The sequence below is a fragment of the Pelodiscus sinensis genome, chromosome 2, assembly GCF_049634645.1.
Source record: "Pelodiscus sinensis isolate JC-2024 chromosome 2, ASM4963464v1, whole genome shotgun sequence".
NCBI lineage: Eukaryota > Metazoa > Chordata > Testudines > Trionychidae > Pelodiscus > Pelodiscus sinensis.
This window is the reverse complement of record NC_134712.1, coordinates 215396646-215685003: the sequence shown is the minus strand read 5'-3', so window position 1 is coordinate 215685003 and position 288358 is coordinate 215396646. Positions and strand designations below refer to the sequence as shown.

At 42.7% G+C, this 288358-nt stretch overlaps 2 protein-coding genes and 1 long non-coding RNA gene across 8 annotated transcripts; 2 read left to right on the top strand and 1 right to left on the bottom strand.

Annotated features, from left to right (window-relative positions):
* Positions 1-164417: 164417 nt before the first annotated feature.
* On the bottom strand, positions 164418-227032 carry LOC112544335 (uncharacterized). Its single transcript, XR_012902053.1, has 4 exons — positions 226987-227032; positions 169931-170066; positions 165554-165583; positions 164418-165423 (listed from the first exon to the last, which is right to left on the bottom strand). It is a non-coding gene; the product is annotated as an uncharacterized LOC112544335 (long non-coding RNA).
* Positions 227033-227579: 547 nt separating this feature from the next.
* Positions 227580-247020, top strand: STEAP1 (STEAP family member 1). Its single transcript, XM_006114443.4, has 5 exons — positions 227580-228298; positions 234041-234133; positions 237935-238447; positions 240554-240718; positions 246762-247020. Exons 2-5 carry the CDS (start codon positions 234053-234055, stop codon positions 247017-247019), a joined length of 1017 nt encoding a protein of 338 aa, XP_006114505.1. The 5' UTR covers positions 227580-228298; positions 234041-234052; the 3' UTR covers position 247020.
* A 4474-nt stretch (positions 247021-251494) lies between these two features.
* STEAP2 (STEAP2 metalloreductase) lies at positions 251495-287751 on the top strand. Of its 6 annotated transcripts, none has more exons than XM_075922406.1 (5): positions 251495-251627; positions 274839-275361; positions 277706-278233; positions 281874-282038; positions 286789-287751. In XM_075922406.1, the coding sequence occupies exons 2-5, from the start codon at positions 274870-274872 to the stop codon at positions 287071-287073; spliced, it is 1470 nt and encodes a 489-aa protein (XP_075778521.1). In that variant the 5' UTR covers positions 251495-251627; positions 274839-274869; the 3' UTR covers positions 287074-287751. The 6 variants fall into 6 exon arrangements, with proteins under 6 accessions (XP_075778521.1, XP_075778522.1, XP_075778523.1 ...); XM_075922407.1 differs by lacking the exon at positions 251495-251627 and adding an exon at positions 267019-267128; XM_075922408.1 differs by lacking the exon at positions 251495-251627 and adding an exon at positions 267184-267537 and having other exon boundaries at positions 286971-287751.
* Positions 287752-288358: the final 607 nt, after the last annotated feature.

The following is a 288358-nucleotide window of genomic DNA, read 5'->3' as shown; positions in this document are numbered from 1 at the left end:
GCAAGTTACACAAAGGGATACCTCACCGGGAGAAGGGGGGCCGCACTACACTCTGCATCAATGGAAGCACCAGCAGCAGATATAGGGCAGGGTGAGTGGAGTGGCTGTCCCGGGCCGTACGCTTCAATAGGCCCTGCGCCCTGGGCCCTGCAAAACTCTTATCCGCCCCTGGGAAGCACTCCTGGTGAACAGGCACACAGCCAACACAGGGAGCCCTAGCTCTGGCAAACTGCCATTTTCTGTCCTAATACTTATATTCAAAAATGAGAAAGGTATTTGTATATGAATAAGAGTTTTCACTATTTGCCACTTCCAATCAGGTAGACAAGCCAATCTTACAGGGCTTAAGTAACCAATCACACAGCAAAATAATGAGTGCTCATTACAAATACCCCACTAAAAGCCAATTAGTTCAAAATTATTTGTCTAAAACATTCAAATAATTGTGAACAAGTATTTGCAGAACATAAGATTGTCCACGGTGAGTCAGGTCTATATACCTCAGTATCAGGTCTGCTGCCTCTTCATAGTATCAGATGCTTCAGAAGAAATTAACAAAATGGGGCAATTTCAAAGTATTCATCCCCTGTCACCCAGTACCAGCTTCTGGTCGGAGGAGGTTTAGGGACACCCAGCATATTTGGTTGCATTCCTATTCTCCTGAGCTCATCTAATTCTTTTTTTAACTGTGTTACGCTTTTGGCCTTCACCGCATCTCATGCAACCAGATCCACAGATTGATTGTGTCCTGTGAAGAAACATTTCATTTTGTTTGTTTTAAACATGCAGCCTATTAATTTCCATGAGTGATCCCTGATTCTTGTGTTATATGAAGGGGTAAATAACACTTATTCAGTGTCGCCATATCTTTCATGGTTTTAGAGACCTTTACCATGAACTCTCTAAGTCATCTCCTTTCAAAGTTGAACTGTCCCTGTCATTTTAATCTCTCTTCATATGGATGCTGTTCCATACCTCTAGTGATCTTTGTTGCCCCTTTTTGCACCTTTTCCAATTCAAATTAATATATATATATATGAGACAGGGCAACCAGAATTGCCTATCGTATCTTTGTGTATGTGTGTGTATTTATATGGAATATGGAAAGAAGCTAGAAGGGGACTCAATGACCTTTCAAGGTCCCTTCCAGTTCTAGGAGATAGGCAATCTCCAGTATAAAAAAATATATATGTACATATCAAGAGCCAGAATCTCTGACTTGTCAAATCTGCTCCAGCAGTACAAGCTGAGTCACACCTGACATAATTGGCAGGTGAAAAAAAACAGGAGAATATAACAGCATAGGGTTTGTATCATGGCTGTTATATAACCCCCCCTTCTAGCTTCTGGTGTAGGGGTTTGGTTGGAGGGAAAAGGCCACTAGTTGATACAGTGTGTCGGGTTGATTCTTAGCTGGTGCAAAGACCGCTGTGGAATGTGATTTTGGCAGCTGACAGAGCATTCGACAGGTCATCTTCACTTGTGCTGTGCACAACAACTTAGTATCATCTTTTCCCTCATCCCCACCCCAACCTGTAGCAAGTGTAGTTCAGCTGGTCAAGAGAATGTTTTGTTAAACAATGTTTTAGTAACAACGAGTAGTTCTGTGGCACCTTAGGGTGTGTCTAGACTACGGGCTTTTTAAAAAAAAACTTCCCCTGAGTCTAGATTGCTGCCGCGTTCTTTCAAAAGTAAATCGAAAGAACATGGCAGTTTTTTCAACCGCGGAAAACCTCGTTTTACAAGGACTAACGCCTTTTTTCAAAAGTGCTCTTTTGAAAAAAGGCGCTATGTAATGCAAACTGTGCTTTTTCGAAAGAGAGCATCCAGACTGGATAACATGAAAGTAAGCTAAAAGTAACTTACTGTTGTGAGAAAGCAGTCAGTCCTTTGTAATGGATTCTTTTTCCAAACTCTCAATAAGAACAGCGGACATGGCATTCTTCAAAGGATTGCTGCAAGCACCCTTCAAACATATAGCTTCATTTCTCTTTGTCGGGGTGAGGTGTGAATGGTAGGGATGTTAGCAAGTAGTCGACTGGAGTATCGACTACTCGCTTTCCCCTGCCCCTTGCTGCCTCTATGGCTACGTCTAAACTGCACCCCTCTGTTGACAGAAGGATGTAAATTAGACGTATAGAAAGTGCAAATGAAGCTGGGATTTAAATATCCCATGCTTCATTTGCATAATGGTGGCCACAGCTTTTTTTTCAAAATGGGGCTTTTCGAAAAAAAAATGTCAGTTTAGATGGGGCATTTTCTGAGGAGTACAGGATTTTTCAAAATGGGGCATTTCTGTTAAAAATGCCCTGTCTAAACTGACTTTTTTTCTAAAAGCCCCGTTTCGAAAAAAAGCAGAGTCCGCCATTATGGAAATGAAGCGTGGGATATTTAACTCCTAGCTTCATTTGCACTTTTGATACATCTAATTTACATCCCTCTGTCAACATAGAGGTGTATTTTAGACATAGCCTATGAGATGCAGTGGGAGGCAGGGAGAAGGAGCCAGTGCTGGGGAAAGTCAACTTAAAAGCTGGTTCCCCGCAGCACTGTCTCTGCAGTGCTGTTCCGCCCCCACCCCCACCCCTCTGCCTTTATCAGAGGGTGCACCCCCAGCAGTTCTGGTCCCAGCACCACTGCCTCTTCACACCATAGGCCAGATATGTTTTTGTTCTCTGACTTTGAAACAGCGTCAATATAGAGCCAGCGTCAACTTGCATGATTCAGATTTCATCATGAGTCTTGCTATATTTGATGTTTTACATAATGCCCCAACTCCTAACAAGAAGGGATGTTGTAAGACAGATGCTTCTAGCCTCCCCGCCCCTCAACAATTGCAGAGAAAGCTCGAAAATGTTCCCAGGTTCAATCTATAGGCTCAACATCCAAAAGGAAACAAAAAAAATTGGAAGGCTTTTTTTAAATATTTGTTTTAAATTTCATTATTTATAGGGTCCTAACTGTATGATAATAATTCACAGGTGGGTTTAGTTTTTAATGTTTGTGGTTGGATGTTTGTAGGAACTTCTTTGTAAAGTATTGTCTAGCACAACACTAGTACTGTACTGGATTTAATCATTAAAGAGAACATGGTGCTATGATTTCCATGAGAATGAGTTACATCTTGTGTCAGTGCAGGGACTCAGCTGGTAAGGTCTGATCCATACTTCAAACTAATACTGGCATAACTATGTGAATCAGAGGTTTGAATAACCACCCCCAACCGCCACCAACATAGCTATGCAACAAAACTTCCAAAGTAGATGCATCCATACTGGCAGAAGAGCACTGCTGTCACACAGACAACATCATTTGGAGAAGTGGTGCTCCTAAACCAGCAGAAAGACTCCTTCTTTCAGCGTATGCTAAGGAATTATGCCTAAGGCAGTCAAGTTACTAGAGACAAATAAGAACTACACAACCATAGTTGGCAGTCTCAATCAGGCATGGAAATTGTAACAAAGGGCCATTTTGAGAGAGACCAAACCAACCCAGGTATAACTAGGCTGAAAAGAAGGTACATTTTCATTTTTAAATCATCTTCACATCCGTAATTCCACCGACCAGGTTCTTACAGGATCATCCATCTACTGCCGGTGTTTGCAATCATAACCACAAAAAGTTTCAGAATACACTCTCAGCATACCATTATTTTCCCTTGGAGTTATTATTGACAAAAGGAGCTGCTGGAACAGGAGGAGAAACATTTAATTTCTCCACTTGCTGGAGTTTTATTGGGTAGGGGCCTCACTGGATACTAGTAACAAAAAGATAGAAAAATAAAATAAAAGTTTGCTGGTTCCCACTCACATACGGACTGTGCTATTACTTTCTGGTTGGATTGTAATAGCTTTTGGACACCTGTATGTTGTAGTGCAAGATGTAGTACATTATTGTTTGTGACACCCCACAAATGCCAATTTACTCGACTGCAGATTGCTCCGAATCCAATAAATCTTTAAAACCCATCTACAGTTGCTCAGCCCCATGCACCCACTCCTATTCTTTTTGTTGAGCCAGTTTTTCCATTTCAGGTGTTGTACCAGTTTCAATCAATCTGGGATATTGCATTTTTCTAGTATATAACAATGGAGAGAGACCCTGGTAACATTTTAATTCTTTTCTCTCTCATAACATGGCAAGTCACGTTGCGCAACAATCATTTTATGTGATAAACACAATTTGATCAGATAAATCTTACCTTATCAGCTAACTATACCGCAGTTTTCTTGTGTGGAAGCTGTAAACTAGCTCTTTTACTTCACAGAGACCTCTAGAATGAAGCAGGCTTAATTTTATTCTCACTTGCACTTTTTTCCTGCCTGTTTGAGACCATTGTAGGCTGGCAGAGTGCCCATCTAGTTGTAAATAAAAGTGATACACTTTTTGTAGAGTTAGTGTAACTTTCCAGTGATGGTGAGAGTACAAGGGTATGTCTACACTACCCCCCTAGTTCGAACTAGGGGGGTAATGTATGCATACCGAACTTGCTAATGAAGCCCGGGATTTGAATTTCCCGGGCTTCATTAGCATAAAGCCGGCGCCGCCATTTTTAAAAGCCGGCTAGTGCGAACCCCGTGCCGCGTGTAGCCGCGCGGCACGGGGTTCGCACTAGCCGGCTTTTAAAAATGGCGGCGCCGGCTTTATGCTAATGAAGCCCGGGAAATTCAAATCCCGGGCTTCATTAGCAAGTTCGGTATGCATACATTACCCCCCTAGTTCGAACTAGGAGGGTAATGTAGACATACCCCAAGGGCTTTAGGCAGGGGTTCTTTCTCTGCATGTTATAAATTTCAGCAGGCATCCCAAGGGGACTGGTTAACAAAAAGACAACTTCACTCTAACATCTCAGCAATCCCAGTATAACCTTTCCTCATATTTGTCCTTCCCCAAGGTTCTGAATCTCAGAAGCTGTCTATCCTAACCATTATGGCCCACTGCCATCTCCTTTATATTCATGATACAGTTTAATGAGCCAGACTTGCTCTCAGTGAACCAGCAGTAATTAACCTGTAGCTTCTGCAGGGCTCCAACACCTGCTGTCAGGAAATTGCAACAGGAAAACCCTCCCATCCTATGACAACTTAAGTTACTCTTGACCTACATCTGCGTGTCTGAAAGTGGAATCAGGGCCAATGAACCAAACTTAGAGGAGAATCTCAGTTTCTAAGCAAAACAAGAAGAAAAATGTTCACTTAACTGAAATAGTCTTGTCTGCAACTTTTCTCCTCAGATCCCTTCCACTTGCCTGTATAATTTTCTTCTCTGTATTCTCTAGACTACATCTATCCTAACACACAGTTGCTAGTCCACTTTTTATAAAAAGTGCATAGCCCTTGGGTGCTTTATAAAGCACACATTTGCCATGCTGTTTATTATATATATGCACAAACCTCCGTTCTTCTATTTTTAGCTGTTCACTTGGAAAACTAGTAAACTACTAAAAAGCAGGATCATCTGATCCAAAGCAATTTGCAGTTTCTAAGCCCAACTGTTTTAGAGCTAAACCTTTTGGTTTGCTTGTTTTGGATCAACAGGAAAATATCCTGGATGTAAAAGCCTATCCAAATACAATAAGCTAAGAGTGGTGGATTGGCTGCCCTTTAGACCAGTTCAACTAAGACATTTCATAACCAAACCATGAGCCTAGGCTTTATAACTAGGGGCTGTAATAACTCATAGGCCTACTAGCTTAGTAACCCTTACTGGGTTACACTGATGTAGGGGATTTCAGGCAAATTAGCTGTTTCATGTAAATTAGCAAGGTCATCAAAACTGGGTTAATAACACAAACTTTAATTTCAGAGCAACTGAAACTTTGGTTTAAACTTTGGCTTATTCCAGGATCCGACATAATTCTACTCAAGAAAGAGTAATAATATAGGTTTAAAACTAGCACAGGGAGAAAAAGAATCAGGCTCACTCATCTCCACAAACTTGGGGTTGTGAACCAAAATAGCTAATCAAAATGTGAACATACTCGGAGATTATTTCTCAGTAAAAGGGCTCATCTGCTCATTAACAGACTAGGAGGATATCAGGATTTCATCCTACAGTCTTATTCTTCCTTATCTTTAACTGACCATTCCATCCATTACTTAAAACTTGAAAACAAGCATTTCACTGTAATAATTTCCATATGTAGCCTATAGTCACGCCAAATCCTGAATCTTTTAAAAACTTAATTCTATATTTCATTCTCTTCTTTTCCAGTCAAGTATCCCATTTTCACTCTCCCTAAAATATTCATGAACCAAAAGTCTCTCCACTATCATCCCACTATCATTTCTTGCAGAAGAGCAGAAAAAGCTCTTCTTTCTTCTGCTATTACCCTATTGTTCCTTCATTCTGAGTTCAACTATCAGTTTAATTGCTGTACACCCAGCAATTAATTGTTTCACGAGGAAGAAGGGCTCTTCTGAAAGAGGAGGTTTTTCCAAAATTTGGCCCAGTGTAGATGGACCAAAATTTGGAAAAGCCTTTTCTGAAAAAACAATTGGAAAAAAAAACCCCTGTAGTGTAGACATAGCCTGAGCAAGCACAAAGACTTAAACATGTTGGTATTCTTGAAATTTCCCTGGGGCTTCGTCATATTCTTGAGACTTACCCAGCTTATGGATAAATAGAATGTCACGGCCCCCTCATGCTTAATAAAAATTATCTTATTAATATGACAGTACATTTTGCCTACAGAATCTTTGAGTTATGCATCATGTGACATATCATTTTTAAAATTACCATCTGCTGAACGTGCATATTCTATTTCTGTGCATGTATCATTCTTATATATGAAGTTAGAAATATGAAGTGAGAATTTGTTTATAATTCTAAATATGCTAATGAGGGCCATTACTGATACACCAGAAATATAATGGCCCAGTAGCGATCTGTGAATGATTTTGTTTTTCCTGCAATCCATAATTGTGGTTGGTCACAGAAAGACATGTGATAAGCCAGCTGGTGCTGGAATCCATCTTGAATCTGGTATTTTTCCATGGTAAAAGTCTATTTAAAGAATGGAAAGCAATCAGTCTTTTGTTTTCAGCTGTTTTTTAAAATTGCCACCCCATCCAAAGAGGATACACATGAAGAAATCTGAAAACAAAGAACTGTAAAGATGCAAAGAGCTGTAGACCCAGACCAGAGGGGAAAAAATAAACTTTGTCTTGAAGCATTTTCCTGAAATAAGGGCTATGGTGAGGAATATACTTTCAAACAATTTCTCATTAGTGTATGAGGCTTAATAGGCTATGTTTTGTTTGTTTTGGCTTAGTAACTCACTCTATTTTCTTTTGCAATCACTTAAATCCTACTTTGTATACTTAATAAATCACTTTTGTTTATTATCAAGCCAAGTGTAAATAATTGTCCTTTCAGGGAGAGCGACAGCTGTGCATATCTCTCTTTCATTCATAAGGGGGACTAACCATATAAGCTTTCTCTGGTAAAACTTTTATACACAGTAAGATAAATTTATTTGGGGTTATGGTCTTCTTTGGGTTCCTGGGTGCTGTCGACGTCCTATAGTTGAGCCATCCCAGGGGTGGGCTGGTTCATTGTCTGTGTTGCTCTGTGCCTTGGCTGGACCAGAGCTTCTAGCCCAGCAGGACATTGTGGTGGGACACCTCAGAGGGTAGCTAGATGGCTCAGTGGCATGATCATCACATTGAGTGACAGTCCCAGAGGGACCTCTGTGATCAAACCGGTCACACAGGGAATTTCAGTTCCCACTTCCCAGCAAATGTCAAGAGAGCATTATTTCTACAATCTCACAAAGAGAGAAAGAATAAAAAATGGGAAAAATCTCTTTCTAATTTTTTCAAGGAAGATTTGTTTAAATCTTCTTTCTTCTGCTATTACCCTATTGTTCCTTCATTCTGAGTTCAACTATCAGTTTAGTTGCTGCACACCCAAATTCTGGGTCTTTAAGCCATTTATTAGCCAACAGCAGAACTCTGATCAAACTACAGAAATATAAGAAGTGAAGCTATGAACAAGGAAGTGGATGCAATGCAGGGACATTTACACAGTGGGGCAAAAGTCAAATTAATCTACACAACTTCAGCTACATCAATTGTGTAGCTGACATCGAAATAGCTTAATTCAGCTTTTGGAGCTATCTACACACCAGGAAGTCGAAGGAAGAACACTCTTCCTTCGATTTCCCTTACTCCTCATGAAATGAGGGTTACAGGAATTGAAGTAGGAAGTCCTCGGGCTCGCCATTATTTTGAAATAATGGCTTGCTGTGACATGCTCTTTGTTATTTCTGAATACATCCGTTATTCCAAAATAACTTTGCTGTGTAGACTTGCCCTGAGAGAGATGAAAGCTGAGCATATTAGTGTAAAAATGGTATTTACACACGAATAGATGTGGCTGGAGCACAGAATTGACATCCCCTGAGAAATCCCTATATTTCAAAATTTATTTTCATGCTAAATTACAACAAAAAGTCAAAGATTTGAAATTTGCAAAGGAATGAAAATTCGGGAAAAGTCAGTTTGGAAACATTTTCAAAACACTAATATAAATATATACATAACATACAAGTCATTTTTCTATAGAAAATTTTGTCAGAGAGCTACTTACTCATGTTTCAGTTTTGATAAAAACGTTCAAAAATGTTTTGACTAAGTCTGCCTAGGTGTAGATAATGCTAATTCCTTTCTGTAATAAGCCCAAATGCAAACTGAGAGAAATAACTTGTCCTTCTCCTCTTGGGGTACATCTACACAGGAAGCAACGGTCCATAGTAGTGAGTCTCACAACCCAGGTCTATAGACTCAAGCTTATGAGGCTCACACTATGGTGCTACAACTGGCTGTGTAGATGTTTGGATTCGGGCTGGAGTTTGAGCTCTGAAGCCAACCTGCCTACCTCCCTAGCAGGAGTAGCAGAAGGGGGGACATCAGTGCCCAAAAGAAGGGGAGGCATCAGTGTCCAAATTGTGGCCTCACATCTTGTCATCCCTTCTCCTGAGGTCCTGTCGTTGTGCCACTCCTTCTCTGCAAGCCCCACACTTTGCACCACCCCTTCTCCCAGAGGCCATGCCCAGTACTGCTTCTTGCGTCAAGGCCCTGCCACCTTTGCGCCTCTCCACCAGCCCCACATTGCTTGTCCTTACTGACAATAAAAAGTGATGGGTCCACAGCCCCCTGAATGCTACCTGTTCCGGTGCCCTGCTCCCACTCATTGGGCTTCAGAGTCCAAACCCCAACACAGCTAATTTTAGCACCTTCTGTCAAGCCCCAGGAGCTGGAGTCTGTTGACGCACTGTCTGGGGTGAGACATGTGCAGCATGGTCTAGCAGTCAGAGCTGAAGTCAAAGTCCAGATGGATTGGACAGAGACACTGTATTTATGGATTATGACAACAATCTATAACCCACTACCTCTCTCTTTTTGTCCTCTGACTGCAGAGCTGTTAACAGGCCAAGCTGCCTTGAATGGTCCCTTATAATCTGAGCTAACTGCTTATGCTGAAATTTTGCTTAGGCTCTAGGAGCTCCTTTGCCAGACCTGAAGAACAGTCAAGCATAGTGGCTCTGAAGTTTGTCGTCTACACCAAGAGAAGTTGGTCCAATGAAAAGCATTTTCTCACCCACCTTGTCTCTTGCGGTGTGATGATGACAAACAGGATTTGTCACACGTGGGGGTAGCAAAGAATCAGTTTGCAGGTCTGTCTAAAAGTATTAAGGTTACCATAGTCATCCCACTATCTGTGGGTGCTGGGCAGCACATGGATATTTTTAATGGAATATTATTATGCATTTTATAATGTGTTCTTATATCTCAGCACACAGTTTCTGAAATACTGTGAGGAAGCTTTATCGCCTTTATGAGTTTTGTTATGTATGTTATAGAAACTGGTTATGTGCCTAATATACAGCTTATGGGTATTGTGATGAAGTTCTATTTTAATACATATAATAAAATCCATCTATATGGCCTTGTGCACACTATGGTTACATCTACACCGCAGTGTTATTTCAGAATAATAGCCGTTATTCCAAAATAACAAAGTGTGTGTCTACACACAAGCAGTTATTTTGACATAATGTCGACACAATGTCCAGCTGGAGGACTTCTTATTCTGACTCCTGTAACCCTCATTGTACGAGGAGTAAGGGAAGTCAGAGAAAGAGTGTTCTATTTCGAAATAAGTGCTGTTCAGACGTGCCCAAATTCAAAACAAGCTATTTCAACTTAAGCTACACAATTAGCATAGTTCAAGTTGCATAGCTTATTTCAAGTTTAGCCCTGATGTGTAAACATATGCTATGTGTGCAAATTAAATTTCTGTGCAAATTAAAAAATTTATTTTACATGCCCATAAAAATAACTGGCAGGCAGGCCAGTTGCAATCAAGACATTAAAAAACTACACATTAAGAAATCAAGTACACAAATTTACAAAATAGTCAAAATATGTATATGGACATCATAATGATTGAACTTTTACAGTGTGGCCTCTGTTCTCCTGTTTTTCTTGGTCCCCTCCTGATGTGTTTTACACATGTAGTTCATTGTTGAACAGGAGAGGACAAATATACAAGGGTATGTCTACACTACCCCGCTAGTTCGAACTAGGAGGGTAATGTAGGCATACCGCACTTGCTAATGAAGCCCGGGATTTGAACTTCCCGGGCTTCATTTGCATAAGCGGGGAGCCGCCATTTTTAAATCCCCGCTGGTTCGAACCCCGTGTAGCGCGGCTACACGGGGCTCGAACTAGGTAGTTCGGACTAGGATTCCTATTCCGAACTACCGGTACACCTCGTTCCTACTAGCGGGGTAGTGTAGACATACCCCAAGTTACATATAACTGTTCCATGTTTTGCTCAATATCTAGCCCTCTATTTGTGACAGACGCAGAAGTCAAGACTTTAGAAAGGCTATTGAAGAGCAAAAGAACAGATTTTTAGCCTTCTTTGCAGATGTAGCCCATGGTGCCAACTGTGTATGTCATACTCATTTGCATTCTAGTCTGGGGTGAAATCCTGGCCCCATTCTAGTCAATTGTGGAGGCACAACTCCCATGATGTTTTTGTTGCCAGTTGCTACAGGTGACTGTGGGTCGTCTACACTGCATGGCTATTTCAGGATACCAGAGGTATGCCGAAATAGCTATCCCACATCTACACAAGCCTCCCATTATTTCAAAATATTTTTCAAAATAATGGGAGCACTGTTTTGCCATCTTGATAAACCTTGTTGCACGAGGGATAAGGGATAACTGAAAATAGTGTGTTATTTCAAAATTTGGCACTGTGTCGATGCACCAAATTTCAAAATAAGCTATTTCTAAAAAGATTCAAATTAAGATATGCAATTTGCTTATTTCAAGCTTAGGGTGCTGTGTAGACACACCCTATGACGTGCTTACTTACATGGACCTCATAGTGTAACTCTCCAACTAGCTATAATCAACATTAGCTGACATTTTTAGGCTACTTTCTACCAAAGATAAAAGAAAAAACATTTTCATATGGCTTAATTAGCGATAAACTTTACTCAATGTCATTAATCCGTAGGCAACAAACCAAGCTCACAGAGAGCTGCTTTCAGAAATCTTTTTCTGTTCAATCCAGGCCCGTACGCAGAAATTTCTGTGTGTGTGCGCTTTTTTGTAAATGTGGACAGCAAAAGTGTAAATGTACTCCTCATGATCCCACAAGTAAGTGGGGAATTCAGCTCCAGCCTTCCCCCAGCTGGTCAGAACATGGGGGAGGGAGGCTCAGGCAGCACACCACTCCTGCCTTCCCCAGGCCAGCCAGAGCATGTTCACTTGGGAGACCATAAGGGGGTGCTTTTACTACCTTTGCATGTACACACACACACACACCCTGCGTACAGACCTGAAAACACAATGTGTCTCAGTCTTCCTCAGATATTGTAGCTGGAGTGAATTACTGGATACAATGGATTCTGAGAACAAAAGAAAAATGATTGGTGAGAACAGTGGCTGATAGGATTGAAATAAAAACTTCCAGTGGGGAGGACTGAGTGCAATTGCATGTCTTCACATATTTCCCCAAGGAAAACAGGTAACAAATGGGTTTGGCAGGAAGGAGACATTTTAAGGCAGCAAAATAAAAGCATCATGTATCAAACCATATTGTGATGGCTTTAAGTTGTGTTCAATCTTTATATGGTTTTGTTTTTCTTTGAAAAGTTCTTATTGTTTAAAGATGCTCAGGCTGTGTCTAGATTGGCAAGTTTTTCCGCAAAATCATCTGCTTTTGCGGAAAAACTTGCCAGCTGCCTACATTGGCCGTTTGAATTTGCACAAGAACACTGACGATCTCATGTAAGATTGTCAGTGTTCTTGCAGAAATACTATGCTGCTCCCATTTGGGCAAAAGCCCTCTTGTGCAAATCATTTGCGCACGAGGGCCAGTGTAGACAGCACAGTACTGTTTTGCGCAAAAAAGCCCCAATGGCTAAAATGGCGATCGGGGCTTTTTTGCGCAAAAGCACATCTAGATTGGCATGGACGCTTTTCCGCAAAAAGTGCTTTTGCGGAAAAGCGTCCGTGCCAATCTAGATGCTCTTTTCTGAAAATGCTTTTAACAGAAAACTTTTCCGTTAAAAGCATTTCTGAAAAATCATGCCAGTGTAGACGTAGCCATCATCTGTATAGGTTTAAACACTTTTATAAACAAAATCAACCCAATCAAATTAAAAGATTGTTAAAAGAATGCCAAGTACTCAGAATAGGAAAAGGTGGAATTAAAGTTCTTTGTGTGGCTTTAATTCAGCCCCTTTGTGCATATACATGGTGATATAATCTTTAATTGCACACTCACAGGCTGTTTTTTGCACAGAACCCCTGCCTCTGGGTAAATGCAGCTTGGTGACTTCACAGAAAAAACACCTGAAGAATATTTTGGATGAGCAAGTGGACAGTAAAAGGACAGGCCCACTAAGGAAGCAAGAAAAATATTTGATAAATGAATGTGAAATAAGTACCTGAATAAAGAGAGAGAGAGAGAAGAAAAATCAAGTTGAAAGAGGCCAGCAGAGTGAGACAGAAAAAGAACAAAAAAAATGGACAAAACAGGTAATAGCTGGAACTGTAATGGGGCATGTTACAAAGGGAGACATGATAGGTAGCACCCCCTTCCCTAATGCACCTCAAGAGAGTACAGATCTAATAACCAAAAGGTTCAGGACAATGGTTTCGGATTTGTGGAAAGCTGTGGACTGAAGTAAAAAATGAGACACTTTTAAATCAGGAGATCTGCAATTTTTTCATAGCTAAAATTTTCACTTGTCCTTGAATTTTGCAGGTTTTTTGATAACTTTTCTTCATTTCCCAACAAGACTTTAGCGCCCTTTATGCCGGTGCTCCCAGCATCAGTTTGCCAAGCTTCATAAAACTTTACAAATGAAGAAGGGCCTCGTTAGACTCTGCTCAAATCCTTAGCAGGTAGACATTCACTAAGCATATCCAGCAGCAGCTTTCCACTACTCAAGTAAATGTCATGACACCTTTTCATTCATTGTCAGATGTGCTTCTGTTTAAACACAAACACCCTAACATCTGTGCATCATGTAGAAAAACACAATGTTCCCCTTATGAGTACATTCCAAAAAGGCTCTGGAGGGAAATAATTTCCCTTACTGATCCCAAAAAAGAAAAAGAGCAATTTTGAGTCCTCAGGCCCAATTTCTCCACCACAGGCTCTAAGGAATATTTGCATCCTATGGTGGGTGAATTAGACTCCCTATAACCTAGTATTATGTAACTAAAGGAATACAGTACACAGTGGTAGGCTGACAACATCACCGAACCTTTGCTACTTGTTAGTGGCATACAATCTGCTTCATGTATTTAAAGCATTCTCTTTTACCAGAGTTCATTATTCTCAATGATCATTAGACTCTTAGCCGCTGTGATAGGGAAACCACAGAGGATAAAAGAGATTTAGATGTGTACAGAACAGCTGGGTCTAATATCATCAGACTGTGCTCTTTGATGATAATAAACCCAGCCCAATAGTTACCATATGGACAAATAAGGACCAATCTTCAGGTCACCTACTGTTCAATTAAAAGGAATTTGGTGTTAAAGACACTATCAGTATGTGTGAGGGCTAGGCCTGCATTTTGCATTTACATAGAATTAACATGGTGACAAAGCAGTTAATCTGACAACTGGAACAAGAAGCCAAACAAAAAATGCTTAGCAGTCGGTTTAATGCTGATTGGGTAATATTTGCAGCCACATTCCTTGCTTACCCACAAAATACTTGCCATTGTGTACTCCATCTGCTCATCTATGCTCCTACAGGAATCATTCATATCTTCTCAGTTCACAATCTGCCTTCTCAAGCATCTCATGGCATTTTTGAAGATCCACAAAACTGGTTCTTTATGTGTAAGACAGTCTGGGAACTTCATCAGAAGACAAAATTAACTGAGCAAACAGAAAAGTCATTTGCAAGGTGGGAAGCTGAAATGAGGAAGGGAACATGATGGTATTTGGGGGGGCTAGTGTCTTAATAGAAAGTTGGATAGAAAGGAAAGGGGATTTATTGTCTATAGCGGAACTAGAAGAGATGATTTTGCATGCAAAATGCAGAACAGAATTTTATCAATGGTACTGAGTGAGTTGTGGAAGAGAAACTACATAAAAGGGCAGAAGATGAGAAGGAAAAGTGAAGAAGAGACAAAAACAAGAAGGAAAAATGCATCTCATGAGCCAGGCAGAGCTGGTTTGGGCAGCTGAAACCCATAGAGGTTTACATGACCCTGTACACACAAGCTCAGAGTCAAGTTTAAGCCCAACCACCACTGCCATTGTTTGCACCAAAATTCTTCTGACTCAGGTCAACAAGCCCCCAAGACTCAAGTCCTAAGTCCTATCCACTCTTGGTCTAAGTCTTATTCTCAGGGGAACACATATCCCACCCTGGCTTTGTGTTTCTCACTCTTTCTACCTAAAACTTCCCAGGAAATGTAAGTAACCCATTTGGTTCAAGTACAATTCAAATGAAGCAGCTCAGCCTTTAACTATTCCTTTTCATGTTGGAAACACTTTTAACAGTCTCCTCTATTACCATGGCCACCTTATAGGGAGAAGCCCTACAGCAAGCATGCTGCTTCCAGACCAGGGGAGCACAACAGAATTCTGGTAAATCTCTAGTGCAAGGAGAGCAAGATAGTTGACTTCAGTAAGGGCACATCTGTACTTGTCACTGCACTGGATGCAGGGCTGGATTAAGACCTTTAGAGGCCCTAAGCACTGAAAAGATTATGGTGCCGCCCCCTCGCCCCATATGTAATTCAAAATAAAAACAATACTATACCGTAAAATCTTTTTTCTTTTTTTTTTTTTTCTTTTTTTTTGTGCCCCTGCTTTGCTGGTGCCCTAAGCACGTGCTTAGTCTGCCTATTGGGTAATCCAGCCCTGACTGGATGCAAGTGTGTAATTATGCTATAACCCCCTAACAGCCACTCCTGAAGCTCTGAAGAATGTTCCTAAAGGATAGACGAGTGAGTAAAAGCTAGCATGCCTGAGGGGTGTGGGTATATAGCTGTTCTACAATGCGGTGTAGATAGGGACAAGGTCCAAGGCATCAATAGTCCTCCAGGACCATTCCTACCACACATTGGTCCCTTTGCTGCTTGACCCTTACAGAAAGGTATGAAGGTCTCTGACCCCACTCTTCTCAGTGATAGCAGTGACCCTGTGCTGAGCAGTTCAGAGCAGTTTTCTGCTGAAGTCAGTTGTTCAGTCCAGGTCATCATAGATCCTGGTCCAAAAGGAGCCTGGCCCTCGGAGCACCCCTGTGCTATGTGCAGTGTGAAGTCAGAGTACACATTCCTCCACAGCTTCACCCATAGTGGCAGGAAGGTTCACCTGTACCAGAAGATTTTCATGGAGGCTGGAGGAGATGGGCATTCACTGGACTGTGCCCCAGTGCTGGGAGCACATTAAGCACCTGAGGCTCCTGTACCCGGAGAGTTAAGGACACTAATACTTGCTCCAGGAAGGAATCTAGACACAGAAGAGGAGTATGTGATTCTGTACCTCTACCCAGCAGACCTGGTAGACGAAGGCTCTCCCAGAGGGGCCTGAGGACTCACAGGCACTGCAGGAATTTGCAGTGGGATTACTATGATCCCACCCTCTCTCCCTCCTCCCCGCAGCATTTAACCAAAGCTGTAATCAGTTATTAATGAGCAGTCTCAGCGCTTATGTGAATGCATGTTGTCTGCTAGCTCTGATTGTGATAGCATAGGCCATGCAAATCTGGGCCCAGTGTAGACAGGCCTAATTTCAGAATGGCCTCTTCTGAAAAAACTATCGGACAAAGGTACGCAAATTACGGAGTGCAGTTTGCATACCTTTTTCCGATAGATTAGTGTTGTCTAGACATAGCCGGGTAGGGGGTGAGAAGAGGAATGGGAGGGAGGGCATGCTTTAAAAGGGCACTGGGGGTGGGGGAAGAATAGTTTCATGAGATGCATGAGATAAAAGATGCAAAGATCCAACATTGCCCCATCCAACCCAACACCTTTCCTTCCTGGGAGCTATGCAGAGGTGAAGTCATTGGTGACTTGCGTGTGGACCCACCTATGTTGGAAAGAAAAAAGGAATAATTTGGTTGCATGGGTGTCTGGTCTGTAAGGCAAACAAGGCACAAAGCTGGTGCTGTGCTGGCCCTGTCCCCTCCCTGGCCCTGTCCACTCCCCTCCCTGCCTCCAAATGCCATGAGGTGTTGCTGTGGGATAATGTTAGTGTGGTTCAGGCAGGTTCCAGGTGGCTGGGAAGACAGAGTAGCAGGGAGCCTCCTCAGCAGCCTGCCCCTGAACCTGCATGGAGCATACACAAGGCTCCAATTACAGTCACTACCAATGTTCCCTCTAAGCTGCTTGGCAGCAGAGTTTCACAGGTGATTAATCAGCCCCACCCAGTCATAGGCTCAGGACTCTGTGCATGGAGCTGACTGATTGGACAGGCTAATTAATCACCTGTGAAGCTGTGCTTACAAGGCTTTCCCTGCTGTTTTGCAGCCTGCAATTCCATTCATCTCACTGGCTCCAAGAGGATTGCTAGCATTGCTCAGCCCCTTCGTCTCCTGCTCTGCTCCTCACCCATCCAGCCCCGCTCCCTGCACCTTGGCCTATGGTAGGCAAAGTGGGGTTCCTCCTTGTTGCCCCCCTCCTCCTTTGCATTCTCCCTGCTCAGTTGGCTCCTCCCACCCCCATTTGTTAGTGTGTGGAGTGTTGGGTTTGGTTTCACTTTGCCAGCCTAGTTGCTACTGAGCGTGCTGCCAGGAACTCTTCTCCCCTTGTCCCTTCCCCATACATGCTATCCATAGTCCCACCTCTCCGTTGCTAGCGTATGGAGTGGCCTAGCCCAACAAACCCCACAGAGCTGCCTGGTCCCTTTCCCTTCTTATCCTCTCCCCACAGGCTTCCTGTTGCCCATGTCCTGCAGTGGAGTTGGGTGTGGGGTGGGAATGAGGGACAGGAGGTGAGGAGAAGAGGCAGTGGGGAAGTTACAGGGAGTGAGAGGAATGAGTAGAGGTGGGTGGAGAAAAAAATGATGAGGAATCAGCAGGGGGTGGGAACAGGAGTCCAGCAGGCAGCGTCCCCTGAGCACCAGCTGGGGCTCCCTGGTTAAGCAGGCCCATCTAACCCTCACCCTGACAAGCCCTGCTCTCCTAAATCTGGACTCATCCAACAAGCTCCCCAGCCCACTGAGCCCCAGTAAATTACACCTGGACACTCTATTCTATGAAGTCCCAGTTCCTAATCACCTGGACCGCATATCAAACCCCACCTCCCCCTGACTCCTCCACTGAGCTCAACCAGAGTCCTATTGCCCCTACACCAGAACCCCGCAATGAGCCCCTGTGCATCCAGATCTCCCACTGAGCCACCCAACCCAGACTGCCGCACAGCCGGTTCCCCCACAATAACTCCCTTTACACTTGAGTCCTGCTGGGCTGAGACTGCCCAGTCACATCTGGTACGCCTGGCACAGAGGGGCAGGGTCATGTGAAACCTCACTGCCGAGTTCCTGTACTGGGGGAACCTAGAGTATTAAGGTGACCTCCCCACCTCAATGCAGCCAGCAGCCTGTGCTCCTCTAGAAATGGGAAGATCAGGGGTTCTCGGTGGCCTTCCTGTCACAGACTTGCAGTAAGACATTGCACCCATCATTTAAGGCTTGGTCTCAAGGGGAGTTTTTCCAATGAATTAAAAAAGGTGGATAAGGAACATAACTATCCCATGCCTCAGTTTCTCCATCAGAAAAAAGAGATATCAACAATACTTGTCTGCATCACAGAAGTTTGTGTAAATTCATTGGTTTTGGTTAGGAGTTTTGATGTCATCAAGTGGAAAGTGCTGACAAGTGCAATTCTGTGAAGTGTTTTTTGCAATTTCAAAATCTTAGGAGTGGGTGGATATCTTTTATGGTTCTCTGTTTCTCTTCCTTGGAAACGACATCTGATAGAATAGAATACATTCAATTTCCTCTTAATCTGCAACCCACTCCAGGAAGCACAACTCAGCAAATGTTTGACGTCGCAGAAATTCAAGTTTGTTCTGCAGGCTTAACATGAGGGCAGATGTGTTTGGTCCACTTAAACACTCACCAAATTCTTCCTCTCAGTAATATGCAGAGGGTCACCAGTGAACAGAGAAGCTCTCTGGGATAGGTGGCTAGACATCCTCCATGGTACTGGAAATTCTACTTCTCTTCTCTATTCCTGGACCTTCAAAATGGCTATGTTCTCCAACATTTATAAGAGGAAAAGTGACTGGTAATGTTATCTCTGAGGCTACATCTAGACTGCAAGCCTCTTTCAAAAGGCTTTTCGAAAGAGAGCATCGAGGCTACAAGTCGCTTTTTCGAAAGAGAGTCTAGATGCTCTCTTTTGAAAAAGCACAGTTTGCATTCAATAGCGCCTTTTTTTGAAGGAGTACTTTCGAAAAAAGGAGTTATTCCTCGTAAAATGGGGTTTACCGCGATTGAAAAAAACTGACGCATTCTTTCTACTTACTTTCGAAAGAATGCATCTTCAGTCTAGATGGAGGTGAAGTTTTTTTGAAAAAACCTTGTAGTCTAGACACACCCTGAAGGAATTGAACCACAGCCTCTCTGGCCTCTAGATGCACGGTAGCCATTCCACAAGAGTGGAATAAAAGTAATTCATGTCCCTTACCATTTTCACTCTCATCTCCTTCCTTGTGGGCTGCAGAAGTATCTGAAGGAAGGAGGCTGTAACAGGGATGCTAAAAAAGAAGCAATATTGTGGGCTTCAGCAGCACAGCTGTTTTATGTGGGGGGATTTAGGCACCTTCCAAGGACAAATGAAATCTCATGCTGCCCTTGTCTTGGACTTAGCAGGACAATCCAATGCTGATGGTAAACCATTCCAGAGGTAAGGCGGGAGCAGCACTGCAGAGACAGCAAAGGCAGATGCAGAACACCAATGGAAGACTGCTTCTTGGTGTAGGTAGGAGTGAAGAGCAGTTCTGCTTTCTTAGAGGAAAGGAAGCTCGGGCTCTTACCAGGTAGTCCTGTGAGTGAAGAGACCACACAGGCAATGGGAGCATGAACAGAGGGAACAGGATCATGCATTCCTGTAGTCCCTACTCCAGCTGGCAGCAGAACATTTTAGGGCCCATCCACTGCTTTTACCCAGGGTTCTTTCAATCTAAACGTCTCAGTGACATTTACTCTCTGCGAGGTGATGTCAGGAAATAATTCAGGGGAGACACGGTTGTCTGACTGATAGATGGATGGTACAAGCAGGACATCACAAGAGTACTTTCACTTAAATCTAAACTTTACTTAGTCTAAAGCACTTACACATATCTGCAACAGGTTAGTAAAACACCCCCGCCCTCAATGATTACTGATGTTGAGTGTGGCTCTCAAGTGACACCGGGCAGGCTTCCGATGGTCAGTCTTCTGTCTGCTGATGGGGACGAAGATGCATACAGATGTGAAGAGCCCTCAAGGAGGCCTCGAGGCATCCCTCCAAGTGTCCCCCAAAATTATCCAACTAACTCAAACTTTCCTTCCTATTTATCCATTAGTATTACAATAACATGTCACTCAAAAAAATGTTAGGTAAGCACTTTTTTAAAGGTTAGGCAAGAAGTTTTCTTCTAATCATCACCTTAGCCAGATGTGTTATTTTTCAGAGTCTCCCTGCACTGATAGATATATGTCTTGGGGCATTTAGACAAGCTTCCTGTTTTTCTAAATGTATAGCTCAGTGGAGCAGGGTCAGGGATGGCTGGGGCCAGGGGGAGGGAACATAGAGTCACAGGAATGAAGGCAGCAACTGACAGTTCTATATATTGATAGGAAATATACAAGTTAATATTTAATTATAGAAAAAAGCCACTATCGTGTTTAGGGCACGATCCAAGTCAGAGAATTTGAATGTAACTGAAGCTTATAATCGGGCCTGATCCAAAGACTACAGGAGAAAGTAAATCCCCATGGTACTACCAGTTCTCATTTAGAAGGTACTTAGGCTTAGAAGATACTTAGGCTAGGTCTACATTAAAAGGGAACATTGAATCAAGGTACACAACTCCCGCTACGTTAATTACATAGCTGGAGGCGATGTATCTTAATTTGAGTTTTCCTACCATCCCCACAGTGGTAGGCCTACAAGAGCTCCTCATAGGAGCAGGGGCATGGGGGCACCCTCTGAGTTTGATTTGACAGGTCTTTACTAAACAGAATTCCAGAAAATCGATCACAGCAATGTCGATTTTCCCCGGAGTGGAGACACGGCCTTAGAAAGTCTATTTGGCAAAGGCGGGCAATAATTTCTGAGCAGGGGACACTTCAAAAAATTTTGAAGTGGTCGGCCACCCCAGAAGGGGCAGGACCTCAAACAGAAAGGGCATGGCCTTGAACAGAAGGGGTGGAGCCTTTAAGTAGCAGGAGTTAAAAGGGTCCACGCCTCCCTTGTGGTTCTCAGGCATCACATTAGCCGGAGACAGGAGCCGCAAGCCCTTTCAACTCCTGCTATTTAAGGGGCTCACTGCTCCCAGCCGCGCTGCTAGGATGTTGCCTGGAAGTCGGGAACACACGAGCCCTTTCAACGGCTTCTATTTAAAGGGCTTCCGGGTTCCCTGTGGCTGTTGCCCGCCAGATGCGGGGAAGACACAAGTCCTTTAAATAGAAGCAGTTGAAAGGACTCATGCGGCCCCAACTCCCAGGCAACATGCTAGGGGGCGGGGCCTGGAACAGCCTTAAGGGGTGGATCAAAGCCCTGGTCAGGCTGGATCTGGCCTACTGAGTGGCTTTTGCCCACTCCTGCTATATGGTACACTATACTGTCCTATTGCTTATAAGTGGCAAAGACTTGTTATGTTTTCTATTTGCTGTTAATTCTACTTTTGGAATTAAAAAAAATAAAGATAAGAAATAATATGCTTCCCTGGACTAATTTTTCTTTTTAATTCTTGAAAGGATTCCTAAGGGCTTTCCTAGTCTAGTAGAATAACACATTTTTAAAAGCCTCATATTTCTATGAACAAGGTGTGTTTTATGTTGCTTATGTCAGCTGAAAACTGCTAAGGCAATGAAAGGTAAAGAACATCTTACATCTCCTTCCTTGGAAAGAAAATCTTTTAAACAGAACACTCTCCAAAGTGTTTTCTGATGTCTGGAGGCCCTGATCCTGCAAACACCTATGTAAATACTTCTTTATACTCTCTTGAACACCCCTTTTGAGTTCAATGTGTCTTTTATATAAGTAAAGGAACAGCAAGATTGGGACAAGAGCAATAACTCATCTGGGATTAAGGAAAATAGGCATGAATATTTCCTTCCTGTGAAAAACTGTTATTTCTAATGAATAATTGAGTGAGCAGTAAATTCTCAGGAAATATTATTTACTGTGAGGTAATCTGATTGTAAGGCCTGAATTGCAATGAGTGTATTGTGTGTACCTATTGGATGTCAGACAACGGGGCTACTGAACTAAAATGGAAAAGGTGAAAGCAAATGTTCTACACCATTTGAGGAACAAGGATTGCATTAGGGCAGGGTTCTCAAACTTTGTGATACCGCAACCCCCCTCTAAGTTGCTCACTGTCAGGACCCACAGTTTGAGAAATGCAGCATTAGGGCTCACTCATGGTTTCTAAAACGGTGCTAAATATGGAGTGACTCTGCACTTGCAATCAACCAATTTTTCTAGTGTGGAAAAGACTTATGCCTCTGAGCTCTTGCATGCAGACACTACCTGAGGTTAAAAATCATTGTGGCTATGACACAGAGACTCAACAGTGGTTGATTACTCTGTCAGCAATTCTTGTGAGGCCTGACATATGCAATACACCTAACACACTATTATCATCTATATCTTTCGGTATGTCTACACTTGCTCCCTATCTCAAGATAGGGATGCAAATGTAGTGTACCGAAATTGCTAATAAAGCGTGGGATTTAAATATACCACACTTAATTAGCATAATTGCATCCAGCCACCATTTTGAAATCACATTATTGCAAAATAAAACACCCCAAGTAGCAGCGTTATTTCAAGAGAAAACCCTTCTCTTGAAATAACTTTTACTCCTCATACAATGAGGTTTAAATCCCGCACTTCTTTAGCAATTTCGGTACACTACATTTGCATCCCTATCTCAAGATAGGGAGCAAGTGTAGACATACCCTAAAAGATTTCAGGTAACATATAATCGGAAAACTGAGTATTGTTATTTGTGTATATACAAGGTGAGTACAAAGAGTTATTGATATATGCTAGAATTATGTTTTTAAAATGTGTTTAGTGCACAATGCATAAGCCCAATTTGCCCTAGACAAGGGAATGTTTGTTTCTCTCACCAGCCTGGTCATTGGGCACTGACAATAAAGGCACATTTACATAAATGGTAAATAAAGCAATCAAGCTAACAAGAGGGAGAGTTAATGACTTATCTATGACCAGCAAACGAGGAACCAGCATGGAATTTTCAGCACACTACATGACATCTCTTTCCAGAAGGAAATAAGAAAATTTTTCTGAGGATACGTTTCAATTGTTTTCTGGACTATAAAGATAGGGGATCTGAACCTCAAATGATAACTGAAACAACTGCCTGTATACAATATTCCTGTATTATAAAAGTTTTATCAAGTAAGCTCTTTTCTGAAAGCTGTTGATGCACAGAGGTGATTAATATAATTGGGGAATGTATGTCTTAACATTCTATGATGAATTATGGATGCTCATTGATATTATGCTTGAAAGTATGTGGCCAAACAAAAGGAGAAACTGTTTTTCTCCTAGAAGCAAGGAAAGGCAGCTATTTGCCTGTCTTCAATGAAATTAAACAAAGGGTGAACAAAACCTGAAAGTGCACTATTTATATATGAACTGGCAGAGGGATGGGAAGCCTGCTGGAAGGGAACAACAGCATGAGACTATGCTGAGTTTCAAGAGATATGAGAGAAAAGCAGCCATCTTGGTATTGATCTCTGGACGGGCATAAGGGGTCAGAACTCTTGCAAGCTGAGAAGGATGGGTCCTTGGGTCAAAGGAGCTAAAGTCTGTGGGGACAGAATATAGGTGAGAAACCAGCTTAGGCAAAGATCTTTCACACAGAAGACCAGAGAAATCAGCATCTTTTATTTATGTGGAACATTCCAACTTAGAAAAAAATTGGTAAGAAATTACTTTGAACAAAGACTGAAGCTTGTCAAGTGAGGTCTGACTTTACACCTAACATTAGAGAGAGTATTTTTACTTTTATTTGCTTGTAACCACTTTTGTCTTTTGCACTTGTACTTGCACTCATGTATAACCTATCTTTTTGTAATTAAATAAACCTGTTTTGCTTCAACCCAGTGCCATGTTTGACTTGAAGTCATTATTAATGCCAGTTAAAGCAATGTGCTGCTGTGACCCCAGCCTCCGCTCCCTTACCCTTGTCTGTGTCCTTTCCCCCTTCCCCCGCCCCCTGAAGTCCATAGGACTGGAGAGGGATAAGGGGTGGCACAAAGTATAAAGATTGGAAACCAAAGCACTAAGGATTACAGGACAAGCAGTGTCTCAACTCTCCCGGGGTCTGAATTACCTCCACAGAATCCTGACAGTGGCAAATCAAGCCCTAATGCTAACAGATGTAACTCCACTGATGACAAGGGAGTTTCACCCACTTTTGCACTGAAGCTACAGTTGACTCATGAAGCGTGGGGAATTGACTGTAAAACATTGTCTGACTAAAGGTATGTACTTTCACTGATGTCTCAGAAAAGATTTACACCCACATTGTTGGAAACAACAGGGAGGCTTAAAGTTTTATTGTAAGATTCCATAAATTGAAACCTTTGGAGCTGGCTAGCATCATAAGAGCTTTCATGAGCCTCTGTTGGTTTCTGCAGAAACACAGCAAAGCAGACTCTGAATTCTGTACTTGGAAATTATCCTATCACCTAAATCTAGCAAGCTGTTCACAGTAAATTGTGTGTTTGTACTGGCCACCATTCAGTTCCATTACTCAAATGGAGACTTACAGCACCTTTGTATAATAAGCAAAATTAATGTCTTGAAGAGGGTAGTTATTCACTAAAATTCCTTATCTACTGCTGAGGGATTTTGCTAGGAAAAAGATAAACTCTAAAATCCTTTTGTGTATCTGAAAGAGAGGGAAGCTCTGGGGATCCAATTTAATGCTTTTAGTTTGTCTCCCCAGTCTAGTATGTGAAAGGAATTTCGCTTTGGCTATCGGGATATTTAGTGTTATAAATCTGAGAGCAAGCTTTGGATAAAGGCAGAATAATCACTTTGTGCAAACATGGCTAATGAGATAGATAATCATGATACATCAGTTAGCTGTCTTGTTGGAATAGCCTTGCTTTTGGCAGTTGAATGCAAGTTTGCTTTTTATTAAAAATAACAGACAAATACAGCTTTAAAGTAATATTTTTCTCTTATATGCCGCCACATAGATGATCATTGTAGTTTGATACCTGGCCAGGTAATTATTTTCTTGTTTGCTTGGCTGCTCTTAAGCTACTAAATACTTTTACTGATCTACTATATATTTGAATGTGTGTCTGTCCCTCTGTGTGTCTGTTTGTTCAAGAACTTCTCCTAAATAGTAAGAGCTAGAACCAAATTTGGTACGCACCTTCCGCTTATCTTAACTTAAAGCAAGGTCAGGGGTTGGTTATGCTACACATCATCAGGAGTTTACAGCCCATAATAGATAATGATCCCTCACTCTCACAGATCTTGGGAGGCAGCCCAGTTCTCATGTACATACAGCCCACCACCTGGAGACAAATACTCACCACCAACTTCACACCTCATTAATCCAGGAACCAATCCCTGCAACACATCCCATTGCCAATTCTGTCCACACATCTAACCTAGTGACACCATCAAAAGGACCTAACCCCAGCCATACCATCAAAGGCTCATTCACATGCACATCTACTAATGTAATATATGCCATCCTGTGCCAGCAATGCCCCTCCGCCAGGTATATTGGAAAACTGGACTGTCTCTACGCAAAAGAATACATGGATACAAATCAGACATTAAGAATAGCAACATCCAAAAGCCATTGAGAGGGCACTTTAACCTCCCTTGGCACTCAGTTTTGGACTTGCAAGTTGCCATTCTCAAACAGAAAACCTTCAAAAACAGACTGCAGAGAGAACTGCTGAGCTGGAATTCATATGCAATTTTCACACCCTGAACCACATAGAGTGGTTCTTGCATTCCAATAGATCAGGGGTCAGTAAACTTTCAGAAGTGGCATGCCGAGATTTAACTTATTCACTTCTGTTTACGGGTCTGTGTGCTGTTAATACTTTTAAAAGCCAGTTATAGTCTTTTCCCCACCTACCCTTGTGCAATCTTCTCCCCTCAGCTCAGATAGAGGCTGGGACAAAATCTTGCTTCTCAAAGTAGCAGGCACCAGCAGTTTGTCCTGTCCTAACTCCCACCTAAAGCACAAACAAATTCTCCACACCTCCCCCACCTCACAGCACATACAGACTACCTCCCTGTCTCCACCTCACCCCAATGCCAACACCCACCCATCCCCTCTTTCCCCCTCCTACTCCATGCAGTCAGCCCCTTACCTCCCCATTCCCAGGAGGCTTGAGAGTGCTGAAGTTTCTGCCTCTCTCCTGCACACAAGGGATTCTCCAAACTCAACTCCCCTCTCACTGCCCATCCCAATTACCCACTTCCTCACTCCTGCTCCCCTTGCCTAGCTACTTATTGGCTCCTTACCTTGCTGTTTATTATTTGCTCTGGGAGCTGCTCCATGTCAAGTACGGAGAAGCTCTGTTTATCTGCGGGCTCAGCAAAATAATGCCTGCCCCCCACCGATCAGCAGAGCTCAGAAAACAGCTGTATGGTCTCACAGCCATGGACTGGAACTATGGTCCCCTGCCACTGGCCCCCTCAGCCTGCCACTGGCCCCCTCAGCTTCCCTGCCACCAGCTCCTTCGGCCCTGTTGTTGGCTGGGTGATACGATTGCCCCAGCTCTGCTGTCATAACTGCTGCTCCATTGCCGGGGCACGGGCCCCACTGCCTGCCGGCGCACATCCCCCTTCAGGCTGCCAGCCTGCCCTGGCCCCAGCTGGGTTGCTGCAGCCCCAGCTCTGATGCCGCAGCTTTCCTACTACAGCCCCAAACGGGCTTCCCTTGCGGGGCTGCCACAGCCAGGCTGCCACAGCTCTCTCCCCACTGCTGGGCTGTGTCTGGCACACAGCTGCCATCAGGCTGCTGCAGCACAACCCCGCTGCTGAGCCAGCACAGATGTGCTGCCCCCAGTTCTAGCTGGGTTGCCAGGCTGCTCCTGTCCCACTATCATGACTCCACTACCCGAGGAGCAGCCCACGTGGCTCCAGCCTCAGCCACAGAAGGAATTTGCCTGGCTAAGCCCCCACGTGTCCACCAACGCACCAGCAGCTCACTGCTTCCACCGGCTCACAGCTGCAATGGAGTTGGGCAGGCAGAGAAGGGGGAGAGCACCAGCCGCTAGTACACAGCCCAATCAGCAGCCTCCCCACCTGCCCTCCAGAGCTGGTGCAGAGGCTGTGTGCTGGTTTCGAGGCTCAAGTGGCAGTGCAGCTTCCTTGCTGTGTGGGGGAGAAGGAGTGTGACTGAGCTCCCACCCCATGTGCCACTGAAAATCAGCTTGTGTGCCACTAATGACATGTATGCCATAGGTTGGCGACCCCTGCAGTAGTTAATAGGTAATTTCCCATTCAGGTACTCTGGCCTTCTCACCACTGTTGGAGATAAGCCACATCCATACTGATTTAATTAGCACTGATGTCACACTCCCATCTCTGTGTCTCCTTTCTATGTGTATGTTTATTTCCCATCCTTCCCTTTAGCCTTAGATGGAAAAACCCTGTTTGTCACCTCTTCAAACCTGTCTCTTCCCTCACCTGTAGCAATGCAAAAAATCCAGTTTTACAAATTGCCAGTAGAGGACATAATTTATTTGCCTTTTCACAAAAAGCATTAGATATTAAAATGCAATGATGTTTATAACATGAGTGGGATACAGTGCATCTGTCAGAACATCTTCCTTTGTAGGTTACAACCTAATGTCTGTTTAAAGAAATGCAATTAGTGTCTGGAGGGCTAAAGTCAAACACAGTGCCTTAGAAAGTAGCTGTAAAGCAAGCCACAAAGCTCTGTACTTGGTAATTTAAATGACTGACCATTCAATTTATGAGCATTCCCAGCAATAAAATTCCGTCTGAACTTAATAATAGCACATTTTATGTGACAACGATGACAATTACAATCTATAGTTATGGCAGTCATCCTTTGGTCTAGGAAAAGATGACAGTATTAATTATACACACTTGCCATTTGTCAGACTTAGCTTGGCAGGCAATTGAGCTCAGAACCATCTCCAGCTTGACTTTTACAATTTCCGTTTTCTAATCCCCTGAAATGAAGAGAATTAGAATAAAGAAAAATTAGTGGATTTCTTTTTTCACGTTTAAGGATGTACCTCACTACTATGATATGCTGGTACAGGTAGAGTACAGAACAAGTCATAATAAAGCTATGCCACTAGTTAATCTGTCAGCATTTATGTTGCACAAACCCCGGTAAAGGAGCATTGTACAATGTATTCATTTTAATTTGCCTGGGGCTGAAATTTGACAGATATTCTCTCAGTCCAGATCCAATTTTATGTATTTTGAACATTTTACTATTTTTGGTTAATGCAGGACCCTGATTTCTATGCTTGTTGGCACTCCCTATGTGCTTCGGAAATTAAAATGTATTTACTTTCATAAAGATGTAAGGCTTATCCTGACAGAAATAGAACATTTTAAATAAGTTACTTATATTTTTTGTCTCTTCATTTTTCCATTATGTAGTTATTTTGATTTAGATACTTTAAAAGAACATACCTCCAAATCTCTAGGTTTCTTTGCCATAAATTAGAAATATTTTTTTATTTCCCAATTCAAGAAAGCATCTCTCTTTAAGAAAACAGTTAAGCATGACTCAAGATCAAAGACCTCAATAGAGATGGACTTTAAGTACTGCATGTGTATTGGTGCTTTCCTGAACTGGAGTCTTAAACGGTGAAATCACTTTGAAAAACCAATGTCCCTCAGTATCTAAACACTAGTGAATAAATATAAAAAATTAGAAATCTCTCTCCCAGGCATGTCAACCCTTTCCAAATACCTGATCAAAAGGAGGGGTTTTGAGTATGCACAGATCAACACAGTCAAGCTATTTTGGAGCAGAGGGATGCAGGTGGAGGGGACAGAAAAGAGATGGAGAAAATTCCAGAGTAAAAAATGTATTGACAAAAATGGCTGTTCTCTGTCTCTGAGATTCCAGTACAGACCCAACTCAAGTCCCTCTCTAGAAGGAGAGACACTGGTCTCTCAGGTAAGCAAATTCTTGGCATTTGGAGCCTTAAAGGTTAAATCAACCCTTTAGACTTCACCTAGAAATAGGCCAGTTCAGATCATGGAGCATTGGTGTTATGTGTTCATAGTGCAATTCTACTTATATTTGCTGACTGCTGCCTTACCACACTAATTATGACCTCAAGACGAGAGTTGAAGGTACTTGTCTTTCAGCTCTTCTGCTGAACTGGCATTGGAAACATTGGCAATTGTCACACCCTCACATCGTCATAAAACACTAACCACTTTGTCATCCTTGATTAGGGCATCAGCAGCTGCTCTGTCTGTTTGCTATAAATGACCCCTTTGCACTAGAGCCTACCCCTTAGCTATTAGGGATGTTGTGTTTCATCTGAGACTTTAACCTAAAGTCCTGCCTTCCCATCTGCAACAGCTCTCAAACAACAGTGCTACAGTACCTTCCCTGGGACACCACAAGTTACAGAAGTGCTCCAGCTGTTGTTCAAGTGATTACTGGAGTATTTTTAATGGAGCTATTAATGTAAAGAGAAATTCACTGCTGTGCAGAGAACCAGCAAAAACCAACACACCAGTCAAGTCAGTTCTCAAAATCCACCTAGACTCCAATGTAATGGTGCATTGATCTCTGCTGACCTTCTGCACAGAGGTGGCTTTAACCCATAATGAAGAGAGGCTGTCAGCTAGGCTAAAACTTTACAGTACTGTGATAGATTTAAAAATCCAATTGATTTTGGGAACTGAAATGTGAATTCCAAGCTAAGAGCATAAACTGAGGTGAAAGTCCCTTGAACTTAAAATTCTCCATGCTGCACTGAGCTCCCCTTTTCATGACCTTTTCTCATTTATTTTTTTTAAAAAACCAACCCCCATTGTATTTTCTGAATGGATATGAAGCAAATTCCAAAGTCAAGAAGCCTTGACAAAAATGGCTCTTTCTGTCTGAGATACCAGAGTCCAAACTCTGGTGCCCTGACAGGTCTCCTGCTCCTTCAATGATTATAACCATTTGGCTGCGTGCTTATCCTCCTCCTGTGTGCTGTGTTGACTTTACACAAGTAGACAACACAGCAGACTCCAGGGGAGCCCCCAAAGACCACAAAATCAGATAAGGTTCAGAGGCAGTAGGCCAGGTTTATTGTCAAAGTACAATAATAGTTTTCAGTAGTCTCTACCAAGCACTATGCGTATGTGTTCTCTGACAATGGACCAACTCAGTCAGTGCCAGGTATGTAACACTGCATCCTTGTCTGGACAAAGATAACTCCCTTGGGGTACATTTTTATACACAGGTACAAACAAATTAGACATCACACCTGATGTAGCAATTTGCCATCCTATGACATACCTAGACCACCAGCGACCTTGTATGTGGAGGTTTGATTACTATCTACAGTAGACTTCCGATAATCCAGAACCTTTGGGACCTAGGTGGTGCCGGATTATTGGATATGCCAGAGTATCAGGAGGTACTATAAATTGGTTTTATATATATATATATACAGTGTACAGTATATACTGTATATAAAGTGTTTGTAACCCTTTTTATTGTATGTACTATAAACAGTATACTGTAATGTTTTAGTTTTGTTAACCCTTTTTTACCCTTTTCACTCAGTTCAGCTGCTGCTGCTGCTGCTGCCTTGTGACTCATTTTTGGCTGAAGCTCACTCACTAGGCTCTTGCCATTTTGATGCAGGACTATCGGGAGTGCCGTACAATTGGATGCCGGACTATTGGAGTTTTATGGTATTATGCTGTCAGTTTAGACCCTGTCCTCAACCTTGGTCAGCATATAAGCCATCCTCACTATAAGTCCAAGATACTTTCCAAAAAACTTAGCAATGAATTAAGGAAATCATCTGCAAACACTTGGAAGATAGTAAGGTGATAGGAAACAGCCAACATGGATTTTTAAAGAACTAATCATGTCAAACCAATCTGATAGCTTTCTTTGATAGGATAACAAGTCTTGTGGATAAGGGAGAAGCTGCAGACGTGGTATACCTAGACTTTAGTAAGGCATTTGATATGGTCTCACATGATATTCTTATCAATAAACTAGGCAAATACAACTTAGATGGGACTACTATAAGGTAGGCTCATAACTGGCTGGATAACCGTTCCCAGAGAGTAGTTATTAATGGATCACATTCCTACTGGAAAGGAGTAACAAGTGGGGTTCCACAGGGGTCTGTTTTGGGACTGGCTCTGTTCAATATCTTCATCAACTATTTAGATATCAGCAGGCAGAGTATGTTTATTAAGTTTGCAGATGATACCAAGCTTGGAGGGGTTGCGACTGCTTTGAAGGATAGGGTCATAATTCAAAATGATCTGGACAAATTGGAGAAATGGTCTGAGGTAAACAGGATGAACTTTAATAAGGGCAAATGCAAAGTGCTCCACTTAGGAAGGAACAATCAGTTTCACACATAGAGAATGGGAAGCGACTATCTAGGAAGGAGTACGGCAGAAAGAGATCTAGGGGTTATAGTGGACCACAAGCTAAATATGAGCCAACAGTGTGAAACTGTTGCAAAAAAAGCCAGCATGATTCTAGGATGCATTAACACGTGTGTTGGGAGCAAGAAACAAGAAGTCATTCTTCCGCTCTACTCTGCTCTGATTATGGCCTAGAATCTCTTAGATATGAGTGTTACTTAATATCAGCACTGTTCATGCCCATTTCTGTGAGCAGTGCCTATGTTTCAGGCCTTTATCTTACTACAATCACAACTGCAGTGCCATGCCAGATGGAGAGAATTTTTTTCCCACAGTCTGACCAAAGCAGATTGTGAAGCACTTCAAAAAGATCAACCAAAACTAAGTGACTGGACAACAAAATGGCAAATTAAATTTAATGTTGATAAATGTAAAGTAATGCATATTGGGAAATATAATCCCAACTATACATACAGTATGATGGGGACTAATGTAACTATAACTACGCAAGAGAGAGATCTTGGAGTCATTGTGGACAGTTGTCTAAAAACATCCACTCAATGTGTAGCTACAGTCAAAAAAGCAAAGAGAATGTTAGGAATCATTAAAAAGAGATAGAGAATAAGACAGAGAATATCTTATTGCCGCTATATAAAACTATGGTACATCCATATCTTAAATACTGTGTACAGATGTGGTTGCCTCACCTCAAAAAAGATATATTGGCATTGGAAATGATTCAGAAAAGGGCAACAAAAATGATTAGGGGTTTGGAACAGGTCCCATATGAAGAGAGACTAAAAAGATTGGGACTATTCAACTTAGAAAAGAGGAGACTAAGGGGGGATATGATAGAGGTCTATAAAATTATGACTGGTGTGGAAAAAGTGAATATGGAAAAGTTTTTTACTTGTTCCCATATCATAAGAACTAGGGGTCACCAAGTGAAATCAATAGGTAGCAGGATTTAAACAACCAAAAGGAAGATTTTCTTCAGGCAGCACACAATCAACCTGTGGACCTCCTTGACAGAGGATGTTGTGAAGATTAGGACTTTAACAGGGTTCAAAAAATTCATGGAGGTTAGGTCCATCAGTGGCTATTAGCCAAGATGAGTAGGAATGGTGTCCCTAGCTTCTGTTTGTCCAGGTCTGGAAATGGATGACAGGAGAGGGATCACTTGATGATTACCTGTTCTGTTCACTCCCTCTGGGCATCTGGCATTGGCCACCATTGGAAGACAGGATACTGGGCTAGATGGACCTTTGGTCTGACCCAGTCTGGCCGATCATAACTTCTTATGTCTCTGAAGAATTAAAAGCTTAGCTGAAGGTCTCCTTTTTGGCTGTATGCACTAGGGTCATATTGAGTGGATGCTGGAAGGGTAAGAGCTTGCTAGAGCTGCAGAACTTACTTCCAGTCTGCAGCCTAGAGAAATATAATTTACTTTCACTCTCCTGGCTCCCCAGAAGTTTCTAGAATCTGGCCTGGCTGATTTAGTTGGGTGCTGAGTGGAGGTTTTGAATCCTGTAAATCAGATTTTAAAATCCAAATATTTCTGTATTTCAAGGTCACATGTGTTCTGGCTTTGAAAAAGAAAAGACAACAAAAGGTAGCAGATTTATTTATTCAACTTCCAAGCTCCCATGGAATAAGATTTGCCACATTAGATAATAACGAAGTTTGGCCACTACTTTTCTGGACTACCTTCTGTTAAATCTTTGATAAAAAGTGTAGCTGGAAAACCTGAGCTGTGTAGATTTAGGTCCACATTTTCATCTGGGTCTTTTTCCTGCCTCTATTTGTTTATGGGTCTTTTCCCTGGGTCTGGGTCTTTTCCCTGGTATCTGGGTCTTTTCCCTGCCTCTATATGATTCTGGGATGCATTAACAGGTGTGTTGTTAGCAAGACATGAAAAGTCATTCTTCCACTCTACTCTGCGCTAGTTAGGCTTCAGTTGGAGTATTGTGTCCAGTTCTAGGCACCACTTTTCAAGAAAGATTTGCCTCACCTTATCCACCTCCACCACCCTGCTGGCTGCTCATTATGCCTTTCTGTCACCACCCTGCTGATTGCTCATTGTGCTGCCTCCACTTTGCTGGCCACTCATTGCATATCTCTGTCACTGCCCTGTTGGCTCTCAGTCGCCATCCATGTCTTAGCTGTGACTTCTGCCCATCAGTGTCAAATGATTTCAACTCCCAGAGACTTCAACTCTTAGAAAGCAGGATACAAAAACTCAACTCCAACACAATTAGCACAAGAAGAGAGGCACCTAATGATGCCTATTTAGTTCTGTTCTTTGAGCAGTGTGGGGAGAAACAAGTTAAACCAGTCCAAGCATGAGAAGCCATATAGCCTCCAGAACAGAATAACCTTCCCTCACCCCTTACCTCTATAGAGGAGCCCCTGCATTTGCAAGATTTCTTCTGCCAACTGAGCCCTTTCATTTGGAACAATGTAGCATGGTCCTACTTTTCTGTAGTCCCACAAAATTACGAACATTGGTAACCATATTTTAGCTACCTCTGCATTTAATATAAACATAGCTGGTGTTGAGTCACAAATTAAGTTGATTACAATAAGCAAAATACCACTCCATCTGCTGAATATCTAGCACCTCTAAGCAAAGCAGGAACAAACTGTTTATATAGACACACTCAGGGTTTCTCTCCCATTCCAACTAGCTGTAATGGAAGCATTCCTTCAGATCCTGCTCACGCCTTATTGGGGTTTGACAATTCTGTGTAAATTAATTTTAAAAGTCTAATCCCCATTTTGGAGACAGTAAAATTACCAGAAATTCCCTGCACTGAAAATAGAGGAAACAGCTCAAACTAGTAAAATGTCCCAACTTGAAATAATTGTTTCAAGTTCACATGCAGTTTTGAGTTATTGTTTTTAAATGGGTGCATTGCCTGGCATTGATAACTGAAACTGAGATTTTCAATTTGTGTTTAGTTACAGACACAGAATTGCCCAGACCACATTGCAGTCCGTTTTTGAAAATGTTGGCCTTAGTATTGGATGCATGTTGCATGCTGATTGTAAGGATATGGACCCCAAAGTTAACAGCCTATTCCAGGGGTACAGTTTAGTGGTAATAAAGTAAAAGATTTAAGGGAGGGGAAACCATGGACAAGTCCAACACTTGAAGTAGAACAATTTAGTGGCAGTTAACTCAATAACCACACATACCTTTTATTTACAAGATAATAGGGCAGGGAATATTTGACCACTCTAGTTATCTGACTGGCAGGCTGGATATTTCTTAAGCGCTTTATAGTGGTTATGACATATAATCATGCACATAAAAAAGCCACTTCCCTGACATCTCTATTGCTGAAGTCGATAGAGTTTTTGCTGGAAGGATCCCTGATCCTTATTGGCCAGAGAGTCTGTATCACTTGCAGATAGTCTAGATCCAAACCAAACCTCCACCCTCACCCCTGGGTTGAAAACTTCATCATACAAAAGATTAGAGTAACAGAGCTACTACAACCTGCATTGTGCTAGGAGCTAAAGAAGACAGCAAGAAGGTGCTGGGGACAGATCCCAGGTACTGTTGGGAGGTTCTTCTTGAAATTTTACCACCAAACTAATTGGAGGTTTGGGTTGACATTCCTACTTTGGGTGTATTTATAAGCTTCCAGATACTGCAGTGAAAAGGCTAAAAAGCCATTGATATCTCTTTTGTAGCATGATTAAAATAGTAAAAAAGGACTCAGCATAGATCTTCATTTCAGTTTTTAAGTCATTTCTATTGAGACAATGGGTTCCCAAACTGGGGGGCATGAAAAAATTCTGAGGGGGGGGGGGCGCGCAGCCTCCTTCCTTTCCCCCACCCCCATCAAGTATTGCAGCCCCGCTCGGTTCCTTTTCTTTTTTCTCAACAAGTTTTGCTGCTATTTTTTTTTGTTTTTGGTAGGGGGGCGTGAGGGTTTTTCAAAAATCAAAAAGGGGGGTGTGATGCCAAAAAATTTGGGAACCACTGATTTAGACACAAATGTACAATTCCTCTGGTTCAACCAAATATCCTTTGTAATCAATGGAATTTGTTTAAGGTCCTCAGCCAAAAATTTAAAACCTGGTTTCCTAAACTTAGTTCTTAAATCTAAACACATTGTAGCAGTGTTGACAACCATCCAGAAATCCCATTGAAATCAATTCAGCAAAACACTGTTTTGCCACAGTTCAGCAAAACACTGAAGCACATGGCTAACAGTAAGCGTGCCTATAAGCCCCGTGGGTTTCAGTGGGCCTTAAATACATGATTACATTTGCAAAGCTGATAGACATGGATCATTGGCAGAAGGGACTGAGCCTACAACCTAAGGGGCTAAAGCCATGTGCCTCAAAACCTGGGATCTCAGGAACTTAGTGTGGGAGCCTCTAAACAGCTTGAGATATAAAACCAGCTGGCTCTCAGCTAAGTTTATAGAGCTCCCTTGTTCTTATCTCTCACTGTAAGTAGTCTAAGTGCCACTACATGGGACATGTGATTTGTCCTTTTCATATTTGTTCATTTTTTTAATTGTATCCTTTGGTATATATGGTTGTGACTACTTTCTTCCACTATTTGATCTGAGGAAGTGGGTCTGGCCCACGAAAGCTCATCATCTAATAAACCATCTTGTTAGTCTTTAAAGTGCTACATTGTCCTGCATTTTGCTTCAACTACCCCAGACTAACACGGCTACATTTCTATCATTATTCTACATGGGACAGTGAACCACACCCATGAGACAGTGAACCAAACCCAAAGCTGTGCAGGTTACACCTTTACCTCATGAGCTATAAACCAGCTGTCTCTTCCCTAAGGCTGTGTCTACACTGCACCCCTTTTCCGGAAAAGGGATGCAGATTAGACACTTTGGAATAGCAAAATCCGCGGGGGATTTAAATATCCCCCAAGGTATTTGCATTTAACATGGCTGCTGCTTTTTTCCGGCTTGAGGATAAGCTGGAGAAAAGCTTCAGTCTAGACGTGATTCTCCGGAAAATAAGCCCTTTTCCGGAGGATCTCTTATTCCTACTTCAAAATATGAATAAGAGATCCTCCGGAAAAGGGCTTATTTTCCGGAGAATCACATCTAGACTGGCACTTTTCTCCGGCTTATCCCCAAGCCGGAAAAAAGCAGCAGCCATGTTAATGCAAATACCTTGGGGGATATTTAAATCCCCCGCAGATTTTGCTATTCCAAAGTGTATCTATTCCAAAGGGTGCTATTCCAAAGGGTGTATCTAGACTACAAGGTTTTTTTTAAAAAAGTAGCCTTTTTTCAAAAAAACTTCACCTGCATCTAGACTGCAGATATGTTCTTTCGAAAGTAAATCGATAGAATGCGGTAGTTTTTTTCCAATCACGGTAAACCTCATTTTACGAGGAATAACGTCTTTTTTCGAAAGTACTCTTTCGAAAAAAGGTGCTATATAATGCAAACTGTGCTTTTTTGAAAGAGAGCATCTAGACTCACTTTTGAAAAAGTGCTTCACTTTTTCGAAATATCTGCTTGTAGTCTAGACACTCTTTTTTGAAAAAGGCTTGTAGTCTAGACGTACCCTTACACTGTAGAGAAGACTTCACTTTCCCTTGTCAGTGGTCTCAGTACCTCTAGCTTACATGTCCTTTTTCTGAATTAGGACCTGACAGCTGTATGGTGCGTCTACACTGCACCTGAAGCTTGAAATAAGCTACACAATTTGAGCTATGCAAATTGTGTAGCTTATGTAGATTTAATTTCAAAATAGCTTATTTTAATGAGGTTTACAGGGACGTTGGAATAACGAGCCTGTTATATTTCAAAATCTAAAAAAATAAAATAAAATAGGCCACATTTGACATCAAAACACCATTTCAAATCAAAACCTGTTAAAGTTAAGAAGTTCAAACAAAAGAGCAAGAAACTTGCCATATAAGATATTTCATTTTCTCCTGACTTTTCACCTGTAGCCTTTTCCACTGTTAAATGACAAGTCAAAAAATAAATAGCATAATTAAACAAAAATGTTCATTTGTTGTTTTCTTTATATGCACAGTGTTGAAGACTTACTACAGCTGGTTTCCTTCTGCTAGAAAACAAGGTTGTATAGTAAAAGCCTTCTGAAGATTCCAAAAATTCTTCATTAATCAAGCTTATTTTTAGCCTGTGAAAAAATAAAAAATAAATTAGTGGGCAAATTTTATTAGCAGCCCCATGTTTGGGTAATTGAAGATTCAATTTTGTAGTCTTATTATGTTGTCTCATAATTTTTAGACGTGCTTATCAGAAATTCTGTAACCTCACACACTGTGGGAAGTGTATTGAGGTCAGTTGACAGAGGTTGCATCCATGTGTGTCATTCAGCATGTCAGTTAGAAGGGTTGGATTTAAAACATAGATGGAAAGGTATCATTTGATGGTTAGCTGCACCATGTCACATAAAACAAATCATGTTCTGAGGCTTTAAACTTTCTTGTCATAAAAAACAATTTGTGTTGACGTTAAGAACAAGCATAGCAGTCTCCAGAAAAGAGACTGACAGCACTAGTTTGGGGCAGGCTTCAGAGAAACAAGACCTGACCACGTTTCCTCACTCATCTCTCAGATTTGATTCCTCATATCTTTTTCTTATTATAATCCAGAATCCATCTGAATAAATCTCTTAAAATCTTGAGCACTGAAAGCAAAATCTGAGGCCTTCAGATGCTACAGCTCTCTCCATAGCTACACTGACTGCAGCCAGCTCCCCGTTACACTCTTTACCATCATGATTTAGTCTTCTGTTCAAGATTATTTCAGGTCTCTGTATTTCACATTTTATTTCTTTCTAATTTCATGTTGTCCAGTGAAGTCTAGTGGCTACACAGACAAAAACTCATGTTTCTGTGTTATGAGTTTCAGAGATTTATCATCTTTAGGTGTTTGGGGCTTATTCAAAACCCACTGATAGCTAGCAATCAGTGAAAGCATAGACCCAGATTCATTGAATTCTACTCCATTGAAGATGCAGCTCTAAGCATGAACAGAGATGGGCTGTGCCCACAAAAGCTTATGATACCATCTACATGTTTTGTTAGTCTATCAAGTGCTACCAGACCATTTGTTGTTTTTTTCTGTAACAGACTAACTCAGCTACCCCCTGAAGCTTCACAACCGAACTGTGTTGCAAGTGTGCAATTAACCTTGGCCTAACAAGGATTGGGACCACCAGGTAATGAGTACAAATGGCTTTAATTGCTTTAATAAACTCTGGAAGGAGGGGAAAGGGGAAAACTCACTCTCACTATCTGCAATCACACTTACAGTCCTATGAAATGCAGGCTGAGCACCAGGCACCAGAAGGAGTTCATGATGAGGTTCATGCTGTTGGTATCTGGAACCGGTTCGCTGGTTGGGCAATCCAAGCAGAGGGCATCCCCGGGAGGTCCTGCTTGGTGATCCTCTTTCAGGTTCTCTCTCTCTTTGTTGAATCAATGATGTTACAGGCCATGTGCAGCTTCTGGGTCTATAGGCCTTCCTCACTGTCCTCTCTGGGCTGTGTGCACTCAAGTTCAGGTGAGTAAAAGTTCATCACCCACTCCATGTCTCTTTCCCACACACCATGCATTCATTCAGGAAGGGGGAATCGTAAGGGGAATTTACAGAACGTAGGCTGATAACAATTCAGCTTTACATCAATTATAACTTGCTAACAGATAATAATGTCCTTTGCCCTCAACAAACTGGAACAACTAACAACAGCAGTGGCTTTCAATCTCTGGTCCATGGACCTCAGCGGGTCTGCAGACTATGTCTAAGGGTTCTGTGAAAGGTGGTCACAAAAATAAAGTTTCAGGTCCCAGAAAAGATATTCTGTTTTTCTGACCAATCAGAAGTATGTGAATACCCCCACCTACAGGTCAAAATCCAGTAATGCTGTCATTACTATGGAAGTCAGCATTTTAGCACCTTTCTCAGTGTGACAAATGCTCAGCCAAGCACGTACTACATTTATAGTTGATCTCTGATCAGTCCATTTCCAGCCTAAGACTTAGGGTACATCAATAATGCAACACTATTTCAAAATAACTAGCGCTAATCCAAAATAACTTAGTCCATGTCTACACAGCAGGCAGTTATTTCAAAATAGTGTCAAAATACTATCAAGCTGGAGGATTTCTTATTCTGACTCCTGTAACCCTCATTGTACAAGGAATAAGGGAAATCATACGAAGAGTCCTCTGTTTCAAAATAAGTGCTGTGTAGATACTCCCTGTTTTTAAATAAGCTATTTCAAAATAAGATACGTAATTGATGTAGCTCAATTTGTGTAGCTTATTTCAAGTTAAGCCCTGCAGTGTAGATACACCCTTAGACTGAAAAATAACTGAACAGAATTCAACTATATATACAGACAATAGATTTCCAAAGGCAGGACCTGCTTCTAACTTTCCAAAGAGTTCTGCAAACATAAAAAGGTTACAACCCACTGCTTCAGGAATCTTGCTGAATTGGGGCCTCATGGAAACCTATTCATTTGAATGCCTTTGGGAAAAATGAAGGCACTGGGTGTTCATAGCAAACAAAAGGATTTCCTGGAAAAAGAGGCACACAATGTCCTTATTACCCTGCGCTAACATGAGATCCAGCAGAACTGGAGAGACACACTGCTGATAAGAGGTGGAGGAATTCAAGAATTTTATGCAATACCGTCATTTTTAGTCACATAAGATGCTCGCTTGTCTGATAACTTTAGCAATGTTACTCTAAGTCATTTATAGTTTTGCTCGCTACTGAACACCCCCAAATGTATCAGGAGAGAGTAAGATGTATAAATAATTATGGCTATCTCAGATGAGCATGTCTGCTGGCTCAATCAGAAAAAAGCCTGAAAAAAGTCTGATTTCAGCTCCTTTTAAGCTAATGGTTTTCAAACTAGGGGCTGTGGCATCAACAATTTTCTTCAACTGAGAAAAAGAGTTTGAAAACCACTGCTTTAAGCTACTTATCACAGGAATTTTGTTTTGAGACTCAGGTGTAGTAATGTACTGGACATGTGAGGCCAGGCCTATTGTTACACCAGGACATATCTGGGGTAACTTCATCAAAGTCAGGGTAGTTATTCTGGATTTATACCTTTGTAACAAAAATCAGACATGGTCCATTGTCTGGCGAACCTCAGAGAGGGTATGTCTACGCTACAGAGATAGTTCGAACTAACGGATGTTAGTTTGAACTAACTTTCATAGGCGCTACACTAGCGCTCCGCTAGTTTGAACTTAATTCGAACTAGCAGAGCGCTTAGTTCGAACTAGGAAAACCTCATTTTACGAGGATTAAGCCTAGTTCGAACTAGCTAGTTCGAATTAAGGGGTGTGTAGCCCCTTAATTCGAACTAGTGGGAGGCTAGCCCTCCCCAAGTTTCCCTGGTGGCCACTCTGGCCAACACCAGGGAAACTCTACTGCCCCCCTCCCAGCCCCGGACCCCTTAAAGGGGCACGGGCTGGCTACGGTGCCTGTGCCAGGTGCAAGCCTGCCAGCACCCAGCCAGCAGACCCTGCACCTGGCACGGCACGAGCCAGCCACCCGATGCCCCCCAGCCCTCCCCCTCTTCCCGGGACCAGGCTGGCGGCTCCCGGGACCTTGCCTGAGACCGCAAGAGGCAAGCACCCGCCTGGGCTAGTGCGGACATCGTGGACCTCGTCCACGATCTCTGCACTAGGCACAGGAAAGTGGCCGTCTAGGGCAGGAGAGCTGCCAGCCTGGCCACCCAGGAGCAGGTGTGCATGAAAATCAAGGGGGACCACTGAGACCCCCGACCCTGAGCCCTGAGCTTACAATGGCCGTGCTGGGTCAGACCAAAGGTCCATCTAGCCCAGTAGCCTGTCTGCCAACAGCGGCCAACCCTAGGGACCCTGGAGGGGATGGACCGAAGACAGTGACCAAGCCATTTGTCTCGTGCCATCCCTCTCCAGCCTTTCACAAACCTTAGGCAGGGACACCACTCCTACTCCCTGGCTAATAGCACTCCATGGACCCAACCTCCATCACTTGATCTCACATCCCTTTAAACTCTGTTCTAGTTCTAGCCTTCAAAGCCTCCTGCAGCAAGGAGTTCCACAGGTTGACTCTTTGCTTTGTCAAGAACAACAACTTTCTCTTACTAGTTTGAAGCCTGCTACCCATTCCTTTCGTGTCCTCTAGTCCTTCTTTATGGGAACTAATGAAGAACTTTTCTATATGCACCCTCTCCACCCAACTCCTGCTTTTAGAGACCTCTATCCTGTCCCCCCTCCGTCTCCTCTTTTCTAAGCTGAAAAGTCCCAGTCTCTTTAGCCTCTCTTCATATGGGACCTGTTCCCAACCCCTGATCATTGTAGTTGCCCTCCCCTCTCCCAGCCTCTTTCTTCCCCTCTCCCACCTCCTTTTCCCAGTCTCCCCCAGTTTTGTTCAATAAAGACAGATTCCATTTTGGAACACAATTGTCCTTTATTTTGTACATCAAGAAAAGGGGCTAGGGAAGGGTAAGTGGAAGGAGGTGAGGGAGAAATGGGGTACGAGCCCCCGATGGGAAGGACTGGGCTGGCTCTGCGGGCTTCTGGGGGTGGAAGCTCTCCTGCAGCCCCCCAATTGCCCCCTCTCCCCAGAAGGCAGCCTGCGGCAAGTGCAGCCGGTCTGATGGCTGAGTGCTGTGATGTGCCCAGTGTGGGCACTCCGGGCAACCCAAGCCAGGACTGGTTTGCAAGTGGGGCACCCCTGAGAACTGTCTGTCCGGGATGGGGGTCGGGTCCCTTTAAGCGCAGCCCTCAGCTAGCCTGAGACAGCATCTCCACGCTCTAAGTCCTCCTCTGATGCCCTGCCGGCTCTGCTTCCGGCCATATTTAAGCCCGGTTCAGGGTCCACTTAATGTGGACATGCTAGTTCGAATTAGCAAAACGCTAATTCAAACTAGTTTTTAGTTCTAGACGCGTTAGTTCGAATTAGCTTAGTTCGAATTAACTAATTCAAACTAAGTTAGTTCGAATTAGCGCTGTAGTGTAGACGTACCCAGATAGACTAAAACAGCTGGTCCTCAGCGGGCAACAACAAGCAGTGTTATAAACATCTTAGCTCCTATATCCACCAGGATCCTCAACAAGCTACCCCAGTTACAGATTCCTGTGCTGCTTTTAAAATAATTGGGAAGGTCTCGTGAACAATGGGAGATTTTAAGGAAATAAATTTCAGTTTTTCAATCCCCTCCAGCCAACATTTGGAAATGTTTCTTTTTAGACAGAGCTCTTTAGCTGGAAAAAATATGAAAAACTATTGGCTTTGGGAATTCAATTGCCTTCATGGAGGACTGAACATACTGTATGAGGCTGATTAAAATATAGAAATGCAGAGGGGAAAGCTGCACTGTGTCTAAAAGAGCGTGTAGCTTTAGAAAGTCTTTGGGGTTTTTTAAAATCTTAGAATACTTTTGATGGATCAAATTTTGAAAGTTTGATAGCAGTTAGATCAATTTAGTTTTTCTCTCTGGCTACTAGTCTTCTGAGGCAGTCGCTAAAAATATATATGCAACTTGTTATTCTTGAATGTGCATGTTGTGAATGAAAGCCAGGGGACTGCAGTTTTTGAAGTGCTGTATAATATGGAGAGACATTTTATCTTTGTTGGTGGCAAAAAAATGACAGTTTTCTCTGGTTGCTCTAATTTGGATGCAATTTGCAAGAGTCAGGTCATCCCAGGTAAATACTTTGCTAGCCCATTGGGGGGCCCTCCCACACAACACATAATAAAAAGCAAATGGGGGGTCCCTTGAGCTGCTTAGGGTCTTAAGCAATTGCTTTGTCTGCTTATGGCTAGCACTGGCTCTGCCCTATTATTTGTATTTGGGAATGATCTGTAGTATCAGAGACAGGAGGGCAAGTGAGAGGAACTCCATTTTTTGGTCAAGAAAGGCTTTTGATTCCCCTGTTGCATGTATAAATAAGAACTTTATGCTGTTATTTGGAAATGAATTAACAATATGTTTTGTTAAATACAGTAGTTTGCTTCCATTTACGGTTGAAACTTAGATCTACAAAAAGTAGCTCATAGCTTAAACAACAGCCAAGTGGAATTTATGCACAGATGCTAACCTGTAACTCTTCAACAGCTTTCAGTAAGTTTAAATTATAGAATTTCTTTACTTGGACTGTAGGATCATCCTTGCATTGCTCGCAGTGTGGGCTATAAACAAAATGAAGGCAAAATGAAGGCAGACTGCTCTCAAGGTCAGGTCCACATTGAACAGCATTGTAACTATGTTCCTGCAGCTGCAGCCCCTTAGTCTATTTTTAAATAATTAATAAAAGCATGACAAACCAAATGTTGGAGGGGAAATGAGTTTTCTTTAACTCAATTATATACAAACAATTTCACAGGCAAAATGTATGTGAGGAATTTTAGAGATTTTTTTTAAAAGCACAGACCTGGAAGTTACCAGAAACATTCTTATGCTTATATTAGATTCTACAACTGTGATTTTCTTTTTTTCAGGACAGAGAGGGGCAATGGAATGGGTAAAAATGTGTTCTACCTTATGTCATGATTCTTCATTATTAATTTTGTGGGCAGAAATGTTCAAAGTTCCAGTGGACTTGATTGCTAATGAAAAATTTACCTGGCATCTCTACTTTTCTGATTCCCTCAGTAAAATGATAAAATGAGTTTTGGAAGGCATGTCCAAAAATGACAACTGGGCCCAATGTTCCATGTTTTAAAATCAACAGTAATCTATAGTAGTGTTTCAACACACAGCAACTCAATATTAGTGTTGTGTCTGATTAATTACTGTAGTGTTTTTAATGAAAGTATCTCAAATGCTCTGTATTGCTATTTTACTACCGAGTCTTTTAAAGGTTATGTTTTTAAAGACTGCGTTTTAGCAAATTCCAACTACCGGAGTTTCATAAAAATGAAATGACTAATATCATTTTACAGAATCACAGAATAGTAGATCTCTAAGGAAGAATTTTCCCCCTTCACTGGACACAGGACAGCCCTTCAAATATATAGCAGGTTATTAAGCAGCAGCCTTACACTCTAAGTAACTCTGCACTATTTTTTTTTTTTATTACCAACTTCAAGGAATGAAAAGCTTACAGGACTCAATAGACTGGCACATCACTGGTAATGCAGAAATAATAAATAATAACTCTGTATTTATTTGTACTATTCAAAGTTAGCATTCCCCAACTTACTACAAACCACATCCTGTTCCAAATGTGGGGGGAGAGTGGGGTCTCTGATCTCTCTGTTTATCTTTTGGTAAAGACTGACTTTTTCATTTGACCAATAGAATTGTCTCCAAACTTAGTTCTGCCTCTCACTCCTAACTTCAGTTGGATTGAGCTCCATAATCTGAAAGAATGTTTGAAGCTCACCAGATCCCAGAAGCAACTGCAGGAGGACAGGAAGCTGCACCTGGCAGCAAGATGATAGGTAGCACCACCATTTCCTCATTCTCTTCAGAATGGAATGCCTGGTCAAAAAAAGATTGTTGTGGTTCCAGTCAAAATCCATTAAAATCTTCAGTTGCTGATGTAGTGGGGCTAAGGTAAGCTCACGGCCTGCTCTGGCTCCATATGGCTCCCAAAAGCAGCCAGCATGCCTGCCTCCTAGGTGAAGCGGCAGCAGTGGCCTAATTGATATGGCATCGGCCGCCACAGCCTTGAGTGACAGCTCCACAGCTGCCATTGGCCAGGAGCTGCAGCCTCTTGGGGTATGTCTAGGCTACAAGCTTTTGTCAACAGAAGCTTTGTCAACAGATACTTTTGACAAAGCTTCTGTCGACAAAGAGCGTCTAGACTACATCCAGTTCTGTCGAAAAAGCAAGCCGCTTTGTCAACATGAGAGTGTAGACGCAAAGGACAGTGTAGATGTAATGTTATTCTTCATAGACTGAGGTTAATCGCCATCGAAAAAACTGCCGAGTTCTGTCAACGTTATGTCGACAGAACTCGGCAGTAGTATAGACGCAGGTATAGTTTTGTTGACAAAAGTTCACTGTTGCCGACAAAACCCTGTAGCCTAGACACACTCTAGGAGTTCTGGAAGTAACACCTGCAGACATAGGCAGTGTCCAGAGCCCCCTGGCCCCTCTGCCTAGGAGTCAGATATGCAAACCAAATCTGAAAGCCGCACAGAACCAGGAAAGACTGGGAGCTTGCCTTATCCCCTGCAGTGCCGACCCAGAGCTGCCTGAGGAAAACATCATCCAGCCAAAAGTGATGACTAGACTGAAAAGAAAAGTCGGAAAAAGATATGAAAATTCTGAACAGTTTTCCGCTTTTTTTTTCAGAAGAGGCTTTTCCAAAATTTGGCCCATCTACACTGGGCCAAATTTTGGAAAAACCTCCTCCTTTGGAACACCCTTTCTTCCTCATACAATGAGGAATACAGGAATGCTAAAAGAATATATCCACTTTTTCAGAAATTGTTCTGGTATTCTAGAAAAGCTCTGCAGTGTAGACATAGCCAGAGCTTCCACTCTGCGCACCTCCTGCACCCCAACCTCCTCCCCTATCCCTGAGCCCCCTTCCATGCCCAAACTTCCTCCCAGAGCCTGCACCCCCTCCTGCACCTCAAATCCCTCATCCCTGGTCTCACCCCAGCACAGAGGGATCACGGGGCTTGCTGCTCCAAATGGCTGCAGCTCATGACCAATGGGAGCTACAGACCGGTGCTCAGAGCTGGGGCAGTGAGCAGAAACCCCTGCTGCCTCTCTCCCCGGGGACTAGACATGCCCGCTTCTCTTGGGAGCTTTGGAGCCGTGGTTGGCAGTTCTCATCCACACACTCCCTCTGTGGGAAAGCTAGCACTTCCAGCACTGTTTCAATCACCCTAAAGGCTTGCCAAATGTAGAGTGGCATAGTGGCAAAAATGCAGCTATGCCACTGTAGCTGTTAAGTGAAGATGGTACTACACTGATGGGAGAGCTTTCTCCCATTGGCATAATTAATCTACCTCTCCTAGTAACTATGTTGCTGGGAAAATTTCTCCCAGCAACATAGTGCTATCTACATCAAGGGTTAGGTCAGTATAACTGAGTCTCTCAAGGGTGTTACACCAAGTTTGTATTATGAACTGGCCTAACTCTTCCCAATCCCATGCCTGCAGTGGATTTACAGCTACTGTCCCTATGAAGTTGTCTAAGGCTATGTCTAGACTGCAGGCTTCTTTCGAAAGAGGCTCTTTTGAAAGCATCTTTCGAAAGAGCCTCTTTCGAAAGATCGCGTCTAGACTGCAGGCGGATCTTTCGATAGAGGAAATCCGCTTTTTCGAAAGAGAGCACCCAGCGAGTCTGGATGCTCTCTTTCGAAGACGGCCTCTTTACATTGTAGAACGCCTTCTTTCGAAAGAGGAACTTTCGAAAGAAGGCGTTCTTCCTCGTAAAACGAGGTTTACCGCCATCAAAAGAAAAGCCGCGTTCTTTCGAAATAATTTCGAAAGAACGCGGTTTGAGTCTGGACGCAGGGGAAGTTTTTTCGGGAAAAGGCTACTTTTCCCGAAAAAACCCCTGAGTCTGGACACGGCCTAACTGAGAGGAGAAAATGGCTTTCTGGGGCCTGTCTCATCGCTAGCTCACCTGTACTAGTAGGGCATGGACCACAAATTATTTCTGTTTTATTGTTCTCAGATTCACAGTTCATCTTTGCAATTTCACAAGGCAAAATCTTTTACTGGACTCATATATGGTATTTGCATTCTTACTTTTCTTGGCTATTTTAATTTAGCCAGTGTTAGATACTAAAAGTGCTATCTGACAATAGAACTGGCATAAGATTAATATTTATTGAATTTAACGGGGAAATAATTACCACATAGAATTTAGCATTCATTCATAGCATAAAGGAAACATCTGTTTCTCAAAATTGCTTCTCTTTTAGTAATTAAAATAAACTTGTGGGGGTTCTTGTTCAGAGAATGAGCAAGTTAAAATGATTGTGACAATAGCATAGGTCAAAACCAAAATGTTAATTCAGAGCTAGTGAAAATTGCTTTTCCATTGACATAGCTGGACTTTCAGTTCCTAATAGGTTAGATTCCTAACGACTAGAAATATTTCATATCTGACCATTCATATATACTTTGAAAATGATCACATTATAAGGTGCATGGAACATCAACCTTTGCACTTTGTAGAATCATAATGTATTCTATTAAAGATATCCCATTTTTTCTTTCCATTTTAAACTTCTCCCTGATTCTAAGTATTCTCCCTGATTCTAAATCAACCCTCTAGGCTTCTTACCTTGCTTTTCAGCAACATAAGGGGTGTGTCTAGACTACACCTCTTGGCCGACAGAAACATGTAGATTAGGCACATTGAAATTGCTAATGAAGCGAGGATTTAAATATCCTGTGCTTCATTAGCATAAAAATGGCCACCGCTTTTTTTCAGCACGGAGCTTTCTCGGAGAAAAGCGGCAGTATAGAGGCTGATCTTTCAAAAAATAAACCCTTTTTTGAAAGATTCCTTATCCCGTGTGAAATGAGGTTTACAGGATATTTCGAAAAAGGATTTATTTTTCAAAAGATCAGCCTCTAGACTGCCGCTTTTCTCCACCAAAGCTCCATGCTGAAAAAAAGTGGCAGTCATTTTTATGCTAATGAAGCGTGGGATATTTAAATCCCTGCTTTGTTAGCAATTCAATGTGCCTAATCTGCATCTCTCTGTCAGCAGAGAGGTGTAGTCTAGATACACCCCTTATGTTGTTGAAAAGCAAGGTAAGAAGCCTAGAGGGTTGATTTAGAATCAGGGAGAATACTGAGGTACCCAGCATCTTACAGTAAGCTTTAAAATGGTGAAAACAGAACATGAACAGACTTGCATAGTCTCAGAGGGATAGCCGTGTTAGTCTGTAACTTAAAAAAATTTAAAAACAACGAGTGATCCTATAGCAACTCAGAGACTAACAATATATAGGGTAACATGAGCTTTTGTGGGCACAACCCACTTCTTCAGATGAATGGAGCAAAACACACAAAACACACAGCAAAACCCCAAATTTAAAGCAGAAAAAGAGGGGAGAGGAGGAGGGGAAAAAAAGTTGTCAATTGTAGTGTCTGTACTAAATGAGGCTAATAGAGTGGGTTGTAAGTGTCCCATACTTAGCTTCATATCATTTGGGTGTTGACTATAACGACCCATCCAGTTCATGTCTTTGTTCGGTCCCTGAGTGATGGTGTCAAATTTGCATATGAAGGCCAGTTCCGCTGTCTCTCTCTCTGCAGTTGGTTCCTGAAATTACTTTGTAAGAGAATGGCTATTTGGATAGGGCAGCTGACAGAGGGGGAGACCAGCGCTCCCTGCAGTGCAGACTGGGTGATGCTGAGGATTGGCTGAGGGAGTCACAGTATAGTCTAGGTGGCACTGAGGGCTGACTGCCCTAACCCTGCCTCTTCCACTAAAGGCCTGCCCCTTCTGGCAGCCTGGGGTGGAGCACCCCCTTTCCCTCAGACATTGGCCAGGGCTCAGTGAAATCTGTTGCCAGCCTTGGACTTTGAGCATTTCACAGTGAAATCAAAGCACCCTCGTAAATCTTCTATATTGGTTCAGTATAACAGCCATTGCAGGTCACAGACTTCCTGTCTTTCAAGGATAGACATCTGGGCTGTGTCTAGACTGGCCAGTTTTTCCGGAAAATCAGCCGCTTTTCCGGAAAAACTTGCCAGCTGTCTACACTGGCTGCTTGAATTTCCGCAAAAGCACTGACTTCCTACTGTAAGAAATCAGTGTAGACAGCTGAGATTTGTTTTCCGCAAAAAAGCCCCAATCGTGAAAATGGCGATCGGGGCTTTTTTGCGAAAAAGCGTGTCTATATTGGCATGGACACTTTTCTGCAAAAAGTGCTTTTGTGGAAAAGCGTCCGTGCCAATCTAGATGCTCTGTTCCGAAAATGCTTTTAACGGAAAACTTTTCCGTTAAAAGCATTTCCGGAAAATCATGCCAATCTAGACGCAGGCTTCATGTATAAATATTCCAGAACACTTTTCTTTGTCTGTCAAATCCCCAGCAGCTCAGACTTCTTGACCAAGACAATTGCATACAAGATTCAATGAGTGAAATTCTGGCTTGACTGAAATTGTATCATTTGGACCATTACCCCAACACAATACATCTGTATGCTATTCAAGCTCTGCACTGGCAAAAAGCACGTATCTAGAGAGATAAGAGAGGGAGCATCATTCAGAGAGATATTTGCTGTCCCACTTATTCTTCCAGCTGCAACAAAATGAAACAAAACACTGTTTATTATTTATAATATCATTGTAATATAGTGGTTGAAATTATTAAGCAAGCTAGAAAAATGTGTTGCAATATTTAGATTATTATTATGTATCTTTTACCAAGCACGGTATTTTGATAGTATTCTGAATTTCATTTGGATGTTTCTATATTGAACAGGCTGCTGCTATTGGAAACAAAATGATGATGAACAGAGCTCTTCAAAACTTCAGCAGTAGAAGTTTAGATACAGAAAGTGTTGAAAGATTTATTTTTAAACTTTAAAATGTGTATAATTTGCTCTGTAAGTCACTACCATTAGAAAGCACTTAAAGAATTTTCAGCCAGCTAGCCTATAAAATCACTGGCTAGAATTCAACCTGAAGGGAGGATCCAAAGAGGATGGAGAAAGGCTGTTCTCAGTAGTGACAGATGGCAGAACAAGGAGCCATGGTCTCAAGTTGAGGTGGGAGAGGTCCAGGTTGGATATTAGGAAAAACTATTTCACTAGGAGGGTAATGAAGCATTGGAATGGGTTACCTAGGGAAGTAGTGGAGTCTCCATCCCTAGAGGTGTTTAAGTTTTGGCTTGACAAAGCCCTGGCCGGGTTGATTTAGTTGGGATTGGTCCTGCCTACAGCAAGGGGCTGGACTTGATGACTTACTGAGGTCTCTTCCAGCTCTATGGTTCTATGATTCTATGATTAACACACCTGATACTATCATTTTGAAGAGAGTGGCTCCTTTAGGGTATGTCACTGACTGCCCTTAGATTGTTCTGTTTTATCTATTAAATTGTTCATTTTTAAAACTCTGTCTTTCTTAAAGGGTTCTAAAGAGATACTAATTTTCAGAGATACACAGGGGTCTATATTGTTATCATTATTCACTCTGCTACAGAAAGTCATAGAAATGTAGAGATAGAAAGGACCTCAAGAAGCTATTTTGAATCCCTGTGCTGAGCAGGATCAAGTATATCTAACACCATTCCTGGCTGGTGTTTTTTTAACCTGTTTGTAAAAATCTCCAATTACAGGGAGTTTCACGACTTGCCTAGGAAGCCTATTCCTGATGTTAAGTAATAGTTAGAAAGTTTGTTCTATTACTGAACCTAAATCTGTGTTGCATACATTACTTTCTATCCTACCTTCAGAGGACATGAAGAATAATCGATCAACCACCGTAAGGGCTCTTACACACAAGATTGCGAAGACTGTTACCAAGTCCCCTTCTCAGTCTTCAACGTGCCCAGTTTTTTTAACCTTTTTGATTGGCCATATTATTTAAATCTTATATCAGTTTTGTTGCTCTCCTCTGGACTCTCCAATTTGTTCACATCTTTACTAAAGTATGACATCCAGAATGGGACTCAATACTCCATCTGAGGCCTCACCAGTGCCAAGCAGAACAGGACATCTGTCTCATACATCTTATATACAACTCTCTTGCTAATACGTGACAGGATGGTATTAGCCTTTTTCACAACTGCATCACACTGTTGGCTCACATTACATTTGTGATCCATTGTAACTCCCACGTCCTTTTCTGCAGTGCTGCTGTTTAGTGTGACTGGGTTCATGTGGTCACACCTCACCACCAACACTCTGCTCATGGACCCATGTCACTCCCAGGATTGCAGCATGCTCTTCTGAATGCAGCCCTCCAATTTTGCCCCACTTGGTTTTCCTCCTTTCTGGGGGGCTAGAAACCTCTATCCTGCCACTGTCTCCTCAATAGCAAGTGATGGGGGGGAGGGCGCAGAACTAGGCCCACCCATGACTCCAGGTTCTGACCCCGGGACTCAATAGCTGTCAGGCACATGCTGCATTCCCTCCAACCCCACAGTCTATTTCCATGGGTCACAGCCCTAGCACCTTCTCTGCCCTCCTCTCAGAGCCTTAGTCTGTGAGCAAGCAGCTGGGACTTGCTCCCACTTTACTGATCCTATCTAGCACTGCCCTATCCCAGCGGTTATCTTCTGTGCAGCCTGATCTCCCTCCTTCTTCATCTGGCACAGCCCAGCCCTGACTGGCTATACCTATAATTCCAGCTCCTCTCTTGATTGCCTCCTCCTGCATTCCTATAAGTTCATGCCTGATTGGCTGCCTCCTGATGGTTGCTTTACCCCCTTATGGACTAGGGTAGGGCAAATAGCACATCACACCTACCCAGTTATTCCCCATTTATAAATGTATATTTAATTTTGCTTTCTTCAGTGAGCTACTTTGTACTTCTCTTTATTGAATTTTATCTTGTTGATTTCAGACAAATTTGCCAATTTATCAAGATCATTTTGAGTATTAATTCTGTCTTCCAGAGCGTTTGCAACTCCCCAAAGGGTCATTCACAGATTTTATTAGAACACTCTCTGTGACGGGGCAGCCTCGCCCCGCACGGCGACTCCCGCCGAGCAGGCGTTGCTCGGCACCAGGAGGGAGGCAGCCCGGTGGTGCACGGCGTGTTCCCGTGCCGCGCCGTGGCTGATGGAGCTGGCTGACCCACCAGCGTCGGGCCGGAAGCGCAGAGGCAGGGGTGGGGATGGCGCGGAGGCATTCCCCCGCCCTGGGAGTCCAGCGCATCGGGGAAACGGCATCAGGGCAGGCCAGCTCCACCCTCCCCCTGCTGATGACGTGAGGCAGGGCGGAAGTGGCGCACCATTTAAAAATGCCGCCGCCATAACCTGGTGGGGGAGAGATAGAGGGTGAGTGTCTAGGTGGAGGGTTCGGAGATGCCACCAGCAGAGACCTTGGAGAACGAGAGAGGCCAGAGAGGGTGCCTCTAGACCGGCGGTCCCAGTCCACTGACTCCTTTGTTGCGGTGCGCCGGCAGCCTGTCCACTAAAGGCAAGGGGAGCCTTCCAGCTCCGGGAAGCTGGGGGCGGGGAAAGGAAGCAGCCCAGGGCAGAGCCCAGTTGGGCTGGTGGGCTGATGCGTTACGGCAGGATGCCCCATCAGCCGGACTGGATCTAGACTGATCCGTGTCCTTAGGGCCCTGGGCTGGGACCTGTGAGTGAGGGTGGGCCCGGGCTCCCCTTTCCCCCGCCCCGTGGCCTTGGGGGAGATGCTGGTAGTTATGCATCAAGGAGAGGGTCGTAGCTGAGGCTGGGGAATCGTCCTAACGACCCCTAGCAAGGGCGCACGAGCGACATTAAGACCCCCCCCAAATAGGGGGGAGGCCAGAGGGTACCCTCGGTCGAGACTGGTACACTCTCCATTGTATTATCCAAGTCATTTGTGAAAGCACTGACTAGTACCAGACACAGGGCTAACCTCTATAGGACTCCACTAACTAGATTCTTCCAGTCTGACAAGTCATTGATAACTCCTTGTTGAGTATAGTCTTACAACCAGTTGTGTGCCCACTTTATGGCAATTTCATCTAGCCCACATTGCTCTAGTTTGTTTAGGAGACAGTCATGTGGAATTGTGTCAGCAGCCTTACTAAAATCAAATATACAGGCAGTCCCCGACTTACGTGGATCCGACTTACGTCGGATCCCTAGATACGAACGGGGTGAGGCAACTCCCGCACATGCGCAGCAGCATTCCCGGGGCTCGCTCACCTGGGTCCTAGGATCCTCCTGCTCCTCGGGCCGGCTCCGACTGGGGTCCCGCAGAGCTGCCGGGCAGAGGAAAAGTGCCTCCCCACGCCCGCTGCCCCCCCCCCCACCTCCCTGCCAGCAACAGGCTGCCCCCTCCCCTGAGCAACAGGCTGCCGAACAGCAGACAAAAGCAGCCTCTCTGCCCCTCCTCCCCTCTATACATGCCGGGCTCCCGGAGCGCAGCAGCGTCCCCGGGGCTCGCTCACCTGGGTCCTAGAATCCACCTCCTCCTCCTCTTCGGCCGGCTCCAACTGGCCTCTGCCTGCAGCAGCTGGCCACAGGGACAGGGATCCCGCAGAGCTGCCGGGCAGAGGAAAAGTGCCTCCCCAAGCCCGCTGCCCCCCCCCCCGCGGCCTCGCATCCTGCACGCCTCCCCCCTCTCCCCCTGCCAGCAACAGGCTGCCCCCTCCCCTGAGCAACAGGCTGCAGAACAGCAGACAAAAGCAGCCTCTCCGCCCCTCCTCCCCCTATACATGCTGGGCTCCCTGGGCAAACAAAGAGTCCACCAAAACAAACAAAGTGCTGGCCTCATTGTGTTAGCAAAAAAAGGACCCTCCTCCTAGAACCCTGGGTGGTGTGTGGAAATAAAGCTATTAGCTCAAAGCATGGTGCAGAGCTGTTTGGTATTTGATGAGTTACTCCTTTAGTCCTGAGTTTGTCACAGGGACAGAAATAGATGTGAAATCTTCTGAACAGGGGAACAGACAGCAAAACAAACATTAGAGGGGAGTTAACCTTTCCCTATGCTATCCAAAACTAAAAAAAATGTTTGGCTAGAGTTTCCCCTACAATATGTACCAGTTCCGACTTACATACAAATTCAACTTAAGAACAAACCTACAGTCCCTATCTTGTACGTAACCCGGGGACTGCCTGTATACACAACATAGTATTTTCCTAATAGTATTGTCTACTCCTTGCTGTTAGAGGGATGAGGAGGCAGTGGAAGAAAAGACAACCCTATAAAATATACAGCTGATTACTGCAAAAGGAAATCTTTCATAATCTTGCAGCTCACCGTAACAGCATTGTCACTTAGCTGTTTCTCCCAGCCCTGTTTTACTATTAGTGTCTCCATATTATAGAACACCTTTTTAGTTAGAGACCAAACACACAGCTGCTTGTAAAACTGTTGTTTATATTGTTATGGGGGGTTTTAAACTATGTTATGTGTTGAGTTAAAACCTCATTTAATCTGATGTCTTATGTACCTTTCTTTCAATATTGCTATAAGACACAGTTATAGGCAGATACCTAAAACAAAACATTACACAGTCTGCCTAGATACTATTGTTTGCCGTGTGGCAAATAAGTGTCAATATGGATATAGAAATAGTTTAGCAAGGAGCCAAACAAGAAACAGAAAGGAGAGAGATTCAATGGCATCAAGAAAGCCAGGTAGTAGTTTGTAATCACACCGTCCGTGATCCTTAAAGAGCTTTTACATATGTTGCTTGCTAAGGACACTTTGGGTTGTAAACAAAGAAGCTATCCCCTGGACTTGAGTCCAAGTGTGTTCACAGAAGCAAGATTTTGCATGTTTCTTGTAAATAATCAAGGCTTCATCAAAAGGAAATACCAAACTCCATCATCAGTTTATGACAAAGGGCATGTCTACACTATGGGGCTACGTCTATACTTGCAAGTAGGAATAAGAGATCCTCTGGAAAAGGGCTTTATTCCAGAGGATCGCGCCAGTCTGGACGCTCTTTTCCGGCTTTTCCCCAAGCCGGAAAAAAAGCGGTGGCCATGTTTATTTAAATCCCGCAGGGGATATTTAAATCCCCCACGGATTTCCCTATTCCAAAGTTAGAAATTAGCATGCCTCTTCCAAAGAAGGGGCCAGTCTAGACGTAGCCTGGGAGAAAGTCAAATTAAGATACGGTACTTCAGCTACATTAATTGCATAGCTGAAGTCGAAGTAGCTTAACTTGGTTTTTAGAGCCGTCTACACTGCAGGAAGTCAAAGGGAGAACACTCTCCCTTCAACTTCCCTTACTCTTCATGAAAGCAGGGTTTCTGGCATTGACCAGAGTACCCTTCTCGGTTTAAATTAGCTATCTTCACTAGACCCACTAATTCGAAACCTGAACGATCAACAGCGTCAGCTTCGATCTTCCTCTGTAGTGTAGATGTACCCAAAGTGAGCTTGCCATTAAAACATGGATTTGTATACCTCTAAACTTTCAGGAAGTTTGGATATGGATCTGAACTTTGCAGCACAGGTCTCATGATCTACAAGTTAAATGTAGGCTGTTCCCAACACAGACATCACAATGTAAATGAAGCCAGTGGGACTGTCTCTATTGACTTCAATAGAAATTTGCTTTGACCTAATATCACTGGTGCATCTACTAGTGGGGCTCCATTTATGTCTGCAATTTTTTTTTAAATATCATGAAATTTAGTGCCATTTTGTTGTGGAGAATTTCAAACCTGCAGAAGTCTGCTTTTATATTAACTTTCGTGAAATCATTGAAAACCTGCTCAGCATCTTCTGAGATTGCATGGGCCAATCTTCTTGATCTTCATTCTGAAATCAGAGTAAAAACACCTCCATTACATTGCTTGGCATGTATTATAGCACATTACCTTTACTATCATCAATACTCAAATGTTTGACTGTGCACTGAAAAGTTATTTTGGAATCACTACTTAAGTGTAACTTTCACAGTACAAATCATAGGCCAAACATACAATTGAAAATTCACATTCCTGTTAACTGTATGTCAGTAATCAAGTCAAGAAATGGGAATAATAATATGGCTTACATAAATAACTCAGATTATGAATTTCAGGGATTGAGCACATACAAGAAATTGTTCGTGAATGAACAAAAGACCACAGATGAAATGCATGAAAAATTTTAAGTAATAAATACTTTGCAAAAATTTGCTACTTGTTCACAGGCAATTTGTGACCAACAAGGAGATGAAGTGTCAAATAAATGACTCTTTATGAATTGATCCTCTAGATTGAATAATGATACCAGAGACCAATCGGCTTGGCCTGCTGATTACTGAAGGAGGTCCTACAACTTTGTCTAATAAGGATCTGTTTTACTCTGGTTTACACATCTCTGGGTTTCTTCAAGGAAAAACTCAACTTTGTTTCCCTTTATTCCAGTTGGGTTGGTAGATTTTACAGTGTTTGTTTATTTGCTGCTGGGTAGATTGCAGTGGGGACTTTTGCTAGACTTGATTTTGATGGACAGGTTACTATATTTGATGTAATTTTGTTTTTTTAATTTTGCTTTTAAGGCTTCCAGTGGCCTTTGGGCTAATGTGCTCAAACATTAGTTCTACTATACTGTATTTTTTTAAATGTCATTAGAACCCAGTGTGAAATGTCTGACATTGTCATCTAGTGTATTATAAAATAAACAAACTTACTATTTGTTTGTTATTGTTATTTGGAAGACCTATAACTAGAAATGGGGAGGGAGGAGACTTTAAAAGCTCTAAGGTTCACTTCCTTTAAGCACCCAGAATGCTTATCCAAACCATTTAGGGCAGCAATACTTGCCTGGGAATCTGAGGAGAGAAGTTTATCTTGGGTGAGATCTGTGTACTGTGAACCAAAAACCCAAATCAAAATGCCCTTCATGTATGGATCCACACTCAGACTTTCAGTTTTCAGGTCATTGCTTGAGGCCATTGCTTGAATTATTATTGCTTAAATTATTATTACATGTAACAAGCTGTCCTGAGAATACTGTTGCAAGCGGATTTTATGATATTTTGATATTTCTGTTTTCAGTCCCTCAAGAAAATAAACTAGACTGAAAAATCTGAGAAAACCAAAAATGAAATTAAATTTTACTCAGGAGAAGAAAAAAGTTAGCTTTTTGAAATCTTAAATAAGGTTCAGTTTTGGTTTCTTTCTGTGATGTCACATAGCAGGTAATTCAAAGATAATGTTGCCTTTGAAATGAGCTTTTTATGGTAACTGAGATTATCTTTTGAAAACAGATATTTACATTATTGTACTAACGTACCCTTTCCACTTAAATAATATTATTCGTTAGTCTCTCCTTACTGAAAGTCAATCTAGTGTGAATAACTGCACAATGTCGTCTTATTAGGCCCATGGAGCCAAAGCTGATTAGAATCAACTCTAGACTTTTTCCAAATGCCTGTTTTTGTTTTCCATGTATGTAAGATACATAATGGTGTGATGTGGCATAAAGGCATGAGTGGAGATTCATGTGTTAGTCTCTTTCAACGATTCTTTTATCTGATGGTTTATTAATTGTTACCATTACAGATTCTTTCTTAGGGCACGTCTACACTTGCGAGAAGACTGCCCCTCCAGAGGTCAATCTTCTAGTGTTCAATTTAGCAGGTTTAATATAGAGCCGTAAATCGAATGCTGAGGGCAACCCCCGCTAGCATCTACTCCTCATTCTGAGTGTAAGGGAGCCGACCAAAGCATACTGTAAGTCGACCTGCCTGGTCTAGTATAGGCCAGACCTTACTGCCTAATGGCCTGATCCTACTCAATACCTTTTTACTGACTTCAACAGATATTGAGGGCACATATCGCCATATACATAATATTCTGGCATCTTCCAAGATTTGGGTCAAATTATGAACACTTATTACCTTTATTTTTCTTCTTGAAGACATATTTTTACAAAGAGTTCAGTATTTTAACCATTTTTGAGTTAATGTTAATTTTGTCTTCCATTTATTAAATCAAACAGCCTGCTTTCTGTATGGTACTTTCCCCTCTTAATATTTTCCTTAACTCCTCTGGAGATTATGAACTCTTTCTCCTGTTCTGCTAATTTTTCTTTTTTTTCTCCAAGCCTTAATAGAATATTTGCATTTGTTTGCCTTCTCTAGTTTTCATTTCCACTGGAGGTTTTTTTAAAATCATGGGATCTTTGAGCATTCTCTCATGAAGCCACATTGTTTGCCTTTTTTTGTTTTTGTTCTTTTTCAGAGGAATTTTAGTCTGTGTGCTTTAATTCTGTTTTCTTTTAGGATTTTCCAGGATTACCCTCAAAGGTAAAATTTAATATAGCCTCCTGTTACTCACTGTAATCCTCCAAAATGTGCTTTCCTGAAATCTAAAACTAAGATATTCTTTTATACACTGAGGAGCCTCCTGATACTATATAGATATATATTTAGTTAATCTCTAAAGTGCCTGTGATGGGGTGTCTGCCCCACATTGGCCTGTTAAGGGTTAAAACCCAGCCCTGGGAGAGGGCTAGAGCAGAGAAGCTGAGGAACCAGCAGCAGTGGCCAGTAAGATCCAATTTATTTATTCAGCCATCCCAGCAGATGGCTGTATAAATAAAGGCTTCTGGCAGGGTGGAGACAGACACACTTGTCATGGCTGGGGAGCAGGAAGGACCTGGCTGCCTGGGAAGTTGTAGGGCAGTGCTGGGGAGCTCTGGCCTGATCTCATTCCCAGGCTGCAGGGCCTAAGACAAGGCCAGAGAATACCAGGGCTGTAGTTAAAGCAAGACTGGGAGAAGGCAGGCAGAGTTGGGGAAGATCTAGCCAGGCAAGCTCCCAGGCTACAGGGCATGAAGCAAGGTTAAAACAAGGCTACTAGGGCTGCAGAGAGGCAGGTAGGGTAGGCAAAGGCAGCAGGTCTACACCCCCTTGCCAATGATGAGTGGCCATTTCAGACTGCAGTTGCCCCTAGATGACGGCTGGTGGTGGGTCACTGAGGCAAGGATGGCAGAGGGGAAGGACTCTAGAGTGCAGAGACATGGGGAGACACCAGCCAGAAGGGGGCACTCCAGCACCAAGAAGCTAATTCCCAGAGTGACCAGCAAAAGGTGCCCAGGTGGTGAGTCACATGACTACTCATTCATTTCTGGGTGTCTGGCTGATGAGTCTTGCCCACATGCTCAGGGTTTAGCTGATCGCCATATTTGGGGTCAGGAAGGAATTTTCCTCCAGGGTAGATTGGCAGAGGCCCTGGAGGTTTTTCACCTTCCTCTGTAGCACGGGGCACAGATCACAGCTAGAGGATTCTCTGCAACTTGGGGTCTTCAAAGTATTTGAAGGCTTCAATATCTGAGATATAGGTGAGAGGATTATTCTGGGAGGGGTGGGTGAGATTCTGTGGCCTGCACTGTGCAGGGGGTCAGACTAGATGATCATAATGGTCCTTTCTGACCTTAAAGTCTATGAGTCATTTCACTGTCATCCATGCCCACAATAATTTCTGCTTTGCATCACTTTCTAAGTTATTTCTCCACTTGGGCTTTGTAAATATTTGGTATGAATTTCAATATCTTCCGCCTGTCCTCTGATTTCTATATTCCAGATATGAGACTGTACAGATCCTTGACATAAGATGGAAGCAAAATGATACTCATTCAGTCAGGAAAGAGAGAGTATCCAGTCACTTTTCCCATCAACAGATCTCAGATTTCAAACTCTGAATATCAAATACTTTAAACAAATTTCTTACAAATGAAAACCAAAAACCGTAGTTCACAGAAAATATTTTAGGTATAATTTTAAATGATAACTCCATTTCAGGAAAAAATAAATGTAATTGTCATTTGTAGTTCTATTACATGAGCAACTAGAGGTCCCGACCAAAATCAGGGGTCCATTGTGCCAAATGCTGCACAGATAACCAAAGGGTGAAATACTGACACCACTAAATCAGAGATGGATTTCAAAGATAAATACTTACTGTATTGAGATGCTTCAATGGTGATAAGCTTCACAATGAAGCAATCACTAACCGTTATGCAGTGGCAATCACCCATAAATACTGTGGATGAATATTTACAGGTTGTCTACCACAGAGGAATATTTACAGGTCTGAGGTAAAAAGGAAGTACAGCTTGAGATTGGTCATGAAGGAGGGATTTAAAAAGCCTAAATCCTTCCGTATTGACTCTTGGTGAAGGAAGAAAACTTGCAAGGGACCATGGGAAGTGTATTCTACATAGCGCCACCTGAATTTACTTCTGGGTGTCTGATGGAACCAGGACATAACCCAGAAAACTTACCTTCTAAATAGACAAGAGAGTCAAACGATGGCAGAGGAAATAGATAAATCAACCTCCTCGTTGTGAAATGTCTTTCCAACTTCAATATATACACTGACACAAAATCACCACACTTATTTCATGTTCTGTGTAAAGAGGAAACCGGTAGAATCTTGTATATCCATATGTGATAATTGTCATGAATGTTGACTTTAAAGAAGACTACTGCTTTACATGAGGTTTCACTTTGCATATTTCTATCCATTTTTACTTTTTAATATTTGACAGAGACAATATAGTGAGCAAGCATTTTCAAAAGGCATCAAAAGCATTTAATATTTTCAGCAATTGCTCGTGAGTTAATTTTATTAATAATTTTTCAATCATTTTCTTTTGGGAGAAGTGTCCTAGAGGGACTAAGTTAAATTTGTAGTAAACTGCTGCATATGGTAAATCAGAAGATCAAATCTATCTCAACATTTTCCAAGTGTGTACTCTATAGCCTGATTGAAGTTCAAAGTTTTTATGGAGAAATGTTATGCAAGCAGAGTGAAGAGCCCAAGCTTACATCAATTATCCAGTTGTTCTGCTTTACCTCCTCTCTCTTATTGTTGCCTAGAACATTACAGGCTGCATTTTATTGATCTTGGCTGACTAGTTTAGTATGTGTTAAATATTGCAATGCAGAATCTATTTTACTGGACTCAGGTGGCAATTACACCATTACTTTTCAAGGCAGTAATGGAAAACTGTCTGATTTAACCATTGTCTGATATTAAAAATGATACTTGACTGCATAATATAAATGTTCACTGGGTTTGCCAGAAATGAAGTGCAGTAGCTCAAGATTTTGGTGTTAGTTCATGTACATCTCTCTCCTATGCTTGTCCTGATTGATACCAGGCCACATCCTTACTTCAGCAAAAGTGGCATGGCATGACAGCTAAACAGACTGCTTTTTTTTCAATGCTTTTAGAAGAATTCAACAAAAGCTAATTGCAATGAACTCTGTCACAATCAGTCAGTCAGTGAACCAGCAAAAAATGTCGCTTAACAGAGCTAGTCTTTAAATAAGGGTAGAACAACATTAGTCAAAGTACTAGGGAAACTTCAAGGTGTTTTTGTTAAGAAAAGATTTTGCTTTCTAAGGGAGGGCTCATATACGCGTTTCACTGTATTATGCAATTCTGTTAGCAACGTATAGTGGAAAATATTCAGATCTTTAAATATTCAGACTTACAGTCAAAGTATTATAATATTTTACTCTCCTCCTCCAAAAAAAAATCCCCTGAACTTTAGAAGATGCTTTACCGCTGAATTCTATATACCAAAAAATCATTTATCCAAGATATTTTTCAGGTGTGGAAAATGCAGAGCAAAGTTCACAATTTATCCTAAGCTAGAAGCAAAGCTAATGGCCTGTGATGATGAACTTTCATGCCACAGTGAAAAATTATGATTTCTAACTAGAAAAGTTGAGATGACATGAGTAAATTTGGTATTGCAGAGTCTGAGCAGCACGCTCTGCCCTTCAACGCCAGTATAACTGATGGTATTCCAATAGGAGCCTGCAGTGCATGTGCACATTTCTGGCTCTAAAACAAGAATCTTGAAGGTAAAATTAGTTTGGTATTTATAAACTGATTTAAGACATGGTGGGAGGGATTCAGGTGGCTCAGTAGCATTATAAGGTCACCTTTGAAGACCTAGGCTTAAATCATGATCCTTGGTTCCGGTTCCTAGTGCCAATTGAAGTCAATCACTTTCTATAAAATTAGGATCATGCCCCAGACTTGCAATTCCTGGGAAAGATTTTGCTCTTTAATACACCAAAGGACAAAGTACTCCACAGAAGATGAATATGAGATGAATTTTCAATTATGTAACTAGGAGAGGTTATGCAATAACAATGTACAACTTAAAATACTTTTGAGGGTGGGATATTGTTTTCTGAGTCCCCTACTGTGCCAAGCACATTATTGGCCCTTCAATGAATAGTGTAATTAAGCAGTTTATTTAATACTAGGTTGTTTTGGACAAAGTCTAATGCTCCCATAATATTTTAAGCTATTATCTCTCTCTGTGTATATATACGAAAGTTTTTTCTCCTGGGCGACAGAATGATGTCATCATGCTCTCACACTCTCTGGCTGCAAAATCTACCAGAGAGAAGGGGGTTGGCGAGCATGGCGAACAGCAGGCGCAGCACCCTCTCTCTGGCCTCAAATCGAAAGCAGCCAGAGAGAGGGGGCTTGGCGAGTGTAGTGAGCATGGGGCGCAGCCTGCTAGTATATTTAACCTACTTAAAGATATTTGTAAACTTTTGCCATACCATTTATTATTTCTTTGATCTAATCTATAATCTTTCCTGCAGCATTGGCCAATATTTCTGCTCAATTTACCTTTCACTTCCATTTGATTTTCTGGAAGAAAGATAATTTGACAAGAATTTGATCTATGTGGTTCTCTGCTTCCTGTCAATTACTGAGCATAGTTTTCTGCCTAATTTAAATACTTTACTAATTAAACCCATTATTTAATGCTTACCAGACAATTCTCAACTCTCCATCTGGCTACTGCCACTTTAAATAATCCATTTAGCATAAACTAATAGTTATGGGTACTTTGTAATGTTGGTGTAGGTGTTATTTAAAATTAGATTTTTCATTAAGTTATCAAGAGAGAATGTGACTTCTTTACTGACAGCTATGACATTTATTTATGTACTATATTCTGGAACTCTGACTGCAGAAAGCCATTGTAATTTTTGTTAAATAATAATAATAATAATAATAATAATAATAATAGATACCAGTTTATTTGAATGTTGGCATAATGCAGAATAAGATTGTTAGTTAAAATCTGTTCATTAGAGATGGATTACTTCTTAATATCAGTGTTATTTGGTTTCCATCCTATAAATACATAAATAGAGTACCACTATTTATCAAATGACAATGTATTCTCATCTAGCAAAATATAAAGCAAAAGGTAAAAACACATCTGGAACTATGCTAAATTTTGCTTTAAAATCTGACACCAAGCACTTGTCACATGTTATAAACTCAAAGCAATCCTGGATCTTTCAAACAAACCTACTCTCTTCTACCACATAAATAATATACAGGTTGAACTTCTCACTCATTGATCCAGCAACACCTGTGGTCTGGCATAATTTTTGTCAGTCAGTTGTCTGCCTTTCTTGGGTGTGGCCAAGTTTCCCACAGTTCAGTAAAGTTTGTTTACAGCCACCAGTCCTGACTCCCAGTGTTCTGTGCTGATATTTAACTCTAAATTACCTCTAAATTTCTACTAAGAGACCAGCAAGCAGTGGAAGTGTTGGTAATGCTGCTAAGCATAAACACAGTTTTATGCTTTATCTACTTGTTTCCATGTGCCAATACAGTAAAACTGTGCAATAACACTAACACTTTGTTATGAAAAGAACTGATAAACTTTGACTAGCCATAGACTTATATATGACTTACTTAGTACAGCCATACATTGTTAAGCAGCAGTGCAAGCACTGTTTCATTTATTCACCTCAGAGAAATAAAAATAAAGAGACCCACTCATTACAATACTGACTTCCCATGGTTTGGCAAATTCTCTGGTTCGGCACCTGTCAGGTCCCCAGGGTGCTGGGCTACAGAAGTTACATCCATACTTTACTAAGAACAGCAAAAAGCTGCCACTGGCTCTACAGAGTCCAGGGGATGTCCTGTATTCTCTAGTTGCCCTGGACATGCAAAAGGGGCTGTCCCCTCGGTAAAACAAAGAAGAGAAGGAAAGACTTTCTGCTCTCACTACACTGTAGGGTATATTAGGGTATGTCTACACTATCCCCCTAGTTCAAACTAGGGGGGGTAATGTAGTCATACGGAGTTGCAAATGAAGCCTGGGATTTGAATTTCCCGGGCTTCGTTTGCATAAAGCCGGCCGGCGCCATTTTTAAATGCCGGCTAGGTCGGACCCCGTGCCGCACGGCTACACGCGGCACAGACTAGCTAGTTCCGATTAGGCTTCCTATCCGAACTAGCTGTACACCTCGTGGAACAAGGTGTACAGCTAGTTCGGATTAGGAAGCCTAATCCGAACTAGCTAGTCCGTGCCGCGTGTAACCGCGCAGCACGGGGTCCGACCTAGCCGGCATTTAAAAATGGCGCCGGCCGGCTTCATGCAAATGAAGCCCGGGAAATTCAAATCCCGGGCTTCATTTGCAACTCCGTATGACTACATTACCCCCCCAGTTCGAACTAGGGGGGTAGTGTAGACATACCCTTAGGCACATACACTCTCCTCATCAAAAGCATTTTTTAGAATGAGGAAGCCATAATTCCCCAAAGCCTATGCAACCTTGCACCCAAGTGGGGGTGGCAGGACTTTGCCTGTCAAAATAGACATAACATTAAAAACATAGCAGGATACACTCTTAAAATTAACAGGGGAAGACAAAGGGTGAGTTCTAAAGCCCTGTTTAAGCCTACAAAATCAGGATCGACTAATTTGGCTTATTACATCAGTGTTCCCTGTAAGTGTACAGTGTTCCCTGTAAGTGAATACTTGAGTGGCCACCCTGGAGAGTTTCAGGTGCTACCCAGCTGATTAACACAGTTCCCAAAGCCGGTAGCATGTGTTTCTACTGGTGAAAACATCTACGCATGCCTTGGTGCACATGCCAAAATTTGTTCCACTCATGGATGGAAAAAATTAGAGAGAACACTGTTATGCATGATCAATTGTTCAACAATAGACCACCCAAACACTGGATAAAATGCAAAACAAGACTGTACCCAGATATAGCTACTCAGAGTAATTGTTGGGTTCAGATAGGTCACCAACAATAAAATGAAAAAAAAACACTCATTCATTCAGACCATCTTAGTATCTTTTTAACTTCCTGTCAACTAAGCTCTCTTCTTTCATGCCTAATCAGGAATTCATTCTTGGGAAGTATCATAATGACTGTTTGTTGTTGATAAGAGCTGAGATTATTCTATTTGGAATGTAGGTGTGTGTCCTGATTTGAAATCATGTAATAATGTAAATATTGAAAACCTGAGATCTTTATATTATCTACAAATCAAACATTGCCTTGTGAAATCTGGATTCTAGATGGCTCTATTGAAACCTTGAACTATATTTGAGGAATTGACCCAGAGCAAGCTGGAAAAATATATTTAAATTTAAGTTATAATTGATTGAAACAGATGTTGATAAATCAATCCAGATGAAAAGATGGGAGAGGGATTTAGACAAATACATTTGACTCCAATAACAATCCAACATATTTTTGCTAACATAGGAAAGCACTCTATTGGAAGGATTGCAGAGAAAGGGGAACAAACCTGCATAAGTGGTGGTTGTGTCCAGCAGTTAGCCAGTTTTGTGAGGAAATTAGAGAATTACCTTATGACAAAATGCTAGCTTCTTAGCACTCCCCCAACTTGCTTACTTAAACGTTCAGTTGCAATCTACATTTTAAACAGAAAGCCAAAATAATTTACTGTATATACTCGAGTATAAGTCAACCCGAATATAAGCCGAGGCACCTAATTTTACCCCAAAAAACTGGGAAAAAGTATTGACTCGAGTATAAGCCTAGGGTAGGAAATGAGGCAGCTACTGGTAAATGTAAAAAATGAAGATAGATACCGGGTCTAGCCCCGGAAGTCGGGGCGAAAGCTGCTCCGGTGCCCCTGGTCTGCTGGAGACCGTCTCCAGCAGACCAGGGGCACCGGGCGGGTTCCCGCGCTTCTGAGGCTTTGCCAGAGCAAAGCCTCAGAGGCGCGGGACCCCCCGCGGCTGCAGCTTCAGTCCGGGAGCCTGTGGTCTGCTGGGGACGGTCCCCAGCAGACCACAGGCTCCCAGATTGAAGCGGCAGCAGCGGCGGTTCCCCGCGCCTCTGAGGCTTTGCTCTGGCAAAGCCTCAGAGGCGCGGGACCCCCCCGCGGCTGCGGCTTCAGTCCGGGAGCCTGTGGTCTGCTGGGGACGGTCCCCAGCAGACCACAGGCTCCCAGATTGAAGCCGCAGCCGCGGCGGTTCCCCGCGCCTCTGAGGCTTTGCTCTGGCAAAGCCTCAGAGGCGCGGGACCCCCCCGCGGCTGCGGCTTCAGTCCGGGAGCCTGTGGTCTGCTGGGGACGGTCCTTTGCCCGCCTCAGTTCTCTGACTCGAGTATAAGCCGAGGGGGGCATTTTTCAGCACAAAAACTGTGCTGAAAAACTCGGCTTATACTCGAGTATATACGGGTAGTCTGGTCTTGCTGAAACAAAAGACTATGCAGCACTTTAAAGACTAACAAAATGGTTTATTGTCATGCCAATTTTCTTCCACAATTTGATCTGAGGAAGTGGGTCTGGCTCATCACCTAATAAAACAACTTGTTAGTCTTTAAAGTGCTGCATAGTCCTGTCTTTTATCTCCTCCTATGAAATTGTGATATAGTAAAATATAGTTTTTTTGTTACAAAAACAGTCTTTCACTTGAAGTATATTCGCAAAGTAATTCTAAAAAAGGATACGTATTTATAAGTTTGATCACGCCTTTTGATGTTGTCAGGGTTGTTCCCCACTCTGGCTCTCTGAGTGCAGAAGGTGGGGCCCACAAGATACCTTTAAAATATCTTGCCTCTGTAGGCTTCTGCTTAAAAGACTCCCCAAGGTCACAGATTCCCTGGCCCTGGGAGATAGGCTGTCACCATCAAGTGTAAAAACTCCTTCTTCTGAAACCCAGGTAGAATCACTTGAACTTCTTCCAGAGGAGTACCCAAAGCTCTTTTACCACAAGAAGGCTTAAAAAGAATTAAAAAAAAAAAAAGCAGCAATCTCTGACAGCTGACCTCTCAGTCTAGATGTGCATATATGCAGATCTCCTGTTACCTTCCAGGACTCAAGAATCAAATCATCGCCTTAAAAAAAGGTGATTTTATTAAAAAAACAAAAAAGATAGACTGATAAAGCATACTTGGTTACAGAGCAGCTAAGTAAAACAAATTAAAACACAGAAACAGTCTCTCTGGGCTTCAGCTTAGATACAATGAATGGGAGAGCGGGTGCACCTGGATTAGCACAGAGAAGTTAACCAAACAACAAAACAAATAACCTGAATGCGACTAAATATATATTTTCCCTATTACTCACGAACTACTTCAAAGGTCCAGTCCATTTCCATGCTCAGTATTCTTTGGAGGCATGGTAGTCCTACCTGGATTTAAAACATCCTACTTCTCCTAGCTCCTGGCTTAAACTCACACAAAAGAGAAACGGCAGACAGGTATATCCTTACCATTCAAATTGCAGCACTGTATCCCATTGGTTCTCCTGTCTCCCTGCCATCATCCCCTAGCTAACTGAGTTTAACCCATTATTCACCAAGTGCTGGACAGAACTCCTATCCATCACAGGTGTGAAACAAAATATTTGATGAAGTTTGTGATGGGTTTGGTCACAGAGATCCCCTTCATGTGCTGAAATGCTACTGAGACAACCTTCCTGCTGCCCCTCCTCTCTGTTCGGCTGAGCGAGGTCCTCTAGCCTCCATCAGTGACACAGAAATAGAGTCACAGTCCTCTACAATATAAAACAGACACTGAGATCAGTTCTGCTCTGGGAAGGCTCAGTCAAAGGCACTTGCCACAACAACCAAATGCACATCCCATATAAATCTGTCTTATTCTGAATAAAGTTTAAAACAAGGTAAGTTTATGTTTGCCCTCTTTCTTGGGGGGTAAAGAGAGCTATGCACAGAGAACTTGCCTCCAGGTAACAGAGAGTTACACTAGGTTCATTAATAAACAAAAGTGATTTTATTAAGTTTAAAAGGTAGGCGTTAAGTGGTCATAAGAGATACCAGACAAAACAATGTAGGTTACTAAACAAAATAAAACAGAACATACAAGTTAAGCTTTATACACTAAGTAACTAGTTACATGGACTATCTTGTCCTCTGTTATTCTTATAAGTTTATTTCACAGACTGGACAGCCTCCCAGTCTGGGCTTGATCCTTCTCCCTGTTCAGCATTAGATGTTTCCAGCAGTCATCTTGGGTGGTAAGCAGCGGTGGCCTGATGCGTGGGGGGTTGTTGTTACTTCTTTTACTGCTTGCAAAGTGTGGTATTTTTGTTTTTTGACTGGTCCATGCATTTCATAATTTTAATTTCTCTCTTATGCTTAAATTTAATTCTGTGGGTATTGAGTTCTAAAATGCCTAACCTGTCATGGCTGAAGTAATTATCCCTGTGGTAATTGCTGCTCCTGGACGTGGCTGGCATGTCCCTGCAGCCCTTGAGAAAGGCAGAGCAGGGGATGTCCACATGCTGTCTCTGTCTACAGACACCACTCCTGCCGCTCCATTGATTAGTAATGGGGAACCATGGCCAGGAGCGGGCTCAGTGCCCGTAGATGAGGGGCAGCACATGAAGCCATTGCTGTACATGCCAGCTGCTTTCAGGAGTGGTGCAGGGCCAGGGCAGGAGTGAGCCTGCCTTAATCTCACTGTTCCACCACCCAGAAGCCATCTCAGTTACACGGTGTCCAGACAGAGCCTGATTCCTGAACCCCTGTCCTGGCCCTGAACCTCCTCCTGCACCCAACCTCCTGCCCCAGGTCTGAGTCCTACTGCACCCAAACTTCTACCCAGAGCTTGCACCCTGAAACGCTACCTTGACCCCAATCCCCAACCCTGGACTAAGCCCAGAGCCCCTCCCACACTCTGAACTCTTTGGCCCAAGACCAGAGCCTGCACCCCAACCTGGTGCAAGTTGGTGAGGATGGGGGAGGAAGAGCATCCTCATAGGATGGGGGTTTAGTAAGTGAGCAGGGAGAGGCCTCAGAGAAGGAGTGGAGCAAGGGAAGAAAGAATGGGTGAGAAGGAAGCGGGGCAAGGGTATTTGGGCTTGAGGTAGATCTTACATTGCATTTAAATTGAAAAAGTGATCTTGTGATTAAAAAGGTTGGAGACCACTGCCTTACTATATATATAGTTTTTAATGTTTAAAACCACATATGGCAACTAAAGGTAAATGTTGGACTTTCATTGCTCAGTTGTGGAAGTGACTACATGGGGTTGTTCCAAATCTTTCCTTGTCTGCTAGTCACGCTGTCACAGAAGCCATCAATATAATGAAAACAAAAGTGCAGCTAGAGGAGCCGATTGCATTTCTCTCTGTAGACCTACCCTAATTCAGCAGGAAGAGAAAACAAGTAAACTATCCCTGAGCACCAAGGCGCTTAGATGTTATATAGGTATATGGTCACTGCCACTGTTATCGGGATCATCAGTACCATTGATACATTTTCACAGTTTTCCTGCTAATGGCACTATTTCCCTTGGCACATAAGTTTTAAGAAGGTATTGGGTCAGATTCTATTCTGAGTTAGTGGTAGAAGTCTGGAGTAATTTTATTTGCCCCCAATTTCTCTTATTAAAAACACTGTAGTACCCTGTGGCACTAATCCAAGACACTTGGAGAGGTTGGGGATCAAAGAGCAAAGGAGTTCTGTGTGGCTCATAAATTTCTCTCTCTCACTAACAGAAGTTGGTCAGATAACAGGTATTATCTCACCTACCTTGTATTTCTAATATCATGGGACTACAATGGCATACCTTTGTGTTTTGTACTAGGCCTGATGTCCATTAATGTTTTGTTAATTATCGAGAAAGGATGAGTAGTAAGGTAGAAAGTTTTGCATGTGACAAAGTTATTTAGGTTAGTCAGAATCAGAAAATGAATAGGCAACACAACGCAAATGAAGTTCAATGTTAATAAATACAACATAATGCACAATGGCTGGAATAAATTAAACTATTCATAGAGATAATTTAGAGAACGATGTTAAACGCAAGCTTTTATCTGGGTTCCTATAGTATCTTTATTCTTCCCAGATAACACATCTCCCTGAATTAGTACTGTTTCATGTTGTTCTAGTATTACTGAATGACTTTTCCATAGCTAAATTATCCATGTAAAATAACAATGAAATATTGAAAACTGTACCCAAAAAAAACACCCCACATTTTCAGTAAGTCACTATTTTGTTAGTTGTAATTAGATCTGGGCAAAAACATTAATGGTGATCTTTGATTCCACTCATGCTTAGTTCACAGGATTGGAGGTTAATGGCAAATGTGACCTCAGCAATTAGGACTCCAAATTTGACTAGTGTATCAGCTCAGGAAAGGGAAAAGGGTATCATTATAGACAGCTCAAGCTAGAGCTACACTACAATGATTTATTGGGAAAAGGTACACAAATAGTGCTCTGCAATTTGCATTCCTTTTTCTGATAGTTTTTTCAGAACAGGCTTTTCCAAAATTTGGCACATCTACACTGGGCCAAATTTCAGAAAACCCTCCTCTTTCGGAAGAGCCCTTCTTCCTCATGGAAGACCAAGACTTTAAAAAGAGACACTGGGGCTATGTCTAAACTATGTAGAATTTTTGAAAGGGGATTCTTCCTTAAAAAAGGAGGTTTACGCAGTTTTTTCGAAAAAGGGGTTTTTTCCCCGAAAAAAACGTGTCCAAACTACTTTCACTTACGAAAGATCCTCTTTCAAAAGTGAGATCAGAAGATATGCAAATTCCACATGATAAAAATATCTAAAATAATGAAATGTATAAAGAGGTGAGATGAGGAACTTCTATCCTCCATAACTCACAGCATTGAACAAGCACAGGGGTGTGACACAAAACTGACTAAGGAAATACTTAAATACATCCTCTCCCAGAACTCCAGCAACATGGAAGGTGTGGCTTCACATTTTACTCCTTCATGGATTCATGACTCTGCTTCGCACAGGCTTCTAATGATCAATAGTCTTTATCTAAAGACAACAAACACCTTGAACATATCGCCCCTGATTCTAGCTCACCATTCCCATGGGAGCTCTTCTTTGTTCAAGGATGCAGGGTTTCCCGACTCATTAGGCTCCTGCAGCAGCTTCTCTTTCATTGATCTGATGACAGTTTCTGCAGGCCCCAAACAGAGCCGCTCCTGCCCTTTGATAACCTTTCTGTCAAGTGACTCCTTGATCAGCCTCCTCAGGTGATCACACCAGGTAACTTCATTGCCAAGAAGAGACCTCTTTTCTGGAAAACCAAGTTTTCCTTTATAGAAGCTAGCCTTGTGTCTTAATGCCTTCCTGGGTGCCCTAGGAATGCATCCTCCCAAAGCTGAAGTGGTTCAGTGTCTGCATTGCCATTGGGATGGGGGGAGACAGTATCTTCAACTCTGTGCCTTCTCTAGGGGAAACCAGAGAATCTGGCCCAGAAGGTCAGAGTTGGGGGAGGGAGCCCCAGAGAGCAAGAAGGTGGGTTTCTGTGGAATGATCAGCATACTGGGGAAAGATCAGCACACTGAGGGACAATCTCAAGGGGACTTCTGTGACTGCACCCCATCACAAAAGGTGCATAAATAGTTCATATCTCACAAAGAATTCATAAATTGTACAGATCCCCAAATCACACTACCTCAGGATGCTCTTATCTATCTTATACATTCTGAAGGTTGGGTATAATACTATATATATTATATACCTTTGGAATTTACCATATAGGTTATTTCTACCACTGATTAAAAATTTTCCAGTGAAATGATTTTCGGTTGCAAAATTCCATTTTATTGAAATCAAAAGCTTTCTGTGAGAATAACTGAAGTCAGCACAAATTTATTCTGAAAAATGTTTTTATTCAACATCATCTTTAAAATCAAGAGACAGAGTATCCTGGATGAGCAGATTACTGACAAGGTATTTCTTGCTAAAGTTTATTCTGTGTGTGTCTGGGCTAAATGAAACAAACAGACAAAGTAAGCAAGTTCTGATTAGCCACGATGCTATTTTCAACACTGCAGTAGTCATTCATGTCTGTCAAAACCATACTTCAACACTTCACAAAACAAGCACATATGTATAGCTACAACCTTCCACTGCATGTGTTATATTGGCAAAATTTTTAATCTAACAGACAGAAGCTTGATGTAAATTTCAAATTAGTACTATAATTTCTACAGCAGAATGGTCACAGTAAAATATACAGCACAGTGCATTAAAGAATTGCCAAAACCTTTAATGCACAGTGCTATGTATTTCCTTTAGGAAGAGTTCATTAGATTTGTTGAACTGGCTGGTTGAAACGCTGCCCAATGGATTGGCTGACATACTAGGTAGTTGACTATTGGTGGATTTATCTTTAGAAAGGTGAAAAATCTCTCCAAGCCTTACCCCTTTGGGGTACGCATTACTCTTCTGCCAACATATTCATAACAGTGTGAAATAGCTTTTTGCCAAAGAAAAACCTGCAAGGAGGAGCAGAATAATGGAGGTCAGCTGCCGGCCACCATTTGATGAATGCTTCGCTGGTAACTATGTTTGCCTGGCAAGAACAAAACAAAAAAAATGCAGTTCTAGAAACTTTTTTTGCTACATGTTTATTCCAGGCCTGAGAGATTCATTATATATTGGCATTGTAGCATTAGCCATTTTACACAGCCACTTTCCTTGGAGCACCCAGCCTATTTCCAATTGCACTGCAGAAGACTGGCCATGTTCTTTCACATGCACAACAACCTTTTCATTCTGAGGCATGCATTTCTAATAACCATAAAGTGGGAACTGTGTGATTAAAAAGAAATGCTTTTGTTTCAGTCTTTTCAGCACCGAGACTCTTTGTGCTAAAAGGCCCTCAAAACAAGTTCTGGTATTTTTCCTCTAAAAAAGCATTTCAAAACTGGGAGTACCATCTGTCCACCTTTAGACCCTCCTGCTGACTCCACTGTGACAGATGGTACAAACAGCCTGGCTTATATTTGTTGGATCAATACAAGGGACAAAATACCCTCCAGATTGCTGATGACTTACATGTTGCATATTCTGGCAATGGATGGCTTAGCAACAGTGGCACTACCTTCAAGGGGAAATTACTGAGACAGCTCATTTTCTGGGTTGTTTCAGTGCAACATGGTTTACGTTTTTCATTTTTGGCTTAGTGCACTTTCTTCCTTCCAAACCAAATTTTCCTGCAATTGAGACTCAGTAGGGTCAAGCCTCAATTCCTTCTGCCTTATCTCAACTTCCTTCCACCGGACTCGGCATTTTTTTGCCATCCCCAGACTGGATCTCATCTGTTACTCTTTATTTTGTGCAAACAGTTAGGAGGACACACTCAGTGATTCTCGTCTGTGACCCCCACATGCCTGGGAGCTGTCCTCAATGGAAATTTCAATGCCAGGACGGGCTACAAAAAAGGGAGAGCAATTACTCCCAAGATTGATAAGTAACTCTGAAGTTAAACTTCCCAATCAGTCACAAACGGTGTTTCTGATACCCCTCACTAGTTATCAGTAAATAAATTTTTAAAGATTTTTAATACATTTTTAAAAAATCACATAGTCCTCTTTATTACATTCTAGTTCTCTGGTTCCCTATCAGCACTTAACATAAGAACAGCCATACTGGGTCAAACCAAAGGTCCATCTAGCCAGTTTCCTGTCTTCCAACAATGGCTAATACCAGATGCCTCAGAAGGAATGAACAGAACGATCCATCCATATTGCCCATTCCTACCTTCAGAGGCTAAAGACACCATTCTTGTCCTTCCTAGCTAGTAGCCATTGATGGAGCTATCCTCCATGAATGTATGTAGTTCTTTTAGGAATCCTGTTAAAGACTGGGCCTTCACAACATCCTCTGTCACATCCTCTTTCACATTGTGTGAAAAAATAATTCCTTTTGTGTTAAACTTGATACCCATTTAAATGGTGACACTCTTACATCTCTAATAGGTAACAGAAGCAGCAGTGCAGAGCAGCAGCCAGCTATCTGGGAACAGGGTGGCAGGCAAGAAATGGTGCACTCCAGGAGCCGGCTTTTAAATGGGCTCCCAGCATGCACTGGGCTACTGCCCCATTCTGCTGTCTCTGACACAGAGGCAGCAACACAAGGCAGCAGCCAGTGCATGTCAGGAGCTGGCTAAAGAGCCAGCTTCCAACTCTCACTGGCTTCTGGGGAGTTGGCTGCTGCCTTACATGTAACCACTAAAATTTTCAGCGGTTACACAGTTACACAATTGCATGCATTTTGACATACCTACTACCTATTAATTTCATTTGATAATTCCTAGTTCTTTTGTGATGGGAGCAAATAAATAACTTTTCCTTATTTTTTTTCTCCACACCAGCTTTGATTTTATAGACCTCTATCATATCACTTAGAGCCAGTACAGTGTGAGAAGTTGTTTTAAAATTCTGTTCATGTATACAAAATGTTTCTCTGACCCCAAATGGCCAGCCACATTACCAAGTCAGTATAGATTTGGCTCTTACTCAAAGTTCCATGCTGCCAGCCAATCCTTTAGCATCTAAAACTAAAGGTTTATCACAAAGAAAAAAAGAACAAAAAGAGAGATGTTAAATGGTAAAGCAGTCAGATTCAAACAAATATTCCAGGTCAATATATCAGATTCCTAGTAATATTGGTGAATTTTGTGGCTTGAAAGTCTCTCTGGAACAAATCCACAGCACAGTCCTTCATTCAACACTACATTTATAGAAAGGTTACTTCAAAGGTAAGAGGTAGGAATGTAGACAAAATAGAGAAGATGCAGCTGCCTTTTATTTTCATTTCCCTGGGTGACTTATACTTCCTTTGTCCAAAACACAAGCTGCCCAGCACATATTGCCACAAACTGCCATTTGTCAACAAAACTCTGAGAGCATACACACTAGAATGTAACTTTTGTTAGGAAAAATGGTCAGTTTCAGCAACAGAAATCTTCTTTCCCTATGAAAGACTTTTTTTTCTTTTTCCCCTCTCTTTATTACTGATAAAGAGCCAGTATAGACATTGCTGTTTGTTTTGTCAACAGATCTGGCTTCTGCCACAGTGCCTTTGCTGATGGCTCTGCTTAGTATTTTGATCACTCTGCAGTCATTAACCCTTCTCCTTTCAAAGCTCTGGGAGGTATCTGACAGCTGAGTGTGCTTCTCACTTTAGGGAACAAACAAGGAACAAATCATTGGAATGCTACTGTTCTGCCCTGAGCTAGGAACACAGTGGCAGGCAGATTGCCCCTGCAGGGGAAGGGGGACAGATTGCTGAGCTGTTTTGGCATTCCTCAGCAGAGAGAGATCACAGAGCTACTCATGATGATGCTTCCAGCAGCTGAGGAGGCTGTGGAAGAATGGGGGGGATACCAAGCTGTGCAGAGATCAGCTCAGCCGTCCCACAACACTTCACTGTGGGATACATACCCATGGTGCATTGCTCACACTGCTGATGATAGTGCCTCTACTGTGGACATGATCTATCACAGAGGGAGAAAGTTTGAAGACCCTCTAGTTATTTTTGTTTGCTTGACTTTCAGGTGTTGACATAAGTTTTGTCAAAAAAGCTTGGTAGTGTGAACAAGGCCTAAGGGCCCGGGGTGGGCAATAATTTTTGATGAGGGGCCACTCCAAGATTTTGGAAAGTGGTCAAGGGCCGCACTCTTCCATAATATTAATGGAGGAGACGCAGGGTCTGGAATGGAGATTGGGTGCAGAAGGGAGCTTGGGGTAAGGGACTGGGGTGTAGGAGGTAGTTGGGATGAAGCAGGCAGTTTTGACCTAGGGCAGGGGACTGGGGTGCAGGGCTTTGGGATGTGACCTAGGGTAGGAGGGTATTGTGATCTGGGACAGGAGATTGGGGTGCCAGATCTGGGAGGGGGCATAGGTGTAAGAGGGGGACAGAGGGTTTGGGTATGTTGAGTAGGGGGAGGCAGAGAGTTGAGGCAGGAAAGGGCTGGGGTGCCAGAAGCAGGCTGTGGCCAAGAGATTTACGTGCCAGCTGCCAAACGAGCCTGCCTGCCAACTTAAAATGTTTCCCAGCCAGCCTGCCTGGCCATGTGCTTCATGAATAACTGAGCCCAGGAGAGGGGGCACCTTCTTAGCTGCCTGTTATTCTAACAAGCAGCTCCCATTGGCCAGTTTCTGCCAGAAACTGGCCAATGGGAATGTGCTGGGGGTGAAGCAACTCCTAAAACTTCCCTCTTCCCCTCCAGTTTTAAAACAGAAATGGAGCCCTGCAGCCGCGTTTCTGCATAGCGGAGTTATATAGCTAATGTTGTATAGCTGATGGCCCTTGATGGTCCACCAAGCAGGCGAGGCAGTGCTGATGCCAATGTGGCTGGAGGTATTTCTCAGAAGCATAGCACATACATATGTATTCATCCATAGCTATAATCCCAAGTGCAAAGGTGATACAAACACAGAAATGAGATGACCACAATTGAAAGATAACATTTTTGCAGATATCTTACATTGAATATCTGGCACCACTCATTGCACTTTTACAATATTAATATTCATAGTATCCCCAAGTAAATTCCCGATTCCATACAGCATCATATCATTCTCATTCGTTCCTGCCCACAAAATTTCACATAAACATCCAAACAATAGATCTTGAATCTTTTTCAGGGGTCTTGAATCTATGTAATAGATTCATGTGAAAGAAAAACTGGGTTTTTCAGAGTGTTCAGGAGAACAGCTAGCAGTTGCAGACACTACCCAGATTTAAGAGCGCATGCAGGCTGATATTATTCCAGGAAAGTCAGAGATGTAACTGGTGAAAGGGAAAACAGAAAATGCACATACCTTCTCCCAGGTACTTTGCTGTCAGTGCATATTAATAGAGCACAGAAAAAGTACATGAGAAAAATCGAGATTCACCAACCTAGAGCAATCACAGGAAAACAGTGAGTGTTATACTCATCGGGTGTGTCTAGACTACAGGGTTTTTTCGAAAAAAGTGGCCTTTTTTTTAAAAAAAAACTTCCCTTGTGTCTAGACTGCCGCCGCATTCTTTCGAAATTAAATCAAAAGAATGCGGTGGTTTTTTCAACCATAGTAAACCTCATTTTACGAGGAAGAACGCCTTTTTTTGAAATTGCTCTTTTGAAAAAAGGCATTCTTGAACGCAAACAGCTTTTTCAAAAGAGAGCATCTAGACTGCCTGGGTGCTCTCTTTCAAAAAAAGCGGCTTGCTTTTTCAAAAGAAGTGGTTGCAGTCTAGACACTCTCTTTAGAAAGAGGCTTGTAGTCTAGACATACTCATCCAGTCCAGGACTCAATCCTGCACTGTGCTGAGCACTGACTGAAAGGATCGGAGTACTCTCAACCCTGCTTAACTTCAAAGGCAATAGGAGATATGTGGCCACCAATGGGACTGCATTCTTGATCAACATCTCCCTTCTCAATGCTCCAAAAGGCAGTAGAAAAATCTTCCCAATGTCCCTGGAACAAAATGTATCCAACCCTATCTTTACTAATAGTTTGCATCACTGTAAGTCTGTGGACAAATGCAAAAATTACTATGGTTAGCTATCTAATCCTACTATGTCAGCCTTCTAGATGTTCACACACACACACACAGGTGGGCAGGGAACCCAAGATCAACATAATGGAGCCCATTTCTGAGGTGAGAAACTGCCAGGCCACTGCTACCTTTCCATTCCGGAACTGCAAGGCAGGGCCCTCCACAGCATGCTCCCTGCTTGTGTGAGAGAGAAGAGGGATCGGTGCCATTCAGGAAGGGTGGAAGTGTGATACACACACTTCTAATAACCATGAACATATTTAGGCTCGTGTTAGAAGAAGGTGTCTCACCATCAGAGGAATGAGATTCTGGAACAGCCTTACAACCAGAGGAATAAAGGCAAGCAACCTAACTTGTTTGAAAATGGAGTTTGGTAAGTTTATTGACAGGAATGCATGGAGGGGTTGCCTGTGAGAGCAGAAACCAGATCTGATGACTCAGGATGCCCCTTCTAGCCCCATGTCCCTAAGAATTAGCAGTGCAGGTGGTTGGAGTACAGTCTAGGGTGGGGAAAGGAAAAAAATTAATAAATGGGTTATAGAGCGGTATGAGAGAGTGTGCAGGAAGAGAGAGAGATAGAACAGGAGAGAGAAGCCGGATGAATACTAGGGAGAGAAAAATAGAAGGGAAGACAGAGAAAGGAAGAGAACACAAGAAAAGGGCTAAAAGAAAACTACAGACAGACCAGGGCAGATGAAGAGGAAAAAGAAGTAATGTGGAGGGAAAAGAAAAACAATTAGACAAGATGGTTTGTTCCTGTCCAAGCACAGTGCTGTTGCAGATTAAATCTGTGGTGGGCGGTTGCTGGTTAAAATATGTTTTCCTTCTAGTCTTTCCCCACTTGTTTCTTAAAATTAAAAATAAATTATTTCTGCTATAGTGCCAGGAGTGTGGTTCAACAGACACTAACTGAAGGGCAAACAGCGTACTCCCAGCACAAAATGTTTCATTCTCCTCAACACTGGACTGTTTGCAGAAAATAAACATGTATTTTCTTTACCGTTGTTTGATCATCTCGACTTTGAGGAAGTCATTTGCAACAAGCAGAGGGAGGAAAATCTATTCAATAGAAAGACCCTTATCATCTTAATGAGCAGACTCCACCATCTGGACTTCCTGGATGATTCTGTGCTTTGACTTGTTATTTAGCTCAGACCAGACATCCAAAAAACCAAATAAAAATATCAAGTCAAGAAGTATCCCAGTAGTCTGAGCAGCTGCCCTGAGTCATCACTGCGCAGTATGCCATAATGAGCTCTGTCTGTATGCTCAGTAGGTTGATCATATATTCCAAGGGTTTGGTTGTACCATTTAGGCCCAGTCTATATAAGAAGTTCTTACAGAGCTGCACAAATCCCGAGGGAACAGCACAAGTCATTCTGATTCATATTTGCCAGAACGCCTCAGAACCCAGAGGTAGAATGCCTTTGCTGGAGGAAAAGGGTTGCAACTTACCCTCCAACATGACTGGCTAGCAGGTGCCTGAGAGGCAATACCTATCCCCTTCACTTTCCTCATTCTCTCAATGGACCACTATGTGTACATCTCTCTCATGCTCCGGGGGTGGGGGATGGGGAGAGTGGTTTGTAGTTCAAGGAGACTTACCCATGCTAGTTATCGGGAATGTAGCTGCAGTGTTGGGAGAGGCTAGCCACCCAGGGTGTGTCTAGACTACAGGGTTTTTTCGAAAAAAATGGCCTTTTTTCAAAAAAAACTTCCCTTGTATCTAGACTGCTACCATGTTCTTTCGAAAGTAAATTGAAAGAACGCGGCAGGTTTTTTGACCGTGGAGAACCTTGATTTACGAGGAATAACGCCTTTTTCGAAAGTGCTCTTTCAAAAAAAGGTGCTATGTAATGCAAACGGTGCTTTTTTGAACGAGAGCATCCAAACTGCTTGGGTGCTCTCTTTTGAAAAAGCGACTTGCTTTTTCGAAATTACTGGTTGTAGTCTGGACGCTTTTTTTCGAAAGAGGCTTTTTTGAAAGTATCTTTTGAAAAAGCCTCTTTCGAAAAAGGCTTGCAGTCTAGACATAGCCCCTGAGTGCATACTATCACAAATGCTAGGTACATAGTTGAGAGGCTAGCCTATCCCATGATCGCTGTATTCTATTTTTAAGAACATATAAGAACATGAGAATGGTGATACTGGGCCAGACCAAAGTTCCTTCTAACCCAGGACTCTTTCTTCTGACTATGGCCAGTGCCAGGTCCCCCAGAGAGAATGAAAAGATCAAGAAAGCATCAAGTGATCCCTCCATTGTCACCCATTCCCAGCTGCTGGCAAACAGAGACTATGGACACCATCCCTGTCCATCCTGGCTAATAGCCTTTGATGGACCTATCCTCTAGTTCTTTTTGAATGAAAAGTTATAGGTATAGTGTTGGCCCTCAGAACATCCTCTGGCAAAAAGTTCCATCGGTTGACTGTGCATTGTGTAAAGGAGTACTTCCTTTTGTGTGTTTTAAATCTGCTACCTATTCATTTCTTTTGGTGATCCTTAGTTTTTGTGTTATGAGAAGGAGTAAATAACATTTCATTATTCATTTTCTCTACACCCATCATGATTTTATACACTTCTTTCATAGCTATCCTTAGTCATCTCTTCTTCAAACTGAAAATTTGCAGTCTTATTAATCTCTTCTCCTGCATAAGCTGTTTCATACCCCTCATTATTTGTTGTCTTTTTCTAACCTTTTAAAATTCCAATATATCTTTATTTACATGGGCCAACCACATCCACATGCAGTTCAATAAAGTTGAAATGTTTCATGTTTACCAAATTGAAAAGGAACAATTCAAGTTTGGGTTTCCCATTGACTTAGCTTTACATTTTCTTTGCTATTATAAATAATATACAATTTTTTAAAGTCTCTAATGTCACATCAGCCAACTCCCTCAAGCACACACAGTTGCATTGTGGCCCTCCAAATAGACTTATGCATGTCCATCTTTTCTAAATAGTCCTTAAACTGTTCTTTCACCATTAAGGGCTACTCACCTCTTCCCCATACTGTGTTGCCCAGTGCAGAAGTCTCAGAGCTGAATTTATCTATGAAGAATGAGGTGAAAAAGCACTGAGTACTTCAGCTTTTTCCACGTCATCTTCACTATGTTCCTCCCACATTCAGCACTTTCCCTGTTAACACACCTGTAGAAACACTTCAGAATCCTTGTTATCCTTCACATCCTTTGGTAGCTGCAGCTCCAGTTGCACTTTGGCCTTCCTGATTATACCCCTGCATGCTCAAGCAATGTTTTTATATTCCTCCCAAGTCATCTGTCCAAGTTTCCACTTCTTGTAACCTTCCTTTCAGTGTTTAAGCTCACAAAAGGTTAGAAAAAGGCAACAAATAATTAGGGGTATGAAACAGCTTCGGTAGGAAGAGAGATTAATAAAACTGCAACTTTTCAGCTTGGAGCAGAGATGACTAAGGTTAAGCCAAGCATTTCACTTACCATATTTGCTATTCTTTCTTCACTTCAGGATGGGGTTTGTTCCTGCAGCCTCAATAAGGCTCCTTTAAAATACAAATAAAAAGAACCCACAATTTGCTGTGTGTGTGCACGTGTGCGTGTGTGTGTGCATGCAGCCTAACACATGATTTTTGCCATTTTAAAGTTTTGGAGTCTATATCACACAAAATCTTCCTCTCAATAAAGGTCTGCTATTGAAAACAGTAGTAATTTGGTAGGCCATCATTACCCCACACTGACAGCCCTTGAAATGATATGTGCATAGTAGGGCGGCCACCTTTGTTGGATGGAAATAATGGAAAACCACATGAGAAGTCAGGGTTAAAACTTTACTTCAAGAGATATTTTAGGGGAACTCCATTTCCTTTATCTTATTATGTATTTGCCTCTCACACATACATTTCTACTGCCCTCAAATATACAGTTCAATTATCATAAAGTTCAATGCAATGTTTAAAATGATACTAGTGATCAGTATTAATACATTTAAATACCTCTTAAAATAAGGGATGGGTGGTCACCCTCAGAGAAATATCAATGACTATGGGACAATTTCTTAAAATAAGGAACAAGTGGTCATTGTGACACCCTGTACTTCAAAATACCACCCTGGAACTCCATATTCACCACTGTGATTATGATTATGATGGGCTTTATGCCTTGTGAGGTATCATTTTAAAAGTTTTGTTCTGGTGAACATTACAGTCCTGTTGAATTATGGGTATTACCATTATATTTGAAGTTATGTTTGACGGAAATATGTTGTGAGTTTGGGAGATGCCAACAGTTAGGCATTCAGTGGCAATTAAGGATAATTATCACTATCCAGACAGATGTTGATGGATCTTGCCAGCACCTGGTGAGAAAGTATAAATGAGGGTTGATGGTATCACCATTTGGCCTGTCTCCTCCCCCATCTCTACACCTGGAAGATCATTTAGAAGAGACAAAAACTTGAAGTGGAGAGACTGATCCCAGGCTGAGAAGAAAATTCCACCTGTGTAATAAGAACTGTAAACTGCCTGAAACATCCAGGGAAGCGAGAAATTGCTTAATTTAAATTTTGCTTAGTGTGTAGAATTTAGAGTATGATTTCATTTTTATTTCTTATGTAACCAACTTTGATTGCTATGCCCAGCTACTTATAATCATTTGAAAACTATCTTTCAGAAGTTAATAAATCTGTGATATATATATATTATTTAAACCAGTATATTTTGGTTGAAGTGCTTAGGAATCTCAGCTATTGCAAGTCCACTACCATTTGCTGGAATATCAGACTAATTAATGAACTTGCATGGTACTAGGGAGCACAATAGTCCCATGATCTCAGGCTTTAACCCAGGGATCAGATCAGAGTCTCTCTAGTAAATAGTTGTTTCAAGGGTGTTACAGGGAGGAGGCAGAAGAAATATTCTCCTTAATAACTGGTGATAGGACAAGAAGCAATGAGCTCAAATTTCGACAAGGGAGATTTAGGTTTACATAAGAATGGCCGTACTGAGTCAGACCAAAGGTTCATCTAGCCCAGTATCCTGTCTGCTGACAGTGGCCAGCACCAGGTGCCCCAGAGAGGGTGGACCGAAGACAATGATTCAGCGATTTGTCTCCTGCCATCCCTTTCCAGCCTCTGACAAACAGAGGCCAAGGACACCATTTTATCCCCTGGCTAATAGCCTTTTATGGACCTAACCTCCATGAAATTATCTAGCTTCTCTTTAAACTCTGTTATAGTCCTAGCCTTCACAGCCTCCTCTGGCAAGGAGTTCCACAGGTTGACTACACGCTGTGTGAAGAAGAACTTTCTTTTATTAGTTTTAAACCTGCTACCCATTAATTTAATTTGGTGTCTTCTAGTTCTTCTATTTAGGGAACTAATAAATAACTTTTTTTTTATCGGCCCTCTCCACACCACTCATGATTTTATATACCTCTATCATATCCCTCCCCCCTCAGTCTCCTCTTTTCTAAACTGAAAAGTCCCAGTCTCTTTAACCTCTCCTCATATAGGACCCGTTCCAAACCCCTAATCATTTTAGTTGCCCTTTTCTGAACCCTTTCTAAGGCCAAAATATCTTTTTTGAGGTGAGGAGACCACATCTGTACACAGTATTCAAGATATGGGCATACCATAGTTTTATACAGGGGCAGTAAGATATTCTGGGTCTTATTTTCTATCCCTTTCTTAATAATTCCTAGCATCCTATTTGCCTTTTTGACCACCGCTGCATACTGTGTGAAGGTTTTCAGAGAACTGTCCACAATAACTCCAAGATCTCTTTCCTGGTTTGTCATAGCCAATCCCTCACAGTCTGCTTCTGTCTTGACTATCCTAAACAGTTTGGTATCATCTGCAAACTTTACAACCTCACTACTTACCCCTTTCTCCAGATCATTTATGAATAAGTTGAAAAGGATTGGTCCCAGGACTGACCCTTGGGGGACACCACTAGTTACCCCTCTCCATTCTGAAAATTTACCATTTATTCCTACCCTTTGTTTCCTGTCTTTTAACCAGTTCTCAATCCAAGAAAGGACCTTCCCTCTTATCCCATGGCCATGTAATTTACACGAGAGCCTTTGGTGAGGGACCTTGTCAAAGGCTTTATGAAAATCTAAGTATACTATATCTACTGGATCCCCCTTGTCCACATGTTTGTTAACCCCTTCAAAGAACTCTAATAGATTAGTAAGACAGGATTTCCCTTTACAGAAACCATGTTGACTTTTGTCCAACAAATTATGTTCTTCTACATGCTTCACAATTTTATTCTTTACTATTGTTTCGACTAATTTGCCTGGTACTGAAGTTAGACTTTACCGGTCTGTAATTGCCAGGATCGCCTCTAGAGCCCTTTTTAAATATTGGTGTCACGTTGGCTACCTTCCGATCATTAGGTACGGAAGCCGATTTAAGGGATAGGTTACAAACCACAGATAATAGCTCAGCAATTTCCCATTTGAGTTCTTTTAGAACCCTTGGGTGAATGCCATCCGGTCCCGGAGATTTGTTAACATTAAGTTTTTCTATTTGTTCCAAAACCTCCTCTAATGACACTTCAATCCAGGACAGTTCCTCAGATTCATCACCCACAAAGGACGGTGCACGTTTGGGATTTTTTGACATTAGGAAAAACTTCCTGTCAAGCACTGAAATAAATTGCCTACAGAGGTTGTAGATTGTAGAATCTCTATCACTGGAGATCTTTAATAGTAGGTTAAACTAACACGTGTCAGGGATGGTCTAGATCGGGGTGGGGAACCTTTTTTAGGTCGAGGGGCCACTGACCCACAAAAAAATCAGTTGGGGCTGCACACAAATGAGAAACAAAAAACCCAGCCCTCACAACATGGGTTCCCCAATCCTGAGAGGAGCCCTGAGCCTCAGGGGCTGGATCCAGGCAAGCTGGGGGCTGCATCCAACCCTTGGATGGTAGGTTCCCAACCCTGGTCTAGATGGTGCTTGGTCCTGCCATGAGTGCAGGGGGGGCTGGACTTGATGACCTCTCAAGATTCCTTCCAGTTCTGTGATTCTATGGACTGCTGCCCATTTGGTGACCTGTCCTCAATCAGCACTATCAGTCTCATTGAAATAATGAAAATTTCATTAAATAATTTCATTAAATAATGAAAATTTCAGTTCATGGAAATAAAACTCAGAAACACACACCAAAAATATTTGATATATGCAGAAGAGATAGTGTTAAAGGATCAAATGAAAGCAACCCATTTCGGACATATACTCAGTGACAATTAGGTTGTAAGCTCTTTGTCTTTTGTTGATTTGTATTAGTATAGCCCCTAGCACTATCTGTAATAGTAATACGTAAACTTTCCATTGACTTCAATAGGGAACATGCACAAAACAGTGGCAGGATTGGGCCCGATGACAAATATTATTTCATCTTTTGGTTTCAGATACCTTTCCATTAATGAGTTTTTGAAAAGAAGTCAAGTGTGTGGATATTTGAAGACAGAATTCTGTTAAGTCAAAAAATAATTTGCCAAAATTATTTCACAATAAAAAATGCTTATGTTCTCCTACTTTCATCTTAAAGTAATTCACTGTGTATGTTTCTAATCTTTCTGCTTCTCTTGCTATTTAACAATGACCTGCTGTCTCTGTGCATGAAGATTTAAACTTGAATTAAAACATTACTCGGGGACTTCAATTAACCAGTATGGATTGTCTGCCCCTGGATCTGACCCCCTAGTAAAAATGCTTTAAGGAAAAAAACATTACATTGAGAAGGGGCTGCCCATTCAATCCCAAATGCCCATCTGGGAACGTAATGACTCAATTCTTTCTGCCCTCAGATTAATGGAGCAAGATCAAGTATTATACAAAGCACTTTAATTCCCTATGATGTTTTCATTATGAATTCCTTTATGGCAGAACTCATTTGCAATAATGCATATGTAATTTTGGAAATGAAAAGGAAAGTCTGTAGCCTTCAGGACATTATTAATCTGCAGAAATGCTGAGCCACACATATAATTCAAATGTGCTAGCTCCAGCACGCTCCCAAAACATTTAAAAAATAAAATTAGTAAGTGAAACTACTTTCTATCATTTGGAAGTTAAAATGGGGTAATTAATGGTATTAGGGACACTTAAACTGTCTTTTTAGATGGACTAAGGATTCAGATATATACAGTAATTATTGCAAATTCACTACAATGCTATAAAAGAGAAATTTCTTGAATTTAATAACTGTATTAGCTTTCGAAAGCTATATACACCCCCCTTCCTCTCTTTCTTTACATGCTCCATTATATATTTCTTTAATTTACTGTGTTTATGGTCCATGCATTATAGTCTTGATATTTCTGTGCAGAACTATGAGAACTAACTACTTTTACCAACATTTACTCCTCTTCAGAGGTTCTGGTGTATTTTGAAGCAAAAGATGTGATCATATAAAATGATTTCTTGTTATGCAATGAGTCACTGACTCTGTAGTCTCTGGGGATGAATATGAATAGTATCTTAATGTCTCTTTGCAAAGGAATTGCTTATTGTATTTGGGTAAGAGAGATACTCCTTGGGTTAATCTGTAATTTTAGTAGAGAGAGATTTAGCCTAGAGGCACTGGGCATGATTCCCCATTGCTTTGCAGCCTGTGTAGTCATTTATATATGTGCAAAATGCTGCCAGATCAAATTTTGCCATTCATACCAATGATTGCTTTTTAGACTTTTTGCAACTAATGTTTAATGGTGAACAATGTAGTAATGAATCAAGCCAAAGCTCTTCAACTAACCAGAAGAGACACTGTTAGGATCATTATTCTAATCTTTTGATAACATGCACACATTTGCTTTCTCAGTGAAAATCAAATAGTTACCATATTTGAACACATTATTACAACGCGAGTTGGTAGATACTGATACTCCCTCTCAGAAGTGTCCTCTCTTTTAAAGTCCTAGTGCATGCCTTATTTGTTTGTCATGAGGTGTCCACTGTTCCATCAATAGGCATGTACAAGGGTGGCAAGTCTGTAGAAATGTTGGTGGTGACCAGAACGCCCAAAGCCTGCACGCCTGCATTCCACCCAAACTCCTTCCCCACCCCCATCCACTGAGAGCCGTGAAAGGGGTTCAATACTCTGTGCAGAGATCTGGCTGGCTGGGGGAGAGGCACTTCTCCCTCAGCAGCAGCAGCACACTGGTAAGAACTGGGCAATGGACTGGCCCTGGGGGCAAAGGAAGCAATGATGTTAAAATGCAGCCATGGCAGCACTGCCAGACCCTGCCAGCAGGGCTACCAACAGTGGGGAGTAAAAGGGGCAGCCATCCCAGGGCCCAGCACTTTAAAAGGGGCTCCTGACTTCCACCATTTCAGCCTGAGGACTCCTGACCACCGGCCGTGAAGGACTGGCTGGAGGGATCAACCCTGCCCTATCTTCCCAAGGCCAGCTAGGATGCTAGGCCTGACACAGGGTGCACACATAAGTCCTACCATATGTATATTTGGGATGCTTTTAATATAGGGAGGAGGAAATGTGATGTCCTGTCCCTGTGACTATTTGAGTATTCCCCCTGCCACAGTGCCCAGCCTCACTTTTGTGTTGGTTTCAGTTTTGCTGCTACAACAATAAAGACTCCACAGCAGAGAGCTATGATCCCATCAACGCCTGCCTCGCTCCTCTGCTGAGTCCAGCTAAAACAATACCTTTCTGGGTCTGAGGCTTACATACACCCACAAAGACTGACTGGGATGAGAAAGAGTCTGACACTAATAATACATTTAGTGTCCTGACTCTTAATAGTTTTATCACACACAAAAAATGCTGACTGGCTAGCGATTGATTGAGGCAGATTTATATGACAGCATCAGAGCCAGTTGTATTGTAATTGTTCTTTTGAACCCTTCTTCTCTCCCTGCTAAATTAATTGCTTGCCCTTTCTTGCTCGGTCTCAATCTTTTTTCTCCAATGCTGCTCTTTAGCTGTGCTTTACATTTTACTCACGGCCACCTCCAGATGACAGCAGGCTTTTTCCTAAGACGCGCTAGCTTGTGCCTGTCCCTGGGGCTGCAGAGCAAACCACTGGCTGCTGCAGTAACTCCAAGGAAGTGAACCAGCCACTTGAAAGTGTCCTTGGAACCAGAGGCATTGAGAGACTTGCCAGGCCTCTGGGTAAAATGGAAGGAGTGGCTCTGCACTCCTAGAAGGGACGAAGCCTTGGATGGAAAGGACCAGTTCTCAGCACCAAGGCAGCCCTCAGTGCCACCCAAAGTGCTCCATGCTATGCCCTCCCCCACCTCAAGACAGCCCTCAGAGACACCCAGAGTACACAGTGCAGCGCTCCAGCTGTGATTTAAAGGCAGTGACCAGGAGCCCTGGGCCCCAGGGCATTTGCCCTCTTTGCCCGCCAATGTCGGCAAGCCTTCTTGAAACTAATCCTCCTGCTCCCTGAAATTGCTTGTGGTCACAATTTTGCTTGTTGTCACCGTTCAGTGGAAAGAGAACCAAATGTGGGTACAGACGACTTCCCCAGCCTCAGAATCCATAGCCCCATACCAATGGGGTTTCAGAACAACTAGCATAGCCATGAAGCTCAACTGGCATGTGTTTGAGCCTACATGGGCTCTTCTTTGTCTCCAAATCCATGAACTGGCACTGATGTCTCAAGTGGGTCAAAATGCCCTTGAGAGAAACTGCAGTTAACTTACAATGAATCTACATTAGGAGACAGAGAGAGGCAAATGCAAACAGCCAGAGAAAGAGGAGGCTGCTCTACTTTCCTCTTCTAATCTCAAGAATCATCAGTGTCACCACCATTATTACTGATTATTTGGAATAACATAGCATGCAGGATCTTTTTGAAGCAGCTTTGAAGCTTTTTTTAGCTACAAAACAGAATATAGCTTCTCCACCTCACCCCCAGACGGATTCTGAATAGCCTTGTAGCTAACCTTATCGTTATAGTATTTTGCACTGGTGTCAAAATACTACCCTTCTGATCGCACAGAAGAATCTGATCTAAGATAACTATCACTTGGAGCGATCACAGTTACTAGGGTAGATCAGTCTCTGGTTCACTTAAACTTTGGTCTGAACTCAGACTGTGTTTACACAAGTGACAGATCAATACTGACTATAGTGTAGACATCTATCTGCTAGAAATTGAAATAACTAATCAGATAGTTCATATGTGTCACCAAGATGGAATTATTTTCATTCACTATTGATCCTATCTGCATTGAACCTGATGACTAAGTCAAAGGCTCTGCTTCTGTGTAGCCCTTTTGCCAAATGACTTTGGCAGTAACAAGAGCCAGGTGCAATATCTAGGGGTTCCTTCTTAACACAAATCAGGCTCAAGCGCCAACACAGTAACTTTAGAAAATTACACCTCCTGGGTAGCTGTAAGAGGCAATTCTTTCCCTCTCACAAACAGAGTCTGTATGTAGAAAAGCAACTTTTAATACAAAGAGACAAAAAGTAACCTGACAGGAACTTGGGGAAAAACTGCAAGCAGGGTTCATCACTGGCAAAATACTCAGAGTTCACTGGGCAGTGTCTTTTGCCTTGGGTTCTTAAGTCCAACAACCATAAGTTCCTTTAATGCCCCCCTCTCTTGTCCTTCCTCCACCATCCTCCCACCATTGTGTCCCTGCTCAGTGGAAACCCAGAGTTCAGAGGTGCTTTTACATGAGTTCACCTCCCACCCTGCGTGAGGAGAAAAGGCACCTTGCTCATTCCTCCAGCCACTCTCTTCTCCTCTAGCTGCTCAGGGTCTCACCACTTTAACACAGCTTTTAGTAACTTCTGCTGTTAGTTGGGAAGCCTCTCTCATCAGAAATACTGTCCTATAGCAGCTCTGATGCTTAGCCCTGGGTTTTAATAATTTCAGCTCTATTGATCAGCAAATAAAAAGACTCAATTGAGACTTAATCAGCTTTGCTGTTACAGTGGAGAGGGGAAAGGTGAAAAGGCTTCTAGCAATCTTTGACCAGGCTTACACCACCAGATAAAAACACCCATCCCATCTTTTCTACTGGGCTTCAGCACCTCAAATCCCAACTTAGCAAGTGTAGTTCAGCTGAGGATGAACCCCTCAATCAGGGCATGCCAAGCACAGTTCTGCTGCCCTTGATTCACACCACCAGAATAACAACCTTTTATTACTCCCGCACCCAGTATCAAAGTGCCCTGTCAATCAAACATCCACCAAGAGTGGTCATTGGGGCAAAGCAGCCCTGTCATGCCATTCATCTGGACACAGTGGGTGTGTTCATGTAAACAGGAGCATCTCTTCCCCAGCTTATCACTAGGGCTGTGTCTAGACTGGCCAGATTTTCTGGAAAATAAGCCACTTTTCTGGAAAAACTTGCCAGCTGTCTACACTGGCCGCTTGAATTTCCACAAAAGCTCTGACGATCTCATGTAAAATTGTCAGTGTTCTTGCAGAAATAAGTCCTTTTGCGCAAAACTTTTGCACAAAAGGGCCAGTGTAGACAGCTCAGATTTGTTTTCCGCAAAAAAAGCCCCGATTGCGAAAATGGCGATCGGGGCTTTTTTGTGGAAAAGCGCGTTTAGATTGGTACGGACGCTTTTCCGCAAAAAGTGCTTTTGTGGAAAAGCGTCCATGCCAATCTAGACGCTCTGTTCCGAAAATGCTTTTAACGGAAAACTTTTCTGTTAAAAGCATTTCTGAAACATCATGCCAGTCTAGACGTAGCCTAGAAGTGAAGAGAGAGCTCATTCATACTCTCCTTACATTTAAGAAATACCATGAGCCTTCTGGCTCCATTTTTCTCACCTCCCACCAATCTAAAAAGCTTTTTCCTCTTTCCGGGCATTTCTCGCAGTGTTCACTAAATAAATCGTTCCATTTACTGTTAGGCATATATTTGTGCTACTTCTCCACACCCTTTCTTTTTAAGGTCCAGCTTTAAACTGCTGTGTCCCAGCTCTTTTTCTTGATATGAAATTGTAGGCTAGCTTTGACCATAACACTTGCTCATTCTGATGTCTTCTTATTATGTTGTTACCTAAAGTTCAGCCATTTATTAATCAGTCCAGTCATTAAGGATCTTGGAGCTGATGGTAAAGTCAGCATTTTAAGGGTCAGTACATAGATGCTTTAAAAGTTATTTATGTAGAATATTCACTGCCAAGTAGTTTCTTTAAGTGTTTGTGCTTTTAGTAAATAACCCTTCCTAGTGGAATGCAACATCAAGGGGTATAAGATTTGCACAAATATGGTTTTGGTACATATAATTTATATTACACAGCTATAGGAAGTTGTACTTACTGGCAATGGAGTGACTATGGTACAAAAGGAGAAAATTGGATGCACAAAAAATTACTGCCTGTCAAATGGAATTAATTATATTCAAGTTTCTGGGGCCTGGCAATGTAAAGCGGCCCTGTCGAAGCCCCAGCTAGAGTCCCAGCCTTTCAAATTGCTGCCAGAGACCCTGGGGTTCTTGTTGCCATAGTAGCAGAGACCATAAAGGGCTGGCTGAGGGAGTGTGGCCCCAGTCCCACCTCTTCTGAGATCCCAGACCTGCCTCCTTGACTTGCTCGGGAACCCAGCCACACCAGGCTGCATGCTGGTAAGTCCCAATACTTATTTTCACCCCTGGATAGGATGGCAGTGGAAGATGATGCTGAGCAGGCAATAGAGGGTTTGTGGTAATTGTGAGAGGGATGATTTTGCTTGAGGAGCAGCAGGGGAAGCTAGAAATATTAGGGAAGATGAGCATCATGGGTGGGAGGAGAGAAAAGAAGCTGGGAAATAAGTCCCACACCCAAATGAACATTGCTTATTTTTTCAGAGAAAATTTTTTCAAATTATTTGAACACTCCTGGGACAATTCAGTTGTTCTATGGAGATGTATATTGCACCAGATGTGGGGACTGATTGTTCACAGCTGCTCAAGTACCTCTCCTCTGTGACAGTCTCTGTGCTCCCTGTGTGGTGTATTGAGAACTGATGGACTTGCAAGCCATCAGTTTAAGAGCGGAGGGTTTTCCTTGCCTTCCATATAGACTAGCATTCTCTGTAGCAAAGCATCATTTTGTCTGCCTGGAAAGAGCCAGTTTCAAGAAAGGCAGGGTCAGCGTCAAGTTGTGCGCCACCTATGCCATGGGACATCCCCCAGAGGGGCAGGGAAGGAGCACTATGCTTCCAGTCATGTGCCTCCTTTATCCCCATTCTGCTCCCCATCTTGCTCCACCTCGAGGCCAGGTCCAAACCCAGACTAGCTCCCCTTTCAATACCACTCCACCCCCAGCACCAACTCCATTGCTTGCTCCACCTCTAGCCCAGCTCTGCCCTCATTCCTTCTCTGCTCCCAGCCCAGCTGAGCTCTAACCCCCGCTGTTCCCCCATACCCAGCTCTGCCCCAGCTCCACCGTCAGCCCAAATTCTGCAGCTGAGACTCCCTTGGGTATGCAATAATGGTGGGGAAGGCATAGACAGCTTTCATTACTGGTAAGGCAGAATGTGAATGGAAAAGTTTGTGCACCACTGTCAGAGCATTACCAGGGGATATTAAGGACAATATTTCCAGTTCTCCTCCTAGGAGAGGAAGGTTTGACACAGAAGGAGCCCCAATCTAGACTGAGCAGCCAAGTTCACTTATGGACAAGTGAAAATACTGGGAGTTTATCCCTGCTTCATGCATATCTCTGATGAGAAATTTCAAGGTGGAGTTGCTACTGACACATCCAGAATGAGGCACTTATCCAGAATGCAAGTAACTACAAACAAACAGCTGGTACTTGTGACTGCAGAGCAACAAGCTGCAAACAGCACAGCACTTTCTTCATGGGGGTTTACAATAGGTGCAGCAATTGGCTTTTTAGTGGGAGGAGTTGTCAGGTTTTATTCTGTATTCTTTATGGAAATATGCTTATGTATATGCATAACTGAAAGATGCTTTATGCAAAATATATCTTGTAACATATAATTGGAAAAGCTATAATCTTCTGAATGTCTAGTCTGTTTGTGTACATGTATCATTCCTGTATTTGAAGTTAGAAATACAAATTATAAACATGTTTACCAATCTAGATGTGTTAAATGAGGGCCATTAGTAGTACTCAAAGACCTTAATGGCCTGGTACTTTGGGTTAAAGATCTGTGAACAGTCTTATTTTTCCGGCAAGCCTGGACTATGGTTTCATCTTGCCAAGACAAGTGGCTAGGTCCGCTGACACTAGAATCCATTTTGGATGCCGTACTTTTCCACTGAAGATGAGAAAACTAACCTGAACACAAAGAATTCCTGCTTTGGGCAAAATCTATATATAGGTGAGTAACCAAACAATTGAGGTTGCTGCCAGATGCCAGGAGAACCCAGTTTACTATCTAAGATGTTTACTGAAATCGCTTGTAATTGACTATTAAGCAGTATCGGGCACAAGTTGGGAGACCTCCCAACATGTGATAAAAGATGATTAGAACTACTGTTAGGGTAAGGAATTACATGTAAAAGTTTCTTAAGGTATAGCTGGTGTGCTTGATTTTGCTTAGTAATTTACTTTGATTTGTCTTGTAATACTTCCAATCCTACTCTTTATTCTTAATAAAACCAATTTTGTTTATTAATACAACCAGGCTGCGTCTAGATTGGCATGATTTTCCGGAAATGCTTTTAACGGAAAAGTTTGCCGTTAAAAGAATTTTCGGAACAGAGTGTATAGATTGGCACGGACGCTTTTCTGCAAAAGCACTTTTTGCAGAAAAGCGTCCGTGCCAATCTAGACACGCTTTTTCTGCAAAAAAGCCCCGATCGCCATTTTCACTATCGGGGCTTTTTTGCGGAAAACAAATCTGAGCTGTCTACACTGGCCCTTTTGCGCAAAAGCTTAGTCAGAGCTGGAAATATCACTATTATAAAGGAATAAATAGATCAAATTGGTATCATATTTGCTGCTAAAACAAATATCAAAGGCCAATATGTAAAATATATGAGGCCAAAATTATTTGACAGCATCTCTTTTAGAGAATGTTTTTTAAGTTCAGCATCTTCCACGTGACAACAGTACATTTGCTATATACTGCCCATGTCATTTTTCAGTCTTGGAAGAAACTGATCTAAATCTCAAACAAAGAAACAGAGGGGAAAACTCCTCTTTTCCAGTTTGAAATTCCTGCCTGCATTGTTATTGTCTGACCAGATACCTGACTAGGGACAGAGTTAACCCCTTAGTCACCAGGTGTTGGTCAGCTCTCCTGATTAGGACATTAGGTAACATATTAATAATGATTTTTATAAAACCCAGGAAGCTTTTTGGTAAAAATCAATTTTAAAAAAGGCCTTGTGCATAGGCTTTCACAGGGTATGTGAACCCAATAGAAGAGAAGAGGGGGACTTTAAGCTGTATACATAAGGCTGCACAGCTGAAAGAAGAGGGAAATGCTCAGAACATCACAGAACTTGCACTCAAGGGCTGTGTCTAGACTGCATCCCTTTTCCGTAAAAAGAATGCAAATTAGACACATCACAATTGCAAATGAAGCGGGGATTTAAATCCCCCCACTTCATTTGCATAAACATGGCTGCTGCTTTTTTCCAGCTTGGAGCTTTGCCGGAAAAAAGCGCCAGTCTAGACACGGATCTTTCGGAAAATAAAGCCTTTTCCGAAAGATCCCTTAATTCCTCTTAAAATAAGGAATAAGGGATCTTTCGGAAAAGGCTTTATTTTCCGAAAGATCTGCATCTAGACTGGCGCTTTTTTCCGGCAAAGCTCCGAGCTGGAAAAAAGCGGCAGCCATGTTTATGCAAATGAAGCGGGGGGGATTTAAATCCCCCCCGCTTCATTTTCAATTGCGATGTGTCTAATTTGCATCCCTTTTATGGAAAAGGGATGAAGTCTAGACACAGCCATGAAGAATAACTTCTCAGTGTGGGAGAGGATTGACCTCATTAGATTCCAGAAGTATTGCATGATCTCATCAGATTCCAATATTTCCACGGATTGCAGTGATTTAGAGTGCAAATAAACTATTAGCATAATTAGATTAGACATGAGTTAGCACACTCAAAATCTACCCTCTCACCCATTCTTCATAAACATACTGATGGGAGAGTGGCACTTTACATGAAAGAAAGCAGAGAGTCAAATTTAACAAGAATATACTAACAACCACCTGACTAGGAAAAGTGATTATGAAATGCTCAGGGAGATTACAGAGGCTACAAAATAATAAGGGATCTCAACTATCCCTGTAGTCATGAAGAACATGGCACCTCAAAATGGGATGCTGAGAGAGAATTTCTGGACACAATTAATGACTTCCTCTTGAAACAGCTAGTCCTTATGTGGCAAACAGAATCTAGTCCAAGAGGTGAATATAGCTGAATCACTAGGTATTAGCAACCATAATGTAATTAAATTTAACTTCCTGTAGAGGGGGGAAATATTAAAGAAATCCATTATCGTAGCACTTAACTTCAAAAAAGGGAAATACACAAAAATGAGAGACTAGTGAAACAGAAATGAAAAAGAATAGTCACAAGAGTGAAATGCCCATAAGAGGCATGGAAACTTTTAAACAATACACAAATAGAAGCTGAAACCAGAAGTATACAGGTTGGACTGCCAAAAACCAGGACTCCCTCACCCGGCAAAATCCATGGTCTGGCAGGACCACAGATGTTCCTGGACCATTAAGTCCTGGCTGGGAGCCCCAGGGGCAAGGGGGCTGGCAGCCCCAATAGCACAGCCAGGGCCACCAGCAGCCCTAGTAGCAGGGCCGGGGATGCGGCAGCCCCAGTAGTGGAGGTGGGGCCAGGGACACTGCAACTATGGCAGCCCCATTAGCAGGGCTACAGCCAGGGACATGCAGCTGCAGCAATCCAGGCAGCCAGGGCCTCAGCAGCACAGCAGCCTGGCAATGGGGGTCAACATGGGCTGGCAGCAGGGAGGGGAGGTGGGCTGGTAGCAAGGGACCTCCCCTGGTCTGGCAAATTCTCTTGTTCAGGACCAGTCAGGTCCAGAGGGTGCTGGACCAGAGAGGTCCAACCTGTACCATAAATATGAAAAAAGAACCTGTAGAAAGACCACAAAAACCCAGTATGACTAAACAATGGAGTAAATGAGGTAGTCAGACACAAAAAGAAATCTTTCTAAAATTGGTATTCAGATCTGAGGAAAGTAGGAAGAAATATAAGCCTGGGAAGCTAAATGTAAAAGTATAATTAAGCAGGCTAAAAAAGAATTTGAAGAGCAACCCAGAAAAATTCACAGAAGCTAACAGCAAATTTTTAAAGTCCATCAGAAGCAGGAAGCCTTGCCTAGCAATCATTGGGGCCACTGGACAATAAAGGCATGTCTATACTGCGGGGGGGAGGGTATTTCAAAATACAGTAAACTTCCAATAATCTGGCACCTTTAGGACCCAGGGGGTGCCGGAATACCAGATATGCCAGAGTACCGGAAGGGGAGCTTTGAAGGGTCTGGGGGAGGAGGGTCAGCGGGGATCTACGCAGCGTGGGAGAGGGCGGCGCTGCAGGACCAATCTGGCAGCACTTCAGCTGCTCTGCCCCCAGCTTCCCCAAGTCCGCCGCTGGCCAGTTTCAGCAGCGGCTGACTTGGGGAAGCCGGGGGCAGAGCAGCTGGGGTGCTGCCAGGTTGGTCCCGCAGCACCGCCCCTCACCTGAGCGGTGCTACGGGACCAACCCGGCAACACTCCAGCTGCTCTGCCCTCGGCTTCCCTAAGTCAGCCGCTGGTCAGTTTCAGCAGCAGCGGACTTGGGGAAGCCGGGCCAGAGCAGCTCCAATTGTCCAGCTGGCCGAAGCACTTCCGGGTTCCAGTTGATGCCGGACTATCAGGAGTGCCGGACCACTGGATGCTGGACAATTGGAGTTGTACTGTAACTCCTCTTATTTCAAAATAAGGTGAGCATCCACACCACTAAGCCCGTGATTTTGAAATAATGGACTTGTTATTTCCAAATAATAACTCCTGCTTGTGAAGAGGAATAAGCTTATTTCAAAATAGTTATTTTGAGGTTATTGTTTTGAAATAACCTGGGAGCATAGTCATAGTCTAAAGATGCAAACGGAGCACTCTAGAAAGACAAAGCATTTGCAGAGAAACTTAATGATTTTTTAACATCAGTCTTCAAAAAGAGGGTGTGACACAGATACCCACCTCTCAGTCATTCTTTCAGATAACAAATCTGAGGAACAATCCCAGACTGAAGTGTCAATAGAAAAGAGTTTGGAACACATTGATAAGTGAAACAGTAAGAAGCTACCAGGACCAGATGATACTCACCTGAGACAGAAAATAGCATAATGCAACTATATAAATCCATGATGGGGCCACATCATGAATCCTGTGTGCAGTTCTGGTTGTCCCAACTCACAAAAGGTATATATGAGAAGAGGGATGGAACAGCTTCCATCCGAGGAGAGAATAAAAAGACTGGCACTGTTCAGTTTAGAGAAGAGACAACTGAAGGGGGATGTGTCAAAAAACTATAAAATCATGAATTGTGTGGAGCAAATGAATCCCTTCACATAATGCAAGAACGAGGGCTCTCCTGATGAAATGAATAAGAAGCGGGTTTAAAATGAGCAAACAAAGGTCAGTATTCTTCACACAAGACAATGCACAGCCAACCTGTGGAACTCATTGTCAGGGAATGTTGTGAAGGCCAAAAGCGTAACTAAGTTCAAGAAAGAATTAGCCACATTCGTGTAGGATATGTCCATCAATGGCTATTAGTCACGATGACCCAGGATGCCCATTCTAATGTACTTCTATAACACTGTTATCAGGTGCCTCCTCAGCCTTCATTTCTCAAGATTAAACACATCTATTTTCCTTAATCTTTCCTCATAAGTCATCTTTTCTAAACCTTTTATCATTTTTGTAGCTCTCCTCTGGTCTACCTCCAGTTTGTCTACATCTTTCTTGTTACATCCAGAACTGGACACAATACTCCAGCTGAAGTCTTCCCTCAGCCCAGTAGAATGGAACAATTATCTCCCATGTTTTACACAACATTTCTGTTAATACACATAAGAGTGATATTAGCCTTTTTTCACAACTGCATCACATTGTTGATTCATATTCAGTTTGTGAGCCATTAGAAGCCCAGATCCTTTTCAGCAGTAATAGCTGCTTAGCCAGTTACTCTCAATTTTATATTTGTGGATTTGATTTTTGTAAGGATCCTTGATAGTTTGAAAGGTACACTGGGAATGCTTATGTATTTTAGATTCAGTGTTCTAAATCAAGTTAGATGGAAAAGAGGGTCACATCTGAAGTTTAAATCCCTTACAAGCAGGTAAACTGCAAGTGGTGAAATCCAGACAAGAACATTTAAAAGGCAAGCTTTGTTGAAAGATAGCTAGCTATTCAATGACAGGGGTGGAATGATTCTCCCACACAATCCCTGGGGTAGATTCTGGCAGACAAATTCCATTAAGAGAAGACAATGAGACTAAAACAAACATCAAGAATTGGGTGAATAAGAAAGATTTGCTAAGTCCACCTCAGAGGATTCAGGAAGAGGATTATTCTGTTCTCACAACAGAGCTGATTTTAAATGCAAGAAGGTTTTCCTTGTGGTAGTCATGGAAGTTTGACTTTATATCCTGCAGAATAAAAAATTGCAACCAGTGCTCAGTTCTGTATATATTTAACTTTAATGCCAGCTTTCTTCAGGATGCTGAGTTTGAACAGAAAAAATATGAGGTAACATATGGCTCTATTGACCAAAATGCAAACATTTTCTTAACTCTCCTTTAACAATATTTTCATCCTCACCATTCTCTTCAAAACCCAGTTAAAATAACATTCCTTCTCTTGTATGATATCCTGACAGCTCCAGCTTTGTGATTTAAAGAAGAATTTTAGCATATCCATTTTCCCATAATCTTCTTGCCGCTGTCTGATTTACTCCTTTTCCACAGAAGATCTCCATACTCACTGGATTTTTTGTTGTTGTTGTTCTTGATCCAGTAAAAATAAGTATCGTTATTTGTACTCTAGTTTGTCCAGGTAGTCCCTAGATATGTCCTTTGCTGTGTAACAGTAAAGGATATATCACTGCTATTTGCTTGGAGTAATGCTTAGCCTTATGCTTTATGTCCAAAACCCCAAAAGACAGAACTGCAGAGAAAGAAAATTAATATTATATGTGCTAGGTGCTTTTAAAGAGTAAAACTACACTTTTCTGATGAGCTTAAAATGTATAGACAGAGGGCATGGGGAAGGAGAAATAATTACACACATTCATGCACACACAAAGAATTAGATTAGAAGAACATTGTCAAGGTTAGAAAGTCAAGCTCTCAAAAGTTAGGAAGTACCAGAACAAAAATTGCATTTGCAACATTATTTCAGTCCCTTTCTGTGTATGCATTATGTTTTTAAAATACAAACCCAAGAGGGTTAGCTCCAAGAGGGAGTTATAGGAGTTTCCTGCAGGATCTAAAATCACTGGGTGGAGTGTGGGGGTAAATTAATTGAAATCCATAGGCAGGTATAAAGTGTGAAGAAACCTCATCTCCCCAGGGGAAACTGTATTCTAGTTTGATCTGATTTGAGGAACCTGGCCACAAAAAAAACTGTCTAAAACCGACAGCCTGATGACTGCCTGCCTACTATGCTGAGACCTGAACATTAGCTGTTTGTTTTAAAGATACATTTTCTTGTTAATGCTTTTGTTCTGTATAAATAATACTTTGCTCAATGAAGGTTGGCTGGTGACCACTATTTAGCCCTATCATTGCCCGCAAGGAATAAGATAGCCAGTGATGAATTAAACTCTAACTCGCTGTGACTTGCCACCTAAATCCCCAGTCTGGAAGGAGAGTCTCCAGACTCTGCACCAAGAAAGTTGACAGCTAAAGGCCTAAGGGGGGTACCCTCATGGAGTTCACAAAGGGATCAGAGGTGCATTTATCTCAGGAACTGTGATAACAAGTCATTTAAAAACTCATTGAAATATCATTCATTGTGATACAGAGTTTATCCAATAATACAAATAAACGCTTTTAGTATCTAAATCGGGGGTGGGAAACCTCAGGTTCAGAGGCTGGATGTGGCCCCCATCTTGTCTGGATCTGGACCCTAAGGCTCAGGGCTCCCCCGCAGCACTGGGGAGCCTGCAGCGGCATTCCATGCCCCACCCTCCACTGCCTCACTATGGGGGTGGAGCACACCAAATCTACTGGGCTTCCCCCACACTGGCTCAAGTATGTGAGGAAAACGCGAAGAGTGTCCTTCTCCTTTTTGTCAATCAGTGGCCATGTAAGTATGGATTTGGTTTTCTTTTTTTGCTTCTCACTTACGTGCAGCCCCTGACTGATTTTTCTGTAGGTCAGCGGCACCTGACCCAAAAAAGTTCCCCACCCCTAAATGAATAATATTTTCTATTAATAAATATATGAAATAGTAATTGACCAGCTGTCACAGTGATGCACATTGGATTGGAATGCTTTAATCAGTCTTATCTTTTTCAGTAGGAAGTTCAGATGTGTGAAATGAATCAGTAGTTCCAGCAGGGGGAGACTCCGTGGGTCAGAAAAACTAGAAGAAGCAGAACTTACATGCTTGTGGCATCTAGTTTTATATGGCATAAACCCACGAGCAGTGCCCTAGTGTAGTTCTTTTACTACTGCTGCAATTGAAGGAACAAAATAAATGTCAAGATAATTGAACATTTTAAGTGTTTTTGAGGCAATGTGCAGCATATAGGAGAAGCTTGTCTGGGCTGTCACAGGATTGTAAATTTTTGTCTATTGGAATGGCATTGTCCACTTTCGTACATCAAAGTGCACATGGCTTGAGGACCCCAGTTTCATTATTTTTTATTTTATTTACCAAAATATTCACAGGGATTAACAAAATAGCTAATTAGATACTTTTTCCCCCATGATGACAAATTTAGAGCATTTCACTTGTCATTGTTCCTGTATTTATAGCAGTACTGCTATTGTAGCTTACAACATTCTGTAGGGCATGTTCTCAACAAACAAGAGTCATTGCACAAAGAAAATAAAATAGTTGACAAACCTTAGAATTGTGGGGTTTATGGATATTGTCATCAGGCATCTCATGAAAGTACAACTGCATAAGCATTTAAACATCACTTAACACTGAATGTCTGCCTGCTCTTCAATATCCAGTTGCAACATATCATTTCTCTGCCTGAAAATTACTGAGACCAATTGGTCACTTGACACTGTATAAAGGGCCAAATCATCAGCCAGATCTATGCCAATTTATATGAGCAAGTGATGGTCCCCTCAGTATGGAGGCACGTGGTGGAGGGTGTGTGCTGATTGCACACAATCCTGAATGCAAAAGGATTACATAGCTCTCACAGTTAAAATGCTGCTACAGTTCAAATGGCACACCCCGCAAATTCTAGGTACACAAGCGCAGTTAGCAATACTACCCTATACTGGGAGACTGTCTTGGTTACAACAATCTTGTGGGACACTGAGATGAAGGCGGATCACCCACTTGCCTGGGTTGCCCATCGCTGATATAAGCTGAGGGTCTGACCCATATACTTTGTTCTATAAAGAGTAAAGAGGCTGTTAGCCTCTTTTCCTCCTTTCTGAATCGAAATCTGTTTCTAATGAAATGTTATTTTACTATAGCAGTAAAATGTTGATATAAATGCAGAGCTCCTTTCACTTTAACCAGCTTGTTTTTGCAAGGATGGAGGCAGACAGTAAAGAAATCATGTAATGCAAATGAAAAATTCAGTTTCTGTCCGTGGTACCTTGTTAAGGCTGGAGCACTGCAGCTGGTCAATCCCTCTACTCCCGGGAGAATTCCACTCCTATCAGCATCATGAGTTGCTAGCATGTTAAAGAAGAAAAATCCCAGGTAACTGCTATATGTGATGCTTTATGGTAGTTTATATAAAAGACACACTGTGCAGGCAGAAGGGGTAAACATGCTGTATACCCGTATTATCAGATAGATTGCAGAAAGAACATAAATGTATGATTCCTGACAAAATGTAGCGAATAACGTGTCTTCACATTCATATTGCTTTTCTACTACAGGTATAAAGGGATTAGGTGGTTTGCATGTGTGAAGTGTGGTTTCACCAGGCTTACTAAATAATTGTAAATGCTTCTGCAACATTGGACTAAGACAAATATTTCCCCTCAGAGCAGCTGAGCCAATGGAGCTATGCTGCTCAACCTGAGCTGGAGAGCTGTCTCACATGCTACCAAAAAATGTGACTTATGATGCAATACCCAAGTGCAGTTTCAGCTGCAGGTAGATGAAGTATTCTGTTTAATACCCAATTGTTATGTTTTAATCATCACTCATAGCAGTACATCGTCTCATTAAGGAATCCAGGACCAACCCTTCTGTCATTACTGAACCAAATGCACATAGGTTAACATAGGCTTCTGTATATTCCCTTCCAGGTATCATACCGATATCCATTGTGTAAAGCATGTGCGGCAGGGGAACCAATAGACTAGCTGGGCCCCTGAGCAAGGCACAGGGGAGGACTCCATGCCCTAGAAGGGGCAGAGCCTTAGGCAGAAAGGATGGTGCAGGGCCTAGTCTCCACAAGGCAGCCCTCAACACTCCATGGAGTGTGCTGTGTGTGGCTCCAGCGGCGATTTAAAGGCCCAGGTATCCAGCCACTGACACAGTAGCAACAGCCAGGAGTCGTAGTCCCTTTCGCATGGCTGGGCCCCAGGCCAGTTGCCTCCTTTGCCCTTCTCCTCCCCCACCCCATGTCAGTGGGTCTGAGGTGTGGGCGCCATGCTTTCTTCTAAGTGAGTGTGGTGGCTGCATTTCTTTCACCAAATTTCCTTTTCAGCACACCTTCTAAAAATAAAGTGTCTCCTGATCATTGGCCTGCTGTAAAAATGACAGTAGTTTGGATTGTGAACACTATGGTCTTTATCAAAAAACACAATAGGACTTTCTGTTTCAATTACTTGTTATTATATGACAGCCTCAAGTGTATGAGAGGTTGAGAGTTTCATTTTTATAAGGACATGGCAAGTTCATTACATATTCCAGAATTAAAATCCTCAAGTCCTTCAGTAGCCACCCTTTTCCTCCTCCTTGATACCCCACACAATATAGAAGACCACAGAATAGCTCTTATTTTAGCCTCTTGTTCTCTCTCACCACAAACACACACACACATGCACCCACCCCTCTTTCCAAACCATTCTCCTTGAGGTAGATTTTTAGCTGTGCTAGCGTCAGCCCCACTGCCAGCAGAGGTATAGGACCCCAGACAGGAGACATGGCTTCTCTTACTTCAGAATTCCTCTTTTTATGCATCCCAGGGTCTCATTAGCCTTTTTGGTTATTGTATCACACCCTGAGCTCGTGTTCAATTGATTATCCACCATGTCATTTTTCTAGAGTCACTGAATCCCCAGATAGTGACCCGCATCCTGTAACTATGGCCTATGTTCTTTGTTCCTAGATGTATGCATTTAGCCATGTTACAATACATAGTTTGCTTCAGCCCAGTTTAATGATCCAGATCATTCTGAATTAGTGACCTGTCCTCATCATTATTACCTATCCCTCAATATTTGTCATCTACAAGCTTTATATTTTCTTCCATGGCATTGTTAAAAACATTAAATAGTGTTGATGGACCTCACTTGAAACACATCTGCTCAATGACAATTCTCTCTCGACAATTACATTGTGAAACCTATAAATTAGTCATTTTTTAATCCATTGACTCTGTGCCATGTTAATTTCAATGTACGAAAGTCTATTACGTCAACACTGTTACCTTTATCAAGCAAACTTTCAATCTACACAAAAAAAATCAAGTTAGCTTGATGTGATCCATTTTCCATACAGCCATGTTGATTTGCCTTAATTACATTATCCTCCTTTAATTCTTTATTAAATTATGTCATATATGAGTCATTCCATTATCATGTCCTGGATTGAAGTCTGGCTGACAGACCTATAATTAACCAGGTCATCCCATTTACCCTTTTTAAAAATTGGCACAACATTACCTTTCTTCTAAGTTTTTGCAATTTCTTCAGTGCTTCAAGACTTATTGAAAATCAACATTAAAAGTCCAGCAGGTTCCTCTGCTAGCTCTTTTAATAGTCTTGGATACAAGTTATCTAGGCCTGCAGATTTTTAAATGTCTGATGTTAGCAACTCAAGAGATATGAATGAAATGAAAAGTAGTATCACCATATGATGAGACTATATCCTCTATGTTTTCCCAAATATGAAACAGAAATATTTATGGATCACTTCTGCCTTTTCTGCATTATTATTGGTAGGTCTACCATTCCCCTCTAGAAATGGATCAATATCACTGTCAGGATTCTTTTTGTTCCTAATGTATTTTAAAAGCTCCCTTTATTGTCCTGACCTGTACTAGCCACAGATGTCTTCCAGTGTCCCTTAGGTTCCCTTATCAATTTTCTATAATTACAATATACATTAATTACTATCAATTTCCCCTTTGTTACATGTTATTTCTTTAGTTTTTATAGCTGCCTTTTAAACATTTGGGAGAGCTAGAGTTCACTTCACTGCTCTTCTCCAGTTCCTAAAAAAAATCACAACACCCAAAGAGAATTAGCTGAAGACCCAGAATTCAGTATGTAAGGGTTTTCATCAAAGATGGTCAGCCATTCCATATTCAAGTCCTAAACAGAACTAAAAAAATTCATTTAATTAATTGATAACTTTATAAAATTGTATGAAAAAAACACATCATAAATAATAATTTCATGCTTACAGCATAACATGGTTATTTTATAATCCACTTAAATTATAGAGTTCAAGTAAGTGTCAGAGTCTTGGATCACCTAAGTAAAAAAACATATTCCTTCCACTATTGGGCATCTTCCATTGGAATCCATGTGGATACTTCCTCCACTGAAATCTCTGTTAGCCAGGCCTTTCTAGGCCCTAAGGCAAAATAGTCAATGGACCCCCACTGGTGCCTAGTAAGCTGTGGGCTGGGCTGCATTGCTGGGAGCAATCTTCCAGCATAGCCAAGCTTCCACATGACCACCCAGCTATCTTCACTGCCACTAACCAGATGCCTTCACCACCACCACCTCCCTGCAGCCCTGTGGCCCACGCAGGTGCAAGGGCAGTGAGTATACTACGCTATGCGACAGCACCCTCTATTGCTGGATTTCATGGTGAAGTTTTCCCTTTATTATGCCCTATGCAGTTCCTGGGACAGTTATTCAGCTTCTTGGGTTCCTCAAAACACCTAAGCACCGCAACTAGTGTTTCCTACTTATGGAGACAATGGGAGCACTCTGAAGAGCCAGAGCTATACCAGATAGCAAAGATCTGGCCATAGTGGTTTCCAATACCTCTTCCCAAATGTATTATAAGAATTTACATGTATTAATCAGTAACACTGGAGAGCTATACAAAATATTAACATCACAGTTTTCAGTTATCTATAACACTTCAACAAGAATTATGCTGTTAAAAGAATAATTTTCTTTCTTACCTTAAGCCATTAACACAGGGGTGGGCAATAATTTTTGACAGGGAGCCACTCCAAGATTTTGGAAAGTGATTGAGGGTCACACTCTTCCGTGATATTAATGGAGATGTGGGGTCTTGGATGGAGCTTGGGTGCAGAAGGGAGCTTGGGGTAAGGGACTGGGGTGGAGGAGGGAGACTGGGAGGAAGTTGGGATGAAGCAGGCAGTTGTGATCTAGGGCAGGGGACTGGAGTACAGGACTTTGGGATGTGACCTAGGATAGGAGGGGATTGTGATCTGGGGCAGGAGATTGGGGTGCCAGATCTGGGAGGGGGTATGGGTGTAAGAGGGGGACAGAAGGTTTGGATATGTTGAGTGGGTGGGAGGGGACAGAGAATTAGAGCTAGGGTGCCATAATCAGGCTGTGGTGAAGAGACTTACTTGCCAGGTGCCAAACTAACCTGCCTGCCGAGCTTAAAATGTTTCCTGCCTTCTTGCCTGAACATGTGCTTCATGAATAACTGAGGCAGGAGAGGGGGTGTGGTTATTCTTAGCTGCCTGTTATTCTAACAAGCAACTTGCATTGGCTGGTTTTGCCAGAAACCAGGCAATGGGAATGTGCTGGGGGCGGAGTGGCTCCTAAAACTCGCCTCCACCCCTCCCACCCCCCCCCCCCACACACAGTTTTAAAACAGAAATGGACCCCTACAGCCACATTTCTGCACAGCGCGCAGGGGAGCTTGCCTGGGTCTCCTCACTGCCTCTGCAGTCTGGATCTGGTGGCTTGGTGAACCGGATCCAGCCCACAGGCTGTATTTTGCCCAAGCCTGCATCAACATCTCCTATGTAAACTTTGAAAGGTAACCATGCAAATATCATGAGCTAGTCTAGCCACATGCTTTTGCTCCAGTATTTATTCACTAAAGCCTATTTACAATTATGTGCTCCAACCCTGCAAATGCCCTCCAAATGCACAATTATTGCAGGATCCATATCTGAGGCTAAGTCTACACTGCCATTTTACTGTGCTGAGCTCGGTAATTTACAGTGCTGTAAAGCACCAGCGGGAACAGGCTTCTGGTGCTGAAAGTCAGGCTCCCACTGCTATTAGCCACTCCTCTCACGGAGGTGGTTTATGTAGAGCATTCAGAAACTAAAGCTGGTTGGGAAAATGTCCAAGAAACTTCTTTTTGGTGGAATTTTCCAATTTTTTGAAACTAAAATGTTTCCTGGGACTATATCAATTTGGTCAGAACTCTGCCAGTAACCAGGCAGGTTTCTAACAGAACCGTGCCTAACAGGCAGGTTTCAAACCCTTGCCAGTTTCCTGCCAGCTCACCTGGTAGGCTGCTGATAAGCCTGAGATTCCAGGCTTCGCAGCTTCCAGGCTCTAAGATAACCCACCAGGTGCCCTGCCTCAGAGCCAGGGCTCCCAGTAGAACCAGGCCAAGCTCAATCATTGCATTTAAGGAGGAATTTCTTCCATTTTTGGTTTTCATTCCAAATCAGAACTAAATCAGATTTGGAAATCTCAAAGCTCTCTGTAAAATGGAATTACAGCTTTCTGTCCAGCTCTAGCAGCAACAAATGTAGCAGCACGCTGATTAAAGAGTATATCTCACCAGGAACAGATGACCCAGTGCTCCAGGACTGTCACTGGGTGACTGTTGGTTTTTGGATGGAATTTACAATTAGATGCTCAATTGTTAAACACCTGCAATGGGAGTTAAGTGACTCACTCAGACACCTAATGGGATGTATAAAGGTACCTACCTTCATGATTAGGCACATGATGATCTTTTTAAAACTGATGGCAGGAGACCATTTGGAAGAATCTGTTTCTTTATGTGATCCAACAGCAGCTGACGTCAGCAAAAAAAGTGCAGGCTGGATCTGTTGACTTTTAGGGTAAGCCGCAGAGAACAGCCATTTGCTAGGGTTTTGGGGGATGACTGAGGATTTGGATGGGTTATGGTATCTGTCTGAATAGCTGCCTTATAACTGTGGCCGTATGTTGCTAGGCAGGAATCCTTCCTAGGGACTGTTATTACATAATTGTTCAAGCATTTGAGTTGGGCTAATACCCTAATCTTTTGGCATTTAAAACAAAACTAGATAAATAAATCAACTAAATAGGCTAGTGAATAAAAATGTTTAATAAATGTTCATAAAATGGTTTGACAAAACATTGACTTCATCCTTTTGGTCTAATTGCTCATGCAATTTATTCCAGCTGTGCATGCAACAATTCTAGTACATCAGCAAGTCCACTAATCCATACACACAGTCCTTGAAAATATACTGATCTACAGTTCTCCCCCATGTGATATGTGAAGAAGCATAAATGAGATGGGGGGGGGGGGGAGACTATCTATAGGTTTAAAAAAAATGAGATGGAGGGGACCTCAACCTAAACTCCTAGTATTATGGAGTGACAAGAGAAAGACAATACTGGTAGAATTATTTACTTTACTGATTTGGAATCATTTTGGATGAAGGGAATTGTGCATTCAGTGAGCTCAGCTCTGAGGGACAGCAATAGCTGGCAATTAAAAATGTGAGGGAAGAAGAACAGTTTTGAACAAACATCTGTGATGGATAAGTTCTGAGTGTACTGAGGTTCCGGCCTATAACAGAGGCTGAAGCCTGTCTCCTACAGCTAAGAATAAAAACAAACTTTATTGACCTCAGGAGACTAGTGCTAAGGATTGCATTGGCTCATTGAGTTAAGGAAAGGGGGAAATAGAGGATTTGATTACTTTGTTTTGTGTGCCAAAAACACACTGGCTGCACTGATTGGTGAGGAGTATGAAGAAGTGTTAAACAGGTCATGCAGTTCACAGTGGGATTCTGGCCACCCAAGGGAAAAGCAGGAGATGCTTGGTGACTACTATCCCCAAGAAGCAAGTGGCAGGGAGAAGGAAGAAGGGGATAGAGAGTTAGAAAAACCCTCTTTTTCTACATCCACTCCTCACCAGCCAGAGCAGCTAGTCCTGTAAGAACATAAGACTGGCCATACTGGATCAGACCAATAATCCATCTAGCCCCGTGTCCCTGTCTTCTGACAGTGACCAGTACCAGGTGACCCAGAGGGAATGAAGATAACAGGTTAATTACCAAATCATGAGGGTAGTCATCCTTTGGCAGAGATTGAGGGGCAACCTGGGAATATGATTGCAGCCCTGACCATCTTGACAAATAGCCATTTGAGAACCCACCCCTCATTAAGTTCTTTTTTTAACCCAGTTACCTTTTTGGCTCTCACAACATCTCCTGACAATGTGTTCCACAGGTTGACAAAGTACTTCCTTTTGTTTGTTTTAACCTACTGCCTAATACTGTCATTGGGTGACACCTGCTGAAGGAGTAAATAACACTTGCTTATTTACTTTGTCCTTTTATGGACCTCTATCGTATTCCCCTTTAATCAACTCTTTTTCAAGTTGAAAAGTCCCAGTCCTTTTAATCTCTCCTCATATGAAAGTAATTCCATACACTTAATTATTTTGTTGCCCTTCTCCGTGCCCTTTCCAATTCTAATATAGGTTTTTGTAATAGGGCTACCAGAATTGCACACAGTATTCAAGGTGTGGGTATACCATGGATTTACACAGCAGTATTGTGATATTTTCTGTCTAATTATATATGCCTGTCTTAATGATTACTATAACAAGTGGTCTGGTAGCACTTTATAGACTAACAAAACATGTAGATGGTATCATGAACTTTCATGGGCACAGCCCACTTTTTCAGATGACTGGAGTTATGAGTTTAGGATTTGCAGACCCAAAACAAATAGGGAAGGGGAAAAAAGAAGGGTGGTGGTAGACAGGAAGCTAGAGGGAATCAGTATGTATCTGAAGATTGGGTAGTTAAAATGAAGCAGATAAGCTAACAGCCTGTTAGCTTTTTTTGATTACCGTTGCACAATGAACAGAGGTTTTTCAGAGAACTTTCCATGATGACTCCAAGATCTCTTTCTTGATCATCATTTTGTGTGGATAGCGGGGATTTTCTAATGTGCACTATTTTGTATTTATTTGCATCTGTATTTTATTTGCCATTTTGTTGTCCAGTCACCCAGTTTTGTGAGAGCTCTTTTTCACTCTTTGCAGTCAGCTTTGGACTTAACAATCTTGAGTAATTTTGAATCAGCTTCAAATTTTGCCACCTTACTGCTTGCCCCTTTTCCCAGATCATTTATGAATATGTTCACCAGCACTAGTCCTAGTATAGATAATTGGTATTTACCTCTCTCCTTGCTGAAAACTGACCATTTATTCCTACCCTTTAGGTCCTCTTTCACAAGACCTTTCCTCTTCTCTCACAACTGCTTGCTTTTCTTACGAGCCTTTACTGGGAGACATGTTTGCATTTTTGTTGACTTCAAATAATTCTAATAGATTGGAGAGGCATTACTTTCCTTTACAAAAGCTGGGGTGAATCTCTCCCAACACACTGTGTCCATTTATGTGTCTGGTAATTCTGCTCCTTTCTATAGTTTCAACTAATTTGCCTGGTATTGAAATTAGGCTTACTGGCCTATAATTGCAGGGATCACTGCTGGAACTTTTTTAAAAATTGGTAGTACAATAGCTATTCTCCAATCAGCTGGTAGAGTTGCTGATTTAAGTGTCGTGGTACATATTACAATTAGTAATTCTGCAATTTCATATTTTTTTCATATTTGCATTCCTTGAGAACTTATAGCTGGCTAGTGGTTTTATATTTGAATGCCTTCACATATAAGAGGAGAGTAAACCACTCCGCCAAAAGCAGTGAAGTGACTTCTCGCTCAGAGCCAGGATAAATCTGGGGAGAAATCAAGACTAAGTTGCAATTAATTCTCTGGCCTGAACACCCACTACTGAGACTCATTGTGAGGTTACAGTTTCTAGGTGATAATGTCTCACCCATCACTGCTGTTGGTAAGCAAGTGCCTAACTATACTAATCATTAGCCATTGCTCCATTCCTCATCCAGAGCATCATAAGGTTAAAACCGATAAGGGAGAGTTCTATATGAAAAGAAGGTGCTATGACCTATTTAATCCTTTTCTAGTGGAACATTTTAAATTAAATGATGTGCTGAAGCCAACTCTACTATAGATATTTGTTGGAAGGATTGGTATGTATAATAAAGTTTCTATCTTTAAAAATGCATTGCCCCTTCAGGTCATGTATCTTGTTTGCCTTTGTTTTGGAAATTTGTTGTGTTGCTTTCCTCCTTTGTGATGGTTTTCGTCTTTCAATCTGACTAAAAGCTGAAAAGCACATTTTAAAATAAATACTGGTTCAAAAATAAGCCTGAGGGATCAGTTACCTCCTATTAGCCTAATACTTTGTGTTTGGAAATTCCATCTGGGGTAAGCAATAGGTGTGAAAGCCTTTGATTGTAGTTACTGGAGAATGCTCAAAGTTGGGATAATCAACCTATTAGGCATTAGGTTTGCAGAATGATAGAACGGGGACTTTAAGAAAGGGAGCCAAAGAATCTGCAGAGAATTCTATTTGAGCTTTAACACAAAATGTCCAAGCCAAGGACACGGAAGAAGTGCAGAGAAGTGGCAAGGTGTCTGACATGCTGTCAAGTCAATAGTATAGACTGGAATATAAGAAAGGAGAAAAGGACTATCCCATGGTGCAGCACTAGCGACAATTCACAGTGTGTCTGGAGACCACACGTCCCTGACATCTCCCTGCCAGAAGAGACAGCAAAGCTGACGTGAAGTAGAGTCCTGCAACAAAGGGCCTAATCCAATTCCCACTGAAGGCCATCAGAGGAACAGCCCCCTCATGAATAAGGTATATTTCACACAACCCCATATCATATTATCTGTGCATGCAAACAAATGACAATAAATCCTCTCCCCAGAAAGGAAGAGGATAAAAACTGAGGTCAAAATCAGGTTGCTATTTGAAGTAGCAGAAGCTCTTTTGCCTCATGAGCCTCTGCCCTTATTGAAATGCATTCAGGTCAGGGAAACAATTCCAGGATATCATGAGACATAAGTGGCAGGCATGGCAGTACATAGGACACATCACATAGCTTTAATAAAGTGGCTGTCACAGTGGTTGTTCTTTGTCCTGCAGTTCATTGAAGAGTTTTAATATGTAACAACACTGAGACATTTCTGGGGTGCCCAGGACTGTGAAATAACTTGCTATTCTCCAGCCTCAAGCAAGAGGGAGAATTACTCGTGCTTAACTTGGCATCATCTCCTTGACATCTCCAGTTAGCCACCCAGACAACCTCCTCTGGGCTACATCAGACCTTACTTTGCCTTGAAAGTTAACAAGAGGTGCACCCCAGTCCCTAAGTCTCTTTGACGCATCCCCCTGTAGTGTATAGTCCGTTATCCACTGAATACCCACAGTAATGCCAGGTATGCTGTTCCCAAGGGATTAATATGCACATCAAACTGAATGATTCAGACCAGGATTAGAATAGTCAGACCCCTTTTTTAAAAAAAACAGTGTGTTGCCTGCAATGCTAAAACGTGCTAGCAAGTTAAGTTTTGCTGAGACACCGATTTTATTAGTAGCATGACAAGCCTCATTATATAGCTAAAATGCAAATGTAAAGAAAACCATTATGATAAGGATTCTGTTATTAAATGCAATCAACATTCAGTCAAATTAGCTTTATTATAGACTTCTGTAAAAGCTAATAGTTCAGAAAATCTGCTTCAATATTGGTATTGAAATGAAGTGTAGCATCTATTCCAGCAGAATTTGAGAGTGACTCTAGAGGATCCGATGATGGGGATTTGGATACAGAGCTCTTTGCCTCTTGGGTCATTGTTTCAATCCAGCCCTGGTCATTGCAATCTGAAAGATGTTTCCATCTGAGGGCTTCAGTTACCACACTCAGGGCTGGCAAAAGGCTTCACCGGGTCCCGGGAAATGTGCGGAGGAGAGGCTTCCAGAAGAGGCAGGACCTCATGTGGAAAGGGTGGGGCTAGAGGCAGCTAGCCCTCGGCACTGCTCAACCACACCGTGCCTCCCCAAGTCAGCCCTCAGTGTTGCCTGGACTGTGCCGTGCAGGGTTCCCATGGTGATTTAAAGGCCCTGGGGTTCTGGCTACCACTGCTGCTGCCGTAGAAATAGCCTGGAACCCCAGACCCTTTTAAATCACCAGGTCCCAGGGCTACTCACCCCTTTGGCCGCCTGGCCACACTTGTTAACAGTCTCCCTAGAGAGTGCCAAGAGTAAGAGGGAATGAAAACTAAATTGACACTAAAGGTGTCCCTCTTTCAGAACTGATTTCTGACATTGCGGCCAGTCATGGGTGGAGAGATGTCGCAATACTTCAACAGCGGCTGCCTATGCCTATTAAGTCTATGTTCTCTAGCTAAGTAGACTTCATTCTCCACATCTGATATGGGCAAGTACTTTCACTTTTTAAAAACAATTGAATAAAAATCACAGCCCTTCTTCACATTGCTTTAAAATTACGCTATGCAACCGTCATGAGGATATGAAGGAACCGGCATTTCTGTATGCCTCACAGCAAGATGTCTTTCAGCTTGGGTGCACCTAACACAGAATTTCTCCATGTTAACATGAGGAAACCTAGCAAGAGAAATTAAAAGGCATCTCTTCTGTGTGCAATACCAGGAGTCATCACCATCTGGCCAGATCCAATTATCATAAAGTCAGGAAATCTCCTGCTAGCAACACAACAGGGAAACTTCTTAAGAGGGCCGCTCTTTATCCTTTACAACTGCAGCAGGGAATAAGTGTGATATACAAATAGTGTTGTGCGCCACCACAGCCAGAAATGCATACTTCCATTTTGATACATTCATGATGCCAGCTCAAGAGAGATACATTGGTGTAGATTAACATATTTCCGTGAAGAAAAACAGCAGATTTTCAAAGTCTGAGTAGGGCCCATGAACTATACACAGCATTGTACCTTCTTGAAATTGATCATGAGGGCCTAATGCCAACTTTCTTGTAAACTGTTTCTTACAAACAAGAGGTGCTTCACTTTTTGTAGGTGTTTCTTCAAACAAACTTTAAAAATGAATTGTGGCATGCTGGCTCTCCAACCCCCTCCATTCTACATGAATTTCAGAGACTCTTATTTTAATTCCATCCCACTGGTATCAGACAAGTTTTCATATGGAGCAGAATGGCTGCACAAATACAGCTCTATGAAAATGTCGACATTTATCAGCATCTGGAGTGATAATTTTGGAAGCATCAGAACAGTAGATCCACCTACCAACATATTTTCAGTGGCAGCTTGAATGTGGCTGCATAAAGAGAAAAGAATGACGGTTGCTCTTTCCATTTCCAAAATATTTTTCATAAACTGAGGCATGCAGAACAAAAAAACAAGAGGAAAGGCACAGTCCATCGGTATGTTTCATTACACAAATCTCAAATCCAAGGCTTACAGTGACAGAGACTCCTAAGAATAATTGTATTGGTACTACTACAACACTATAATAAACAGACCTGGAACGATTCATATATTTTAGATTAAGTGCTTCATCTGGCATCAACAGATTATGTTAGCCTGATGTTGCACTTTGCTTAATAGATTTCATTCATTATATCAAATTAAAAGCTTTCTACATTACAATCCTTTCCCATTTAGCACCTTGTGCCTACCAGCAACCTCTCTAGAAAAATATTATTCTTCCTCCTACAGACAGACATCTCTGCTATAAAAGGTTGCTAGTATAATAATTCTGTTTCCCTCCCATTCATATAGACACTGCAAATAGCAGCAATGTTTTTGTCATAAATTAACTGAATATGCAAAAAAAAAAACCCCACAAAAATAGCTTCAAATTGGCATCTCAATAACTTAACTGATTCTTGAGGAAAATGAGTTACTCACCACTTCGTTTTTCTTACGTATGCCAATGGAAACAAGCAGGACACAGAGTTCAGTTCTGTTTCCAAATCTAACTCATTCTTCTCATGAAGAAAGATTATCATGCCTCCTATGGGCCCTTTCATATTTCTCTGAACCAATCAAAATGTCCTGAGAGGTTCACAGGATACTAGAACTGGAAAGGACTTCGGGTGTGTCTAGACTACAGGGTTTTTAAAAAAAAAAGTGGCCTTTTATCGAAAAAACTTTCCCTGCATTTAGACTGCTGCTGCATTCTTTCAAAAGTAAATCAAAAGAACACGGCAGTTTTTTTCAACAGCAGAAAACCTCATTTTACTAGGAATAACTCCTTTTTTCAAAAGTGCTCTTTCAAAAAAAGCCACTATGTAATGCAAACTGTGCCTTTTCAAAAGAGAGCATCCAGACCGCCTGGGTGCTCTTTTTCAAAAAAGCGGCTCGCTTTTTCGAAAGTACTGGCTGTAGTCTAGACACTGTCTTTCGAAAGAGGCTATCAAGTCCATTCCCCTGCCCTCACAGCAGGACCAAGCACACTCTTGATCATCCCTGATTGATGTTTATCTAACCTGATCTTAAATATCTCCAAATATGAAGATTCCACAACCTTCTTAAGCAATTTATTCCCATGTTTAGGCACACTGACAGTTAGGAAGCTTTTCCGAATGTCTAACCTAAACCTCCTTTGCTGCAATTTAAGCCCATTGCTTCTCATCCTATCATCAGAAGACAAGGAGAACAATTTTTCTCTCTCCTCCTTGTTAACTCCCTTTTAGGTACTTGAAAACCCTTTTAGGTTCAGGATTGCTTCAGTCATCTGGACTACTGTTTGGTCCAGTTTTTTCAGAACTGGTTCTGCCATCGCTGCAGGCAAGACCTGAAATCAACAATTAAAAGGAATCCCAACAATGTCTTTGCTCACATTATGTATGCAGGATAAACATCTGCAAGGGGTAGTCTAAAATCATAGAGTCATGGTATCTAAAAGTAGCTACAAAAGGGTGTTACAAGGAGGAGGGAGAAAATATATTATCCTCAATCTCTTATGATAGGACAAGAAGCAATGGACTTAAAATTGCAGCAAGGGAGGTTTAGGTTGGCCATTAGGAAAAACTTCTTACCTATCAGGGTGATTAAGCACTGGAATAGGTTGCCTGCGGAGGTTGTGGAATCTCCATCACTGGTGATATTTAAGAGCACATTAGACAGACATCTGTTAGGGATGTTCTAGAGATGGTGCTTGGTCCTGCCGTAAGGGCAGGGGACTGGATTTGATGACCTCTCAAAATACCTTCTAGTTCTAATGTTCTATGATTCTACAAAAGCATCAGGGCCTTAAAGAACATTTTTTTAACTCATATCTTTCTCTTGCTAAGGTCGCATGTTCAACTTTCCAGCCTCTACCCACAAACTTTTTCTGCCTTTCACTAGAATTTGGCTAAACAAAACTAAGTTACAGTCTTTCTGCTACAGACTCACACTGCTTTTGCACTTACATAAAAGCCAAAGAAGTGTCAATGTTGTTGTCTCCAGACAACAGAGTACAAGATGAATGAGATCAGGGTGAAATCTGGATGGGGTAAGAAAAGAGAAGGATGGCATATGTCAAACAGGAAAAGGAGTGCAAAGATTTCAACATGGTTCAGCTGAACATGAATAAGTAATGAAGTCTTTCGGTATTTCTCTACACTTTTTGAGATGTATGCATGGGAGGAAAAACAAAGAATCGAAGCCTTGATTGTTGGTTGGAAAAGATTGCAAATACCATATAGCTCCATGTCAAGGCTCTCAGAGATTACAAAGACTATCAGCTCAACAATCAATACATGTCTTGTTCCTCAGCAGCAGGGGAAGACATGAAAAAAAATCAACTCTTATCCTGCTTCTTATTGCACATACAATTTCAGAAAATGCTTTCCTTCAAAACTAGAAAATTGCTCTGAGTGAAATTTCTGATTCCAAATTCCTTCTGTTGGCACAGTGTTTTGAGTCTGACAACCAGCAGTAGGATGTTTGGATCTAAAACACACATGTTAAATCATTCCCCAGAATCTCTCCCCTGTTTCTTGTCACTGAGTAAGTCAAGGAGTAGAGCACAGAGCTGCTATGTTGCCTAATCCTTCAGTATTCTCCCTCTTCTTTTGTAATTCTGGAATTCAAAGCTATGGCAAATTGGGAGAACAAAAATCTCAGAGTGTGAGGCTATCCTTCACATAATTTGAAACCATGAGAAAAACGCTTTCACAATCAACACATCACAAAGCTAAAGTAATTTTTGATTAGAGAAATTGGTAAATAATTAAAAAATATTCACATATTTCATGTCATGTCTCCTTCCCCACTCTGGCATGATAAATGCAGAAATGCGGGCCAGCAAAAGTATCCCAAAGCCTTATCTACTAGGCTTTGGTATAAGACTTCCCCCCAAAATCTTAAAAACCTAGATTTGGGAATAAAATCAGGGGAGAGACTACTTGGGAAATCTCACCTCTAAAGTATAAACCAGGACACAACCATTAACCAATACAAGGTTAATAAAAAGAAAAGAGAAAACTTTTATTATCACCACACTATTCCTGTTGCAAGCATAATGATTAGATAGAAAAGTAACAAAATAATATACTCATAAAGAAACTCCATGGGCCTAGAACTTGGTTACAAAGGAAAGCCAAAACATTTTTTTAAAAGTGCACAGACAGCAGATCCCATACCCAAACCATAAAACAATAAAACCTAACGGTGTTATCTAAATTTTACCCTACTTACAGAAAGTGAAGAATTGTTTCCTGGAGAGAGACATGTCTGTCTCCCTCAGAAGCTGGAGGGAACTCTCTCCAAACAAAGGAGGGAAAAAACAAAATTCCTTTGTCCTAGTTTGAAATTCCTACCAACATTCCTATTGGCCAACTCTACCTGAGTTAGGTACAATTAACTCCTTAGTCCCCAGGCTGCTGGCTAGCCCTTAGGATCCATGACATGCTTTCACAAGCAACACATCACAAAGCTAAAGTAATAATTGATTAGAGAAATCGGTACATAATTAAAAAATATTCACATATTTCAATATATTTGTCGGCTGTCCTACCGAACTGCATAAATTAGGTACATAAAAATATTGAATAACTTCCCGCTCTGTTTTGTAATATTTAGAATGTAATCTCTTTGGAGCAGGGAATTTTTCTTGTATTATTGAAAAATACCTAGACACTGTGTATGGTATCCAAAACACAACCTATTAAATAACAAAAATTGGGTCCCTAGTGGCTATAACTAATTACAGCAGCACATACTACTTTAATGGGGGTGAAGATCAATAAAAAGGGGCTGTTCTTTCTATGGAAAAAATAATGTTCAGAATTATTTTTCCCCATTGAAGAATTAATATTTGCCATTTGGCAAGGTGCACATTAGATTTTGGTGATCTCTTGAAATGGACCATGCACATTTGCCACACATCTGTAGGTGGAAGTCCTGCTGAAGCAAACAGCAGCCTAAAGTCTGGGGCGTTAATCCCCAGGCAGGGTTCACAATCAGTTCAGGAAGGTGGGAGCTAGTGAAGTGCTGCAGAACCTATGTGAACTCAGTGTCTTAAAGGTAGAGTTGTCCTTACCCACATGCAGAATGTGCAGCTGTGTTGGGCACCGGTAGATGTGGGGCACCGCTGGGTCTTAATGTTCATCCACCTTTATATTTCTATCCTTGTTCTATGGCTCTTCTTCCTCCCAAGAGGATCTAGTTAACTTAAAAGTGAAAAAACCTGCCATATCTAGTAGCAGAACCTGTGAAAGAGCATTTCAAGGGGCAATGAAGCCATTTAACAGCAATTTGGCAACCCCTGAATTTACTGTGTTAGGGTATGTCTACACTACAGCGCTAATTCGAAATAACTTAGTTCAAATTAGTTAATTCGAACTAAGCTAATTCGAACTAACGCATCCAGACTAAAAAACTAGTTCGAATTAGCGTTTTGCTAATTCGAACTAGCATGTCCACATTAAGTGGACCCTGAACCTGGGTTAAGGATGGCCGGAAGCAGTGCCAGCAGGGCATCAGATGAGGACTTAGAGCGTGGAGATGCTGTCTCAGGCTAGCAGAGGGCTGTGCTTAAAGGGACCCGACCCCCACCCCGGACAGACAGTTCTCAGGGGTGCCCCGCTTGCAAAGCAGTCCCGTCTTGGAGTGCCCTGAGTGCCCACACTGAGCACATCACAGCACTTGGCCATCAGACCGGCTGCACTTGCCACAGGCTGCCATCTGGGGAGAGGGAATAATTGGGGGGCTGCAGGAGAGCTTCCACCCCCAGAAGCCCACAGAGCCAGCCCAGTCCTCCCCATCGGGGGCTCGTACCCCATTCCTCTCTCACCTCCTTCCACTTACCCTTCCCTAGCCCCCTTTCCTGATGTACAAAATAAAGAAAACGTGTGGTCAAAAATAGAATCTCTCTTTATTGAACAAAACTTGGGGAGACTGGGAAAAGGAGGTGGGAGAGGGGAAGAGAGAGAGTGGGAGGGAGAGGGCAACTAAAATGATCAGAGGTTTGGAAGAGGTCCCATATGAAAAGAGGCTAAAGAGACTGGGACTTTTCAGTTTAGAAAAGAGGAGACTGAGGGGGGATAGGATAGAGGTCTCAGGTCTCAGGGTCGGGGGTCTCAGTGGGCCACCTTGATTTTCATGCACACCTGCTCCTGGGTGGCCAGGCTGGCAGCTCTCCTGCCCTAGACGGCCGCTTTTCTGTGCCTAGTGCAGAGGTCGTGGACGAGGTCCACGATGTCCGCACTAGACCAGGCGGGTGCCCGACTCTTGTGGTCCCGGGCAAGCTCCCGGGAGCCATCAGCCTGGTCCCTGGAAGAGAGGGAGGGCTGGGGGGCATCGGGTGGCTGGCTCAAGCCATGCCAGGTGCAGGGTCTGCTAGCTGGGTGTTGGCAGGCTTGCACCTGGCACGGGCACCGTAGCCAGCCCGTGCCCCTTTAAGGGCTCCGGGGCCGGGAGGGGGGCAATAGAGTTTCCCTGGTGTTGGCTAGAGTGGCCACCAGGGAAAGCTGGGGAGGGCTAGCCTCCCACTAGTTCGAATTAAGGGGCTACACACCCCTTAATTCGAACAAGTAAGTTCGAACTAGGCTTAGTCCTCGTAGAATGAGGTTTACCTAGTTCGAACTAAGCGCTCCGCTAGTTCGAATTAAGTTCAAACTAGCGGAGCGCTAGTGTAGCGCCTATCAAAGTTAATTCGAACTAACATCCATTAGTTTGAATTAACTTTGTAGTGTAGACATACCCTTAGTCTACAAGATCTTAGTTTAATTACTGTTTTTTAAATATTTCATTAGTGTGTTGCTGAAGATTATACAATCACATTTCTAAAAAATCATCATTAGAGCCACCAGTTTAATAGTACTGAGTACGGCCCCATGAATCCTAAGGACCGCCCTCCTTAAAGGGAAGTAAGGTTACTATGAGAGGTGAGAGGGAATGTCGTTGCATTGACTTGACTTGGCCAGAAAGAAGGTGACCCAGAAGCAGAGGAGCTAATGTATATTATTTGTGTGTTATAGAGGCTTTGGGCTTAATAGAACATACACTAGTAATTCTAGAGCTTAGTTTCTAATAGGGTATGTCTACACTACAGTGTTATTTCAAAATATATTATTTCAAAATAGTTATTTTGAAATAGCTTACTTCAAAATAACGTGTCTAGACACAAAATGCATTTCGAAATAGCGTTTTGCTACTTCAAAATAGCATGTCCACACTGATAGGATGCTGATTTGCATTTAAGGCTAGCCGGAACTGGTTCTGGCAGGGCATCCGGTCAGGAGTTAGCTTCAGAGGCAGCCACACAAGGTATCTGAGACTTGTGCTCAAAGGTACTCCCCTGGACAGCCAGTTCTAAGGTTTCCCTGCTTGCTTGCCTACCTCGTTGAAGGACAGCAAAGCATTTTTTTCTCTGTATGCTCTGGTTGCCCTCACTCAGAACACCACAGCACTCTGCAGCATGGAGCCAGAGCTGCCCCAGGCACTCTGGTGCTTCTCTTGGATGTGTTGCTGCGAGCCTGGCAGCACGTTCTGCAGGTGGTAACAGTCTCTCTGGTATGCCCCACTGGGGGCTTGTGCCTCATTCCTCCCTCACGTCCTTCCACTTACCCCTCCTTAACCCCCCCCCCTTCCTGCTGTACAATAAAAGACACGTGTTCATTACAACAAAGCCTCTTTATTGAACAAAACTTGGGAGGGGGGGAATGAATCTGAGATGAGACTGGGAAAAGAAGGTGGGAGAGGGCAGGAGGGAGGGTGGGAGAGGGGAGGGGGAACCGGGGAGGCGGGAGCTGGCAGGGGGAGGCAAGTGGAGGAAGGGGGAGGAGAAGCTCAAGGCTCAGGGTTGGGGGTCTCTCCGGCCCAAATATCTCCCCGCACCATGGATGCGGGGGCCTCGGCGTCCCTAGGGGTGTGGGGAGGGTGGAGAGGAAGAAGTGGGAGAGGGAGAAGGAGTGGGAGGAGGAGCGGTAGCTGGGGAGGCAGCAGGGGCTGGAGCAGCAGGAGGCAGCAAGCTCTGCCCCAGGGTCGATGACCACCTGGGAGGCATGGACCGTCCTGCCCCCCAGGATGTGGTCCACGGCATCAAAATAGGGACAGGGGTCTGGGTCTGCCCCTAGTTGGGAGCTGAATTAGGTGCCTAATCTCAGCACTGGACCAGGTAGGCGCCCACCTTTTCCAGCCCCTGGGAGCTGGCAGACTGGTGCTGGGGAGCAGTGGAGGGCTAGCTGGCACTGGCTGCCTGGCTTATGCTGGAGTCACTGGGTCAGGTGCAGCAACTGCTGGCTCTGGGCTGACAGGCTTGGAGCTGGCAAAGGCACTGTGGCCAGAGTCTACCCCTTTAAGGGCTCTGGGGTGGGGGAGAGGGAGAGGAGTTTTCTTGGTTGTGCCCAGAGTGGCCACCAGGGCACCCTGGAAAGGGCTGGAAGCCCCCTATTTCGAACTAAGCATTTACACAGCGCTTATTTCGAAATAGCAATTTTGAAATTAATGCTATTCCTCATGGAATGAGGTTTACCGATTTCAGAATAAGCCCTCCACTATTTTGAATTAATTTAAATAGCGGTTTGGCTGTGTAGACGCTGGTGAAGTTATTTTGAAATAACAACTGTTATTTCAAAATAACTTTGTTCTGTAGACTTACATACCCTAAGTCTGCAACTTTTATAGAAATGTGTGATGTAACAAACCCACAGCTAAATTACATTTCAATTGTTAAGTAATATATTGGGGGGTTAAACCCCCTTTTTACTTTGCTAGTCAAAGGGGACTTTTCTATTTCCCCTTTTGCATCTGCATACCATACTTATAAATGGAGTCTGGGGAATATTTTACAGTAAAATGTATATTGGCACATTATAAAAAGTAGTGTGGTAATCACAGGACAGTGTAACTCAACACACGATCTCAGTTCTACAAAGCTTTCATCATCCCCAACAATTCCATGGCCCCTGGTTGATGAGAGAATATTACAAGCTAATTAGATCTTGAAAATATTTGTGCAATTTTCTTAGAAGCAAAATGTAGAAAGATGATACAGAAGATAAAGAACTCATGGCTGACATATTTGAAACTGTATAATCCCTAAATCTCTTCCATCGATGGATAAGATTATTCAGCAATAAGAAATTCTTTAACAGCTGGGAGCCATCTAAAAATATTGCATTTTCTTTGAGTGAACTGTCAAAGTTGTACAATTAATAACGAGACATGCTAGATGCATTTCTTTTAAGTCCTTGGCCAATTGAATAAACATCTGACATTGGTACTATTACTGGATCTATTTTGTCTTACATTTGAGCTATTCTGAAGGAAGGTCTGTGTTCTGACTTTTCAGCTCATTGCTGTTTTTACATTGATCACATGCAACTGACAGAAGGAGCAAGAAACATTGCCTTTGCGTTTTGCAGTTTGATGTTTCCTAGCACTGACTGTTAGAGTAACAAACCCCATTTTGAAATGTACATGCTATGGTTTATGGAATGTGAATCCTAACTGAAGCCAAAATCGCCTTGTTTGACTGCTTGCATAGATGGTTATTTATCTTCCCTGTTGCCATCTGTCATAATCTTGACACATAATGTTTAGATCCAGAGTTAACTCCAACCTTCACGGCTATTTGGATTCAGGATTCTTTCTCATATTCTTAGGTAGTTCCGCATGCATAATAGGCTCACAGAATAATGCTGTGCCTAAAAGGGGTTATGATTTTCAAGTGAGCTTAACATAGTCAAGTGCTCACATCATGTTCAGTGAGATTTGGGGTGTGTAATGGGGTGTACCTACCCTGCACTGGCTACCTGGTTGAGAAGACCTTGCCCCCTCATCCCTGCTGGACATGCTCCAGCTGGAGACCAGCAATAAAGCCTGTGGAGCAGCTCGGTCTCAGCTGGCCACTGATGAGGAAGGAGGTGCTGAAGGAGAAGTGCAAGTGCACCTAGATGCTGTTGCCAGTTAGCAGGGAACCACAGCAAAAGCTCCAGGCTGGAGGAAAGAAATGGAGAAGACTACATAGGAGACACTGGTAGGAAGTAGCCTGGGTAGGGGAGTCGTACCCCAGATGCTTGGCATGTTTCAGCAGGATTCCCAGCCATGCTAGTAGTGGTCCTCTCCACCATTGCCATGGCCCTAAACTGGGACCTGGTGGAGAGGGTGGGTCCGAGTCCTCCTACCCCAACACACTAACACCAAGAAGGCCTCTACCCTTCCTGTTACTATTGACTCCAGCTGCTAGGCCATGTTGACTGGCAAGAAGGGAGTTGTACTAGTGACTTTGGCCATTAGGCCTAGCTGCCCTGAAGAGCAAGGGTGTTACTACTGAGTGTGAATGTTAGCTCCTCTTTGTTTTCAATTCCTTAAGTCAGTGCTTGTGAAGAGGGCAGAATTGCCAATTAGGGGCACTTGTGATAACTGGGTCTAAATTTATACTAATTGTGAGCTCAACTATAAAAAGTATAAGACAATAGCCTATAATAACATATGCTGGTGGGAAAAAGTACATGAAGGGAACAGGAAGGCTGAATTAATTTAAACGAAAAGGGCTGCTGATATAACTCACAAAAGCCTGTTAAGATCATGTCTGGTAAACAAGAAAAGATGGGTCCAGAAGTTAATGAACCCAGTCTGGATCTTATACCTAATTTTTGGACGAAGTAATGAGAGGAATGGGCTATTCCACCCATCACTCCCTTTTGGGAACCTCACAGAAAAAACTTGAGAGTGGGAGGGGATACAAAAGAACAAGCAGAGGTTACATCATGATACCTGATGTCCCAACTGGTTCCTGGGACCCCAGGCCTTCCTTGTCATGACCTAGACTGATGTCCTGACCAGACTGGCACAGAGGCAGGCATCCAGAATCATCACCACCCCTATGAGCTCCAGCTCAATCCTAAAATGAAACACAATTAGAATTTAACAGCAGCAGCTCTAGCATATATCAACTAACTCCTCTTCCTGCCCCCGCAAAAAAACAGTTATTACCCTTTTTGAGACCTCCCAGTGACTGCCAAACCAGAGAGGTTTCCTTCTAAAAATTCTCCCCAGATAAAGGGAAAGGGAACAAGGGATGCTATTAAAATGAAAGCCTTATTTCATTCTTTACATTTCAAACTGTTTAACTATTTTTCCTTGCATTTAATAAAAGGAGAAAAGGATATTTGATAATATGTTCACCCTGGTATTAAGCAGGCAAGGTCTCTGTATACCAGGCTCTGGGCCTTGTTTAACACTGTTAAATGTTGGACAGTGACTTGGTTAATACCTTTGGCTGATTTATTCCCTCTAAATTAATAATATGACACACCCTGGGTGATAGATATCGATTCATAGATTTCTGGGAGGCGACTAAAGCCGGTTGTTAAGGTTTTAAGGACGATCTTAGAAAACTGAACCCAGCCCTTTCTACTGATGCCAGCATCTAGCAGAAGGGATCCGCTTAAATACCTTAAGATGGCATCAACATAGATGTAAGCAGCTGCTACATCAAGGGAAAGAAATGGCAATGTCATTATGGGGCCATCTCTACCTGTGTGCACACAGTATGGGAGGGAGGGATGCGTGATCTCTTAAGTTTTATATGAAACTTAATAAGAGCCCGTTAAATTGACACAAACATTTTATAAAATTCTCCCCTTTGTGCATTTTTGGTCTTGCTCAAAACCTGAAATGTCAAAACAGAAACTTTGAATTTCAGCCAACTCTATGCAATCTGACATATCTACTCGAAAAATGACAATTGCTTGGATGCAATGCTGCAGAAGTAAATCTCATAGTCTAATCCTTCCATATTCAATTTGTCTGTCTTTTGGGATCTATCATTTTAAAAGCCCAAGGTAGCTAGCATATTTCTAAAGATGTATTTTGTTAGCATGCAGTAGAAAAAAAACAGTGTTGTGAAAAAAATATTGTAGAAATACAATAGGAGAAAAAACAAGCAGTCCTGTGGCACTGTAAATACTAACCCATTTATTTAGACGTAATCTTTTATGGGCAAAAACCCACTTTGTCAGGTGCATCTGACTAAGGTCCAAATAAATGTGTTAGTCTTTCTGATGCCACAGAACTCCTCATTGTTTTGCTAAAACAGACTAACATGTCTACCCCTGTGAAATAGGAGAAAAAATACCCCTGGAATATCTGTTAACTTTCTTGGTGTCCTAAGTAGTTCTCCTAATGGTGGAAAGGGTTTGCAGCCAGATGGAAGGTTTGGCACACAAGAGTAAAAGTTAGATGTAGTCTATGGATAATAAGGAAAACCAGCTACATGCTCATGAATCTTGGGCAAGACAGGTATCCCATCTGTGCCCTGCAGCATGGCTCAACCAGCTGGTTACCTATGCAATAAGGAGACTGCTGTGTTCTAATGACATACATTATTGTTGATGGAAAAAGACAGCATCATACCCAGATGGCAGGTTGAAATTTCAGAGCTTGTAATTAAGAAAAAATAAAAAACAAACTGAATCTGCTTAGTTACAGATAATAAATATGGGGACGTTTTCAAAGGCACAAAAGGTAAGAGTTGGGTCCTTCTGAACCCACTGCCCTTTGAAGATCTCCCCATGGAACCTAAATTGATCCTGTTTCTCAAATAAAAAAGTAAAAACCACTTTTGTGGCAATGTTTTTTATTCAGACCGAAGATAAACACACACCCTTAAAAATTGCTGGATCATCCAGTTTCAGTTTCAGCCTAAACAGCAACACCTGGATGTTTCTCAGAGTGGAAGATTTTTTTTTTCTAGATACATTTATTGTGAAGCACAGAACCAGTGTTAACATTCACTTTGGCTATATCTACACTGCAGGCTTTTTGCACAAGAACAGCTGTTCTTGCACAAAAACTTGCAGTGTGTCTACACTCCACACGCATTCTTGCGCAAGTAAATTTACAGTACAGCGTGGGAAAACAGGGCTTCTTCTGAAAGAGTTATTCCTCTCCCCCAAGGAATAAGCCCTCTTGCACAAGAGCTCTTCCACAAGAAGGCAGTGTAAACAGACAACAGGGGTTTCTTACGCAAGAAACCCCTATGGCTAAAATGGCTCTCAGAGCTTTCCTGCGCAAGAGAGCATCCACACTGCCATGGATGCTCTTCCACAAAAGCACATGGCAGTGTGGACGCACTCTTGTGAAAGACCTTTTGCACAACAACTTTTGCGTAAAACAGTTATTGAGCAAGAAGCCTGAAGTGTAGATGTAGAGTGAGCAAAAGGGCATCTCTGACAGAGCCTACACTCGTTTGGCTTTTCTCTGCACTCCAAACACTTCATCACGCTCGGTGCATTTATACCAGTGCCTTGCTGACTTATGGTAAACACAGAGCAAGTTCTTCTTGCTGCAGCAATGTTTTTTAAAGATTGAGAAGTTAATAATTCATTACATGAAAACAGCACTTTCTGATGTTCTTGGGAAACCAGGGCACCCTAAGAAAAAGAGGAACTGGCCTGGTAAAATCTAAAAAAAGCTCTCTCTAACTCAAAAGCTTTAACAGATATTACTTCACCAACCTTGTCTCCCTGGCAAAATTGGGTTATATGGTCTTTTTAACAGAGGCCCTTCATGTGATTTTTCAGTCACTTTTTAATGATGCACCTAGCTTTGAACACAATTAGAGATCTAAAGATAGGCTCCCACCTCCAACTAAAACCTTTGGTGCTTCTGATAAAAAAACAGAACCTGGATCCAAACCATTCTTAATATTGCAAAATATAAACCTGGCCTCTTTGGCCCATCTCTGTATCACAGAGATATGATGAGAGACCTGAGGCTGAGACTTAATGAAGCCCCCACTCAGCAGGAAGGCCAATTACCTGCTAGACAAAGACTTTGGCTATTGTACTTAGTTCTTTTATTGCTTTTATAACAAAGGGCCATGTCTGAGTTCTACCTCTTGACAAGTTTGAAGAAAGTCTTGTAGCAAAAATAGCTTTCTAGGAATTGAAAACAGGGGAATTCTGAAGTTTTTCTAGTGCATTAGCATAGACTACATATGATCGGGATTCGTATCTGTTTTCTGTTTCTTAAAGAAGTTAGGGAAACATCAGTAGAGATTACAGTGATTAGATTGATTTAAATGCACTGTACAGCACCAAAAATGAAATTATGATTTCCCTTCACATCAAATTGCTCTCTGTTAGTCTCAGGGAATTACCAGTATCTGTAATTAATGTAAGCTTGGTGACACATATGTTACTTAAATGTAGAAGCTTGGATTTAATGCTGCCACTGAGCTAGAAACAGCTCCCAAAATGACAGATATCTACATCTCATTCTTAAACTTTAGAGTGCTAAGATTTTCCTGGCACAACATGGAGGGGGGAGGGAGATCATTGTCAGAGGAGTAATACAAACCTGAATAAGTATTGCATTTATGTAATATAACATGAGGAGAACACCAATGGGCCATTTCTGGATCTCTAGTCAGAATAAGTAGTGTGTATTAAAAATTGAAGGCGTGCACACATGCTTCTACCAGATCCTTCCCTGGCCATGCCCCCTCCCCCCCCCCTCCCCCCCCCCCGGGCTACCTTTAATGTACAGTTTCTCCACAGTAGAAAGAGCTCTGCAGAAAAAGTAAATCAACCCTCCACTGTATTTCATATAGTCTTTGATCTAGGTATCTAATGAATCTTATCCTGACTGGACACTGCCAGGCCCTTTCTCTCATGCAGGGTCTGGTCCAGAGGCAGGGGAGTCTTTCTCATGGTTACTTCTTCAGTGAACTTTGTCTTAGCCCAGGGCTACTCAACTTTGGAAGCCCCGGGGGCCACAATGATACTCAAATCATAGTGCATGCCAAGGGCTGCAAGTTAAGTGTGGTTGCATATACATGCAAATATATATTCAAATAGCTTCTTTCATACTGATAGGCATGAATATAAAGATTAAGGCAAGACTACACAACACATAGGCCCCATTTAAGTCAGTTCTGCTGATATTAATAAAATGCAAGATTTACCTGATTTCCACCCATATGACAGCACTTTTAATGGGCAATGACAGTCCAGGAATTTAACTACTAAAACGCATATCAACAGAAGACCATTATATTGATTCAACATTGTGGAGCATGTTCCCAGTGGAGGCCATGTTCAAAAGATTCTACCCACGGGCCACGTGTTGAGCCCCGCATAAACCGAAACCATGGGCCGCAGACAAACAGGTCACATATTGAGTAGCCCTGTCTTAACCCCTTGGTCCCACAGATAGCAGTCTGCAATGTCCAGGGTATACTGGAGTAAGTAGATCCATATAGAGCCTCCCCTACCATGAAAGAAGAACACAAGAGACTTCATATTGCACCTTGTGTTCATATCATACATTTCATTGTCAATGTGTGCTTCAAACAGTACATTGGAACTCATATTACTTCATCTATAAGCAGGGCTTGACAAATAGTGTAATCTACTCACCCATGGTAAGTAGATTACACCCCGGAAGAGTCGGCGTAGAGCAATCTGCACATGCGCAGACGATCTGTGCATGCGCAGAGCACAGAATTGCGCGGCTGGTGAGCAGGGTTCGCTGCTGCTCGGCGAGCCCTGTCTATAAGGGACCATGACTGTTAGTAGCTAGAATGGCTATAACTTTTAGGAAAATAGTACAGCAAATGTTGCTGCCAAGAGCACACAGTTACTTTATGAACATAACCTTAAGGGAATAAAATGAAACAGGTTCTTTACCTTAAGCATTATAGAAGAGAAACAAACTCAGAACAACACATTTTGTCTGCATCAAAGATTCACATATACTGAAAAACTTGTGTTATGATGTGCCGTAACTCATATACAAACTAGCACTATCTAAATGTTGGAGATACTCTGTGGTTGTATCATAAAATTTTACAGTTCATGTTAAAATTTTTATAGAATGAAAAATTTAATATTAATATTTTAACTGAAATTTTGAGTTTATGAAACTTGCTAGAAGATGCAATTTTGTACTTCTTCACGGGTCAGGAACAGAATAGGGAACATGAGCACAAAATGCCATGTTTCTAAAGTGCCTCCATCATGGCTTGCGGGGAATCTACTGTACAAGGTAGGTCATCTACATGTAACCCTTCTTCCAGGTAGTGCCAGCAGCAGCCAGGGCTGGATTCAATATCTAGGGATCCCTTTTCATCCATCTCACACAGAACTGGCTCGAGCCCCCACCCAGTATCCTGGGAAATTCACACACTCCTGGGTGCCTCTGAGAGGCAATGCTTCCCCACTCGCAAGCACAGAGTCTGAGTGTCAAAAAGAAACTTTTAATGAAAAAGAGAGAAGTTACATGGCATTAGCACAGAAAAATACCACAAACATAGTTCCTAACCCTCCACGAGTAACCATCCCGGCTCAAATGGATTGAGCAATGTCCTTTGCCCCTCAGGCTCACTAGTCCAACAATGTAAGGGTTCCATTCATTTACCCAAACTTTCTCCATAGCCCACTTCAAACACTCCACTTACAGCTCTGTCCAGTCAGTGCAGACCCTGACATATCGCCCTGATAACTCCACTCATTGAGCCTAAGGCCATTCCACCATTGTGCTGCTCCTGTGGTCTGCTGGTGCCGCCCGCCTGCCACTGCTCCTGCCAGTCGTTCCCGCCAGCTGCCTACCACTGCTCCTACCAGACACCTGCCAGTCGCTTCCACCAGCAATCTTGCTGGCTGCAATGGGTCTGGCTCCAGGCCAAACCAGTGACTTCTGCTCTTAGGCTGTGTCTACACTGGGCCACTTATTCCGGAAAATCAGCCGCTTTTCCGGAATAAGCTGAGAGCTGTCTACACTGGCCCTTGAATTTCCGGAAAAGCAACGATGCTCTACTGTACAAAATCAGCCACTATTCCGGAAAAACTATTCTGCTCCCGCTCAGGCATAAGTCCTTATTCCGGAACACTGTTCCGGAAAAGGGCCAGTGTAGACAGCCCAGTAGTCTTTTCCGGAAAACAGCCCCGATCGCGAAAATGGTGATCAGGGCTCTTTTCCAGAAAAGCGCGTCTACATTGGCCACAGACGCTTTTCCGGAAAAAGGGCTTTTCCGGAAAAGCAGCCTGCCAATGTAGATGCTCCTTTTCTGGAAAAACTGAAAACGGAATAGTATTCCATTTTAAGCAGTTCCGGAAATTCATGCCAGTGTAGACACAGCCTTAGTGATTTCAACTCTTTAGCCACCACCTAGGCTGACAAAAGATTCTAGCTTCCACTGGACTAGCAAAAAGACTCCTGATGGAGTCTGCTTTAGGTCTATCCTTAAAACAAGGAGGAGAGGGGGAAAAGGCAGGTAGATCCAATCTTACAGTTCACACTTGGCAGGCATGAAGTGGGCTGGCTCAAGCCCTTTCTCCTCCCCTCCCTCTCCCCCAACTCAGTTCTGGAAGGGGGAGGCTTGTTCATCTGAGACCTCTTAGAATGGTGGTGTCTCTCCTGCAAGCATTGGTATCATATTTTACAGTTCCCACATTTAAGGGTAACATTATTTGTGACCTCCACAACAGCCCAAATTAGTTACAATACACCACATTCCATTCTAACAACTGATCCTCCATCAGCCCTGGCTGAGTTGGATTTACATAACCACACCTCAGATTCCTTCTCCATCCGCCCATGAGCTATATTTACATATCAACAGTTAACAGTTAATTATCTTGCAGAGCTAACCAATTTGAGTGAGCATATTCACCTCCAGGGCAGCTCTCTCCTTTTAGATGGCTGATAGTAAGCAGTAGTTCAGTCCCTGCTTACATACATATGACATTTTAAAATAGCAGTTTTCATATTCATTCAGTCCCTGGCCTCTCTGCAGGGGCTGCCAGCAGACATTCCTATTAGGATGGCTGAATTTGTGATGTAGACATTGTAATGATGTTGTGCAGGTAAGACCAAGGATCACGCAGAAGTGTGCATAGAGTCAATGCAAGCTGGTTGTTTTATTAATTACCCAGAGGTAGGGCTAACTTAGAACTGCATTTGAAACAGAAAAGTGTTCCATCAGTCACAATTGGAATGCTTTGCAAAAATCATGACAATTTCACCAGCATTTTATTTTGGAGGGAATAAAAACTCTGAAAACGTCAAACTTTCCCATTTCTACTTTTTTGGAACTGAATGTTTTGATTTTTCCTTTTGAAATATCTTTGTTAATCAACAATATTGTGTAAATTATATATTACAATAAAAACAAGTTCAAATTGCAATAAAATGTTTCAGTTTTGTCAAACTAAACCTTCAAATCAATCCAAAACAGCACATTGTTCAGAATTTTATTTCATAGAGAATTCCAAATTTGGGGGATTTTGTTCCTAACTAGAAAAAAAAAGGAGGAATAATGGTAGTTCGAATTAGGAGCTTTAATGCAAACTACCAAGTCCGTGCCGCATGTAGCCGCAGGCAGATAGTTCAAACTACGGGGCATTTAAAAATTGCGGCGCCTGGGAACATGCAAATGAAGCCCGGGATTTAAATATCCTGGGCTTCATTTGCAAGTTCGAATGCCTACATTAGCCACCCTAGTTCAAACTAGGGTGGCAGTGTAGACATACCCTAACATAGCAAGCTACAGTCAGGTGTAATGAGACCTAAAAAAAAAATTCTTATGAAACTTGGGTGCAGCCCTTTCTATGAAGTGCCCAAGTCTTCAAATATCCTTCAGTGATGGCTGGTGCTCTTTGCTGCCATGATTAAATGCCTTTGATGTCATTCTGTCCACACCTCCAGCACAGCAGCTTCCACTGTAGACTTTTAGAATCATAGGGTTGAAAGAGACATCAGGAGGTCATCAAGTCCAACCCCCTACTAAAAGCAGGACCAATCCCAAATAAATCATCCCAGCCAGGGTTTTGTCAAGCCAGGACTTAAAAACCTCTAGGGATGGAGATTCCACCACCTTCCTAGGTAACCCATTCCAGTATTTCACCACCCTCCTAGGCTGTGTCTACATTGGCACCCTTTTCCGGAAAAGGGAGGCTAATGAGATAAGTCAGAATTGCAAATGCCACGGGGATTTAAATATCCCCCGCGGCATTTGCATGAACATGGCTGCTGCTTTTTTCCGGCTTGGGGCTTTGCCGGAGAAAAGCGCCAGTCTAGACGGGATCTTTTGGAAAATAAAGCCTTTTCCGGAAGATCCCTTATTCCTCTTAAAATCAGGAATAAGGGATCTTCCAGAAAAGGCTTTATTTTCCAAAAGATCCCGTCTAGACTGGCTCTTTTCTCCAGCAAAGCCCCGAGCTGGAAAAAAGCGGCAGCCATGTTCATGCAAATGCCGCGAGGGATATTTAAATCCCCACGGCATTTGCAATTCCGACTTGTCTCATTAGCATCCCTTTTCCGGAAAAGGGTGCCAATGTAGACACAGCCCTAGTGAAATAATTTTTCCTAATATCCAACCTAGGTCTCCCCCACTGTAAGTTGAGAACATTGCTCCTTGTTCTGTCATCTGTCACTACTGAGAACAGACTCTCTCCATCCTCTTTGGAACCCCTCGCCTTCAGGTAGTTGAAGACTGCTGTCAAATCCCCCCTCACTCTTCTTTTCTGTAGACTAGGACCAAATCCCTTGGTTTCTCCTCATAAGTCATGTGCTCCAGCCCCCTAATCATTTTTGTTGCCCTCCGCTGGATTCTTTCCAATGCATCCACATCCTTTTTGTATTGGGACCCAGAACTGAATGCAATATACAGGTGTGGCTTCACCACTGCTGAATAAAGGGAAATAGTCACTTCCCTATATCTGCTGGCAATGCTCCTACTAATGCACCCCAATATATCGTTAGCCCTCTTGGCTACCAGGGCATACTGTTGACTCATATCCAGTTTGTCAGCCACTGTAATCACCAGGTCCTTTTCTACAGGGTCCTTTTCTACAGGGTCCTTAACCAGTCAGTCCCCAGCCTGTAGCAGTGTTTGGGACTCTTCTGTCCCAAGTGCAGGACTCTGCACTTGTCCTTCTTGAACCTCATCAGATTTCTTTTGGTCCAATCCTCCCCTCCAGTGACTTCCCAATTCCAAACTGATAAGTCTGTGACAGTTCAGCCTAGCATTTCTTTGGGGAATACATTGCAAGAAAGTACTACATTTCCCAGGGATGTATAGAAGTCTGATTCTTTTGACCATAATTCCTTTAAGTTCTCATAATCCATTTCCAAGCTTTTACTTCAAGAAGCAATGCCAAAACTTTGAGGTAGGCAAAAAGATGGCAGTATAAGTACAACACTTGGCTGGAGTGTGAGGTGTAGACATGAAGTACATAGCCTGGTAGGGTTGAAACAGTGCTGGCAATGGTGACAAAAAATACTTCATGCAGGCATGCTCACAAGTCTGTGTGCCATCACTGGAGGAGTTGTGGGAGGAACAGAGTTATGATTATTCATGTTTGAACAGAAGTGGTTAGGCCCATGTGAGGAGAAAGGAAGAGCAGAGGGATATATGTGTATGTACTGTCAGTGAAGAGAGATAGTTTGTCCTTAGAAAAATATACTGTATCTTCTGAGATTACTAGAGCTATCCAGGAAACTAAAGCTTTCACACCTGAAATGTTTAATGAAAAAAATCTTATTTCAAATTATGCTTTTCCTGTGGAAAATTCTAAACTAATTCAAAACAGAAGTTTTGCTTGAATCAACACTTTGAAATTAAACAAATTTGTATTTCATTTCTACTTAGTGTTCATATAAGGTTTCATGTCTTAAAAAAACCAAAACCAGTGGTGGGCAATAATTTTTGATGGGGAGGCACTCCAAGATTTTGGAAAATGGTCAAGGGCCACACACTTCCATATTAACGGAAGAGGTGCAGAGTCTGGGAGGGAGTTTGGGTAAAACCTGGGTTAGGTGACTAGAGTGTAAGAGGGGATAGAGGTCCCTAACCCAGGGTATGTCTACACTACCACCCTCGTTCGAACTAGGGTGGTAATGTAGGCAACCGGAGTTGCAAATGAAGCCCGGGATTTGAATTTCCCGGGCTTCATTTGCATAAAGCCGGGCGCCATTTTTAAATGTCCGCTAGTGCGGACTCCGTGCCGCGCGGCTACACGCGGCACGGAGTCTGCACTAGCGGACATTTAAAAATGGCGGTGCCCAGCTTTATGCAAATGAAGCCCGGGAAATTCAAATTCCGGGCTTTATTTGCAACTCCGGTTGCCTACATTACCACCCTAGTTTGAACTAGGGTGGTAGTATAGACATACCCCCAGGTCACAACAGCCTCCTTCACCCAAACTCCCTCCCAGACTCTAGGGCAGGAGGTGAGTTGTGACTTGGGGCAGGAGACTATGGTACAGGATCTGGGAGGGGATATGAGTACAGGAGGAGGGGCAGAGGATTTGGGTTGTGACATGGGACAAGGGGTTGGGATATGTGTGTTAGAGGGGAGTAGTGGGTTTGGGTTATGTTGGGGAGCAGAGGGGTTGGAGTCCCAGAGGCAGGCTCTGGCTGGGAGACTTACCTGCTTGACTCCGGGCCAGCAGCCTTCTAAAGCAGACTCCTGCCTGCCCTACCCCCACACCGGCTACAAGGGCCATGTAGTTTTTGAACAGCTACAAGCCTGAGGGGAGGAGGGTGCTTTGCATTCAGCTATTTTTCCTATGAAAATCTTTTGCTCAATTTTAGGAAGAATATTAAAATTACAAACAGATAGGGACTTTATTAGTATAGCGCCTGGGTTCCCTCTTTCCTCTCATAAAACAAACATAGTCCCCTTTGGTTTTATGCTACTTCATCTCTGGGAATCACATAGACAAACTGTCATAAATATAAATTTAAGCCATTGCAATTCAGTATGTGGTTCTTTAAGACATAAAATATCCATAAATTAAACCATAGCTGCAAAGTTTTGAGGGATTCAGGGGAGACGGTTTAAAATAAAGAGACACCACACTGACTGAAGTGCAGAGTGGAGTCTATGAAATGTACAAAATGTTGCATTCTAAAGTGTACCTGGCATCTGAACACAAATGTGTGTGTCTGCTCACCACAGATTGTTGTAGCATAATGACATGGATTCTTTTTAAGCACCGGGATGGGGGCTGTGATAAAAGATTTCCCTTATCAGCATTCATGTATCTAATTACTCAATAAAAATTCTAGTTTGTAAACTCCAACTCTCTCACCAGAAATCACTGGCCATCTGTTGTGTTTAATGAGCTGCCAATGAAAACAATTTTGATCATTAATTGGACTTTAACGTGTATATTTCTTAGCAACTAACAAGTTAAGAATTCCGAGTCTTTGTCTATACATCATTACTTAGTCTTTGTATCTACATTAATTCAATTCATATATGATTTACCAAGTCTTTCAGTCCCTGTTAATTATGCACTTTTTCGCAGGTTTGACCTTTTTTCTGTTCTGACATCCTTTCCCTAATTGCTGTCAATTCGGGTATTATTTTTAGATGAGAGGGAAGAACAAACCATTTCTTTGAAGATAGCTTTGGATCACTAACAGAAGTATGTCCTAAGATGTATAATCACTAATAACTTTCCCACCTCAGAAATGAGGATCTATAAGTGGATGTTCAGGCATATTGGACTTCCTCAAAAAGAGATTAGTATAATGCTATTACATCTAAATATTAACACTGGAGATAATTACAATGTGTCTCTGTGTATTTATTCCATGCATAGATCTTCTTGAGCAGCACATATAACATTACGTTAAAACTCTTCTGAGATGGTCTTCCCTTTATTTTCTTTTCAAAAGTAGTATATGATATAAATTGGAATTATTGTCAGGATTAATGTAATCTGTAATATAAGTAATCTATAAAGTGGGAGGGGAACTGTACCTGCTTTTTGATATGTTGGTCTGATATGTGGCTATCATTGGGTTTGAACTTTTTTCATTAAAAAAAACACTTTTCCTGTTTGGTTTTTAATATTAGACTCATTAGCAGTATCCGTGATATGGAGTCCATAAGTGATCCACAGAACCCTTATGTTCTTGAAACCTAAACTCCTCCCCTTCTGTTTGCTGGAGTACCAGAGAACTGACAAAGCAGTTCTCTCTGTCATCAATTCAAGGGCTGGACACTCAAGATTTTAACAGGAAGAGCTTTACTCCCAACAATGTCAAGAGTATGAATTAACTAATTAATGAATGAATTTGTTGGTGGTGAAAACCCATTGTACGTGATGAGAAAAATCCTTTCCTATCGGAGTTTTTCAGACTTCAGTTTCTTGTCTCTTGTGGGATGTGATCCAGGTGATGCTGAAAGTTAATGGGAACTCTGCCACAGATGTTATGGGACCAGAATTTAATTTGCAGTATTGTGATTACTAGCTGAGGGAAAGTTTCCAGCTGAAACACCGGGGGAGGGGGAGAAGGAAATTACAAATAGGGGTCGATCAAAACACTTGGCAAGTTTCTGTCAATTTTGGTGAACTATTTTTGACAGGAAAAAAAAGGATCATTGTCCAGAAATGCCAAAATGTTTCATTTTAACATTTGGGAAACAAACAGTTTTGACTTTTTTTGCTACATTCCCAAGGGGACTTAGGTGCCATTGGTATACACAAAATCAACTAGGGGGTGGGGACCACCGTAGCACTCACTGGGGTGGTGGAGACTCAAGTTGAAATCCCTTCTCTGTGATAGGCCCCGGAACCCAGGTCTTTCCTTCCTCCTCTCCCACCAACTGCTTGGACAAGTGTCCCAGTCATTGGGCCATAAGAAGTAGTGGGGACATTGCTGCCTTCTCCTTCATTTTGTCAATGCCCGTGGCAACTAGATCCTTCTTATGAATCTAACCCCTTTGCTTTTATTTTTAAAAGAGGTAAAATTACCCAAACAGAAAACAAGAGGTTCCATAGTGCCTTTCATCTGACCCAAAACAATTTTTCCCAAGTTTTCAATTTGCCAAAAATTTCCCAAAAAGTTTTATTAAAACATTTTTTTAATTTTTTTTCAGAACTTCCAGTGAATTGAAAAATTAGTTATTCACACTGCTCTAGTCATAATCCCATTCATCAGCCTGTCAATCTGAGAGGCCAACACAAAAATAGTTTAGAGAAGTCTTTACGAAACCGAAACCAACTTTTTTTTTTAAATGTTCTGGCTTTTCCCATCCATCATCAAGAAAAAGAAGATACAATTTGCAATGGTATATTGATAACTACAATGAACTTTATTAAGAAAATACAAATGTACATTTGAAAAATGTATGCTCCAGAATGGAAGGTAGAATTTGGCCCCAAGTAGCCAACTTACATTGAATTAGAAGAGTCTGTACTGTGCACGTGACAAATCATGCTCCCTTTAAGTCAATAGCAAACTCCCACTGACTTAAGTGGCACAAGATTGGCTTTATCTGTGCACATAATGCTAATGTCAATAGACAATCTGTGTGTATGGAGAAAAGAATAAACCTATTAGTCTGGCTGACAGAAGAGTAAATAAATAACCTTCTTTTAATAAGATATCATGCCATAGGCAGCTGTATTAAATGTAAATCTACTCCATATTTTTATGGAAATCTATACTGAATTCAAAATTGTGTGCCATGTTGAGAATGCTACATTTTGACATAAGAAAAAATATTTTGGACAAAGATCACAACTTGATTAAATTAACAAATTAGTAATCTTTGGTTCAGCAAGAAAATTCTTGTGCTTTAAATACTATTTAGCTACACACCTTGAACACTAATGTCACCAGTTCTTGACTACTGTTCGTCTATTGCTAGTGGAAGCAAGACTATCTGAAACGTAAGAGTCTCCTAAAGACTCGTAACTTCAAAGCTTCTTCTCCACTATACTCCTGCTCTGGTGCCTCACTCATGTGGAGAACTCTCAGGGAATCCCAAGATGCAGAGGGATCAGCTCTGCCTTCCCACAACTCTGCACTGTGGGATACAGTCCCACAGTGCATTGCTCACACTATCTATGATGATGCCCCCACTGTGGACATGATCTGTTTGCAGAGAGAGCAAGTGTGAACATCCTCTGGCAATTTTTGTTCACAGCTGTGAATCATAAGTGGAATTAGGTGCCCAGCTCCCTTTGAGGGACAGGGTTTAGGCCCCACCCCTCTCCTTGGGATTTCCTATTGGCTAGTTTAAATGTCTCCCCACTTAGTGTGCGGCTTCTGTCAGTCCCATTCTTAGATCCCTAACTGTACTCATGCAGTGTACCAACAAGGGCTGTGATTCATTCTAGGCAGCAGGCTCCCTAACGTTACACTAAGAGTTCTTTTAAGAGATTATAAGCCATTACATTTTAATATAAACAAAAAACAAACTTCAAATTCTCTCTCCTTGCAAGACCCTTGGTAATTTTGCAAAGGAGCCAACATGCTGAATTAAGCTAGCCCAGTGGCATGAATATACAGCATTCTACTTGGCCTTGTGTGTGTGTGAACTGCTTTCATTTACAGTTTTAATTTCTTAGAAAAAGAGTCCTTGTAGGGCATTGCTAAAAGGAAAATCCACTCTTCAACTCACTAAATCTATACCCTTACGTTATTATAGACCTTTGTGAACACAAAATATCTCAAGAATGCTTTGGGGGATACAAGCTTCATTAGAAAGATAATCCACTGCAATATGATAAAACATAAGGTAGCTATTCTTTCTACCACAGCACAGATGAGAACTTTATTTTAAACCCATAGCAGATTGAATTTGTGCATGATGTTTTCTTTAAACTGCCTTGCTTAATCTAGAAATACATTAAAATACCCATCTGCCAGCTGTGCTAGTTTCAGCTGTAGCAAATTGATGATTAGTAGCCTCCTGACATGATTTTCTTCACATGAAATAAAAAAATGACTGTCACAGGATTACAGCAAAGGGAAAAAATCCAAAGTTCATTATGTTCTGACTTTTTTTATTTTCCCCTTGAATTGTTTTGGTAATTAACAGGTGTGCTACAATTAAGCAGAATGCAAACATGAGTAGGCTAGTATTTAAAGGCCACGTTTGCAAAGTCACAAAAAACAGCACACCAATAACTCCTTGTTAACATTTCAATCTAGTGAATCCATAGGCAGATACTGTTCTACTGCTACACAGCAAAATCTGGCTTCATAGCAGAGCCAGGTCTCCTGATCCATGCTAATGAAGTGTGTGTGTGACACAGTACATGTCCAATTCAGCCCCTGGACTTCAGTGGGAGAAGGATCACTTACGCTAGGGCTGATTTTGGTCCTCAGTTTCCAGGGTACTTCAAGACTCCTTATTGTTGGTAGTGCTGTGCATTTACAAAGCTGGGTTCTCTATCTGCAGGATACACCTTTTCCCTTCATGCTACTGGGAATGCATTAAGGGATCAACCCACTCGGTCTAGAGAAACTGACACTCTCTTTTTTAGGAGAGTAACTTTCCGCACAGTCTCCACAGCAGGAGGTCCATAGGGCTTCCTTTATTTTATGTGAGGAGTAGGAGTACTAGCACCAACAGGAGCACCCTCTGAGTTTGATTTATCAGATCTTTACTAGACCCATTAAATCAAACTCTGAAAGATCAACAGTGGTAGTATCTAATTTCCTCATAGGGTGTATCTAGACTATGCTAGATTTTCGAAAGAGGATATGCAAATTCTGTGGGAATTTGCATATCTTCTTTCGAGCTCACTTTCGAAAGTGGCAATTTCGAAAGTGAAAGTAATTAAGACGCTTTTCCTTAAAAAATGAGGTTTACATGGCTTGTCGACAAACGGATTGGTTCACCGACAAAACCGCATCCTAATTACTTTCATGTTTGAAAGTGCCACTTTCGAAAGTGAGCTTGAAAGAAGATATGCAAATTCCCTCTGAATTTGCATATCTTTTTTCAAAAGTCTAGCGTAGTCTAGATACGCCCATAGCGAAGACAAGTCTTGAACTAGAACAAAGTGTTTTTAAGGCAGAAGAGAAGGAGGGCTGTTTTGTTTTCAAGGATACACAGTTTGGAAGGGATAGCCCTGAAGGTTGAAATTCATCCATAGACCCAGGATATAGCACAGGCAGTAGCAAGGCAGGCTTGCAGGTGCTCATGCATGAACATACACCCTAAACATCCATCACCTCTGACTTGCAAGGACCATTAAGATGGATCAGCAGTAGTGAAAATGCAATCCACACACCTAGTGGGCATGGTTCATTGTCCCATACAGTGGCACTTAGACTACTTACAAGAAGAGATAAGAGTGAGTGAGCGAACTCTACATCCTAAGCTGAGAGCCAGCTGGCTTTATAGCTAGAGCTGTAGATGCTTCTACACTAAGCTACAGAGTTACCACTGCAGGCAGAATTGAACCTGGGAGTTTAGTGTAGAAGCTGCTATAGCTTGAGCGCTAAAGCCAGCTGGCTCTCAGCTTAGGCTGTAGAGCTCATTTAGTCTTAGCTCTCTCCCAGCTGGCTTTATAGCTCAAGCTATAGAAGTTCCTACACTAAGCTCCAGAGGTCCCAGGTTTAAATCCACCTGTTGGCAGTTACAAGTGGAGGGCTTTCCAGGATCTCAGCTGGGTCTTAGAAGCTCAGGACAGGCTTCCTCAGCTTGGGGAAATTTGTAACCCATGCACTCTAGGGGGTGTGGTTCATTGTCCTGTCCACTTACAGCAAGAAATATGAATGACTGAGTTCTATAAGCCTAAATTGAAAGTAAACTGGCTTTATAGCTCAAACTGTACACTAAGCTCCAGATATCCCAGGTTCAAGTCAGCCTGTGGTCAGTTACACAACCTCCACGATTAAGCAGTCCCTGGCTATTCTGCTAAGAATCTCAATAAAGCACTAATAGTGCCAACTGTAACAGTAAGTATGTGATGTGGACCCCTGTCCACTCAGCTCATTGGTTCATTTCACACATCATCAAAAAAAATCATTGGATAGTTTTTGGTTATTTATCCCACTGAACAGATCTAAACCAGCAACCTCAAGCAGGAGTGTAACAAAATAGAGAATCTATTTCCTGAGGCATGTAGTAATCTGTGCAGAAGACCACTGAAATAACCTACTGCACTGTTGCTTTCAGAGGTATAGTTCCTTCAGGTTGCCTTTGATGTGATGTGACTGTGTTTTATCACAGACCACACCAAAAAAGAATGTTCATTGTATCCATTTTGAAACTTAAATGTGTGTCTTCATCCAGTGAACAGATGTTTCTCTCCTTATCATCTTCCCTGCCTTCAAAAACAGGTTTTACCTCCATCCCAAACACATCAACATCCTTTTTGTGCAGACCTGGCCACATGTTTTCAGGAGTGTTTTTCTGGGCTGTCCTCCTACACTGATCTTCCTCCTATGACTAAGAAAAGATAGCATGGCTCAGGGCTGACTGCCATATGTGCACTCATATGAGATGATGTCAGCTCTGGGACTAGCATTTGATTAACTTGAGTGAGAGACTCAAAAGTTGTATTAGAAGAAATCAATCCGTAGGATCACCTACTCCGTTCGTCTGTAACAATCCTGTCCAATGCTAGGCACAGCATCTTGTCAGGATCTGTGTTACTTGGGAGCAGAACCCCTCTTTTCTCCCTGGGTTACTTGGGAGCAAGCAACATTCACCTGTGTACCTGGCTCTAGCCAGGCAGGAACCCCCCCGTAACATCCATCTTGCTTGCCTGGAGCATACAGGGCACACACAGAGCAGTAAGATCAGCATAGTCTTTGAAGCCTTGACAGGAGGCTCGGATATGCTAGCTCACAGTGACCCTGGACAACTGTAACCAGAGATATGAGGGTGATTGAGCTAATCACTGACCAAGAGGCTGCAGAGGAGTGCCCTTGACTGAAACTCATATTGATCACACACACTCATCCGGGGGGAGGAATCTCCCGCCCAGTAGAGAATGTCCAGTACTCACAATTTAGTTCTCTCTCTTGCAAGCGTAAATTAAGTTGAAACTCCCTTGTAAGAACTGGCATCACAAAGACGGACCAACACAATTTGGCATCTTAGATAAGAAAGACGATACAGGCCCATATGGGTATAAAGATGGGTCCAGCAGCACACTTACTCTGAGCGTCAATCTACCATCTATCTGCTGGTCGGGTTAGGTGATTGGCCTCCCGATGTTCCATGGGGATGCCCACCTCGTATTTGTCTTTCCTAGGAATTGAGGGACTGGCCCTCGCCTGATACGCTGGAGTCGAGAGGCACAGAAGGGGATAAAAATTGTACCTGTATGTGTCCTTTGTCTTAAGAGTACACATAGACTTAGAGCTCTTTAAAGATTAAGCTGTCACTTGGTACCATTATTTCTATTTTCTATCTTTATTTTCTTTGTAACAATTTTTAAGATCTATATTTTTAAGATCTATTTATTCCAGTAACACACCTTTACTTAACCACTTAAAGAAACGGGGGTTTAACAGGATAAAATTAAATAAAATCAATTAATGAAGTATCCAGAAATAAATGAAACTTGTCTGACTGGCATTTACCCTGCCACCATTTATCCCACACCAGTGTGTACATTCCTCTGGATCTCAGAGTCCCAGATACTTACTTACATGGGTGCACTTGAAGATCTGAGGCTGGAGTGGAGACAACACTGTGCAGGTTGTGTGTGTGTCAGTCCAAGCTAGAGAGCCAGTCTAGACAAGGCAATCCAGTTGCTCTGGCTCACTGGGCAGATCATTCTGCCTCTCTTCAGATCCAGAGTCAGTCTTTCTTCTGTGCTCCATCCCAGACAGCACTTTCCCAACCAGCTGCTTCTATGCAGGCTCTTCTCAGTCACAGGCACAACCAAGGTCTTTCCTTTCCAGGGACAATCACAAACAGCCGCTGAAGCAGCCTGCTAGATCAAAGTCCCCGCAGGCTCTTAGCAGCAGGCTCTAGCTTTCAGCAGCAGCTCCTGGACTGGAAAAGGATCTACACCAGCAACCTGGTCCCTCTCTCCAAATTGGAGCCCACCAACACTCTCCCTGCCCTGCCTGGAAGAGAGCAACAGTTTCCCTCCTTTTTTTCCCAAAGCATCACAGGAGTTGTCATCTCTAGGCTAGTTTGCAGCACAAAGGATCCTCCCATTAAAAGTCAGAGGCTCCTCTAGTAAAGAGCCCTACATGAGTAAGCACACAGCTTCTCCTTCTAGCCAGATGGGTCCAGATACTAACCTATGCTGAGTGATGCGGGAGCAGAGTTACTGAAAAACCTGCACAGAGAGGTAGTGTAGTAAGGAAAGGTGGAAGGTTTCTCCTTCTTTCCCCACCATGCAGGTGCCTCCAGACCCTCTTCAGTGAACATGCAAGCTGAGCTTCACACAGCCTGGGGGTGGAAAGCTGGATAGAGCTGGTCTCAGAGCAGCAATATGTTTAATAAATTACTGTTGCTCTAAGGAGTAGAAAGTCTCTCTAAATTTGGAGGGGGGGTAAACTAACAGCCTGTGGGCCACATCTGGCTCATCAGCCAGCAGCAGTATGTTCCCCTTCCGTCTGGCTCCTATGCATAAGGGCAGCCACAGGGCTCTGTGCAGCCTCACACACCACCCCCACAGCTTCCCTTGGCTGGAAACAGAGGGAGCATGGCCACATCTCTGCATAGGAGCCAGCCAGAAGGGAGACATGTGACATGTTGCTGCTTCCTGGAGCTGCTTGAGGAGGTAAGTGAAGCTTGGAGGCAACATCTCTGAGCCCCCTGGAGCTCCAACCCAGAGCCTCTTCCCATCCTCCATACCCCTTTGTCCTAGCCCAGAGTCCCCTGCTGTACCCCAAATCACACATGCTGGCCCCACCCGTACCCCCAGCCAGAGCCTTCACCCCCCTCACTCCAACCCTTTGACCCACACCAGAGCCCCCTCCTGAACTCCTCATTTGTGGCCCAGAGAGTCCTGCACCCCTGAGTACCTATATGGAGAACAAATATTTTATAATGGAATCTTCACTCTAGCAGAGAGAGGTAGAACATGATTCAGTGGCTGGAAGTTGTAGCTAGACAAAAGCAGACTGGAAATAAAGGCAGACATTCTGAACCACTGGAATGCTCCACCAAGAGTTGCAGTGATTCTCCATCACTGGCAATTTTAAAATCAAGATTGGATGTTTTTCAAAAAAAATCTGTTCTAAGAATTATTGGGAGGAATTTCTATGGGCAGGAGAGCAGATGAGGTGATCACAGTGGACCCTTCTGTCCTTGGAATATATGAAATTACATCCTCCTGTCCCTCTCTTTTTAAGCACTATTGTGTCACCTTATTATTGTCCCTCTATATTTGAGTTTCCCTCTTGTTTCCATGTCAGTATGTTTCATCCAGAAGGATTTAGCCAAGCAGTTGCCACTTGTGTGGTCATTGATTTTGGATAGTGTAGGCACTCAGTTTGGAAAGTAAAGTTTAAGTTTTAGCACTTTGTTTCCACACTACTGTTTCTAATCTGGACTAAGGATGTGTTTATGTTACAGCAGAGACACCAGAGATTGAACTGAGGCCCTTTCAGAGCTAAAAGCATGAGCCTGTCACAAGCTGAGCTAAAAAGACAGGGTAGCGGGCTATGGGATTAAATTCATTCCCAGCCACCATGCTAACACATGAAACTCCAAGTAAAGAATTTTCATTGTTGTAAATACTGATGCTCCTCAGAGTAACATTTCAGTGATCTCCTCTGGCTTTAAGATAATATTTAGATATTCAATTACAACAGAATCAGTTATGCACTTGATTTGGCTGGCCACGGCCCAGCCATGCGAAGTCTGGCTTTTAAAAAGGGCAAGGAAGCACGGGTGGCACATATCATAGTTTCTTTTTTTTTTAAATAAACCTGTTTTAGTGAAATCTGAATTTAATACAAAATATGTTAAGGCTTAAATTTTGTATAATTTAGTTGTTAAATCAAAACATGTTTTGATAAGAGATTTGTGTATTCAAAACATTTAACTAAATTGCACATGTGGCCTTCTGTGTTTCATTAAATAGCAATTACCATTCTGATGCAGCTTGACACAAATCATGAGCAAAAAGTTAATTATCTTGTAATTAAGCAATAGATCATTGACCATTTAGCATACTAAAGTTATAGCAAATAAGAATCTGAAAATATTAAGCTATACAATTGTTTAAATATGTGTATAATTATAGTATACCTAGTAGATAGCAAAAAGATGCACCAGGTCTTAGTGTATAAGCTCTATTTAATTTAAAATAGTGTGTTAATGGTTACATCAGCTAATGAAATGCCTTTCTTTAGAACAGTGGTTCTCAAACTGTTCCATGGGCCTGCTGTGGGAAAGGTGCTAGCAGGCCCACACCACTTTATTTACCTAAAGGCTCCATAGCCACGGAACCTCACAGCTCCAGTTGGCTGTGGTTTGCCGTTTCTGGCCAATGGGTGTCACGGGAAGTGGTGGCCCCGGCCACACTGTTTCCCATGGCTCTCCTTGGCTGGAAATGTTGAACTAACGTCAATAGGAGACAGAAGGCTCCATGGCTATGGAGCCTTTAGGTCAGGGGTTCCCAAACTTTTTGAGACAGGGACCAGTAAATCCATTCATGAGCTTTTGGAGGACCGGTAACATTCATTTGCATATTTGTTAAGCAAATGATGAATATGCAAATAAGTTTCTGGTCCTCCCGAAGCCGATAGTGCCAGCGTTAGTAAAACATTTGATACGGTCACCCACAATATTCTTGCCAGAAAGTTAAGGGAATATGGATTGGATAAGGGGACTGTAAGATGGATAGAAAGCTGGCTAGACTAGGGTTTCCCAAACTTTTTACTTTAGTTGGAATCCATTTTTTTAGTACTGTTTTTTGCAGCCCAAAAATATAAATGCATATTAAGAAAAAGAATGAAAAATGAATACATTTTCACTGTGTATTATTTATTCACAATAATAACGGTACATAACATAAATCTTAATTACAATTTAACCAGTAGAATTTTAACAGATGTAAAGTTTATTTATAATTGAATTAGTTGTCTATAAGTCATTTGTGTGCACTTTATATAACTTTTAAATAACTAAAAAGAGAACTAATGGGCAGGGTGATGTTGTTTTGCATCATATAGCAACTTTATGTCAGGAGCAAAAGAAGAAAGGTGTATCCTCAAATCTGGTTCAGGTTTTGAAGAAAACCAAAGATGAGAAACTAGATGCACACTTATCTGTCGTGACGAAAGGCATTAAGAATTTGACCACTTTCTCAGATAAATGTGAATATTCATTTCTACAGCTCAACCAAAAATCAACCAAGGAGAGTTAATCAAAGTTCTCTTTTAAGGCAGAGTCACAGGAAAGTTCTATTAATGAATCCACTTCAGATGCACTCAGTTGTAGTATTTCTTCATTTTCGGTGTCAATAGTAAACGGGTTCTTAATCCACATTTCACTGGTGTCAATTGGAGGAAAATATTCATTTATACTTGATGTTAGCCCCAAGAGGTGTTCTTGGATTGCTGCAGAAATCGCATCTGAGGTATTAGTTTCAGCATATTTTTCTTGTAATTCAAGACTTAAAAAGGACAAAAAGACTTAAAATTTCTCTTGTTAACTCGCTGTGCCCATAAACAAAGTTTTTTAATTGTTGCCTCAACTTTTTTGTGAACTTTGAAAATATTAATTTTAGTGCCTTGTAAATTCAAACTTAAATCATTTAAAAGACAAAATATGTCACATAAGTAAGCCACCATTGTTAACCAATCAAACTCATGAAACCTGTCTTTAAATGTAAATATAACATCTTTTGCCAACGGAGGGTATCACTCCAAGAACAATAAAACTTCATCCTTCATTTCAAAGAGTCGTTTCAAAATATTTCTTTTCGACAGCCATTGAATCTCACAGTGTAGTAAGAGATGCTCATGTTCACTTCCTAATTCATTGCACAAAGCAGTAAAGATTCTGGAATTCAAAGGATGAGATTTTATATAATTTATAAACTTCACACATTCTTGAAGAGTGGAACTCAAAAATGATGGCATAGTTTTCATAGCTAATGCCTTTCTGTGAATACTGCAATGCACCCATACGCAGTCAGGCGCTACAGCTCGAATTCACGGGACAAGCCCAGTGCGAGACCCTGCCATTGCTCAAGCCCCATCACTGTTCAGTCCAACACACTTTTTCCAGTCAATATTGCTTTGAATAATAAAATCATTGATTAGCTTAAACATATCGGCAGCCATTGTTCTTGTCGGAAGTGGTTTACAAAATAAGAGATCTTCTTCAATGGAGCTTTCATAATCATATCTAACAAAACACATCAAATTGGCAGCATCAGCTATATCAGTGCTTTCATCCACCTGTAATGCAAAAAACTGACTATTCTATAGTCGATGAATGAGCATTTCTTCAATATTTTTCGCCATTTCTTCAATTCTACATTTCACTGTATTGTTGGATAAAGACAGAGAACCCAACTGATTTCCCTTTTTTCCTCCATAAATACAGGATGTAATAATATTCAATGCAGGAAGTATTAACCTTTCACCAACAGTATGTGGGTAACCTGTCTCGGCTATTAGTTTTGAAACTTCATATGAAGCCAACACAAAGTTTTCATTTGAAGAGCCCATTGAAAGTATACTTTTCATGCTTTTTTTAGCAAAAGATAATTCATTTCTCTTATTTATGAAAAAAATCTATGGGCTTACTCGCGTATTCTGGATGTTTGCATTCCAAATGGCGTTTCAGTTTTGATGGTTTCATGCACTCGTTGGATAGTTCTGTGCGACAGATTAGGCATAATGGCAAGTGATTATCACTACCAGCACTTATAAAACCAAATTTCAAATACTCATCAGAATAATTGTGGGTCCAAGGAGTTTTTATCTTCTTATTCTCACTTGTACTATGCTGCACACTGGTACTAGGCTGCACATCATTCAAACATTTTTAGTTGTATTTACAGTCACATTCTTCAGCCATTTATCCATATTGAAGATGAAAATGAGAGGGTATGTTATTGAAAATAAATAAAGAAAGCTTAAGCAGTTAACCTAAGAGGACGTGCACCACTGTGCAGAAACAAGCTGAGGCTGCTGTATCATGTGACAGGAAAACCAATGACACAAACTTGGCTACGTGAAAATACACGTGCTTCTGGGGAGACGAAGCCCTTTCCCTGCCCTTGTCAGGTGGCCTGCACTCCCCAGCACTGCCAAAGCACTGTGCTGCACCAGAGAGCCTGGCCCCTGGAGGAGCCACTGAAATCCCACTGAAAGCCCGCTACTCACCCATGGCTACCACCATCCAGCAACCCTGGCTGCATCCTCCGTCCAGCCCGGACCAGGGCTTGGGGACGCGGAGCCACATTGGCAGTCTGGGAGCCCATAACTCCTGGCCGTATCCTTCGTGCAGCCCGGGCCAGGGCTCGGGGCCGTGGCGCCGCATGGGCCATTTGGGAGGAGGGGACTCCCGGCTGCATCCTGCGTGCAGCCCTGCCCAGGGCTCGGGACTGCAGCCCCGCACGGGCCAGCTGGGATGCAGGAACTTCCAGCTGTATCTTATGTGCAGCCCGGGCCAGGGCTCCAGGACACGGCCCCGCACGGGCCAGCTGGGAGGCAGGAACTCCCAGCTGCATCGTCTGTGCAGCCCGGGCCAGGGCTCAGGGCCGCAGCCCCGCACGGGCCAGCTAGGAGACAGGAACTCCCAGCTGCATCCTATGTGCAGCCCGGGCCAGGGCTCCGGGACGCGGCACCCCAGCAGCCATGCTGAGGCCTGGTATATTTTTGCCGCTGCCCGGTACCGGGCCACAGCCCATAGTTTGGGAAACGCTGCTTTAGGTAAACAATTTGGCATGGGCCTCCTAGTACCTTTCGCACAGCAGGCCCGTGGAACAGTTTGAGAACCACTGTTCTAAAGAAAGGCATATTCTCATTGGCTGATGTAACCATTAACACATTGATTTAAATTAAATAGAGATTATATACTAAGACCTAGTACATCTTTTTGCTCCCTACTAGGTACACTATAATTATACATTTATTTAAACAATTGTATAGCATAATATTTTCAGATTCTTATTTACTATTCCCAAAACAGGACCACAGAACAATTTGAGAACCATTGCTTTAGAAAATAACAAAAGCAAAATGGAATAGTTGATTAAAATCAAATATATAAATGAAGTCTTTCCATTCTGTTATTTAAATAAATCCACTCTGTAAGTAATATGTATCGCCACCACCTTCACAGTGTCTTTCCTGGTATGTGGTGGGAGATAGAGGAGGACTTCAAACTCATGGCTGCCAGCTGATTGCTAAATGTAATGATCATAGTAGAAGGTAAGAAATAAAGGTCACTATTGAGACCTGCATTTAGATTTCCAGATGATAGAATTGTACCTGTATTCTTCAGTCATAATCATTCTTCTAGACTAGTTATGCCTCCTTGAGTATTTTGCCAGACTTTACATCCATTTCTCAAATTGCCAACTCTCTTAATGACCTGAAGCAAGGGCTGATGATTAAAACTAACAGCACATTGATACAGATATGCAGCTTATTCACTGTACTACTTTGCATGCACAATGCATCCTGTTCTTGAACGGGAAAGGGTGGCGTACTGAGTCAGGAGGAAGTTGAGAAGGTGATCAGTCCAATAATATGTAAGAGTAGAGTACTTGAGTTAAAAATATGACCTAATCAGCAGCAATTTAGACACGATATAGTCGAATTCAAGTGCTCTGATTTATTTCATGTTCCTAGCACTCATTTAAAAATGGTTAGGAATTCAATTAGCAGGACATTAGGATGGAAGATGTTAATGGTCGACATAATGAGGTAAGTGCATGCCTTGCCCTTCAGGAAGACCAACTCCCATTTTAAGCATCTATATGGAGAAATGCTCAGTATCTAATACTTGTCTATTCCAGATGGAACTTCTTCAATTCATCTTTTTTTTAAAAAAAAAGTAGAGTTAGGTGCAAAATTTGTAACTAATGTTTATTTGACAAATTTCACATTTTTCTCTCTCTTTTTAAATATTTGGCCACCTACTTATTTGTCAAGATTTTTTCCTGAATAATGTCTGTGGGTAAATATTTTCCCTCAACATTGTGAGCAGAACATTGTAACAGATGAAGTTTGCATTGCTGCGGTTGGGAACATAGGTCACATCTACTTACCATATAATTTCATAATACCAAATTCACAACTATAATATCCAAGCATCTTTCACAAACCATCGATGTAAAATATAAAGACAGGCCAGAACACTTTTAACCAAATGTTTTTTCCTCAAAATGTACTGTTTCATCTAAGCCAATATGTTACAATTTTTTGAGCAAGTTTTCAGAAAGCAGGTTTCTGAACTCCACGTGACACTCTGGTCAATTTCAAAAGGAGGGAGGTAGAGAAAGAGAGAGAGATGATCAAAAACCTGACGTTTTTCATTTAAAAATGGAATTGGGTCAAAGATATCCATTTCACAAAAACATTCAAAAGGTTTTGTATTCATTGCAGTGAGGAATGAAAACAAGCTTCAAAACCTCAAAATGTGTCTCGAAATGTAATTAGAGCTGGTTACAGAATGACTAGATACCCACCTGTGGTCTAGTCTGTTTTCTTCCCACATCCATTAAAAGGAATTAAACAAATTTCCTCACTTCTTTTTCTCAGCGTCTCCCTTCTTTTGCCCTGTTGTCTTTTTCCACATCCTGTACTGTCCAGTTTTGGAGCACTGGTCCCACAGCAGCATCATACGAGATTCTCTGAGGCAGGCAAAGACGGCAGAGTCCCAGTGGCTAGTTTGGCATGATTGCTGATTATGTATCAGTTTGAGATCGAGCACTGAGTCTCTGTGCAGCCTTTTGAGGAGTGGCTGTGGATTGGCTGCTTTGAAGATATACTAGTGTCTGGTTGTTTGCTCGCTTGGTGTTGGTTGACATTTCAGCTACGTCTAGACTGGCCCCAAAAAACGGAAAAGGGATGCAAAGCAGGTAAGTCAGCATAGGGAAATGCACGGGGGATTTAAATATCCCCAGTGGATTTAAATAAACATGTCCGCTGCTTTTTTTCCGGCTTGGGGAAAAGCCGGAAAAAAGCATCTAGACTGGCCCGATCCTCCGGAATAAAGCCCTTTTCCGGAGGATCTCTTATTCCTACCTTTAGGGCTTTATTCCAGAGGATCGGGCCAGTCTAGACGCTTTTTTCCGGCTTTTCCCCAAGCCGGAAAAAAAGCAGCGGACATGTTTATTTAAATCCGCGGGGGATATTTAAATCCCCCGTGGATTTCCCTATGCTGACTTACCTGATTTGCATCCCTTTTCCATTTTTTGGGGCCAGTCTAGACGTAGCCTTCTGGTTTTCATTTCTGCCTTTTAAAAAGCGTGGTGGCAGAGGGACAGTATCATTTGTTGGACTCTTTCACTGAAGATAACAGAGTGGAAGCAAACACCAAAGAACAACTTCTTTTTCCAGCATTAGCTGGCAGGTACTTTTTAAAAGAAATAAAACTTTAATTTTTAAATAAATATACTCTATTGTTTTATGTAGAGAAATATGTCCAAATCATCTTTACTGACAATAAATTATTCAGAATTGTCCATGCCAGTTATATTTATCAATGCAGTGTTCCTACTATATATGCAACTCCAGGAAGAATACATTACGTTATTGATAGAATCTGCCACTAATATTTCATTTTGTGTATCACATCTTACCTGTGTAAATCAACAATAAAATTGTCATTAATTGTTGATTTCACTAGCAGGTGACAGTGAGTTCCACTGCAGAATTTCTCTCCAAACTAATGTGTAGCATCTTTATTCATTTGTCAATGATATAAACACATGAAATAACAGATGCTGTGGTCTCTATGCCAGAATGATCCTATTCCCTCTGTTGTTCTTTATTTGTGATTGTGAAGAAGTGGGGGTTGTTTTCATTTTGTTATGTTGAATGTGAGTTCTACAGTCCCGTATTAACACCGTGTGTACCTCAGTTTTGTGAGGCACTGCACTGATACCTAGATGGCGATGGGAATTTCAGGTGTGACCATAGCCACAGCACATACACAGTGGCCTACGCCCAGCAGACAGTGCAGGCTGGTGACACCTTTTGCCCCGGAAGAAGAACAAAGGGCAGAGGAGGGGTCTGGGCCAAGGCTGCTAGGCATGGGAATCAGTCTTGTGTGGTTTCTGGTACAGGAAAGGGGTAGGGGGCTTGGCTCTGAGCCCCCTCTCTCCCAGAATGGTTGTATCAGCTACTTCTGGTTACCCTGCTGATAAGTGTGTTCTACACTGTGTCCCTGTCCCCTAATAAACCTTCTGTTCTACCTACTGGCTGAGAGTCACGTCTGACTGTGGATGGGGGTGTAGGGCCCAATGACTTCCCAGATCTCAGTGACAGTGATGGATCAATGAGAACAGAATGTAGGCAGGTAAATTCATTTTTTGATTTACTTTTGACATAGGTCACAGGATGGGTGTGAACAATTCTGAATTAAAATGTTTTCTCTGTAAAAAAAAAATTAGTGACACATAAGAATGCTTTAAAACTAATTTAATTTGAATATGCTTTTACATTTGCATTGTGAATATCCTCTTTTTATGGCATCATAACTAAGGGTATGTCTACACTGCCATCCTACTTCGAACTAGGGTGGCTAATGTAGGCATTCAAACTTGCAAATGAAGCCTGGGATTTAAATATCCCAGGCTTCATATGCATGTTCCTGGGCGCCGCCATTTTTAAATGTCCCGTAGTTCGAACTACCTGCCCACGGCTACACACAGCATGGACTAGGTAGTTCAAATTAAAGCTCCTCATTCGAACTACCATTATTCCTCCTGCAAGTGAAAGTGCTTTCACTTTGGTAGTTTATATTTAACAGAGCACAGTACTGTACTTTTTAGTCTGTTTTTGATTGTTTTGTTTTGTTTGTTTGTTTGATTTTGTTTTTGTCTCTGCTGCTGTCTGGTGGTATACTTTTGGTCCAAATGAGGTGTGTGTGGTTGATTAGTCAGTTTGTAATTCTGGTGTTTGTAACCTTGAGGTTCTACTTCACCTAGCAATTCAGGATTTTTAAACATAACCTCCAGCCATAATGGCACCTGGAGATATTGTCCTAGACCTAATAGAACAATGTTCTCTAGCAAAACACTAAGCTGTATTTACCATTGCATATGTACCATAAACTGAAAACTTACAAATATAAGTACAAATTTTCAGATAAAACACTGAGGGTGTATCTAGACTGGCAACATTTTACGCAAAAGCAGCCGCTTTTGTGCAAAAACTTGCCAGCTGTCTACACTGGCCACTTGATTTTACACAAGAGCACTGACGTTCTACTGTCCGAAATCATGCTTCTTGCGCAAATGCTTTGACGCTTCCGTTCAGGAAAAAGCCCTCTTACGGAAATGATTTTGCGCAAGAGGGCCAGTGTAGACAGGCAGCTAAGACTTTTTCGGAAAAGCAGGCTAAACGGAAAAAAGCCCTATGAACGCTTGGAGACTCTGTAGCCGCAGTCAGCGGTCAGATGTGAATCATTTTTAACTGCCAGAGATGTGCTTCCTTTTCTTCTACTAAAGTTTATTCTCCATGCTGGTTCATCTTTCATAATATTTGTATCAAACTGTGCGCTCCTTTGCAAATTATAGGAAATCAAGATCTTAGACCGAGAAAATGTTCACAACTGGGTCACATTCATCGTAGGTATAATTCCACTGATCTAAATGAAGTTTGCATTAAATTCATCCCTCAGTCAATGTTTTAGTGAAATAGTCTCCATAACATTATTTTTATAGTATTGTAAAATGTAAATGTTCATGGTGCCCTGTGGAAAATAGAGATAAAGCGTATTCCCTACCCACAAAGCTTATAGTCTAAATAAAGCCAGAATTCCATGCTTCAAAAATTTTCTAACATAAGTGTTACTGGAATTATCTCATTGAAAGTTTGTGTCTCTCACCAACATAAGTTGGTTCAATAATATTGGAGTTTTCAATCTTTTTCCTTTCTGAGCCCTCGCATGCTATAAAAACTCTCTGCCCCTCCTGTGCTGCAATCAGGATGATTTTATAAAGAACTGGTGTATATGGGTACTTGAGTCCTGTAATGAACAGAATCACATCTTCTCAGTTATGTCTCAGATGCTCACCAACTCGTTGAGAGTCTATCTCAAAGAGTCTTGGCTTTTATAAAGGGAGGATTTCAGTTCTATCCCGGCTGATGGTGTGAGGTTATGAATGGCCATGTTACATAGCACCATGACAGCCATTCATTAAGTTCTTGGTGCGTATGTTTTTTACAGTTATCTTTATAACTTTTTTCTTTTTCAGTGCATTTGAGAAACAATTTGATCTTAAAAGAGAATCTTCAGGCCCCATCATATTTATATTTGCAATATGAGAAAAGACAATATGGATATTTATTTATAGGAGACTGAAATGGATTGAGAATGGCAGCTACATACACAAATAAGTCAGCATTAATTGTCAGCAGATCCAATATAGTATTTCACTGTAGATTTCCCACCAGACTAACATGTAGTTTCTTTACCCATTGTCAGTGAGCTCTGGGTAAGTGATGTGTGGTATCTGAGAAGCCAGAACATCTGAGCAGAGCTGGCAGAGGGAGAAGGAGAGAGAGAGATCTTGTCATTCTCTACTGTTCTTGGCAAAACCACAGTTTTGTCAAATTGTGTCAGATTTGACAAGTGCCCCCAACAAAATATTGAAATGAATATTTTTCCATTTCCAAAAACTTGATTCAGTATAAAAGAATTCAAAATATCTAAATTTGTTTCAATCATCTCTCCACCTGAGGACTGCCCTCCTCCTAATAAAGTTAAGTCCAAGCACTTGGGGGACACACTGAGTAACTCAAATTCAGATAAAACTCTCAGGGTATGTCTACACTACCCCGCTAGTTCGAACTAGCGGGGTAATGTATGCATACCACACTTGCTAATGAAGCCCGGGATTTGAATTTCCCGGGCTTCATTAGCATAAGCGGGGAGCCGCCATTTTTAAATCCCCGCTGCTTCGAACCCCGTGTAGCGCGGCTACACGGGGCTCGAACTAGGTAGTTCGGACTAGGGTCCTATTCCGAACTACCGGTACTCCTCGTGAAACCGTGGAAAGAGTCGTGCATAAATATCTTGTGGAATTAGGGTGTAATGATCCTCACTTGGTATCTGGTTAAGGAGCGTGGCCCAGTGGTCACGGCTGCAATGCCTGTTAAGGAGGTTCTGAGGAGCGGAGCCTGGGTCTGCTCACTCCAGCAGGCTCCAACCCAGGGAGATTTGATGTGCTGTAAGGCTGTGTGACATACAATGAGATCCTGTAAGTACACACTGATATTCTAAAGCAGTCTTAGAAGACATGTTTTTAGATTATACTTATCTCTATTAGGAAAATCTTTGATTGCGTAGTGAGTGCTGGCAGGGTTGCTGGACTCTTTGAGCCTTACTTTAAAATCTGTTAGCTGCAATCACAAATACAATTGGAAGCCTCATGTACTTTAAGATTAAGATAACTGCAAGTAACAGCTATTTTGGTTTCTTACCAACTCAGAAAAAGTATTTACAGATTGAAACAAACATTTTTTTTCTCAAAGTATTTGGTGACTCAAACAGTTTCAACTGAACAAAGCATTTTGTTTGGACTTTTTAAAAATTGAACATTTTGATCTTGATCAATTCTAAACATATAATTACACAATAAAATTAAAGGGAACTTTAAAAATAAAAGTAATTTTGAAGTGAAAATTCCAGACATTTCATTTAAAAAATGTCACAATTGAATATTTCATATTTTTCAAAATTATTTGGGGGTTTGTTTTATTTGTGTGGTTAGGGTTTTTTTAACCAAAATAATTTGGCAAAACTGACACAAATTCACAAAACATTTTTTTATCATTGATACTCTAGAATTTTTTTCAGAAAAATGTGACAAATATTTCACCATGCTCTCTTTCATATATCCCATACTAACAGTATTACTGTATCACAAGTGTGCTGGATGCTGTGCAAAATACAACATAAAGATAGCCATTTCCCCAAACAGCTGACAATAAGGTTCAGAGATACATCTATTGTAGGCTCTGACATATAGAAAATAAGGCAAAGTATGAGAGTTTGCTAATATAACTAAGATATTACGAAAGCAAAATAGGTTCAACTGTGCAACAAATTCCAAAACACTACAAGGAAAGATTAAGCTGAAAGCATCACATTGAAAAGAGAAAGTTTTATCATGATAATTTCACAATGCACTGACACATTTACAGATTCTTCTTCAAGCTGAATATTTTTAATGTAGGAATGCCAAAGGAACCTGGGTTTTTTTTAATCCACAACTGATGATAATGTAGATCTTTGCTAAGAATGTCCTGGACTTGGTCCAGCTTATCTTCTGCTATTTAGCTTCCCCTCTTCAAATCTGAACTTCAGTTTAAAACCACATTATACTGGTTTATTTGATTTCCTGTTTTTCCCTCTTGGCAAAGAAAAAACAAAATGAACCAGCACTGATAAAGAGGATATGTATATATAATTGAATACAAAGCAGTACATCAGTCTCACTATAACACAATGGAATAATGCATGACAGGCACAAGTGTGGCCAATGAATAAAATATTTAATTTGGATGCAATGAAAAATGAGAACATTGAAGAAGACAGAGATTTTATATAAATAAGTGTACTTCCATACGCCTTCTTAAGGGATTTTACTATCCTAAGAGGGGAGGTAAGTGTTAAAGAATTTGTTATTAAAGAGGTATTTTATTTGCACTTCAAGATGGCAGAAATCTCATAGATCGTAAAAGCCATTCAGAAAACAAGAGAACTAAATGGATGACTAGGTGAGATCTTCAGCTAATGTAAATCAACATAGCTCAATTTTTTTTGGTGAATTTATACTATCTGATTATCTGGCTCCTAGGATATTGGATTTAGTGGCAGGTACTTACTAGATTAGAGCTCTTTTAAAATGTTCCCCCTGCCTACCTGCAAACAAGTGATGGGGATGGTAAGTGGATATTAGATGCTTATTTGTTCTTAAGAGGGTCCTGTACTGTAAATACAAAATTACTCAAGACAAGGTGATTTCAATCTAAACAGTGTGAATTATCCGATTTGCTAGCTCAAGTGATCATATTAAATCATGTAGCCATGCATACAGTAAATAAACTTTCACAGGTTTAACACATTACTACAAGCAGAAGGTTCAAGCCTGTAAAATTGATCAACACCTTCAACTCCTATAAAAGGACACAAAGTGAGAAGGCTCAGCAACAAGGAGATTGACCCCTGAAGGCAAAATTCTGTTCTCAGGTCTATTCAGTGTCCTAAGCTCAGATTTCATGTTCTCCACCTACAGTCTTCAGTGGGAGTCTTGTGCATATAGACAGATGAAAATAACAGGGGCTGTGTATATGCTATTTATACTCATGATACTAACTTGATGAGAGCCAGCATATGTGCCCCCAAGCCAGGGGATCACACCCCTAGCTAATACTATAGATCTAGCCATAGCTAAGATCTGCTTGCTGCTTTCAATATTTCCAGGGCATCATCACATAGGGTATGTCTACACTACCCTCCTAGTTCGAACTAGGAGGGTAATGTAGGCATACCGCACTTGCAAATGAAGCCCGGGATTTGAATTTCCCGGGCTTCATTTGCATAAGCGGGGAGCCGCCATTTTTAAAACCCCGCTGGTTCGAACCCCGTGCAGCGTGGCTACACAGCGCTCGAACTAGGTAGTTCGGACTAGGATTCCTATTCTGAACTACCGGTACACCTCGTTCCACTAGTCCGAACTACCTAGTTCGAGCCCCGTGTAGCCGTGCTGCACAGGGTTCGAACCAGCGGGGTTTTAAAAATGGCGGCTCCCCGCTTATGCAAATGAAGCCCAGGAAATTCAAATCCCGGGCTTCATTTGCAAGTGCGGTATGCCTACATTACCCCGCTAGTTCGAACTAGCGGGGTAGTGTAGACATACCCATATACCTTCTAGAATTTTGCCTTTAATATTGGATGCAATCTCAACACTATGAGCAGAAACTCTTAGACTGTGTTAAAAAAAAATGTATATGAAGGAGAGAAGAAGTCTCATCCCTCAAAGGTATTTAGGCACCCAAATATCTTTCAGGGTCTGGGCCAGAGTGACAGAAACTATGACTGATAGTGACTCTGTGAAGCCTGGTCTAAATTGTCTTGCTTATATTGCTTGGGGCCAGGCTGTCCTAAGCTTATCCATGGAAATTGCATAGAAATTCTGGCTGCTCCACATTGCACCTGCTTGCCCAGGGCCCCTTGCGCTTTGTGCTCCCTGGAGTAACGCCTGGCCCCGTACATACATGAACTTCATTACATTTTTTACTTTTAGCACCAAAGGACTACTCCTTTGTGGTGGTGCAGAAGTGAGGTGGTACAGAGCCAGCTCTACTGACAAATGTGAAAATGTAATTCCTGAAAAATCATAAGCAACAGTTAGTCTGGATGACCCAGAAAGGAAAAAATAAGTGAATCAAGCGTATCTTGTTGAACTCATTCACTCATGTAAAGGTAAAATGTGACACTCTCAATTTTCTTATATGAATGTTCAGCATGAGAGAACAACATTTAAAATTCTTTTCTTTACCTCTACCTTCTGAATATATTTATACAGTGACGCTGCATTGTCGAAACTGGGTTTATATCAAACCAGATAAATATGCATGGCTTTTTCTTTTCTGGTCATCAGATTAAACATTAGTTATAGCAAGCAGTGGAACAGATTGTTTTTAGACTTTAAGGAGAAGAAATATACTCCCAAACTGAACTATAAATGCCAAGTTTGCGCAAAGACTGAATTTTACTAACAAGTTATCATCTCCAGAAAGAGGCAAATCAGCACTCTCTCTATCTGATTTAAGATTATGTGCCTAGTGGCTGCTGATCATAATCTAAAATTTTCTTTTAATTGCTCCATTTATGCTTAGTTGTATTTTAACTTTATCGCCTGGTTTTTTACAAGGAATGTTTGCTGTTTAATAGTGTTTATTCTTTATTCCAATTTCATCTGCAGTAGTCCATGCACCACCGAGACATATCTTTGCTTAGCCGCAGCAAATGGAGAAAACATACATACAAAATGTATAGCTGGACTATCAAACCTGGTTGAACTACATATAGTGCAAAAGTGGGGTGGGGAGTCAAAAGTGAGGTAGAAGACAAATTTACACACTCAGAATTCTGACTGCAATTTTCTGTGTGTACCTTGTCCTTGGTGCAGATTGGAATAGCTCTAAAATATGCAAGCTGCCAAAAGCCACCAAAGATGTCCTAGCAATGTCCTTTTTTCATAGTCATAGACCCAGTGCTGGGAACTCTAACTGCAGGATGGGCATGTCTAAACTACATTCCTCTTTCGAAAGAGGGATGTAAATTAGACAGATCAAAATTGCAAATGAAGCTGGGATTTGAATTTCCCACGCTTCATTTGCATAATGCTGGCCACCCATTCTTTCAAAAATGGGGATTTCGAATGTTAAACCGCTGTCTAGACATGGTTCTTTCGGAAAGAAAACCCTTTTTCAAAAGATCCTGTACTCCTCATGTTTTGAGGAGTACAGGATCTTTCAAAAAAGGGGGGGGGTTCAAAAGAACTGCATCTAGACAGCAGTTTCACTTTTGAAATCTCCGTTTTCGAAAGAACGTGTGGCCGCTATTATGCAAATGAAGCATGAGAAATTCAAATCCTGGCTTCATTTGCAATTTCCATCTGTCTAATTTACATCCCTCTTTCAAAAAAGGATTGTAGTTTAGACGTAGCCCTAGACTCTGCCACATCAGCCCTCCAGCACTGAAGGATATGCAGGGGCCATCCTCAGCTGGCCAGACTGGTTTTTTTATGGCTGCTTTGCACTGAGAGACTGGTGCAAAGCAGAGTTAATAGACTGGAGGATCAGGGTTTGGAAATTCTGGTGTGGTCCTTACAAGAGTGGCATGAACAATGATGCAGTCCTAATAAAAGAAACACAAAACTATCATGGAAAAAAGTTTTAAAGTTCCTGGGTAAATGAAAACATACCAAGTGAAGTGGTTGTTCATGTGGTATTTGTCTTCCCTTCTCCAACAGCTATGTTCTGGCAGATGTGGTTCAAGAGAAGCTAAGGAAATGGGATTAAAACATGCCTGGTGGGGCAGAAGGGAGGATAGTGCCTGTCGCCTGGGGGCTGCAGTGAGAGAGTCTGAGTTGCCTGAAATTTGGTTGGATTTTTAGACAATGAGGTGTCACCTCATTCCTCTAGGTATTCCCAATGATAAAATATCTAGAGTGTTTTCCTGCTACTCACTTCAGATATTGGTCCAAACTTATCTCTGATATACCACCACTGACTTAAGTGAGCTGATTCTACAGATTAGTTTAGCCTTTTTTTTTTTAATTTCTGGGTTGATTCCCTTTTTCTGGCCAGGAGGACAGGTTTGGAATCCTTTAGACAATTATTTTCCAGTGTTGACCCCACTCCTGGACTTATGTGATTAAATGGAACTCACTGCTTTCCTTTTCTGTAAAGTAAGCGTATTGCTCTTGTGGCTCCAGCAAAAAGCTTGAAATTGTGAGTCCTAAAAGCTCAAAACTAGGAGGTGAATAAAAAGAGTATTTATTTTTAAAATGTTAGGATTTTTTCAGCCAGTCTCCTGATTTTGACGGGACGTTTAACACGTGATTTTCAAACTCTAGTGGTTAGTAAGACTAGTTTTGTTCACTGGTGTAATTCTAGAAATACAGTAAGCCAGAGTGTGACCCTTGCTGAACATCCACACAGAGAAGTCAGGGGGCATGAAACAATCCATAGTCTGCTATGCTCTCTTCCCATATCACAGGTTGCAGTGCTGGTAGCTTTTGCAAGATTACAACACACATACCCAGACAGGTGAGTGTGCATTGGTTAGCTAGGAGAAGAAAGTGTGGGAGCAGGGAACATACATTTCCATGCTGAATCAGCATGCTGGGAAGTGGACTGTGTGCAATACAGAGCTGATGCAGATTACTTCCCACCATAATGCAAGTGCCAGAAACAGTTTTTGTGATTCTCTGGGACACAGCTGATTCTTGGTCAGTTTCTGGAGCAGCACAACTCTGTGTTATCCCACATTCAGGATTTGTGGCCAAGCCATAATTTAGACTTGTACAATTCAAACCCGAACTATATTAAAGTGGATTCTTCCAGAGACCAGATGTATTCATCAAGCAACCCCACCCTGTTGCCCATTCTCAGCTTCTGACAAACAGAAGCCTGGGACACCATTCCTACCCATCCTGGAAAATAGCCATTGATGGACCTACCCTCCATTAATTTATCTAGCTGGGTTTTTTTCACTGCTGTTATAGTTTTAGACTTCACAACATCCTCTGGCAAGGAGTACCACAAGATGACCCTGAGTTATGTGAAAAAATACTTTCTTTAGTTTATTTAAGCCTGCCACCTATGAATTTCATTTGGTGTCCTCTAGATCTTGTGTTAAATAACTCTTCTTTGTTCACTTTTTCCATACTAGTCATGATTTTATAGCCCTATATCATGTTCCCTCCTCCCCCATGCCATCTCTTTTCTAAGCTATAAGATGAAAGTCCAAGTTTTATTAATCTCTCCTCAGATGGCAAACATTCCATACCCCACTCATTTTTGTTGTCCTTTTCTGAACTTTTTCCAATGGTAGGGTATCTTTTTTGAGATGAGGTGACCACATCAGAACATCTGAACAAAAATAATTGATCTGCTGCCTTTCAATATGGGAATACAACCAAATTGAATTCAATCAATCTTTTTTACAGTAAGCTGTAATTCCTCACACTCTAGCACCATGTGGATGCCTATAGAGGTGAGAGGATGTCTGTTGGTAATTCTGACAGTAAGATTCCTCTCTAAAGAAGTTGATCATACTTTTTTAAGTGATTTTAAAAAAAGAATATGTATAAGACCATGTAAAATCACTGATTTCTGGTATTATTCATCAGTATTGTGTCTAGAAGTCCCAGGCTGGATCAAGGTCCCCCCATACTAAGGGGTTGTAGAAACCCATAGTAAATGAGGTAAAACACAATCCCTGTCTCACCCTCCTTTTCTTGCTGGAATAATTAGTGACAAGAGGCCAGATTTTCATAACCTTACAGAGTCAGTGCTATCTCATTCCTTGAAAAATCCAAATCATTCTAAACAGAATCCCCAGTGAATTCCAGAACCTGCATATAAAATTGTTTCTTTGCATGGATGATTGGAGCTATGTGATACTGCTAACAGGTGCATGTCCCATGACAGTGTGGAACCTCATGCTTGCAAGTGCTGCATAGTGATGATAAACCAGCAATGCGAGGTGTCTTTGAGATAGAGGTGTGAGAAATATGTAAAAATTGTAGCCAGAAATAAAAAGAGACTTAAAATAATTAGGTGCCAAATTATGGATTTAAGGCTAAGTGACCGATTTTCACAAGTGCTTAACTTAGCAGGAGCTTCTGGAGGTTTAGCACTTGTTGTTAAGAAGCTAATGTTGGGCATCCGTTTTTGAAAAACCTTAACATTTTAAAAATTTGACTTTGTTATTATCTCTCTTCAGACATACCAACCTTGGAGTGTCCAAGAGTGCATTGCAACAAATGGCATAGAAATGTGCTCAGTCATTCTAGCTTGATCAGTGCTGGAAAACACAAACATCCTTGAAAACAGAACTTTAAGAGGGACAGGCAAATTCTTACTGAACATGTATCCCCAGGAAATCAGTTCAGCTCCCATTCTAGTAGATCAGCTATCACTAAGATCTTTGCATTAAGGCAACTGCAAGAAAAGTGTCAAGGAAACAGGGAAAACCTCGATGGGACCGTCATAATTTTACAAAGGTTTTTTGACCTGATCTGATGAAAAGGCCTTTTCTAATTGCTTGAGAGAACTGATTTCCCTCCCAATTCTTCTCAGTTTGATTTGATCCTTCCATGATTTGCAAGGTAGCTACAGTCCAGAATGCTTGTGATCAGTCTGACAGCTTTGAAATCCATGGTGGAGTCATACAGTGGTTTAGTGACACGATGCCATTCAGCATATTTTTCTCTGTGCTGTTTCATCAAGCTCTCTCATCTAGCACCAAGGATGTAACCTCCAAGGTCAGATGGAATTTTTCAAAATTGCACCTCTACAAGCAAAAGGCAAATGCAAATACCTGCTGATCAGATAACTTGTTTTTGTCAATGACACAGTGCTCATTGCATACAAGAAAGAGGAGTTCCAACAATTTTGCAATAGCTTTGTTTGAGCTTGTGATCAATTTAGATTAGCAGTCAGCCAAAACAAGTCCTTGATTACGGCAGAAGGTTTGCTGATTGTACCAATAGTTTTAATAGCTAGCACCATGCTAGCAGAATTTGTGCACAACTTCTATCTATAAGGTAAGTTAATTCTCTCATCAGAAAAGTAGCTACCAGTTGGCCAAATGACCAAGTGCCTTTGAGATAATGAAACTAACATTGAACACCAACCAATAGGTCTACCAGATGTGTGTAATGAGCATGTTGCTGTATGGTAACAAGAGTGGACCACCCACAGCAGGCAAGAGAAAACTAAAGAGTTTCCATATCCACTTGCTTGGATTCCCATTTCATCTTTAAAATACAACAAAGTCCCTGCTATCAAAAGGAAAATTGAGAAAGCAAAACAGCAAGGTCTATGTTGGTGTGGTCATCTACACTGATATTGCAAGGTGTCTTCTGTACAGAGAATATGTGGATGCAGCAAAGTCATTGGACAGACTTTGCAAGCAGGGGCAGATATAGGGCAGGGCGCCCCGGGCCCCGCGCTGCAAAAAGCCCCGCGCATGCGCCGTGGCAAAGGGGGGGGCCCCGCGAAATTATGCTGCCCGGGGCCCCGCAAAACTATCATCTGCCCCTGTTTGCAAGGATGTTTGCAAGAGGGATGTGAAAACATTCAGTAGCAGCAAGTCACACTGGAATGCTTCATTGTGCCAGGAAGCCAAAGAGCTGAAGAGTGGGAAGTGAAGAGAACAAAGAGAAAACACTGAAGGCCTCAAGCCCTAATGATGCACAGGCTTCATCCTCTGCCCCTGCATCTTATGTCTACATTATCTGTGGCACAGGTGAGTCATCATAGCACTAAGGATGTGCACCCCACTCCTGTGCCCCCCCAACTTTTAATTGCTAAATGGGCTCTTTCATGTACCTCTGGGTGGCCCTCTCTGCACCCCCACCCCTGCAGGCCCAACTCGCCTATGATCTGTGGCAAATGACTGTTGCTCCAAGAATTAGACTTTTTAGTCACTTCGCAATGTTGGTGCACGATACATGGTAACTGAGCTGCTTCAGGCTACGTCTAGACTGCAGGCTTCTGGTGCAAGAAGCTTTTTTCGGAAGAGATGTTCCACAAAAACTTCGTGCATAAGAGAGCATCCACACTGCAAAAATACATCGAAAAAGCAATCACTTTTGCTCAAGAGAGTGTCCAGACTGCCTGGATGCTCTCTTGCATGGAATCAGTGATTGTTATGGACAGAATAGCCACCAGGGCACCTGTGCTTTTTGCTCTTCCCTCTTCTTGCACAAAAAAAACTCTCTTCCCCGTTCACACACGCCTTTTTGCGCAAGAGCTCTTGTGCAAAAAGGTGTTCTTCCTCGTAGAATAAGAATTACAAATTGCGCAAAAACCCCTCTGACCTATTGATTTACTTGCACAAAAATGTGCTTGAGGTATGTACATTCTGCGAGTTTTTGTGGAAAAACAACTGTTTTGCAGAAAAACAGCTGTTTTGCGGAAAAACAGCTGAAAACTCTGTTGTGTAGACATAGCCTCAGTGCTTATGCCCTTCTCTCTTGAGATGGACTACAGATCCCTAAACATTTGCTTCTTCCTGAGAAAGGTTTTCCTTAGTGCATTGAAAATGATGCAATATTGTGAGGAAACATTTTCATATCGAAACCACCGGAGAAATTACTTTTTTGTTTGTTTTTAATATGGGTGTCTCTAGACAGCGGTGCTATTTTGGGATACCAGAAATATCCCAAAATAGCATTTTCTGCATCTTGAAAGTGTGCCAGTTGCTTTTGAAATAATGAGCGCACTCTTCCAGCATCCCTGTAAGCCTCATTCCACAAGGATAATGGGATGTTTTGGAATAGCCCTCTATTTCAAAATTAACTTGAAATATGCTATGCAATTTGTGTAGCTCAAATTGCATAGCTAATTTCAAGCTAAAGATGCAGTGTAGACTAGGGATGTTAAATATCGGTTAATTGAATAGTCAAATAACCCCATGAATTCTTATCAGTTAGTCGACTATAGTACCTGGGGGGTGAGGCCAGCAGCCAGTGTGCTCTGGCCCCACTTTCAAGGAGCCCCCTGTCACTCCTTGCTGCTGCCTCTGTAATAGTGAGTGCATTTTCAGTGAGATTTGAAACAGAGACACAACACACAGCCTTTGCATTTTGCACAATTTTAGTTAAGGGGTAAGAGAGATTCTTTTTTCTATCAAACAGACAAGGTGAGTAAGGGAATGTCTTTTATATGATAATTTTTTTCTGGTGGAAGAGACAAGCTGTTGAGCTGCACAGAGTTCTCCTTCTGACCTGGGACCAATGCAGCTAAAGTACTTATCACACTAATTCACAAAAATGTAACAATGGCAACTTTTCTCCTTGTCTATAGAGGAATAAACTAGCTGAGTGGATTTGCAGGGGAGTTTGTTTCAATGTAGTCTGGGAAGCACAATCGACACCGAGTAGATAGTGAACAAGATGACCTCTAGATATCATGTATTGAATCTCTCGCACAAAGAAAAGCCAAAATATAAATCACAGCTCTTACTTCTAGTTTCATCTTACACATTGTTTCTTTATCTAAAAAAGACCCTTACCACACATCAGGCATAGAGCTGCAGCTAGGGATATGTTAGTTTACTCCGAAGTGATGAATGGCCATTTCATAGGAAGGCTGGTTTGAGGTCCAGCAATCAATATAACAAGCACTAAGGTACAGTTCAGACAGGCACTCTGTCTCTTATCAGAGCTTTCAGACTATGATAACACAAAAACAATAGTATCAAAGTAATAGCTGGCTGCCCCCTCTGTCTTTAGCAGTGAATGCTGTCCTTCATCAGTGTCTCCACCTCATTAGGTGGATATTTTAAGGCTGTGACAACCCATCTTGTCTTTCACTTTAAGTGTATTGCAACGATTTTTTCTTTAAGTTTCACATTAAAGGGATTTTCAGGAGCAGGATAAGAGGAATAAGCTGAAGAACCCAATCTACTGAAACTGCTTGGAAATGGTTTAATGCTACAACAGGATCAAAGGAGTGGACTTTAAAATATTTCCACCTGAAAACAAAAGGAAAAAATAGATGTAGCCAGAAGTCAAGGACAAAAATAAGCGGGGGTTGGGGGTTTTTTTGTTTTTGTTTTTTTTTTTAAGTTTTCCCACCTTTCAAACAGAAATAACAATGCTCACCTTGATTGTTAAGTGCTTGGAGATCTACAGCTAGAAAAGAATTTATGAAAGTTACATTGTTGTTATTTGAATAAATATATTCTGAAAGGTGAAACTGATTCTATACAATAAAAATATTGTAGAAAACTACAAGCAGAGATAAGAGGACAAAAATCAAGCACAAAATAATGAAGGACTGTTCATTTAGCACCCAGAGTTTCAGCATTTGTGCTGCACAATCCAGTTCTGTCCCCACACACAATCCCTGACATTTCCCTACTCCTACCATTGAGTCCATTCTCTCCACAAAATCCCTGCAGCTTCCCCAGGGATGCAACTTCTCTACTTTGTCCAGAAGCCTGATCTGACAATTCCCTGTGCTACTTGCTGCCCTTCCACAAAGTCTCCATTAGAAACTATGAGCCTGGTTTTGCCTTGGTCAACATGTTCTGTGTTTCTTTAATATGATGTACATGAAGCTTCTGTTCTTCAGCCCTCTTCTTCTGGGGCACTGATGCTGGGGTCTAACCAGAGAGATCACTGTTCTATTTTCTGGTTCACCTTTTGCGCTTGAATAGCCCTCAGTTTATTTGTTCTGGAGAAACTGCTTATTTTCAGATGGAGGCATACAAAGATAGAACAATGTGAGTCTAGTGCTATATTTGTATAGGGCCCTACCAATTTCATGGCTGTCATACCCAGTTTTGCCTTCCCATTTGTCCCTTGGCTTTGACTCCAGCCAGTAGGCATGTTGCCCACTCTGGCCATGAAGCTAGACTACCCTCATACCCATCGCCTGACACCTCCCTTCCCGGAGTTTCTAGAGATTATATTATTTTTCTTGACACAGACTCTATGGCAGAGTTATGCATGTGATTAAATAACAGAGTTTTAAAACAGTCCAATACAAGGTGTAGGTATGGATCATGTCTAGTACAGCCAATCTAGCCAAATATCACATATTACTGCAAGATTGTCAATTGTAACCATATCATTGAGGCAGAACACTTTTGTCTAGTAGTAGGACACAATATCTTTTTTCACTGAGTCCAGCTTGCCTGGAGAACCCAAGAGGACAGTCTATGACACTATGAAAAACTTAAAAAACAACAAATAGTCTAGTGGCACCTTAAAGACTAACAAAACATGTAGATGGTATCATGAGCTTTCATGGGCACAAACCACTTCTTCAGATGACAGGAGTGTTAGAAGGCCAGATCCAAAAATAGCTCCATGGTCAGACTGTTACAGTGATCTAGGAGTTTACATTTGTCACTGGGTTTGTGAACTCTAATTAAAGAGCATACAACCCATCTGTGGTATCTGCCCTGCTTTTGACAGTCTGCCTGAGGTTAGCACTCTCGGTTGTGAGCCACACCAGACAGAGTGACAAAAGTGTTCTCCGCGCATGCTGTCGGACCGTTGATCCCAGACCAACAAGCACAGTCTGTACTTCAGTGAAGTGTAAATACACCACTGATTATCCTGTAATTTTTGTCTGGATCCCTGGATGTTGTCTAAATTAAAAGTTGACTTTCAGACAGAGTCTATGTGAAGAGCTCTGGTGCTTTTGTACTGCCATTCAGGAAAAGACAGGTGGAAGCTCAAGCTGTAAACTCAATTTTGTGGGACCTTGGATGATAGATAACTATGCTCCAGGGAGTGTCTTCAATCAGCTTGCTATCCTTGATTGCTAAAGTTTAGTATATGGTAAATCTATGTCTCCTATGATGGGGTTCTGCACATTACTAGCCCTTTAAGTGGTTAAAACCCAGCCCAGGAAAGATGAAGCAAAATAGGTAACAGCAGGTATAACACCAGCCACAAGGGGGTACTCCAGCACCAAAGAGCTAATGCTTGAGTGGCCAGTAGGAGGCACCTGTGACACTGAGTGCTTGTCCTGTTACATATGGTGGAGAATGTGGGCAGTCCACCCCTGATGCAAGGAGACTGGTACAGACTGAGTGAACTGTACCATGTAAAGACTGAGTAAGTGAGGGGAGAGGAAGGGACAAAGGATCCCAGGTATGCAGAGGTCTTCTTTGCAGAGGCACCTGGTGATCTCTCTGGTTAGACCCCAGCATCAGTGCCCCAGAAGAAGAGGGCTGAAGAACTATGGGGACAAGGTTGCATCCCTGCTACAAAGGACCCAAGAAACTAAAGAGGAACTCTGGGAGGCACAGTGGACCCCGCAGGAATGGTTGGGGGGAGCTAGTGGAGGAACAACAGGCCCTGTTGAAATTCCTAAGGAGAGAATTCAGGAATCACAGTTCGAACTAGGGTGGTAATGTAGGCAACCGGAGTTGCAAATGAAGCCCGGGATTTGAATTTCCCGGGCTTCATTTGCATAAAGCCGGGCGCCGCCATTTTTAAATGTCCGCTAGTGCGGACTCCGTGCCGCGCGGCTACACGCGGCACAAACTAGGTAGTTTGGACTAGGCTTCCTAGTCCGAACCACCATTACTCCTCGTGAAATGGAACTGCCAGGACCCAGGTTCCTACAGAGGAACTGCCAGGACCCAGGTAATGGGGTCAAAGTTAGCCCGAGGTGGGGTCTGAACCAGAGAGGAACAGAGTAAGGCCTAAGGCAAGGAAGAGGCAAGGGGCCAGTTTCTGCCTGAAGTGGAGCCATGTTAAGATGAACCGTCTGCAGAAGAGACAAGGATCAGAGATGCCTAGGGACCCAGAGAGGTCAGACAGGGACAGTCGATGCTGCAGTGGTGGCAGTAATTGACATGCCTGGGAGCCACCCTAGGTCGGTGACTGATAAATTGTCTGAGACAGAGAGGGCCCAATCAGAAAAGAAGAGGCAGACTGAAGTGGACCAGCTCACAGTATGGACTCACTGTGAGGATGGAGCTTCCAGAAGACTCTGACCTGCGTGTATAGCTGGCGGCAGTGGAGAAGGCCCAGAACATGGCAGAGGCCTACCATGTGGACACGGCCTGGATGTACGGGGAAGTGATGGTGGAGAACAACCGCTTTCATGAGAAATTGAGAGAAATGGAGAAGCAAGGGACTACAGATGGGCACCAGCGACTGGTGCAGGCTATGAAACCTCCCGGCACCCGGAGTGGTGTGTGATGGGGCATCTGCCCCACGCTGGCCCTTTACGGGGTTAAAACCCAGCCTGGGAAAGGGCTGGTGCTATGCAGTGATTAGCTATGGCCAGTATGGCCCAGGTGAGGGCAGTATAAATAAAGGCTCCTGGAGGGGTGGAGACAGACTCACTCTTGCTGTGGAGCAGGAGGGACCTAGCTGCCAGGGAAGCTGAAGACTTCCTGTCTTAGGGCAGGTCTAAGGAAGGGTCTGAAGCTAGGTCCAAGGCTACTTGGGCTGCAGAGAGGCAGCCAGGATAGACAAAGGCAGCAGGTCCATGCCCCCTTGCCAATGAAGAGTGGCTATTTCACACTGCATTTTTTCCTAATCGCCAACCTAAACCTCCCTTGCTGCAATTTAAGCCCATTGCTTCTTGTCCTATTCTCAAAGGTCAAGGAAAACAATTTTTCTCCATCCTCCTTGTAACACCCTTTTAGATACTTGAAAACTGCTATCATGTCCCCTCTCAGTCTTCTCTTTTCTAAACTAAACAAGCCCAGTTCTTTCAGTCTTCCTTCATGGGTCATGTTTTCTAGACCTATAATCATTTTTGTTGCTCTTCTCTGGCCCATCTCCAGTTTCTTCACATCTCTCCTGAAATATGGTGCCCAGAACTGGATACAGTATTCCAGTTGAGGCCTAATCAGCACAGAGTAGAGCAGAAAAATGACTTCTTGTGTTTTACTCAGAACATTCCTGTTAATGCATCCCAGAATCATGTTTGGATGTTTTGCAACAATGTCAGACTATTGACTCATATTTAGCTTGTGGTCCACTGTGACCCCTAGATTCCTTTCTGCAGTATTCCTTCCTAGACAGTCGCTTCCCATTCTGTATGTGTTAAACTGATTGTTCCTTCCTAAGTGGAGCACTTTGAATTTGTCCTTATTAATATTTACCTCAGACCATTTCTCCAGTTTGTCCATATAATTCTGGATTTTGACCCTATCCTCCAAAGCATTGATTGGGTAGCTGTGGAGGGGAACAGGTTCTATTCTATCCTATTTCTACATATCCTATAGTTCAGGTACTTTAATGGTGATTAAACACACAGTTGTCAGTACTAGACCACCATTCAACACAAACACATACTGGGCTGTTCATCCACCCTATCACAATACCACACTATGGGTAACAATATCAGGGACTTAAGATCTGAACCATCAATAAATATATTTCACTTGAGCAGGATTTTTAGAAAACTGAAACAGAAACAAGAATTTGCACATATAGATAAATCTAATAAATGATGCCTATCAGCTGGGACAGTGCAATAGAAACAGTGTCATAGACATGTACCTCAAGTAAATCCTCAGTACATATGGGGTAAGTCAACTAACAGCAGCAGAACCTTAGCTGTAGCTTTCTGTTTTTAGTTGCACATACTGCAGTTTCTCAGTTTCCAGGATTTTAAAGGATCCTTCTTCTTGATCCCCTGCAATGCAGTTGAAATGAAGTTTACATTAATGACAATATTTTGCATAGCAGATCTCAAATACTGTGCTTTTCTTGGACTGGATCCAAACCCCATTGAAGTGATTGGAAAGTAGCACCTATATATAATGAGAGCAGAATAGCAGATCGATATAGATCTAAAGAGTACATTTTGTGCTCAAATTTTCACCAAGCCCAGAAATAGTTACCTCACCCGGGTGTTTGTACAATTGCCTTCAATAACATGAGAGATAAAATTAAATATTGAACATTCTACACTGTGTATAGCTTAAAAAAAACTGACTTCTTTACTCCTTGGTTGGCAGCAACAAAACAAATGAATTAAGAGGGAGGGTGGAAAGCAATTCAGTAAAAATGAAGAAAGAGAGAGAGGTTTTAATGTTCTCAAATTGGACCTTTGATATGGATAATTTTCAGGAGTGGGACCTTTGTAGAGTAAAGGATTAAGTGATGCTTTAGTGAATCTTTTGAAGAGGTAGTGTTAACAGCCAAGAGTGCAGAGCAGCTAGCTATGGAGGGCCAGAGTCTTCACTGTATTGAAAGGAGCAATGTGTGTCTGCAAACTCAAGCAAGCTAAATGCAAACATTCCTAATGTACATTTCTTTAAGGGAAGATAAAGAGCACTGAATCAATAAATCACCGAAAAGATTGTTATTTTGTGCAAGCTGATGGTTGGTGCAGGTCATTCTCACTAAAGCAAACAGATCTTGTTAATTTAATCCAACAGATTTGGCAGAGAAACGAAGCAAGAATTTAATCAGCAGCAGAGGGTGGTGAACATTTCTGAAAATTGAATGATCATTGTGCCAGACAGTAAACTTCATCATAGCGAGGTAGGAAAAAAAAAAGGAAAAAAAGTATATCCACTTTCTTGCTCTTCATTAACATAATCAAGCATATAATAAATGATTAAAAACAAACTCTCTCCAGAAAAACACCTCATGCCACATGCAGGAGCAGAGAAGCAATAAATTAGGGCAACATTTATGCAAACATTAAGTTTCTCTCCTTTATTCGTTTTCTGTTTTGTAATTCTTTTCTTAAATCTGACTCGCTGCAAAATGTAGGATCAGACAAATAATGTAATATAGCTATAAGCCATGCTACTGTAGAAAGAGACAGCAATTTGCTTTTAAACTTTTTTTTTCAAACCACACAAAAAAAACCCTGAAAAATCAGAAACTTCCAGATGCTGACTAGCAAATCAATGCCTTGATTTCTACAGCAATTGCCCCAGAGGTCTGGGAGTTGAAGGGAAAGAGACTGTTCAACATACTAGCTTTTTTGTTTTGGCCTGGTTTTTTACAACACTGTAGCTGCCACCAGCCAGCAGTATTCTCATTATTTCTATCACCAAAAAGCTACTCCACAAATACTTCTACATTTTTTTTCTCCATTCCTGTCCCAGAGGTATATTAAAAATTTCCAGTCTCTTTTGACATTTGTGACACTTGAAATTTGAGACTTTTATTGTAGCTGTAACACAAAAGATATACGGAACAACCTTCAGCTCATGTATTCTAGGAAGAGTTTAAGTCCAAGTGTTCAGCATCTCCCATGTATATTTTTGATGGCTGATCTCTTTGGCATCAAGAGATTAAAATTATCTCACCATTAAATGTCATTTCAGAATTTGCTGAATTTACATTTGATGCAGGCCCAGTTCCAAGTTGCCTACAGGGCTCTGGTTAAAACATTAATCTAACACATTAGAAAACAGACTGTTTTATAAACTGTAGAGCAGCGATGCTTCCCTTTGCTACACTGGAAGATTAGCACACATTTAGGAGATTTTGGTGTAGATTTTGGATGAAACTTGTCCTGATTCCTTCAATAAGGACCTCAGGCACAAGCTGAAATCTTCAGACCTTTCCCCTCCAGTTCAATAAAAAGTGAGATTTGTAAATGAACCAAAGAAGACGGGTATCAAACCTGTTCACTTGCTTTCACCTGCCAATTTACCCAGCTGGCCTAATCCCACATTCCTTGAACTCCTCACACAGCCACTCACTAAAGTTCAGCCTGAGCACAGCAGCTTCAGGCTTCAGCTCAAGTACGTTGCTAGTTTAAGCTTATATGTGTTTCCACTGAAGAAACAGTTAAGCCATGGCTACTCAACCTTGGAAGCCCCAGGGGGCCACAATGATACTCACAGCACATGCCAAGGGCCACAACTTAAATATGGTTGCATATACATGCACATATATATGCAAATAGCTTCTTTCACACTGATGGGCATGAATACAAAGATTAAGGCAAGACTACATCACGCACAGGCCCCATTTAAGTCAGTTCTCCTGATATAAATAAAATGCAATATTTACCCGATTTCCACCCATATGACAGCACTTTTAATGAGCAATGACAGTCCAGGAATTTAACTTCTAAAACGCATATCAACAAAAGACCATTATATTGACTACTTTTTTGTTTTGTATAACAAACAAGCTACGTGTTGAGCCCCGCATAAACCCAAACTGCACCGCGGGCCGCAAACAAATGTGTCGCGGGCCGCATGCAACCCATGGGCCACATGTTGAGTAGCCCTGAGTTAAGCCATAGCCAAAAAGAAAGGAAACACTGTGAAATTATTATTGATGTTACTTTTATTTAAATCTAGTAGTGTGAAAAGAGTGTTACCATCCCTTTTGAAACTGCATAAACTGTTCCCCTCCATACAGTAAAGTAGCATTTATTTAACACTTACCATTTTACTGCATGATTGCTGGTAATTGTACCATTTCTACTAATAATGAACAAATATAATTATTAAGCTTATTTTTTCCTAATATATTTTAAAGACATTTTACAGTCCTTAACTCTGCTGTTGACTTCACCCTCTAAATCAAATTGGTTTTTTAACCTGCACGGCCTTCTTCCTCAATTATGGGATGTTGGCTTTTGGGGCAAGTTAGTAAGGAGTTCTTAAATAATCACCAATTATCATTCACATTTTTCTGATTAAATTCTTCCTCCCAGCTGCTTTGGCACATCGTTGTTTCCAGCTTTGTGTCATTTGCCCTGGTGAAGCACCAATTATATATAAGAATATAAGGATATGTCTACCTTGCCACCCTAGTTCGAACTAGGGTGGCTAATGTAGGCATTCAAACTTGCAAATGAAGCCCGGGATATAAATATCTCAGGCTTTATTTGCATGTTCCCGGGCACCGCCATTTTTAAATGCCCTATAGTTCGAATTCCCTGACCGCAGTTACACGCAGCACGGACTAGGTAGTTCGAATTAAAGCTCCTAATTCGAACTACCATTATTTCTCCTGTTTAACGGTAGTTCGAATTAGGAGCTTTAATTCGAACTACCTAGTCCGAGCCGCGTGTAGCCGCGGGCAGGGAGTTCGAACTACAGGGCATTTAAAAATGGCGGCGCCCGGGAACACGCAAATGAAGCCTGAGATATTTAAATCCCGGGCTTCATTTGCAAGTTCAAATGCCTACATTAGCCACCCTAGTTCGAACTAGGGTGGCTGTGTAGACATACCCTAAGTGATCAGGACACAATCACATTTACAATGTGGAAGCAGAATACACACACACACAAACTCTCCCTCTCACTCTCTCTCTCTCACTCACTAGGGGGCTGTGCACCTTGTTCACTGCACTCACCAACCCCCTTCTCATGGGGGTAGACAACCCCAGCCCTCCTCCCGGCAGCCACCAGGCAGGGCTGGGCTGGGCTGTGGCTGCGTCAGACCGGCTCTCTTATCCCTTCTCCCTCTACAACCCTAACCCCCCGTCTCCTGGCCACAGCATGTGCCAGGCCCAGCTCAAACCCTGAAGGCCAGGGAGGCACAAGGGTGCCTGCCCGCCCACGTGGGGCACAGAGAGGCGCAGGGGGTGCCTTGTGCATGCAGTGCTCTGGGGCAGTGCAGCCTGCCGAGTTGGGGAAAGCAGCACAATGGGGGGTGCTGTACTGACCTCTTCCCCGTGAGGTGCCCCCGCGCTACTCATCACCTCCCACCCTGCCTGCAAAGCTCAGGGCTGCCCACCCATCTGCCTGCCAGCAGAAAAGGGAAGGAGCCGACAGGTCAGTGCAACGGCTCCCCTGAGTGGCTCGGAAGTGATCTGGCAGCCACGATAAGTGCAGTCACTGGGGAGGGGGTGAGTCTCTGCAGAGGCATATGAATTCTGAGAGGTCGGGCACCAAGCTCTGGCTCCCCAAAACCTGGTGGCGCAGGAACCCCACAGAGCCTGGTGCTGGCACATAAGCTAAGCTGGAAGTCCCACTTCTAGCACCTGTCCCCAGGCTGCTGTCCCAACCACCATACCCTCCCTCCCACCACCCTCAGGCTGTCACAGCTGCAGGGTCTATGCCATGCTTCTTGGCATTGAAAGGCCTGCGGGGTGGGGTGGAAGAAGGGGAGTAGGGACTTGGTTTAAAATACCAATTCCAAGTGGCGAGGGGAAGCAGCGAGGTCGGGCTCAAGGGGGGAGAGGAGAGAGAAAGAGGAGGCAGGACGGACACAGAGTGATGTGATGGCATCACTCTGCCGTCCCGCAAAAAAATATTTAAATATTTATATATATTACTGGTGTGGATTTTATTCTGCTTCTACATTTTAAATGTGATTGTGTCATGATCACTTGTACCCAATGCTTAATTTGTGCCAGATCTGGCTTGGCAGGTCATAGCCCTGGCACCTCTTGGCTTGCCTATCAGTAATAAAAATTTTAAAATAATTGCTTAAGCCCCAGCATCTCGTGCATTACAAATGAAGAACTGTTCAGAGCTAGGTTACTAACTTTTAGTTCTGCTAAGACAAGGTCTAATATAGAATTCCCCCATGTTAGCTCTTACCTTTTTGAGTTTGGAAACTGTCAACTGTAACATTTAGAAATTCCCAGGATGTTTAGAACTGGCAGTGGAGATCTCTAGCATATGTCAGTCAAATTGAAAGAGGCACAACCATTCAATGAAACAAGCAGTCAGAAGGCACAAAGGTGAAATAAGTACTAAAGAAAATTGCCATTACACTGAAGCTGTTTTATTTTAATTAACATGCATTCACTGGAGAATATTTACATACGCCATCGTTACATTTACACTACGTTTGCTTTAGTTACTCTTCAACATGGAGATCCTGGGGTATGTACCAAGGCTAGATTATCTCTTCTCTGGGAGGGCTGGTGCTATAAGATTTTATGGGGCCCCTTAGGCTCCAGGGTCAGGCCAAAAATTAGGGGATCAGTGTACAGGAAGGGGCTGTGATTTGAGGCAGGAGGGTGGAAGCAGGAGGAAGTGAGGGCTCCAATTGAGGGTGTGGGCTGTGGGGATGAGGCTTGGGAGGGTGGGAGTTAGGGTTCAGGAGGAGACTCAGGGATGGGGTTCAGGGTTTGGGAGAGAGTTAGGGTGTGGGAGGGAATAGTACTGCAATGCATGTAGCTGCAACTCCCCTTCGGTGGTGGGGAGGAACAGGTGGCTCTGTGCAGCCTGTGCTGCCCCACACTCACCTGCAGACACCACCCCCTACAGCTCCCATTGTCTGCAATTCCTGGCTAATGGGAACCCTCCAGCACTCACAGTAATGTGGCTCTAGCCCAGAAGGGGGGGGTGCCCCTTGGCAAGGAAGGGCTAGTCCAGAACACAGGGTATGTCTACACTACCACCCTAGTTCAAACTAGGGTGGTAATGTAGGCAACCGGAGTTGCAAATGAAGCCCGGGATTTGAATTTCCCGGGCTTCATTTGCATAAAGCCTGGCGCCGCCATTTTTAAATGTCCGCTAGTGCGGACTCCGTGCCGCGCGGCTACACGCGGCACGGAGTAGGTAGTTCACAGACTAGTGAAACGAGGAGTAATGGTAGTTCGGACTAGGAAACCTAGTCCGAACTACCTAGTCCATGCCGCGTGTAGCTGCGCGGCATGGAGTCCGCACTAGCGGACATTTAAAAATGGCGGCGCCTGGCTTTATGCAAATGAAGCCCGGGAAATTTAAATCCTGGGTTTCATTTGCAACTCCGGTTGCCTACATTACCATCCTAGTTCGAACTAGGGTGGTAGTGTAGACATACCCACAAGGACTTTAGTGGCTGCAGCTTAGGGTCCTGGGCTGACAGGGTCTCTATTAGCTCGGGGGGGGGGCTGTGCTAATGCCTCTAAACCCCCTTTCCTAATCCATCCCTGGAATGTACTTTACAACGGTAGGCGTTAAAACAAGCAATTTGATCATTCAAAGTAAATCACACCATGGTGAACAAAATCCTGTTGACATTTGATCAAGCAGTAGATAGTTTGGGGGAATTCCGAGATGTTTTTTTCCTAACTACAAAAGCAAGTAGTAACAAAGGCCTTGTCTAGATTAGAAATTTCATTTATTTTTTATTTAGTCTATTGGTTTGCCCTTATTGAACCACCAACAATTCAGTGCATTCCTGAATCAGCTGAAATTTTACCTGCATCCACACTAGTGCTCCTCAACCTTACTTGAGAGGTTGAGCTGGCAGATTATAGCTGCCTGAACTAGTGAACCTTCTTCCGTTCCCTAACTAAGATACCCTGCCTGCACCCTCTCCACCCATGCTGTCTCCCTAAAGACTTTTGGCACTTCCTGGCTTCCAATTCTCCCTCTCCTAAGGCATTGCCAGCTAGCAAATCCGTCTAAGAATCTGATTCTGAGACACCATGGGATTTGCAGCTAACAGAGAACTTGTGTTTCACCAGCTGCTGGGAATATGAGAAGTATTATTCAAGGGGACCCTGGGCAGAGGGAGATTAGTGAGGATATTAGATAGCCCATGTTTTCTCCACTATACTGCGCAACTAATAAAATGGCTCACCAGCTGAGGACATGGGTGGGGGAGGGAGGGACATTAAGAGAGCCAGGAGGTAATTTCAGCAGATGGCAGCTCTCAGAGTGGACAGCCCATCATGTGCACCAGTGAAATACATCTTAACCAACAGTAGATTGACTGAGTCTTAGCAGCTACAAGTTCAGTGATTGGCCCTATTGGGGGCTAACTTGCAATTGTTGCCTGCCTGACAATCAGTTGCAGCACTTTCTGTGTAGGTGCAAGGTGCATCTCAATGAACTGGGTGGAAATGCTTTTTACCATGATAACTTCTCCATTGTAGCTCTGACTTTAGATTAAATTGGGGGTTTCCAAGGGCATCTAAGGGAGTTAAGCATCCAGTTAGCATTGCATAGGAAGTTGGGCATCTAATTTCCTTACACACCATTGGGAAATCCAAGCCTTAATTGCTAAGTCATGAGTTTCATATTCATATCTCAATACTTCACTAACAATTGTTTAACAATTTAGTGTGTTTTAGTGCTGGGTGATGTCCTTTGGTTCTGGAGATCTCTCTCTGTAACTAGTGCCTGATCAAATGCCCATTGAAGTCAATGGGAATTCACATGTCAATGGAAACTATTAGTCCACTTGTCCACGAACACAACTCAGCCCTAACCTAGAGAGATCACATTCAGATATATTCTGTGTCCATTCAGTCCTGAACCTTTGGTTTAATTTCTCAGATTTAGTGATACCCAGCTCTGGGGGTTTTTCCTGGTATGTCTCACAAATGAGTTTTCTTCTTACAAATGACACAGAATTTATTTTAGCTTTATTTCCTAGAAATAAGGGAAAACTACTGAAAATGGGCTTCCCCTGATTCCTACAAGAGGCTCCTGTCCTGCACCTATAGCTGTTTTGAAGTGGGAAAGGGAGGCACTCAAAAGGCCCCTTGCAAAGCAGCTAAAACTATAAGAGCCATGTCCCAAATAGCTTACAAAGGGAAGCTGGTAAGACTATGCAATTACCCACTTAATGAGGGTGCTTAGCCTGGAAGGACCCTTTTCTAAATATATCAAGAGTATGACTTTTTGTGGGTGTCTTAGTAGATGTGAATCTTGAGGGACTGGATTAAGGAGAGGGTGATAGAATTCTCTCCTAGAGCTGGTCCTCTGGGGCCCATCCAAGGGTACATGTACCTCTGGGGATACACAGAGGTCTTCTCAGATATTCATCAGTTCATCTAGATATTGGCCTCGTTTTACAAGAGGCTACATAATAAGCACTAGCAAAGTGAGTACGAATGAAAATTTCAAACGTGCAGTGATTTATTTCTACTGCTCTATACACTGAAACATACGTACAATATTTATATTCCAGTTGCTTTCTTTTATAATTACATTGTAAACATGAGAAAGTAAGCAATTTCTCAGTAACAGTGTGCAGTGGCATTGTATTTTTATGTCTGATTGTGTAAACAAGTAGTTTTTAAGTGAGGTGAAACTTGCAGGTACACAAGACAAATCAGGCTCCTGAAAGGGGCACTGAAAGACTGAGAGCCACTGCTTTACAGAACTACCTCCTACTTGTTCTAATCCCTCTGGAGCACACATAAGATAAAAATCAAAGATACTTTTCACATAGCATAACCAGCCTCTGCCCCATTTTATGCCTGGGACTGATCCTTTAACTAGCACGTAGCAACTTTGGGACATGCCCATCTTTGCACCCCAACTTGCACTGTATGCAAGTTCCGCAAGGGTCTGTTTTGGGACCTGTACTGTTCAATATCTTCATCAATGATGTAGATATTGGGATAGAGAGTACGCTTATTAAGTTTGCAGATGATACCAAACTGGGTGGGGTTGCAACTTCTTTGGAGGGTAGGGACATAATTCAAAATGACCGTAGCAAGGTAGAGAAATGGTCAGAGGTAAACAGGATGAGGTTTAATAAAGAGAAATGCAAAGTGCTCCACTTAGGAAGGAACAGTCAGTTCCATACATACAAGATGGGAAGCGACTGTCTTGGAAGGAGCATGGCAGAAAGGGATCTAGGGGTCATAGTGGACCACAAGTTGAATATGAGTCAACAGTGTGATGCTGCGGCAAAAAAAGCTAATATGATTCTAGGTTGTATCAACAGGTGTGTTGTAAGCAAAACTCGTGAAGTCATTCTGCCGCTCTACTCTGCACTAGTTAGGCCTCAGCTGGAGTACTGTGTCCAGTTCTGGGCGCCACATTTCAAGAAAGATGTGGAGAAATTGGAAAGGGTACAGAGAAGAGCTACAAGAATGATTAAAGGTCTAGAGAACATGACCTATGAAGCCAGGCTTCATGAACTGGGCTTGTTTAGTTTGGAAAAAAGTAGATTAAGGGGGGACATGATAGCGCTTTTCAAATATCTAAAAGGGTATCACAAGGAGGAAGGAGAAAATTTGTTCCTCTTGGTTTCTGAGGACAGGACAAGGAGTAATGGGTTTAAAGTGCAGCAAGGGAGGTTTAGATTGGACATTAGGAAAAATTCCTAACTGTCAGGGTGGTCAAATATTGGAATAAATTGCCAAGGGAGGTGGTGGAATCTCCCTCTCTGGAGATATTTAAGAACAGGTTAGATAGACATCTGTCAGGGATGGTGTAGACAGAGCTTGGTCCTGCCTTGAGGGCAGGGGGCTGGACTCGATGACCTCTCGAGGTCCCTTCCAGTCCTATGATTCTATGATTCTATGCTCTTTGGCCATCAGCCTTGATCTGGTCCTTTTTTTCTTTTTATGGTCTTCTTGACTCCCATGCCAACATAGTTCCTAACTTAGGAAAAGCAGAAAACGGCAGTGAAAAATCACATTTGAGCTTACAAAGGTAAATAAATTACAGCAACTACTTAGCAGGAAATGTACTGCTAATGGTTGATCATACAAGTATATATACTGAATACACGCTAACACTTACAGTGGACTTCTTTCAAAGTATTCTAGAAGTACCTGTAGAAACATCTGTGACTGGTTAGTTTTTGCCAGGATATAAGGAGACCTAGACAGCACAGCTCATGCATCATCTGTGAGCTAAAGGACCACTAGAATCCCATATATATTTACTACAGTCAAATATTCTTTTTCTGCAGAAAGGACACTATGTAAAGTCCACACGTAAACTAACCATTCAGGAGGACTGCCTAACTATTCTACACATGCCTAGTCATCTGAACTCAGCAATACACAAATGAAATCCCAAATGCCCTATGAAAGGCTTTGTTCTCTTCCAGAATGTAACAAACAAGTGTTCTGTGCAGAACCTTTATTTGGAATTTTTATTTATTTATGTATTTATTTTGCGCACATAATTAATTATTCTACCATACACTTAATTATATTAAATCCTAAATTATGAAGCATGAACAGTGTATTATAATAACAAAAATTTGTCAGATGCTCCATGTGATCCCTCTGTGCTATAATCACTGTTTCCTGAAAAGAGAAAGTAATTAATCTTGCTAACAGAAGTATTTAGAGACAAATATATTTAAAAGTTAATGCATGCAAAGTTTCTAATAATTCCCACAGAAATCTGGGTATGCTAAAGTACAGGATTATACTGAGAACAGGGCCCAGTCAATTTCAGGACTGCAATGCTCTCCATCCCCTGGTTTTATCCATTTGAACTAACACTCTGGTGACAGTAAACCTATATCTCAGCCTGGGGGCCTCACCTTGATGAAGCTAACACCATCAATGCTGAGACTCCACAGTACCTATACTATATTCTATAGGAACTATAGTCTTCACATTTCACAATTCTATATCTCTATATGAGTTTCTACATTGCTAAAAGAGCAGTTTTCACTTGATTCTTCATAAAATACGTTGCAAGCAAATATCTGTATTCAGGTAGGGTATGTCTACACTACCACCCTAGTTCGAACTAGGGTGGTAATGTAGGCAACCGGAGTTGCAAATGAAGCCTGGGATTTGAATTTCCCGGGTTTCATTTGCATAAAGCCAGGCGCCGCCATTTTTAAATGTCCGCTAGTGCGGACTCCGTGCCGCGCAGCTACACGCGGCACGGACTAGGTAGTTCGGACTAGGCTTCCTAGTCCGAACTACCATTACTCTTCATGAAATGCGGAGTAATGGTTGTTCAGACTAGGCAGCCTAGTCTGAACTACCTAGTCCGTGCTGCGTGTAGCCGCACGGCACGGAGTCCGCACTAGCGGACATTTAAAAATGGCGGCGCCCGGCTTCATTTGCAACTCCGGTTGCCTACATTACCACCCTAGTTCGAACTAGGGTGGTAGTGTAGACATACCCATAGAGATATTACAAGGCACACCTTCTTGACATAGTTTTAGGTCTTTTAATTTGAAGCAAGCTAAAAAGTGTGAGTAAAGTAGACACTACTGAAAACATTCACTCATCGTCTTGATTCCAGTTAAAATATGTAATATTGCTTGGGGAAAAATGCACAATATGGCATTTTATCTCTGACTCGCTATGCTTTGTTAGCTGTGTTTGTCTTACACTAATGCTTAAAAGATCCAGTCAAGATGCAGTTGCTTTCAGAATGGCTGAGAAAAAGTCTCTGTCCCAGAAAGCTCACAGTCCTGGTTTGTCTCAAGATGAAACAGAATGATAAAACAGAGAGATGCAGAAATAGTAAAACAAATATAAACAGTTAATTGTATTTTCAGCTTGCCACATGCCTACTCAGCTCTCCTTATACTCGTGATAGGCTTGAACCAAAAATTAGCTCTAAAAATAAGTGAGGTGATTAAAACTGTAACCTTTAACCAGTTACATTGAAGAGGCCACTGTGTATTTAACACCCTGAAGAAGAAAAAAAAGAATGGGCTTTCAATCTCTGTCCCACATCTGGCAATTGGATCCATATGGGCAGATTCCTGCATTCTATAGTGTCCCACTGACTTCAATGAGACTCTGTGTTCAGACAGGGTCCACTTTAATTAGTGCCCTAATTGCAGGCTTGGGGCCTGTGTTTGAAATAAATTAAAGATAGGACCAAGGCTCACAGCTTGGATCTGCCTCATATTTTCAGTTTTGGGAATTATGTCCAGATTTTTGTTTCTACTTCATCTCTGGAATGAATGTCTCCAATACAGAGGAGGAACAGCCATAGAGAAAAAGAGGTGTGAAAGGACAGGAAGCAAAGGGAAAGGGAGAGGGGGGAATGAAGATGTGAGAAGGGAAAGGAGAGCAAAGGAGAAAATAGAAACTGCAGCAACAAAGATGACCGAAAAGTAGATAAAATTAAAAAAAGAAAGATAGAAGATTGAGAGAGGGAATGAAAAAAATAAGTACAGGTTGAACCTCTCTAGTCCAGCACTCTGTAACCCAGCAGCATTCTTGGTCCAGCATGATTTTAGTTAGTTGGATGCCCACTTGAATGTGGCCAAATTTCATGAATGTGGACAAATTTCCCATGGTCCCATCAAGTATGTATACAGCCACCAGTCTCAGCTGTCAGTGTTCTGTGCTGTTATTTAGCTCTAATTTATCCCTAAATGTCTTCTAAGAACCCAGTAAGCCATGGAAGTGTTGGCAATGCTGCTAGACAGTATTGACCTCCTGTGTCAAATTCTCTGGTTCTGCACCGGTCAGATCCCAACAGTGCTGGACTAAAGAGGTTCAACCTGTCAAAGAAAAGAAGGAAAGTAAATACATGGAAGACAAGGGAAAGAAAGAGATGGAGAATTGAAAGGAAAAAATTGACTGAGATCTTGAAAAGTGCCTTCTCCCTAGAGAGGTATTGCAGTGAGCAGAACAGGCACACACTGCCCCTTACTCTGGCTGTCGTTAAATGGCAAAATTTACTTCTAGTAATTAATGTAGATGCACAGCTCAGTGTGCATCTGCCCTCATCCTCTTGCTACTGAGTCCTTGGTCTTTGCTAATACATTTGTGTTCATGCAAAGTCAGTGCAGTTCTCTCTTTTCTTTCTATAACTCTTTTTTGGTTTATAGTTGCTTTGCTGTCCTATCCCTTTGATGTTCCTAGATGTAAAAATCCCATAGTACCATTTTACATGGCAGGACACCTTTTGCTAGGGCAGATAACGCTCAGCTACACCAGCTATGGAGAGGCCGATTACTGTCTCCTTTTCACATACTTCACCAGTATATTCAATATTTAACAAAGTCCAGCATTCCTTGATTGACAGACCTTCAATTTCCTTTTTAACTTAAGTGGCAGTACTTCAAAGGAGTCCTTTGAACCAAGAAAGGAGGATACACTTAACCTTTTTGCATACCTAAAAAGAAGGCAATGCTGTGCATTCACTGAGATTGGTTTTCATGCTCTTCATCCATTCTAGACAGCCTGGCGGGGGTCACAAAAGCACGTGGATAGATAGGTATTTCTTATTTTATGAACTGATTTGGTTACCTGCCATACCTTTCATATGGTAGCCAATCTGATGGGAGAGTTGAAAGAATGTTTATTTTGTTTTTAACATATCCTAAAAATTTCATAACTATTAGATTAAGAGTAAACAAATTAGATTAAATTATAGCTCAAACTAAAAGTCATAAAATGGCTTCCCATCATTTTGCATTCAAGATAGATGGGCATATGGTCACTATGAAGTTAGACTTTTTCATTCATAGATTTTGAATTTTACAGACCTCAGCTGATCACTACCTGTGACTGCATAATAACCCCTTTCCCTGCTGTGGCCAAAAAGATTATTTACTCAGCGCAACGGATGTTTTAAAACTCTATTCAAAGTTAAACACAGAGGTTATCTAAGGACTTGGGAGGGCAACGGATGGCAGGTCAGACGTAGTGCCTGGAGATGACAGCGGTGCTGTGATTGGGCTCAATAATTGCTGAGTTATTTTTCTGATCATAACTTGGTACTCGGGCAAATCACATCTGCAGTCAACCCAGAGGACATTTTTGATCACAGCACGTACCAAAGATTGGCTGTCAGGCTGTACCATATGCGGCACTAATACTAGAAAATGGGTTTTAGCTGTAGAAAGACAGAATTCCAGCATTCCTGAGTTTTTATACTGTAGCTGACTTGTTTACGTATATTTATTTCTTGTTAACATCCTGCTGTCTATCCAAAGAATCTTTGGATAGACAAACAAGGCAGCCTGTAAGGATGTTTAAATAGTATGGGTCTGATTGTCAATTACACTATGATTCTCTTATGCTGTGTAAATGAGCCTTAATGTAGATGGGAAAAGAGCCCTGAAAATACTACTCACGTAGGGTATGTCTACACTACCCCACTAGTTCGAACTAGCGGGGTAATGTATGCATACCGAACGTGCAAATGAAGCCCGGGATTTGAATTTCCCGGGCTTTATTTGCATAAGCCGGCCGGCGCCATTTTTAAATGCCGGCTTGTTCGAACCCCGTGCTGCGCGGCTACACGCGGCACGGGCTAGATAGTTCGAACTAGCTAGCCATTCCGAACTATCTGTACGCCTCCTTCCCCGTGGAACGAGGCGTACAGATAGTTCAGAATGGCTAGCTAGTTCGAACTATCTAGCCCGTGCCGCGTGTAGCCGCGCGGCATGGGGTTCGAACAAGCCGGCATTTAAAAATGGCGCCGGCCGGCTTATGCAAATAAAGCCCGGGAAATTCAAATCCCGGGCTTCATTTGCACGTTCGGTATGCATACATTACCCCGCTAGTTCGAACTAGTGGGGTAGTGTAGACATACCCGTAGTGACTTATATAGACCTAACATAAGGATTTTATGCCAGTACCTCGTGTAGAAGATGGTTTAGGGACATGACTTGAGTGCACTGCACTATTGTTATTCTATGATTCTTGAGGATCATGGAAAGCAGAACATAAATCAGACTGTGCTAACCTACATTGGAGGTCAGGCAGGACCATAGGGAGTCCGAAGCTGGTTTAAAGGAATATTTGTTCCCTGTCCTCTTTCCTGTTCAATGCTCAGGGAATCAATCTCTTTATATCGGCAGTGATGGGATGCAAGTCATGCCTGAAAAACGAATTGCCTTCTATGATGTGATAATTGGCTCTGTAGACATGAGGAAAGTGGTGGCCATGATATACCTTGACTTCAGCAAAGCTTTTGATACAGTCTCCCACGACATTCTTGCCAGTAAGTTAAAGAAGCATGGCTTGGATGAATGGACTATAAAGTAGATAGAAAGCTGGATAGATTGTTGGGCTCAGTGGGTAGTGATCAATGGCTCAATGTCTAGTTTGCAGCTGGTATCAAGCACAGTGTCCCAGGGCACCAGTCCTGGGTCCAGTTTTGTTCAACATCTTTATAAAGATCTGGTTGATGGGTTAGTTTGCACCCTCAGCAAGTCTGCGGATGACACTTTTAAGCAGAGGGGAAAGGAAGATATGCTAGAGGGGAGGGATAGGGACCTAGACAAATAAGAGGATCCGGCCAAGAGAAATCTGATGAAGTTCAACCAGGAGACATGCAGAGGGCTGCACTTAAGACAGAATAATCCCAAGCACTGCTACAGGCTGAGGACCAGTTGACTAAGCTGAAGTACTGCAGAAACGGATCTGGAGATTACAAAAAGCTGGATATGAGTCAACAGTGTGCCCTTGTTGCCAAGACGGTTAAAGGCATATTGGGCTGCATTAGTAAGAGCACTGCCAGCAGATTGAGGGAAGTGATTATTCCCCTCTATTCTGCACTGGTGAGGATACACGTCTGGAATACTGCATCCAGTTTTGGGAACCTCCCCGCTGTAAAAGGGATATAGACACATTGGAGAGTGCCCAGGGGAGGGCAATGAAAATCATTACAGGGCCAGGGTTCATGACTTATGAGGAGAGGCTAAGGAAACTGGACTCATATAGTTACAGAAGAGAAGAATGAGGGGAGATTTCATAGCAGTCTTCAACTTCCTGAAGGGGAGTTTCAAAGAACATAAGAACATCCATACTGGGTCAGACCAATGGTCCATCCAGCCCAGTATCCTGTCTGCCGACAATAGCCAATACCAGATGCCCCAAAGGAAGGGGACACAACAGGTAATCTTCATGTGATACCTACCCTGTCACCCACCTCCGGAGAAACAGAGGCTAGGGACACCATTCCTACCCATCCTGGCTAATAGCCATTGATGGACCTAACCTCCATGAATCTAGCTTTTTTTTTAACCTTGTTAAAGTCCTAGCCTTCACCATAACCTCTGGCAAGGAGTTCCACAGATTGACTGAAGAAAAACTTGAGGATGGAACTAGGCTGTGCTCAGTGGTGGCAGATGACAGAACAAGGAGCAATGATCTTAAGTTGCAGTGGGGAAGGTCTAGGTTGGATATTAGGAAAAACTATTTCACTAGGGGAGTTATGAAGCAATGGAACAGGTAATTACCTAAGGAGGTGGTGGGATCTCCATCCTTAGAGTTTTTTTAAGCCCCAGCTTCACAAAGCCATTGCTGGGATGATTTAGGTGGGGTTGGTCCTGCAATGAGCAAGGGGTTGAACTAGGTGATCTCCAGAGAACTCCTCCAACCCTATTTTTCTATGATTCTATGATCATAGTCAGGTAATAAAAGGAGTAAAATCTGCAATAGGAGACGTTGCTGTGTCTGTCATTCATCTATACCTATGAAGGATAGTTTAACAGGAGAAGACAATAAGTTTTCAGAAAGGAGAATGTGACTCCTTCTCCACCATACCCAAACACATTCCTGAACTTTTCTGGGTCCTGTAGCAGATGACAAGAGTTTGAGAAAACCTTGCTTCAGAATACATTAATCTATTCCAAAGCAAAGGCTGACATGCAGGTCAAATGCCTCACTTGCACCCTGCTACAGTAGACTATTTACTATGGATCCTAGCCAAGCAAATGCAACCTCTCCCCATCCTCATGTGGTGTGTCTGAGAACCTTCTAGGCTAATGTTTCTTAAACTATGTTCCGTGGCAGTCGGAGTCAGAATTCAATAACTTTCCCCTGACCTTTTTTGTTTTGTTTTGCTCAATCAAAAATCTTTGGTGTTCTCCATAAAAAAAAAAAATTGTTTGGTGTTCCTCGGTCTTAAAAAGTTTAAGAAACACTTCTCTAGGCCTTAAACCCTGTGAGGGTTTATCTACACTACACCCAGAACTTGAAATAAGCTACGCAGTTTGAGCTACGCATATTGCATCGCTATTTTGGGTTAATTTCAAAACAGCTTATTTCAAAATTTGGCACCGTCTAAACAGTTCCAAATTTAAAAATAGAGCACTATTCTGAAACATTCCTTACTCCTCATTTACAGAGATATCAGAAGAACAAGCCTGTTATATTTCAAAACAATGGGCAAACAGGGCAGTAGCCAACAGGGGAGTTTGCCTGGGAGTTCGCCATAGGGGGGCCCCATAGTGTATGGTGGTTGGTTTTTTTTTTTTTTTTTTGAATTTTGTTTCTCTCCTGCCTTTCAAGGAGGCATTTAAAAACATCTGAGGAATCTCTCATGTTTGTCTTCCTCCCAAAAGAGAGAAGGGATTTCATCTGCACTAAGTGCAAGCTGGTCTCAGCTTCACAAGTGCCCATCTTACAGGGAAAACTGATGCAGACCTGTATGCTCTCAGTGTGGAATTCCACGTCTGACTGGACCACAAGGTTACCTCACCCCTATTTCCCAGCCTATTCCTTTCCACAAGTTCATCTGCTTTTGGCCCCCCAACAGAATTCTCTTCAGGAGCAATGACCAGCTGGTAAACCACATTGGAAGAGAATAATTTCCAGTTGGTATAATTCAAGTATCCATGGGATCATCGCAAGCAGAGAGAAAAGGGTTAAAAATAAGAAAAGCCTAAATGCATATTGCCTTATCTAAACTTAGCCTTTCCTTACCAGTAAGTAGCTGCCCCTGGATGCAGGGTTACCCCAATAACTAAAGTTTCCTTTTTGCAACTGCTGTCCCTCTTTCAGTCCAACCCTCAGCCAGTGTGTGTCTCCGCAGGATGCAGACTGTCTTTTATCTGTTTCAAAGTTCTCTGTTTGAAAGAGGCCATCTGAATGAAGAACTCCTAAGGTTTTGATTGGGAATCATGAATCTGACCAAACTGGTTTATGCCTTTTATCCAAAGGGGGCAGAGGAAGCCATACAGTCAATTCCTGGTATTGTCCAGCTGAGCACCAGACAGCTGAATTCAGTTCAACTACTATTTCGGTTCCTGCTTGTTTTAATCCTTGCTCTAATCCTTTAATCCTTTTAGCCAGCGCTACAGCAACTACTAAACCCACAGGTATATAAATAAAATTCATAAAAATTAATGCAGATAATTCCCAATGCTCTTTACAAGAGGCCTCATAAAACCTATGAGAGTATGGCCCCCCACCTGCACGTTTTTCTCACCAACCCAATATACTTTTCTGATGCTTGTTTAAAAAATCTAAGAAACTCTCAACAAAAAAAATCATCTTTAGGGATCACTAGTTGCCTCAAGGTGTTTACAAAAATAAGGCTGCCCCCTCTGATCAGACCCGCAGGCATTTAGGTGAGATCTACAATTTGCACATATATTTTGGTCATGCCCTATTGTTTCATGCTTCTGGGTTGGTATTACAACCAGAATTAACATGATCCTAGAGCAGGAGTGGGCGATAAAAAAGCAGCAGCCCTTGAACAGGCCATCAGCCAACAGGGGAGTTTGCCTGCAAAATGTCCGAGAGGAGCCCAGGTAAGTGTGGCTTTTAGGGGGTTGTGTTGTGAGCTGGTGGGGAGAGTATCAAAGTGATGGGCTGTCTGTGAACATTTTTTTGTGTGTTTGGCAGTTTGAAAAGAGTGGCAGTTTGAAAAGTGTGAATTGGGAGTGCTTTGTTCCAGGTGGGCCTTCAGGGGCTGATTGGATTAGAAGTAAGGTTTTGAGCCGGACCTAGCCAGCATCCTTATAAAAAGGCAGCCAGAGCAAACACAATGAGCAGCAAACAGGGCAACAGCCAACAGGGGAGTTTGCCTGGAAGTTCACCCTGGGGGAGCCCCATAGTGTTTGGTGGCCTTTTTTTTTTTATTTTGTTTCTCTCCTGCTCTTCAAGGAGGCATTTAAAAACATCTGAGGAATCTCTCAGAAAGAAGAGAAGTATGGATAGTGATAGGTCTGTTGTTGTTACCTGCACAGCGTGTGCCATGTTTGTCTTCCTCCCAGAAGAGAGAAGGGATTTCATCTGCACTAAGTGCAAGCTGGTCTCCATTTTGGAAGAAAAAATTAGAGGTCTTGAGGCCTAAGTGTCAACCCTAAGTTCCATCAGAGAGAATGAAGACTTCCTCAATAGAAGGCAACATTTAATCCCACAGACACAGCAGTCTGAAGAGCCAGTGAGGGCAGTACAGAACAAGGAAGAAAACTGAAAGCATGTAACCTCCAGGAGAAGGAAACCAACTCAGGTATCCCCAATTCCGGTGGAGGTAAGGAACCGCTTTCAGGCTCTCAGCCCAGGCACTAGTGTGAAGAATGTTTTGGCGGGGACCTCTCAGGGAAGAGATCAGGAGGAGACCCCCATCTACCGGAAGCCATGGGATGAATAGTCCTAGGTATAGGGGTTCCATGACCACGATCCCAAGAGAAGAAGATGGGTGGGTGGTGGCTGGGGCCTTCCTCCTAAGAGGGATGGAGTCATCCATCTGCCAACCAGACTTGTAATCTTGAGAAGTGTTCTGCTTATCAGGAGCTCGAATTCAGGATGTAACCGAGACTCTTCCAAAACTGATCAAACCTTCGGATCGCTACCTCTTCCTGCTTCTCCATGTAGGAACTAACGATACGGCCAAGAATGACCTTGAGCGGGTCACTGCAGGTTGTGCAGAGCTGGGAAGAAGGATCAGGGAATTTGAGGTGCAAGCGGTGTTCTTGTCCATCCTTCCTGTTGAAGGCAAAGTTCCAGGTAAGGATCGTCAAATCATGGAAGTAAACACGTGGTTGTGCAGGTGGTGTCAGAGAGAGGGCTATGGTTTCTTCAACCATGGGACTCTGTTCCAGACACAAGGATTGCTAGGAAGAGATGGGATCCACCTAACCAAGAGAGGAAAGAGTATCTTTGCAGGCAGGCTTGCAAACCTAGTGAGGAAGGCGTTATATTAGGTTCATTAGGGGACGGTGACCTAAGCCCTGAGGTAAGTGAGATACCGGGAAGAAACACAAGGGCCGTCTCTAGACTGCATCCCTTTTCCATAAAAGGGATGCAAATTAGACACATCGCAATTGCAAATAAAGCGGGGATTTAAATCCCCCCCCCCGCTTCATTTGCATAAACATGGCTGCCGCATTTTTCCGGCTCGGAGTTTTGCCGGAAAAAAGCGCCAGTCTAGACATGGATCTTTCGGAAAATAAAGCCTTTTCTGAAAGATCCCTTATTCCTTATTTTAAGAGGTAACCTAGTGGCAAATGATGTGGGAAAAGCTGAAGTACTCAATGATTTTTTTGCCTCTGTCTTCACAGACAAGGTCAGCTCCCAGACTGTTGTAGTAGGCAACGCAATATGGGAAGGAGGTGGGCAGCCCTCAGTGGAGAAAAAACAGGTTAAGAACTATTTAGAAAAGCTAGACATACACAAATCCATGGGTCTGGATTTAATGCATCCGAGGGTACTAAGGGAGTTGGCAAATGTCATTGCAGAGCCTTTGGACATTATCTTTGAAAATTCGTGGAGATCGGGAGAGATCCCGGATGATTGGAAAAAGGCAAATGTGTAGTGCCCATCTGTAAAAAAGAGAAGGACAATCCAGGGAACTACAGACCAGTCAGCCTTACCTCAGTCCCCAGGAAAATCATGGAGGGGATCCTCAAATAATTAATTTTGAAGCACTTGGAAGAAGGGAATGTGATCAGGAATGGTCAATATGGATTCACCAAGGGCAAGTCATACCTGACCAATCTATGATGAGGCTCTGTGGACATGGTGAAGTTGGTGGATGTGATATACCTTCACGTTAGCAAAGTTTTTTATATGGTCTCCCACAATATTCTTGCCAGCAAGTTAAGGAAGTATGGATTGGATAAATGGACTGTAAGGTGGATAGAAAGCAAGCTAGAATGTTGGACCCAACAGGTAGTGATCAATGGCTCAATGTCTGGTTGGCGGTTGGTTTCAAGTGGAGTGTCCCAAGGATCAGTTCTAGGGTTAGTTTTATTCAACATCTTCATTAATGACCTGGATGAGGGGATGGATTGCACCCTCAGCAATTTTGTGGATGACACTAAGCTAGGGAGAGAGGTAGATACATTGGAAGGCAGGGGTAGGGTCTAGAGAGACCTAGACAGATTAGAGGATTGGGCCAAAAGAAATCTTATAAGGTTTAACAAGGACAAGTGCAGAGTCTTGCACTTGGGACGGAAGAATCCAAAGCATTGTTACAGGCTGGGGACCAACTGGCTAGGTAGCAGTTCAGCAGAAAAGGACCTGGGGATTATAGTGGATGAGAAGCTGGATATAAGTCAACTTCGTGTTGCCAAGAAGGCTAATAGCATATTTGGGTGCATTAGGAGCAGCATTTCCAGCAGATCTAGAGAAGTGATTATTCCCCTTTATTCTGTACTAGTGAGGCCACAACTGGAATATTGAATCCAATTCTGGGCCCTCCACTACAGAAAGGATGTGGATGCTTTGGAGAAGGTCCAGCGGAGGGCAACCAAAATGATTAGGGGGCTGGAGCACTTGACCTACGAGGAGAGGCTGAGGGATTTGGGTTTGTTTAGTCTGCAGAAGAGACGAGTTAGGGGGGAGTTGATAGCAGTCTTCAACTTCCTGAAGGAAGGTTCCAAAGAGGATGGAGACTGTTCTCAGTAGTGACAGATGGCAGAACAAGGAGCAATGGTCTCAAGTTACAGTGGGGGAGTGTATTAGGTTGTATATTAGGAAAAACTATTTCACTAGGAGGGTGGGGATGCACTGGAATGGGTTACCCAGGGAGGTGGTGGAATCTCCATCCCTAGAGGTTTTTAAGTCTCGGCTTGACAAAGCCCTGGCTGGGATGGTTTAGTTGGAGTTGGTCCTGCTTTGGGCTGGGGACTGCACTCAGTCACCTCCTGAGGTCTCTTCCAGCCCTATGATTCTGTGATTCTAGGGTTAGTCCATGGCGGGCCACCACCACTATGTTTACCTGCGCTTTTGCAGATGCCAGATGATTACAGCTCTTGTTGGCCACAAATCGCCATTCACAGCCAATGCAAGCAGTGGGATGCAGCATGGACTGGGATGCCACTTCCTGCCTCCTGCATTGGCTACAAATGGCAATTTGAGGCCAACAAGGGCTGCAATCATCTGATACTCACAAAAGCATAAGTAAACATAGCAGTGGGGGTCCACCAGGTACTAACCCTGCAGACCAGATCTGGCCCGTGGGCTAGAATTTGCCCACCCTCTCCTAGAGATTGCATTTGACCTTTAAAGCAGATACTTGCATATTATATGCAGAAAATGGAGGCTTTACTGATTGCAAGTTGTCACACTTTGCTTCATGGGAACAGTAAATCCCCACCAAAGGCATGAAGACTGGCATACTCGACTAACAAACCTGCTGCAAAGAAAAGGAGCATGTACAATACACAGTAAAATCTTGAATTGGTCAAGATCCCTGCAATAAGCATAGAAGAAAGGTGGGAAATACACATACTTCTTCCCCATCCCAGCTCCTTTGGGTTTCTTTCCTCCTACTCTTTCTTGACTTTAATTTCCTTTGTTATTTTTCAACATGTGTGATTTAAAAATCCATGTACTAGGGACACTGCTGTTAATACATGAAAATCTAAGCACTGGGTAAACAGCATGTTCTTTCTGATGTACAGTACTTTTGAACATGTTTTATATGATGACACCTATAATTTATTTGGTTTGTTATAAGACAACAGCTTGAAAAGATTTAAGAAATAAAAAAAATAGTTGGCAAATCTCTGATACCAAGAGATAGAAGTTTACAAAGAATTTTTAATTAAAATACAAGCCCAGAAGCATATGAACTCAATAGCTTTGAAATATATGGCAGGCACTTTATCCACTAGGATAAAACGACTTTGGTTAACACTCATGGGAAGTTAAATGTCTTTTTTCACTATAGGGCCCAGATAGCCATCTATAAATGAAATAGAAATTGAATCTTAACCTTAATCCCACAAAGAGTACAGCTAATTATCCTGTCAAAGTATACAGGTATATTTTGGGAGGTATGAAGGTAGCAAAAGAATTGCTGGTGACTGCCCAGTAAAGTCTGGAGTGGTGTCAGACTCACACCTTGTAACTTTTGAATTCTCATGTATGGCAGTGTGCAATTTGAAAATTACTTATAAATTCTCTTATACAGGTAAGCACTGTTCTGCTTTAAATGTTAATCTTTTCCTTTTAACACCTGCAGGGCGCACCCTTCAGTCTTTACTCAGGCAAAATTCCTATTGGAATCAATGGGAACTATCAGGGCACTGCACCTCTCAAAACAATGTGTGACCACATTATGTTAAGCAAGGTATAATAAACCCTAATAATGTAAAAACTTAAAAAGTAACTAATAGTCTAGCAGTGCCTTAAAGACCAAGGGTGCGTCAACACTGCACCATTATTTCGAGATAACTAGCGTTATTTCAAAATAACAATGTGAGCGTCTACACAGCCATTCCATTATTTTGAAATAATTTTGAACTAACGGCTTATTCTGAAATCTGTAAACCTCATTCTAAAAGGAATAACGCCTATTCCGAAATAGCTATTTCAAAATAAGGCATGTGTAGATGCTCCACTGCTGCTGTTTTGAAATAGCCCTTTACCAGAGCCAATCTATGTTATTCCTCCCCAGTGACTTCTGGGCTTCTAATTCAAGATAGCATATCTACTTTACGGAAGCCTTCCTCAGACTAATTTTGAGGCTTCCCTTCGGTGTAGATGTGCTATTTCAAAATAAACTATTTTGGAATAACTTTTCCGGAATAACTTATTTCGAAATAGCTTTGCAGTGTAGACGTACCCTAACAAAACATGTAGCTGTATCATAAGCTTTTGTGGGTGAAACCTCATGCTCATGATACAGTTTTCATGTTTCGTTAGTCTTTAAGGTACTGCTAACTATTTGTTACGTTTTTCCAGTTACAGACTAACCCTTTGAACCTAATGATGTAGACAGAAACAGGCCAATTTGTGTTTATTACTTGCGTCTCAAGCTGTTCATTGATTCCAGGTACGTGAAGCTAACCATCAGCTAAGGCTTGGTTCTGAAAACACTGTACTCACTGAGAGTACTCACTGCAGTAAGTGCTGTAGGGCTGACTCAAAGCCCATTGATGTCTATGAGAATCTTTCTGGGGATAACTTGGGAGCTGGGACCTCATCCTGAACAGGATGTGAGATCAACTTAATTAATATAGTGTGTATAAAATTGCTGTTAAATAATTAAATAAACTTAAAAAACAACAAATAGTCTGGCAGCACTTTAAAGACTAACAAAACACATAGATGGTATCATGAGTTTTCATGAACACAGCCCACTTCTTCAGATGACCCACAAATAATTGTGAGTCAAGCCAATATAGCTGAAATGCAAGTAGGGGAACAATTTGGATATTAGTGTTAAAGTAGGCTTAGTAATAAGCTAAAGCCCAATACGGCCAATGGTAGTTTAATGGTTTGAAGTATTTTTGCTAAAGTAGAAAAGGAGTTAGTGTGACTATTTAGCCTGAGATTGTAAGCGATGGCAATACGTTGCAATATGTAGTTTGCAATAAAAAGCCCACCACAGAAGCATAAAATAATGGATTTGGGAATGAGATTTTTTTCAGTATGTGCAACCATGAGGTCAACCACATTTGAAACCCAGAAATGTATTAACTCGGTATTGGTACAAATAGCTTGTGTAAACAATCAGAAGTGTGAGTGTAACAGGTTGTCACCCCTGGGGTGCAGTCTGGGAGCTGTAAGAACTGCCGCACCTCTCTAAGACACACAACAGGATTGGAGTTACAGCCAGTCTCGCCCAGGCCCTGTTATCACCCAACGTGATAGCAGATGGGACCACTCTCCTAAACTGGACTGCTTGAGTGTAAACAGCAGGCTCCAGCCAGTTTCCCAGCTCTCCAAACATTCACACCTCTCTAGAGTATAAACCCAAAATTATATTGTCTTGCACTGCACAGGAGTCTGAACAGTATAAGCTTATTAAGATGTCCATCCCTCCCTATGTGTGGAGAGGAATATGCACACTTGTGCTAACCAAATTGAGATTTTTCCACAGATGCTTCACTTAAAGCACTCTAATTTAGGTTAAAATATAAACATGTTTATTAACAACAGAAAGATAGATTTTAAGTTATTATGAGTGATAGCAAACAGATCAAAGCAGATTATCTAGCAACGCAAACTAAACTTAACATACTAAGTTGATTGGATATTAATTTGAAATTTCTTGCTCTGATTGATGATAAAGGCAGACTTTCAGATTGTCATGGCACAAGCTGCAATTGCTTTGCAGCCCGGGCTCCCTCCATCCTGTTCCACCCTTTTCTTTCTGTTAAGTGAAAAACAACAGAAGAAATCATCCTTGCCTTACATAGCTTTTATGATAGGGTGGGAATTCTTTATTCCAAAAACAGTTCCTAACCCACTTTGTGGGAAAATACAGGGCCCCAAAATGAAGCCCAGAATCATGGGAACTAGTCACATGCTCTTCAAGAGTTATGACAGCCATTACTTACAGATTGGCTACAGAAAGCTTTCCTAAGGCCTATTGTTTTCCCTAATGGCCCATTGACCTGAATGGGCTCTTCACAAATAGCTATTTAGACTGGAAGCATCTTCTTTACTGGGAGTCACCCAGGTGTGACTATACAGAGCTGCTCACAGATGAAAGCAGTTGTCCTGGGGCTCAGATTTAAAAGGGTCCAGAGCTCTAGGCCCTTTAAGCCACCCCCGGATCCTGTCTGGGCAGCGCTGAGGGCTGACTGCCCCTTGCCTGCCCCTCAGCATAAGGCCTAGTCAATATGCCTAACTTCAGGTACAAAAATTATACATGTATACAAATAGGATACTCATATTTAACAAATCATAACTTTTCCAATGACACCTTACATGACCTGTCTTGCACAAAAAGCATCATAATTACACCATAATCCTATCACATAATCATGTCACTGTGAAGGAAATGGAGTGCAGTGTAACACTAGGTAACTGGAAAGCCACAGATGGCTAAGAAATCAAGATCTAATGGCCAAAATTCACGCACTGCATATTCACAAGTGAAACACCAGGAGTGATTGAGTAGCCAGCAGTCCAAAATGTCAACTCCTTTTGTGGTGTGCTCCACTGGCTGTTTCTTCTCTCTGTGGGTATGTCTACACTACAGCGCTAATTCGAACTAACTTAGTTTGAATTAGTTCATTCGAACTAAGCTAATTCGAACTAACGCATCTAGAAGTAAAAACTAGTTCGAATTAGCGTTTTGCTAATTCGAACTAGTGCGTCCACACTGATTGGACGCAGGGGCGCATTTAAGGGCAGCTGAAACCAGTTCCGGCAGGGCATCAGGTCAGTAGTTGCGTTGTGTGGCTGCTGTCTGAGGCTATCTGAGGCTCGTGCTTAAAGGGACCCCCCCGGACAGCCGGTTCTCAGCTTTTCCTGCTTGCTTGCCAACCTCGCCAAGGGACAGCAAAGCGTTGGTCTCTGTGCCCGTGTGTGTAGGTGCTTCCCTTCAGGGACGCCGCCGCAGGTGGCAACATGGAGCCAGAGCTCACCCTGCACCTTCTGGTGCACTTTCTGGACTTGCTGCTGCAAGCCTGCCAGCAATGGCTTGAGGCTGCCTGGCACCTCCTGGTGCACGTCAGCCTCCTGCCCGCCCTGGGGGCCGTGGAGGAGCCGCGGCGGCGCCCCGGCACCGGAGTGACCCGCCGCATCTGGCGTCTGGACACCAGCAGCGACTCGTGGGACCGCATCATCCTGGAGCAATGGGAAGACCAACAGTGGACACAGAACTTCAGGATGAGGAGGGACACCTTCCTGGAACTCTGCGAGTGGCTCGCCCCTGCTCTGCGCAGAAGGGACACTCGCATGAGGCCTGCCATCCCCCTCCAGAAGTGGGTGGCCATCGCCCTCTGGAAGCTCTCCACGCCAGACAGCTACCGATCCGTCGGGAACCAGTTCGGCGTGGGGAGATCCACTGTCGGAGCAGTGCTCATGCAGGTACGGCGCTCGTCGGCCACCGAGCCGGGGGGGAGGGGGGCTGCGAGGAGGGGATGGGCCGCCCCAGGGACAAAGGGGGGGCGGGAGGAGGCGAAAGCGCCCCGCACCGGAGGAGTCGGTCTGTCCCGGCCGTACTACACGCCGCCAGGGGGGTTGCTTCCAGGAGTGGGGCGCGGGGCACTGCCAGGGCACGAATGCTACCAGCCACCCGGGCGCCCCACTGATTGGCGCTTTGCTGTGTCTCTCCGCAGGTGGTCAAGGCCATCAACCGGGTGCTGCTCCGCAGGGTGGTCCGCCTCGCCGACCCGGACGCCGTAATCCGGGGATTCAGTGCCCTCGGCTTCCCCAACTGCGGGGGGGCCATCGACGGGACGCACATCCCCATCCATGCCCCGGAACACCAGGCGTCCCGTTACGTGAACCGCAAGGGGTACTTCTCCATCCTCCTGCAGGCCGTGTATGACCACCGGGGACAGTTCACGGACATTAATGTGGGCTGATCCGGCAAGGCACACAACGCCAGGGTGTACCACAACTCATCCGTGTGCCAGGGGCTGCAGGACGGGACCTTCTTCCCCGACCGCACATCAGGGTCGGGGACATGGACATGCCCGTGTGCCTGGTGGGGGATGCCGCCTACCCACTGCAGCCGTAGCTGATGAAGCCCTACACGGGGCATCAATCCCTCCCACCAGGCCTTCAATGCCAGGCTCACCAGGGCCCGCATCGTGGTGGAGGGGCGAAAAGCCCGCTTTCGATGCCTCCTCACCCGTCTGGACCTGGCCGAACACAACATCCCTCCCGTGGTGGCAGCATGTTGTGTGCTCCACAATTTATGTGAGAGAAAGGGGGAGGCTTTCCTGCCAGCCTGGATGGCTGAGGCTGACCGCATGGCTGGACACTATGGTCAGCCCTGCACCGCTGCCGTCCGGAAAGCCCAGCGGGGGACTGTCCGGATCTGGGAGGCCCTGCGGGAGAGCTTCCTGGTGGAGGAGGACTGACCTCTCCCTTGCATGTCCCACTGGGGCCTTCTTCCACCCTACCCTCCTTCTCCTTTCCCCTCCCTACCTACTGTCAAATAAAAACACCTGTTTTTCAAACAAAAACATCTTTTTATTTAACATAACTGGGGTGGGGGGAGGGAGGAATGAGGGTGGAAGAGGGGAGGGGGAAACCTGGGATGAGGGAGCTAGAAGGGGAGGGAAGGGAGGAAGGGAAAGGAAAGCTCAGTGGTGGGGGTCCGGCTGCCTCTCCCATCTCGCAACACTGCGGGTCCGGGGGCGTCGGTGGGGAATGGTTGTGGAGGGTGGGGCAGGAGGGACGGGGGGTATGGAGGAAGCAGGAGCAAGAGCAGGGGGAGCAGGGGGAGCAGGAGCGGGAGCAGGGGGAGCGGGAGCAGGGGGAGCAGGAGCAAGGGGAGCAGGAGCAGGAGCCGGAGCAGGAGGAATTGGGAAGCGGTCGAGCAGGCTCTGGAGGTAGCCTTCAAGCTCCTCCAGCGCAGCCTCAGGTCCTCCTGGACCCAGTGGTCCTGGATGCGGAGCTGGTGCTCCAGGAACCGGAGGTGCCACCGCTGGTACTCCTCCTGGTTCCTGGCTCTCCTGCTGGCCTGGTGGTGCGCCCTGCAGTCCCAGGTGCTGCGGCTGTGGTGAAACAAGAACAGCGGTCAATTACCCCAGGGGCCCAGGTGTGTGAAACCCAGCCCCCCTCTGCAAGGCCAGGGCCCCTGCAGGATCCCCAGCTGCTGCTCCGTGGTGGGCAAGGCCCAGGCGCACGGTCCCTGGGCTCCCTCTCGCCCCAGCCCCCCATACACATAAGGGGAGCATGATGGTACTCACATGTGGACGCCTCCCCGGCCTTGGACGACACAGGCAAGCGGGTCTGTGGGGTGCCTCGGGGGTCCTGGGTCCTGGGCAGGCTGCCGGCAGGCTCCTGGCTCTCAGAGCCCTCCTCCTCCTCCTCCTCCTCGGTGTCTGGGAGCAGTCCCTCTGCCCCGGGGTCTATCACCTCCCAGGGGCAGGGACGGCATGAGCCCCCAGGATGCGGTCCAGAGCCTGGAAGTGGGGGCACACCTCCAGGTCGGTCCCTGGCAGGCAGGCCCAGGAATAGGACTGCCGCAAGTCCTTAATTTTACAGCGCACCTGCTCCTGGCTGCGCTGGTGGTCCTTGGCGGCCAGGCTGACAGCCATGCGGCCGTACACTGCCGCGTTCCTGTGCCTAGTGCGGAGATCATGGACATTGGAGGCTTCCCCCCAAACCTCGATGAGGTCCACAATCTCCGCACTAGACCACGCGGGCGCCCGCCTCTTGTGGCCCCGGGCAGGGTCCTGGGAGCCGCCAGGCTGGTCCCAGGAAGAGGGGGAGGGCTGGGGGGCATCGGGTGGCTGGCTCATGGTGTGTCAGCTGCTGGGAGTGCTGGCACGGGTGCTGGCAGCCTTGCAACTGGCACAAACCCCGTAGCCAGCCTGTGCCCCTTTAAGGGCTCCGGGGCCGGGAGGAGGGCAGTAGAGTTTCCCTGGTGTTGGCCACAGTGGCCACCAGGGAAAGCTGGGAAGGGCTAGCCTCCCACTAGTTCAAATTAAGGGGCTACACACCCCTTAATTCGAACTAGTAAGTTCGAACTAGGCTTAATCCTCGTGGAATGAGGTTTACCTAGTTCGAACTAAGCGCTCCGTTAGTTTGAATTAAATTTGAACTAACGGAGCGCTAGTGTAGTGCCTATGAAAGTTAGTTCGAACTAACGTCTGTTAGTTCAAACTAACTTTGTAGTGTAGACATACCCTTTGTTTCTAGAGACTACGATAAGGTTGTACATCTACACAAGGTTGGACGCATGTCAGTTTTTCATAGATTGCTTTATCTTGTTCTGGCTTAAAGCTGTAAGTATCCATGAACCAGGGGGCCATTTTGCTATGCTTTTCATTCTCTTTCTTATCTACTATATATTAGAGAGAGTTTATGTGTCTGTCTATCTGTCTGTCTGCTCAAGAACTCCTCCTAAATGGTAAAAGCTAAGACCACCAAATTTGGTATGCAACTTCCATTTATAATACCATAAAGTAAGATAAGGATTTGGTTGTGCAAGGAAAATGGGATGTGCCTGGAATAGGATTGATTCTTATAAAACGGAAAGGGAGGACTGTGCTATATCATAACCACATTGGGGCAGCAGGGGATATGAGATGCAAAGCAGGGACAGTTACAATATATAATGACCACAGGGGGGCAACAAGGGGCCAGATATGGGGAATGGGAGAGCCATAACCCTCATTAGAACAGCAGAGGGCAGGGGAGGAGAAATAGAAGAAAATAAGAAGGGCCATACTAGGTCAGAACAAAGGTCCTTCAAGCCCAGTATCTTGTCTGCTGACAGTGGACAATGCCACATGCCCCAGAGGGAGTGAACAGAACAGGGAATCTTCAAGCAATCCCTCTCCCGTTATTCATTTGCAGACCAACCGAGTCTAAGGGCACCATTCCTACCCATACTGGTTAATAGCCATTGATAGACCTAACCTCTGTGAATTTATCTAGTTCTTTCTTGAACCCTGTTAAAGTCCTAATCTTCACAACATCCTCTGGCAAGGAGTTCCACAGGTTGATTGTGCACTGCATTAAAGAAAAACTTATGTTTGTTTTAAACCTGCTACCTATTAATTTCATTTGGTGGTCCCTAGTTCTTATATTATGGGAACAAGTAAATAGCTTTTCCTTATACACTTGTTCCACATCAGTCATGATTTTATAGACCTCTATCATATCCCCCCTTAGTCTCCTCTTTTCTAAGTTGAAAAGTCCAAGTCTTTTTAATCACTATTCATATGGGACCCGTTTAAAACCCCCTAATCATTTTTGTTGCCCTTCTTGGAATCTTTTCCAATGCTAATATATCTTTTTGAGATGAGGCAACCATATCTGTATGCAGTATTCAACATCTGGGTGTACCATGGTTTTATATAGCAATGATAAGATATTCTCTGTCTTATTCTCTAACCCTTTTTTAATGATTCCTAAAACTCTGCTTTTTTGACTGCTGCTGCACATTGTATGGATGTTTTCAGAGAACTATCCACAGTGACTCCAAGATCTCTCTTGAGTACTTGTAGCTAAATTATTCCCCATAATGTATGTATACTTGGGATTATTTTTTCCAATGTGCATTACTTTAAATTTATCAACATTAAATTTCATTTGCCATTTTGTTGCCCAATCACTTATTTTGGTGAGTTTTTTTTGAAACTCTTCACAGTCTGTTTTGGTCTTAACTATCTTGAGTAGTCTAGTATCATCTGCAAATTTTGCCATCTCACTGTTTAGCCCTTTTTCCAGATCATTTATAAAAAAAGCTGATTGGTCCCAGGACAGACCTTTGGGGAACACCACTAGTTACTAGTTAGTTATATTTGAGAAAGTTTGTCTGTTTGTGTGTCTATCTGTCCCCCAGCTAGAGGACATGCACTCCTCCCCTGACTGGAACTGCAGTGGCTATGGAGAAGTGCTTCTCACCTGGCTCCAACCTGCTTTGCTGTGAGAGGGGTGGAGTAGTCCTCTCTCCCCAGGGTAGCCCCACCCCAGAGCAATGATTTAAATGAAGAAAAACAAAAATGACTGCCTAAAATAGTGAATTTTGGAGAAAATAAGGTAGGTTCAGAAGTTAAAATAGGGGAAAAATAATTTAAAACTTACTTAGACAAGTTAGATGTCTTCAAGTCACCAAGGTCTGATGAAATGCATCCTAGAATACTCAAGGATCTGATTACGGAGATTAGCTATCTTGTTTGAAATGTCATGGAAAATGGGAGAGATTCCAGATGACTAGCAAAGGGAAAATATAGTGCCCATCTATTAAAAGAGAAATAAGGACAACCCAGGAAACTACAGACCAGTCAACTTAATTTCTGTGCCAGGAAAGATAATGGAGCAGATAATTAAGGAATCCATCTGCAAACATCTAGAAAATAATAAGGTGATAAGTAACAGCCATCATAGATTTGTAAAAAACAAATCATGCTAATCCAATCTAGTAGCTTTCTTTGATAGGATAACAAATCTTGTGGATAAGGAGGAAGCGATAGATGTGCTATACCTAGACTTTAGTAAAGCATTTGATACAGTGGCATGACCTTCTTATCAGTAAACTAAGAAAATACAATGTACATGGGACTATAGTAAAGTGGGCGCATTACTGGTTGAATAACTGTTCTCAGAGAGTAGTCATCAATTGTTCACAGTCATACTGGAAGGGTATATTCTGCAAGGATCATTTTGGGACCAATTCTGTTCAATATCTTCATCAATTATTTAGATAGTGGCATAGAGAGTATGTTTATAAAGTTTGCAGATGATAACAAGCTGGGAGTGGTTGCAAGTGCTTTGAAAGATAGGATCATAATTCAAAATGATCTGGACAAACTGGAGAAATGGTCTGAGATAAACAGGATAAATGTCAATAAGGACAAGTGCAAAGTACTCCACTTGGGGAGCAACAATCAATTTCACACATACAAAATGGAAAGTGACTGTCTAGGAAGGAGTACTGCAGAAAGGGATCTAGAAGCCATAGTGGACTGCAAGCTAAATATGAGTCAACAGTGTGACACTGTTGCAAAATAAGCAAACATCATTTTGAGACGTATAAACAGGAGTGATAAGAGCAAATTTTTCTACTTTACTCTGCACTGATTAGGCCTCAACTGGAGTATTGTGTCCAGTTCTGGGCACCATATTTCAGGAAAGATGTGGAGAAATTAGAGAAGGTCCAGAGAAGAGCAACAAAATTATTAAAGGTCTGACCTATAAGGCACAACTCAAGGAACTGAGTTTGTTTAGTTTGGAAAAGAGAAGACTGAGAGGGGACATGATAGCAGGTTTCAGGTACCTAAATGAGTGTTACAGGGAGGAAAGAGAAAAAATGTCTCCTTAACCTCTGAAGCAAAATGCAGGACAATGTAGCACTTTAAAGACTAACAAGATGGTTTATTAGATGATGAGCTTTCGTGGGCCAGACCCACTTCCTCAGATCAAATAGTGGAAGAAAGTAGTCACAACCATATATACCAAAGGATACAATTTAAAAAAAATGAACAAATATGAAAAGGACAAATCACATTGCAGAACAGAAGGGGGATGCGGGGGGGTGGGAAGGGGGAGGAAGGAAGGTAAGTGTCTGTGAATTGCTGATATTAAAGGTAGGGAGAGTGGGACCTCTGATGATAGGACAAGAAACAATGGGGTTAAATTGCAGCAAGTTGGACATTAGGGGGAAATTTCCTAACTGTCAGGGTGGTTAAACACTGGAATAAATTGCTCTAGCGAGGTTGTGGAATCTCTCACACTGGAGATATTTAGAACAGGTTAGATAGGCATCTATCAGGGATGACCTAGATGGTGCTTGGTCCTGCCATGAGTCAGGGGACTGGACTCCCAAGGTCCCTTTCAAATCTAGTATTCTATGATTCTATATAAAAATATGTCTCCAAACCCCACAAAGGCAAATGACCCATCAAGCAAGACTGGGGCCCAACCTTCAAAGTCCAAATTTTCTGGGTTGGGACCATTGTAGCACAATAAGTGGGCCACTCTGGCTGAGGAGGAATTGTAAGCCAAGCATTCAAGAGACAGGGAATTGATATATCCTAGTACAGGTTGAATCCCTCTAGCACAGGGCCAGACTACCACAGGAGAGTATAATACATAGCACCCAACACAACTTGGGTGAATTGCCTTTAAATCCTTGTTTCAGACTGTTAAATGTTCCCTACATAAACCTGGTTCAGAAGACACTAGGCAAAAGTGTGCCCATTCTCAGAAGAAACCTGCCCTCATTCCCATACAGAAATGCTAAGACCCACATTAATCATTAAGGTAGAGATGAGGCACCACCAACCACTGCAGGGGAAAAGGAGGAGTCACAGGGGACTGCTTGGGGAGAGAGGCTGAGGGATTCGGAAATTGGAAGAAGGGAACTTGGAAGACCTCAAAAAATGAGGTTTACAGGTTCTTGCGCAAAAGGGTTTTTTTGCACAAAACCAACCCGTCTACACTGCTTTTTTTTGCACAAAAACCTCTTCCTCAAAAAGCATCAGAAGAGAATATGCAAATGAAGTGCGAGAAGTTGCTAATGAGTGCCTCATTTGCATTGCCTCTTCCGCAAAAAAGAGGCAGTATAGATGTAACCCTCGTGTTCTCTGCAGGTCCCCAAGCAAACTTCTACACAAACTATCCTTCTGGAAAAAAGAAAAAACAGCCAAAAGACAAAACACCCAATTTGCATTTTAATACCTTAAGTGCTTTTGTGACTATCCTGATTTTTGAAATTACATTTAAAATAGTAATAGAGGGGGAATAAAAAGACCATTAAAAGTGTGTTAAATAGGAAGACAATACCATATGCATTCTGTATTGCAAGCACTTGTATAATCTTCACTAATAAAAGGCCCTTACAGACCACTTAAGGAAATAGATATTGAAATTAGATACTAAAATCTTTTTACAGGGTTTTTATTTTTTATATTCTCTCAGGAAACTTGCAGTATTTCTGGAAAAAGCCATCAAGGTTGCAATGATACAAATGAAAATAATTTCCTCTTCGTCCCAAGAGGTGTCTGAACGATCAGTATATTTACTTCTTTAGCTAGAGCAAAACAACTTCCATTAATATTTCAACCTACCAACTGGGGCAACTTCAAAGAACCGCTTCTTCAAAAGTCACCTCGCATGTTTGCACATACACAGATGCATGAAGCACTCAGGTTCTTGCACACATGCAACTATGTATTCATGAAAGCCCCAGAGCTTTGAAAAAGGTGTCGCTCCCTAGTGCTTTTCTACTGCCAACATATTCAATACATTTACTGAGTAAAACAGATTAATTATATATGGGTTGAACAGTTTTGCATTTTTGGAAAGTCCAAGAACCCACTCACTCAAAAGTAATGGATGCTTTGTGGTCTATGCTCTACATACTATCCACAGCTACTGGCAGTAGTAGATTCACACAGTTTGAACTATACACCAGAGTCAAACCACCTCAGGCTTTGATCTCATCAGTTATCAAAGCAGAGCAGTCTTGAGCTAGGACAGGAAACCTTCAGAGAAAACCCAAAATGGTCCAAACATTGGCAAATTGGTCCTCTCTCTGCCTCTCCTCGCCCTCCTACCCCCCATACACACGCATTTCCTATGCAGAAAGGTCACATCAGGACTAAGTAGAGGCAGGACAGTGACATTCCATGATGGAAAGGAAGCTTTAGCATGGGAAGCACTGGATTGCTTTTCACTGAGCCTTAGCCAACAGCACATCTCTAGGAGGGGCATCTATACTGTACAGTTATTTTGAGATAACTAGCATTATTTTGAAATAACAATGTGAGCATCTACACAGCCATTCCATTATTTTGAAATAATTTCAAAATAACGGATGGCTTATTCCAAAATCTGTAAACCTCATTCGACAAGGAATAGAATTCTGAATTAGCTATTTCGAAATAAGGCAGGCGTAGACACCCTACTGCTGCAGTTTCCAAATAGCCCCTCACCAAGGCCATTCTAAGTTACTCCTCCTCAGTGCCTCCTGGGGCTCTAAATTGAAAAAGCACATCTACATTAGGGAAGCCTGCCTTGGACTAATTTTGAGGCTTCCCTGCAGCACAGACGTGCTATTCTGAAATAAGCTATTTCGGAATAACTATTTCGGAATACCTTATTTTAATAGGTGACTAGCCTGGGTAAATTAGAATAACTCTGTGGCTGCTCTACCTTGTGCCAAGGGCTGGTTTGGCTGCCTGAGTCTTCTAGGACCAGGAATGCATAAAGGCGCCTTAAGCCACCTTAGCCTCAGGATCGTACTCTGCAATCTTTCAGGTGCTTTTAGTCTCCAATGTATTTACTCTGCTGGCAAAAAGAAATACACTTGTTTTCCATTTGAAAAACTGTTTTTTTTTCCATTAAACAATATGCTGCCTATAGATGTGTCAAATAAGAGAGATTCTTCAAGTAACAGTGCTCAAATATCCTATGTCAACTTCTCACTGTCATTCATGTGTACCTTGTGGTCTCTGAGTGGTTTCTTTCTGTCAGTATAGCATTAATCATCCTGCCAGTTCCAGAATAATGTAACTAAACTTAGTTACTAACATTTGGATTGCGAATTGTCATGTCCTATGAAAAAAATACTCAAATATCAAAATTCTTGTCAGAAATTAATGCTGCTCAAAAGCTATTGTGTGAGGAAACACTGCAGCAATTGCAGTTTCCTTATGGATAGATCTTTAATGATACTTATTCTTACTGTGGTAGTTTAATTTAAAATGGATTTTTCATTAAAAGTATGATTAATTACATAAAAGATTCAATGTGGTTCCTTCAAACAGCCAACAAGTCAATTGTGTCTCGCAAATTTTTGATACATAAATCTGTGACACAATCAACAAACTAAGGGTAGAGTTTGAAGAGATGTATAGCTAAGTTGCTTTATATCTTGAAGAAAATGCATGTTTGAGAGAATGCTTTGCTATCACTTTAAAAGTAAAATTTTCTTTTCAAATGAGTCTTTACCTTTACCACACAGATTTAAAAAAGGAAACTTTTTTGATGGAAAGGAAGGTGAGGCTTATTTTAGGTACTCAGTATACCCTCATACCGAGGCAACAGGGGTCAGAAGAAATTGGACGAAGTAATTGTTTAAAGCATCATTAAATGTTAATAAAATGTAAATGTTTTGGGGAGGTATGGGAGCCATTGGCAAGGGACCAATCCAATTCAGATTAGCTCTGTATGAATGGATCTTTTCTTTAATCATAAAATGATTGTAACTGGCAGCTCTAAATTGTTCTTTTTCACATACTACTTTCTTCATCACCCTGGGTATGTCTACACTACCCCGCTAGTTCGAACTAGCGGGGTAATGTAGGCATACCGCACTTGCAATTGAAGCCCGGGATTTGAATTTCCCAGGCTTCATTGGCATAAGCGGGGAGCCGCCATTTTTAAAACCCCGCTGGTTCGAACCCCGTGCAGCGCGGCTACACAGGGCTCGAACTAGGTAGTTTGGACTAGGGTGCCTACTCCGAACTACCGGTACACCTCGTTTCACGAGGAGTAACGGTAGTTCGGAATAGGAACCTAGTCCGAACTACCTAGTTCGAGCCCCGTGTAGCCGCGCTGCACGGGGTTCGAACCAGCGGGGATTTAAAAATGGCGGCTCCCCGCTTATGCAAATGAAGCCTGGGAAATTCAAATCCCGGGCTTCATTTGCAAGTGCGGTATGCCTACATTACCCTCCTAGTTCGAACTAAGAGGGTAGTGTAGACATACCCCCTGTTATTGGCTTCTAATTTCATTTTTGCCCCCTTTATTGTAAGAGAGTTACTGTTGAACTAGTGTGAGCATATTGTGAGTTTATTGTGCATGGCTCGCTGTTGTCAGGTACTGTTGCAGAGCAGCTCTGCTGTGTAGTACTGGAAGGAAATGTTGTGCAAATGGTTTTCAGTGATATTTGTTACCATAACCATGTTATATGGTTTTGTCAGTTTAAAATAGCTTGGGTTGTAGTTCATAGTTCTCTAGCACTGTAGAAATGGGTATAGGTTTGCCATAGGGAAAACTAGAAAATATTCTCTGTATATTTTGAGTGTGAAAGAAACACAGTATCAATGGTGAAAGAGGACTTAAGAGGCCTGTTTAGAGTACATCAGAATCACAGGCTGAATAGCCATTTCTTTACATACAGAAGGTATGGGGAGGGTAGGAGATTTGGGTATCATAAGTCTCTGAACACCAACAGATTGAAAAAAATAAAGGGAACTGATGAAATGCTGAATAAATGTCTGCATCGTATTATGATAAGTCTTCAAGAAAGTCAGTTGCTTATTAGGTTGACCATTTCCTGAGACTGAGTGCCACTGGTGCTGGCACTATAGGTATATGTGGGCTTAGGCACCAACTCCCTGGTTACACCTGGGCTAGAGCACCCATGCTCAGCACACACCAGCACAGCTGTTTGGCAGCTCTATCAAACATCTGTTCAGTAGCCACCACCAAACAGCAGTTTGGTGACTCAGGGAAGGTCTTGGGGGAGGGAAGAGCACAGCAAGTGACCAGGAACCACAGAGAAGGGATGGAGTTGGGTCAAGGAAGAGGTGGAGTGAGGGTGAGGTCTCAGAGAGGGAGCAGAATGGAGCAGGAAGAGGCGGATCAAGGGCAGGGCCTAAGGGGAAGTTGCAGCGTGGGAGCAGGGCTTTGGGATAGATCACCCCAGGGAAAACTAGAAGTCGGTGCCTCTGCACATGGGTCACACAGGTTGATTAAGCTGCAGATTGAAAACCACTGCTCTAATATATCCACTCATTCCCTCCCATGGCTCACATTTGTGCAGAAGCAAGCTCTGGCCAGCTGACAGCCTCCCCTGCACCCAGGATCTGCAACTTTTGGCACAGAGCCTGTCAAGATAAGCCTCTTGCAAACTGTGAGACAATTTGTTTATGTTTGGCATCTGCAGGCATTGTTTTCTCTCCCCCAGGCAGCTCCCAGTGTCCACATTTCTCCTAAATCCATTCCAGGAATACTCAGCTTGTTAATTAAAAACAGAATCTGGCTCCTTTCCCTGCCTAAGCAACCCAGAGATGATGACTCAAAAAAAGAATCTACTCCAAATCAAAAGATGGTTACACAATCTACATGAATTTACAAAGACTCCACCTTTTCTATATGCCATTCTCTGTAAACATTTCATGAAGATGTGTTTTAATGTATTCATTTCCTTCTACTGACTTCATCTGGACATCATTCTTCAGTCATTGTAAATCATTTAATTTGCACAATTAAGAAATTGCAAACTTTATGAAAACTACTCTGACATTTCAAGCTGTATGAATAAAAAAAATCTACAATTTTGTGTCTGTGGACAAACTATAAATCCACAAAAGTAACTCAGTAGCTACTTCATTTACCCCAATTAGCATTTCCTACATTCAAAAATAAATGTGGTCCACTTGTTAATCTTCCATCACCAGGTTGACAGGGGCTGTTCTGGAATCCCATAGAGAAAATGGATTTTGTTAAAATAATTTCATGGAAAACAGACAAAACAAGAAAAGGGTGTCTCAATTCTCTGTGTTTTGAAGTTGGAGGTTTTACTTTCTGTTGAGTTTGGGATCTGCTCTGCTATCCATGACATCAAGCTAGCTACAAACCTACACAATTGCTGCTAATTTTTATGGGAGTTCACCTATATCAATTACCTATACATCACTAAAAGGAAGGGCTTCCTAAAGTGTGTATTCTAATGAACTTGCAATGTTTGTTTTTAACATCCTGTTCCCATGAGGATATTTGTTATTTCCTTGAACAAATGCACAATAGTGTGAATTGTATGAAATATATTTGGAGGGATTCCTGATTTGACAGTAAGTTGAGGAGTAGCATGGGAGGAAGCTGAAGAAAATAAAAATTAGCCCAGATACAAGCAATTATTTCCTAAAAGACAGTTCTGGAAAAGCTTCCCATCTGAAACAATGGAAGGCTCTTTTGTGGGGGGCTCATTTGAAACTGGCTAGGCAAAGGGTAAGTGATGGATTACATTAATTTCAGAGTCTTTTTTATCACTGGTTTCTATGGTATAGTCATTCTTTTCTAATATTTGTCATGTAAATACTTAGAACAGTATGTAAGCAAAAACCAAAGCAGACTGTGAAGAGCTTCAAAAAGATTTCACCAAACTAAGTGACTGGACAACAAAATGCAAATGAAATGTAATGTTGGTAAGTGCAAAGTAATGCACATTGGAAAAATAATCCCAACTATATATACAATATGACGGGAACTAATTTAGCTACAACTACTCAAGAGATAGATCTTGGAGTCATTGTGGATAGTTCTCTGAAAACATCCACTCAGGCTACGTCTAGATTGGCCACAAATTCCGGAAAAGGGATGCAAATCAGGTAAGTCAGCATAGGTAAATCCGCGGGGGATTTAAATATCCCCCATGGATTGAAATAAACATGTCCGCCGCTTTTTTTCTGGCTTGAAAGTAGGAATAAGAGATCCTCCGGAAAAGGGCTTTATTCCGGAGGATCGCGCCAGTCTAGACACTTTTTTTCCGGCTTTTCCCCAAGCCGGAAAAAAAGCGGCGGACATGTTTATTTAAATCCGCGGGGGATATTTAAATCCCCCGCGGATTTCCCTATGCTGACTTACCTGATTTGCATCACTTTTCCGGAATTTGTGGCCAGTCTAGGTGTGCAGCAGCAGCAGTCAAAAAAGCAAAGTGTTAGGAATCATTAAAAAAGGGATAGCGAATAAGACGGAATATCTTATTACCTCTATATAAAACCACGGTACGCCCACATACAGATGTGGTCACCTCATCTCCAGAAAGATATATTGGCATTGGAAAAGGTTCAGAAAACGGCAACAAAAATGATTAGGGGGTTTGGAACAGGTCCCATTAGAAAAGAAGAGACTAAGAGGAGATATGATAGAGGTCTATAAAATCATGACTGATGTGGAAAAAGTGAATAAGGAAAAGTTATTTACTTGTTCCCAATAATATAAGAACTAGGGGTCACCAAATCAAATTAATAGGTAGCAATATTAAAGCAAACAAAAGGAAGTTTTTCTTTGCTCAGCGCATGGTCAGCCTGTGGAACTTGTTGCCAGAGGAGGTTGCAAAGACCAGGACTTTAACAGGGTTAAAAAAAAAACTGGATAATTCCTTGAGGTTAGGTCCCCCAATGGCTATTAGCCAGGATGGGTAGGAATGGTATCCCTAGCCTCTGTTAGAGGCTGCGAATGGGTGACAGGAGAGGGATTGCTTAAATATTCCCTGTTCTAGTCACTCCCTCTGGGCATCTGGCATTGGCTACTGTCGAAAGACAGGATACTGGTCTAGATGGACCTTTAGTCTGACCCAGCATGGCCATTCTTATGTCATCTATTTAATGAAGGGGTTAGGGTCAGAAACAAATTTTGAATGTTCATAAGAATGTTGTCTAGAAACATATATTGTAGAGTTCATATTTCTGTAAAACTACAGGCAGAAGACATTTGAAAACAGGGAAGGAGCTCTTTGAGACAGATGCTATCTTTTTAATAAGTGTTTAAATAGTGCACAGCATAGCTGGAGCCTTAGGCACTACTGTAATAAATTATTATTGTTAATAATAATAATAATTAATTATAATTAATTATAAATAAGCAGCTGCAGTTCAGCATGTACATTGAAGTTAAATTCCTGAGGGGGTTGGGTGAAAGGTGGTATTCTCATATATTCAGCAATATATGCCATGGCCAAAGCTGAGGATTTAGTGATCATGATTGAAGAAGACCTTTCAGACACAGCATAGTGTGCAGAGCACAACATACAAATAATTCATTAAATTGTTAGTTTACACTTTCATTCTATTGTTGATTCTCAGGCAGTGCAAGGGTAGTGAGAATAACAAAGGGGTTGTTTAGACCTGGAGTCTATGAACTGGGAATGATGGATGAGCAATGCCTCCAGTGCTTCCGACTGGATAGGAAAGCCATCTTCCAGGAGCAAGTAGCAAGAAACTAGATCAAGACAGAGCCATTCCTGGTTTATACAAAGCTCTGCAACAGACTTTCTCAAGCTAGTAAAGTTACTTAAAGTCAAGACTCTGTTAAGAGATTTTACAGTAATATACAACCAAACCAGGAACTTTTTAACAATAATATTCTTAGACCATAGATGGATAAAACTGTTTTTTAAATGTTCACTGTTCAGAAGTACTTCTGTATATTTTCTGTGCATCTTGACTGCCACCTTTTGGTCAAATTATATTATTTTAAACAAGTACATTTATTACAAAGAAGATTTTCAGCACTCTAACAGGCAACAGTCTATGCAATAAGATAAGAATACAATTTTACAGGATCAAAACTTCCACAAGATAAAATAGGAAAAGAAAAGGCAGAAAAAGGAGAGATGATAAAAAATAAACTGTTCTTGCTTTATCCTATATTCTTGATTCACAGACAGGTTCTTTGTTGTTGATTCACACACCACTCTGAGATGATGAAATTGAATATAAATTTATAAAGCTAACATGGATGTGTCACATTTGGAGCCAGAGTTTATTTGAGCTTTTCCCTTTAGATCAAAAGTCTTCTTCTGATTATTTTCTGTTGATAATTGTTTTCTGTTTTATTACTGTTTGTATTATTTGCTGTGTGTTTGTACAGTACCTAGCACAATAGGATCCTGCTTCTTGACCGGGCTCCAAGGAACTACTGCAATACAAAAATACTACACTGTAATAATTATTGTTGTTGTTGCTATTATGTTTATATTGTGGTAGTCCCAAAAAGCTGAACAAGTTGGAGTTCCATTATGCTAGGTGCTATACAAAAACAATAAGGGTATGTCTACACTACCCTCCTAATTCGAAATAGGAGGGTAATGTAGTCATACCGAATTGCAAATGAAGCCCGGGATTTGAATTTCCCGGGCTTCATTTGCATAAAGCCGGCCGGCGCCATTTTTAAATGCCGGCAGTTCGAACCCCGTGCCGCGCGGCTACACGCGGCACGGAGTAGCTAGTTCGGATTAGGCTTCCTAATCCGAACTAGCTGTACTCCTCGTGGAATGAGGAGTACAGCTAGTTCGGATTAGGAAGCCTAATCCGAACTAGCTACTCCGTGCCGCGTGTAGCCGCGCGGCACGGGGTTCGAACTGCCGGCATTTAAAAATGGCGCCGGCCGGCTTTATGCAAATGAAGCCCGGGAAATTCAAATCCCGGGCTTCATTTGCAATTGCGGTATGCCTACATTACCCTCCTATTTCGAATTAGGAGGGTAGTGTAGACATACCCTAAGGGAGTTAAAAGAGAAGGAGAAAAATTCTTCTCCTTAACCTCTGATGATAGGACAAGAAGCAATAGGCTTAAACTGCAGCGAGGGAGTTTTAGGTTGGACATTAAGAAAAACGTCCTAATTGTGAGGGTGGTTAAACACTGGAATAAATTTCCTACAGAGGTTGTAGAATCTCCATCATTGGAGATATTTAAGAGCAGGTTAGACATCTGACAGGGATGATCTATATGGTGCTTCGTCCTGCCATGAGTTCAAGGGATTAGACTTGATGACCTCTGGAGGTACCTTCCAGTTCTCGTATTCTATGATTCTATGATAACCCCTGGTCAAAGAATTTACAATATCCCAAAAAATCTAAGCTCTGTTTTAACTTTCCTGAGTCTCAGTAACTTGTAACAATCAGCCACATGCAAGACTTCACAGTAGCCAAAAAGCTGCTGTCAGCTCCCACATCTCCCTCCCATTGGTCCCAGCTCAGGCAGCACGTCAGAGACAGGGAGAGACAGGCCAGGAATATGGCTACTTCACCACCACATGCTTCCTTTCTCTCCCGCTGGTGTGTGGTTGATAAGAGTTCATCTCCACTTGGCTCAAGTTAAAGCAGCCTCCAGGCTCTTATAACCTGGCCTCTGCATGAGGCAGAGTTAAGAGCTGTATCTAGCTCCATGCAAACCCTATTGACCCACCAATGTGACCACCACCACCACCTACATGCACTGCTGCCCCCAACATCTCAATGGATAATCTGTCCCATAGGGTGTGTCTAGACTACAGGGTTTTGTCGACAAAAGTCCACTTTTGTCGACAAAACTATACCTGAGTCCACACTGCCTTTGAGTTATGTCGACATAACGTCGACAAAACTCAGCAGTTTTGTCGACGTATGTAAACCTCATTCTACGAGGAATAAAGCCTTTTGTCGACAGAAGGCATTATTGCATCTACACTGTCCTTTGCGTCCACACTGTTATGTCGACAAAGCGTCTTGCTTTGTCGACAGAACTGGATGTAGTCTAGACGCTCTATGTCGACATAAGTTTTGTCGACAGATTCTGTCGACAAAACTTATGTTGACGTAAGCCTGTAGTCTAGACATACCCATAGAGTCTACGTTGGTGTCACTTGCGTGCTGAAGTAGGAAAGCGAGTGTAAATTAAAGTATGGGGAAATTACATTAATGCCCACCTTATACATGGTATAATAAATGTCTGCTACATGCCAAGGCCATTTGGAAGCTGAAGCCTGTGCAGAATACAATTGCACACTTATTAAGCAGTATGTCTCATGGACAGCCTCTGATATCAGAGTTTTGTAATCTGCACGGTTTGCCAGTGCTTTTCGGGAAGAGTTCATTTGAACCTAGAATGCCCTGATTGATGGAGGAACGGCATTGCATGGTGAGGTAAAGAGGCAGTTCAGTGCTGCTCCTGAGAGTGGCCCTTTTACCCCTTGCTACAGCTGCAAACTGAGGTGCAGCTAAATGGCTTTTTCAGCTGCACTTGTGCCACAGTGCTGAAAATTCTGTGGTGGGCTTATTGTTTAGCACGTGCCCCTAGCCTGCCCATTCAGGCAAATGCAACATTTGGCAAGTCATGGGCTCCCCCATTTGCATATCTCTTTGAGAAGATTCAGCAGATACAACAGCCATTTGCTCTTGTTCCTGTGAATGCAAAACTCCAAGTTAGAACACTGACAGTAGCACCCAGATTGCTTGTGAGTATTTAGGGTACCACTGCTCAGAGTGTCCCTTTTGTCTGAATAAATAGAGGGCTTCAGAATTCTAGGGTATCAATCTGAAAATTTACAATAAACACATTTTCCTAGTTACATGATTGATCAGAAGTTCCCATGTTTGCCCAAAGTCTGCCATCTTTACATGTAGATCATTGTAGATAGCTCGAATCTACTACAGAATTTTTTTGCTATAGAAACAGTGTCTGAAAATAATCAGTGAATTTAAAATAAAACTGTATAACCTCAATGGTGGTATCAGTTCACTCTGGTGCTTATTTCAGCTTGCTGCCTCCTGCCTGTTGCTTCATTTTATGCCTCCATGATAGAGTCCTTAATTGCAGAGATTTTATTACTTAATTCAAAGAGTTTATTACTTCAGGAAGTAAAAAGCATTTAAAATAAGAGTGTTATACTCCTCTTTACTCTGATAGTTTATAAGGATATAAAAGTTCTCTCTGCTTTTTGGCTTTCTAGCTATGGCTTAACCCATTTCTGTAATTAAAGCAGATGTAGATTGTGATAAAACCCCTAATCCGTACACCCTCTTTTTTGCTGTCTCAATGCGTTCTGTGTCTCAGTGATATCAGTGATCAAAGCTGGGCTATCCTATGATATTCAGCTGCAGACAAGAGCTAGCCCCAAGCTGCTGCTGACCTTTTCTTGAGTGCTACACTTATGATCCATGAATCTTCCCCCATATAGGGCCAGATACAAAGTCCACAGAAGTCAGTCAAAATTCTCTTAAGGCAAATTAACACTCTTCATCATAAATAGTCAGTTGTGAGTAGAGTCAGCTTGCAGAGTGAACCTGCAAGATCAGGTACTGTTGACTCACCTATTGAAATACTCAAAATGGCAGCCTGGGTAAGGTGTGTTGAAGGCTGTATAGCCATAACTGGGGTCAAGCTAAAAAGCCAGGCTATGGAGCAATGGATATGCACTGGCATTGCATCTAACCAGAAAAAAAAGAAATAGGAAGACAGAAGAAGAAGAGATGGGAAGAGAAACTGAATAGTTGGAGTAGACAGGTTATATTATCCTGATGCTGTGCACTGGTGTGCCTGCTATTGGAGTTATATGTCCAGTTCTGCTGTCAACAAGTATGTTATTGATAAACTGGAGAAGGTTCAGTAAAGAGCTGTGAGACAGTGACCGGGTGAGCCTCCCCCACACTAGACCGGAAGGGATTAACTCGACTCTGAGGGTAAGGGAGGTCATGCTCTCTGTAGCCTACTGGGCATGCTCCAGCTGCTCCGGGATAAAAGGGCTACACAGGGCTGTTGGGGTGGACTGCCAGAGGGGAAGGAGCTCGGTTAGGGGCTCCTCATCAGCTACCGCTGCAGAAGCAGCTGCCACCACCCCAGGAGCAGCAGACCCTGCAGCAGCCACGGCCACAGCCTCAATGACAGCCCCAGCTCGGGAGGACCGCTACGAGGCCACAATTCACTGAGCCAAGCCTTGGGACTGGAACAACGCCCAGGGACGGTAAGAAGGAGCCCAGGGTGGGGGATTGACCTCTGGGAGCTCAGTGCACTTCGGGTGGAATCCCCGCTAAGCAAGAAGCATACGCTATCGCTGCCAACAGGGTCCTGGGCTGGGACCTGATGGAATGGGAGGGCCCAGCTCCTCCTACTGCCCCCCATCCCACAACAATCCAGATCCAAGGCTCATCAGGAGGCCTACCTGCGAGTCAGGCCTGCAAGGGCATCCGTACCCTGCGGGGGGAGCTGTATTTGTGACTAGGCCCCAGGGGCCTATTGACCCTAATTGATTTGGAACTAATCCCGAGAGGCAGAGCTAGCCCTGACATTAGGGGCTGTACATTGCAAGGAACAACTAGCGGTGTCCCGGGCACTAGGACACCCCATGACAGAGACATTAAAGAACACATGTTACTGTAATAGACTGAAAGAGCTCAGTCTGCTAAACAAAGAAAAGGTAATGAGGTGACTTATTGTAGTCTATAAGTATATTTATGGGAAACAAAAAATGTACAAAAAATGTATAATGGGCTCTTCAATATACAACTAAAGTTAGATTATAACACGGTCTGTGGAATTTGAAACTAGATGTATTCTGACTGGAAGTATGGTGCAATTTTTTCAACAGTGCAAGTGATATAACCACTGGAACAATTTACCAAGGGGTTATGATAGATTCTCCATCAGTGGCCATTTTTAAATCAAGATTGGATATATTTCTAATAGATATGCTCTAGTTGAAACACAATTAGTGCAAGGAAGTCCTGTGATCTGTCTTACACAGTAGATCAGACTAGATGATCACGATTGTTTTCTCATCTACTAAACCATGAATGTGCTGAATATTTTGAGTAGAAATGTAAAATACTATTTGAAATGTTAATCCGTTAAACTATATGTTTAACCAGTTAACCAGCCCACTGTGTCATACTGTGTTTGGGGGAGGGGTGTACTGAAGCAGCAGGCCCAGCTGAGTTGGAACAACCCCCGTCCACAGCACCCTGAGCAGTGTTGAGCTATGCAGGGCTCATCACATAACACTGTAGGCAGGGGGGCGGTTCCAGCCCGGCTTGGCTGGAGTGCCCCCTGTCTGCAATGCAGCAGGCCCCACCAGGCTGTAGCTACTTGCTGTGAACAGGGCCCACCACACTGTGCCACAGGCAGCGAGCTGCTCCAACCCAGCTGGGCTGGAGTGTCTCCCACCCACACATAGCAGACCCAGCTGGGCTGGACCAGCCCTCCACCCACAGTGCATTACCAGTAAGCATTCCTAGCTTTGAGATCCAAACCCAGGTGTGGGACCTGTATTGAGAGGAGCTTTTTCCTGGAAAATTTATTCAGTCTGGAGTTTTCTCTGACCTTCAATGGAAGCAAGAATTTTTGCAAACAAATTGTAACATTCTATACCTTGGGAGAGCACCCTGCCATCTTGCATATAAAGCATGCTATGTGAGGTACTGGGGGAAAGGTTATAATCTGGTGAAACTCACTGTTCTATCTGTTTATATATATCATTCGTGCATATGAAGTTATGAGATTATGTTGAATGGTTGTCAATAAAACATGCTGTAATTTAGGGAATCAGATATATTCGCTCCTCAGAGACAAAAGCAAGGAATGTGACCAATACCTAGGTAAAGTGTGAAACAACTGCCCATCCACAGCCATTGTCCAGCAAGGGAGCTACCATACAATGATTCACTTGCACAAGGCCACACATGGGGAGTTGCTCAGCCTTGCTAGGAGACTGAGCAATGCACCAGATATACCTGCACTTATGTTCACATGGACTAAGGCAGTGATGGGGAACCTTTTTTGGGTCGGGGTCCATTGACCCACAAAAAATCAGTTGGGTGCTGCACACAAGTGAGAAGCAGGGAAAAAGAAACCCTTGCTGTAATCCCTGGCTGAGAAGGATAAAAACACTCCCCACAAAACCCTCACATACTATAAACTGCAATAACCAGGGAGATGAGAAAAAATTGCTTAATCTGGTTGTTGTCTAGTCTAATAGGGTTGAGAGTTTAGACGGTGTGTTTATATTTTATTTTCTTTTGGTAATCATTCTGACTTTTTTCATGTCACTTACAATCACTTAAAAAAATCTTTTGTAATCAATACATTTGTTTTATTGATTATCTTTATCAATGAGTTTGCCTGTAGCATCTGGTAAATCTGCTCAGATTTACAGAGGGCTATTGTATCACCACTTCCAGTGGTAAACCAGTTAATAAATGTGCACTGCTCACCTTGAGAGAAAGATGATATATTCCTAAGGTACAAAGCTAGGAGCTAGAGAGATTTAGCTGGTGCCTTTCTTGCTGTCATTCATGACTGCCTCTGGGAGCATTCAGGCAATTTAGCTGGGTGTGGGGCTCCTTAAGCAGTTGTACTGAGTGATAACAGCAACTGGAGGGTTTGTTGCTTGTAACTAGTAAAGTGTTGTGAGATACAACCCAGGCTGGAGATTTAAGGGGGTACAGCAATCCCATGATCCCAAGCTGCAACCAGGGGATCCCTTCACACCCATGAACCATTAACATAATTCCTAAGTGAGACGGACAGACAAAGAGGGCCAATGGCACAATGAACAAAATGTATAGCTTCTCTGGTTTATTCTGTGACAGAGTAAAACAAAAGGGGGAAGTGTCTCTGGAACACTTCCTGGTGGATTGAATATGGCTGCCTAGACTCCTGGAGCTGGATTCCCAGCTGAGTGAATGAGTACAGATGGGATCAGAACATAAGAACGGCCATACTGGGTCAGACCAAAGGTCCATCTAGCCCAGTAACCTGTCTGCCGACAGTAGCCAACACCAGGTGCCTCAGAGAGGGACCGAAGGCAATGATCAAGTGATGTGTCTCCTGCCATCTGTCTCCAGCCTCTGACAAACAGAGGCCAGGGACACCATTTCTATTCCCTGGCTAATAGCCTTTTATGGACCTAACCTCCATGAAATTATCTAGCTTCTCTTTAAACTCTGTTATAGTCCTAGCCTTTACAGCCTCCTCTGGCAAGGAGTTCCACAGGCTGACTACACACTGTGTGAAGAAGAACTTTCTTTTATTAGTTTTAAACCTGCTACCCATTAATTTTATTTGATGTCCTCTAGTTCTTCAGGAAACTAAATTAAGAGCAGAAGTAGGGAGGGACTTTTTTTCCAAATAGGACCACATACCTATCAAGCCTTAATCTAAAAATATATACATACTCTTCTAATCCTCCTTGTGAGTAATAAGTCTTAGAGGTAGCCATTTTAATCTGTATCAATAAAAACTGAAGAGTTCTGTGGCACCTTAAACTAACAGATTTATTTGGGCATAAGCTTTCGTGGGTCAAAACCACTTTGTCTATGCATCTGACAAAGTGGTTTTGATGTACAAAAGCTTATGCCCACATAAATCATTAAGGTGCCACAGGACAACTCCTTGTAAGTATTGTTCTGTAACTGAGAATGGTCAAAGGAACCTTCAAGGTGAGAGGAGATGGAATGCATGATTGCACAGGGGAGGAGATGTGTTTGCCAGAGAACCTCCCTCTTAAAATGTCATATGCACAATGAAATCTTGAGCACCGCTGTAAAAAATGAAGGATACACAAAATATTTAGATCCAGCGTATGGACTGGACTTCCTTCTAGGGTTGAAAATGGAAAGTGGTTCTATTAAAGATTGAAAGAGAAGTGAAGGAGGGTATTATACAATGCAATAAGAGCAGGTGTAAACAGGCAAATTTGAACTTGGGACCTCTGAAGCAAAGTATAGGAGCCTCTACCCTCTGAGCTAAAAGCCAGCTGGCTCCCACCCATGTTGTAGAGGTCTCTTGGTCTTAACTGTTGCTGTGGTCTAGATACCACTTGCATTGCTCAGTAACCACACACGGGGTGCATCTACACTGGCAAGATTTTGCGCAAAAACTTGCCAGCTGTCTATAATGGCCGCTTGAATTTGCGCAAGAGCATGGACGTTCTAATGTAAAAATTCAGTGCTTCTTGCACAAATACTTTGACGTTCCCACTCAGGGATAAGCTCTATTGCGCAAGAATACTTGTGCAAGAGGGTCAGTGTAGACAGGCACCTTCATTTTTTGTGCAAGAAAGCCCGATGGCTAAAATGGCCATCGGCGCTTTCCTGCACAAAAGCACGTCTATACTGGGCACGGATGCTTTTGCACAAAAGCACTTTTTACACAAAAGCATCCATGCCAATCTAGATACTCTTTTGCGGAAATACTTTTAACGGAAAAGTTTTTCCATTAAAAGTATTTCCGCAAAAGAGTATTTCCGCAAAATCATGCCAGTCTAGACGCAGCCTAGGTGTGTGGGTTACACAGGCTTTTAATTAATTTTTTTGGACAGGCCAAATTTAAAGGACATCAAAACATATGTGGAATGTATTATACATTTAGTATAATTTTCTGCCATCTTAGGGTATGTCTACACTAGGGGATCGGGTCAAACTAAGACACACAACTTTAGCTACGTTAATTGTGAGCTGACATCCAAGACACACAACTTTAGCTATGTTAATTGTGAGCTGACGTCCAAGTATCTTAACTCGACTTTTGGTACTGTCCACACTGCAGCAAGTCGAAGGGAGAACACTCTTCCTTTGACTTCCCTTGCTCCTTGTGGAAGCAGCACTACCAGCATTGACCGGAATGCCCCTCTTAGTTTCAATTAGCTATCTTCACTAGACCTGCTCATTTGAACCCTGGAAGATCGACAGCAGCAGCTTTGATCCTCTCCGTTGTGTAGACTATCCTGAGTGAAGAATCTAGCATTCAGCTCCTGGGGCTAGATTTTGCTCTCACTTACGACTGGTTGAACCAGGAGTAAATCCAGCAAAATCAATAGCATTCGACTGGTGTGAAATAGGTATTATCAAGACTGAATCCAGCCTCTAGTCAGCACTGAACAATCTATCATCACTACAATTCACTTTTCTAAATTATTATATGTAAGCCAAGCACTTCTAGTGTTTCAAGGCAGTCTAATCTATTCTACACTGCAGGCTCTAATCTGTACCCAAAAGGCATTGTAGCTTCACTTATTATTTCTGCTTACACATGTACCCACATTTGAGTGGAGGAGAGGAATTCTTATATAAGAAAACGTTGTTGTTGTTTTTCTCTCCTGTGATGTCAGTTGCATCTTAATTTTTCCTCATCATAACTGTATGCCTATTTAAAACTACTGCAATAAGTAATTCTTATGAAAACCATTGCCACTTACAAATTTGTCTATATAAACTTGAATTTGAAACAACTGTACTGCCTGAAGAATTTGTCCCCTTGCCATTTTTCCACGCTCTAGTGATCTGACACACTTCACCTCCCTTCCTTTCAAAGGCATTGTATAAAAGATGGCCTGTTGGTCTTTCAAAAGCTGAGACAATCATTAGTGCAACCAGCAAAAGGGAGCATTTATTTCTCTGTCCCAAAAATGCCAGCGTACAACAGGTCTCAGCTTCCTTCAGCCACTAACTCTCTCCTCATCCCATTGAATCTCCTTTATTTCTAAAAGTCGTTTTGTCCTTCTCTATTTTCAGGCAAATCAGAGCTGTCATGCACAATGATGCATAATGCACAATGATGTTTACACAATCACTGTCATTCCAAATATACACTATGGGCTAGAGCCACAAAGGGATTTAGGAATAGGGTTACCAACCCTTCAGGATTGTCCTAAAATGCCCAAGAATTAAATATTAATCTTTAATTAAAAATTGGCATGCATTGACACCTCCAGAAATATGTCCAACCAAAATTAACAACCCTATTTAGGCATCTATCTGCCACTTCAGGCACTTAGTATAAAATTTAGATCTTGAAACCATCCTATATAGCTGACTCCTAGCCCTGTTGATAACTACGTTTCTGCCCACAAAAGTCCCTAAGGAGCCTAAAATCTGCCACTGAGCATGTGCACATCTGTCTACGTCCTGACATCAGCAATGCACACAGCTAGACAGACGACTGCCCGAGTACAATCCCATTGAAGACCACCCATTGAAGGCTGTCACTGCTGTCACTACACTTCTGCTTTTAGTTTGCTACCTCAGTCAAAGCTAGTGCACATATTCTGCTCGGGCTGGAAATTACACCTTGAGCTCCACAGTAGACATACTCAGAATGAGCCTTCCCTATCCATATGCCTTTTCATGTTGGTGAATAGAACTGGGGGCTAAAAGACCATCATTTATGGGCTAACTGAATCCCTGCTGATGTTGCTAATTTCTGTGCTCTTCATGCCTGGATTACTCACTAATCTACAAAGAAGGCAAGATGGAGATTGTACATATTCGTTTCTGGCAGAGCGGGGAAGAGAAGCCATCTGTCTCATATGACAAAACCAAGTTTCACTAGTCATAACACCTTTCAGGATGAATATGCCACATGTATGTGCTTGGGGTGCTTTCACTATAGTTATTCTATATCTATTAGATCACATTCACCTGTCACAGCTACGGACAGAATCCAGGATCCTGCTAGCAGGTATCCCACGGTTAGTTACACAACTCTTTTGAAACTTCTGGTAAAATGTATGTTCACGTAATGGTAACTCCCTATTAGCTACTATTTTAGCTCTGCATGTCCTTGGTTCAAACACTGATAAAGGACCACTGGGAAAAAATACAGCATAATCATGTAATTACAGACTGTACTATACTTCAGATGCACAAGGAGGATCTTTTAAGGTTGCACAGGCAATTTCAATTCTGTCATTTCCTAACCTCTGAAGACTGGTCTGTGCAACCTTATCATTCTTTTACTATTTGATTTTTGAGTATTTTTGCATGTACAATGCAAACATTTGTCTTGTCTTGATTACAATAATGCAATATACTTGGTCAGGAAGCCACCAGCTCTTAGGAAAACCCCACTACTACAGCATGCAGTATCTCCTCCGGAATATGGGATCCTGCAGATACACCAACCCTGACCTCCATTCTCTACACTGGCTGTCCACAGACCACTGAGAGAAATTCAAAACCTCAGTTGTTATCTTTAAGGCACTTCAAAGGTTTGGGCCCAGGATATCTAGATTATCTGTTGCTCCAGAATGTAGGCCTTGGTCAATAATTCTTCTCCTGAGGCTCAGAGGAATTTCCTACAATAAAAGGAAAACTCATTTGCAGGAGTAAGAGCTTTCTTGGGTACTAGTCTAAGACTGAAACAAATTCCTGAAGGAACTAAGGGCTATCACAAACTTTGTCACTTTCTATTTCAAGAGCGAGGTGCATTTCTTCAACCTTGTCTTCTCTAATATAAAGACCTAACAACATATATGGGGAAAGAACAGCCACAACCCTAGCATCACTCTGTCATGTGTAATTTTCCCTCTGGGGAAAAGGAGGGGAACAACATGTGACAGATGTTAGTCACCTCATTTAATGTTCAGATATTTAATGTGGTGAGGAGCACATTATACAAACTTAGGTAGACTAGAATGGCCTTTCTAAATTAGCACCCACTGGGAAACTGGATACTTCAGCTCAGTTGAGGAGCTTGTCACCTCTAAACCAGTGTGAATACAAATGAAGCTCCACTAGCAACTGGAAGATTTTTTTTCTATCTAATATTTGTGTGATGGTCTCTATACAAGATGTTTGGTGGGTGTCAGGCCCAGCTCCCATATCACAAACTCGCTATCATACTCTTTGGCAGACTCAGGAAAGAGACAAAGAACTGCATGATACATGAAGAGTGAATGACCCCTCGTACCCTGAAATACATTTGCCACCTCTCAGATTAGGGGTTGTAGATACCCCAGTTCTAAAATATAATGAAAATAGCAAAACATTTCTAAAAAGTACCATTTACCAGAGAACTCCAGTCAGGTAAGCTAGAAGACATACAGCTACAATCAAATCAATCCTTCCATCCTTTGTTTATCAGAAATTTGAGACATCTTGGACTACATGGTCTAATCTAGGTTTGCAAGCCATGGAGCCCTTGGGTAGTGGTTTTCCATTGTTTCACCTTTCACTAAACAAAGGGATGCTTAATTGTTCCCTTGTTCAGCCTGAATGGAAGTTTGCTGTCATAGCCAACTGCTTCAATGGGTGGTGTGATTGCCCAGCCTAACCATATTAGTCATGGGATAAGTAATTTACTAAATGTAGCCCAGATAGCATTAAAGTAGTTCATTGAGAATTTCTAATGAGAGTTTTGCTCTTGACAGCTACGGGAGCATGACCGACTTTGATATTTATATAAAGCCTGAGCCAGTTCTCTCTCTACACAACAATTACTCCTAGGTGTAGCCTATTACAGCAGTCATGTGCCTCCTTTATGTTCCTACCACTAGATGTCACCCTGGTAGTATTCCTCATGAATTTTTAAAGCGTGACAATCAGCACGAAAGGAGAAGTGAATTACAGCATAGAGTCAGCAGCAATCTCTTATCTGCTGCCAGGCCCCACTGCTCAGCGCAGACATCCTTTTGCTCTGTATATTGACTCCGAATCAAAGGTGTGAACAGGAGTCAAGCACTTCGAGTTAAACAACCAAATGAGGCACATTAGCACACCTCCTCTAAAGCTGGGTTGCAGCAGCCTGAGGTGCTGGGAATTTACGTGCAATGAAAGGCACGTTGTGTCTGTGTCAGTATCTAGTAACTATCCACATGCAGACAAACCCACAGAACTAGGCAGGGCACAGACCAGAGCTAGGATTCTGAATGCGTCAGGCGGGGGGAAGATTTTAGTATTGCCACAGATAAAGCAGGTCAGGGCAGAGGTATTGATAGCAAGGGTGATGTGAATAGAGACAAGGCTACAGAAGGGTCATTTGTCAGCAGGGAGAAGACGGGTTTGGTTTGGCTGGCAGCAGGGTTAGGGAGGGAGGTCTGAAATGAGCACGCCATGGAGAAAGGCACATCGCTGTTGGCAGTGGAAGGAGGGTGTGGCAGGCAACGGGGCAGGAGTAGTTCATTGGCTGGAGGTCTGAGGCGGGAGGAGGCTGGCAGGGTTTAGATTTATTTTTATTTGTTTTTGTAGTAAAGGGTATGCCTATGTTTGTGCTCTATGGTAGGGCGAGGATATCTGGCAAGGGAGCGGGTCAAAGTGCAGAAGGGTTGGAGAGGGCAGAATTGGAGGACCCTGACAGGACATTAGGCAAAGGAGGACAGGGAAGGAAGGATACACTGTGACTGTTTTTCAGGACTCAGGTTTTCAGGGAGAGTTAGGCACTGCTAAAGCCCTTCTCTGTTTAGGCAGGGAAATGACCCAGACTGGGGCTCTAGCTATGGTGACCATATTTTCTGAACCAAAAATAGGGACACCTTGCCCCCGCCCCTGAAACCACTAGCTATGCCCCTAGCCCTGACTTAATATTAACTGGTTAACAGATCAGCCCCTGTTTCTGGGGAATGCCTATGTTACCTAAATAATACCTAATAAATTGCCAAATTAGACCACTTCCCAACCTGCTTACAAAGCACCTGATCCAATTTAATTTTAAGTTAGAATTGGGCCCAAAGCAATCTGTTGATATTACCCAAGAAGATACAAGTAATATTTAGTCATCCTTCAAAAATATAAGGGACCAATCAGTCAAAGTCCCATTGCCTGGTAGAGGCAAACTTTGAAGAAATTTGGAGAAACTTTGAATTTACTTCTGACAGCAACGCTTTCTCTCACTGGATGTAGGGTCTTCAGCACAGGTTTCACTTTGTGTCAGAATAACTTAGAAATGTGTTGTCATAGCTAACTTCATTCAAGTCTAGGCACCATGCAGGCCACAGAACAAATTCCTTTGAAGCTGGAAGTCAAAACATCTCACCTTTCCACAGAGCTTGCAAAGGGATTGTTCACCATGATACAACCCTAGGCTACGTCTACACTGGCATGATTTTTTGGAAATGCTTTTAACGGAAAAGTTTTCCGTTAAAAGCATTTTCAGAAAAGAGCGTCTAGATTGGCAGGACGCTTTTCTGCAAAAGCACTTTCTGCGGAAAAGAATCCGTGGCCAATCTAGACGCGCTTTTCCACAAAAAAGCCCCAATAGCCATTTTCGCGATCGGGGCTTTTTTGCAGAAAAGGAATCTCTGCTGTCTACACTGGCCCTTTTGCACAAAAGTCTTTCGGAAAAAGACTTTTGCCCGAACGGGAGCAGCATAGTATTTCCGCAAAAGCACTGACAATCTTACATGAGATCGTCAGTGCTTTTGTGGAAATTCAAGAGGCCAGTGTAGACAGCTGGCAAGTTTTTCCGCAAAAGCAGATGATTTTGCGGAAAAACTTGCCAGTCTAGACACAGCCCTAGTGTTTTCACATGGCATCTTAACATATTGTTTAAATCATCAACTTCTTGGATGAGAAACTCACAAAAAGTCTGTCTGTCATCCACACTGGAGTGACACAGTGATTTCACCATCATGGTAACAGACCAGATCTCTCTGTGTGCTCTTCTGGAGCAACATGGAGCCTGAGGAGGTCTCGGGAGGGCGGGGGCGGGGGGGGGAAGGGGGAGGAGAGAGAAGAGGCCAGGTGTACCTCTATTTCAGTTATCAACCTTGTTGAGTCAAGGGGTCCACAAGCCAATGTAAACCTTTCCATGGAACACCAGTTGGTAATGGAAACTCACTGTTAATTACATCATTACACCTGAGCCATTTTTCTAGTGCTGCAGCTAAGGAGAATGGTTTAATTTAAATTATTAAACAGATTAACCATTTTAACTTTCTCATGTTAGTTTATCAAACTTCATTTTAAATAAAATAAAATATTAATTTATGTCCAACACAAAAGGTTTCAATGTTTTATTTATTTATGGCAGGAGTGAGGAACATTATTTGGGTCAGGGGCCACTGATCCACAGAAAAATTAGTTGGGCACTTCATAAGTAACAAGCAAAATAACTCTTCCCAAGCCCCCAAACCTCACCAAGGTGGCCCCCAACTGAGACCCTCATCCTGCCATTCCACCCCAACTTTTCTTGTTGCTTTTATGGAGTCCCCTTAAGTTATGGGGTGGGGACAGAAATGAGAGGTTCAGTACCTGTGACAGGGCTGTCAGAGAATGGGATCAGCATGAGGCGCACGATCTGGAAGGGAGGTGGGAGACAGAAAAAGTAAATGCTACAAAGTCTGGGTGGCAGATAGGATGCAGAAGCAGGCTGGGAGTAGGGTGTCTGGCTAGAGGGAGGGAGCAGGAGCAAGAGCAAGGGTGGGTGCAGTGTGTGGCCAAGAAGGAGGGTGCAGGAGGAACAGTGAATGCAGGAGCAGACTGCGAGCAGCATATCTGGCCGAGGAAGAGTGTTCAGGAGCGGACTTGGGAGGGAAACCTGTCTCCTTTCCAGACACCCCCCACCGGTCCCGGGCTACGGGGGGCTGCTCTTCTCCTCCCCCCGCCCAGCCAGGTGGCGGGGGGGGGGGGAGCGATTTTCACTACATTCAACCAGCCCGCCGTGGGTGGGGGCACTCTTCCCCTCTCCTGCCCAACCGGGCCCGGCGGGGGGGGGGGAAGGGTCCGGCCCACAGCCCAGACACTTACTCAGGCTTCCCGGGCTCCTACAGGCACCGCCTCCCGCTTCTGCTATTGGAGGGGTCCCCAGCTGCAGGGAAATCCGGGAAGGATCCCTGACTCCTCCCCCGGGGCGGGGAGCGGGAGGAGGAGGAGAAGCAGGGAGGGACATTTTTCGGGGACAACTCTGGGGCCCCTAAACAGACCATTAAAAATCGGGACAGTCCTGGATTTGGGGGGCCATAGAGTGGCCATAGCTCTAGCTCCCGCTGTGTGCGGCACTGTTGCGCTAGGCTGAATGAATTGCTGCGTCTCGCCTCTGGCTAAGCAGTACAGTTCGCAGGGCGGGAGCCAAAAACTGCCTGGATCCCGCGGGCCCCAGATCCCAGATCCAAGGATTTGTGGCACGCAGGTGCCAGGATTCACTGGGGTCAGGACGCCCTGGGGGCGAGAGGAGCGGCTACAATTCTCCTCTCTTCCCAGCTTAGAATTTATTTGGGGTTTGGTGGAGACCAAACTTGGGAGGATCCAGAAAAATCCAGCTGCCGAAGGGGGTTTCTGGATCTTGAGAGGAGGGAGGTTGGCTTTTTTTTTTTAATGCAGAAGAAGCGGTGGGACGTGATCCCTATTTAGCCCTTACAACTAGAGGACGGGGTGGACGCAAACCAGCAGGACTTGGCAGATCCAGTTTGCACCGTTCCGGCCCCGGAGGCGGAGGGATGCAGAAGGCGGGGCTGGAAGGAAGGAGGGAGGATGGGCCGGAGCATCAGACTTGCTAGCTCGCGTGTGGGCTGCGCGCACGTTGGACTCGCACCCTATCCCGAGCCTAACCCGAGGCAGAACGTTTGTAAGTAACTTCAGCTGAATCTCTGCGCTTTCTAACAGCTCCGCGTTTCTTACCGGGTTACGTTCACACCAACAAATAGCTGCGGATTCGCTTCCTCCTCCCTTGCCCTGTTGAATTAAACACTTGCTGAGCCGAGCCAGTGCCTGGTTCTCGGGAGACTGCTAGAAACTCAGCCCATCCCTTACCTCTAACTTCACTTCACCCTTCTCTCCCTCCCCCACTCTAGCAATAAACCAGCTCTGAATTCAATCAATGACTTCCTTCATCTGGTGACTCAGAAAGCGCAGTTAGAGCTGGTTTTACAGTCCACGAAGGGACGGGAGTAAACTTCAGATCTGGGGTGACAAAGCCTTGTTTGGTTGGGGTCTTCCAGGCTTTAATCTGAGCTGCCTGTATAAGTATGCCCAAATCCAAAGGAAATGTTTCCAGGCAAAGCTCCAGTTTGCAGTAAACAGCATGTGGCTGCTTCTCATTCATATTTCCTGTGCCCATGAGTCTGATTTTTCCACCCCGATAGGTTGGCTGATGATTGGAACAGACTTTAAACTATTTCTCTGAAGAGCAAAACAAAATGCTTGTTCAGAGATTGCCATGCATCCTCTCACCTGAGTCACTTTATAGGGGCAATGTTTCAAAACCTGGAAAAGATCTAGTCCCATTCTGGCTGTAGAGGAAACCCTGCAGAACAACTTTTATTCCAAATGCTGTGTGTTTCTCACTGGATCTTCCACAAGGGTCAGGAAAAAAGCTTTGCTAAATGCAAATGTAGAAAGTTCTTTCTTTTAGAAACAACATACATCTTTCCAAGCAAGAAATATGCAGAGTTCTTTAAAAGAAAACCTTTGGGTTCTTGAAATTTGCAGTAATTTTGCATATATAACAGCAGGTTCTCAGCTGTAACTCCCACAGTAGGTTTGAATCCTGTTTATTATTTAAGAACATAGGATTGGCCAGACTGAGTCAGACCAAAGGTCCATCTAGCCCAGTAGCCTGTCTGCCAACAGTGGCCAGCACCAGGTGCCCCGGAGGGGGTGGACCAAAGACAGTGATCAAGTGATTTGTCTCGTGCTATCCATCTCCAGCCTCTGACAAACAGAGGCCAGGGAGACCATTCCTACCCCCTGGCTAATAGCCTTTTATGGACCTAACCTCCATGACTTTATCAAGCTTCTCTTTAAACTCTGTTATAGTTCTAGCCTTCACAGCCTCCTCTGGCAAGGAGTTCCACAGGTTGACTACACACTATGTGAAGAAGAACTTTAGCTTATTAGTTTTAAACCTGCTACCCATTAATTTCATTTGGTGTCCTCTAGTCCTTATATTATGGGAATTAATGAAGAACTTTTCTTTATTCACCTCTCCACACCATGCATGACTTTATATACCTCTATCATATCCCCCCCTCAGTCTCCTCTTTTCTAAACTGAAGAGTCCCAGTTGCTTTAGCCTCTCCTCATATGGGACTTGTTCCAAACCCCTGATCATTTTAGTTGCCCTTTTCTGAACCCTTTCCAAAGCCAAAATACCTTTTTTGAGGTGAGGAGACCACATATGTACACAGTACTCAAAATGTAGGCGTACCATAGTTTTATACAGGGGCAGTAAGATATTCTGGGTCTTATTTTCTATCCCTTTCTTAATAATTCCTAACATTCTATTTGCCTTTTTGAGTGCCGCAGCACAGTGTGTGGACGTTTTCAGAGAACTATCCATGATAACTCCAAGATCTCTTTCCTGATTTGTTGTAGTCAAATTAGCCCCCATCATATTATATGTATAGTTTGGGTTATTTTTTCCAAGGTGCATTACTTTACACTTATCCACATTCAATTTCATTTGCCATTTTGTTGCCCAATCACTCTGTTTTGTGTGATCTTTTTTGAAGTTCTTCACAGTCTGCTTCTGTCTTGACTATCTTAAACAGTTTAGTATCATCCACAAACTTTACTACCTCATTGCTTGCCCCTTTATTGAACCAATGTGGATTGAGGACAGAAGATTTTTCAACATTTTCATCATATGCTAATAATAACTATTGAAATTTACTTAGCCATAATTCTAGTTAGCTTTTCTTCAACAGCTGGACTTTCAAATATGATTTACTTAAATTAAAGCCAGTGGACAATGAAGGTGGCATAAGAATGGCCATACAATGAAAATATGCATTCACTCTCACAGTTTCCCTTTTCATTATTGCTTATTAGGAAGGTTTTTTATTTCCAGAAAACTGAAACAGTGGTTTCTAATCATTACTTTTTGTATCAACAGCTGTCATCCCAGCTGATAGCCATGATAGCAAATTTTGCTACTTCCTCCACAATATCACAAGCCTTTAATAGCAGGCAGTATTGTTGGAATTCTCATTTATAGGGCCCTGCACAGATAAAATTTGTATCTGCATATGTATCCACAAAAATGAGACACAGAAAAATGAGCACTGACATCATCAGGTGCAGAATCCCATGGATATAAAGTGGATATCCACAGATTTTCAGGGATCTACTGACTTATAGAATGTGCAGTATCAAAATAAGAGCTGCGTGTCTTAATACATGAATAACACTTTCACATTTAGCTTGCCAATCCTAATTGTGCTCTTAGAAATCTGTATGAAGTGCTACAAGAAGGAATTCTTAGAAAGGCAGCATTGAAGCTAGGAGAGATAGTGCTGCAGATACTCATCTTTCTCCATTTTATTCCTTCCCGACACCTTGACCTGACTTATGAATTGACCTGATCTTAGCAAACCCATTCACCCTGCTTAGCTTTACCTGGGCTGCCTCTAGTGTCTCAGAGAGAACTGAGTGGTCCCATGATCCTCATTTTGCTCAGGGTCTGGAAGAATGAAATAAACTCCAATTGGAGCCATCCGTGCCCCAAGGAAGCATGTGCAGCGCTCAAGCCACAGACTATCACTTCTGTAAGAAGTCTTGGTGACACCAGAAGCATATTTCAGAAAAAGCAAGGCCAGAATCCTCTTCAACATCATTGTATGGGAGTGCTAACCCCCTTCTCACCTCCCTCACTTCCCAGATCTAAGGCAAGAATTTTTCCTATACTACTGAAATTCCTGCAGTTTTCCAGTAGGGAAAGAAGCAAAATTGGTGGTGGTTTCACCTCACAGTTTGATAAGTCAATAGAAATTTATACCACAACTTGCTGGTCATTCACACAATAAAAGGGAGCCACTTGGGGGGTGGGGGAAGGAAAGGGGGAATGCATCTTTAACAGGAGAAGGCATGGAGGACCAAAATATTAAAGAAATTGTAATGCTCTGTCACTAGTAAAAAATGGCCACCGTGGATTTCCAACAGATATTTTTCCTCTGCAGAAGAAGGAAGCTGGATGTAGAGGTACTCTGAGTACTCTGTGTAAGCGGGGGAATGGTCCCGCTATTGTGGGGAACTTTCCTGGCTTATATACCATTTCACTAAAATGGACCAGTGAAAGGATCTGAGTCCCCGCTCCCACTTCCTTTACCCCACGGCTTCCCTGATCCTGAGGGCTCCCCCTCCACTCTCCTAAATAGCAGAGTCCTCGAAACCCCAACAAGGCTGGGCCCAGGTTTCCTGGGGCTTAATCCCCGACCTTGTAGTCACTAGGGGCAGGAGTTAGGGTGTCCCCACTCCGAGGTGCTCTCTTTACACTGCAGGCCTTCTTGGCCCAGTGATCATTTCATGAGGTTCAAAGCAAATACAATTTATTAAACATCAACTGATTAAAGAGGAAAGAATAAGAAAAAAAATGAGTGGTTAAATGAGAACACACAGCCCTGCTCTGTAGCTCAGGGACATCAAAACAGCAGTCTGCAGAGTGTAAGGACAGTTCACAGTCTCTTCCTTATAGGCCCCTTAGAGGCCCTGGATGTGCTGCAGGGGAGCTGCAGGCTGGACACGCTTGCTCTGGCAGTGACCACACAGCCTCAAGCTCTAAGTGGCCAGACCCCTCTCCCAGTCTGGCCTGCTGGGCCTCTTGGCTGGTAATATCTCCTTGCCCAGAGCCTCTCCCCACACTTTGCTGGTCCCAGCTGCTCACCACACCCAGCTGTAGGCTGTGCTGCCTTGTCAGTCTCCAGCTCCTTGCATTGCTTCTCTGTCCCTTTTGGCTTCTCTGAGCACTGCCAGTCTGCTGCTCAACACAGGGACTGTGCTCCTTGAGCTGTGTGTCACTGCTCTATTGCTGCAAAACTGCCTCTCCACACAGCTTGCACTCCTTGGGCTGTCTGAGTCTGGCTCTGTAGCTGCAGGACTTCTCATAGACTCATAGACTTTAAGGTCAGAAGGGACCACTATGATCATCTAGTCTGACCCCCTGCACAGTGCAGGCCACAGAATCTCACCCACCCCTCCCAGAATAATCCTCTCACCTATATCTCAGATATTGAAGCCCTCAAATACTTTGAAGACCCCAAGATGCCGAGAATCCTCTAGCTGTGATCTGTATCCCATGCTACAGAGGAAGGCGAAAAATCTCCAGGGCCTCTGCCAATCTACCCTGGAGGAAAATTCCTTCTCGACCCCAAATATGGCGATCAGCTAAACCCTGAGCATGTGGGCAAGACTCATCAGCCAGACACCCAGAAAGTTCTCTATAGTAACTACTATCATCCCTCCATTGACCTATTCCCACTGATAATGAATGGACACAGCTTGCACTACTCTTAGCTGTCTCTCAGCTCTCTCCTTGCTCAGAGAGACCCAGAACAATCCCAGCTCACAGAGAGGACGGGGCTTGGCCTCTCACTTTTCTCACTGGCCTGTCCAACCTGTCAAACAGTCTGAGCTGGAGTGTTGGCTGCTTTCCATTGTCTCTGGGGTCTGTCAATCTCATGGACTCTTCCCCTTTTGATACTGCCAGCTGGCAAACCAAAAACTCCCACAGAGTTTTAGTAAGGGGCTAACACTCCCCTTACATCTGTGAAGCAAGCCCTCCTAGAAACCCTCTGTCATCGGGTTTGGGATACAGTAAAACTCCAGTGGACCGGCATCCAGTGGTCCGGCACTCCTGATGGTCCGGCACCATCTGGAACCTGGAAGTGCTCCAGGAAGCCGGACAATTGGAGCTGCTCTGCCCCCGGCTTCCCTGATTCAGCCGCTGCTGAAACTTACTAGCGGCTGACTCAGGGAAGCCCAGGGCAGATGAGCTCTGCCCCCGGCTTCTCCCAAGTCAGCTGCTGGTCAGTTTCAGCAGCAGCTGACTTGGGGACACCTGGGGCAGAGCAGCTGGGGTGCTGCCAGGTTGGTCCCGCAGCACCGAGGGGCGCATCCCCCCCTTCCGCTAGTCCAGCATATTTGATAATCCGGCACCCTCTGGGTCCTAAAGATGCCAGATTATCGGAAGTTTACTGTACTTCTGAGCCTGCCCTTCACTCAGAGTGAACACATCCCATACCAGCCCAAGAAACTGGTCTGGCCAACTCTCCTGTTAGCTCAGTGATGGGCAACCTAGAATATTGAGTGGACTGCAAAAGTGGCCCTCCATCTCAGTGAGCCTCAAGATTGTCTTAATCAAGATGGTCTCCTGGGACAGGATAGTTTTGCTAATTGTTCCTGCATTCCTTGAATTTGCCATTTATAAGCAATTGATGTGTGCCAATTGAGCTGCAGTAGAACTTTGAATGCGAAGGCAAATGGCCTTGAAAACATATTGCAAATAAAAAATACAGTCATGTCAGTAAAATAAGCTACAAAATTGTAGCAGTGAATTTGAGCACTTGACTTAACTTCTGGAATTATTTTGCAGGATTCCTCCATAATGGAGAGTGGGAATACTCAGGATCAGGACGAAGTTCAGAAAATGGACACTGGGAGAAATACAGGAAGTCGTAACAATTTGGTAACATCCATATTAAAAAAGCTCATGTGCATCATGCCAATGTTTTGTACCTCACACCTCAGTTGTTCTGGAGAATTAACCGTTTCCATTACAGTGGGATTGCACTAGCTCATCTTAAAGTCTTGTAACAATATTGTCTTGAGGAGATAAAAAGATAAACACAGTGTGGGCCAATGGAGTGGCAGCACAGTTCAGAGCTACATGAAGCATTTGAGGTGTGCCTTATCAGCCGAACAAAGCCCTGTAGAAAGCATTTTATTCTAATAATAAATTCCTGAACTCCCCCTATAAAATACAGTCTTTTTAAAGTAGTCATCTCACAATGAATATTGTCTTCCTCACTGCCTCAACTGAAAAGTTCAGCCAAAAAAAAAAAGTTTTCCAACAGAAATTTTTCTTTGCAGGAACAGGAACCTGGATGGGGAGGTGAACCTACTTCCAGTCCTCCCAAAAGTCATGTTTCTGGGCAGAGTACCTCTGGCCCATGGCCACTGGGTCCTGCATTTCTTTAAGGGGCAGTGAGCATTGTCTGAGGTTCTTTGCTCAGTGCCCCCCACTGGCTCCCGGCTTTTGACCCTGCAGCCCTTAGTCCCATCCATGTTTTTTTCATTTGTTTTCCCCCAAATTCCCTTGAGACCTGGATCCTATAGCTTCTGCCCTGAAGCTGGGGGGAGGGGCTCTAGATCTGGGTGGGCCATCCACCAAATGCTCAATAGGCACTGAATCAAAGAACTAATTCATTATTTTGAGGTTAGCTATCCCTTACTACTGGAGGCCATTCAGTATTGAATTAGACCTTTCAAACTACCTTTTCAGAAGGTCAGTACCTCTGGGCCAAGTTCACAGATGAATCTTAGTGCATATGATTTACCCACCTTCTGTCCTCTCAGGCTATGTCTAGACTGCAGGCTTCTTTCGAAAGAGGCTCTTTCGAAAGCATCTTTCGAAAGAGCCTCTTTCGAAAGATTGCGTCTAGACTGCAGGCGGATCTTTCGAAAGAGAAATCCGCTTTTTCGAAAGAGAGCACCCAGCGAGTCTGGATGCTCTCTTTCGAAGACGGCCTCTTTACATTGAAGAACGCCTTCTTTCGAAAGAGGAGCTTTCGAAAGAAGGCGTTCTTCCTCGTGAAATGAGGTTTACCGCCATCGAAAGAAAAGCCGCATTCTTTCGAAATAATTTCAAAAGAACGCGGCTTGAGTCTGGACGCAGGGGAAGTTTTTTCGGGAAAAGGCTACTTTTCCCGAAAAAAACCCTGAGTCTGGACACGGCCTCAGTGTGTATGTTAGACCAATTCAGTCTGGCTACGTCTACACTGGCGTGATCTTGCGCAAAAACTCTTTAGCGCAAGAGTTCTTGCGTTAAAGTAGTTGCGCAAGAGACTTCTACACTGGCATGTGCTTTTGCACAAGAGCATTCTTGCCAGTGTAGACACTCTCTTGTGCAAGAAAGCTCTGATGGCCATTTTAACCATAGGACTTTCTTGCACAAGAAATTCATATTGCCTGTGTACACTGGCCTCTTGCGCAAGAACAGTTGCACAAAAGGGCTTATTCCTGAGCGGGAGCAAGAGTTCTGGTGCAAGAAGCCCTGATTTCATACATTAGAACGTCAGTTTACTTGCGCAATAACACATGGCCAGTGTAGACAGGCAGCAAGTTTTTGCACAAGAGCGGCTGCTTTTGTGCAAGATGGTGCCAGTGTAGACACAGCCTTTGTCTCTACTCACCATCTAGACCTTTGGATGGAATGTGCGCACTGCAATCCAGGATACAATTTCAGCTCAGGTAAACAGCTATGCTAGTGGAACTCATGCTGTCCCTGCTAAAAGAACTGGTGTAGAAGTGGCAGCTTAGGCTAGTGATGAGATCGGATACTCAAGGACCCTTGTATAGCCCCGAATGAACCCTGCGCTGCCACTAACTAGATTAAAGCTAGTATGGGTATGTCACCTCCCACTGCAATGTAGGTATCATTAGCCTAAGTGTGACTAATGAAGTCTGTAGGTCAAGCTGTGCTTTTACTGAGGGATAGCTAGTGTGTTAGCAGACCTCCTGGAGACAGGGCAAAAGGTAAATTACGTCATACCCTAGAGGGGGGCATAGTGCTGATTTTGCCCTCCTATCACATAGTTACCATTGCGAGTACCTTGTTCCACTTGGAACTTTTACATTAAAGTCACTATGCATGCTTGCTGTCTCACTGTGGAAAAACCCAAACTTTTTTTTCTGTCAGTGAAGACAAAGCCTTAGGGTATGCCTGCCTCTGGAGCTGGGGGTGGAATTCCCAGCTCATGGAGCTGTATCCTGGCTAGCTCTGATTGAGCTAGCATGCTAAAAATAGAGTGTAGCTGTGGCATCAGGACGGGCTGTCTTCCCAAACTATAAGCCTATCGTCTCAAACAATTATATACGCAGTCTGGCTATCCTTCCTGTTGCTCCAATAGTCCCTCACACCACTAGGACTATGTGCTATGTTTAATGTGCTAATTCAGTTATAGCTAACACAGGTATGTCTTTTTGGGCTGGAAGTTACACTCCCAGCTTAAACGGCAGATGTACCCTTAGACTCACAGCCAATTACTAATGGGTTACATGCTGATTCTTTTCATACATCCTCTCTGACTTTTCCCCTCTGTCTTGTGTCAGCACCATTGTTAAATGGAGCAGTTTGGTTCTCGAAAATGATGCTGGATAACAGCCCTGAACCTGCTTTGGGAGACCTCCTATGTGCTAATGTGAGGCAGATTTAGAAATTCCAAAATACGGTCACTAATTATTTTTTCCCCAGTCTAGTACAGAAACTCTTCTGCACTGAGGTCTGGACAGGTGCCACATTAGACGTCTTCAAATGGAACAATTTCTGGCTTATTTGAGACTTTTTTTTTTCTGAATTACGAAAGGAGATACTTCTCTTAGTTTGTGAACAATAAATGTAATTCCCCAACCCCGGACAAACCTCCACCAGCATCCCCTCATTGTGTAGACATAAAAGGAAAACATAAATTCTAATCTGTTTGCTTCTAAGATGTAAAAACACAGGATAGTCTGTAAACGTATTGACTGTAAGGCATGCTATAAAGTTCTACTGAAGTTATAGCCTAAGTCTGCTCCCACCAAAATTAATGGGAGTTTTTCCATCAACTTCAGCAAAAGTCAATCAAGCCATGCCTACCTGACAGAAGAAAATTCAATGTTGTAGTTGAGATGATCCAATTTCATACAATTTCTAAAGGGGAAATGAGATAGGAAACTTTTAGATCTTGTGTGTATCTAGTCAGGGGTGTGGGGACTCAATCAAGGAGTGGACTGATGTGTGCCCCTAGCTACTCTTTAGTTTCTATTGCCAGTGAACCATCAATCAAAACATTTCTATTTGTCCTGAAAATGCAGTTAAAATATCACTGGCTGACCAGAATTTTGTGTTATACAGTCTGGCTTCTATTACCATGTGTGTTATTTGGATTACATTATTAGTCTGAAATGTATTCCTCGTATCAGAAGAGATCATAATGAAATCTTCACTCCAGGAAGTTAACTACCACGAGAGAAAATCTATTCAGAAACCACCTTGGAGAATGAATAAGGAATCAAAAATCTAGATTTAAATCACCCCAGCACAGATCAGCTAGTTACCTAGCTATCTGAGAGTTGAAACCTCACCTTTGTGCTGCCTTGTCTTCAATAACTATTATGTTATTGTTTTGGATAATGTAAGAGAAAGGGCAGTAATACAGGAGTCTAACATGACAGATGGATTCTTTAATCTCCTCTTAAATTTGATGCATTTTTTTATCCTTTTCAGAATATGGATTTGCAAGTCACCTACACCCAAGAAGCAGTTGCATTTTTTCATTTACATCAAGCAACCCATTTTGATGAGTTTGAATACCCTTCAGATCAATACTGCAAGCAGAACTTCTTCCCAAAATGGCACTTGCCATTGAAGATAGCATTGATAACCTCATTGCTAATATTTATCTATACTTGTCTGAGAGATGTCATCCACCCTTTTGTCACTACTAAAGAGAATGCTTTCTATAAAATTCCAATCCTGGTCATAAACAAAGTTTTACCAGTGGTTTCAATCACCCTTCTGGCACTGGTTTATTTACCAGGGATATTAGCTGCAAGTTTTCAGCTCTACTATGGGACCAAATATAAACGATTTCCACAGTGGTTGAATGGGTGGATGCTATCAAGAAAGCAACTAGGCCTCCTCAGTTTTTTCTTTGCCTCAATGCACGCATGCTATAGCTTATGCTACCCAATGAGAAGATCTTACAGATACAAGCTGCTAAACTGGGCATACCAACAGGTAGGACTGAGTCTAAATATCAAACTAAACTTCTGTTGTGACAGAGGCCTGCTCTCACACCTCAAATCGCACAGAGAAGCCTGTGGGGAGAAAGATTTTCATTCAGATCTGAAGTAGCCACCACAAAACTTTAAGACCTTATGAGCTGACCTACAAAATATATGTGGCTTGGGGTATGTTGAAGTGAGAGAGCTGACTCGACAAGTTGGACCTCCGTGGTCCGGCACCGGTGGGAACTGACCGGTTCCGAACAAGAGAATTTGCCAGACCAGGGGAGGTCTCCTGCCACCAGTCTCCAAGCCCATCACCTGCTTCTGGCAGGCTGCCCCAATAGGCACCCTGCCTCACCCATGCCCAGCTCCCTGGGCAGCACAAGCTCCAGCCTCCGGAGGCTCTCCACAGGGCTCCAGCTCCAGCCCCGGGCTCTAGGGGGCTGCTGCGAGGCTCCAGCCCTGGCCTTGAACTCCAGTGAGCTGCTGCGAGGCTCCGGCCCTGGCCTTGAACTCCAGTGAGCTGCTGCGAGGCTCCAGCTCCAGCCCCGTGCTCCAGGACGCTGCTGTGGGGTTCCAGCCCCACGCTCCAGCAGGCTGCTGCTGTACTCTGGCCCCAGGCTCCTGTGGAGTGCCAGGAGACTTTGGCCCTGCCCAGCCATCCTCTCAGCCCCAAGCTCCTGGGGGCTAACATGGGGCTCCAACCTCATACTGGCTGCTGGAGGCTGCTGTGGGGCTCTGGCCCCGGCCCCGGTCTTTTGACCCTGTTGTCCTTAGGCTCCTGGGCTGTCTGGTCCAGGAGCATCTGTGGTCTTGCCAGACGACAGGTGTTTCTGAACCAGAGAATGCTGGTTTTTAAAGGTACAGTCTGTATTTGCTAAGGCTTGGAACCAAAAGTCCCATTCTCTGAATGTCAGTGATAGCTCTACCAATGAATCTCTGCATACTCTTGAGCAAGTCTCTTCTCCTGTGTGGGTTTGAGATTATTAGCCCATAGAACACCTACAATAATACCTGCCTCACAGGCAAATTGTTGTTTATAAAGTACTTTAAGAGCCTCCTCTGACTATCTATACAACTCCTGGTGCTAATCCTGATTCCCACTGCCATATCCATAACAAACAAGTGTGAAGTGATGTTAGTTTTAAGGTCCTATCTCAGCTTTCTGCTAGCAGCATGGGTGGGTTTGACACAAAGAGGGCAGGATGCATTCAGCACAAACTCTTAGCTCCAGAATTTGCTGAAACATCCTTGAAGCTGGCCTGAGTGACCTTGAAATTTCCTTGGTATTAGGTAGTGTAGTGCTGCTAAATCACTCACAGCGCCCAGCCTAGGGAATGTCCTGGTGTCCTAAGTGATTGAGGCTACACTGTGATGGTCCCTTCCTGATGCAGTGAGCCCTTAAGGCTGTTGCACACAGCCATGAATTAAAGAAACCCTGAGTATCAGGGCCTCTGAAGTCTAATCTGATGGTTGTACTCAAGGCAGCTCAATGGGCCAAGTGTAATTTAGAGAGTTAAATAGCTATCCTGGCAGGATAACAAAGTAATTGAGAGTGCCTGCTGATTAGCCCCTTAAAATAGTCCATGTTAATATATTTCCTGTTAGAATCCTGTTAGTATGGTATTTAGCCATAGCTGGAATTTTGTTTGTGAAAGAATAAAGATTTTCTTGCTGTGAAGTTGGATTACAAAGGCTGCAGAACAAGTCTCCTCCAAGGTGTTGCTCAAGTCAGTAAACACATCTCAATGTAGGTGATTTTCCTTCATTGTATATTCATACAACCTTTGTTATCAGAAGTAAATAACCTAACAGCTAAATGCAGAGAATTGGCACATTCTCACTAGTAGGGCAAAAGCAAGAAAAAAGGAGTGAAAACAAAGCCACCGTCTATTATTTCTCTTGGTTTATGACTAAATCACTTTAATATAAATAACTACAGTTCTTGGAAGCTTCAGGGGGTAGCCAAGTTAGTCTGTACAGGATAAACTTAAAACATATTTTGTTAATCTATAAAGTGCTACCAAACCATTTGTTGTTTTTCAAGTTTACAGTTCTTGGGAACAGCAAGATCTTGTGTCAGTCTGTCACTTTAAATGTGATTTTTTTTTGGCAGGTCCAGCAAAAAAAGGAAAATGCCTGGATTGAACATGATGTCTGGAGGATGGAGATTTATGTGTCTCTAGGAATTCTGGGGTTAGCTATACTGGCTATTTTGGCAGTAACATCAATTCCATCTGTCAGCCAGTCTTTGACCTGGAGAGAGTTCCACTGTGTTCAGGTACACATAAATACTACACGTGACCTGTCCTCTATTAGAGGATTTTACATTATAAATTAAGATCAACAGCAATAGCCTTTCTTTAAAGCAGAGGTGGGGAACCTCAGGCTCAGGCCAGCCCCCTGCTTGCCTGGATCGAAGGCCAGGGCCTCCCCCATCATTGGGGAGCCTGCACTGGTGCTCCAGGTCCCCTTCTCCAGGGGCCATGTCAGTAAGGGTTTGTTTGGGGTTTTTTTCCTCAGTTGTGTGTGGCCCCCATCTGATTTTTCTGTAGATTGGTGGCCCCTAAACAAAGAACAGTCCCTCACTACTGCTTTAAAGTATCAGAACATCACAGTGTTCGGGGAAACCAATGTGAAAGTTTACCAAGTGACCTTTGCCAATTGTTTTGCAATAAACATTCTACTTTATTTGTTACTTGGCAAAAGAGGACTGACAAATTGGTGGACTAAAATGTTGAAGATTAGAGATTGGTAATGGGACAAGGAATGTCCTCTTACATGTAGGACACTCGTTCAGATGTCCCCAATTTGCCATTGTTGGTTATAAAAGGTCAGATGTCAGTTCCATGGTCTGCTGCATAAGAAATGAGATTCTGGTCTCAGTGTGGTCCATCATAAAAAACACATTACAATTTGCACCTTCATTGGAGGCTTCATTAGAAAGCCAAATATTAGAATGATGTTTAGAATGAGATTCTTTTGAATCAAGAACAGGATAAAGGTATGTTGGCAAAGGAGCAGAGAGGCTCTGGTATTGTCACTTCCTATGTCAAACCATTAAGACCAGAAGCTTCACAAGGGTAGCTGAGTTAGTCTGTAACTGGAAAAACTTAAACAATGAATCGTCTTACAGCACCTTAGAGACTAACAAAACACATAGATGGTATCATGAACTTTTGTGGGCAAGCCCACTCCAGGAGCAAATCCATTTGCATTGTATAGGGCACAAGGTATGAGGTGGGGAAAGTGGTGCTAAGCATATCTGCTCCACTAATCCAGAGGTCGGCCACTGACGGTAAAAGTCCCTTAAGGGTGACTCTATGGGCCAAGGACCATTCACAGGAAAGGCATTTCCATCATACCGTGGTCCATTCCTACTGGCCCTGATGTACCCTCAGTATGTGGGGCTGGGAGCAGATGGAATACACCTGACCATGCCAGTTTTATGCAACATGGGATTCCATTACACTAACGGAATTATCTGTTGTCCCCTCGGGGCAGCTTTCTACCAGCTTTATGCAGCTTGTGCAGTACAAAGCACCAGAAGGGAGAGCACTTAGCCTTTAGCATAAACATAAGCTTTCACTCTCCCTCTCCAACAAAATAGGTATGTTCCAAGAAAATGAATCTAGCTGAAAAAATCAGAGGTCAAATTCTGCCCTTAATTACATCCAACCAATCCTATATGGGTACCAATCTTAGCATCCACAAGTGTTTTCTTCAGCCACCTAGGCACCAGTTTAAGGGGCTGGGATTTTCCTCTGACTTGCTTTACTATTAATTCATAAAGACTCCCCTGAAGTCATTGAGGTTATACTAGAGTAAAAATGGCTTAATAGAGTAGTGATTCACTCCCAGAGCACCTAAACATGAAAGTTTGATTGCCTATTAAACAATCTGGGGTATCATCAAGGAGTATCTCCTGACAGCATAGTGACAGAGATCGTATATATTGTAATATGAGAGGCAATCAGTTGTAATGAAAATTCTCACATGTATAGAGAGTAGTAGAGGTGATGGGGAAGGGCCTCTATTTCACAACTTACACTACTCATATTAAAACTCCATTGCCCCTTTTTACCCAACCAGTAAGCCAAGATTTGGGGTCTAGTAGAGAGTTGTTTTTAAGTAGAGGAGAAATTTGCTGATATATTGATGTTTCTCTGACACGATTCTGTTTATTTACAGAGAATGTACATAAAGTCCTGAACATGATAGGAATCCAATAGCAGGAAACAGTTTAGTTTCTCTCAAATTGAGCCAGAACTTACCTCCAAAGCTTTCTCAGGGATACATTCCCGCTACTTATTCTGTACCCTTGGCCTTCTGCTGCTTGTGTCTCAGCTTCTGCATTGTTTATCCTCCCCTCCTGCTTTTATCACAGACACACACATTTCCACTAAAACAATATGCAGTGAAACCCCCTCACCTATATGGCTGTGGTTTTCCCCTGACTAGCATGTGCCTTTGTTTTGGATGATGTTCCTAGTGTTCCCAGTTCTCTAGAGGAGCTCAGCAGCTTCTTACTCTAGGGATATAAGTGACTAGTTGACTATCCAATAAGCAAAAGCTTATTGGATAGTCGATTAGTCACTCAAATAGTTGCTTCCCCCCGCCCCCGCGCCTTGCTGCTTCTATCAGAGGCAGCAAGAGGGGGGAGCAGGAACCAGTGTTGCAGGGAGCTGCCTTAAAAGCCAGTTCTCCCTAGCACCGTCTCCGTGGGGAGCTGGGGAGGCAGGGAGGTAGCGGTGACCGGGCGCGAGCTAGGAATCAGATGATTCCCAGCTAGCATCCAGTCCCAGATGCTGTGCCTCTGCTTTTTAAATGTATTAAGAGCCTGCTGTCTCTTAATACTTTTAAAAATCAGAAGCACAGTGGGGGTTTCGGTGTGAGCTGAGACAGCTGATTCCTGGCTCGCACACGGTCCCCCGCTGCGCTCTTGCCTTTTTACATTTAAGGCTGGTGCGCAGCAGGGGGACCTGGTGCAAGCCAGGAATCAGCTGACCTAACTCATGCCAGGTCCCTGCCACTGCATTTCAGCCTTTTAAATGTATTAAGAGCTGACAGGTGTGCGTAAAAGATTGGTGCACAGCAGGGTGGACCCGGTGCGAGCCGGGAATCAGCTATCCCTGCTCGTACAAGGTTGCCCCTGCTGTTCTTCAGCCTTTTTAAGAGCCAGTAGGCCAGGAGCTAACCCTGCTGCAGCTCCCCTGCTTATTGACTAATTGACTGTTGATTAGTTGATTAAGCAAAATTTAACATCCCTATCTTACTCTTTCAAATGAAATGGCAGCTTATGCCCACCTTCTTCCTCAACCAGCCACAAAATAAAGAAGCCCAGCTAACCAGAAGAATAACTCTAATATGTTAAATTAGTCTTGTAAACAAATAATTTATCTATCTGATTATGTGAAGTGGTATCTAGAACATGAAAATGCAATGTATGATTCCCATTGGTTACTATGAAACATGATTTTTTTTTTATTTTAATGGGAAATTCAAATCCAGAGATCCTACTGCAGGTTGAATCTCTCTAGTCTGGCATACATGGGGCTTGGCCGGTGCTAAACCAGAGAATTTGCTGAACCTCGGGAGGTCAGTACTCTCTAGCAGCATTACCAACACTTCCACTGATAACTGGGCTATTAGAAGACATTTAGGGGTTGTCACGGGGCAAGCTCATCCCCAAGGTATCTTCAGTTGGTCACTCTGGGAATTAGCTCTTCAGCCCTGGAGCTGCCCACGGTGCCCTTTTCTCCTAGTACAGTCCTAGGTCAGTGCTCCTGCCCTCTAGAGTCCTCCCTCCCAGAGAACCCCCAAAGCTCTTATACCCACCATGCCTCAGTGATCCACTGACAATCATCATCTATCCCCTGCCTTAGGGGCAAACTGCAGTCTGAAGTGACCGCTCATCATTGGCAAGGGAGTGTGCACCTCCTGCCTTTGCCTATTCTGACTGTTTTCCTGCAGCCTTAGTACCCTCAGGCTCTGCAGCGTGGGAGTGAGGTCAGGCCAGAACTCTGCCTGCCTTTCCCCAGCACTGCTCTGTTTACAGCTCTAGTACCCTCAGGCCATGCCTCAAGCCCTGCAACCTGGGAACAAAGTCAGGCAGGAGCTCCCCAGCTCTGCCTGCCTCTTCCCAGCACTGCTCTGTCTCAGGAGGTCTCCAGCTTCCCCAACAACAATGTCCCTCCTGTTCCCCCAGCTAAACCAAGAGTGTGTTTTTATCTTCCCTTTAGAAGCCCTTATTTATACAACCCCATCTGGGTCCTAATTGGCTGTATCTGCCTCAGCTGCAGATACACTCTCTCAACTTCTGCCAGGGCTGAGTTAACCCTTAAAGGGCCAGTGAGGAGCAGCCGCACAGGGGGTAAATTGCAGTTAAATAACAGCACAGAACAAAAGACAGAATTATGTAGCACTTAAAGACTAACAAGATGGTTTATTAGGTGATGAGCTTTCGTGGGCCAGACCCACTTCCTCAGATCAATATGTGGAAGAAAATCGACACAACCATATATACCAAAGTGATACAATCAAAAAAATGAACGCATGTGAAATTGACAAATCAAATTTTAGAACAGAGTGTGGGTGAGGGGGGAAGGTTAGTGTCTCTGAGGTAATGACATAGGGGTGATAATTGGGGAAGCTATCTTTGTAATGGGTGAGATAATTAGAGTCTTTGTTTAAACCCATACATAAAGTGTCAAATGTAAGCATGAATGATAGTTCCGAAGCTTCTCAGTGAAGTCAGGAGTTAAAGTCTCTTTGAAGCAATATACATGTTTTAAGGTCAGTGAGGGAATGGTCAGTCTGGCTGAAATGGGAGGCAACAGCTTTCTCTCTGTGAGAGAGTCTTATGTCTGTTTTGTGTGCATTGATTCTTTGGCGAAGTGTCTGAGAAGTGTGTCCAATGTACATAGCAGACAGACACTTTAGGCACATGATAGCATAAATTATATTTCTGGATGAACAGGAATATGTTTTCTTGATCTTGTAACTGGCATGGTTAGGTCCAATAATGCTAATTATCTCTCCCATTACAAGGATAGCTTCCCCAATTATCACCCCTAATGTCATTACCTCACAGACACTAACCTTCCCCCTTCACCTCCACTCTGTTCTAAAATTTGATTTGTCAATTTCACTAGTTCATTTTTTGATTGTATCACTTTGGTATATATGGTTGTGCTGATTTTCTTCCACATATTGATCTGAGGAAGTGGGTCTGGCCCACGAAAGCTCATCACCTAACAAACCATCTTGTTAGTCTTTAAAGTGCTACATAGTTCTGTCTTTTGTTTCAGCTACACCAGACTAACACAGCTGCATCTCTAGCACAGAACACTGAGAGCTAGGACTGGGAGCTGTAAATAAACTTCATGGGACCATAGGAAACTTGGCCATTCCCATGATAAGTGGACATCCAGCTAACTAAAAATCACACTGAACCATGGATGTTGCCAGACCAGAAAGTGCTGGACTAAAGAGGTTCAACCTGTATAGTTTTTTTTTTTTTTGCTCTTATGACCCAATCCTGAATTCCCTGAGCATGCTAAATCAAAACCAGTGATGTCAATGGAAGTTATTTCTATTCAAGGAAGGCAATTGATAGGGTTTTCATAGCATAGAGCATCAGAAAGTTCCTGATTGTAATCATTTACTTTGCAATTTTTTTTAATCCTACTGTATTCTTATAGAAATAAGAAATTAGGAAAGCATAACAAAGCATCAAGTCATATTCATCCTCCTTCTTATGGAGGATAAAAATGCCATGTGAGAAAATTGACCTAATAAAAAGAATGGACCTATGTCATCTGAGAAAGTACAAATTGTATGTAGTACCACAGACCACCAATCTCTCTTTGATATCTCATTTATGCTACTGCTATGTGAAAAAATTGGAAAACTAAGCCCAGTCTTTCTCCCATTAAAACAAGGAATTTGCTACTTTTTTGTAGGATTGAGCCTTTAGTTACTGAATTAATAGTCTTTGATCTGACCAAAAACTTTTGTGGGTTATGAATCAAGCCCTAGTGCAAGGGCTGGTGAACCTACAGACCAGGCCACTACTTCCCACAGCTCCCATTAGCCGGAAATGTTGAATCATGTCACCTGGGTGGTACAGGGCTCTGTGACTGTGGACACTGAGTAAACAAACCATCTTGCAGCCTGCCAGCAGCTAACTCTGACGAAGCACATGTAGCCTGTGAGCTGGAGGTTCCCCACCTCTGCCTTACTGCTTACAACATCTGCCTAATATGTTGTTTTTACTGTTATTGGGGGAAAATAACAAACTTGTGTTTTCTTTCTCTTTCCAGAGCAAGATGGGGTACTTTGCTTTGCTGCTATGCACAATTCATGCATTGGTATTCGCCTGGAATAAATGGGTTGACGTAAACCAATTTATATGGTACACCCCGCCGACATTTATGATAGCAATTTTTCTTCCTATTTTAGTCCTGCTTTGTAAAAGCATCCTGCTTCTCCCATGCCTGAGGAAGAAGATCCAGAAGATCAGATGTGGTTGGGATGCTAACACAGAAATGAATAAAACACAGATGACTTCCAGACTGTAAATTGAATATGAGTGTTTATCCTGCTGCCATGTATACATGTATACATCCCGGAAAAGGGATGCTAATGTAGCACGTTGGAATAGGCAAATCCGCGGGGGATTTACATATCCCCCGCGGCATTTGCATTAACATGGCTGCCGCTTTTTTCCGGCTTGGGGAAAAGCCGGAGAAAAGCGCCAGTCTAGACGTTATTCTCCGGAAAATAAAGCCTTTTCCGGAGGATTTCTTATTTCTACTTGAAAGATTTTGCATAAGTGTTTGCAGAATTGGCCTTTTACTTTGTATGCAAGGATGATTTTACTTTTCAGCTAGAGTTTTAGAAACTTCTGTCCAAATAGGGTGGAGTGGAAAAAAATGTGAGAGAATAAACAATCCTTTGAATAAATGATCCTTTCAACTGACAATGTCTATTGAAAATGAGAATTTTGTTTAGATTGGATGAGATAATTACTTTTTAAAGTTCTAAATCAATTCTGAATACACATACTCTGCTTTTACTAAGAATTTAAACAAAGCTAATGAATCCTCCCATTCTCTGTGATAGCAGAAGCTGATTGAATGATATTAGTTGAATAATTCACTTGACAAATATCAGAATATTTTTCAAATAAATTATGCCATGACTACTTTTTTCATTAACCCCATCACTGCCACTCTCCTGTTTGCACTCACTAGGTAGCCTAAGACAGGTGCTGATGATGTCAGGCTGCTATTGGGCTCAGTGAAATGAGAGGTGAAATTGCTTCACTGGCCCACACAACAGAAACATGGCATGCACCCAGCAAAATAGTACCAATGGTCTCTAGAAAAATCAGAAACAGGAGAAGATTGAGGATTGATAAAAAGGAACGAATCTAGTATACATTGTACATGGATCTAATGTAGTTTAAAATTGCTGAATTGGAGGAGCTAAGCAAGGCAGAGAAGTACATGGATGAGACTTTCTGGGACTCGATAGAATGATTCCAGTCTCAGTCAGTCAGCTTCTATGCTCTTGAGGATGGTGAAAGACTCAGGGAAGGAAAGCATCCATCTGGAGCAAAGAGAAATTATCCCTCCTTACAGATGATGTGGTATCCTCTTGCACTGAAGATACCTCTCTGGGAGAGGGAACTTATTTGGAAAAGATAGGTGTTAGTAATGGGGGATTGAATCATTAGAAACATAGTGGGGTTTGCAATGACCAGGAGAACTGTATGGTGACTTGCCTGCCTGGTGCAAAGGTTGTGGATCTCTCAAGACATCTAGATAGACTTATATGTAGTGCTGAGGAGGAGCTGGTGATCATGGTACATGTAGGGAACCATAGGGAAGGATAGGAGAGAGTTCTGGAGGGCAAATTTAGGTTTCTAGGAAAGAGATTGAAATTCAGGACCTCAGTGGCAGCATTCTCTGAAATGCTTCCCGTTCCAGGCATAGGGCCAGGTAGATGTGCAGAACTGAAGGGTCTCAATGCATGGATGAGATGATGTAGGGAGGAGGGGTATAGATTTATTAGGAGAAACTTTTAGGAAAGGGGGAGCCCATACAGGAAGGATGGGTTTCACCTAACCAAAATGGAACCAGATTGCTGGCCCTTAAAAAGGTCCTAGAGCAGTTTTTAAACTAAGGGCTGGGGGGAAAGATGACAGGTGTGAACAAGCACATGGACAGTACAGCGCCATCCCTTAGAAAAGGGTCTGTTGTTAGAGATTATATCCTAGTAAAAAGGAGAGAATGGAAGATGATAAAATATGGGTAAAATCAGATGAGAAAGTTAAATAAAAAGAGTCCCATTCAATCACATCAGCTAATGGCAGACAGCTAAATAGTGACAAGTTTTTAAAGTGCTCATATACAAACACTAGAGGTTGAACTGGAGTGCATCGTATTGAATGAGAATATTGATATAATCCATATCACACAAACTTGGTGGAATGAGAATAATCAATGGGACATGGTAATCCCAGGATACAAAATACATTGTAGAATCAAATGAAGTAAAAATCTTAAATGAATCAAACTGTTCCATAGAATCTTTATGGATAGTAATTCCATGCTCTAATAATATGAATATAGCAGTACGGCTATATTACCAACCTGAACAGAATAATGATAATGATTGGAAAATGTTAAAGGAGATTAGAGAGGCTATAAAAATTTTAAAAACTCAGTTGAAATCCCCCATTAATACTATGCCCATATTGACTGGGTACACATCACCTGAGGACAGAATGCAAAAATAAAATTTCTAATTCTTGGAGCAGTTAGTTCTGGAACCCACAAGAGAAGACGCAATTCTTCATTCAGATCTAAGTGCAGTGCAGAATCTGATCCAAGAAATGACTATAGCTGAACTGCTTGGAAACAGTGGCCATAATATAATTAAATGTAACATCCCTATGGTGGGAAGACCACCACAATAGCCCAACACTTTGGCATTTAATTTCAGAAAAATGAACTAGAGGAAAATGAGGAGGTTACTTAAACAAATTAAAAGGTACAGTGCCAAAAATAAAATCCCTGCAAGCTGCATGGAAACTTTTCAAAGATACCATAATGGAGGTTCAACTTAAATGTATACTCCAAATTAAAAAAACAAAGTAAGAGAACCAAAAAGTGCCACTGTGGCTTAAACACTAAGGCTATGTCTAGACTGGCATGATTTTCCGGAAACGGTTTTAATGGAAAAGTTTTCCGTTAAAAGCATTTTCAAAAAAGAGCGTCTAGATTGGCACGGACGCTTTTCTGCAAAAGCACTTTTTGCGGAAAAGCGTTCGTGGCCAATCTAGACGCACTTTTCTACAAAAAAGCCCCGATCGCCATTTTCACTGGCCAGCACTCCTTCTATCTATCACAGAAGGTGTCTCACCACCGAGGCTAGAATAAGTCAGGCCTCTCCAGGAACCTTGTGAGAAGGACCAAAGGATTCCTGTGTGAGAGCATCATGGAGCTGAGTGCTCCAGACTGGCACTCCATGTGCACCCATGTGAACAGGCTGTTGTGTGATCCCCGGGCCGAGTAGGCCGAGAAAGGAATGTGCAGCCTCTGGCAGCCTGTCACCTGCTCTTGCATATAGATAAGGAAAGTTATATAACTCACCTGAAGTGCCCTCCCTGGGCTCCCCTGAAGCCTGGGAGACATCTGGGGGCGGGGGGTTAACTATTTAGAAATTATCATTATTCCTCAAGAAATGCAGGAGTACAGATTTCAAAATAAGCAGCCCATTATTTCGAAATAACAGGCTTAGTAGTGTGGTTGCTCCCCTTATAAATTTGACTTTAGGGGGGTTATTTTGAAATAAAGGTCTAGTGTAGACCAGAGCTTGATGATTACCTGTTCTGTTCATTCCCTCTGGGACACGTGGCATTGGCCACTGTCAGAAGATAGGAGACTGGACTAGATGGACCTTTGGTCTGACCCAGTATGGCTGTTCTTATATTAATCCATCTGGTATACGTTAATAGCTTTAGCATATATAGGAAAATGAATGGACCAGCTAAGATTGCTCTAGGGACAGTATTTTTTACATTTCTTGTATTTTTTGTAACTGTAGTCTACAACTTTAATCGTGCATTGTTTTTGCTTGGTAATTTGTTGGAACAGTTTTTAAAATGGGGGGACTGAGCTGCACTTTCCTCCCATACCCCTGTCAACACTTCTCACTGTCCGCCGGGCAGCCAAGACTCTGGTGCTAGTGGCAAGGAAGGCCCTTATTCCTGTCCACATCTCCCTCAGGCTCCCTGGAACTGGGGCCAGCAGCTGGGAATCTGAGGATAGTGGCCAGGAGGGACCCTGGGTCAGCAGCCAGGTGAAACCTCATGTATGGGGCTGACATCCAGGATCTTGGGGCTGTCAGTAGAGCCCCAGGGCCAGCAGCGAAGCAGGACCCCAGACTAGCAGTGGAACCCTCCAGCATGGTGCTGATGGCTGAGGAGGACCCAGGCCAGCAGCAGAGTCCTGAGCAGCAATGGGCCTGGCAGCCAGGACCCCAGGTAACAGGGTTTAGCACCAGGATCCTTAGTGGCAGGGGTACTGGGCTGGCAGCCAGGATGTGGGGTGCAAAACCTGGTGTTGCTGCAGCACCCTCACACCCTTACTTCTGTGCATATGGCTTTTATATATTCAAGTTTTAGCTATAAAACCTGCCCAAATTGAATGAGTAGGGCCAAGTTCAGTCTTAGCACAGGTATAAATAGCAGTGTAGACTGAGAGACGCAGCTTAGGTAAGTAGAATGCCCTACATGCCGGACACCCCAGCCTATATACCCTACACCAGTGGTTTTCAAACTACTGGTCATGAGCCAGTACTGGGTCATGGAATGTCAGGCACTGGGTCTCCTTGTTGCAGGGTTATTAGGTGACCAGTAGGGGTGCTAAGGCAGGCTACTTGCTTGTCCTGGCACCACAGACTGTGCTGTGCACAGAAGAGCTGGCAGCAGGCCCAGCTACTAGGTTTGGATTGGGAAAGAGCGCACAGGACTCCACTTGCTGCCCCTGAACTGAGCACTAGCTCCGTACTCCCACTGACTGGGAACTTGCCGCTGGCTTCTTCTGTGGCACAGCATGGTCTGTGGTGCCAGGAGAGGCAGGCAGCACCGCTGCACCACTGACTGGAAGCCGCTTAAGGTAAGTCCCTCCTGCCCCAGCCCTGACCTTCCCCCAAAGCCAGACCCTCTTCTGCAGCCCAAAGCTCTTATCCTCAGCCCTCTCCCTGTAGCTCACACTTTTAGTCAAGATATGTTGGGTCACAGGCATCAACAATTTTCTTCAACTGGGTCATAAGAAAAAAAGTTAGAAAATCACTGACCTACACTGACAGGTCCCTACTCACCCAAGCAGTGCCTCCCCTGTCTACTCTGCCATTTGCAGAGTATCCTACTCCTTGCTGGAGGAGCCTTGAGGAAGGGGGAAAGGCTCTACAGCAGGAAAGGGAGTTAACAGAGCCTTTCACTGTGGTGTGTAACCACACATATTGTGTCTGCCCTATGTGTAGTCAGACAAGTAACACAGTGCAAGCCCTACAGTGCACTGTGGGACAGAAGGTAGCATTTAATCTTGAATGATTATCAAACATCTTGTGCTCTTTGCAAGGGCAGCCCTGGTTTGTTTCTTATTTAAAAGATTTTGGTTAGCAGCTCTTCACTCATTTTGTCGTTGTGCCACATTCTGGATTCTACAGCTGACAATGGAATCAAAACCTTTGACACAGAGTTGAGATAAACAGCTCTGAGGGTAACCAGGCATTGCGACACACAGCTCTGAGTGCAACCTGACCCCTGATTGTTGAAAGCTATGGAGAGGAGATGGATTAAACACATGCTTTTTAAAAGTCTTTTAAAGCAACATGCTGTAAAAATGAAGAGCGGCCTAATAACTATACACAGGTAGTGAACAGAATTGCTAGGGGATTAGTAATGGACTTAGAAGCTTTCCACTATCTTAACCACACTTGAACTGGGAATGGTAAGCTCTGTCCGTGTAAACTGGGGGCTTTCTTGTCCACACTTGGGGTCTGAACTGGTACAACTACATTTGTGGGTGACTGACAACTGGCACCATTGTTAGTAGAGAGGCCAAGGTCTGAATGGGTCTCAAAACTAAACTACCCATATACTGCAGCCACCAACAATGATACCTCCAGTTCAGGTGTAATGCATATTAGTTGAGCAATGTAATGGAATGGCTGCCCATACTATACCTATTTTAGACAGCCTAAAGGAGGACTTATTCTATAGGACATCAGACCAGGACATATCACAAACACTACAGTCATTTCAGAAAGTGTTGAGGCAAATACTTGCACATGTGCATTTTTACTTATCTAGCTTTAATTCGTGCAGCACTTCTGAGTTTATATTAATCCTTTTAAAAACAGCGGGGGAATTATTTCTTTATAATTACAATTAGTATATCACATTTTAATCTGTGTTGTAGATTTGCAGAGGGTGATTCAGAATATAAAAATTATTACAGGAGCTCTGAATTTAATTTTTCCACCATGTATCCAGATGCACTGTCAGTAAGCTATAAATGGGACCCACCATAAGTATATGAAGACAATGAAGTTGTAGTGACAGTTTGTGTCTTAATATATTATCACAAGTTGTATTTGTAATTCCTATAGAGCCAGATCCTCAACTCATACAAATCAGAATAATTCCACTGACTTCAATTTCTGTAAAATTGGTTGAAATCCTAGCTTAGATTACAAATATAAATCAGTTTGATGATCTCAGCATATTGTACAGGCAGATGCTTATCTGCCTCATTCACCACATATACTGGGACATTTGAGCACATCTGAGAATTTCCCCTCTCTAATTGCCAAAGATAATAGCAGAAATGTACATTGGTAGCTGATGCTTGTGTAGCACTCATGAAAGCCATTCCTAGCTGTGGTCAACTCTTATATTGATGAACAACACATTTTTGAAGATATAAACAGATTATTTTCAGGTTATTTTTTGTGTGTGTAAAATCTGGATTTTCTATATAACAGAAGTATTGAATTTCAAGGAGGGGGAAAGGATGGTTCACTGGTTAGAACATTAGACTGGGATTCAGAATAGTTTGGTTCAAGTCCCTCCTCTACCACAGCCGTCCTGGGAGACTTTGACCATGCAACTTCGTCCCCCCTCTATGGGATTAGCAAAGTTAATTAAAAGCCTAACATTCTATTGAACTGTGTAGCTCAGTTTCCCCTTTGTAATATGAAACTAATACAGGTTGGACCTCCCTAATCTGGCACCCTTAAGACCTGACATGTCCCAGACAAGGGAGTTTGCTGGATCAGGGGAGGGCTCTGGCCTCCTGGCTGGCTCCTCTCCTAGTTGTTGCCCTGATCTTGGCTCCCAGGGGCCCAAAGTCAGGTTGTGCTACCAGCTGCCAGGCTTGCTAGCCCCCAGCAATTGCTGGCTGGACTCCACTGCTAGCCCCTTGCTGGACTCCCAGCCAACAGCCACTAGGGTTCTCTGGTTCAGCAACATCTGTGGTGTTGCCAGAGATTCAACCTGCCGCACGGCCCTACCTCACAGCAGTGTTATGAGGATAACCAGGGGAGCTGACAGCCATGTTGGGCCCTGGGCAAGGTGTGTGGGGGGAGAGGGGATTCCCATCTCTATGCTCCTGGAAGGGACCAGGCCTTGAGCAGAAGGGGTAGGGCTGGGACAGCAAGCACGCCAAGCCCCTCAGTGCTGCCTGGAGCATGGTGCACCTCAGCCCGTAGAGCCATCTGGAGTGGCGATTGTGGAGGTGATTTAAAGGGCCTTGGGCTGCATTAGTAGTAGTAGCAGCAGCAGCTGGAGTCCTGGACCATTTAGAATTGCCCCCTTCATGCACACGCGCGCACACACACACATTCACCCCATCAATAGGCCTAAGGAGAACTATATTAGAGCTTGAAAGGTGCTTGCAACAATGATGAGAGTCATATGAGTCCTTTAAGTAGCTGTATCTGCAAATAGTGCAGTATCTGATTCACTCACACGGATTTTTCTGTTAGTACTGTGTTTAATTCAATCCACACAATTATAACTAATATCTGAATGTGATTTAGGTTCCCTGGCATATATTTCATTTTTACTGTACATAGTTTTTCAAAATAATGCATTACTGTACAGAGTTAAACTTATTCTTCTGTCTTTCTGATTATGAGACTGATCTTTAAGGGAGCATCAGGTTTTACAGTGGCAACACTGTTAAAGGTCTAAAAATTATGAGCACAGTTTACAACCTTATGACATCTCACTGCCTGATTTGCAGATATCAAGTGGGCATTTAATTAACTGTGTCTATAAACTTTCTCAGACAACACCAGAGCTCAGGCTGATGCCCCTTTAAAATCAGACCTAAAATTCATTCATTAATTTTCCAGTAGCCAACTTTGATTATGTCCACTATATAAAAGTTTCTTCAACCATCTTGTTTTCTTCACTTATGGTATGATCCTACTTCTAATGAAATCAATGACAGCTTTTCCATGGACTTTAAAGGTGTAAAATAAAATCCTTTACTTCTACAGCAGCTCCTGTATAGAAAACACAATAGTTTTCTGTTTTTGAGTTCACTAGTGCTTTTTAAATCCAAAGCTAGAGTTACTATTTTACTCCATATCCATAACAAGAGCGATATGATTTTGTTTTATTGTTTTATTATCCAAAGTCCTTAGTTTTCTACAAACCATAAGTCAAGAGTTCCAGTGAACAAAACAGATAAAAATGACTGACCTCAGCATAATTGTGGGAATGGGTAGCTAGGAAAATATTCTTTGAATGGTTTGTGTGGCTGATGATCTCACCTCTTTTTTTCTCTTTTGTCACATCCTTAGTTTTTCTACCACCATCTTTATCTTTTTGACATCTACTCTTTCATCCATTTTCTGCGTCTACGCAGCACCCTAAACTCAAAATAAGACACGCAATTTGCGCTATGCAAATTGCATATCTTATTTCAATTAAATTTCAAAATAGGCTATTTCGAAATTTGTTGCCTCTACACAGGGCCAAATTTTGAAATAGCTTTCTATTTTGAGACATCCCTTAACCCTCATGGAACAAGGATTACCGGGATGCCAAAATAGCATGCCCATCATTCTGAAAAATATTTCGAAATAACAGGTGGCTTGTTAAGATGCAGGGTAGCTATTTCAGCAATCCAGATATAGCCATGCAGTGTGGATGTACCCTTATAACCTTACTAACCCTATTTTCCTCTGATTTTCCCGTCCCCATTACCCACTTAGGAGCATTCATTCACCTTTCAATCATTTCCCTCTCCCCTTATGTCCATTCCCTCTTTATTCAGTTTCATTTACCTTATCCAAGTCTTACTTCTGTGATTCTCTCTGATTCTTTTTTTGTATCCTCAGTTTCCCACCCTCCAGATTTTACATTCACATCTTGCATTTACCACTGAACCTTAAGCTCCCAATCTGCCAAGTCACCCTTCTACCAGGAGTTGGTCTGTCTAGTTTCTGATAGTAGATCATGTGTCCTATGATGCTGACTCAGGAAAACCAAGGATTAGAAGATTTTGACACAAAAGCAACAGCAACTGAAGTAAGCATATCATGTATGGATCTACTACTGTCTGCGCCAGGATCATTAAGTTCCCTTGCTGAAATCCTGGCCTTATTGAAGTCATTGGTAAAACTCCCATTGATTTTAGTTAGGCTAAATGGGGCTTTGTCTCTCCATTTAACTTATCTATAAAATGTTCATTATTGTTGTTCTTGAATGGGAGCTGTGGGGCTGAATTAATAAATATTTGTAAAATACTTTGAGACCCTCAGATGAAAGTTGCTTTATAGAGTTGTGTTAATTTTTCAAAAATGAAGTATTGTAGTTGTTTTCAGTGAACCTGATACAACAGAAGAGATTTTCCCAGGATTTTTTTGACATAAACTCTCCTTCAAGAAAAATGTAGATCAACCTCTCTGTCACCCCCCCCCCCCCCCCCCCCAGTATCTAAAGCTCAGAGTTATGGATCTGTTCTTGGATACACACACACAAAACCAGAGAGATCACTGAGATTGCACCATTACTCAGAGGAGAATTTGTCCTTAAAGTTCCTTTTCTGTCTCAATATAAAAAAGTGGAAAAGAAAAATTGGTGCTTGAAGACTGTTTTGTAACACTCTAAGGGCCAGAACCCACAGCCTTTAGTCATACGTGAGTTGTCTCACTGGCTTCAGCACTAGGATTATTCATGTGAACAAGAATCTCTCATATGAATGTGTATTGCAGACACTGGCCCTAATATTTGGAATGTTAAAAAACAACAACAAAAACTCAGTGTGTGCTGAAACTTGAGAAAGGGACAAATACAAAATATGGCTGTGCAAAGGCAGGAAACTTATTTAGTATATATAATTTGGAGTACATTTGAGAAACGGTATAATATTTTCACAGTCCACTTTCAGGATTTTTTCAGAAGAAATATTCTGTGACTCAGAAAATTCTTCTCTCACACCAACAATTTCCTCAAATCTTGCTACAGGTAAAAAATAAGTTATTTCCAAAGCTTGGAAGAAAAGAGTGATTGCTTTTTGGGGTAAATGGATTTATATGCTCCTGAATATTGTGCATGCTCCACAAGCCTCTAAGCTGGTTTCTCTTTAAAAAGGTTGTTCTTCTATTAGAGCAGATGTGGCTCTTTTGTTACCTGATGAATTGTACAGAACATTGTTTTAAATGGAGGGAAAATGTATTCTTCAAACATACTTAGGAAACCATTTTAAGGCTTCCCTCCTCATGAAATGAAGGACAAAAGCACCCAAACAAAGTACAGAAGGTGCATTGGATTCAGCAAGGCAATTAGTAAGAACCACAGTTTTAATCTCCCTCCAATACTCCAATTTTTTATTGACTTTCTTTGGCCCTCATATTTCAGTCCTAGCTCAAGCAACATTTCCAATAAAATCAGAGGGATTTTTACCTAGATGGGGAGGGAGCCTTCAGGATCAAGCTCTTTCCTGGCAATTACTCTATTTAATATTAAGCACTGCATTTCTGCTGTTCCTTAAGGCATTTGTTTCCCATTGGATGGATACTTTTTCTGATATTTTGAATACAATGTTCTGTTGTGTGACTTACAAAGCTGAAATAGAAGTTATTTTATATCACTAAATTCCTCAATCCCAGCTGCTCCATACAAATGGGTCTTTACCCATATAGAGCCCCATTGAAGTCAACAGGGCTGCACATGAGCACAAGAGTCCAGCTATACTGACCAACTTGCAATATCATGGCCTAGCTATTGATTAAGATTTCAGTTTTCCATTTTTTTTGCAATTTTGCAGGAACTTAACTTTCTGCACATGTGTATCCCCATTGGGCTCAGTGCATGTGTGTGTACATGCATAAGAGTTTGCAGATTTAGGGTCAAAACTGGTATCCCATTGATTTGTTCCCCACATGCATATCTTTTCTTCTCATGGTTAGCACTGTGCTATCACACTGAGGGCATGGGTGAATTGCTTTGCTTGTTCTAGGGATATTTCACTTAGTTGATGTGCCTGCATTATGCTTAGATTAAACAGAATGTTAAAAATATACTACTGGAAGGTCTAATGTGCCAGTTATGGATGTTCTACATTTCAAAGTCCAGACTGTTACAAACGACTTGACTTCTTCTTGTTTCCTGTCCGCCTTGTCTGTAGAAGAGTTATTATTCTCAGCTCATTTTAGTTGCAAGACCGCCAAATTTCTGTTGCTTCCCTAAGAAGTAAATAGAATGAGGAAGTCAGCAGAAGGATCCACTTAACATACACACTGCTTGTGATCTCCAGTTTTTTGAAGTAAACTTGATCTTGAACAAATTCAGGTCCAATGTTAGCAGCAAGAGAACTAGTCACTCGCCCAATGGGCTGGTCCTTAGTATGGGTTGCAAGAGGGGTGCTGAGCCCTGATCTACTCTCTCCCTTTGCTCTTCTGTTAAAGCATATAGTAAAATATTCTTTACAGCTTTTTTAGATTCATAGTGGAGCATGGGTGGGTGCCTAATACTGCACCTCTGTTCATTTTTCTTTGGATATCATGAGCTAAATTTTCAAAGCAAACCCTGAAAAAAACCTGTAGATGGAAATAAGAAGGGCAGGTGAGGTCCCTTGTACAAACCCTTTTCTTGTTAATTGAAACAGGAAAAGGAGGTCTCACCACTCCAGCTAAAGAGGAGGAGAAGCTGTCGAGGAGCACTGTTTACTCAAGTCAGGGAGAGATCTCCTTCCTCTCTTAGCAGAAGGAGAAGAACTGAGCTCTCCCTTATTTTAACCTCAGGTGAGATGAGAGATTTTATCTTACCTTACAAGGCCTGAAAGAAAGGGTTCTCAGCTCTGGATAATTAAAAGTAGCCTATAAGCCAGTGGTTCCCAAACTTTTCAGCATCACCTTTCTGATTTTTGAGAAACCCGTCATCCCCTCCCCCCCCGAAAAAAAAGCAGCAAAACTTGGGGTGGGATTGACGGGGGTATATGTGGCTGGGTTGCCTCGCTCCCCCTGGAATTTCTTCACGCACCCCTCCCCAGAGGGGCACACCCCTCCAGTTTGGGAACCCATGCTGTAAAGGGTTGGTTTGTTTGGTTTTTTAAACAAAAGGTGGGGAGGAAGGTGTACTCTGTTTGCTTTTTTTTTTATAATGTACAGAGAGAGTTTGAAGACTGTATTTGTTTATTTTGAGGGTGTTTTTTTCTGCTTCTTTTAATAGTAGAAATTCAGCTCTCATCTGTCCTGGAAGACTCTACAGTGACTGAAGAACTAATGAAACAATGACATCACAAAAGAGTACAATTAAAGCAATTGAGAGTGAAAGGGACTTTTTTTAGTCAGACTTTTTAACACTCTGGTCTGAATTCACAAAGGAATTTAGGTACTTGATGCTAAGCATCACAACACCTAACTTGTAGGGACCTAGAAAATCGCAGGAACAACACTGCACTCCACAAAGCCCTATTTTGATACCTAGGCTCTCTGTACAATGAATGAGGAGAGGTAGGCAGCAGCCAAATGGGTCCTTTGTGGATTGCAGTGTTGTCTGAAACTAACTTACTTGGCAAATCTGGGGTTTAGGCATCTGAGTACCTTTGTGGAGTAGGACATCTCTGCTTTTTGTTTCAGGTTAACAGCTACTTAACATTAGGGTTGCCAGGTGTCCAGTTGTGAACCGGACAATCTGGTATTTGAGATTTCTGTCCAGGAAATAAATTGAGAAAATACCAGACATATAAATGTCCAATATTTTCTAATTAAGTACATTTTATTATTATGAGTTTCAGTACATAGTTGCATACTGCCTGGCTAGTAGACACGCTCATGCTCTCTCCCCCTGGCCAGCCACGCTCCCCGCCTCCCGGCCAGCCCTGCTTTCCGCCAGCCGGTTCTCCCCTCTCCCCATCCTGGCTCCACTCCCCCCGACCTCCTCCTGGCCAGCCCTGCTCCGCTCCCAGCTGTTCCCCACCCACCCCCACCCCATCTGATATCAATTGTGTGCGGTATTTTTTTTTAAGCCATCTGGTAACCCTACTTAACATTAATGACTATTGAACTTTTTGGAGAAAGAATGTCTTTATTTAAAACCCTTCAAAACAAATGTCCTAGTGGATAGTGGGAAATAGTAAACATTATATTTTATTTTAATAAGGCTGCTGAAACAGGACCACATGACATTCTCATAAGCAAAGTAGGGAAAAGTGGTCTAAATGGAATTATTATAATATGGGTGCACAACTGATTGAAAGATGTATCTAGTGAGGTTCCAAAGGGGTCTATCGTAGGGCCAGCATTACTCAATATTTTCATTAATGACTAGGGTAATGGAGTGAAGAATAGTCTTATCAAATTTTCCAATGATACCAGGCTGGGAGGTCTTGCAAGCACTGTAAAAGAGAGGATTAGAATTAATAATAGCATGGCAAATTGGAGAATTGGTCTGAAATTAACAAGAAGAAATTCAGTAATGAGAAGAGAAGAGTACTAAACTTCAGAAAGAAAACCAAATGCACAGCTACAAAATAGAGAATAAATGGCTATCCAGTAGCACTGCTGAGAAGGATCTGAACATTACAGTACATCACAAATTGAATATGTCAATAAAGAAATATAGTTGCAAAACAGAATAATATTTTTCTGGTGTGTGTTAACAGGAGTGTCATGTACTGTATACGAAATTAGTGGCAATTGTTTTGCTGTCCTTGGCACTGTGAGGGTTCAGCTGGAGTATTGTGTCCAGTGATTCTCGAGGAGAGCAACAAAAACAACTTTTGAGGAAAAGTTTCAAAAAGGGAATGTTTAATATTGAGAAACAAAGCCGGGGGGCGGCGGAGCGCGGCTAATAACAGTTTTTATGTCAAAGGTCATTATAGAGAAGATAATGATCAATTTTTCATCATGTCCAGTGAAGGATTTAGGAGCTTAATATGCAGCAAGGGAGATTTAGATATGGCCTTAAGAAAAGGTTTCTAACTATTAGAACAGTTAATCTCTGGAACAGAAGTCTAAGAAAAATTGTGAAATCTTATTTGAGGTTTTTAGACAGCTTCTTAGACAAACGCCTATCAGAAGTGGTCTAGGTATGCTTGGTCCTGCCTCAGTGAAGGTCACTGGACTAGATCTCTAAAGATTCCTTCCAGATGTGCTTTTTTAGAATTCTATCATATATATGCTTTAAGGCAACTAGAAGGTCATACAGGTGGAAGAATAGATTACACAGTCTCATTTCTAAGGTAAAAAGCAAACTGAAAAATGTAGAGGGATGTTTTGTCTTTTTCAGCTCATCAGATCTGTTTTATTCACTCTAGGCCACAGTAAAGATGGTGGAGATCTGTTGGGCTAAAAGTCCCTGGTTTGAAATGGTTGTATCTCTCTGTTTACAAAAACTCAAAACTGGCTGCCTTGAAAGCAGCACACCATAAACTATTGTGTTTGGTTTGTCATCTTGCTGGGAAGGGAAACTTGTTTGTTTTTGTTTTCATTATGATGCCCCAGGAGTTTTGCTATCTCCTGCCAAAAGGAAGTTTCAGATGTTTTTCCCCTTTGCCAACTTGCAGTTTCTTTGTTCTAGTCCCTCTTTATAAAGTTTGTCTTGACCCTGCTGAAGAAAACACTTCCTGAAAGAAAAAAAAATATTCGGGTTCTCTTTAAACAGACTGTTTAGTATTTTTTTCCTTTTAAGGAATATCATCATTTTAAAACTCCTGTTTCAAGGCTTGTATATATTTAAAATACTTCAGTGACATAGCTGAAGAACTTCAGTATAGGCTCTACCTACACTGCCAGGATGGTATCTCCATTAGTATAGGGGTAATCCACCTCCCTGAGAAACAGTAGCAAGTTGGAAGGAAGAATTCCTCTGGCAACCTAGCTCTGTCTACATGGGGATTTACAGCAGTTTAATCACATCACTCAGAGGTGTGGATTTTTTACATACCTAACCTAGGGTATGTCTACACTAACAGACATTAGTTCAAATTAACTTTGATAGGCGCTACACATGCGAACCGCTAGTTCGAACTTAATTCGAACTAGCGGAGCACTTAATTCGAACTAGGTAAACCTCATTCCACGGGGACTAACGCCTAGTTCAAATTAACTAGTTAGAATTAAGGACTGTGTAGCCACTTAATTCGAACTAGTGGGAGGCTAGCCCTCCCCAGCTTTCCCTGGTAGCCACTCTGGGCACCACCAGGGAAACTCTTCTGCCCCCCTCCCGGCCCCGGAGCCCTTAAAGGGACATGGGCTGGCTACAGTGCCCGTGCCAGGTGCAAGCCTGCCAGCACTCAGCCAGCAGACCCTGCACCTGGCACAGCTCAAGCCAGCCACCCGCTGCCACCCAGCCTTCCGCCTCTTCCCGGGACCAGGCTGGCGGCTCCCAGGAGCCTGCCCAGGTCCGCAAGGGGCAGGCGCCCGCCTGGTCTAGTGCAGACATCGTGGACCTCATCCACGACCTCTGCACTAGGCACAGGAAAGTGGCCATCTAGGGCAGGATAGCTGCCAGCCTGGCCACCCAGGAGCAGGTTTGCATGAAAATCAAGGTGGTCCACTGAGAACCCCGACCCTGAGCCCTGAGCTTAGAATGGCCGTACTGGGTCAGACCAAAGGTCCATCTAGCCCAGTAGCCTGTCTGTCAACAGCGGCCAACACTAGGTACCCTGGAGGGGATGGACCGAAGACAATGACCAAGCCATTTGTCTCGTGCCATCCATCTCCAGACTTCCACAAACAGAGGCCAGGGACACCATTTCTACCACCTGGCTAATACCACTCCATGGACCCAACCTCCATGACTTTATCTCACTTCTCTTTAAACTCTGTTCTAGTTCTAGCCTTCACAGCCTCCTGCAGCAAGGAGTTCCACAGGTTAACTATTTGCTTTGTGAAGAACAACTTTCTGTTGTTAGTTTGAAGCCTGCTACCCATTCATTTCATTTGGTGTCCTCTTGTCCTTCTATTATGGGAACTAATGAAGAACTTTTCTTTACGCACCCTCTCCACACCACTCATGCTTTTATAGACCTCTATCATATCCCCCCCTCAGTCTCCTCTTTTCTTAGCTGAAAAGTCCCAGTCTCTTTAGCATCTCTTCATATGGGACCTGTTCCAAACCCCTGATCATTTTAGTTGCCCTCCCCTCTCCCACCCTCTGTCTTCCCCTCTCCCACCTCCTTTTCCCAGTCTCCACCAGTTTTGTTCAATAAAGAGAGTTTCTATTTTTGAACACACATGTCCTTTATTTTGTACATCAGGAAGGGGGGCTAGGGATGGGTAAGTGGAAGGAGGTGAGGGAGGAATGGGGTACAAGCCCCTGATGGGGAGGACTGGACTGGCTCTGCGGGCTTCTCGGGGTGGAAGCTCTCCTGCAGCCCCCTGATTACCCCCTCTCCCCAGATGGCAGCCTGCGGCAAGTGCAGCCGGGCTGATGGCCAAGTGCTGTGATGTGCCGAGTGTGGGCACTCAGGGCACTCCAGGCCAGGACTGCTTTGCAAGCGGGGAACCCCTGAGAACTGTCTGTCTGGGGTGGGGTTTGGGTCCCTTTAAGCACAGCCCTCGGCTAGCCTGAGACAGCAGCTCCACGCTCTAAGTCCTAATCTGATGCCCTGCCGGCACTGCTTCCGGCCATCCTTAACCTTGGTTCAGGGTCCACTCAGTGTGGACATCCTAGTTCGAATTAGCAAAATGCTAATTCGAACTAGTTTTTAGGTCTAGATGCACTAGTTCGAATGAGCTTAGTTCAAATTAACTAATTTGAATTAAGTTAATTCGAATTAGTGCTGTAGTGTAGACATACCCCTATATACTTAAACTGGCCTAATTTTCTAGTCTAGGCCAGGCCTAAGTATTTTGCATGCTACTATTACACCTAATATTACTACATATTTTAAGGTTTATGTAATTGGACAGCTCTTGGTTTAATCAGTTTCCCACAACAGTCAAGCTCCAATTTTGCAATGAGCTTTTTGTGTGTTCACATCACACCACTGCTCCCATGGAGATTTCACTGCCAGATCAGGAGCTCACTCTGTTTGTGAGAGGATAGGCTCACTGACAGGGTGAGGGAAAGCATAGGGGGCAGTTTCCCTAGGGCCTAGCCGTTCATAAGGGCCTGGGTCTCCTGGCTACTGCCACCACTACCACAGGAGCTTCAGGCACATTAAATTGCTGCTGAAGTGCTGGAGCACTACATCGCCGGCTCTGGGCAGCTCTGAGGGCTGCCTGGGAGTGGAAAGGCCACAGCATGGTGCACTCTGGGCAGTGTAGAAGGCTGGCTGCCTACCACCCCACCCTTTCTGGAAGCACAGAGCTGTTCTCTCCCCTCCTTCCCCCCTTGCCCAGGGGCCTGATGAGTCTGTTGGCTCCTCTGTGGAAGGGAATTGAATCCCATTCTCCTGAGTTACAAGAAAGTGTGCTAAACTGTGGGCCATCTTTTTCCCCTTTTATCTGTTTGAGTTGATCTTTCCTGTGGCAATGGGGAAAGAGATTTTTAAAAATATATATACATTAAAAATTGATATTGTAAAGCCATAATAACCAGCAGGGAGACCTGCAGTCAGGGGTAATACTAGAAACTACCTTTAACTCATTAAGATTACTAGTATCAAGTTGATGGTATTTCATTAAAAGGCTAGCAAATGTCAATTAGTAGGCCATTTGAAAAGTTGGCTTAATAGAGCTAAATTATAGAAAATATATTGTATTACACAAATGATTGGATCATAGCCAGTTAATATTGTACAAGGAGAGTAAAAGGAATACATTAAAAAGAGGTTAAAGCAAAGGGTACTTGTACAGGTCAGCAGTTCAAGTACCCAAGCGATAAAAGTTCAGTGGTTCAAGGGTACTGAGGCCCACTTTTGTTTTCCTTGTTAATGAATGATCCTGTGAAGGTCACTTAAAACTTGTTTAATTTCCAATAACCTGAAGATGAAATCAGATACATATCAATATGAAAGAACAAAACAATTACGTTCACAACTGTGTTACTAAGCTCACTTTCTATTTATGCACTTGAGGTGTGCGATTAATTCTAATAATATGTAAAATAACAAGATAAAAATGTAGCTGAGAGCACAGTAAATTACTTCAGAGGGAGTTTGCATGCATAAGGGCATACAGGATCAGGGCCTGAACAGAAACATCATATAGTGCACAGACCAGAATGTGGAACTTTGAGAAGGCAAGTTTAATGGGCGAACAATCATGAGCCAAAAAGCTATGAAACAAGAAATAGATGCAAATCAGATTTGAAAAGCAACTCATGAACAGTCTGCTAAGAAGAAAAAAAAAAAAGAAATACTCTCCTTGCTACGGTATTTATCTAATGCAATATCCCCTAAAAGTTTGAATATGCTATGATAAGTATCACATTTTATAGAAGGAGTATAAAATGCACAATACAGAAAAAAAGATTGCAAGTATTCAGATGTAGGATCTTTATGTTGATATAGTCTCAAAGTCTAAACTTTAGCTTCAGATAAATTCCAAGTCTGGGTGACTGACTATAAGCCTTCACCTTGAAAGCATATGCAGAGTTGTCGTTTTGGCAAGTGTAATATCTTCCATGATGAATAATGCCACTTTTAATGTAAATACTTTAAATACTTAAGAGTGTCCCAAGAACTAGCTAAAGCACCAGTGCAGTTAAAATTTAAAACATGTAAATCTACCTATTTTGAGTTTGCATATAATTAAGAATATATTTGTTGAATATTTTCAGCTAACATTTTAATGACTCTAGATGTAGACTGCTAGTTGAAATAACTAAGGAAAAACAAAGCAGGCACCTGAAAACATTCTGAGCCCATTGCAAACCCAGAAAGAGCTGTCTAGTACAGAGAATTAAAGGGCTGAATTTCTGATCCCCACACTGGGTTGGGAAAACCATTTAGTGCCTGATCCAAAACCCAATTTCTTTCCATTGATTTCACTGAGCCCTAGATCAGATTATAATGTCCTGAGAGCTGAGAGCAAAGCAGCCTGAAGGATCAGATTCTGAGATTGTCTGTGCTTTCAAACATATACACTTCTACCATGCATAGTTATGTGGAGGTGTGTATGTTTGAAAAAGCGCCAAGATTTTGTGATGAAAGGGTTTATTAGGTCTCTTTGCAAATTCTATTATAAATTCCATTATATTTGTTAGTATTCATTGGAACAAATATTTGACGTGGTAATATGTATACTGTATCTCAGATTCTCTGAAGAAAAGCAAGCCCTATGCTCACGAACTACCCTACAGTAACGAATTGTTCTGTACATCTCTAGTGCATGAAAATATACACATTAAGAATTTCGTTGAGCTGACATCACTTATGTCTCTCAACTTTATTTTTTAATAACTCATGTGTGTGCTGGATGTTTCCTGTGAGACCCAGTTGTGCATGCCCCTTTGTTGTTTAATCCTGGGCTGCTTTTCTTACAGGCATGTTGATCACATAGGGTTCTGTTACATTTATTTAACCATATTACACAGATGTAATGGACAGAACTTTGCCCTGAAATTAATATACATTAAAAGCCAAAATCTATTGTTGTTACAAAGACAAACACCACATTGCTCTCAGTGGAGGGATTTACCCAGGTGGAAGCCTGCAGATTTTGGATTTTAGGCCTAGATCCTCAAAGGTGTTAGGATTCAACTCCCACAAAAATCAATGGGGTTTAGGTGCCCAAATACCTTTGAGGATCAGTACCTTAGAATTTAGGTTTACTTTTTATAATAGTTAAACTAAAGTATGTGCTGACTTTCACTTTATGTGACACCCCTTCCTTACAGGGAACAAATGATCAAGATACAATAATATAACCAAAATAAATTGTAATGCAGGGACCAACATTCTCTGTTGGCATCCTATTTGTGTGAAACCAGCCTGAGCTGCTCTGGGTGCAGAATACAGACCCTTGAGGCAAGGTTTACCTACTGGTCCCCTTATAATCTCCTGATTTCCCACGAGGCCACAGCTGACAATGGCTAGGTAATGTCAGAAGCTGCATTTTTGAAACGAGTAACTCGGGAGCAGTGTGTGTCTACACGGGCTCCTATGAAAAGCAAACCAAGGCAAAAGCTGCTTCCTGCGGGCCCCAATGCAGGACGGAATGAGCGGGGGCTGAGTCACGGAGAGCCAAGTGACCAGCCTCTGAAGGTGAGCGGGGCTCTCTGGGCTCGGGCCTTGGCTGTCCGACCTCTGCAGGGGGCTGACACAGGGCTCGGGTTCCCCGGCCACCAGGGGTCGGGCTCAGGGGGGTCACGGCTCCGGGCGAGGCGCAGGGCAGCGGCAAGGGGCGAGCAGCGGGAGGGCTGGACGCCGGCTGCTGCCCCCATCGCTCCGTGTCACGCTGCAGCCGGCCGGGCCCCTCCCCGCGCTCTGCCCGTGTCGCTGCGGCGCCCGACTGCCTAGGAAGGAGCCGGGGCCGGGCGGCCTGTGCTGAACGCGGGCCCGGCTGCAGGGGGCGGGCTGGAGGAGCTGGAGAAGCGCCTCCCTCCAGGGGCTGGGGGCCGGAGGCCGCAGAGGGACGCGGCGCGGCTGCTGCTGCTGAGGCTGGTCCCGGGAGGTGAGCGGGTACCCGGGCGGCGCGGGAGGATGCGTCCCCTCCTCGCACGTCTCCGCGGGCGGGCTGTAGCTGGGGGAGGGGGCGGCTTCGGGCGAGCCCTGCCCTCACAGCCCCATTGGAGGGGCCAGAGCCCTGCAGCCCCATCCATCTAGTGCCCCCTGTCCCCAGCGCGAGCATCCCCTCCTCGGGCCGGGAGCATCCCGGGCTGGCCAGAGCAAGCGCCAGAGGCGGGCAGACCGGCGCTGCCGGGGCCATAGGCTGGGGGGAGGGGGGGCCGGGAGATGGGGAGGGGACGGCCAGCAACCCCTAAACAGTAGCTCCCTGCCAGGCCTGTGTGTAGCTTGTCTCCTCACACCCCGCGGGGGAAAAGGGGCGCCGTCTGCTCTGATCATCAGCCCTTTTTACACCCCCTGCATTCAGTGGGGCACCCAGGGTGTGAACTGAGCCAGGAACTGGACCCAGTGCATGCTAGTCATATTTTGAAAAGCACCAAAGTCACTTTCAATGTCAATGAGTCTCAGTGGGACTCGGGCTCCTAAGTGATTTGCTGCCTTGGGAAATGTCCCTTAACAAAGTGCCAGGCCAAAATCTACTCTGTTTCTTGCTAGGCATTTCTTCCCTGATTTATTATGGTAGCATCCAGTCAAGATCAGGGCCCCGTTTTACTAGGCATTGTACACATGAATAGTGAGAGACAGTTCCTGCCACCAAAGAGTTTACAATGTAAATAGACAAAGTGTGGGAGAGGGGAATGATATAAAGAGAGAAGTGACTTGCCCAAGGTCTTACAGTAGATCAGCGGCAGAGGCAGGAATAAACTTAAAAATGAGGTCAGAGTAGCTCTGTTGCTCAGAGATGTAAAACATCCACTCCCCTGAGCATCACTGCTGTACCAAAGTAACCCCAGACTAGATGTAGCTAGGTTGATGGAGGAATGATTCCACTGACCTAGCTTACAGCACTCAGTGAGAAGTACCTACAGCAATAGAAAACTTCTTCTATTGGCATAGGCTATGTCTACACCTCTGGCTTATGCTGGTATACTAACTCCACCATAGACTTCCTGGCTCCCAACTTAGCTCCATAGCTGCTAGCCATACTGCCTTTCAAATCACACCAGAGTAACTGAGAACAAACTTTGACTCAGTTGTCTATATGTGCTATGGATTCTTTTAAGATGGAAAGACTTTTAGAGAAGTTGTTTTAATTATTTTACTTTAAAACTAGTTAATTGTCTAGGAGCTTCTCTTGTTCTCATTTTTTTCCCTTTCAGTTTTTAACATTCTGACTCATTTTTCTATGTTTTTGTTGCTCTCTATGTTTTTCTCTTTCCCCTTTATTTCTGTCTCTATTTTTCTTCACTCTGTATTTCTTTTCTTTCTACACATTCCTGGAAGCTACAAGAGGAACGCATCTAAAAGGAAACCATCATCTTAAAGAGCATATTTCTGTCTGAAATTTTTGTATTTTCCATAGCAAAAAGTAATTTTCAAGATAACTATAAGTGAAATAAGTTGGCAACAGACAAATGTTTTTCACTTTTTTAGTTTGCTTACTTTGTCCACTTGACAACACTTTCTGTAAAATCAATTTCTCTTTGTCCCTGTAGTCAGTGTCTCCTTTATTGAAACAACCCTTACCAACTTCAGTAGAGGAGCAGGAAAAAAAAGTATTTTATAGTATCCTGTTAACTATCAAACATCCTGTAGAACAGGGATTTAGAATTTACCATGCCAGACCATTTGATTAGTCCATCATGAAAGCCTGACATATAGTCTTTTAATTAACACCAGACATGCCCCAACATTAAGACCCCAAATGAACCAAAAACTAACCAAACAAATATTCTATATTTAAGATACTTAGCTGGCTAGTTATGCAGTGTGGAGAGTTTCCTTCCTTCTTAATCTTTACACGTGATTTATGACAGTGAAATATGAGATGTATTTGTTTTCTTTTTAGTGACTACACTTTAAAAAAAATCCATATAAAAATCCATCTGTCCGTATTTCCAATTCTGCCAATGCTGTTAAGAACAAGAAACCATTATTATTTATGGATTATTTTGAATGCTAGTTAATTTTGTGGAATTCTACTGGGATAACAGCTATGGAAACTCCCTACAGCCATCAGACACTTTTGACCCTCTCACTATTGGTAATACCCAAGAAAACAGCTCAAGGAATGTAGCTGTGGATGATAGTCCTTGTAAATTATTACTGGATGCCATAACCTGAGCTTAATGAGTTCTTTAATACTTTGTACTCAGCAACATTGCCTTAAGGATATGTCAGTCTGTTTTTCCATGCTATTTTCCAATCTGTAATTATCTAAGCAGCTGGTGATGGAATCTCTGAAGCCCACAATCTTGACATCACATCTGTTGAATACTTGATTTGTGACATATGCCTTAACCTTACACAACAACATCTCAGAGCACTCCAAAAGCAAATAATATTGGATCACAATTTCAGTGAAGGGCTACTTCTATATTAATAATAGGTTTTCACAATCTTCCTTAGTCTGCAGTCATGAGTGAACTCATAACCCGTCTCCCAAATGTTGCTGTCCAGTCCCCTGCATTTCTTGATTCAGCATTTTTAAATCATATCCTAATTCCTTATCTTTGGTGCTTCCTTATACTTTTCCTAATTATCTGGCTTTTCTCCGATCCTTATTTCCATCCCCAAGAGCACAGGATTTTGACTCGTGGTTGTGCTGCAGAAGAGGTTGAATGTATATGGGAGTGGAAGTAGAATGGGCAAACTGTCTTACAGAAAAGCTATCACTGCATGTCTTTTCACAACTTCTAGCTAAGGCCTGATGGGCATTTTACCTCTGCTTGTGCTACCTGATACTACAGCTGCAGGTAAAGTGAGGGAGCATGGAAAGTAGGAATGTGTTCACACCCATCCAACTCAAAGATGTTTGTGATCCAGGCAGTCACCAGTATTTCTCAGCATAACAATAGTCTTGGACTGTTCAGTCAAGATTTTCAATACTGATAAATTTGAAATTGACTCCGAGGCATAGGTTTTGAAGGAGATGCCCTAAAATGAAGCAGTCACTGGTACGGTTCAGTGTCCTACAGGTACAGTTGAGTCAGCTCAAAATATATTCAGGGATGCCTTTGAATGGTCTGTTTGGCTGTTCCCTTTGTCATTGATGGAATAGCCACAAGTAATAACCTTTGACTAAGCCACAGCTGTTGAGATGGGCCTTGTATCCTTGTCACGGGACGGCTTTTCTTTTTCCCCTCCCAGGCCTACCATCCGCTCTGAGCTCTACCCCAGGCTGTAGCCTGGCCCTGACTCTAGGGCCTGATGGACTGCTCAACCAGAACTGGTCATACAGGAAGGCTCAATGGCCCTTTAAAGCAGGGTCCGCTGACCCACTGGCCAGAGTCAATAGCTGGCCCTTTTAGGCAGGGTTTGCTGGTCCCTTAGCCAGAGTCAATATGCAAAGTCAATAGCTTTAAGGCAGGGCTCACCAGCCCACTGGCCAGAGCCAATACACAAAGTCACACGTAAGGGCTACATCCCTGGTAGGGAACCCGGGCCCACCCTACTCCATCAGGTCCTGGCCCAGGGCCCTGTGAGTGGCAAGGGGACTCACCACTCTCTCGGCAGGGAATCCGTCTGAAATGTGCAAAGGATTCCAGGGCAGGAGAGGCAGTTCCAGTCCCCTTCCTGGGCCACTTCCTACCTGGCCTGGCAAGATAGCGTCCCATGTGCTTGCCAGGTCTACTACTTCCCTGGGGGCTGCTTCTCCCTCGTAGGCTGCAGGAGTGACATCCCAACTGGCTCCCGAGTTTCTGCTGTCTTCCCTTGGATCAGCTGGCTGGTGCTGGTCAGGCGCTCCCCTCTGAAGTCCTTCCCCTCCAGGAGTCAGCCCAGACTGAGCCTCCCTCCAGGCTTTTATACCTGGGCTGCAGTCTGAGCATGCCCAGCAGAGGTGTGGGAGCAGGGCTTCTTCAGCCAGGTGGGTCTGATTAGGCTCAGCCTTCACAGTGTGTGGCTGGTACACCCCGTCACAGTCCTACACAGAGGAAGTTGGAACAGTATCAGGTAGAAAAGACCTGCTTAACGGATAACTAGTATGGAACCTCTTGAAGAAGAACTATAACTTTTAAAATCAGAATAGTTGCCCATGCTGCTGCTTCCTAATGTGGTGAAAGAACTAGATGGAGAAAAATAGTATAATGAACCACAATCCGGAACTGACAAGGGAGTGTTCCTATGTGCCTTTTTCAGAAGAAAAGAGACATAACTATTTGTGCGTGGATCTAAGGGCACATCTACACAGCAGGGCAACAATTGAATTAAGCTACGCAACTAGAGCTGCATCAGTTGTGCGGCTTAAGTCGAAATAGCTTAATTCGGCTTTTGGCACTGTCTTTCCTTACTCCTTGTAAAATGAGGGTTACAGGAGTTGGAGTAAGAAGTCTTCCACCTCACCATTACTTCAAAATAATGACTTGCTGTGTAGACACGCTCTTTGTTATTTCAGGATAATGTTAGTTATTCTGAAATAACTCTGCTGTGTAGACATAGCCTAAAAACATGTTTGGAGCAATAAGTGGAGAAAGGTACATTTGTTCCCATTATAGAAGGTACAATCTCAGAGTGAAATGCAAAATAGTGTCCATTTTCATTTGAACATTCCAAAAGATGTAGTCACTGATGTGTGATCACATTTTTACATGTATAGTTTATCTTCCAGCCTCCATTTCCTTCAAGATAATAGACTGGTGAGATAATAGACTGGGAGATGAAATACTAAGAGAATTCTTCAGCAAAAAGACCAGATGTTAATTCTCCTGATCATAGGGCAATCTTCAAGTCAGGCAACAGAGTAAGTCCTGTTCATCTGGTTTTGGGTCCACACACCAGAGTAACAGTTAACATAACAAAATGCTTGTTCTTGGAGGCCCTGCTAAAAAAAGAGATGTCAAATCTAAAAGAACTCGTCAAATCTAAGAGATGTCAAAGCTAAGAGAACTCGCGCTTTTTTCTTTAACTATTGAAAAGCAGCCCAGAGTTACCCCCTGCTTAAATTCTAGAATCAGCCCTGAAAAAACTGGATGAAGAAAAATGTTGGACAATGCTCATTTTTTTCACTGATGTAATTTCACTCTAAGATTCTATAGTTTAGAAAGATCGAGGCATTAAGTACAGAAGAAACTGTAGACGTGTTGAGCTTGTTCTAAGCCAAGTGTAAATGCCATGTGACCCTCATAGCAAAATGGTACTTGCACTTGAGCCATAGAGAATGGAAATAATTTTTTGAATAGTGTTGTATTTAACAGGAATTCCCACCTTTGAAATATATTTCAAATTAATTGAACTAGCTAATACCCTTTTCAACTTCAAAAGATTATCAAATGTGGATAAGTAGAGAAGTTGGTGTTTTATCTGAAAGTATATTATTTGCTGTTGAATATTCTTGCTAAAGATTGCTCATATGGGGGAGAAAGTGATAACGTGTACTGTTTCTTTAAATCTGTAATGGATAGGAAGAAAGGGATGTTTGGACATTGTCTAAGCCAGTAATACTCAGACCTCAGTGGGTTCAGGAGTCAAATGAGCAATCACCATTACCAAAAAGAGCCAGGCTACGTCTACACTGGCCCCTTTTCCGGAAGGGGCATGTTAATTTCAGCTATCGTAATAGGGAAATCCGCGGGGGATTTAAATATCCCCCGCGGCATTTAAATAAAAATGTCCACCGCTTTTTTCCGGCTTTTAGAAAAGCCGGAAAAGAGCGTCTACACTGGCCCCGATCCTCCAGAAAAAGTGCCCTTTTCCGGAGGATCTTATTCCTTCAAAGCTTTGAAGTAGGAATAAGATCCTCCGGAAAAGGGCACTTTTTCCAGAGGATCGGGGCCAGTGTAGACGCTCTTTTCCGGCTTTTCTAAAAGCCGGAAAAAAGCGGCGGACATTTTTATTTAAATGCCGCGGGGGATATTTAAATCCCCCGCGGATTTCCCTATTACGATAGCTGAAATTAACATGCCCCTTCCGGAAAAGGGGCCAGTGTAGACGTAGCCCCACTGTAATATGAACTTACTATTTCAGTTACTATCTACTATATATCTGAGAGAGTTTGTCTGTCCATCTGTCCATCTGTTTATTAAAAAACTCCTCCTAAATGGTAAGAGCATGGAACACCAAATTAAATATACAGCTTCCTCTTATCATAAATTAAAGCAACAGAAGTGTTTGGTTGTGCCAGGAAAATGGAATGTGCCTGGAATGGGATTCTTTGTGATAAAACCAAACAGAAAACAGACAGAATCACCAAATCAAGTGCAGCCCTCCAAATTGACATAACTGAATGAATGTTGAAAAAGGACTCGGGAAGGGCAGAGGTTCTGGTCAGGCATTCAAAGTGCCACCTCTGCCCATTGGCTGCAGCACAGAGCTGCCAGAGCAGCTCCATTCTGAGCTGCTGGGGGGCTGTGCCTCTCCCCACCACCCAGTTGTGGTAGCTCTGTGCTGGGGCCAGAGAAGGAGGTGCCACATCTGCTCCATGCTGGGGCCAGAGGAAGGAGCACCTTTCCCCCAGCCACGGGACCTAACCCAGAACTATCCCAGAGCTGCCACTGTTGGGGGACAGGTGGTCCTTCTGTGGCTCCCACCCAGCCTAACCTGAAACTCCCCCAGACAGGGGGTATGCACCCATCTCCTAGCTATGCCCGCTGATGATGCAATTCTCACCTGACCTCAAGGTGCTGTGAAGAGAGAGGGCTGAGCTAGTCCTTTCTCCCCAGGGCAGCCTGCATACTGAACCCCTCATGCACAGCCCCACCCCATAGCAATGATTTACATGAAGCATGTACATTTTCATTTTATTTTCCAAAAACCAAAAATTAATTGAGTTCAGGACCTCCTCATGCTCTCCACTAATCTCATAGCTGTTAGCCCGAAAGCCTTGTCCCCAACATTTTTTTCCATCTGGGACACCATTCAGATATCTCTTCTGCATTGACACTGTATCTTATTTAAAATACTTTTGAAATTACATAATAACCTTCATGCCTGTTCTTTTACAATTCTTTTATTTTTCTTCCATTGTTATTTATGTCTGCAGTGATATTGCTTACGTGCTTGAAACATTTTGTATCTCAGTTTGTGTCACTGTCAATATAAAGAATAAAAGTGATTAGTGAATACTTTATAAAGCAGAGTAAATAGGTTAAGTTACACCTGCCACATTTGCTTTAAAATATGTTTTGATGATTCTAGTGTCTTGTAAAAATGTGTAATGCTGCATTTTTTTGTTGTTGTTTTCTCTTAAAGGAAATCATTGTAAGCTTGGTGTTTTGGAAATATGGAATCAATCTCTATGATGGGAAGTCCTAAGAATCTCAATGAAACCTTTTTACCAAATGGTATTAATGGTATCAAGGATGCCAGTAAGATCACAATTGGCATTATCGGAAGCGGAGACTTTGCCAAGTCCTTGACCATTAGGCTTGTAAAATGTGGGTATCATGTAGTCATAGGAAGCAGAAACCCTAAATTTGCTTCTGAGTTCTTCCCACACGTGGTTGATGTTACTCACCATGAAGATGCTGTAGCAAAAACTAACATCATTTTTGTTGCCATACACAGAGAACATTATGCCTCTTTGTGGGACCTCAAGCATTTACTTGTAGGTAAAATCCTTGTAGACGTGAGCAACAATATGAGAGTGGATCAGTATCCAGAATCCAATGCAGAGTATTTGGCCTCCCTATTCCCAGAATCTCTGGTTGTAAAAGGATTTAATGTCATCTCAGCTTGGGCACTGCAGTTAGGACCAAAGGATGCGAGCAGACAGGTATGTTTTGTGTTTGATTATATTTAGTGTATGTGCAGGATGAAAACTACAGTAACTGTAATAACTCCTCCCTGGTGTCAGCTGTCAGAACCAACACTGTGTTTTCCCAAAAACATTATTTTCAAAAAAATTTTCTTGACATCTAAACAATGCAAGAAGACACATTTCCTGTAATTCTTTGTTTTAGGTGTTAGTGATAGTATCAACTGTTGAACAGAAATCATGGGAAGTAAGTGGATGATCTAATCTGCTGTACGTTGAGAAAGATTGTGTGTCTGTCCATTTGTCTGCGAGTTTGTTCAATAAATCCTCCTAAACAGTAAGAGCTAGGACCACCACATTTGGTATGCAGCTTCCTTTTATCATAACTTTTATCATAACCATGCCCTCACTGCCCCAGCTCATCCCAGAGACCCACCACCCTGGCAGCATAGCCCCCGCCACCCTAGCCAGCCCTGTGTAGCTGCCACATGGACAGTGTGGTCCCCACTGCTCCAGTCCTGCTCGGAGCCCCTTTTCACTCTCCAGCCCTGACTCCTGCATCCCCCATACCTCCAGCCCCCTGCCCAGATCCCCCTCTTAAGGACCCAAGCAATGCTGAGCCAAGTGCTAGTTTAAAATTAAACAAAAGGTCTAGAAAACATGACCTATGAGGGAAGACTGAAAGAACTGGGCTTGTTTAGTTTAGAAAAGAGAAGACTGAGAGGGGACATGATAGCAGTTTTCAAGTATCTAAAAGGGTGTTATAAGGAAGAGAGAGAAAAATTGTTCTCTTTGGCCTCTGAGGATAGGACAATAAGCAACGGGCTTAAATTGCAGCAAGAGAGGTTTAGATTGGACATCAGGAAAAACTTCCTTCCTATCAGGCTGGCTAAACACTGGAATAAATTGCCGAGGGGGGTTGTGGAATCTCCATCACTAGAGATATTTAAGAGCAGGTTAGACAGACACCTGTCAGGGATGATCTAGACAGTGCTTGGTCCTGCTGTGAGGGCAAAAGACTGGACTCGATGACCACTCGCGGTCCCTTCCAGTTCTAGTGTTCTATGATTCTATTAAAGTAATTCACTTTCAAGATGGCAGCATGGATGTAAAAGCCATAGGCATTGTCTTGTAATACGAGGTGTAACAGTTAATCCAAACTAAGGATTTAGTTCAGATTAACTTTAAACTGCCGCATGAAGCCACGGGCAGTTCGTTTGAACTAAGGGGGATTTAAAAATGGCGGCCGGACAGGAACATGCAAATATAGCCCAGGATATTTAAATCCCGGGATTCATTTGCAACTCTGGTTGCCTGATTTGCCTACCCACCTCGAATTAACGAGCTAGCGTAGACATACCCTAACCTGGCACAGCACCAAGAGCCAATATTGAGTTTCTGAATCTGTAATTTAGAAAACAACCATCTATCAATTTTTCAGCTGAGTAAATTGATATAGAATCAGTGTAGTATCATTTTTACAGAGACACTTTTCAGAGTGGAACTGTGCTGTAGGTCAAAGTTGCACTCAAAGCCGATCATCAATGGGTTAATAAGATGATCAGATGTCATCATGATGGAGAAATTATATGACTGTAGGTAACAAAGGAGCAAAATCTAGCTCATTGTTTATATTGTGTAACAGCACACTTTTTAAAATATAATGAAGTAGCCTTGGTTCTTGCTTCTATTTTTTTTTCTTTAATATCTTACTAAGCCATCCATCCCTACATTTTTAGGAACCTGAGCTGTGAAATACACTCAAATTATTATAGAAAGTCTGATTAGTTAAAAAATTGAGATCATGTGAGTTTTCTGCTTTGGTTTGGTTTGATTTGTTTTTTTATTTGTTTGTTTTTGGGGTGGGGTTTTTTGTTTGTTTGGGGTGTGGTTTTTTGTTTGTTTGGGGTGTTTTGGTGTGTGTGTGTGTGTGTGTGTGTGTGTGTGTGTGTGTGTGTGTGTGTGTGTGTGTTATTGCACCTGTGCTAGGCCATTGGGAAAGCTTTCTGTATTTTTAAGTGACTCATTAATTTCTAACATGATTTTAGCTTTAGCCCAAAGTTCATTTTAACCCTATTGTCATTTTAATGTTGTGAATACTAGGCATCTTGAAGCCAGTTTATATTAAATCAGATGATACATAGTCTTTTTGTTTAGATTAAACACCAAGGTGTTCATTTTTCATATTTTGATCTTGGCCTGAGTTGTTCATAGGTTAATTTTTCTGTTTCAGTTGATGTGCTGGTGAGGATGGCTAGTCTAGATCTTCATACTGTTACTTCCACCTGGCAGCCTGGAAATTGTTGATTATCTTTAAAGGCTTCTCTGTGACTTCAAATAATCAATTTTATTTTTCCAACAGGTCTTTATATGCGGTAACAATGTTCAAGCTCGCCATCAAGTTATTGAACTTGCCCGACAGCTAAATTTTATTCCCATTGATTTGGGGGCATTGTCTTCTTCAAAGGAGATTGAAAACTTACCTCTGCGACTGTTCACACTGTGGAAGGGGCCAGTAGTGGTGGCTGTTAGTCTGGCTACTTTTTTCTTCATCTATTCTTTCATCAGAGATATAATACATCCATACGTGAGAAACCAGCAGAGTGACTTTTACAAGATTCCCATTGAGATTGTGAACAAGACTTTACCAGTTGTTGCTATTACTTTGCTGTCTCTGGTGTATTTATCAGGACTCCTGGCAGCTGCTTATCAACTTTATTATGGCACTAAGTATAGGCGACTTCCTCCCTGGCTGGAAAGTTGGTTACAGTGTAGGAAACAGCTTGGACTACTCAGTTTTTTCTTTGCTACGGTGCACGTGGCTTACAGCCTCTGCTTACCTATGCGGAGGTCAGAACGATACTTATTTCTTAATATGGCTTATCAGCAGGTAAGGAATGTACCATTTTTTATCTAATGACAGAAGAGTGAGTCAGAATTCCCTGATTGTATTTATATGACATTTATCAATATCTTTGAATACAATTTCAATGGAAATATTTTGGGGCTACATTGTGACTGCCTATTGGCCTATGGGGAAGAAGTACCAGGAGTCCCCTACCTTGTGGCAAGCCTCAGATGGGGTCAGCCACGATCAAGTTTCTACAGTAGGAGGAATCCAGCATTTCTTTCCTTCATTTATTACCCACCAGCAATGTTCCTTCTAATTTTTTCCATCCATGGGTGAAATAAATTTTGTTATGTGCACTGAGGCATGTACACCACCAGTAGAAACATATGCTGCGGGTTGTGGGCGCTTTGCTAATCAGCTGGGTGGCACTTGAATCTCTCCTTGGTGGCTGCCCAAGCACTCAGCTTACAGGGAATAATGCCCACTCGGCATGAACATTAACCGGGTGGGTGGCAGGATAATGGCAAAATTAGAAAAGCACTGTAAGTGTCTGTCATCTTTGGATATAAGAGCTGAATGATAACTCAGAAGAAAGCTAAAAAGATCTAGCAAGTTGTTTTCATCTCTCTGGTTCCCAAGGGCACATCTATACAGCAACATTATTTTGAAGTAACTAGTGTTATTTCGAAATAACTTAGTCCGCGTCTACATAGCAGGCAATTATTTCGAAATAATGTCAAAATACTTTCAAGCTGGAAGACTTCTTACTCCAACTCCTGTAACCCTCATTGTATGAGGAGTAAGGGAAGTCGGAGGAAAAGTGCTCTATTTCCAAATACATGCTGTATAGATGCTCCCAATTTCAAAATAAGATATTTTGAAATAGCTACACAATTGACGTAGCTCAATTTGCGTAACTTATTTCGAGTTAAGCCCTGCTGTGTAGACAGATTGCATGTGTTTTGGTCAGAAATATAGATATGTGTTGCTGAAAAGGCTTTTAAGGGTAGTCACACCAATATACAAACTATACACAGGATCTCTCACTGCATCACTGAAATGCAGATATCTTTGGGCAGAGGTGTGCCAGCTGTTTAATACCATGCCATAGCACTACACAACACTAACACAGCAAAATCCTAAGGAAATGTGTGTTCCTACTAGGAAAAATGAAGACTCTGCGTAACTTCACAGGCCAGTGTTAAAAAAATATTTTGTTTACAGGAAATTCTTGCTTTTCAATAGTTACTGGCAGGAGACATTGACTCAGAGTTCTGAGCAGCAGTTGGTTTTAAGTCAAAACAATTCCAGACAAAACAATCATCCTACACAGAAAGGTCTGCTTTTCCTAACCAAGCTGTCAGTGAGGTGTCTGTTTTCTGCTTCTACATTAGCATTTCATAAAGCAGGTTAGCTATCCAGCGTATGAAATCTGCAGAGAAGAGGGTCAATGCAGGAAGAAGCACTAGCTAGGCAAATCATACCATAATAATGGAACAAAATAAATGGGAACTTTAAAGACACAGGTGAATCCGGAGTGGCTATTTTGCTTCTTGATTGTTCAGAGACATTTCTCTGCCCCAAGCAGGCAGCTAAATCTGAAGACTTAGGCAGGAAGTGCCTGCAGTATCTCACATGGCACTGAAGGGGGAAGTACAAAGCAGTCCCGCCTCCCACTGATGAACACAGACTTTAGTAAGGAACCCTAATTGTTTAGCTTTACATACTTGTCAAAGGACTTGCTAGTACCTTTTGAAGAAGTTCTCATATCTTCTATAGTAATGTGAAAATCTCACGTCAGTATCAATGGTGGCCCATTGCAAGAATTGGCATGTACCGTAAAATTTCGAATATAATGCGCACTTTTTTCCCGTTTTTTTTAGCATCAAAATCGGGGTGCGCATTATTTATAGGAGGTTTTCTTTTAAAGTTTTAAACTCACCCTCAGCAGGCACGAGCTGGGCGGGGGGAAGGGGAGCCAAGCACATGCTGGGCTGGGGGAGGGGCCGGCAGACACAAGCTCGGCGTGCCAGCAGCTGGGCAGGGAAGACCCCCCCGGCAGGCACGAGCTCAGCGCACAGACAGCTGGGTGGGGAAGGCTCCCCTGGGAGGTGCAAGCTCAGTGTGCTGGCAGCTGAGTGGGGGACACTCCCCCGGCAGGCACGAGCTCAGCGTGCCTGCAGCTGGGCAGGGGAGACACCCCCTGGCAGGCACAACTTTGGCACGTGGACAGCTGGGCAGGGGAGGCTCCCCCGGCAGGTGTGAGCTCAGCTGGGCAGGGCGCCCCCCCCTCAGCAGGCACGAGCTCAGCTCGTGCGTGAGCTCAGCTGGGCAGGGGCCCCCGTGACAGGAACAAGCCCCTTCCTTCCTATGCATACTGTAAAATCTCGAGTATAATGGGGGTGCGCATTATAGATAAGAGTTTAGTTTATTCAAGAATTCTGACTTTTAAAAGGCAGATGCACATTATACGTAGGTACGCATTATACTTGAGATTTTACGGTAATTACAGATTTGCTAAACCCCAGGGAATTGGAAATCTGTAAGATTTAATTGAGTGTACAAGTGACTTGACAATTGAAGTAAATTGTTTCTTTCCTGTCATGAGGATGTCCAAGTTCATCCATCTTCCTTATATCCGACATTAGAAACAGAAGAGACAGAGTAATTTTGGAATCAGCACAAGGAGTTGAAGCAATAAAAGGAAGTGATGATAATTTATTTTTTAAATTAAACAAAATAAAGACAACTGCAGACCCATCCATTTTATCATGTAGAACATAAATTGCTGATGCCTGAAAAGTGTAGGTATTTTGTGTAACAATGTGGATAATCTCTTCTGATTTCATCAGGTAATTTCTATAAACAAGCGGCACCTAATCAGTCAAGAATCACCTCTCATTTTTGTCACTGTTTCAACATATTTTTCAATCTAATATGTATCCAGAACTAGCAGTGATGGCACAGATAGTTTTTTTTTCTCTAAGACATGAAGAAATCTCTAAAATACAGGCAGTCCCCGAGTTACGCGGCTCCGACTTACGTCGGATCCGCAGTTACGAACGGGGTTTGCTGCTCGTCTCCCTGGTCTGCTGGAGACCAGCAGACCAGGGAGACAGGAAGCAAAGCCTCTGAGGACGCCGGCAGCGGGACAGCCGCGGCACATCTGGGCTGTCCGCTGCCCGCGTGCTCCGCGGCTTTGCTCCACGTCTCCCCAGACCAGGAAGCCCGAGGCAGACGGGCTTCCTGGAATCAGCCGCTGATCAGTTTCAGCAGCAGCTGACTTGGGGACGCCTGGGGTTCTTAAGTTGAATCTGTATGTACGTCGGAACTGGCGTCCAGATTCAGCCTGTTGAAACTGATCAGAGGCTGATTCCAGGAAGCCCGGGGCAGAGCAACTCTGCCTCGGGCTTCCTGTAGTCAGCCGCTGGTCAGTTTCAGCAGCGGCTGAATCTGGACGCCAGTTCCGACTTACATACAGATTCAACTTAAGAACAAACCTACAGTCCCTATCATGTATGTAACCCGGGGACGCCTGTAGTTGGCTACTTTTATATTGGCTTCGGATCTGCTTTCTTACAAAACTCAGACTAGAGGCTGTTACTCATCACAAGAGCTTTTGTAGATTCCATGTAATATTCTGGAAAAATAAAAGGCATCTTTTCTGTTCTCTTCTCAGGTTCATGCAAATGTGGAAAATTCTTGGAATGAGGAAGAAGTATGGCGAGTTGAAATGTATATCTCCTTTGGAATAATGAGCCTTGGCTTGCTTTCTTTATTGGCGGTTACTTCCATCCCTTCAGTAAATAGTGCCTTAAACTGGAGGGAATTCAGTTTTATTCAGGTGTGTCTTCTTTGTTTGTTTATGTTAATAAGGAATTGTTACTAAGAATGCATTTTCATTATTTTGAATTACGTTTGTTATAGGATGAAAAATTAGGGAGGAGGGGTTTCCTCTGAAAAGTGACTAAAAATTACATCTTCTTACTCAATGGAGAGAGACCCTCTTAGAGTTGGGCAGGAAATGGTTTTCCTGTCCCACTACCATTTTCAGGCATAGTGGTGATTACCTTTAAATAACTCCTTTTACTCCCTTGCATTTGTCCTGATACATTGTAGAGAGCAATCATATCTCCTCTAATGGGACACACATGTAATACATCATTTTTACTTAAATAATTCAGGCTTTGTAAATTATAGCCATTTTAAGGGAAGTGACAGAATATTAAGTGCATTTATCAAGTTTTCTGTATGTGGTGGGATTCTTTCTCTGTCTCTGGGTATGTCTACACTGCATTCCTCTTTCGAGAGAGGAATGCAAATGCAGCTGAGCGAAATTGCAAATGAAGCGCTGATTTCAATTTCCTGTGCTTCATTTTCATAATGGCATCCAGGAACTTTTTCGAAATACCCTATTTTGAAAAAAACCTGAAGTCTAGTCGGGGTTATTTCGGAAAAAAAAAGTCTTTTGAAATAACCCTTACTCCTTAAAAAATGACGTTTAAGGGTTATTTCTTTGTTTCATAATCGCTGGCCTTACAAAGGTTACTTTACCAAAGAAAATGACATTGGCATTTTTGATATAACCAGATAATCCTGTGGTAAGTGTGCCAATGCTGGAGATGATGGGCCGTCCAGGATTACCAGGTTTGTGCATACGGCCCATCATCTCTAGCATTGGCACACTTACCACAGGATTATCTGGCTATATCGACTCCCTCCTCAGACCCTATGCTATTAGCACTCCTAGCTACCTCCCCAATACCACTGACTTCCTGAGGAAATTCCAAAACATCAATAATCTACCTGAAAATACCATCCTAGCAACCATGGATGTAAAGCCCTTTACACCAACATTCCACACAAAGACGGATTACAGGCCATCAGGAACACCATCCCCAATAACAACACTGCACACCTGATTATAGAGCTCTGCGACTTCGTCCTCACCCACAACTACTTCCAATTCAGAAACAATTTCTATCTCCAAGCAGCGGCACAGCCATGGGCACTCGCATGGCACCACAATATGCCAACCTCTTTATGGATGACCTTGAACAACGTTTCTTCAGTCTCGCCCCCTAACATCCATACTTTACTTATGCTACATGGATGACATCTTCATCATATGGACCCACGGTAAAGATACTCTTGAAGATTTCCACAAGGATTTCAACAACTTCTACCTTACTGTCAACCTCAGCCTGGACCAGTCCACAAGGGAAATCCATTTCTTGGACACTACAGTACAGTTAAATAATGGACAAATTTCCACCACCCTATATCGGAAATCTATCAACTGTTACACTTACCTTCATGCTTCCAGCTTCCATCCCAGACACATTTTTCAGTCGACTGTATACAGCCAAGCCCTACGATGCAACCGGATTTGCTCCGATCCCACAGACAGAGACAGTCACCTACAGTATCTTTACAGAGCATTCCTGAAACTGAAATACCCACCTGGGGAAGTGAAAAAACAAATTGACAGAGCCAAAAAAATACCCAGACATGAACTACTTCAAGACAGACCCAAAAGAGAAAATAACAGAACTCCTCTTGTTGTTAACTACAGTCCACAGCTCAGACCCCTCCAACGCATTATACACAATCTATAACCCATCTTGGAAAATGATCCCTCTCTCTCAGAGGCCATAGGAGAAAAACCTATTCTTGCTTACAGACAAGCCCCTAACCTGAAACAAATTCTTTCTGGTAACCATGCCACACAACCACATCATAAACCTCCAGGAATCCAGCCCTGCAACCAAAAAAGATGCCAACTCTGCCCACATATCTACAATGGCGAATTCATCACTGGTGCAAACAACATAAGCCAAAAAATCAAACGGTCATTTGACTGTACATCCACTAATTTGATCTATGCCATCAAATGCCTGCAGGGCCCCTCTGCTATATATATTGGACAAACTGGACAGTCTCTGCAGGAAAGAATCAATGGATATACATAAGGAAATATACAAAAGCCTGTTGGTGAGCATTTCAGCTTGCCTAACCACAATCTGACAGACCTGTCAGTAGCTGTCTTGTTACAAACCAGCTCTACAAGCCAAATACACAGAGAAGCCCTGGAATCCCAGTTCATCCACAAATTCAATTCACATGCTAATGGACTCAATCGTGATATGGGCTGGTGGGGACTCTACCTACTTAATAACCACTGAAGGTGCTAACAGCTCCCTGAGTGGTATCCTTCCTGTTTTAGGAATCTATCTATTGTCTTTGATTTTTATCTGCTTAGGTTTAAGTACCCATTCTCCAGATACTTAATGATGCTCTGTTTCCCACCATCCTCCCTTTTTCTTTCTCACCCCCCTCCCCTTCACCTCTCCTATTTATTTCGAGTTTTCATATCCCCAACTCATAACTCAGGTCATCTGAAGAAGTGGGCTGTGTTCATGATACCATTTGCATGTTTCGTTAGTCTATAAAGTGCTACCAGACCATTTGTTGTTTTTTTCTGTAACAGACTAACTCAGCTACCCCCTGAAGCTCCTTACTCTTCTTGTCCTTAGTAGAGTAATGGGATTGACCAGAGAGTAATCTGTGATCTCTTTGACAGGTCTTCATCAGACCTGCTAAATCAACTGCCAATGCATCAGTCTCAGAGTGTTGATCCCCACGATAATGTACATATAGTCATTAGACACACTTTTCAGGAGTAAGTCATGTGTTTGTTATTGTGCTATATAAATAACAAACAGAATAATGCACAAGCCTAGACTTTAAGAAGAGCAGCCTTTTTCTGGATAGGGTTCTGGTACAAAAGAGAGGAGATTAAAGAGGCATGTAAACTCAGAAGAAGCGGCGAGGAGTCCTGTGGCACCTTGTAGACTAACCAAAGTATTGGAGCATAAGCTTTCATGGGCAAAGACCCACTTCGTCAGATGCATGTAGTGGAAATTTCCAGAGGCAGGTATAAACTCAGAAGAAAAACCCATACTCTGCTCCTTATGTGGTTGTTGGTTGTCAGATTTTTCTTTTTTGGGTGAAACAGTAACAATGTCCTCTCAAATCTTAGTCTCCTGATGGTGTTTAAATAAAACTAAGCTTTCTCTTCTTAAAGAAAGAGAAACATCTGTAAATCATTTCATTATCTCTGATTTTCTCCAATAATTGTTATATTGTATTATCCATAACTGATCCTGCTGAATAAATGAGTGGTCAGCTTCATGGCATTGTCCTATGCTTACAGTGGTGTAACAACATTGATTTCATTGGAGTCACACCAGCATAGAACTGGAACAATAAAACAGTGAATCAGGCCCAAGTTTTTATTTGTCATCTGAATTTCTTTCCGGAATATCAGGCAAGATCCCGCATGTGCCAATTTATGCCAGATAGGATCTGGCTTGTATTGTGCAATGTCCTGGGGATTTTTGTTTTGTTCTTTTTTAACAAAATGATGTAGTACATATAAAAATGCCAACACAACTCTGGAAACCATCGTGTTTACTTGAAAAAAATAAGGCATAGAAAATTACAGCTTGCTAGTTACAAAAATCTGTTACCTTCCTCAAAAGGCTGACAAAAATATTTCCCTTTTTTGTATCACTGAATCTTTTTTACCTTTCACCCTTTGGGCTGTAGTTTTCTTTAATGACAGGAAAGATATTAGGCGTGTCTCTATCTATTTTTACTTTTACCAAGAGAAAAAAATCTTGGTAGCCAGTTTTGATGATTCTTCCACTAAATATTTCCCCACTGAGTGAGATATTACATCAGTTTTGGTAGTGAAGCATTTCCCATCATTTGATAAGGACTACAGTTAAAAGCACTGCTGTCATTTTAAGGTCTTTTGGGATATTCTAGAATGAAGGCTAATGCTTTTTACTTGTAGTCTGCATAATTGTACTTTGTTGATATTTTTGTTTTACCTAGTTCCACAGATTTAAGATTAGGTTTGGATTGTAGTCCCTGCACTCTGAGTATTCCCATTGTCAGGGAAGAGATGGGGGAGAGGTGAGGAGTAGTCCAAGTCTTGATTCCACTGTCTGACCAGTAGAACTGTGCCATTGTGATGGGGAAGCAAGCAGCACCCTTTAAGGGTGTCACAGTTTACTCCTTTCTCCCTGTAAAAGCAATGGGGATTGGGGAGCTTCTTTCCAGGGCGCCGCCTGCATAGCTACGGTGCTTGATACTCATGGCTGAGCAAATTAGCCATGTTCTCTCATTTAGCACACTGGGTAACTGAATCAGATATCACAATACCAGTTTTACTCTTACATAACTCCAATGACTTCTTTATTCATCCCTGAAACTCAGCTGTCTTTATGTTTTAAAATCAGATTTTAGATTTTGAGTAGTTTGTATGTTTTACATGTTTGAGGACCTGCTAACCTTTTAAAGTAGAGCAAGCCTCCACGCCTGTGGAAGCCAAGAGGGATGGGATGTAAATCAATGTAGAATTTAGACCTTAATTTTCATCACATTAAGATAATGTGTACTTTGAGATTTTTTTAAATACAGTTGAACCTGGCTGACATGTTGAAGTGGTATATTATGTTTATCTGATAACGAAGGATCAGAATTTAACTTGTGTTTCTTTTCCCTGTTTTGTTATTTTTCCAAAGTCTACACTAGGATATGTCGCACTGCTCATAAGTACTTTCCATGTGTTAATTTATGGGTGGAAAAGAGCCTTTGAAGAAGAATACTACAGGTTTTATACACCACCAAACTTTGTTCTTGCCCTTGTTTTGCCTTCTGTTGTAATTGTAGGTAAGATCATTTTACTTTTTCCATGTATAAGCAGGAAACTGAGAAGAATCAGAAGAGGATGGGAAAAAAGCCAAGTTATGGAAGAAACAGGTGGGACTGTTCCACATCTCTCACCAGAAAGGATTACAGTGATGTGATGGTAGAATATCATCCATTAGCATTGCTAAAATTGTCACTGTGTTTTTTTTGTTTGTTTGTTATAAAACTTGTGTTTTGAGGAGTTTATATAATTCACATGTAAAAGTTGCTATGGACTTTCTTGGCATAATGGTACAAGCTCTTAGCCAAGGAATAAGTAATGTATTTTTCTTCAGAAAACTGTAAAAAAATCACTTCAGTTTTAAGTTACAAGAGGGCAAACAATGTGAAAACAGGATTTTTTAATGCTACTTTGCACAACTGTATCACAAAAATAGTAGTTTTTTAATTAAAACCAAATGTTCAGACAGCATTTCTTTGACTGATAGCACTTCCAGAGAGTGCTTCTTTTATGAAAACCACCTTTTTTCAGTTTTTTCAGAGTATAGAGTAAGGGATTTTAATGATTTAATGAAATAAACATGTTTTGAAATAGCTACGATTAGATTTTTAATGGTTGAAATTATTTATTGCATGTGTACATTACACTTATTTGTGTATCTCAACAAGAAATTTGAACCAAATATGATTTGAATATGATAAAAATTTTCAGTTGCACAGTCAAATTGTGCCTATTTAACCAAACTGATTTAAAAGTGTTGCATGTGGTTTTAGACCTCCGGAAATCCTCCGGAAAAGGGATGCAGATTAGACACTTCGGAATTGCAAATCCGAGGGGGATTTAAATATCCCCCGCGACATTTGCATTTACATGGCTGCCGCTTTTTTCCGGCTTGGGGATAAGCCGGAGAAAAGCGCCAGTCTAGACGTGATTCTCCGGAAAACAAGCCCTTTTCCGGAGGATTTCTTATTCCTACTTTCAAGTACTTTCAAGTATGAATAAGAAATCCTCCGGAAAAGGGCTTATTTTCCAGAGAATCGCGACTAGACTGGCACTTTTCTCCGGCTTATCCCCAAGCCGGAAAAAAGCGGCAGCCATGTAAATGCAAATGCCGCGGGGGGGTATTTAAATCCCCCGCAGATTTGCAATTCTGAAGTGTCTAATCTGCATCCCTTTTCCGGAAAAGGGGTGCAGTGTAGAAACAGCCATAATGTTCACTAACATTAATAAGTTATGCAGTGAAAATCCACACCAAAAGTACAAGGACTTACATAAATTTGTGCAATCAACTAATGGTCATTGTAAAAATATAACATGCCAAAAATATTTTAAAAAATTAAAGTTGGGAGAAATTTGCAATATGAAATACAACTTTATGGGTGAAATATCCAATATCTTATGAACAATAGAGAACCACCGTAATGTTAATATTATCTGTGTAT

Bases quoted from the DNA above. Each gene is read 5' to 3' on its own strand.
- STEAP1 (XM_006114443.4), top strand. From the start codon at position 234,053: ATGGAGAGTGGGAATACTCAGGATCAGGACGAAGTTCAGAAAATGGAC. The intron at 234,134-237,934 runs GTAACATCCATA...TATCCTTTTCAG, and splicing joins CAGGAAGTCGTAACAATTTG to AATATGGATTTGCAAGTCAC. The intron at 240,719-246,761 runs GTACACATAAAT...TTCTCTTTCCAG, and splicing joins GAGAGTTCCACTGTGTTCAG to AGCAAGATGGGGTACTTTGC.
- STEAP2 (XM_075922406.1), top strand. From the start codon at position 274,870: ATGGAATCAATCTCTATGATGGGAAGTCCTAAGAATCTCAATGAAACC. The intron at 275,362-277,705 runs GTATGTTTTGTG...TTTTTCCAACAG, and splicing joins CAAAGGATGCGAGCAGACAG to GTCTTTATATGCGGTAACAA. The intron at 278,234-281,873 runs GTAAGGAATGTA...TTCTCTTCTCAG, and splicing joins TTAATATGGCTTATCAGCAG to GTTCATGCAAATGTGGAAAA.